Source organism: Gorilla gorilla, chromosome 6, assembly GCF_029281585.2.
Source record: "Gorilla gorilla gorilla isolate KB3781 chromosome 6, NHGRI_mGorGor1-v2.1_pri, whole genome shotgun sequence".
NCBI lineage: Eukaryota > Metazoa > Chordata > Mammalia > Primates > Hominidae > Gorilla > Gorilla gorilla.
Window position 1 is genome coordinate 94,413,879 of NC_073230.2, and position 288,358 is coordinate 94,702,236.

The following is a 288,358-nucleotide window of genomic DNA, read 5'->3' on the forward strand; positions in this document are numbered from 1 at the left end:
CATATACAAAATAGGTACAATTTAATTTTTCTGCTTGCCCAAGAAACAAAGCTTCTGTGGAACCATGGAAGAAGACGAAAATGAGACTGGCAAAGAACAAATGCTGAATCTGAAGAAGAGGACAACTTTGGGCAAATAATCTGCATACTTTTAATTGGGAATAAGATGGAAAATATGAATGCTAAATCAAATTTTTTAAAAAATACACCACACGATACAACTCAATACAGGAGTATTTCTTCTCAAATTCTTCTAGCACCATCAACATTCTTCAAGTATCTGAAATACTATTAATTAGCACCTTTGTATTATGAACAAAACAAAACAAGGACCTCAGTTCATCTCTGTCTAGGTCAGCACCTAACAATGTGGATCACACTCATGGGAAAGTGTTTTGAGGTAGTTTAAACCTTTGGAAGTTTGGGTTTTAAACTTCCCTCTGTGGAAGATATTCAAAAGCCACAAGTGGTGCAAATGTTCATGGTTTTTATTTTTCAATTTTTATTTTGGTTTTCTTACAAAGGTTGACATTTTCCATAACAGGTGTAAGAGTGTTGGAAAAAAAATTCAAATTTTTGGGGGAGCGGGGGAGGGAGTTAATGAAATTGTATTGCACAATGCTCTGATCAATCCTTCTTTTTCTCTTTTGCCCACAATTTAAGCAAGTAGATGTGCAGAAGAAATGGAAGGATTCAGCTTTCAGTTAAAAAAGAAGAAGAAGAAATGGCAAAGAGAAAGTTTTTTCAAATTTCTTTCTTTTTTAATTTAGATTGAGTTCATTTATTTGAAACAGACTGGGCCAATGTCCACAAAGAATTCCTGGTCAGCACCACCGATGTCCAAAGGTGCAATATCAAGGAAGGGCAGGCGAGATGGCTTATTTGTTTTGTATTCAATGATTGTCTTTCCCCATTCATTTGTCTTTTTCTGTTTAAAGAGAAGAAAATAGATACACAAAGCATCACTATTTCTGAATCTGATAATGTCTGAACCTTTGATTTAATAAGAACCACTGTTTGGCATGTGTCCTTCTGAAGATGTCTGTCCCAGATAAATAAGTTCATCTTTGAAATAACAGTATCAAGGGTGTCTTTAGTGGGAGGGGCTCCCTATCAGTCTAACAAAAAACAAACAAACAAACAAACCAAAAAAACCAACAACATTTCAACACACATTCCAAGTGACCTATCTCTACAAAGTCATTTTTAGGATTGTTGTGTGTATGTCCCTCTACGTGTGTCTTTGGGAGCGGGACCTGGGTGGGTATGTAGTCTTGCTGTTAGTGAATTTTAATTTTTCTTATATTTATAGCATACTGTAGAAAAAGCATTAAAAGTTAAATGTAGGCCATACTAATAAGTAAAATAAAATACACATAACTATAAATTATAGTTTAGGCCACTGAAGTCTCAAGAAATTTTAAGTTCTGGGCACACATTACCATTTAAAAAACATGCTAAAGAAAAAACAATGCATGGACGTAGTATACATTTCAGCATTTCAGAAGGCACTATCTGATAAGAATACTCTGAATTTGTCATCTGAATTTAAATACGAAATTAATACGTATAAATAAATAAATATAAAATCCATATAAAAACTGAATTTACTTATGAAATAAGTTAGTTCTCTCATTCTTCTGTTCTTTTAACCCCCCTTTAGACCCCCCCTTGGGGGCAGTCTAAGTTAGAACCCCCCCCATCCCACTTCCCAAAGCTATTCCCATATTTCACTATTACTTACAGAGCAGCCATCTACAAGAACAGTGTAAGTGAACCTGCTGTTGCCCTCAGCAACAAGTTCAACATCATTAGAGCCCTGTAGAATGACAGCCTTTTTCAGGTTGCCAGTCTCCTCATCCATGTATGCAATGCTGTTCTTGCAGTGGTAGGTGATGTTCTGAGAGGCATAGTTGGCCAGCAGGCGCATGAAGGCAAGTTGGGTAGCCATTTCCTTGGAAGTCACTCCTTCTACATTATATTCAAACTACAGAAAATAAGATGAAATTCCAGTTAAGTGGAGAAGGACTCAGATACTTAGAGTCAAAAAGAAAAAAAAAAAAAAAGAAAAAAAAAGATCTCAGGAAGAGTGGACTCAGATCCAAGCTTAGGAAAAGGGTACTTTTAAAGAAAACTTAATTCACTTGTCTTTGAAGTATCAGTTACCCAGATGAACATAAGACCTACTAGACTGAGGCAAGGTCATCTAAAAAAGTTATCTGTTTCAATGAATCCTTTTTGCATATGCTTCTTCTTTAGAATAAGAGAATGAGGAGGTAGAAATTCTGACATTTTTCTTTTTCTGTAATTTTGTAATTTATGGAATTCCAGTAGGCATTCAGTAAAGTTGGTGAAAAGGTTTGATTAAAAATTCAGAAAAGCTGCTCACATTCTGAAAATGCATATGTATGAGTGTGGCATATAGCTGGCCAGTGCTCCTTCACACTAAATGATATTAGTCAGTTTTTTCAATGATTACAAATTAAGTCAAATTTGAATAATAACTTTGAATTACATGGATGTGTCCAATCAATCCATCTTCTAATGTGCAATTTAGGACAAAATTGGAACCCAGGAAAGGAACAGGTCTTTTTTTTAATAAGCCCATTTTTGTCAGAGATTAAAATGCAGATAATTAACAAACAGTCCTACCAAAATATTATTTAGCAGAAGGAGAGGTGTTTGTGGGATTCCTCACCTGGCTGCCAGCATTGATAGTTTCTCCTAGCCAGACGTGTTTCTTGTCCTTGGAGCTCCTATACCAGTTCTTGGCTGGGATGTTTTCAGGTTGGGCCCGGATACAGGTTTCGCCAGTAGAGAAATCACAGTATACTTTGATAGCATCCATAGTGCATCCTTGGTTAGGGTCAATCCAGTAGTAACCTTTTAAGAAAATAACATTCAGATCATGAAACTTCTCATTGAGCAGAACACAGATTCTAATAATAACTAATGAAAGATACTGACTCTCATCAGTAACATTTTTGATTGTCTACCCCACATTTAAGAGGAAGAGGGTGGCTATTTTCAAGATTACACAGTTCCTTCCCTCCCCTCCTCCATGAAAAATCAAATCAGGGTACTTATTACTATGAAAAGTGCAAAAATACATTTTAAGGGAAATGAGGTTGGGTGCTGGTTGGGAGAAGATGATGCTTCATTAATCGGGTGTGATTTCACATAATGTAATCTTTACCCAAATGCATTTTCACTCTAAATGTCAATGGAAACTAGTTTTGAAAAGCTCAGCTTGTGAGAAGGGTCAGTCTGGTCTGGACATCTTGACCTACCACTGCTCCACTCTGGGTGGCTGAGTCTCAAGTCACGGCATGTGCGAGCTGGGTTCTTTCTAGAGCCTTCAGGAGTAAGAAGGGTCTCAATCTGGTTGTTGAGAGACTTCAGAGTAGCATCAACTTCATAGTCCTTGGGTCTGAGAGAAGGTGCTGAGCGAGGCTGGTCAGCCCTGTAGAAGTCTCCATCGTAACCAAAGTCATAACCACCACCGCTTACGCCTGGAGGTCCAGGAGGGCCAGGGGGACCAGGGGGGCCCTGCAAAGGTGAAAGTGAGATAGGAGAGGCTTTATGTTTTGTTACAGTGAGAGACATCCATGGCAGCAGATTTTCAGTTGAGCTTCACATGGAAGCATGTTCTAATCAGTAAAAAATAATCAAGTTCACATAAATAAATAACGAGCTCCCAGGCACACTTGCAGGGATGGACTTAACAAGCCCATTGCATATAGACAATTTCCAGATATTTTAGAGGATATATTGAAATGGGGCTAACTTTAATGGGTTGTCAAATCTGTCTTGGTTTATTTTAGTCTGAAGAAAACATTCCTTAGGTCCGTGATCTTCTTTATTATTTCCCCAAATCATACTTACAGCAGGGCCTTGGTGACCCTGAGGGCCTCGAATGCCAGCAGGTCCAACTGTACCAGGATGTCCAGTGCGACCATCTTTTCCAGCAGGGCCAGAAGGACCAGCAGGGCCCTAAGGAAGACAGACACCAAGTGCATGTGAGCTGGTGAATCCCACCAAGGGAGCAGCAGCCTGGGGCTCACTGCTCGCTTTAGCCTCTATTTCAGAGATGGACTGTCTTCTCTTGAGTCCACCTACCCTAGGACCAGCAGGACCCACGGAGCCAGAAGCACCTTGATCACCATGGTGACCCTTTAAAGACAGAAGAGGAAAATCACACTTTCAGAGCACATGTCAAGAGACATATTTTTTTTTTTTTTCCAAATTGAATGGGAAACTTTAGTTTAAGTGGACTCCGGATTGAGAAAATTGAAAATGTAAAGTGGGGCTCTTTTCTCCCATTATGTCTATTATATTCAATTTTTTTTTCACAACCTATTTCAGCAGTGCAATATTAGTCATTCCTCTAATTATGTTTATTTTAAGTGGGGTTGAAGGACGTTGTTGCCAGGAGATTTTAATGTATGTATATTTCTATCTCCCTTAATCCTCACCTTTCATGTTGGTATGAAATAGCATTACCTCCAAGAGTGAGATGGAGTTAGCCAGAGAATGGGAAATGGATATTATATAGGCTATACTGGAACAATAGTAGTGAAAATATGAAAATCCTTCTGAGCTGAAGGCCTTCAGAATCAGTTTATGTGTGAGATGGCTACAGTTTACTTACAGCGATACCAGGCAGACCTTGCAATCCATTGTGTCCCTTTAAGCCAGGAAGACCTCTGGGCCCCTTTTCACCGGGCTCTCCCTTATCACCACGAATGCCTTGTGGGCCCTATAAAGAAACAGAAGGATGGATAAGACTTACCGTTTTAAAAAAATGGCACTCACTTCACCACAAATACTGCTTAATTCGTTTACAAAGGTAACTCAGGACATGTAATGGTCCAGCTAGGCTCTCACCTCTGCTGGTAATCTGCTTTAGTTGTGCTATCTGTAAAGTGGCTAGATCCTTGTAATTGTTTAATACAAACAAGCATAAGAGATTTAAAATAGCTCAAGTTATTTGTATCAATTCTCAGCATGGACTGAAATTTTTTAAAAATATTAAGTCTAGCTGATATATTGTTTATTTTCTTAACAGATGTTTTGGACTGATTCTCTCTAAATGTTAGTGTTGCAAAGAAATCTTCAGCATGTACATACACTAGGACCTCTTGGGCCAACAGCACCAGCAGGACCAACAGGACCAGAAGGACCCTGTGAAATGAAAAAGAAAAACGCAACTTAGCTAGGCCCAAGATACCCCTCCCCACTCCTCCACTATCCCCAAGTGTGGGGAAGTCAGAAGTGAAGCCCACGAGAATGCTGCACTGAGGGACTGGTATTCACAAACTTACAGTTTCACCACGGTTTCCATGTTTGCCAGCAGGACCCACGGGGCCATGAGGACCAGGTGCACCTGCAGCACCAACGGGACCAATATTGCCAGGGTAACCGCGCTCTCCCTACCAAAGGCAAAATGAAGCTTAGCATCAATCTGGGTTGCATTTTAATCACTTTTGAATTAGAGAAAGATGAAAAGTGTACTGACCTTGTGTCCGGGTTGACCATCGCGACCTGGGGGACCATCGTTCCCAGGGTTGCCCTGTGAAGACACCACACAAATTAAGGCTGTTGGTGAGGCTCTGCTGCCTACCAGCCCCTATGTTGTGGCTACTCTGTCTTCATCACTTCCAGTGCTCAGTAACGAACCCTCTTTCAGACTGTTAAAACAAGGGATAAAAACCTGCCAACCTAGATATTTTTTAGAGATGTTTTAAATACTTGGGCCCAGTTTTGCAGTGTGCTATTGAAAAGCCCATTCTTTGGCCTAAGCAATTTTTCATATTTTCAGTACTAGGTGTAGATACTATGGAGAAGCTGACCATCTTGTTCAGAAATTTGGAAGAAGAGAACCTCAGCTCAGGACATAAAGTTTCACACAATGAAATCCTGCTCAGTTTTATTTTACAAGCCAAGTGTTGGACTCACATCACGACCAGCTTCACCAGGAGCACCGTTGACTCCAGGACTACCCACAGCACCAGGAGGACCACGGGCCCCAGGAGGGCCGGCAATGCCAAGAGGACCAGATTCACCCTAAACAGACAGAGAAGATAAAATGACATTCCCCTTATTCGATGGAATGCTAACCTTCCCCTCCGAAACAACCCTACTCAGGAGATTCTAGTTTGAAGGAAGAAGGTAAATTGAATGTGAATGGGTCCCACAATGGTAAGAAGTATCATTAATATCATCCCTGCCCTCCTCCACATGTAGATGGCCAGCTTTATGTAATCACGGGATGTTGCTCTGTAAAAAGTGAGCCTCGTGTCATTCAGTATCCCAAATGAAATGAATTCAAAAAGTTGATATAGTTTATGGAGATGAGATGGTTTCTAGTTGTTGTCACGTATAAGGTTTAATGGAATGATTCAGAACTTCCAGAGTTTCATTCTTCCTACAGGATAAATGATGCCAGCATTTCATATTGCAGAGGAGTAAATGCAATTAGAGATTGTATCGTTCCTAAGTGCGTGGAAAGAACAAAAATCATTCTGCATAATTTTAAGCTGTGTCTTTATAGTGTGTGTCTAAGTAAGGTGGTATTAAAGCTTCTTAGATAAGTGACATGTGATCTGTATAAAGAAAATGCCATGAATAAAAATCTTAAGTGAAGTTATTCAGTGATCAATCTGTCACATTTGAAGTGGCAGCTTTTAAAATCTTTTCTTATGTTAATGGAGTCAGAATACTGTCAAGCACTCACCACAGCACCAGCAACACCTGGTAGACCACGTTCACCTCTCGAGCCAGGGAGACCCAGAATACCAGGAGCACCAAGAAGACCCTGAGGACCTGGAGTGCCAGGAGGTCCCTAAATAGAGAAAAAATACTGAGTATTATGGGTAAGACCCTAGGTGATAACACAGGTTGGCTTGAAGATTGTGAGAATAAACTGTCTTCAGCTCAGAAAAAGGCTAATGACCTCCTATTACTAGGACATATCCTTGGATATCTTTTCTCTAGTGATGACGGTGAGTTTACATCTTGGCATGAATACTTTTGTATCTGATTCATCCTTGAGACCAATGGCACAACATTTAAAAATATGTGGTTGAGATGTATAAAGACACTTGGGGTGGTGAAATAGAGTTTTTATAGCCTCTAGGCAGGGAAACAAATAAAAAAATTTAAATTATTATGGATACATAATAGTTGTACATAGTAGGAGGGGTTCCTCAAAAAACTAAAAATAGAACTACCATAAGATCCATCAATCACACTGCTGGGTATATACACAAAGGAAAGGAAATCAGGCTGGGTGGGGTGGCTCACATGTATAATCCCAGCACTTTAGGAGGTCAAGGTGGGTGGATCACCTGAGGTCAGGAGATCGAGACCAGCCTGACCAATATGGTGAAACCCCGTCTTTACTAAAAATACAAAAAATTAGCTAGGCATGATGGTGTGTGCCTGTAGTCCCAGCTACTCGGGAGGCTGAGACAAGAGAATTACTTGAATTGGGGAGGCGGAAGTTGCAGTGAGCTGAGATCGTGCCACTGCACTCCAGCCTGGGCAACAGAGGGGAACTCCATCCCAAAACAAAAAAACAAAAAGAAAAACAAAAAGGAAATCAGTAAAATCAGTATACCAAAAGGAAGCAAATTTTGACTTTGGCCTCTAAGGTTTAATAGGGGCACCTTTCAGAGTAGCACTAATACTGGACAGTGTATGTTTAAGAAATTGGTAGCCTACTGAGATTGATTAATATGTAGTAGGACGGCCACAGCAATGGGACTCTGTTCTAATCCTGGTACCAGTAAGGTGCCTTCAATAGCTTAAAGGGCTGTGTGATAAAACTGAGTTCTCTCATTTATTGTCTTCCCGATTTTGTGCTTTCTGAGCATCTTGGAAGCCACAGCCCCTCAGTGTGTGCTGGACAGATTTCCTGGCTCAACTGAGCTCTACTTGAGAGCCTGCAATACTCATCAACAAATAGATGCCACTTGAAGATTTGTGTAGGGGCTTTATTTTAATTCAGCATAAGGTATTAAGAAAGAGGAGTTGGAAATCACTTACAGCAGTACCAGCCTCTCCAGAGGGACCCTTCTCACCAGCGAAGCCAGGGGGACCAACTGCACCTACTTCTCCAGTTCGGCCAACTGGACCTTGGTCACCACGAGGACCACGAAGCCCTTCTTTCCCAGCAGGACCAGGGGGACCAGGAGGGCCAGAAATACCCTATGAGCAAATGTACAAGGTCATTTCCTTTCTGTTAATCACCAAGGGCCTGGAAGAGAGCAGCAAAGATTCTAGATCTTAAGATGCAAACAATGTGATGCAATAAAATAATACCCTGGCCATTTGGGGGAAATATTTATAGTTTTTAACCTTCTTTCTTGCAGAAAGAAGCAACTCCTGTCTTCCTTTATGAGGCTGTAACCAACCAAATAATGGAGGAGAGACTTTGGCAAATTTCCATGAGGAAAAACAATGTCATGCCACTGGTACCCTGGCATATTGGAATCAGAACTATGTAGAAGGATAGGAGTTAATGATAAATGAATGGGACTGTGAGTTTCGAAGGACTTTGCCTTTTCTTTTTTCTTCTTTTTTTAAAGAAAGCCAGTGTAGGCATTCTGTTCATAATTGAGGAATCACACACGCTTCTCAACTAGGTTTAATTAAATGCCTACAGGGAATGAAGATTTTTCTGTTATGAACCTGTAAAAGGATTCCAAGAAATCAACATCTTTGCTATTTTTTTTTCCCCGAAACCTTAACCAGAAGACTTAATCCTTGGTAATTAATTAAATTTTCTTGAGTCCTGACAGGAGAGTCTGAATCAGAATTAAATTAGAGGCCAAACCACCTTTAAATTCAGGAACAATTATACCTTAACAATGGAGGCAGAATGTTAGCCATAAAGGATAATTAGATATAGAAATATCTGATATGTGGCTAAAACTCTTCTTTTTTTTTTTTTTCAAAAAGACCATGCCCCTGAAAGGGGACTGGTGTTCACATGAATAAAAGCCTCTTAAACTGATATTATAAAATATAACTTGTGATGAAATACCTTAATGGTTCAGAAAAGCTGATTTCAGACCAGAAGAGTAATAGCGAATATTAGTGATGTGTTTTCATGAAGAGTTTCTTACCAGTTTCCTATCAGAAGCCAGGCCTTTTGGCTAGAGTAAGTGAAGACACGTTTGTAGTGATTTACTTACAGAGGGTCCCGGGGGACCAGTCCGTCCAGCAGCACCAGGGAAACCAGTCATACCCTAAGAGCCAAGCACATTAGAATTCCACAGTCAACATCAACTCCAAGAATTTGGGTAAGATGGGAATTTCTTTTTTTTGGAAAATCAGTACATGTGACCAGGGATAGACCAAGGAGTAGGAGGTAGGCAGCTTTATATAGGGCATTATTTAGCCAGGACCCTGAAGGCCCTCCTTCTCCACACATCTTCCTTACCAGCATACCACCAGTTGCAATGCCCATATTTTGCGTTAAGGTTTGGATGGTCCTTTCTGAAATGCTGACATATTATCTTATGGTTGTAAAGGTATGAAGATAAGACACTATGTCATTATTACACATTAATGTGTATACATTAATAACTATCTTTACCACCTGGCTGAGTGGTAAGGAAATGGACACTTAATAGGCAATGGTGTTCATGGACAAAAGAATAACAAATGACCTAGATAATTCAGCACTGTCCAGTGAGAGAAGAAGTCAGTAAAGTTCATTTTTGGGGAGCTCTGGGTCTCTAGAGAATTGTTGTGATAGCATTGCCTGCAAAGGGGAAGGACGTGGTCAGGCAGAAGAAGGGGCATATTAATAAACAGATGAAAGACGCCAAAGAAATATTTTTTCCAACTTTATAATTAAACTGCCTAGGGCCCACCTTGGTTATTACCTCAAGTGAGCTGATAGCAACATACACTGAGTTCCAGCTGAGTTCAAGTTAACATCAATATCGGAATTGCTCTGAATAGAATGAACTTGAATCTCAAAAGTTTCCTCATGGTAGTCCAAATTTACCAAAAATTTCAAAACTTTCAAGTGTCCTTAACAGATTATGAAGAAAGAAAAGCGGCGAGAGTCCATTGTAAATACTCACAGGGGGACCTCCATCACCACGACTTCCAGCAGGACCGGGGGGACCGTTTGGGCCCTAAATGCAAACAAAAAGATGGAGTCAAATCACAAACAAACCCTTATAAATGCTACTCTTTTCTTCAAGGGGATCATTCCCGCATCTCTTAGAAGAAAATGTTGAAATAAAAAATGACTATCTGTGTCAGAATGTTCTTCAATATTACCACCCTTATGAGGTTATTAGAGAATTAAAATAAAACAATATTTATGAAACTTTTATACATTGTGAAGCAGTGTGCAAATGTTAATCCTTCCGTTATTTTCCATCTTCTATCTGGTATATTCCCTATTGCATAGCAGGCACTTGACGGATATATATTTAATTGTAAGATCTAATGGGTAGCTGCTGTGTGGACCACCAGTGAATTCAACTTACAGCTGGGCCAGCAGCTCCAACGGGGCCTGTGGGACCAACAACACCGTTTTCACCCTTAGGCCCTTTGGCTCCTCTTTCTCCTTTAGCACCAGGTTGACCAGCAGCACCCTGTTGGAAATAAACAGTTACAGCTCTGGTATTCCGACCCACTCTACTCCCCAACTTAGGAGGTTTTCAGATTAATCTTCATTATGTGATACTCACAGCAGGACCAGCAAATCCATTGGGGCCAGCAGGACCGACCTCACCACGTTCACCCTAGGTGGGAGAAGGGATTTAAAAATGTGTTATCAATCCTAGGTTCATCAATGTCTAAACATTGTGAGGTGTGAGTATACAAAATGACCCAGGTTCTTACTTACAGGGCTTCCCCGAGGACCAGCAGGACCAGCAGGACCAGCAGCCCCAGCTTCGCCCTATAATGGGACCAAAGATGAATCTGTTAATGTGCCTGACATAGATGCTCAAAGAACTGGGAGGGAGAGAGAACAGTGATGGACAGACAGAGTCTGTAGTTGCCTTGGAAGAGATAACTAATGCACATCTCACAGAGTAAAATGAAGTGGATTTTTACTTAATGCTATATTCATTTTGGGGGTTAAGTGGTATGGGTTATACACTTGAGAAAACACTATAAATCAGTGCCTACAATACCAGGAGGAGGACATTTTAATTTTTAGATGGACACAGGGCTGATCTATTTGTGGCAATCTTTGCAATACAATAAATAAGATCTATTTTAAGTGGAGAGTTCAATGTGAAATGGGCACACTATGTATTTTATTGATTTTTTTGTAATAATTGAAGGCTTTGAGAAGCCTCAGTGCATTAGGATATTGTTAATGCGCAACATGGAAAGACTTTAAAACAAATGCTAGGGATCAGAGTATAGATCAGATAGCTGGCACATCTACAGGAAGGGAAAAGTAATTTTAAACACACAGCATTTGTTTCCTGCTGCTCTATCACAATAGCTAGGTTTTTAAATAAGTAGGCTTTATACCAAGCCATAAAAATGAATTGCTGGGGCTCTTTGGGACTAGGGAAGGCGGGAAATTTTAGATATTGCTGTTGGCTTAGTGAAAATGCATACTTACCCGGTCACCTGTGGCTCCAGCAGGACCAGGGGCACCTACAGCACCAGGAGCACCCTAGTACCAAAAAGGAAACATGTCTATTAATAACACCCCATATCATCAAAAGTGAACCTTGTCATTCTTTTTTTCTGTGCTTATACAGTGACTGAACACTTTCACTGCACTCTGGTTGGATATCAAGAAGGCCTCTGATGTATTTTGGTTCTAATTAACAAGACTATTAGAAGCCACTCTCAGAAGGAGGCTACTCCAGTAATAAAGGTTATGGAAATGTGTAAGTCAATAGCAGGTCAGAAATTTGGGAGATCTGAACTTTCCGCTATTGTAAAATTCCCTGGAGAGCAGCAAATGAGTAGCCTTGTTTGAAACTCTTAGAACTACGTGATTCAAAAGAAAGACTATTACAGATGTGCTACAGTCAGTTTTCAGCTCTGAAGGAGAGGTGAATAAAGGAATCCAGGCCGACTGTGGCCTGGAAGACCCATGAGGCTGACATACGAGATAAGGTAATTAGACTGTCATGGGATTATCTTTGGCATCTTCATGGCATTAACAGCTAATCTTTGGGGCTGCTCTTTGGGTGATAAATTTCTAGGGAGTAGGTTTGAATAACTACAGAATCTTGTTAGAGGTTCCGGCTTCCTAAAGCATAGGAGACTTATTTATTTATTTATTTTAATCTCTGTTATCACTTGAAACAATCATTTAATATTCTATTAAATCTAAAGCTTTTGTTCCATAGTTTGTAGTTGGTATCGTTGACACTAGGGAAGTTAGAAAATTCAGGATATTATTTTCAAAGAGGTTAAATCCCGTTTAATTTTTCCTTTGCAACGTGTAAAATGATATTATATTATTAGTCACAGACCCAGGAGAGAAAGGAATATTATTTTATTAAACTTGATAAATAAAGTGTGTGTAGTTCTAATTTGGAAAACTTCTCAATTCAAACATCAAAAAAAATCTAAGTACGAAGAAACATACAAACAAAATTCTACTCACACGAGCACCATCTCTGCCAGGGTTACCAATTTCACCTCTGAGACCAGGTTCACCCTGAAAGTATAAAGCAAGAGCAACTTTTTGTTTTCTGACCAAAATTTTGAATCAAAATTAATATGAAGTTTTTTTCTTTTTTACAGAAGATGCTATGATACCTTCAGTCATTTAAGATTTTTAGCAATGTCTCGATTCCTTACCATTCTGTAGAATGTTAATCGAGAAAAATAATGAGGAAAAAATAATTCAAGGCCATTTCCAGATTATTGTTAAACAATCTTTTCTAATTTCTGTACACTCTCCTGAAGCATAATCAAGCAAGGTACAGATTCATGTGGACAGAATTGTAAGGCAACATCACAATGGGCTGCAGCGCCTGATCACTCTTACGGCATAACTAATGCAGCAGCACGGTTGACAGCTGTTCAATGTAGCTTCTTCCCATTAATTAGGGCAGGATGAGGCATTATTGTTAGTGGCATTAAAATGAGCCTCATGTATTACTCAACACCATCTGTTTGTGTGAAATTCCACGGTAGCAAGGAATTTTGCCAGATTAGTGAGTTTAGAAATGTGTAGGTGCTAGGTGGCAGAGGGAAATGTATATAGATAGATATCAAAATGCTACCAGACCACCTGCCAAGAATTGTGAAAACTTGGGCATCCTTGTGCAGCCTTCTTCACTAGAGTTCATCAACAATATGTAATGGGGTCAACACTGGGAGGGTACCTTTTCTCCCTTGCCTCCAGGTATGCCAGCAGCACCCCTCTCTCCTGGGAGTCCACTAGGACCAGATGGACCAGCAGTGCCCACAGCACCAACCACACCAGGTTCACCCTTGAGTCAAACACATGTGAAATCAATTTTAGTGGAGAAAGAAGAAAATGAAGAATCAAACTCTTGAAGAATTCCAATTTAAACAGTTAGCTAGACAGGCTTCTTGCCTGCTTTGAAACACAAAGAAGGCTGGGCTATTGAAAGGAGGGAGAATATAGCAGAGAGAGATGCTGCTAATGACATGGTGACTGAAGAGATGAGGGTAGTGGGAGTGCACAGCTGCGATTCCTCTATAACCTGCTTCAGTCCTCTTAAGGATGGCAGGCATGGAGAAGAGGATAGGACAATGGGAAGCAGAGAGTAAAAAATGTTTACCCACAGACATTTTTCAAGGATAAGTCTCTTAGCCCTGACAGAAAACATGGAAAGAGACCCTGTCAATTGAGGAGATGTTTGCGTTTTAATCTCCTTAAGAGTAGAGATTGTATCTTCCATTTTTATATAAAACCCTACAATTCCACATACTTAAAACCTGTTGACTAGCTTCTGAGATAAATAGATCCCTTTGAAAGTACTACCTCACAAAACCGTGGTTTCTTTATTTCCTCTCTCCCTTTTATGTTTTTATTTTTTTCCCAAGAACATCCTTCCATACACTAAAATAGCTTTTTGCAACTAATGTTTACATTTTTTCCCCTAGAGTTAAGAATTAATATGTGTTGTCTTCTTTTTATTGTGGTTAAGGTAATCTCTTTTTCAGGAATGTATATTAAATCTATTTTAAAATCTAAACCACAGATTCTATTTTGGAACACAAGTTTCCAGACGAATTTTTGGGGGTGAATGTATTGCCCAATGAATTTTCATCATCATAAACTCTTATTATTAAAATTCAGACTACTTTTTGAAATTTTACTCTATGGGATGAGATGTTAAGATAAAAAGTTTTTTTCTCTGAAAATAATGTCCAATGTATACAATGTTTCTAGATTAAAACAAAAGCATAAACAGCGTGAGGAGAAAAGAGTGACAACCCATACTAATTCATTTATGTTTTGGGAACTCTGAATTTTCCCCCACAGTTTGTTGCTATTGTTTGTTTGTTTAGAATAATTCAGGTCCACTGGAATCGGATTGCTGTTTACTGAGAGGGAAGTCATCACAGAACTGGAAATAAATAAAAATCTGAAAAACAATTATCTTTCTATTGTAAAGGGTCTACTTATTCTAGGCAGACTGGGCCAAACCAGCAATATATAAAACATAAGATTTTACCTTGTTTCCATCAGGCCCTGGGGGTCCAGAAGGACCTCGGCTTCCAATAGGACCAGTAGGACCGGCAGCACCACTCTCACCTGGGGGACCACGTTCCCCCTGAAAAAAGTGATTAGAAGTGTTGCACCATTCATCACTTTCAGTGATACTGTTTTACATATGAGAGTTTACATTTGTGTAGCTTCCGAGCCCTGGTTCTGCATTTATTAGCAAATTAAAATTTCTTTTGTTCCTAATTTCTCCACTAGTAAAATGAAGAGATTGATGAGATATTCTCTAAAGTGTCACTTAGCTCTAATGTTCCATGACTACAACTCCAGAATTCGTTGCTTCTAGAGTATAATATTCAATTTTTGCAATTCATTCCCCTTTTTTTGGGGAGTCTTTTCTGTGATAAATCCATAGGTAAAAACAGATGCCAGTTATGTGTAGTATTCAAAGAAAAGATTGTGTCATTTTAGTTGAATAGCAATGGCAGGTGAAGATAACATTAGATATTCTCCTATCTATGCCTCCTTTTTATAACCTTGTGTAATAATGATATAACAGTTACAATATTCATATGTATATTTGATGTATGTATTTGTATATATATATATATATATATGTCTGTCTATCTAAATGTCTCCCAATTTACATCTAAATATCACTAGAACATAGCATTCTATAGCCCAAAATATTTATCACATAGGTCCACGTTGTAACTGTTTCAAAGGACCTTGTTATAAGTTGGTTCTTTGAGCTTCCTACATATGTGTTAACTAGTGACATGATGGAATACTTTCAGGGCAAATTAATCATTTCAGTGATGCTAATACCCACAGAGAAACTAAGTATTTTTTTCTTTATATGACTACTCATAAGTTCGGCTTTAGGCTTTGAACATCAACACACATTGCCAAAATTAACTTTATATCTTAGTAACATATTATTTTTCCTTAGCTCAAGTTGAGCCACTGTCACAAATGTAGCATAGTTGTCTATATAAATCACTGACTATAACATATATTGATTTATTTGTTTCTTATAACTATGTAATTATTGAATAGGAAATATGAGCAACGAAACAAAAAATTCTACTATCAACTTAGAAATCTAATGCTTTCTACAGATTACATTTGACTATAGAAGAGCATCAGAGGCTTGTTGCGGGGTCATCAGTGGCTTTAAGGAGAAAGCACTACTACTTTTAAAAACACATTGCCAGAGTTTATGAAAGTTAATGAAGTAACACTTACTCTTGGGCCAGCAGGACCAGGGAGACCAAACTCACCATGGAGACCCTAGACAAAACATGAGAATAAAGCATGAAATCTGTGTGTGATCTCTAAATTCACTTATGATTAAAATATTTGAAAAATTTGGAAAGAGTGAAATAAACCTGGCAGTATCTACATGAGTGCATAAGTACACAGGCTAATAAGAACAACTTTTAGTATGGAAAGATACAGAAAGAGAGAATTTTACTGGTGACAAAAATGTATCCATCCCAGAACTTGGTATCAAAAAATTTGTTTCCCATTATTTAGTTTATTGCTTTTTAAAAAGTGACAAAACAGACTATTTCCTTCAATAAAAAGATAAATAATAATGAATATTAGACGTTGCCTATTTTTAGCTGTATAACAGATCATCTTCTTAAGAGAAATTATCATATTCTGTACATTACCTAGTTAATTGTATACCCAAGTGTATCTCTTTTATTACTGACCAGCTGTCTCCTTAATGTGTCCTACTGTTGACAAAGGAGACCAGGCCACAGAATGTAACTAAATTGGGGCACATTCATCACAATTAGAGAGAAAATGACTCAGAACTCATGCCCTGATTGTGTATAGCAGTGTCATGTCTGAATGCCAAGAAAAACACAAAAGGAATTTTTCAGGATCTAGTTTGATTGAAAATTGTGCATTTACTTTTTCACTATGGGGAAGGAAATAATTTGTATCTTAATGTTATCAAGAACAATACAAAAAGTAAGGCTATTAAATAAAATATTCATTGATAGATTTTACTTTCATAAGGTGATGTTTCATTAAATCTGTAAAACAAAGTAATCAGAACTAAAGTAATTTGGCTCATTCTCTCCATCAGCACCAACGTATGTAAAACACTATCATTAACATATGAAATACGAAATTTTCTTTTACATATTATAATTGCATAGCAGTGGGGTATTAAACAGGGGGAAACTCTCAAGTTTAGTAGTTACTACTTACTATTACTTGTTTTACTCACCCTTTCTCCTGGTTTGCCAACTTCACCAGCGGGACCTGAGGGGCCAGGCAGACCCTAAAAATGAAAAGAAATACAAATCTCAATCCCATGGCTATGTTCAGGAGATTTGCTAATAATTGAGTTTGGGGGTGGTGGCTACCAAATATCAACATGAGCATGATTGTATGTTATTAAGCATTACACAAAAGTTTGTTTGAAAAAAATGCACCTTTCTTTGCTTCAGTCCTGAAATCATGTTTATTGTGGTGGAGAAGAGAGGTACGGTATGGTGATTTACAGCTGAATAGGCTGACCAAAGACAGCATTGTATATGTTTGAGTTGACTTACCTGGAAGCCTGGAGGACCAGCGGGACCCTGTTCGCCTTTTCCACCTTGAACACCCTGAAAGTGACAGGAAAGAGAGCATAAATAGCAACGTATGTCACCACTGTTGTCTAGCTGTATAACTTTTGGACTGAAAATGGAGATGGCCAGTTTGAGGACTATATACATTCTAGTGCAGAAGAGCACAAGAGTGGGAGAAATACTCACCTGTGGTCCGGGAGGTCCCTGAGCACCATTGTTTCCATCAGGACCTGGAGCACCCTAAAAATATTTAACAGAAAGGCTGATGGTTAGCTGCAAGCTAGGTAGTTTAAGATGTCTCAAAGCCTCAGGTATTACTTCCTTAAAACAAGTTTGTCATTTTAGCATGAATTAAACTCATTGTGGGTTCCCACAAAAGCCCAAATACTGCCTACTAACTTTTTAAATTTTTAATTTGTGTGGGTACATAGTAGGTATATATATTTATGGGTTTGCCTACTAACTTTTGATATGACTCAAGCAAAGTATGCGACACAAGGCAATTTATAAAGGCCAGAGAATGCTACTACATATTCATACCCTTTTAATTACAAAATGAATAAAATAAAAGCCAGGTGCTTCTGTATTTTTGACCTAATGTATATTCTGATTTGTTTTTGCTCACTGTTTTATAAGTTTGGTTTTTAAAAGGCATTTTATGATGGTAAAAGGACCCCTGTGGATGCCATCTTGAAAAGAAAGTGACAAAATGATATCAGATGGTGTAAAAAAAAAAAGTGTGGTTCTTAGATGAATGCTATGTGAATAGATCTGTACACAAGTTAGCACCTACCCGAGCACCAGCAAGACCAGCATGACCTTTATCACCGTTTTTGCCAGGATCACCCTAGAGTAAAAATGAAAAACAAAACAAAGAACAGCCTTGCACATTTAATGTCAAATTAACCACGATGATTTTGGAATGTTGATTCCTGCTTGTTTTTGTGTTCTTTTGAGATCCCTAGTCTGTGGTTTCTGTTATCTAAGGATGATCCATCACCATGCAGCTGCATGTACAGTAAGATGTCCCTGTGTCTGTGGAAGCATGGGGCTCAGGAGATGGATTTTTAGCAGGGATATAAGGATACACTAGAGGTAAACTTTTAATGTGATAAGTGGCCTGCAGTTTTCCTGTGTTGAAAGGAAACTCCTTGAGACTGGACTGATTCGCAGGAGATAAATACTAGAGTTTGGTAAAATTTGGCTACGAAAGTGCTGAGGGTAAGAAAGTTGTGTTGATTCTTACAGTGGGGCCTTTGGGTCCAGGGAATCCAATGTTGCCAGGCTCTCCTCTTGCTCCAGCTGGGCCAATTGGGCCAGGCCTGCCGTCGATGCCAGGGAGGCCCTGAAAGCAGAGTTATTTCAAGTTTACTCAGTGTCAACATATTCTCACAACCTCAAGCTTATGATGCTGCCACGGATGAAACAGAATAGTTTTCTGAATGCATAGAGCTTCTTGTATAAAGCGTTAATAAATTATGAATCCATTTTCCTTTTCTAACTAGGATGTCGGTACACACATAGCCAATTCAATCTCGTATGTTTGCAATTTCCCTCATTCCCTTCTCTTGCATCCCCTTGTCACCTGCTTCAATTTTCCCTGCCATGTTTTTCTCTCCCCTGCTCTGCTTTCAGTCCTGTATTCATTTGGACTCCATAATTACAATCTATTACTCTGCATTCCCAGATGATGTATGTGTCTGATATTTATTTTCAATGTGTTCATGTATAAATAAGCCACAAAATAGACTTGATAAGGGTGCAATAAGTGTCCTTGAAAATATAATGGAAAATGAGCAATACTTACGACAGGACCTTCTTTTCCAGCAGGGCCGATATTTCCAGGGGAACCAGGAAGACCCTATAAAATAAATGAGGATGTTTTTATATTGGCACTTTAACTTACATACTCAAGCCTTAGATTAACTGAAGTCTAACAAAGGCACCTTTTCCCCCCACTTTTTGTTTGTTGCCTAGGATAAATCATTAGGAATATTAGCCACTAGCTGGGAAGTGTGAAAAGAGTTCTGAAATTTTTCTTCTATTTTTTTGTGGCTTTCCTTTTATTGAAATTTAGTGCAACTCATCCTTTTACAGATATCTCAAGAAACTGTTAAGCAACATGCTATATGGGCAAAATGTATCACGTTATTTACCTCATAATAGAAAAACTAATACTTTTAGTAAGCAATTTCCAAAGTGGATTTCTTATTGCTATATTTGGTGTCCCTATTACTTGTTTATGGTACAATTACAGTTGATATTCACCCATAAGAGGTAATGGAGGCAAAAAAATTACTCTATTGCTATGGATTAGTGTGTCTATGGACCTAGAGGTTATTTCTCCATAGCTAGTGTGATGCTGAATACATTACAGCACTTTGTGATTGCTAGGAAAAAGACTTCACTTATGAATCTAATAAACGAATAATGTATAGTCCTAATATATTTCATGAACACCTTATATAAAACTCACAAATTAAGATAAAAGATTCATGCTCATAGGAGGACCAATCTAATTTGGATATATTAAAATAGATCTATTCTTCCAAAAACCTCATAGCCATTGTATCAAGTAGTAAATAGAAAATTTATGAACTAATTAAATGCATGAAAATATCTACTGAGCTTTGATAAAGTCAAAAATGCAACTGTCAGCAAGACTACTAACAAATTTACTTTTGATGTTTTTATTGTTATCTTCAATATTAACCAACCCTTTAAAGAAGGAAGTAATGCCAGGTGTGATTTGCTCAGAATCAGTTTGAAACTTACTCTGGGTCCCATGAGACCAGGCTCCCCAGGGCGACCAGCATCTCCATTAGGTCCTCGGACTCCAGCAGGGCCACTTGCACCACGACTACCAGGAGGGCCCTATTCAAAAAAAAAAAGAGATAGAGGAGGAGGATGCTAAAGCTAATGACACACCCACCACCAGAAGCATCAAGTTCCTTTCCAGGAAGTAAGTGATGGACAGCTTACCATGACGCCAGCTCTGCCATCAGCTCCAGGAAGACCACGAGAACCAGGACTACCCTGCAAGAAAGTACATGAAATAGAGGGAATTAAAGAAATCTCTTGACTTGATAAGGTAGAGTTTGTTAAAAATAGCATGATCTCCTTACAGGGGAGATACAGACACAAACCAAGCCAAAACACTTCACCCAACCCCTAGAGGAATTCATAGATGAGCATCCTGCAAAAGTAGGTCAACATTGTTTCCAGGCCAATTTTATAACACATTAAATTGAGAGTCACTGATTTAATAAGGCAGATGGAAAGCAGATTTTTTTTTGCCTAAGAAAACACAGTCAGTAATTTTGACCAATTCCCAATGAAGGGGTGTCATAATCTGCCTCTGGTGTGTTAGGGTGTTGGGAGCATTTGAAACCTACTCTCAGCCCAGGAGGTCCTGGAGGGCCGGCAGATCCAGCTTCCCCATTAGGGCCTCTCTTTCCTTCTTCACCACTGGGACCAGGAGGACCTTGGGGCCCAGCAGAGCCCTGTTTAATGAAAAGAACAAAAGAAGAGGAGTAAAAAAATAATTTTTATACTATGTCCAGCTGGAGAAACTGGAATGAGAAAAATAATTAACTTTATAAAAGTGTGATGATAGAGCTACTTACGGGCTCACCCTTGTTACCGCTCTCTCCTTTGGAGCCAGCTGGACCAGGCTCACCCTAGGGTTCAATACAGAACAGTGGTCAAACGACAAACATTTGTTGAAACTCTCTTGCAGACAAATCTCTTAGAATATTTGTGGGTCAAGGTAAAGAGAAGCTCAAGTTCTCTAGGAAATGTACCCTGTTCGTATTTAAATTGAGTACAGGGGAATGGTATTATTGGTCGAAGGGACAAAACTGATATTGTAGAACTTTGCCTCATTTACCTTGAGGTAATGATTTAAGATAACAGGAAGGGCATGTCTGTGTGCATATAGCAGACGGAAGTGTACATACATATATAAGAAATATAAACTAAAAATGCTAAGGAAGAGAAAAATAGGAATAATAAAACTACAAGTGGAAGTCTAGATAGTGATGAAATGATGGCAGAGGTGGTATTTCAGGATGATGAGAACCACAGTCATGACCACTTACAACAAGTCCTCTGGCACCAGTAGCGCCGGCAGCACCAACAGGGCCAGGAATACCGCGGGGTCCAGGGAGCCCGGGAGCCCCAGCAACGCCGGGAAGGCCCTATGAAGGAAAATGCAGTGTGGTCCATTAGGGAGGTGATGGGCTGTAGAGGCAGCACACATTAAATGCCTTTAAAATCATAGCAGCACATTTTAGCTACACAGGTATACTCACAGCAGCACCCTTGGCACCAGTAAGGCCGTTTGCTCCAGGATTACCCTATGAGGAAAAGGAAAGGAGAAGGATATCAGTTAATTGGAATATTTCGGTTCTTCTTTGACCCCATCTTCATTCTTCTTCTTCCCCCTACCCCACCTTCGTTTTCTTTTACTCAATAAAGTTTAAAGACAATGGCTACTTACAGGAGGTCCAACGGGGCCGGAGAGGCCTGGGAGACCCACTTCACCACGGGGACCGGAGGGACCAGCAGGACCAGCGTTACCAACAGCTCCAATTTCACCCTAAAAGGGGAAATTAAACCAAGGAATTAACCAGCAAATAACGAAACAGCATATCTGTTTTTAAGATGCCAAGTTTTATGAAATGTCTTCATAAAACTTCAAAATTGCAATTATTTTTCTTATCCGTTTTATTACAAGATTTGAGTTTGGTTTCCTATTTTCCTTGCTTGATTCTGCCATCTTGGCTACTGTTACTACCTTCCCTCTCCTTCTGTCTCTCTGTGGTTGACTCTGGTTCTCAGTCAGTCCTAACTAACTAGTCCTAGAGACAATTTCCATGTTGTCATCTATATCGATGGGCACAGTGCACAGGGCAGAGAAATTATCTATTTCAAATGTAGAGTGAGAAAACTGGTCATTCTACGTCCATTTTGAAGGGAAGGAATAATTAAGGTAACTGTTTTGTAATTATCTCTTTATCTGCAAACACAGTTCCAATCTTTCACATCACAGTAAAAAGTTTATCAAAGTAGTGACAATGGTAAAACCAGTGTTTTTACCTTGGGGCCAGGGGCACCTGGGAAGCCTGGAGGGCCAGCAGAACCAATGGGACCCTGAAATCAAAGCAGAAGGTGGTAAGAAATTTCCTCCAAGTAAATTAAGAAAACAATAACAATGACAGAAGATTGAAGTTGCTTAGAGTGGCATGACACCATTTATATTAGTAAAGAAAAAAACTGACAGCCAGTCTGTTGTCGTTAGGATCTCATCAAAGGCAAGACATTCATGGTATCCAGGGTGGGGATATTTTGCTTTATACATCAATCAAAAGTTCAGGTACTTATAAATGGCTTACACTACTTATAAATGGAGCCTTCAAGAGACCTCACAGAACATTTGGTAAAGTGTCTGAAATGATGCTATTTCATAAGAGATTAATGAAGAAGACAGCGCCCACCCCACATTCTCAACTCCTTTCAAACTCCCCGGTGTCAAAACTTACAGCAGGACCCACGGGACCCACACTTCCATCACTGCCACGGGCACCCTAAGAAGAAAATAAAGGGGAAGATCAGGTGGAAACTTAAATGACAGTCATTAGAAGATTTTTTAAAAGGATGAAACTGAACAAAAATGGAAGCACTTACAGCTGGGCCAGGGGCACCAACACGTCCTCTCTCACCAGGAAGCCCACGGGCTCCCTAGAAGCAGAAATATTTTCAATAAAATCCAGAATGCTAATTTAAAAAAAGTCACAGGCATCATTTGCTTTGTTCAGTTTCCAACCTGTACAAGAATACACTAAAAATAAATAAGTTGCCTTCTAATTCCAACTAAACAGTAGTGGATTTCAATTAAGTATCAGAAGGCTATAGAAAAACATCAAAGAATACAATGCTGAAGGATACAGTGATTAGGAAAAACATTAAAGAAGTTCCATCTCATAAAGAGTGTACACATTTAAATTTACAATGAAGTAGTCAATACTTACTGTTTGACCTGGAGTTCCATTTTCACCAGGGGCACCAGGTTCACCCTACATGGAGAAGGATTGAGTTTTTGTTCATTAAATATAACAATTATTTTTCCTGATAGTGCAATTTTACTCTATTTTTTTACTTTGAACCATTCATATACTTCATAACATTTCTTACACATATAGATTGTTTTTCAATTATGCCAGACACACAGATTTTAAAATGTGCTAACATGAGTTTTTATTCAGATAGTACCACATATCCAGGTTCTAAGGAGATGTGGTTATTTGAGTGTACCTCCTCCCCAATTTCTCCCTTAGATTCTGGATATCAATTATATACTAGAAACAATATCATAAAAAGAGATGGCAAAGGATAAATTTGCTTTCAATGTAACCATATTTATCCTTTTTAAAGTTATTTTGAACACTCAGTGTTATCACTTTCATAAAATGTGCATGAAAAATTGAAGCTTCATGGTATTTTTTAGAGCCATCATATTTATTTCCAATCTATATTCTTATCCTGAGTAAAAACCAGGGTAGTAGTAGTAGTAGTAGTGGGATTTAATACTATGGCACATGTAAAAGAACTTTTTTTAAAGATAATCTGATTTACATATAGGGAAAATATGGTTTAAGAGACCTCATAAGGACCCTTAATTTCCAGGATTCTATGTGAAGTCTATTCTTTGGGAATAAGCATTGAAGTGGCAGGGGGGGATCATTTCTGGCCTATGACTTTCTAACCTCTAGATGTGTGACTTTGGGCAAGTCAATTGCTCTCACGAAGCCTCAGTTTCCCACCTCTGCAAAATGAGGGGGTCTCCAAAGCTCCTTGCAGCTCTAACATTTTATGATACAGTGATTAGTAGTCTGAGCTGTTATATCGGGCTCTTGGGAGAATGAGTTTGACCTTATCCATTTGTGTGGCAGCTGGAAAGTTAGAATAGATTCTCCATATTCATGTTCACTTCTGGTCCCGCTAGTATTCGTTACTCATTAATTTGTAATTACGTTGGTATTCACTTTAATATCACATTATCTCCTTAATAGGAAAGAGAACATTTTATAGTTGAAAACGCTGTCAGAGAAGAGCCTAGCCAAGAGATAACACACTTCTGAGACTTTAATTACCTAATTAAAATTTTTTTGAGTGTGCACAGATAAATCACAGGAAAGAGGTTGAAAAGTGTATAGCGACATGAATATACCTATCTAATTAGTGTGTGGCAAAGGAGAATTTACAGTTTAAAATAATACAGAGTGTCATAATCTCTGATTATATGTTTATTTACTTTTATTTTGGCTGCAGAGATACACTGAAATTATAGAGGGAGGAAAGGAAATGGAAGAAGAAACTATTAATATTATTTTTATCTCAATTGTTTAATAGATATTGAATTTTAATAAATATTAATAATTGACCTTTTTTCACAGACTCTCATAGTCCCCATCCTTGAGGGATTTGAAGTACAGAAAAGAAAAAATAAAAATAAAAATACTTTTTGTAATATGGGTAGTCTTCAGTATAATATACTTTTTTGGAGGTCATGGGGAATTTCAATCAAGTGCTTAAAAACAGTGCTTCTAATTTAATATTTACCTTCACACCAGGAGCACCGGGCTGTCCCTTCAATCCATCCAGACCATTGTGTCCCTGAAAGGCAAGCCTTATTATAAAATGCTGTTCCATGATAGTGTTTGGTCAAATAAAAATTGTATTGTATATCTTTGCCATTAATCTCTCTTGGGTAAGTCTTGTCTGCTGCAGTAGAAAAAAGTCCAGTGTTCCAGGTCCCAGCAAACTCAGTCTATTGCCCTAGATAGGTCACTTAACTTTCTTGCCATTGAGAGAGAAGGATGGAGGACTAGGTGTTCTTTCACATCTTTTCCATCCTTAATAATTTTATGATTTTCAGATGGTTGTAAATACTCAATAAGTAATACATGTTCTATATAATTTTCTCTGTAGTGAGCCTGTTTTTTGGTAGCTATGAACAGACTGAAAAAATTGCACCCCACTTTACTTTCAAGAAATCTGACTCTTTAACTCTTTCTTCCCTTTGGCAAACTCCAGGGATTTGAAAGTGAGTATATGTCATCCAAGATTTTAAACATACTTGAGTTTTTTCCAAAAATTAATAGGCATTTTCTCTCTTCTGAGTAAAGAATGTGCTCACCCTAATGCCTTTGAAGCCAGGAAGTCCAGGAGTTCCAGGGAAACCACGAGCACCCTTAGAAAGAAATACAGAAGATGGTGAATAATGTTTTACCATAAATAAAAAGACAGTGACTTCTTCCCTCCAAAGTATTTATTCTCATCAAAGTTCAAGCTTTGAACCAAAGTCTAGTATACCTCTAAGCACAGAGCGACAAATTAACTTGCTCTAATGTAAGTTACTAATAATACGGTATTTGTAGAAAACACAATTTAGTTGCTTATGGTATGCTTGCCGTCATTTATATTCCATTATTTGCATGAATAAAATGTATATGCATTTTTTTACTAGGCTTTTTTCTTTATTAGATGCCTTCGATTCATGTTATGAGTTTGGGTGACATCTATATTGTCATTTAGATTGATGCTAGTTTTAGCAACTATCTTATAGGCCTATGATTGTGCTATCTACCAATGTAAAAAGTCTCACCTGTGGTCCAACAACTCCTCTCTCACCAGGTCGTCCGGGTTTTCCAGGGTGACCCTAAACATGAAAACATTGTAGTGTCAACTTCTTCTTGGTAAACTATCAGACAAAATGGGGGAATCTTGGTTTTTACAAAAGGGGAGAAAGTTATCACATAAAAATATGGATCCAGATATATATTTAATCTTTCCCTTAATACAAGCAGGTTAGTTAATATTCCATTAAAATAATATTTCCCATACATTAAGAGTTCTGTCAGGCACATTCAGCTTTTGGCAGAATACTTAATTTGAATCTAGAAAATCTTGTTGAGGCAAGAGTATTTAAATAGCATTTTGAAAGTGCTTAAGAGTAAATACTTACATCTTCACCAGCCTTGCCAGGAGGGCCAGCTGGACCACGAGCACCTGCAGGACCCTAAGAAAATGGGAGACCCATCATTTCACTAAGGTTATATTCATAAACTTCCTGGAAAAAAACGTATCACAAAGGTGGAAAAATGTACTCACAGTTTGACCAGGTTCACCAGGCTCACCAGCAGGTCCTTGGAAACCTTGAGGGCCCTAAAAGAAAAAAAGAATGTCATACTCCAAGCCTTTATTTCTTAATTCTCTGTCTTTTTACATAAGAGGCATTACAAGCTTTCAGTACTTACTGGGGCTCCAGCTGCACCTGGTGGGCCTCTAGGTCCCATTAAGCCCTGTAAAGAAAGCAGATATATCAATAGTTAGCACTGATAAGTTGTCATGGTGTTGGCTGGGGTCAGATATGACCAACTTAGGAGTGCCATTGTTGTGGTTTGATTCCATAGTTTTTATTCCTCCCAAGGAAGAATTTAAGGACTCAAACTTCCTGCACTAGTTCTCTCCCTTTGCTTTTCCTTTTCTCCCAATCCATATCAACAGAAATCAATGAGAATTAGACGGGGCAGATAGGTTCCTTAAAGTTGTGCACAATTGGGCATATTGAGATTGTTCTGATGCAATGAAGTGAATCAGTCTTTGCAGAAGTGCGGAGTATACAATTGTCTTCTATACAGCAGATGAAGCATTTCCATTTGGATTTCTTTGATCATATGTCATCTTCCTATGTCATATTTAGCTAAGAAATTGGTATTTTTATTGCCACAAAGGACATAAATTGGAAAGAATCAAAAGTCCTTCTTAATGATTAGAGAGAAGTTTGTTATAACCTTATCGCTCCTCTAAGGGTTACTGGTGACTGATGAAAATGTCAAACAAAAGTGGATGTAATGAGGGGTGAAGGAAAAATAAAACATTATTGAAACAGCCTTCTGGAAGGGTCTATTATATGATATTATTGTTGAAAATATGGCCCAAATGATGGAAGATTGTTTTCCCCTTTGTTGTTTCTGTAGCACAAAAGTAGGGTAAAACAGGCTGTTAATAGTTTGTAAGCTAAATACACTTTCTTGACTCCTCTTTGCAGTAATCAATGCCTGTGTAAGCTCATCCATAGGGTCTGTTCCTCATAATGCTGAAAATATTTCATGTACCAGTCTCAAGTAATTTGTTCATGACATCAGCTGTGGGGACTCTGCAGTGAAACCTACCTTCCTGTATTAATGCCTAGAGTGAAATAACATGGATTTTATCTAAAATGTACGTCATTTTAATTATAAGAATTATTCATTTGGTTTTAGAAATTGCTCTGACATTAAAAGAAAATGTCACTTTTCAATCACAATAGCTTTTTAGGCATACATTAAAAAATAATTTTCTTTGACATCATGAATTTCTAATTATATTTATTTTTTCGTGTATTTGCAACAATTTCATTTACATAAAATGTAGTGTATTTCATGGAGGCTGTGAGACAGTATGATTACTCATTAATTCAGAGAAGAACCCTGTGGGGTTTTATAGTTATTGATTTTCCAACATGGAAATTATTTTAATACTTTATTGCCGCCTATCTTCCCTATTTGTGAAACAGATATCTGTTGATTACATATGTCTGTGCATGTGTGTGGATGTGCAAGCTTAAATTATATTTCACTGATATTTCAAAGTAAAATAGTCTGCTTTATGCCCCCAAGACAGATGTTCCAAAAACAGGGGAATCTGAAATCCATATTAATTTTCCCAGCTTAGTGGGCTTTTTAAAAATGACATTTAGTAGCTCTTTACTTTTCACCCCCTCGCTTCTTCTTGAGATGTAGGTACTGCTTTAAAACTGACTAATGTCCAGCATTAGCTGAAACAGCTAATTTCAAATATCCAATATAAACAAAGCCGAAAGAAACGCTCTACTTTTTCATTTCAGATATGAACATTTTAAATTACCAGAAAAAATTACAGAAGTGGAAGTCATCAATTAAAGGTACACTATTTCTCAAGTGAGAGTTTTAATTTACAGAAAATATTATCTCACCCTTAGAGTATATTAGCTTACTGTGGGCCATTAGCTCCAGCAGAACATCTTCTTTTGAAGATAGAGCACTAAGTGCACTGCCCAGGTAAAATTTACATTTTAAAGACCATGTTGACTTTGGGCAGATAAATACCTTTGTTTTGAAACAATTAATTAAAATCACTAAATTGCGTGTGTGTGTATACATTAAATTCTGTAGTGCTTAATCAACCTAACACTTTGACTTCTGGCAGTTTTCCCCTCTATTTCATATACGCTAGTATACATTTTGCATGCTTGTATTAGCATTTTTCCCTTCCAACTTCTCTCTAATGCTTGTTAGAAGCTTCATTTGTTAATAGTCATCATCATCATCATCATCATATAGGGAATGTTTCTAAGCGGTGCTCCACTGATAGGGTATGGTGCTGAATATTTGTACTGAGTGACATAAATGCTAGATTTTTACTTATACTCTATTCTATATAGATTTACAATCAATAGACTAAAAAAGGATTTTTTTGGTCAAAATTCAGAAAAAGAAACATTTCCTATATTGTTAACTCCTTGAGGAAGGATCAGAATCTGTCATATTCCTTGTAATTTCCCCAGTTCCTAATACAATTTAGGGCCCATTGAAGGCACCTGATTAATATCTGTTGACTAAATGAGTGGCTTATTCAAGGACTAGGTACATAAACCATGATGTAAGCAAATATTAGACATCTTGCCTGGCATCTAGTTCTAGTTATGTCATTAGTTACCTGGATGACTTTGAGAAAAGGGCTTAAACTCTCCCATTTTAAAATGAGTTAGCTGGACTAGAATTGTTGATCCTTTCCAACAAGTTCAGAGAACTTAATAAATAGTTCTATGCCTCTAAGTGTTGCTTAAAATTCTAAGCAATGTTAAAGAATATTAAAAAATTAATCAGAGTGATTACTGTTTTAAATTAAATTGATTTGCCCAAGTTATGGTTACTATGTCCAAAGATTATTTCTTGGACATAAGTATATGATCTATCTTAATGAGGATCATATAATCAAAAAGATCATATAATCATAAAAGATCAATTAATCTTTCTTTTGTAAAGAAAAGTGAACTCCTTAACTTATGTTTTCATAAATTTGAAGACAAAAAGAGTTGTTTTTATATAATCTAAGTATTGAGTGTTAACTTAGGTAGCTAAATAAATGGCGTGGTAAAATGTGACATAAAATGAATGATTTATTTAGCAATTTTTTTGGCTAAGATAAACAGATAAGCATACCATTGGTCCAGGGCCAAGTCCAACTCCTTTTCCATCATACTGAGCAGCAAAGTTCTAGAGAAGTAAAAAAAAAAAAATTGTATATATATATATATAAAATATTTTTAGTTACTAGTCATGTATTTCATTTTCTCATTCTACTTGTAAATATTTTTCTGTTGTTATTTAAAACAGGGCAATGTTTTTGATATAATTATTAGTTTAAAATTCTATATTGAACTAAATTCCTAAAAAGTTATGAGAGTTGTACGTTAAAAACTTGGCCGACACCTCTTTGAAATGGAGAACTTCCCTACTTTACTTTTTGAGCCCTTCTTCTGCCTTAACTCGGTGTCTCCACTCCCACCTTTTACCTCTACTCTGAGGAAGGGAAGCTTTCTAAACTTTTAATGTTACTAAGGGCTCCTGACAAATTAGACAGAGCTCAAGAGGACATCTTCACATTTTCACCTGTTGCCCTTCCCCACCGGAGCTACACAAAATGACTAAGAGATCTTTTTCTTGCTGGAGTTTCAGGAAGGACATAAAGAGTTTTCAAGTTTAGAGGAAAATTAAATTAAAATGCCCCTTGGAAGATAAAACTTCTAAAAACTAGTTCACAGTAATAACTTTACTGCTAAAGATCTCTCTTATAGTGGTAGCTCTATTAAAGAAGCTGCTTTTTAATGCGATTCATAGATAAGCAATCATAATAAGATCTTTGGGGGAGAAAGGTCTTATTTTACTGACATACAGTTGGGTATTAGAAACAGGCTTCTGATTCATAGTGCTAACCAATTAAGCAAATATGTTTTCCTTCCTGCAGCGAGGCCATTTGGCACTCATACCATTGTTAAAGACATGAAGCTAAAAGAAGATATTAATGAAAAAGGGAAATGTACTTTTCTCAAATTAGTTTCAAGCAAATTAAACCTAAAACCGCTTTGAATGTTGGTTCAGCAGACTTCAAGTCAAGGAGAATAAAAAGCGTAGGATGTTTGTAAAATTGCTTAAGATCAGGGATTTCACTTACACAGTTCAATCTAATCAAAATCCTTAATAATGCAACACCTCTTATTTGTGCCTTACTGATAAAAGATATTAAATCTCCAAATTAAATAATGGTAATGATGGCCACAGCTAACTTCAGTGCACACAAAGACCAGTCCTGTAATTGACAAGGGCTCACAAAGAGAATGGGTAAAGCAGAATCTTGAGTGAAGAAACCAAATAAATGAAATAAAATATACTAATTTTCAAATGGAAGAATTATCCCTTAACTGCTAAAAATAAATTCTACAATAAACCTTCTTTCAACTGAAGTTAGCTAAAAGTTAGCAATACGTAAGACACCTTACCCCACCGAGACCAGGGGGGCCAGGAGGACCAGGTGGACCAGGAGGGCCTGTGGGACCATCTTCACCATCTCTGCCTGGGGGGCCTGGTGGACCCTGTTATGTAAAAAGTGAATAAGGTCAGGTTAGACAGGCCCTGTAGAAACCTAAGAATTATATGTGGTAAGATCAGTTGTTCAGACCTTTCTATGTGCAAGTAGGGTGGAAATTTAATATACTATATTTGTCATTGATTGAAATTCACTTATGAGTCTATTTTAGAAAGAGGGTTAATAACTCTTAAGATATCACAGGGTAGTTTTCCTAAAGAACTATCTCGGCCATTGAATATTAATTCATACTGAAGCTCCAGTATACAAATATAAAAATTATAGCCAAAATGTATGGTTCCACGTGCTTCATATGTTTAACAGTGCACAAGGACTTACATCGTATTTTTATTGCCGATCTCTGACTGTGACAAACTGATTCAATTGTTTTGGTATGTTACATGTGAATGAATTAACTGATGTGACAGTTAATAAGGTCACTTTATCATAGGATAGAAAATCCTGCAGATTTACTATCATTAACTACTTGTATTGTTAAAATAATTAACTGATTTAATTCTATTTCTAATAAATTGAGTGGAATACATGTAAGTCTCCACTTCCTAATAGACATAAGACATAGGTATTCATATATTGGCAAAAGTGTTATATAATGCAAAACCACATAGTTATAAATGTCAAATAAGCATAGCAGGGAGATTTAAGAATGCCACAAATAAAATGTAAGCCTGACTTGTACATGCATGAATTTGAGCAGAGAAACATGTTACTGACTACTAATTCACTATTATTTCCAAGCTACCTAACGGATCTTAGTTCAAAAACAAATGAAATGTGTTAAGAAGAGGACTGTGGTGGTAGGCAGATATATTTTCATTATGCATGTGTTGGATGGGTCAATTACAAATAAAGAAAGTAGACCACGCAAAGAATATGACTGTAACAGTTTTTCTTTTTTAACGGTAATTTTGACCTAAAACAAATATTGATCATATATAATAATGCTCATTCACTTCTTCTGCAGTGCATTACCTGTTTAAAGGGGTGTACAATTATCTGGATACATAATATTCTTATAAATTGCCAGTTCCTGTAGTTTCTAATATATAGTTACTCAAATACGGGGCGAAGCCCTTTATAGTTCAAAAATTACACACCCTTTCTCCACGTGGTCCTCTATCTCCGGCTGGGCCCTACAGGAAAGATACAAACAGGACAATAATAAATGCCTAAGAAGTAATTTCCAGTGAACAAGCAAATCATTCTTGATAATAATTAGTTGGTAAGACTGATGTAACTACAGTGTTATTAGATAGCATATAAAAAATTGACACAATGCAATAGATAAAAGTATATATTTTAATTGTAATTATATGTAATTTTTTTTCAGCTGGGGGATTGGAAGCTGCTATAGTCTTCAGCTATTAGGTCAATACTATGCATAGCATTTTGAATAAGATGATAACTGTAGATTAAATGACCATTTTGTTACATTTTTAACAGCACATTTATATAGTCAAAGCCCTTTAAAATAAACTTTTTTTACTACCTATAATTAACATAATATGCCTTCCATCTCCAGAATAAAAACAAGTCTTTTTTTTCCTTTTGTATGTAAATCACCAGTTTGTATCACATAAATGTAATTACAGGTGATTCTGGAAGATAATTAAACTTTGTTATCTTAAACATCAAAGCTACTTTATTTTATGCTTTAGCTAATGCATATTCATATGAGCAAAATTTTGATAAAGTATTTTCCTTCTATAGTCTACTATAAATTTAGTTAAATTATGTTATCCCTGATAATTTTAGATATTTATGGAGAAGTAGTGTACTCTTACCTTTCTTACAGTTTCCTAGAAAAGAATAAATCAAAGATTATTATGAAGAAAATTGTATATATATATATTTAAAAACAGCTTCCATTTTGGTGTAGTATACAAATATACCTTCACAATTCATTACATTATGCATTTACTATTATCTCAGTTTAATATTTCAAACTACAATTTAAAATTTTACCAACATGTCAAATAAAAATATGTACCTACAGAACAAAAAATACATAGCAATACGTACCTGTACTTATGCCTCAAATTCAATTCATGAGCTAAGAATGTGTTAACAATAAGTGCTTTTGAAAATAATTCCAAAGGAGTGAAAAGATTCTCTAGCTCAGTGAAATCTTCTGCTTCATAGAAGCTGATCCTAAAACTCAAACTTCTATTGGATTATTTACTCTATATTTCTTATGAGTATTTTATAAACCTAGACTTATTCAGTAGCTCCGCCTATTTTGGAAAATTGGGTGGGTACTTTCTAAGGCAGCCAGAAAGGTTTTGACTATCACAATTCTTCACAATTTTCTTGGGAATCTAGGATGGTCAATATTAATGTAACTTCTTCCCTTCCAAGAGAAGACATCACTGTAGCCAAGGGAATCAAAGTATTTTTAAAAATTCTAAAAAAAGTTTTACTCACCTCTTGTAAAGCTGTAGAAAAAAAAAGAAAAAGTAGGAAACAATTATCAGTATCACTTCATGGATCAATAGCAATAATTAACCAATAGAGAAACAAGTTTATAGAATTGAGTTACCTAATTAAGGACCAATTATATTTTTTATTAAGAATATTTTAATGACCTGGAAATTATGCAGGTCAAAAGTATGGCAGGGATCAGCAGGGTGATTTGTTTGCAATATTAATATGTAAATGTATTTTGAATTAAATTGTTAATTATTTACTATTTTATAACTTGTGAAATATTAATGTGTCTGAAGGATATTTTGAATGCTTAGCAATTAAGCTGGTAAAGTGCACAGATGAATCGCTGAATGTAAGACTAGTAGATTGATGAGGAAATAATTTATGATTTAGATCATTTTTAATACCTAAATATCAAAAAAAGGTAAAATTTAGGAAAGTGTGTCACCTTAAAATTCTATATTGAATTTGTTTTTTATGAAACATTCAAGCTGACTTACTTTTTTATAAAACATTGAAGTTACCTAGTACTTCACTGAGTTTGTACCATTCTTAATATCCTTTTTCAAAAGGTCTAATTTGCACATTATTAACTATGAAAATGGATTAATTCAGACATCTGAATTTTGCTTTAAATTAGTTCACTTAAATTAGGTAAGATCATTTTACCAATATGCATCATTTTTGTCTCGGAGAAAGAGTTTTGTATAAATGGAAAAACTGGATTAAAGATCTTGAAAAATAATAGAAAAAATAAACAAAAGTACTATCTCCCCTTTTGCCATAATTGTTATAAGTCCTTAAAGAGTGAATTCCTCTCCTACGGTATAAAAATTATAGGTTAATACAGGATACAAGTGTGGCCAAGCTTGCAATAGGATGAATCACCCCAAAAATTGCTTTAATTAGGCGGCCAAGAAGTGCGTTATTTGAAGTGAGAACATCTGTTGCAACAGTCACAATTTAGGAGGGTGGACCACATCCAGCACTGACATTTAAGGGCAATTTACGAGAATTACTGTTAAATTACAAGAATGATATGTTTACTTCATTGTGTCCATCAGTAGGAAGAATAATTATGCCTGACTTGATTAACGGAAGTCCTTATGATTTTGGAAATTTGCCTTTTAATTACTCAGACATGGACCATTTTGAAGAATGTGTGTTTGATAACATTTATTCCAGACTGTGGTTGGCTGTTGATCAGAAGGTAAGTTGCCTTTGTACCTTCAAATTTCCCTAAGTCTGCCTTCATTTTATTCTCTAGGAGCCGACTCTTTCTTCCCACTCTCAGATTTCATTAAAAATATGAACTCGGTAATGTGAATTTGTTCACTGCAATTACTCCTTAGTATCCACAGTATGTATACTAAAAGTGAATGAAGGGGGAACAGACACATACACACACACACACACACACACACACACACACGCACACAAATGCATTAGAAATTATGCGGTGGTAGACACCGTGCTGTGTGGGTGGAACAACTTTTTGGAGTACTGGGTGTGGTCAGACAATACCATCCCCCATCTAGTCAATATCTTTGTCTAGTACTTTGGCAGCCATTTTCAAGATGAAAACGGACTGATCTTTTTCATTCTCTCTTGACATGAAAGTCTGGCCATGGAACCTAGAGGTGGAAAGTGGCCTTGGGGTCCCTTTAATCTCTGTCTCACATTTTAGAAAAGGCCATTTGACTTGCCCAAAGTCACGCAGCAAATTGGTGTCAGACTCATGGGAAAAACCCCGGTCTCTTGAGTCTCATGTCAATGTTGATATCTCTCAACTTGCTGCGTTCATAATGTTTGCTTATCACTGGGAACATGTCAAAGGGGTAATTCTCAGGCTCAAACAAAATTTAGAGCAGATTTGAGTTAAAAAATGTTACCATTTCCATGACTAGAAAGTGAATTGAGACACTTATATTACTTTTCAGAATGTACCCACTCCAAGTAGCATCCATTCTTCTTTCCAGGGTTCACTGACTAGCCACTGGGAAAGGCTCCAACCAGAAATGCTGATCATTAATCTGTATAAATCCGTAGAAGCTTTAACTGGGATTCCATTTGCTTAAGGCCCTGTCCCCTGTACTTTCATTTTCCTTCCTCCAGAGGGCGCCTTATAACCATCATCATATCAGCATCGTCATCCTCCTCCTCCGGACAAGCCTTACAATGCCCAGAAGATAAAAGCTCTTAGGAGGTGAGTTTTACATTACTCAGTTGAAGGGCTTTCTAACGCAGGCCTCAAGTTTTACAAGGTGAACATCAGTGCGGTTATGGGGCCTGTGGGGTGCAGGCCCTTGACTTCCTCCACCACATTGGTCGTTAATATCTCATCCTTAGGGAAAAAGACCTTCCGCTCCCTTTGGGGGTTACTAAGCTGAGGAGCCAGACCGAGTTAACTGTCTCACTCTGAACTTAGAGGAAAAGTTCCCTAACTTTTGGCAAGGCTTTTATGTTTTCATTTTTTAAAGTAATTTCCATGTTTCTTATCAATTCCGGCGTTTTCCCACATGCCTGAGAGTCTGCCCTCCAAGTGTACCTGGAATTCAGGTTACAGGTTTTCCTTTTCAGGGCAGGGTGCCTTCCCATCTAACCTCTCCACCCAGTCTCCCCCAAACAAGCTGAAGGCACTTACATTGGCATGTTGCTAGGCATAAGGTTACTGCAAGCAGCAACAAAGTCCGCGTATCCACAAAGCTGAGCATGTCTAGCACTTAGACATGCAGACTCCTTGTGTCGCAGAGCCCCTGGGTCACCGGCGGAGGTATCACCTGGCGGGCGCGGGCATGCAGTCGTGGCCAGTACCTCCAACTTAGCCGAAACCTCCTGCTGCCGTGGTGCTAAAATAATAAAGCCCGGATCTGCCCTATATATACGGCAAAAGTTTCCCTGGCCCTAGGGTGCCTCCAAAAGGGCCTCCACCAATGGGAGGGCTGGGGCTGGGGCTGGGGGCCCGGGCAGCCACAGCTGGGAGGAGCCTGCGGGGGCGCAGAGGAGGGAGCGAATGGGGGAAGGGACGTGGCCACGGGGCTGGCTTCTTAAATTGGTTCCATTCTTTTTGAGGACGTGGACACTTTTGAGGCTTTCAAGGGGAAACTCTGACTCGTTGTCTGCATACCTCCGCCCTCCGCATCCTCCCGCCCTCCCCCGCCCTTTCCAAGTTTGGAAACACTGTGGGACACGTCGGAGTGCTCTGCAGCCCCGACATGGGCAGAATTTGCAGATCTCCGGGCAGCTGAGCAGCTAGAGAGGGATAGGGAACCCAGCGATCAAAGCAGGAGCTGTCCAGTCCCGCCTCACCTGTGCCCTGTAGGCCACTTGTAGGGTGGAGGGCTCCAGCGGGAGCGGAGGGGGCAGAGAAGGAGGGAGGGAAGACTCGACAGCGTGGCGCAGCCGGAGCCCGCCTCCCCGCCCCTCCACCCCTGCACCCCGCCCCCAGCCCCGTCCAGCTTTTCTCTACCTTTGGGGCTCGTGTGCGCCCACTGTTTCAGCAGTGATGCACTCTCTTTGTCTTATGACTTCGGGAAAGGGGGGTCCTGTCTGTGGAGGGCTGGGTTGCAGTCGGAGGGCGCCTTTTGTTGGCAGGTAGGCTGGGGAGCAGGCTCGAGGCTGCTTGGCACCCGGCTACAGGGAGGATAGGCTTTGCGAACTCTAGACTAGACCGAGTCACCTGGGAAGTCCTTCGACCTCCTAGCTTGCCTTTGCTGAGGCTCATTCCAAAGAGTGTCTTTTGGGGGATGGTCTGGCACTCCGACACGACTCCAACCGACCTGGAGACCGAGAACTTATTTCTCAGTCTCTCCTTTCTGAGGCTGCGGTGGGGGATCTTTCATGGTTTCCAGTCTCCCCTCCCCTTCTCCATGGGCTCCTTGTCTGGATTTACCAGTTCTACCCTGAGCCTGGACCCTTCAACCCTTCCGTGAGCCCCCCGCCCCGGTCCCTCTTGACCTTGCTGCTTACTCTCTGTCCTATCTCTTACAGCCACACCCAAGCACCTCCCCTAGCACATCCAGAGGCCCTTCTGATTCGAGCTTGGGGTCTTCGTAGTCTTCGCTGGTAACACCCCAAGCAGTGCGCCCACCAACGTGGATGTTAACTCTCTCCCCAGCACCCAACTTCCCTCTTCTCTGGCCGCCTCCATCCAACCCTCCACTCCCTACTAGGGAGAGGAGGAACTGGTACTTTGACCCGGAGGTGGGAGGCCAAAGGTCCTGTGCCCTTTTCTAAAGCCTCTTGGGATGGCATTCCAGGCCCTAGGTTTGAAAGGCTGTGTGTGTGTGTGTGTGTGTGTGTGTGTGTGTGTGTGTGTGTGTGTGTGTGTGTGAGGCCTCTCCTCTACTTGCCTAAGGCCCCCATGAGGCAGCGGGGGCCTAGTTAGAGTGCTGCTCTATCCCAGAAGTCATCGCAAAGGGGCCATCTTTAGGTCAGTTCTGTCTCTAAGAAACAGAAACAAGTGGGCTGTAGTTCCCTGAGAATCTTTTTCCCTTCCTTCCCCCCACCCCCTCCCCGCTTTTTTTGCTTTGCCTTAAGGAAGAATTTCTGCAGAAGTTAACTCCATCAGCAGCTTCTGTAAATAAAAGGGACTATTCTAAAGCAGGTTACTCTTTCTGAATGTAAAAGAAGAAAAAAAGGTTAATGCAAGTAAAAGTGGATAACCAAAAACTATAATAAACTCTTGTTTTATTCTAATTAAAGGCACTCACTTGGGAGACCACTTTGGATGATTTTTTGAAGTAACTGAGAGTGAAAGAATTTGAAAGGGTTACTGGTCATTCCTAGAAGGGGGTTTACAGGGAGCAATCCACATTCAAATTTTTTTCTAACTAGGCAACGTTTGAAGTTTTCTAGGTTCTAGGAACAACAACAACAAAAGACCTGAGGTTGAATTGTATATTCCAAGAACATTTTTAACATTTCCCTGAAATATCACCGTTACAGAACTAACAAAAAACTTTTAAAGTGGAAATCATTTTTATCAGGAAAGAAAAACTTCAATACTACATCATAACGAATTTTTTTCTGCATATCAGAAGAGCGAGCAGTGATTTCTAAGAATCATTGTTACCACTGTGCTGAATTGCCTTTGCAGGGCATATGTGTGTATTTGTCCTGTGTTGCTGAGAGTCAGAGACTAATTCTGAGCAAAATGACTCAGGGTTGTAATGCAACAGATTTATGAAAGAAACCCTCCAAATACCCTTCAGTGAGGTTATCTGATAACGCTTCTGGGGTCAAGTTGGCTCAATCATTGGATTTGCAATAGATATCCCAAGTTTTAAACATTTCATTGTAGGTTTTGTTGTTGTTGTCAAAATAGTTTAAAACATAGAATGTTTTTAGAAGTGTGATTATAATTTCTCTTTTAGCCAAAAAAGAAAAATCCTCAGCAAGTTTTTGAGAATTAGAGGACTGTAAATTGAAGCACACATCTATAAACTTAGAGGGAAAACGTCTCTGCTAAAGGCAGCAGAGTGAACTGATAACTTGAAAAGCGTTCCTGGAAACTGATGCAAATACCAAATGCCGCTGTGCTCCCTCCCTGCTGATGTGGCAGGGTTTGAAGCAGGCAGCCGTCAGCATTTGGTGGGAGGCCCTGGACCTAGAAAGAAAAAATGAAAGTGGAGAAAACCAAACAAGAATCTTTCTTTCTTAAAGTGAGAATCAAGTTCTAATTGCAGCTGTTTTTACATAGAACTTGGGGGAAAATAGTTGATTAGGTGTTTGTTTGAAAGGAGGAATTTTTAGTGGTTAGTTAGATCTCTGTTAAATATTTTTGTGACTCCAAATAAGGAGCAGCTTTTCCTGGGGATGGGGAGGGGACTGGTAGAGCTGCGAGAGCTGACCCAGAACCTGAACTGAGTGCCCTGGTGAGGGCCCTGATGGTTCTAGTGTGGGGAGGAGGGAAGAGGGAGGGAGGAGAAAATGAGTAGAAGGAAAAACAAATAAGGGAGTGGGGTGGGATCAAGACTGAGAGTAGAGGGACGGAAGAAGGGAGGCAGAGGAGACTAAAGATTCCTACAACTTTGGTGCTAGACGGTTAATACCTGGGTTCCTATTCCCAAATTATTTTCTATGAAAGAAAAGATAATTTCTTTAGCTTCCTATAACCCACTGATTACAAACGGGGCCACATGTTTATATATGGCAAGAAAATGGTTGAGAGTCTGGCTAATACAGAAATGCAGAACAGCCTGACGAGGCCCTGATGTCTTAATCTTATATTCCTTTCTTTGATCAAAGTTAAACATTGGACTGACATCTCCTTTCAAACATTCATTGAGGATCTACTCTGTGAGAAGCAGCAATACCATGTTAGATCATTCTAGTTCCAGTTCTAGTTGACTTGATTGTCAAACGACTGCTAAGAAGGTATTTGCTGAGAATTAATGTGGTAGCTGAAGAGTTAAGTGCTGGTTTTTAATTTTGTATTTATTTATTTATTGAGAAGGTCTCACTTTATCACCCAGGCTGGAGTGCAGTAGTGCGATCTGGGTGCACTGCAGCCTCGAATTCCTGGATTCACGTGATCCTCTTGCCCCAGCCTCCCTAGTGGATGGGACTACAGGTGCATGCCACCATGCCAGGCTAATTTTTTTGTATTCTTTGTAGAGATGAGGTTTCACCATGTTGCCTAGGCTTTTCTTAAACTCCAACTGAGCTCAAGTGATCCACCTGCCTCTGCCTCTTAAAGTGCTTGGATTACAGGTGTGAGCCATTGTGCCCAGCAAGGGCTGATTTCTTTCTGTGATATTTGTTTGAAAGGCATAGAGATTCCTGCTCTGTGTCATATCAATTAGGATATTCAGTTCCCATTGATTATTTAAATGAGTCAAGATATATATATATATATATATTTTTTTTTTTTTTTTGAGACAGAGTTTTTGCTCTGTTGCTCAGGCTGGAGTGCAATGACACGATCTCAGCTCACTGCAACCTCTGCCTCTTGGGTTCAAGCGATTCTCCTGCCTCAGCCTCCCAAGTAGCTGGGATTACAGGCGTCCACCACCACCCCTGGCTAATTTTTCTATTTTTCAGTAGAGAGGAGGCTTCACCATGTTTGCCAGGCTAGTCTTGAACTCTTGACCTCAGGTGATCCACCCACCTCGGCCTCCCAAAGTGCTAGGATTACAGGCATGAGCCACCTCGCCCGGCTGGTAAGATGTATGTTTACTCAAGCCATATTTAGTGTTATGCCAGGCACTTACTAGGTTGGTGGGTATATAATTATGAAACAGAATGCCAAGGTCATTGCCCTCAGGGGGCTTATAGTCTGTTGGAAGATAGAGAAGAGTGTGATGAATACTGTAATGGAGGAAGAGAATGCTTACATGTTTATGGGAGGATTTAGGATGGACACCTCATCTAGATTCAGATAAGTGGAATCAAGGAGGGCTTCCTGGAGGATGCAACATCCTTGTTCAACCCTTAAATACAAACAAAATTTTAAAAAGAGGTGTGAGAGTGGTGTGGGCACAGAGGCATTGAAAAATTTGGCAATCTGAGGAATGGAGCATTTCAGTACGATGGGATTTTGGTGGAAAAGAGGGAGGATAGAGGCAGGAGCTAGAGATGAGATTGGTGGTTTTGGCAGGGACCAGATCAAAAAGGACCTTTTAGGCTGTATTCTGGTGTTTGTGTTTTCTCAAGTGTGCTATGGGAGTGTTTAGATTATTTTAAACAGAGAGGGTAGGAAACCAGAGAGTGTTTTGAATAAGATGACTGGGGCTGCAGTGTGGAGAAACGATTAGAAGGGGAGCACAGTAGAGACAGGGAGAACAGTAAGGAGACTGCAGCAGGAATTCTGAGGGGAAATGATGGTGGCCTGAACTGGAATAGATGTGGTGGAGCTCAAGAGAAGTTGATGAGCTATAGAAATGTTTCAGAAGTAGAAGAAAAGCGCTCTGATGTTTGGTAATGGGGAGAGAGAGAGAGAGGAAGAACTCAAGGGGATGACTTAAGGAGCACTGCCAGTTTCTGGCTTTGGCAACTGGATGACTGGAGGTGCCATCCAGTGACTTGGGGAACATTTGAGGAGGAGATAGCTTGGGGTGGGGAGGGGAGGATAAAGAGGCCAATTCATGTTCAATTTTGGGTGATTGTGGGCCATCTAAGAGGAGAAGTCTCATAGATAATTAGATACTTAGGCCTCAAGTCCACAATCTCTATTTGGCCTTGACTTATGGAAAAAGGAGTCATCAGATGACTGATGTCATGGGAGTGATGAAATCTCCCAGATTATATGTGCGTGTGAAAGCAGAAAACAATCAAACATAGGACAAAACTCTGAAGAGCTCCAATGTTAAAGAATGAACAGAAGGGGAAAATCATCAAGGCAACTGAGAAGGAGCAGCCACTTTGGATGGGGAAAAGCCATAATGTCCCCATCACAGAAGGAAAGAAAACACACTTTGCAGGGAGGAAAGAATAGTTTTTTTAGGGTGCTGGAAAGTTTCATGTTTTTCTGAGAGGTCCAGAAAAGGCTAAAAAGATTACATAAATTAGCACCTTGGAGGTCACTGGTGACCTTCGTAACAGTGGTTTCAGTGGAACAAAATCCAGGTGAGCGAAAGTGGAAGAGGGAAAGGTGAGGTAATAAACACATGTGGTGTGGAATTTTAGCTATAACAGGAGTCCAGAAGGAGCTGGATAGAGTTTAAGGATGATGTTAGGATTACTATGCAAGAGGATTATGCATGTTTAGAATAAGATCATTTGAAGCAGCTGCTTAATTTTAACACTCACCCCCATTTTAAAGCCTTCCACTAAAATATTCTTTAGGTTTTCTGTTATGCCCCTCTTCCTTTGCTTTTTAGTATTGAAGCAAGGAACATTTAAGTGTGTATGGATTTTTTTTCCTAACTTGTTAGTGAATCATCAATTTTTCTCGTGAGCTTCTTTTACAATGTGAAACAGAGTCGATTTATCTCATATTTCACGAATCCCAGTTTAATCTCCAGTGCCCCATTTTTCAAGTTTAGAAATATGAAATAGGTAACCACTTCTTTACTTACACATGATTCTGAGTATTCTTTTATACTGATTGTATAGAGATAGTTGTTTTGTGGTATCTTGTTATTGACTATTCCAAGCCCCATAATTCAGAGGGATGTATTTGGGCACACAAATTTCAACTTTCAGTTAAGTCTGCCTTTTTCTTTGAGAAGATGCTGATTACATTTCTGCAGCCAGTTCCAAATCCATCCTTAAGTTGAAAAACACCAGAACGTTGATGCATTCCAAAAGTCCACCTGGTTTATTAGAACTTTGGTTGGCTTGGCTTCCAGACTCATATTTTTCAATTCTTTTCAAGTAGCTGAAAGAAATAAGGAGACATTTACTTCCAGTTGCAAGAAAGAGTCTGGGTGTTGATAATTGATTAATTCATCCATGATCTGTCTTTGGTTCATATATTACATATAGAAAAACAATTATAAAGACTTAATTCTGTGTGATACTATATGTGCAATTAATAAAGTTTATATTTTATTTTTTAAAACTGGCAAATTAAGTTATTGGTATTACCGTTAAACTATTTTTTTTTTTTTTTTTTTTTCTGAGATGGAGTCCCGCTCTGTTGCCCAGGCTGTAGTGCAGTGGCATGAACTCGGCTTACTGCAACCTCTGTCCCCAGAGTCCAGTGTGTCTCAGCCTACTGAGTAGCTGGGATTACAGGCACCCGCCACCATGCCCGGCTAATTTTTTTTGTATTTTTAGTAGAGATAGGCTTTTGCCATGTGGGACCAGGCTGGTTTCAAACTCCTCACCTCAAGTGATCTGCCTGCCTCGACCTCCCAAAGTACTGGGATTACATGAGCCACCGCGCCGGGCCCTGATAAACCCTTTAAAATTTGATTTTGACCATTGGAATTCTTTGTGTGAATAATCTTTCAGTTAGTTAATGTGATGTCATAACTACCTGTTATATAGTGTGCTAAGTACTGTGGCGGGAATTTTAAATAAATTATCTCAAAGTGCCAACAATCATTATCTGCATCTTAAGGGGTGTGTTTTATTACTTTTTTTCAATTTTACGAGACAACTGAGGCTCAGAAAGCTGAAGTGACTTGTCTAAGGCTTCCTAGATATCCTAGAATGGGCCAAGTCCTTTTGTTGTACATTTTCAAAATGCCTTGTACTTCTAATACCTAGTATCTACCACAAGACTGGTTGGTTAATTAATTAAAAGTGCTAATTATTCATTGACTGGCTTCACTTGAATGTGAGGTCTTTTATAGCAGACACAATGCCAATTTCGTTTACCCTTCTATCACTAGATCCTGGCATAGTGCCTGCTGACTTATAGATGCTCAACAAATATTTACCCAATAAACAACTGATTTGGCATGACATAGCTGGAAAATAAGGAACATAAATATAAATACTGGTTATTTACTTCACTGATGATTTACTATTTAACCCATACATTAAACATTTTCTTTTATTGATATAATGGCAATCAGCACATGAAATGTACTTAACACATAAATGTATTTTAGGCAGTTCACCCAATAGGCACCCCTAATTGCTACCTAATAGCTCATAAACATTTAAGTCAAATTTATGAGGAACAAAATACCATTAGAATAGGAAAAAGCTCATTTTATTAATTATAAAGTCATGAAATAACTGAGAGTTGGAAGATAATTTAAACATCATCCAAAACATAATCATAATTATAAATGTGTGGAAGCAAGATTTGTTTTTCTACCATATTTATATTGTCTGACAAGTGTCTGGTATACAACAGGTATTCAATAAGTGCTAGTTGCATGAATTAATTCCTTTTACAAATGAGAAAACATGACTAGACAGGTTATTTGACTAGTCAGCTTATGGTAGACCTGTAACTAGGGGGCTGGCCTCTTGACTGCAAGCCTCTTGCTCCTTCTTTTAAATTAAAATAAAATCTAGCATTTGTCTGGAATATTTTTCAATATTTAACACAACAATCTGAAGAGTTTTACAAGCGGAAAATTATTTTACAAGGAGAAAATTGAAGCTCAAAGTTAAAGACTTTCTCCAGATCACTGGTTCTCAAAGCGTGGTCCCTGGATAGTAACATTAGCATCACCTTAGAACTTGTAAGAAACACAAATTCTCATGCCTTATCTCAGATCCACTGAATCAGAAACTCTGGGTGTGGCTTCTCAGCAATCTGTGGGTTAACAAGCCCTCTAGGTGATTCTGATCATGCGGCAGTTAGGAACTACTAGTGTTGAGGAATGTGACTGTTATGGTTAAAGTTGGATTTAGATAAATTACTTTGATAGCCTCATGGAGAATAGATTAAAGTAGGGCAAGATGGAAACCTGGAAGTCCAGTTATGAAGATAACTTCTTTTCTCTCTTCTCCTTCACTCCAAAAAGCCTCCTTCACATTTTTTTGCTCTGTCTTTAATATGTCTGTTGACTTACTAGTTTTATTCTATGTTATTTCTAGTTGACCAATAATAATTGTATATATTTATGGGGCACAATGTGATCTTTCAATACATGTATACATTTGGAATAATCAAGTCAGGCTAATTAACATATTTATCACCTCAAATATTTATTATTTCTTTCTGGCGAGAACATGAACAAATCCTCTTTTTTAAGCTCCTTTGAAGTATACAATACGTTATCATTAACTGTAGTCACCATGCTGTGCAGTAGATCACAAGGACTCATTCCTTCTGTCTAACAGGAATTTTGTACCCATTGCCAACGTCTCCCCTTGCCTATCTAGGCCCCTTCTTTTCTTTATTCTCCTTGGTACAAAGAGATGGGTAGCTGGACATTCTGGAAGCCTATTAATTATTCTTTATTACAGTATTTGTAGCATGATAGGAAGAATTTTAATCCTTTTTTTTGCTCATCCTAATTCTACTTAAAGTTATTTAGTTAACAAATTTACAGTGAAAAAATGTGTACTGAAGGGTATACATTAACTCTTCAAGAAAGCTGAATGTGATTTGAGTAATGGTAAAAACCTGAATGTGATTTGAGTAATGGTAAAAACCTGAATGTGATTTGAGTAATGGTTAAAACCTGGTGCTAATGAAGTCTGGGCTGTAGCCTCAGTTCCTCTATGAACCAATTAACTTCTCCCAGTTACAGTATCTTGGAATTCACCACTCTGTGGACTTGGGGTGCCATTCTCTTGGTAATGAAGCAGATCAGGTGAGGCAAAAAAGATGCATACTTTACTGTAAATTCATTACTCCTCCTAGAAAATGCCTCCAGAGGCCCAGGTGATGTTTTGAAACATTTTATTTACACATTGACATATGCTTCTATTCCCTGTAGTTTCTGTGTCACGTTTTGATACTTGAATAAAAATGACACTTTGGAGCCTTGAAAAATGGACTTTCCTTCTGAAGTACCCAGGAGAGTAGGTAAGTGAATAGATCTTCCTATTCAGAACTTCAGAATGTGCAACATGCTGGACTAAAACAGTCACATAAGTCATTGTTCATGTCTGTGAGTCCCTACTGGGTTTTCTGACAGGGACCTCATTTTACAACTGCGGCCATTTATGCACACCAGCAGACATACTCCTGCCCAGACTTGGAACAGGACCTGTTGTATAGGATAAATTTAAGAAGCTGTTCTAGCCTTTTCTAAGCATTGTTTATCGTATTTCTCTCTGGGGCTCTGTTCTTTTGTCTGGGCTTCGTATTTCTGAAACCAGACGAAATTGTATGTCCATTCTTATATCATCTATCTCGTTTTCTTGCACTTGAGTTTCTCTTTTGATAATGTGCCTGATTCCTCTATTATTGGTAAAAATCAATCACTCTATTCACTCCTTCCTTCCTTCATTCATTCAACAAAACTACTACTGTCTGTGTAAGACACAATGTTAGAAACTCGGCCTGATGGGAGGATTGCTTGAGCCTGAGTTTGAGGTCAGACTGGGCAGCATAGAAAGACCTTGTCTCTACAAAAAGTAAAAACATAAAAATTAGGCACAGTAGTGTGTGCCTGTGGTCTGAGCTACTCAGGTGGCTGATGTGGGAGGGTCAGTTGAGCCAGGAGGTCAGGCTGCAGTGAGCTTAGATTATGCCACTGCACTCCAGCCTGGGTGACAGAGCAAGATCTTGTCTCAAGAAAAGAAAAAAGGGAGAGAGAAAATAAAGAAAGAAAGAAAAAAAATTGGGCCTGAGCTATGATCTTGGCAACCAGCCATTTATTACCCCTTCCTTACACCCTGGAGGCTGGAGTTCTGCTCCTAAATTTCAGTGCCATGTCTGTATATTCGTGTCAGTTACTGTTGCAGACCTAACTGCCTGGATCTCCAATAGTGCTTCCCCAGGACTCTACAGTCCTACACTTGTTGCGGCACCTGCATTCCTTCGTGCAGGACCTCTCTGATGGCCATTCTGGCTTATTGTCTGCAGCTGAGTGTATTTCTGCTCTGGTTGCTCCCAATCTTCACTTTGCTCTCAGAATCTCCATCTGAGAGAATAGGATAGGTTTTGCCAATTCCTCCTGCCACATCTTATTTTGAATTATATGTTCAACAAATAATGATTAAGTTCTTATTATGTGCCCAGTGTAGATGTGGGAATAGAAAAAGGAATAAGATAGAAATTCCAGTCTCAGGAGACTGTTACAGATAGAGTAGATTCTCCCTAATTGTGAGGATAACAAGATTTTGCAGTTTGAGGTATTTAAGATTTTAGGGGGACAATACAGTTATAGGGGGATTAAATGCAAACTTGCATAAATCTTCTTTGTATTATCTCTAAAATAGAACCATCAGAACAGCATGCTAAACAAAGAATATCGGTAACATTTTTCACATCTTAAATTACTAATAATGGTTATGGTACAACTGCTTTCCATTTATCATCTCTTGCTCAGGTGAAATTTCTCAGGGCCTTTCTCCTCTGCTATTTCAATAAAATGCCCATAAATTTGCTTTGCTTTGCCAAAGTAATATACATGTGAAAGATCTTTCCCCCTGAATTTGGTTCTCCATCCAAATGTGCAATGCCTTTCTGATTTGATGATTTGGAATTGTTGACTTCTGCGTCCTCAATCCCAGAGATAACTCCCCAAAGTACATGCCATCAGGCCCCTCTTACACAAATACCACTTCCCTCCTTCCTTGCAACTGTGGGAGTTCCATTTTAAGGTCCTGGTTGACGTCTCCTCAGATGCCCTAATTTGCTAAAGCCTCAAGGCAAAAACCTCTGTTACTGTCATGCCATCTGCCTTCCTTTATTTTTTATTCCCATCACCCAATTTCCTCTTGTTCTAATTATCCCCAAAAGGAGTAACTCATAATTCTTATATACTGGAACTAAAATTCTTGTGGTTGAGAAAAAGTATACAAAAATAAACTGCATATACTGAAATACCTTGTTTATTAAAATTTGATATAGGGACAATTCATGCATGGGTAGAGGTTACTATAACTTACCTGAGAAAATAATGCATTAGCTCTTTAAAACAAAGATATTTTTCCTTAATGCAGTGAACAATGTATTAACAAGGTCTAAGGGAGTTAAAAAGTAACTTGTTCTGCTTGGAGAAGTTGAGGAGGCTTCCAGGAGAAGGGAACATTAGAAGTGAATCCTGGAGAAATTCACCAAAAAAGAAAGGAAAGGAAAACCTTTTCTAGAAAAGATGATATAATATTTGTAGTGGGAGGTGACATTTATCATAATTTGTACTTACATAATTAAAGTTATCATAATCTCCCTCTAGAACAGTGATTCTCAATCTGAGGTGATTTTGTCCCCCAGGGGATGTTTGGCAGTGTCTGGAGACATTTTTGACTGTCATTAACTGGGAACAGGGGTGTATCCTACTAGCATTTAGTGGATAGAGGCCAGGGGTACTGCTAAACATTCTATTGTACATGGGACAGAGCCATAACAAAGACTTACTCACCTCAAATGTCAATATTGCCACTGCTCTATAAGGTAAGTCCCACAAGGGCTGGAATCTTGCCTGTCTTATTCACTACTGTGTCATAAAACCTATCATGGTTACAGTCAGTGTTGGTACTCATTTAACTTTTGCTAAGTGAAGAGAGGCGTGAAAGAGAAGTTGTGCTTGAGAAAGAGCAATATGTATTTTAGTACTTGGGGTACAATTAACAGTGCAGGCCAATGGATGATGAGGGCCTAACCTAAAGCTGAAGCCATGAAGACAGAGAGAAGGAGAGAGATATTTAGGACCTAGAATTCATAGGACTTGGTGATCAATTAAATATGGAAAGTGGAGGTGAGAGTTCTGGCTTGGGCTACTAAGTGGGTGTTGGTATTGTTACTTGGGATGAGGAAGACAGGAGGAGAAGCAGGATTTGTATATGTGTGTGTATATGTACTTGCCTTTGAATATTTATTAAAACCTTAGTTTGTATTGCTATCAACAAGACTTTTTATGTAACCATTACCCAGGTATAGAAGATATCAACATATATAATTTCAGTTTTTAAGAAGCTGACATGTGAATCATTTCTCATTCATTCAGCAACTATGTATTGAATCATAGGCAGTGAGGATAGAAGGATGCTTTAGATGACAATTGCCTTCAAGTTGCTCGTGATTTAGTGGGCATGCGTGAGAGATAAATAATGTGAAAAAGATTAGTGATAGAAGTCTTTCCACGGGAAAACAGAAATAAGGCTTCTAGATTTGCCTGAGAATATTAAGATGGATCACCAAGAACAGAAGATCAATCTTGATGGGTGAGGATTTGTTGGGCTGGCACTCCAGGAAGTAAAGAGGAATATGCAAAATCATGGCTTCATGGTTCAATCAGATGGTTCACTCATTTATTAAATATGTATTTTATATCTACTATGTCTCAGTCACTGTGATGGGATTTGGGAACCTAAGGCAAGAGGATTCCTGCAGAACAGATAGGCATTAGAGAAGTCTACAGAATAAACTGTGATGAAACATCTTATGGGAAATATGTAGGGTGCTATGGGAATACATAGCAGGGGTCCTGATCTAGTTATGGGACATAGAGAAGGACTCTGAGGAAATGACAAACTCAGAACTACAATGATGTCATAGCTGGGACCGCTGTAACTAAATAGACTGGTTGGCTTAAACAACATTTATTTGTCACAGCAATGAAGGCTAGGAAGTCTAAGATCAGGGTGCCAGCAAGTTTAGTTGCCCGTGAGGACTGTCCTTACGAGGCAGAGAAAGAGAAAGAGAAAGAGAGAGAGAGAGAGAGAGAGAAAGCACTCTGGTGCCTCTTCTTACAGGGACACTAATCCCATTGTGGGGTCCCTATCTTCATGACACCATGTAAACATAATTACCTTTCAAAGGCCCCACTTCCAAATAGCATCACATTGGGAGCTTCAACAGATAAATTTTGGAGGGACACAAACATTGAGTTCATGATAAATGGGTACAAGTTAGTGGAGGGAAGCAAGATGAGTGAGATAGGGGTTGAATTAATGCAAGTACGTTCCAAGTTATTCAGAGGATAATTAGGGAGGGCCTTGAAAGGCATGTTAGAAATTTATTCTAACAACAATGAGAACTCTCTGAAAGTGTTAAATCCTAACCCAAATATTAACTCTAACCTTGCTGTAATTCTAATTCTGATCAGATGTGTGTTTAGAAACATAACTCTGCGGTCTAGAGAATGGATTGGAGCAGGTAAGAGGAACGTAAGAGAATCTTCATGATGATAGATGAATTGTGGTAGGATGTGGGGATGATAACATTGAGGATGAAGAGAATTAGGTGAATTTGGGATGTGAGAATCAGGAAAAGAAAGGAATTAAATATGACTACCAGGTTTCTGCCTTGTGGTAACATTTCTGAGACAGAGAATCCTGGCAGAACTTGAGGGCTTTAAAATATGGTGAATTCCCTTTTAGGCATGCTGTGTTTGAAATACCTGCACATAATTTCCTATGGCTGCAACATGGACTGCCTGAGGGAAAGAATCAGAAAAGAGGAAGTAGGCACCAGCACTCAAATCATAGAGGCAGCGGTATATATTGTTAGAAATGAGGAATCATTGAGGGATTCTCCGTAGGACACTTCTTGGTGTGATTTGTGGTTTAGAACACTTATTCTGGCAGTGGGAAGGCTGGATTATGGAGAGCTAATATTGGAGACAGTCAGCTAAGGAGCAGTTGCATCATGAAACATGGTGGTAGTAGGTTGAGCAGTAGAAAGAGGGTAAGAATTATATTTAAGAGATAGCTTCATAGTATTTATTGATAGAATATCAGGGTTAAAGGAAGAATTGAGAATGGTATCTAAATTTCCTTTAAAGCATTGAATGGATGATGGTGTCATTCACAAAGCAAGGAGGGGAAAGGCAGACTTCTGAACTTGAACTTATATGAGGACATGGGATGCTTTGCAGAATACACTCCAGGCAACAGCTGCTGGCTCCTGTGACGTTGTCATGGACAGTTTTATTAATGCTGACTCATTTCAGTTTCTCTCTATAACTTCTTCTTTCTCTTGGTTTCTAAGCATGGACTTCTTCCTCTCTCCCTACACTACCCCTTGGAGAAAACCTTTTATCAAGAAGATACCGAATATCATCACTGATGTAAGTGCTGCAACTAAAAAAGGTTGACTTCTGTTTTATGAACTCAATGATAGCATTATATACACAACTACCTGGATTTTTTTTTTCTTTTTGAGACAGACTCTCGCTCTGTCACCTAGGCTGGAGTGCAGTGGTGCGATCTCAGCTCACTGCAAGCTCCGCCTCCCAGGTTCATGCCATTCTCCTGCCTCAGCCTCCCGAGTAGCTGGGACTACAGGCGCCTGCCACCACGCCCAACTAATTTTTTTTGCATTTTTACTAGAGAGAGGGTTTCACCATGTTGGCTAGGCTGGTCTCGAACTTCTGACTTCAGGTGATCTGCCTGCCTTGGCCATATTTTTATTTGGATGCTTTGCCGTTTTCTCAGTTCAACATATTCATATCTCAGCTTTCCAGAATTCTTCCATTATGTCCAGAATCCTTATTTCCACCAAGTCTCTTAGTGCACTAATGTTCTTGTAGTTGCACACATCTGAAACCTCAAGATCATCTCTGATCATTCCATAGTCTTCATTCTTCAAATTCAGGAAATCATGAAGTTCTATTTTTTTTTCCTTTAAGATGCCTCTTATTTCAGTCCTTCTTATGTTGCTACCCCTAATGTTCTAGCTAATAGATAAACAGAAAAACATTCATTAAGGCCCTACTATGTGCCAGGTAATCAAAGGTGCTCAGAGTGTAGTGCTAGTGAAGGGACAAATGCATAAACCAACAACTACTGTTTAATATGATATGGAATCCTCATAGAGTACAATGTACAGTGGTGGCACCAATGAGAGAGTGATTAACTCAAACTATGAAAATCAAGGAAAAATGTACAAGGTATGGCATTTGGAATTCACTATTCATAGTTAGTAAGGCCAGAGTACAAATTGTGAATCAGAAAGTTACAAAGAATAAGGCTGTAAAGGGACCAAATAAATCATCCTAATCAAGAAATGCATCATACCACACCCAGATTGTTGTCCCAACTTTTTAGCTGCTTCTGATGCCTCTAGTTTCTCCTCCATCGGTTTAACAAGAATTTATTTTAAAGTGTATTTAGAATGAATTTTCAAAGCACTGTCATGTATGTCACCCATTTAACCATTACAACACTTCCTTGAGGTAGTATGCTCAAGCTAGTAACTTTCTCAATATTACATAACTAAGTTTGAACTCTAGGTCTTCTAAATTAAATTGCCAAATACTTGTCATTTATCTATGCATTTTGAGTATTTCTGCCAAAATGTCTATGCATTTTGTATATTTCTGCCAAACTAGAAATGCAGTGGTTACTTACTGCTCAGAAACTTTCACTGGCTTCCAATTATCCTATATCAGCAAGAAGAGCCTCTTTGCTTGGTGTTTTCAAGGCTATCCACAATGTGGAACCACCATACATATTTAATATTATTTTTTACTGTTCAATAAACTGTGACTCTGTGTTTTGGTTCTCTGTTGGTGCCTGACAAACTACCTTAAAAATAAGTGGCTTTAAACAACAAGAATTTTATTATATCTCCTGATTTATAGATCAAGAATTCAAGTAGGGCTTAGCTGGGCAATTATTCTATTCTAATTTGTACTGACTGAGGTCTCTTAGAATCCTGATGGCAGCTGGTCTGGTCTAAAGGATCCAAGATGGCTTTGTTCACATGTCTGTTGCCTTAACAGAGATGACTAGAAGGCCGAGCTCAGCTGGAACTTTTTGCTGAAATGCCTATGTCAGGCACCTCTAGCATAGCGGGAAGATTTCCTTTTTGGCTCCCAGAGTGTTCTAAGACAGCAAAGAGGAAGCTGCAAGACTTTTTCTGTCTTAGCCTTGGAAGTTATGCAGTGTCACTCCCACTACATTCTGTAGAAAAAAGAGAGCCACAATGCCAACTGAAATTGAGGATGGTATTGCACAAGGACATCATTACCTGGAAGCATAGTTCATTAGGGAGCAACTTTTGGAGATTGACACACTTGGCTTTAGTCAAACAAATTATCACTGTACTAGCTCATTCCATGCTTATTCCTGCATCTGGATCTTTAACCGTGTTGATCTTCCCAAGACGTTCCTTCCCTCTCCTCCTTTGACTTTCCTAGACCCTACCTGTCCTTCCAGGCTTGTTCAGTTTCAACTTGAGCATTTATAATCTTTCTTTGAATACTCTAGCTCTTAAAAAATCTTCCCCATTTTAGAAATACAATAGCATTTATAGTCTAACATAGGAATAGAAAGGAGAAGACTGAGTTGGAGATATTTTGGTGGAAGAATTAACAGGGCAAAATGCCTATTTGGGTGTTGTAGGCTAGCAATAGGAGCCAGTGAGAGATGATATTGTAGCTTTGAGCCTTGATAGCTGAGAGTATTGAGCTACCATTCACAGAATCTTGAAACACCAGATGGACAGTGGGTATAGGAGAAAATGTAAATTCCTTTTTGAAATATGTTACTTTGGAAGCATAGTGGAAGAGCCAGGTAAAGGAGTTGTGCAAGCAATAAATAAAGAGAAACGGAGTTTGGGAAAGAAGTGAGGATTAGAGAAGTAGATCTGAGAGCCTACAGGCAAGGAGATGCTAGTTGAGTCTGCGGGGTTGAATAAGCCTGCCAGAGGAGAGTTTGTGGAGATGGAACATAAAATAGCCAAAAACAGACTTGAAGCAGAAAGAATACGATGATCCAGAGGAAGAGACCTGGGGGAGTGCCAGGGAGAGCAGATCTTAATAATCCTAAAAAGAAGGGAGCTTCTAGAAGGTGAGGATGATCAAGTGTTAAATGCTGAAAATGTGTTTAAGAAGCAGAGGACTAAAGAAGATCATGATCATGAGGTCACTGACTATGGATCTAGAAATTGTTAGGAGGAAGCCTGATTGTATCCAACGTAAGTGGGCCATGAGGTTAGAAGTAGGAAAAGTGAGGCCAGACTGGCCACTTTTTCAAGAAGTTTAGCAGTAAAGGAAAAATAGGATATCTTCTACAATAGAATTACAGACAAAACTTTTAATGATGACTGTTCTTATTGGATGGTAGTCATTAAGGAAAGTAATGTGTGTTTGTGTGTGTGTGTGTGTGTGTGTGTGTGTAGGCGTATACTATTCAGCAGTGTCTTCCAAGCCCAGATCTGCATTTAAACCACTGGAGGAGCCAATCATGCTTTCTAAGGCCCAAATCAAACTACTGAGTGAGACTTATTTATTTATTTATTTGGAGACAGAGTCTCACTCTGTTGCCTAGGCTGGAGTGCAGTGGTGCAATCTTGGCTCACTGCAACTTCCACCTCCTGGGTTCAAGTGATTCTCTTGCCTCAGCCACCTGAATTACAGGCATGTGTCATCATGCCCAGTTAATTTTTTTAATCTTTAGTAGAGACGGGGTTTTGCTATGTTGGCCAGTTTGGTCCCGAACTGCTGGCCTCAAGAGATCCACCTGCCTTGGCCTCCCAAAGTGCTGAGATTAGACTTAAGCCACTGTGCTGGGCCTGAATGAGAAATTTTGAGGCTGGGCCCCATGCATTTGTAGGTTAAAAAATGCTCACAGACTGACTTAAGGGTTTTGGTATATCCAGGGACCTTGAGCTTCAGAAAATAGTTGATATCTTTATGGGGGTAGGGCTAATATGCAGTTAGGTTGTCAGAATAAAAAAATTGCAAAATGAAAACTACGACAAGAATTCAAGATGTGGCTAGGTGTGGTGGCACAAATGTGTAATCCCAACACTTTGGGAGGCTGAGGCTGGAGGATTACTTGAGCCCCGGAGTTCAAGACCAGTCTGGGCAACATAGTGAGACCCCTGTCTCTATAAAAAGTAAAAAGATTAGATGGGTGTGGTGGCACATGCCTATAGACCCAGCTTCTCATGGGGCTGAAGTGGGAGGATCACCTGAGCCCAAGGAGGTCAAGGCTGCAGTGAGCCATGATCATGCCACTGCATTCCAGCCTGGGAAATAGACCCAGCCCCTCTATCAAAAAATAAAATAAAATAAAATAAAAATTCAAGATGTAAAGAAATAAAAATAGAAGACAAATATCTCTAATTGAAGACCAACAGCTACAAAAGTCATAACTTTATATAGATTTTCTTTTTTTCTTTCCTTTTTTTTTTTTTTTGCCTCAGCAAGCAACGTGGACAATTTTATGAAAATCTATCATCAGAATTCCAAGGCATGTTCCTTTCCTTTCATTTTTTTTTTTTTTTTTAAACTGGGCTGGGGGAGAAGGGTAAAAAGAATGTGGTTTGTGGGACAAGCTAAACCTCAAGAATTTTTTCAAACTAAACACTTTTTCTAACCATTTGATGTCTGGAAGTCTGGATATTGGGGGCAGGGAAATTAGCAGAGCTGTGGCTGTAGGACCATTTGTCATTTCCTGGGAGGTGCCTGTGCTTAACTCTTAAGGGAAGCACGTTTGAATACGCTTATGGGCTTTAACCAAGAGGAGGTCCAACCCTCCACTTTTTCTTTTTCAGATTGGTGTTTTCTTTCCCTACTCCTCAGTGGAAAAGACTGGCTTTCCTTGAGGGAGACGCAAATAGTAGTGCCATTTGGATGTCAACGAGACCAACACTGTTTAATGCCTCTGTTTTCACACATTCTTGTGAAAATCCAAAACACAGAAACAATGTCACATTTTATTAATCATATTTAGATAGGAATGCATGCATACTGTTGTGTTGTGTGTATTTTCACAAGAAAATCTTTGTCAAAACTGAGTCTGGCCTTTGTTTTGAGACTGGTATGCCAGGAAAGGGTTACAAAATCCTGTTTCTTCTTGAAGTATAACAGCTGGTAAGAAAGCACAGCATCTCCCTCCCTCCCAGCCCTGGGGTTGTACTAAGTAACTCACTGCCAATACCATCCCCCATAGCCTCTCTCCGCTTAGTAAAATCCCTTGCAAAGTTGATATCCAGCAGCAAGCAAAGGAAGCAGCTTTGGCTCGTTAGCTTTAGGAAGACTGAGGAAAAGATTGTCCTAGTTAAGGAGGTTTTAAATGCAACAACTTGTATGAGATCTCCAAGATTTGTAGTTAGAGTGTTGTTCCTGAAAAGGAACAATTCAAGATAAGGAGTGGTCTTAGCCTTATTGAGAGCCTGAGTTAGAACTGGAAGCCCCAAACCCAAAATCACAATCAAGTCTGAAAGCTCTACCTCTTCAATTATGTGAACACCACTTGGCAGCTTTTTGCTGAATGCGACTTACAGTAGATAACAACTTCCATTGTCCCTCTAATCAGTGTCTTACAGAACTGAGCTTGCTTGCTACAAATAAACAGGGACACAAAAATGAAGTGTCCACAAAATGGCACACCCTTGGGTCAGCATAATAACCACTTAGGTTGAGGAGAAATCCACATGATTCATGAAGGCCTTAACTAAACACATTAAGAAACTATATATTACAATCTCCCCAAGTTGGAATAAGTGATTTAAATAGCAATCAGGAAGGAGAGGTTGAAATGTTGATCTCAGAATGGCCTCTCTCTCTCTCTCTCTTTCTCTCTCTCACATAAATCGTCAGTGTGTAACCCTCATCTTTTGAATAAAATTAAGTCCCCGAGGAAATAAAAAGCAACTCATTTAAGTCCAAGGATTGCCTGGGTGGACCCAATACACTCAAATGCTCATGTGAAAGCCACCAAACTGACTTAAAAGGCAGCAGTTGGGAAAAGAGAGAGAGAGAGATCACAAAAGTTTTATAAGTGCATACATTCTACTACAGAAAGGATGGCTGGTTTCTCTGATGAGGGCTGAGGGCAAACTCCCTCTGTGAAGGCGTCTCTCACCCTCACAGAGAGGGGTTGAGCCACGCTGGCTTCTCTCTGGAAGGGAGGGAGGTGAAGCCACCACCAGGCAAAGCTCCAGCTGGTCAGCTATGTGGCACTGCTGCTATTGTTGAACAAAATTCTTTCCTCATTGCATATCTCTCTTCTCAATTTAATAGAAAGTACAGTTCTTGGGATTTTTCTCTTCATGAACTTGAAGGGAATCAGAAATGAGAAGCTTATTTTCTCCTCATTTCACAAGGAACTAACTTGCTGAATGTATACCCTGACACTTGCTTATATAACATGAAGTCTAAGGACAGAGAAAAAAACCCAGAAATTTGATCAGTTCTATAGGATGAACATTCAAGCACAATCCATAATTTACCAATGAGAAGTCTGTTAAGGTTGACTTGCTGCTTTTAATGAATTCTGATTGAGTGGTGCTTTGCTTTAAATTAGTTGTGTGAATTTAATGATCAGCCTGATATTGTTCTCATCATATATGTTAAGGGTGACTTCCAGAGTTGTTACATTAATTTTCTGGGCAAATTGTTAAAAACTTGGCAGGAACAGAAATGAGAGAGGGGTAAAATGCCCTTTGATCATCATTTCTTTCATCTGTAAATTGGGGGTAATATTTTCAAAGCCTATTTAATAGAATGATGAACAGAACCATTATTTGTGAATTCATCAATTGCTCTTGAAAGTCAAATGGAAGGTGAGAGATAAGGATACAGTTTCATTCTCCTACATGTGGCCAGCCAATTATCCCAGCACCATTTATTGAGAAAGGTGTCCCTCCTTCACTTTATATTTTTGTTTGTTTTGTCAAAGATCAGTTGGCTATAAGTATTTGGGTTTATTTCTGGGTTCTCTATTCTGTTCCATTGTTCTATGTGCCTATTTTTATATCAGTACCATGCTGTTTTGGTGACTATGGCCTTATAGTATAGTTTGAAATAAGGTAGTGTGATGCCTCTTCTCACTGATATGTAGGAGCTAAGCTATGAGGACGCAAAGGCATAAGAATGATACAATGGACTTTGGGGACTTGAGGGGAAGGGTGGGAGGGGGACAAGGGATAAAAGAGTACAAATAGGGTGTAATATATACTGCTTGGGTGATGGGTGCACTAAAGTCTCACAAATCACCACTAAAGAACTTATTCATGTAACCAAATGCCACTTGTACCCCAATAACTTTTGGAAAAATAAAAAATAAAAATATAAAAAATAAAATAATAAAAATGTTTAAAGAGAAAATCACATGTAAGTGTTTTGCAAATTATAAATCAGTGATTCCCAACTGGAGTGCGGAGAGTGGAGGAATAGAAATGTTAGTCACCTCTTAAGACTATAGCCAGATTTGAAGGCATCAGTTCATGTTTTCCCTTAATTTTAGGCGTGGAGGCTTCTAATTCCTGGCTAATATGGTGACAAAATAAGATAGAATTTGCATGATATGCATGATCAATTATCATTGAGTTGGCACTGTTATGCATATAGGAATTCTGGGTCTCTACCCCAGATCTGCTGAAACAGAATCTTCAAGGGTTGGCCCAGCAATCTGTGTTTCAGCAAACCCTCCAGCTCATTCCAACATCCACTCAAGTTTGAGAACCACAGATCTAATCTAATCCTGTTGACTACCTGGTCATATCACCTACTTGAAAAATGACAATAATTTTTGTCTCTCAGCATCTGCTTCCTTCTTCTCATCCTCCTTTTCATGGTCACTAATCATTTCCTAGAGTACCTTTTTCATCATGCCATTCCTCTTCTCAGAATTTCCAGGAAGCCACTGATGACCTACCACATCCATTTCTACAGATATTTTAGCTAAAAGGGGCCCTTATGAGGAAGTCAGGCCATAAAAAAAAATATTCTGAGGCAGGCAAGTAGGGTGGGTGAGTGTGACAAATCAGGTTATAAATCCTCTACATCGAATTGGCCTACTTATATCTAGTTAAAATATGTCTGGAGGCAGCTTTGGGGAGTGGGAGATACAGGAAAAAAGGGAGATGCCACGAAAGGAAAACATACAAACTGGGGTATGTCTTTAGAAGGAGCAGGGAGACTAGGATCCAAGCCACTGTATTTTGATATTTGTCATTGTCAGACCTCTTTTTTTTCTTTCTTTCTTGGAACTAGCTCAGTGGAGTGTATTAGTTTGCTAGGGCTGCTGTAACAAAGTATCACAAAGTGGTTCGTGTAAACCAGCAGTCCTCAACCCTTTTGGCACCAGGGACGGGGGTGGGAGGGGGATGGTTTCAGGATAAAACTGTTCCACTTCAGATCATCAGCCACTAGTTAGATTCTCATAAGGAACGCACAACCCAGATCCCTCGCATGCACAGTTCACAGTAGGGTTCGCGCTCTTATGAGAATCTAATGCCACGGTAATGTTCTCACCCTTGGCTTACCTCCTGCTGTGTGGCCTTGTTAAAGGCCAAGGACCTTGGCCCAGGAGTTGGGAACCACTGGCATAAACAACAGAAATGTATTGTCTCACAGTTGTAGAGGTTAGAAGCCTGAGATCAAGTTGTTGGGAGGATTGGTTCCTTCTGAGGACTGTGAAGGAGAGCACTCTTCCAGGCATCACTCCTTGGCTTATATTTGACCATTTTCTCCCTCCATCTTCACTTCATCTTTCCTCTGTGCCTGCCTCTGTGTCCAAATGTCCTCTTTTTATGAAGACAGTAATTATATTGGATTACAGCCCACCCTAATGACCTCATTTTAAATTGATTACCCTTTAAAAACTGTATCTCCAAATAAAGTCACATTCTGAGGTACTAGGGGCTAAGATTCAACACAGGAATTTTGGGGGGGACACAATCCAGCCCATAACATGGCATTTCCACCTTTTCCTGTATGCTTGGGTGGTCCTACAAGGAGTAGTTTATAGGAGGGTGGTGAGTGGAAGAGGTGCCATGCAGAAAAAAAATAAAAATAAATTTTTCACCTAGGGAACAGCTCTTGGTTAACTCTAATTTTAAAAATGAAGAATGTCAACACCAAAGCTTCCTTTAGAAAACTTCTAGTCTGACCTTGTCATTTTGATGAAAGAACCCCCTCAGGGAAGGAGCTTGGCCACAGTTACAACTCCTGATCGGATTTAATCAGGCTTTGATTTCAACTCCATTGCTTATCCAGTAAACTGTTTCCCTAAGAGGTAAAGGGACAGACCCAAGGTTCCAGCAGAGCTTGGGACCACTAGACTCAGTTCTTTTTCCAGAAGTCTGTGCTCTTTCTGGTTAATGTATCCTGCAGAGGTGCCAGATATACTTCTGAGCACCATAAGACTTTATGTTCTTGTGCTTAACTTTCCTAGGTCATTCTGCCTCCTGAGACAACTATTTTACTATGCACTATTGGAGGTTGCAGCATTTTTTTCTCATCAAAATCTACTTTCACCGTATTTTTACTGTGCAGTGTTTGCTTGACTTTGTATCTCTTAACTTGTTGTTGGTTTGAACTCTTATAATAATGTTATAGCAGAAATAAAGAGAAGATTTGCCATTTCTAGTCATTTCTAGTAAAAAAAGTATCCATTTTCTGCAAGTTGTCAGGAAAAAAGAAACAGATTGAAATAGCTTTTAATCTTTTAAGACACACAGCTGCAGAAAAAGAAAGAGTTGCTGATCAGTTTCTGCCCTTATAAAAAGTAGAATAAAACCTCATTAATTTAATCTTAATTGTGAGTTTTTGATTATATGAAAACATTGAATAATATAAATAGGATAACAAAGGGAAAGGTTAATTAGAGGAAAATTTTTTCCAAGTATACCAGAATAAAGCAGGTAAAGAAGTAATTCTCTCTTGTTAACCACTCTATCTCTAGCATCTAGCATACTGCCTGGAAAATAATACATGCTCAATAAGTTTGTGTTGAAAGAAAAAATGAATAGATGAATAAAAAGCAGATTTACAATATAAGCAGATATTGGCAATACTTGGGCTGGTGCCTGATCTGTTATTCTAATTGCAAATCTCGCTTCGTTATTTATTAAATTTGAATCTCAACGAAGCAGTTCTCAGTCTTGTTTTAATTACCGTAGGTTCTTTAAAGCAATAAGCCTGAATTTCATTAAAAGAATTACATTATCCAAACTTCATTAATTCATGGTTTTCTTTTCCTTTATTTGGTATGGCATGGTGAGGTCTAATTTCATTGAAACGACCCAGAGGGAAGTAAGTGATACCAAATAGGAGGCAAGAAAACTGATTAAAGAAAGACTCCAATGTTTACAAGAATCCCTGTCTTCCTTTATGAAAGTCAACCTCACCTAAGCGAGAAAAAAACAAAATACACTTTTAGAGAATAAAGATGGATGAGTGTGGTTGTCTTTGGGGTACCTGAAAAATAGGAAGTATGGAAAATAATCACAGCTTTAAAGATAAGAATCATAAACATCTCCCCCGATACAGCAAGCAGTATCACCCATGTGGTGTGTATCAATCCAGCTGGTTGAGTAAATCCTATCGAAATAGTACAATATTTCTTCCTCAACTTTACTTGACTCCAGAAGTGAAATGAATGCTTAAAATGTTGTCTTTTAAATATTGTTCAAATTCTTTATTTTAAACTTCAGTGTCTTTTATGTTTATGATTGGTCTAGATGTGTGTACATAAGTCTCCTTGCTTAATTTTGCTGATTGCAGGGTCAAAACAAAATCGACATTCTGAGGCAAATCCATTTGTCATCTCAAGTGGTTAACTGAGATTGGCATTGGTCTTACCTAGCTGGGGCCTGGCTTTTTCCTTCAGTTAAGAGCCAATGCTGATTATAATATAAAGAATAGAGGTGAGAGATGGAGAATAGTTTCCTTTGGCTAGTCTTACTGTCTATTTTATTTAGGTCTACTATCTGGTTTTCAGTAGATAACCACTGTTTTCCCTTATTCCTGGTATCAGGACTTATTTTCACATCTACCAGTGTTGCATTTTTCTCTGAAATGTTCACTATGGTATTGGCTTTTATAGGAATTTGTTTCTTTTTCCCCAAACATAAATGTGTTGTCCTCGGACCCATTTGCCTACGCTAAGCAAATAAAACTTCTCTGCCTCAGTAAACCTTTGCATCCATTATTATTAGTGATGACATGCTATTGGGCCTAATGAAAAACCACTACATAATAATTAAATTTCATAGAGAGGATAACCAGCAAGCTTTCAAAAAAAATTGCTGAGCGTGATCAGAAAGTTGCATTTTACTGCCACAAAGTATTAATAAGAGCTACTCTTCATTGATAGTTCTCCCCCTTTCCCCATTTAGCATGCATTTATAGTTAATCTCCACAACAATTTAAAGATGTTGAATTTTCTTTTTCATCACCTATATACAGATGAGAAAGCCTAGGATTCAGGCCAGATCGTCAATAAGTGGCAGAGCTAGACTCAGAATTAACTCTGCCTAACTCTGAAGCCCACAGTTTTGCAATAAAGAGCTGCCCCTCTATATGGTCTCTAATTCAATGGTAAACATAAAATTTCTAAGCATTTAGATCACTGTAAATTGCACCTTTAAAATCTAATTTTCCAGAATGTTCATGAAAACCTCTATTCCGTTGTGATTCATCCTGATTAAGTAAAAAACAGGAAAAAATCAAAACAGAAATACAGGTTTAATAAAAGAAAAAATATTCTCCTCAACCAAATGCCTTCGTGGCACTTGTAAACTTAGAGCTCTTTTGACTCCTGGCCAGAAATGAATAGGGTAATAGAAATGAAAGCAGAAACAGATGTGAGCAAGTCTTGGTGACCTGCCAAGGAAACAGTATGTTCTATACAGATGCAGACACAAATACAATGGATAAAAATCTCTTTAAAGCCATTGTTGTCTCCATTCACCAGGCACCAAACAAAGAGAAAAGTGCACATAGTTCATGGGTGACTTTTTAAAGCTTAGCTCTAAGGCTTGGCACACACAATTCCATTTCCGTTCTGAATGATCTTCAGCTTCTTTTGCTAAGCATTATGGGACCAAAGTCTTAACCGATTGCAAATGTTTCTGTGGTAAACTTTTCCATAGGAGTCACCAGCTGGATTTAACAATGCTTATTCTTTCTCAGTAAAACTTGGAAAGAAGGAGTGGGTAACAACAAAATCTTTCTGTGGGACATAATTGTAAGGAGTTGTCAATAAATTTGTTTTCTCTGTTTTTCAAAGTGCAGGGTGCTCAAAAGGCCCAGGTAAAAGAAAAAAAAAGTACTTGGACTCTAATTCCTTCTCAGTGAGACTACTTCCAGTGGTTTAGGAGTGCAACTCAGAAGAAGTGTGAGTGGTTTCCAGAAAAAACAGTATAAGTAGCCAAACCAAGCAATCTACTTAAAGTTGGGCACAGCAGAGCTGGAGGCCATTAGGAGTTTGAAGCAAGAGACATTCTTTTCCTTCCTTCCCTGACTGGTGGACCTAAGTATTAAATTTTAATAGAGAATCCAAACCTGACTAGATAGCTGGGAAAGAATTGAATGCTTAACAGTTAATCAGTGCCGTCTTCTGTTGTGTATCTTCATTAAGAATTGAAATTCTTGAAAATAGCCTTTCCCATCAGGATTAAAAGACAGAAAATCTATTATCGCTATTTCTGGATGTTCCTTCTTATATTTCCCAGGAGTCAAAAGCCTTCATTAAAACACACAGCCATCCTCATATTGGACTTTCCTGAGAAGAGCTTTATTATTTAAGGCATTTTTTTTTTTTTTTTTTGAGATGGAGTCTTACTCTGTCGCCCAGGCTGGAGTGCAGTGGTGTGATCTCGGCTCACTGCAAGCTCCGCTTCCCGGGTTCACGCCATTTTCCTGCCTCAGCCTCCCGAGTAGCTGAGACTACAGGCGCCTGCCACCACGCCCGGCAAATTTTTTTTTTTACTATTTTTAGTAGAGACGGGGTTTCACCGTGTTAGCCAGGATGGTCTCGATCTCCTGACCTCGTGATCTGCTGGCCTTGGCCTCCCAAAGTGCTGGGATTACAGGTGTGAGCCACCATGCCCGGCCTATTTAAGGCATTTTGTGAGTAGAAAAACAGCAGGATTTTCCTTTACAAAGTAAAATTATAAACATGTAGTCAAGTAGCATATCCACCTAAAATATTTATTTGTGTTTTTTTTCTACTTTTCAGCAAAGGTGAAGAATGAGGTTATTCCTGACATAAATCATTTTTCTTTATTTTCCAGATAATGTCAGAGGAGGCCACTCTCTTATAGCCCAACCTCCAGGATTTCAGCACTTCATGGACATGGAGGCTGGTGTGTTTATTTTTTAAATTAAACCTTGCTATTAGGGAGGAAGCCTAAATGTCTGATGGTGGCAATGTGTTCTTACTTGCATTAAGGGAGCTCACTCACTTTAGTGTTCACCACATCCGTCATAGCGCAGGCCGGAGATAGGCTCTGTCAAGCTGACTTGTCCTTGGTTCTTCCTGCATAATGCCACTTCTTGTTTGTGGTCTGTGGAATTCCTCTCCTATCTTGGCATTTCTCTCCAGAGGTCAAGACCTCCTCCTGGAGGCTTCTCTCTGGCAGGGACTCATGAACTGCATCTCTCTCTCCATGTATCTCTTACCTCTTAGGTAAGACTAGTAATGCTTTATGTATGAGGTCTAGGGCAAACTCAAGAAGAATACACCTTTGAATCTTTTCACATAGTACCTAGGTTGAGTTAGTTTTGAGAATTAAAGAGGAACTTAAAGGGCAGAGAAGGTTTTTTTCACTGTAAAATTTTGACACCAAGTAGATACTATCTAATCTGCTCAGCTCTGAGTTTAGACCCTGTAGTGACCTATAAATTCCTGTGAGAATCAATCTCATAGAGGATTTTCTTGCAGGTACTGCGATTGTCAGCCTCAACTCAATCCATAGCTGTGGACATTGCCTATCTGTGGCTTGCATTATTTGTGTGATTGTGGCACATTTTTTGGATTCTAGATTGGGGGAAGCACACTTGAAAAGATGAAAAGGTGAATAGCAGGTTTAAAGAAAGGGAAAAATTTGGAAAACTAAAACAACTTCCCAAAGTTACCACACTTCCCAACTAGTCACTATTCAGCTTTAGACCCTGTTTAAATCAAGTTTTTGAATGCTCTGTCAGCACTTTTACATTAATGAAGCAAGATCCTCACACATACCAGTAAATGCTCAGCTTTCCTTTCATGATGAATTCAGTTTAACCTCTCATCTCTTACCCTCAAAAAGGTATATTCTATATCATACAGCATGATCAGGTCAGCTCAGCATCCTATCTGATGTATATGATGATGATGGTACATCTCCTCAGTGCAGCAAAAATACATTTTGCACATTGAGCTGATACTCTACAATGCTGAAGAGTTGACCATACACCAGTGTGCTGCAACCAATTGAGAAACCGCCCCAGAAAGCCCTCACTTTCTGACTATTTCCAGCCTCAGCTTGAAAGTCTATTTCAAATGTAGGCATTTGAGTGGTAAAAATCTATAATTTTATGCATTTTTCTGTTGCTGATTCTTATGAAGAACTATGAAGGGTTGGAGATTTTATCCTGCTTGCAAACTAACAAGTAAGCCGTCCACATTAAACTTTCCACAGTTTCATGAATACTAATAGAAAACACAAGACTCCTGGGTCAGAGACAAAGGATTGTTTATTATTTACGGTAATAGTATCGGTCAGAGTAAACATTTTTTGATACTTCTCTGAGCCCCATAGAGTGATGTAAAAACGGGCCAAATGACATTTGCACGTGCAGTGGGTTGGATTCTAGGAGAGGAAAACTGAATTTAGGGAACCCAAATATTTTACACTGGGCGGTAAGTTTTCCTTTATTTGCTTGTAGGGAGGCATCATCTCTCTTTTACTGGATGAGAAGCATGCCTGCCCTTTGTTCCAGAGGGATATACCATCTGTTTCTTCTAAGGCTTTTCACTATATTAACATTCTTGAAAATATAGCCTAGAATAAAAAAGCAATTGATGTTTCTCTTGAAAAATGTGTAGAAATGTGAGACCCACAAAGAATTGTATCGTAACAATTTTGTACTTCTAAAAGAACTAGTAATGATCATTTTTAGGGTAAAGGACAGTTGAATATTTTCCAGCCATAATCCTAATTCTATCCTAGGTCATGTTATGTTTCTGTAGGATTGTTTATACTGGTTTGGGAAATTAAGGAGGAAAAGAAAGGGATGAGAAGAATTGTGCTTATGTGCTGAATATATTCAAGGACTAAGAACTTGTTGGTTCTTGGTAATGATAAGTAGTGGAAATAAATGATTCTAAATGGTGACCTCTCTTTTCTTTTTATTGCTCCTGAGTCCATGCCTGAATAAAGTACCAGTGGATAGTGTTAAAAGAAAAATTTCTGCTGAATTCAATTTTAAATAGTTTAATTGAGCAAGGAACGATTCACGAATCAGGCAGCCTCTTGAGCCAGAGTAGGCTCAGAGACTCCAGCGCAGCCATGTGGTGGAAGAAGATTTATGGACAGAAAAAGGAAAGTGAGGTGCAGAAAATGGAAGTGAGGTACAGAAACAGCTGGATTGGTTACAGCTTGGCGTTTGTCTTATTTGAACACGGTTTGAACAGTTGGCTACATTTGATTGGCCCAAATTCGGTGACAGGCACAAGAGCAGGCTATAGTCTGTTTTCACCTCCACTTGTTATAGTTCACGATGTACAGAGAAACCTTTAGGGCAAACCTAAAATGTGTAAGGAGGCAGCTTTAGGCTAACCTTGATTTAACAGTAGTATATTTCGGCTGTCATCTTTCCAGTGTTCAAACATTACTCAACCACTGTAAGATCATTAAAATTTTTATACCATCCTCCCCTGCAAACTGGGGCACTAACTTTACTACTACAGGTAGATTCAAACTTTAGAAATTGGTTCCGTAATTGTCATTGGAAAAACATCCATTTATAGACTGGAAAGAAATTACTGTTTTGGCAGGTCAGAACTTGTAACCTCTTTACTAATTAAAAATGATATAATGAGTTCTAAACTTCAGCAGACTAAAAATACAAAGGAAGAGAACTTTTTACAAGTGGAAACATTAAAGGGGGTTCATATGGGGGGTAAAGAAAGAATAGCAATTAAAATAGTGTCTCCATTTCAAAGGGGCTTCAGGTCAATCTCCTCTCTGAATGAAACCGCATTTTCTCAGTGAGATGTTGGTCTAGTGAGCAGTTAATTTTAAATAATGGTTTTGTATGTTCTGGGAAATGTAAATAGCAATACGAGAATTATCTCCTTCTCCTTTTCATTATATTTTCCTCTCTCCAAGATGGATTGTATTGCAAGGTTAGAATGCATATGGGGCTCTCTCTGCTAACCAAAAAAAGCTGCTTGATGAATGCTCTAGGAAAGCACAGCTTCAGCAGATAAAAAGAATGGCAGGGAAAAATGACTGCATTGCAGTCAGACAGATTATTTTCTCCCCGAGGTAAAGGACAGCTTCAACCTTCTTTTTTTTGTGAGCTTTCTGCCTGCCATTACTCTTCTTCTGGGTATCCACCATGAAGTAAATAATTTCCAGGTGGTTTCACTTTGGAAAACTAAAAACACCCTGAGAGAATTTAGAGAAAACAGATATGTTCATCAGAAATGATGATAATAGGAAAAATTTTCAGATAAACAGAGTTATTTTTTAGTAGAAGTATATTCCTGTTTTTTCTTAAATCTCACAAGCCCATATGTTTATTTTTACTTCTTTTAGTGTGACTACTAGAAAATTAAAAATTATGTATATGACTCATATTTCTATTAGATAGTATTTCTCTATAATAAGTATTGTTAATATGACTTCCCTAGAACACAAACTTCATGAAGGCAAGGGAGGTTTTTTGGTTGTATTTGCCAGCAGAAATGTAGCTAATTTTTTGACCGTAAGAAGTATAACATGCTTTTTCTTGAGAACCAAATTGATTGGTTTTGTAAGAATTGTTTAATGTTGGAGGTCAAAAAGCTCAGGTACCATGGTTCTCTCCAGGATTCCCTGCATTCTCTCAACCCATTATTCCTTTCCTTTCTTAACTTCCCTGCTCAACCATGAGTCCACACACTATTATTTCAGGAACACCATGTCCAGTATCATTAATGCATTCTCCTTTGGCTTTTCATTGTCTTCAATGAAACATGTCACATGTCTCCTTAGGTTTCATTGGAGAAATAAGGTCAGTACCAGATTAACCCGGTGATCTGCACTTCGTGTGGTTGCATCCAACAGTGCAAGGTGACATTGGATCTACTCTAAGTGTACAGTCAACAACAGTAAATGGATCTTTTACATTGCTGCATCTTTTGTTCAACTCCCACTCCCATTTTCTGAAAAGACTTCTTCAAACTCTCTGTTCTTCATAGTCCTCCAACTTTTCTACTTTTTTCATTGCTCTCAGAGATGTTATTTTCAAGAGAAAATAGCAACTATTATATAAGATTGGGATATCTCATCTTCCCTTTTCCAAATATACGTAACTGCCTACATCTGTATCTAATTTATTCTCCTTTCCTCTTGTTTAATAGAAGAGCTGTTTGCATCCTCCCAACACTAACATATTCAGTTGCATTTTAGATTTGTACGCCATCTCCACCTCTGTCTCCCTTCCTGCCCCACCCCCATCCTGCACCACCCCCATTCCCACCATTTTATAGGGGAATTGGCTTGTACGCATCACTGAACTATAATTATTCTTGCTAGATCAACCATAGCCTCTGCGTCTCTAAATCCAATGGGCATTTCCAGGCCTCCTCTTACTTGACCTTCCTGCGGCATTTGTCATCGTGGATCATTTCTTACTCTTCTTGACTTCCTGAACACAATCCTTTTCTGCTTTGTTCCTACCTCTTCATTGACTTATCTTTGTGGGCTTCTCCTTCTTTCTTTCGACATTAAATACCAGAATTCCTCAGTGCTTGAGGCTGTTTTTTCCTTCAGTATCATGATCTTATGCTTTCTCTTCATGTCTCCGGCTTCCATTACTGCCTATATGCAGATGACTCACAAATGTCCAATGTTAGCTCACCTCAGACCTATATTTCTCTATGACAGTGCAAAACTGATGTCTGAAAAATACCTCAGGCTCATTATATCAAAATGGAATTCTTTTTAACAATCTAATTCTCCCCAAACCTGGTTCTTTAGAAGCATAATCTGTTTCCATGAACTCTGCCCTCTCACCTTCACAAAGTTCACACTTGCATTGCAGTGGGGCATCTCTCCAAGCCTCCTCTGATGTTTCCCCCAATAAATTGATTGCACATTTAATTCCATCTTATTATCTGTTTTTTGCACTAACATATAAGGCAAACAGAAACCTTCATTGGAGGATGAAGTAACAAAGATATAGCTAATACTATAATAGATCTCATTGATCTCAGTATCTTCATTAAAAAAATATTTATTTATTTATTTTTGAGACAGTCTCACTGTATTGTCCAGGCTGGAGTGCAGTGGAACAATCTCAGCTCACTGCAACCTCTGCCTCCTGGTCTCAAGCAATTCTCCTGCCTCAGCCACCTGCATAGCTGGGATTACAGGTGCACACCACCATCACTGGCTTATTTTTTTATTTTTAGTAGAGATGGAGTTTCGCCATGTTGGCCAGGCTGGTCTCAAACTCCTGATCTCAAGTGATCCGCCTGCCTCAGCCTCTCAAAGTGCTGGGATTACAGGTGAGCCACCGCACCCGGCCAGTACCTTTATTTTTATAGGCAAGGATGTTGAGGCTTAGAAATCCTGAATTGGGATGGAAATGAAAAAGACCTATCATCTTCAAAATCTATAAGATAGGCTCTGTTACATTACCTCACCTGTTTCACAGCTGGTAAATGTAATCAGGTTTTTTTAGAGGTATTTAGTATATCTATTTCAAATATGTTTTTAGACATTTTCAAAGATTAATTTTAATATGATCTTTAATGATATGTGACATACACAAAGAAAACTGTATGAATCATAAGTGTCCAGAACAACAAATTTTCACAAAATAAGCACAACTGTTTTATGATCCCTTACAACAAGATATAAACAATCAGCACTAAAAGTCAGCCTTGGGCTCCCCTTCAGGTCATCACCACTCCTTCCTTTCTGCTGGAAACCACCATCCTGACTTCTAACATTAAAGGCTAATTTCTAATTTACTTTCATGAAGTAGCTCAAATAACATTAAAAAAATAGATTTCACTGTGCCCCAGAAAAATAAATAAATGTACCTACAGCAATCCACCATGAAAACATCAGAACCCATTTTGTTCACTATTTCGGTGCTGGAGTCAAGCAAGATCTTTTCCCTACTCTGATTTGGTAATACTTTGTAAGACAGACATGACATCTTTGCCAGAAATTGGGTGTGTTCATTCTGGTGTGTCACCTTGGAAACGTTACTTAATATCTCTAAAATTCATCATCCTCATCTCTAAAATGAGGACAATAATGTTACATACTAACATTTCCATCATCATGGAATAAATTAATGCATACAAAAGTCATATCATGGTGCATAGAGCACAGTATAACTTCAATGAATGCTAGTTTTGTGGGAATTATTTTGAGAAATAGAGTCTTGCTCTGTCACCCAGGCTGTAGTGCAGTGGCACAATCATGGCTCACCTCCTGGGCTCAAGCAATCCTTCCATGTCTGCCTCCTGAGTAGGTGGGACAACAGGAATGTGCTGCCACATCTGGCTAATTTTTAAAGAAGCTTTTGGTAGAGACAGGGTCTCACTGTGTTGCCCAGGCTGGTCTCAAACTCTTGGCCTCAAGTGATCTTCCCTCCTTGGCCTCCCCAAATGCTGTGATTACAGGTATGAGCCACTGTGCCTGGAACAGGAGTTATCATTAGTGGTACTATATGTGGAATTTCATACCGAAACCTTTCAGAGGCAATGTACTTAGTTGGTGACTTCCTATACAGCCTTTGGCAAATGACTTAACTTTTGAGTGTTTAAGTTTTGCTTCTTTTCTAAGGATACAAGAAGTAAGAAAGAATTAATGAGTTGTTTTTGAAAGTATTGAGCCCTACAGATAGGAAAATGAAAGATGCTTTTTAAGTATGCAAAATAGCTTTTTGTTTGAAAGCACAGCAGTTTAAAGACTGCTATCCTCACTATCCTCATGAGAGATTGTCTTTTTGAAAGCGTTAATGTCATATTGACTTTTGAAATCCTTCAAGAATATTTGGATTAGATTCTAATATAAAAATTGTCTTCATTCTAGAAAGAGAGATAGTTAGAAGAAATATATAGAAAAAATAATCTAAAATTAATTTCTTCTGAAGGAATGAGGTAATGAGGTTAATAATCACCAAGGCACAAATATACATATAAGGCTAGTTATAAAAGGGAGGGTTTGGGAGGCACAGAAGAGTAAAGAAGCCTGGGATCCAGTTCCTTCTTTTTTGCTATCTAGTTGCATGACCTTGGGCAAGTCATGTTACTTTTTTAGGGCTCAATTGCCTTGTCTATAAAATGAAGTTTTTAGCTCAATAACTATGCTTCTATCGGGCATACCACTTTTTATAATATCTTCCAAAAATTTTATTTTATTTTATTTGGTAATTGTTTTATTTTAGATTCTGGGGATACACATGCAGGTTAGTTGCATGGGTATATTGTGTGATTCTGAGATTTGGGATACAAATGATCCTGCCATCCAGGTAGTGAGCATAGTACCCAACAGTAAATTTTTCACCTCTCACCTCCACTTCCCCTTCTAGTGGTCCTCAGTGTCTGTTGTTGCCATCTTTATGTCCATGTTTTCTCGATGTTTAGATCCTGTGTATAAGTGAGAACATGAGGTATTTGGTTTTCTGTTTCTGTGTTAATTCACTTAGGGTAATGGCCTCCAGCTCTACCTCATGTTGCTGCATAGGACATAATTTAATTCATTTTTATGATTATATAATAATCCATGATGTATATGTGCTACATTTTCTTTATCTAATCCACTGTTGATAGGCACCTAGGTTGATCTTATCTTTGCCATTGTAGATAGCATTGTGACAAACATAAGAGTGTATGTGTCTTTTTGGTAGAAGGATGTATTTTATTTTGGATATGTATACCCTGTAATGTGATTGATTGTTGGGTAAATTGGTAGTTCTGTTTTAAATTCTTTGAGAAATCTCCAAACTACTTTCCAAGGCAGCTGAACTAATTTACATTCCCACGAACAGTATAAGAGTTCCCTTTTCGCTGCACCTTCACCAGCATCTGTTTTTCTTGTTGTTGTTGTTGACTTTTTAATAATAGCCATGTTGGCTGGTGTAAGGTGGTATCTTATTGTGGTTTTGATTTGCATTCCTCTGATGATTAGTGATGTTGAGTATTTTTTCAAATGTTTGTTGGCTGCTTGTATGTCTTCTTTTGAGATGTGCCTGTTCATGTTTTTCCCCACTTTTTAATGGGATTATTCATTTTTTGCTTGTTGAGTTGTTTAAGTTTTTATAGATGCTGGAAGTTAGACTTTTGTCAGATGCATCATTTCAGAATATTTTCTTCCATTCTCTATGTTGTCAGTTTACTCTGTTGATAGTTTCTTTCACTGTGCAGAAACTCTTTAGTTTAATACTAGGTCTCACACATCAATTTTTGTTTTTGTTACAATTGCTTTTGAGGAGTTAGTCATAAATTATTTCCCAAGGCTGAGTTTAGAATGGTATTTCTGAGGTTTTCTTCTAGGATTCTTATAGTTTGAAGTCTTACATTTACATCTTTAATCTATCTTGAGTTAATTTTTGTATATGGTGAAAAGTAGGGGTTCAATTTCATTCTTCTGCATATGGATAGCAAGTTATCCCAGTATCATTTATTGAATCGGGAGTCCTTTCCCCATTGCTTATTATTATTTTTAGTAGAGACAGGGTCTTGCCATGTTGCTCAGGCTGGTCTCAAACTCTGGGCTCAAGTGATCCTCTTGCGTTGGCCTCCCAAAGTGCTGGAATTACAGGTGTGAGCAACCATGCCTGGCCCTCCATTGCTTATTTTTGTTGACATTGTCAAAGATCAGATGGTGGTAGATGTGCAGCTTTATTTCCAGGCTCTCTATTCCGTTTAATTGGTCCATGTGTCTGTTTTGTACCAGTACTATGCTGTTTTGTTTCTGCAGCCCTGTATTATAGTTTGTAGTCAGGTAATATGATGCCTTTAGCTTTGTTCTTTTAGTTTAGGATTGTTTTGGCTATTTGGGCTCTTTTTTGGTTCCTTGTGAATTTTAGAATAGTTTTTTCTAATTCTGAGAAAAATGACATGGGTAGTTTGATAGGTTTAGCATTGAATCTGTAGATTGTTTTGGGCAGTATGGCCATTTTAGTGATATTGATTCTTCCAATCCATGAGCATGGAATGCTTTTCCAGTAGTTTGTGTCATCTGTGATTCCAGCGAAATATTTTAAACATATATGCTAATTATTGATGGAACAGAGATTTTTGAAGGATGCATAATCATAATCAAAACAAAGACTAAAGACCAAATCCAAAACTCTGTGTGTTTGTGTGTGTGTGTGTGTGTGTGTGTGTATGTGTGTTAGTGGTGGTAGTTCAGGCACTGGAGAGAAGGGGGCTTAGACAAAGGGAAAGATGTTACAGTAGATGACAAGAGAATGAGTGTTTATAATGTCAATTCTAGATCTCTTGTTTCTGACTGTAGCTTCAACCTGAGAGTCCTCAACTTGGAATTAAGACAAGCAGTGTGACGCAGTACAAATAGGCCTGAAAACACCGTGAGAAATCTAGTTTCCAATCACTGTTCTCAGTGATTAGTAATGTGATATTTGACATGTCATTTCACCTCCTGGGTGTTCTCAGAGGTAAAAAGAGGTGGTTGGGCATGATTACTCAGGTCCCTTCCAGTCCTTAAAGACTGAATTCTTAAGAGGAGAGTGACCAACTTTACTGTGGTGTGGGTATTGGGTGGAGTGGCTTCATGGCATTTTGGGATCAATCTGAAGTTTGTAATTAAAGAAGAGTTCAGGAAGAACTATGTTACTTATTTTTAAAGGACATTTGAAATATTTCTACCACAACTTGTGTCTTAATCAGCTATATTCACAATAATGCTATATACCAGCCACTGCAAAATTCAGTGGCTTCTAACAAAAAAGTCGTTTCTTTCTCGCTTGTGCTTCTGCAGGTTGACTGAAGTTTGGCTCATATAGACTAGACTTCATTCCAGGCTGTGGTTAGCTTTGGGTGTCTCTATGGGACCAGTGAACTATCCTGGGTATGGGGACTGACTCAGGGCTATGTAGACTTGCAGAGGGAAAGTGCAATTGCTCAAGCAAATTTCAGTTTTTCCACCTAGGTTGTTTTTGCTAATGTCCAATTGACCAATGTAAATAATATGACCAACTACATAGTTAAGGGGCTCAGTAGTACATTACACATCCATAAGACCATGGCAAGGGTACAGATGTGTAGCACTACTAGAGGAGAGTAAAGAATTTTGACGATAATTAAAATTTTGACAATGTGACCTATATGTATATGGATGTGTAATGGAACAAGGAAAGCAAACCAGGCTTCTGGTGGGTTAGGTGAGAGAACAGCATAGGTTTGAGTGGGGAAGGATCTAGGCTCTCTAACTCCAGGTCAATAATTGACTAACTTGTATAGACCTAAGTTCTATACTCACTAGTGAAGTAGTTCCTTATAGTTTGATTCAGTGATGCTCGTAATGAATTTCTATAGAAAAACTATTCTTTTCAAAGTCGATGATGACCTCCATTTTACCAAACCCCATAATCAATTCTCAATTCTCACCTTATTTGATCTATCCATGGCATCTGATATCGTTGAACACTCTGTCTTCCAGGTACATTTTTTCACTTGGCTTTACTTCTGCTTGAAGACCATTGCTCAGAACTAGTGACATGGGTTCATCCAACTTCAAGGAAAGCTAGCAAATTAAGGGAAGAGCAGGTATTCAGGGAGCACTGACTGCTTCTAGCACATGCTCTGAAGGATTCTCTGAACCTGCTTCATTTCCCTTAGTTCCATAATTTTGGAGTGTGCCTCCTGGCATCGCATCTCTGCTATATATTGATAACATTCTCTAAAGGTAAGAATTCTCTAAAGAATACATGGATAAAATGGCCCTAAAGGGAACATAGAAGGAAGAAGAAAGAAGCAGTGAACACATATATGGTACTGGTAGTATTTACTAGCTGATGACCTCAGCAGATTATTTAACCCCATTGTGCTTCAACTACCTTGTCTGTAAAGATAGGAGTGATAATAATAGCACCCGCCTCATAGGATTGTTTTGAGGACAAAATTAATGTACATGAGACACTTAGAACAGTGCCTGGAACATGGAGAGCACAATAAGTCCTAGCTATTATTATTTCATGAACAATTAAATTCTGAATAATAGAGAACTGAAAATAAAAGTGATTGTAAATTTATAAAATTTTAAATAATCTCCTGTATAAACCCCAGACTAATGAAGAAGGTTCTCATTTTAATATGTTTTATTACAAGGATTATGGAAACCCATAAAAAGTAGACACAGAATGTGTTCCTTCCCTGCACATGTGGCACTTTGGCTGGAGGTAAACATTTTGTTTTTGGAAAAGCTGAAAAAGAGCAAGGCAAAAGAGCCAATGAGTAGAGGGCACTTAGGATGTGTTTTGGAATTGCACGCCATATTGCTTTATTGAAACTCTCATTCAGTATCAACGGACTGTGTGATGAGGGTCCCCAGGGCGAAGGGCCCCATCAGATGCTTTCAGAGAACTCAGGCCCGCCCCTGCTGATGTGGCTCTGTGATGATGGCTTGTCTTCTAAGTTGTCAGCAGGAAGACATTCTTGCTGCCTTCTTTCCCTTTGCATTGCCAACAAGGAAGAACAGCTGGGGCAAATGAGACAGAATCTTTTTCCAATTACATAGTATGCATATTTTATTTCAGCCGCCGCCTTTGAGAAACATGATCCTGAGTGATTTAGTGGTGCTGAGGCAAAGCCAGCCTATGAAAGATTTGGAAGTACATTGGTAAATCTCCAGAAGATTATTTGGGTGAAATGGCATGGTAGGTTAATTATCAGATTGAAAGCCTTTTAGTTGCTATAGAGGAGATACTACAGTCCCAGATACAGTCCCAAATTACTCTTAGAGCATAAAATGGTAAAAAAAAAAAAAAAAAAGTGAGAAATCGATGTGGGTTTTTAGACTCTAATTGTTTTGAAGGGGAGAGGGCAGAGCTTTTAGAAGACAGGTGATTTACTTGGTGGCACTTAGCTGCTAACTTTCACTTTAAGTAAGGGTATATGTGAGTTGACTCCTCATTCACATCTTCATATAACTCTTATTTCTTCATAAATGTTCCTCAAGGAGAAGGCCAAGTTGAAATTTTCCTTGTGCTGAACTAAGTAAAACATCAGCCAAAATTCCAGCCACAGTTTTTGCAAAGGCATAACTTCTGAACCAGAGTCTAAACAAAGTGAGTTATGTTTTATCTTCCTATCTCTTTCTCCCTCAGGTCTTATCACCTTTGATCCTCCTTTATTTCTTTACCTTGGATAAATCATTTTTTTTAATCTTTCTTTCTCCTTTCTGCCCTTCTTGTCTCAAAAATCCTTTGATAGCTTATAATGGAGCAGAATGCCATGCTGGGCAAGAGGTGGGAGGTGGAGGGAGATGAAATGCAGAAGACCTTTTATCTCTTCCCAGGAAATATGCAGACTTCTGAGGGTGATGCATGTGTAACATACCTTTACAATTTAGGGCATCTGGATTGGGGTTTTTGTCATGCTGAGGTCTGGAAGGTCTCTCCCAGGCCTCTTGATTAGGGATATAGGCCAGTATAAACTCCAGCTTTGCTACTTACTAATTGGGTGACCTGGAAAAAGTTACTTAAATTCTTAAAGGCTAGTTTTTCCAATCTGCGAAATGGGTATAATACCTGGTTAGTTGAGGAGCATTAGTAAGGAGGGGATTCAAGTACACAGGAAGATGAATGAGCAGCCTACTGTAATAGTAATACTGTAGTAATGCAGGCCAAATGAGGATCTGCAGTAAAGAAGTATGGACAGTACTAATGGGAATGAAGGGAAGAGTGAAGAAATATCAGATTGATAGAAATAGAGCTCTTAGGTACCAGTTGGAGATGAGAGAGAGTGGAGGAGTCAATGGTAGGGATGATTTTGAAGTTTCTGACTTTGGTTTTTGGTGATGCCATTAACTGGGAATAAAAATTCAGTGCAGGCCAGGTATGGTAGCTCATGTCTGTAATACCAACACTTTGGGAGGCCAAGTCAGGTGGATCACGAGGTCAGGAGTTCAAGACCAGCCTGGCCAAGATGGTGAAACCCTGTCTCTACTAAAAATAAAAAAAAAAGCCGGGCATGGTGGCGGGCACCTGTAATCCCAGCTACTTGGAAGGTTGAGGCAGACAATTGCTTGAACCCAGGAGGTGGAGGTTGTAGTGAGCTGAGATTGCACCACTGCACTCCAGCCTGGGTGACAGAGCGAGACTCCATCTCAAAAAAAAAAAAATTCAGTGCAAATATAAATATAATCTATTTTGGGTCTTTTATTTCAAAGCTCCTGCAGAATATTCATGTGGAGATGCCCAGAAGGTAATTTGAAATGTAAGTCTAGAGAAGTCATCAAATATCAACATGTATTTACTGAGCACGTAATATGTGCTAGATAATCTGTGAAACACTGAATATAGGATAGTTATAAAAAGACTTAATTACCACTTTACTTTCTACTGGAGGAGAAAGATGTAAAATAAATACACAGTGAAGTATGTAACTAAAAATATATGCTATGGAAAGGAAAATCACAGGATGCTGTGAAAATATCTAGCAGGATATGCTAATTTAGACTGGGAAGTTTGGGGAGGTCTCTGCAGAGACTTAATCTGTGTCTGAGAATGAATTAGAATTAGGTGGTTGTATTTTACTCCTAGACTGTAATTTCCATGAAGGTGGAAGCTTTACTGTTCACTGTTCTATCCCTAGTGCTCAGAGCAGTGCCAGGCATGTGGCAGTCTTTTAATCTCTATTTGTTGAATAACTTAATGAAAGAACAAGTAAAATGGGTGAATTGAGATTTCCCAGGAAGAGTAGACAGAAAAAAAATGTGACGTTTCTGGAGGAAATAAGTATTGGATAGATAAGTAAAAGAGAAACAGGGTGTGTCAATTAGAAATGTATTTGGCTGCAAGTAATAGAAAACCTGAACATAGTGGCTTAAATGAAAGGAGTTTCTTCTTTGTTTAGTTCTTTCACAAAGCAAGAAGTCTGAACATGGATAGTTACTACGAGTGCTTAGATTACCACCATCAGCCCCAAGTTTTGCCATTTTCTTGACCTGGATGCAGGTTGTCAGCTACAGCTCTAGTAATTATGTCTACATTTTAGCAGAAAGAATGAGGAAGTGGAAGCAGTGATGCCTACATATTTGTGGAAACATTAGGGTAGATTTCACTTTACATCTAATTGGTCAAAACCATGTCACACCGAACGCTGGAAGGTGACGAAGGAGAAGGGGTTGGAAATGCAGGTTGGAGCACTTTGCCAGTGGTGTCTGCTATATTAGGCAAGAATAATATCTTCAAAATCAAGAGAGAAAAAGTTTCAAGAAGGCAAAGTGGCAACAAAATCAAATATCACAGAGGTTGATAAAGATGAGCTCTGAAACAAGACTATGGATGTGATATTTTGAAGGGCAGAGACCCTGCCCATTATGCTCTTTGTTGTATTCCAGGCACCTTCTCCAGAGCCAGGGACAGAGTAGGCAATTAATCACTGACTAGGGAAATTAATCTGGTTGCGGTGTATTAGATGTATTGCATGCATAAAGGTCTATATTGATCATCCAGTATAAATTAAATTCTAATTTTCTCTAAGTAAATACTTTCTGGAAAGAGTAAGCATCTAGAGAGTTATCCTTCATATGTGCATCAGAAACCAGTTAAAAGGAATAGACTAGAACTTAAAAAATATTTCCCCAAAGCTCAATGAAACAAGAGAAGAGAACTACCTGGAAGAATTTCCTTATTTCTGTAGTTTTAATAGCTGTTTTTCGTAGGTACAGATGGTTTGTAGTCACAAGAAAGATCTTTCTGTATCATTATAGTCATTTATTTATGCTCTCTTTTTATAGGAAAGATTTAAAGCAATTTTTCATCTCATAGGATGAGAGGGAAATTCCTATGAAAGGCATTTTTGTTATTGAATGTGTTTAATTAGTATCTTATATTTGCATAACACTATAGAATTTACAAAGAACATTAACTACATCATCTCATTTGATTGTTTCAATTATATAGGGAGGTGATTAAGGCAAGTATCACTAACACCCATTTTATTGTTGAAAAAAATTCAAGAGATCTTAGGTAAGTATTTTACTCCAAATCGTATATATGTGTAATAAGAGATTGAGTCAAGAATTGAACACAAAGTTTAATTCCTAATTGAGTGTTTCACCAAATAAAGTTTGCTCCCAAATATGTAGAATTAGTTAGGTAGTATTATTGTGTAATGGAGAAAAATCATCATGTGAAACCTCAAAATCAGTAGCTGCTTCTGCTTTCTGCCTAGTGTGGGTGGCAGTGCATACTCTGTATCAGTAGGTAAATAGAGTTTTGAAATGCTTCCTTTGCAGAGACTGCTAAGAAAGGATGAAAGGGAACAGCCATTCTGTGTTGATGAGAATATTAATTGCAAGGCATGCCTTATCCAGGAACCCTGTGTTATTAAGCAGTGTTCTTCATGTAGAATAACCACGACCATAACTCACCCTTTTCCACTGGAGACTCACATAGCTCAGCCTGCCTTTCATTTATGGCATTCTCTGTACATATTCAAGTCTTACCGATGCATTATTTTGCTTGAAAATAAGAACAAACTTCACCACAGAGATAAATTATGGGTGTACAAGGTAGCTTGATTTGATTTAAAGCCTGAGTAGAATTTAGCATCTCAGGATTTAGCATTTTAACTCTTCAGGGAGCATGGTTTTCCTTGTGTATTATTCTGTTTTCCTTCCGATTTTACATTTCTACTTCAATTTCAAGATTGGTTTTTACCTGATTTCCCTCCTTTCTTCTGGAATCTTCAGCTTATCACCATATGCAACTATTCCATGTACTTTGAGTCTTTTGAGGGCAAGCGTTGATATATTTATTTAAATCCTTTAAACTCCCTACCTCATCTTGCTTGTGATCAATGAAATAATAATGGACACACCTTCTTAAGAAGAAAAACTAACTATAAATCTACATGTGGAATTGTAATTCCAGTGTTTTATTTTGTGAGGAAAAAAGATGACAAAGAAGAGAAATAACTCACTATTCTATAAAAGATACTTATATGGTAAATTATTGCCCATTTGATTTGACAAAGTCTGAGTTTGTGGGCCTTGAGGCTGGGAGCAGTTCTGAGCTGCCTGAGAGATAAATGAGAGCTGCTGATCCAAGTGAGCAATGGAGCTGAGGGACTCACTTGTCACTAGGTGACTTTGTATATTATGACTCTGTGTGCTTGGAGAAGCCTTGCAGGTGGACATGTGCAATAAATCAAAAGTAAGCATATCCGGGAGAGAACAATAGCTGTGTTTACATGCTTACCAGGTTATGTTGACCCTCCCTAGTGGGCCTTCTAGAAGTGTTAGATTTGAGGACTTGCTAATAGTTTATCTGAAACAGCTTTTGAATTCATTTATAAAAGTTTTGAAGATTTATTTTATACTTTTCTTCTAGGGTTCAAGGTTCACTGCATTCTCTCATTCACTCAACAAACCGTTTTTGATGTTTTCAGTGGGCCAGATGCTGGCCAGCGGGATGCAAAAATGGACTAGGCACTGTCTTTATAACTAAGAAATTTATAATCTAATAAAGAAGGTATAAGACCCATGGACCATGAAAGAAAAAAGTAGTGCAGTACAGGAATATTTATTAATAACATTTTATATATTAAATAGTTAATAGATGGCATACTGGAATAAACATGAGGAATAGGAATTTATAAAACAAGCGGGCAAAAGAAAGGAAGGCTCAATACAGATATACTCCCATTCTGTATTATTGATTCCTTTCATTTGCATAACACTTTTTTGAAAATAAATTGATTGCTTGTGGTGACATTCTGCTGAAATTAGTCATAAGGAATCAAAAGAATAATGAATTTGTTCAAAAAGCAAGTACAATTATTGGAGTCTACAAATAGGCAAAATTCAGCCACTAAAAACTGATGAATTGGTTTAACTATGTTTGCCCATATTAGAATGTGTACAATTTGTGGCACTAGAATTTGAGAATAATATAGAGAACTTGGAAAGATTCAGAATTAAAGCTCAAAGCTATGTTAAAAATAGGTCCTTAATGCAACAGCACCAAGTGGCTTGGGAGAATTTAACTTTCCAAGCTCCCTAGATAGAGATGCAATGTAAGTAAACCAGTGCTTGACACCCACATGCAGCTTCAGGACAAAGGTTGGCATTCTTTCCAATAACCAGATTATTATCCCCAAAGCTTTTTTTTTTTTTTTTTTTTTTTTTTTTTTTTTGGAGATGGAGTCTTGCTCTGTCGCCCAGGCTGGAGTGCAGTGGTGCGATACCGGCTCACTGCATGCTCCGCCTCCCAGGTTCATGCCATTCTCCTGCCTCAGCCTCCGGAGTAGCTGGGACTACAGGCGTCTACCACCACGCCTGGCTAATTTTTTGTATTTTTAGTAGAGATAGGGTTTCACCGTGTTAGCCAGGATGGTCTTGATCTCTTCACCTCGTGATCCGCCCACCTCGGCCTCCCAAAGTGCTGGGATTACAGGCATGAGCCACCGCGCCCGGCCTAAAACTTTTCTAGCAGAAATTCTGGAGCCTCGGAATGTCCCTAAGTGATGGAGAATAAGATTTATATGGAAAATCTATGGGATTTTCAACATCTGCTCTGCCCTAGGTACTCGAAAATATTTGTCAAAATGAATGAAGGTAGAGATGAGAAGTGACTCAAAGACTAACTTAGCTACTATTTCCTATACTTCCTCTGTACCTCTTTTGGATTTTAAATAGAAAATTATTATTCATTTTTAAATATTTTTAAGAACTTCCCTCTACCCACCCTACCCCGCGAAAAAATTCAGTGTGCAATATATACGATTTGAGGTATATACATAGAGTATTTCCTTACTGACCTGTTGGACAAGAAGGAATAGGTTTAACTTATAGAACCCTTTTTCAAAGAGTAGCTCTTCAGTAGTCTGGGATAGTTTTCAGGAGAATAACTTGAAGACCTACCAAAGTCCCTTTTTGTCTCACAAGTAAAAATATAGGACCTATCTTCATGTGGAAAACTTAATGATAGCTGAGTAAATTACAGATTCAAGGAATCATGAGGATAAAATAGCCTACTAATTAATCTCCTTGCAAACAGTCTTCATTTTCTTTTTACACATATCCCCCTGTTTTATTAACATCAGTCTCTGACAGCTTTTCTTTATTCGCTTTAACATGCCTTCATTGAAGACCTTCCGTATATAAGATCCTATTGCTAGGGGTTGTGGGAGAAGACAAAAATTATTAAGAGATGGTTACTCTTTTCTTTTAGAGAGCATACAACCCTGTTGGAAAGGAAATTATGACCTTCAAGGGTCTTCAAGCCTGAAGCTCATGATTTTTAATAAACTTCCTTATTCAAGTATTAATATCTAATCTTTTATGATATTGTATATCCATGTTTCCATTGTTCTCTGCTCCTTTCCCCATGCAGAAAAATGGATGACTTAGGGTCACAGGCTATTTGGTCAGCACAAGTTTGGCTGTAAATATTTCCATACCAACTTACTACACTCTCTTTCTCTCTCCCCCTCTTAAAATTTTACCTATATTAAAATTTGGAGGTATTTATTTTGTGGTAGCCTAATTTTGAATAGTCAGTTTCTCTTCGGAATGCAGTAGTATGTTGAAGTGAAAGCATATTTTGGCTTTCTACAAGGGTGTGGGCTTCTCCTTGGGTTTTCACATTTTCCTTTTTGCCTCTTGTGAAATGGTTTGTGGAGACTGCAAAAAGCAGAGGCAGACTCCTTGCCTCACTCCGCCCCTTTCCAGCTCATCATATTCTTATATAATCCAAGAGAAATCTGCTTTTGGTTAGAATGCAGTTGAGGGCAAAGTAAAAAAAAAAAAATTTGGATATGTTAAATGTTCCAAGTTTGTATGAAAGTTCTGTCAAAGCAACAGCCTAAATGGAGGCAGCTGGAAATCATTAAGGAAACTTGCAGGGGACAGTGATTAAAGCAGGATGGAATTTCCACTCTGCCCGCCCCCTCTCTATTTTTATGGTACTTTAAGCAAGTTAGTGTTCCTTTTGAAATTTGAATTAGCCCTCTGACTATGAGAGCTGGAAAATTATTTTATTCCTTTACTTCCTAGAGACCACTCCACTGATTTCTGAGGCTGTTACTGAAAATGAATAAATGAACACATTTGGAACTAACTGGTGCTCAGCAGCGGTGTGCCTCATATTTCATGATTATCCTTGCATCTTCCTGGTCTGAGTCTGATTTGAAATGATAACCACTGAGTAACATTAAGAACACTTTGTGGCTGCTTTTCTAGTCTTATATGATAACTGAAGGGTACTTTTTAAGACCCCAATTTTTCCTTTCCTCCTTTCTCCTTTAATGGTTGCACCATTTTTCATCACAAGAAATAGTTGCAAATGAGTGCCTCCTAGTTCTTTTTTTCATTCCAACTTTCTATGGGTTCAACTGCAAGGCATACTGGGATCTCAGCAGCAAAGGGTGATGGGACAGGTAGAGGCTGAAGGCATAACTGGGAAGGGCTGGGATTCCTCCCTGCGGGTGTGACATGACCAGTTTTGATGTGGGCTGGTGTTGCTACAAAGAGGTCGAATCTGGTCGTTGGGGCAGAGCGGAGGAAGCACAGAGCTGGACAGAACTTCATGTCAGGTGATGTGCATTTGAGAGTCTAAGAGATGAATCTGTCAGGAAGGTGACCCTGGCTCATGGTAGGGCATGCGGGCCAAAGAATCCAGGTCTCTGTGGGAAAGCAGGTTACCATTACACCATCAGAAAACAAACTGGTCAGTTAATAGTGGGCATGAGAAAAAAATCATGATGGGCAGGGGGTGAAGAGTGAACCCAACCCAACATCAGCTGGTACTGAACTCAGGGCAGCAAAATGAATTTACAGTATTTTTTGCCTGCCTGAATGAGTTAGTTGGGGACTGGGCTTCAGCAGGTAGGGACTGGAGAACCTGGACAGAATTTTCTTCCACTGGACTACATGGACATCAAACAATTAAGTGCAACCATTCCCTCATTGTTCATGGAATACCTACAGTAAGACTAGAAAATAGAACTTATTGGAGGTTTTTTCTTGATGTGGGAAAATAACCTCATTATAGCGAACAAGCAGGTCTCCTGGAATGAAATCACATGACAGCTTTAATCTTTCCCCTATTTCTTTTAGCCCACTCAGTGGGACAAATTTTTTTCTGTTCTTGAATGAATTCCAGGAATGGCACAGTGGCTTTTTTCGATCACTCCACTTTCAGAAAATGAGAGATCCTTTGTGCTCTTCTAGTCACCCAGAAAGTTTTATTTTGGCCCCTAAAATGTCTACTTCTATGTAATACCTTAGTAGTAGTCAAAGTTAAGGCTTCTCATCTCATTTAACGTAGGTCTGCAAGAGGTGGTAGCCTGAAGTGGGAAGGGCAGACAGGATGATCTCTGTCTCAGGCTCCCCACCTCCTGCTTCTGTGCCTCTTCTTCCTCCTCCTCCTCCTCCAGCTTGCTAATTGCAGTTTCTGACCCCTTTGGGATTGGAGGGAGCTGAGAGAGAGAGGGGAGGTAAGAGAAAAGCAAAGGCATTAGTTGATCACCACTGAAATTAGTTGATGTCTCTCAACTAATGATGATGTGCTCTCTGGGCATGGCAGGTGTTTAAAGCTGACACTTTCTCCTGGCAAACTTCGGGGCATTATTTGAAAACTTTCCACCCACCAACCCTGAATCATTAGGGTACCTAGCCTGCAGTTCTTTTGATGTTCAGGGACGTTCTTTTTGATGTTCAGGGACGTTCCTCCTTATAATTGCTCACTTACATGATAGTCTCCTAGTGGTACACTCCTGTGTTGGGGATACTGTGTGCCTCTAGGAAGTTATTTTGGGCAATATTTAGAGGACCTCAAGGTTGATTCTTTTCTGTTAAATTCATATAACTATGCATATTCTTTACATCAAGAAATTCTGTTGTAACCTTTCTTCATGTCAGCTTTTCTTTGTCTTCCATCAGATCAGAATTATTAGTCAGCTAGCGTTTTCCCATATTCTTTTGTCCTCTGACAGTACCTGGGGCACATCTTGAGCTCTCTACATGGTCCCATTGAAGCTACATTCCCTGGGCTTGCAGTGAAGGAAAACACACCTAATCCTTCTCCCCATGGGAGTTGTGTGGGACTCAACACTCATTAACAGCTCCCTCACAAAATCCACTTTGTAAATGTCAATTTCCCTTTCAGCCTTTATTCTCCTTCATAGGCTGGAGGTGGGTGGTCTGGTCTGGGTCAAAAAAATTTTTTTTTGCTTTGCCATCTCTTAGCAAGCCTTGTATAGATGATATCAAACTTCTCGATGGGTTGAAGGAATGCTTAACACTCATTATCTTGAAGCCACTGCACAACTAAAGAGAAATAATCAATTTTTAAAAAAATCTTGTTAAAACCTGATTCAGATATTAAGGGTTTATTGTTTTCTTGTAGGTAGAATCACCAAGAAAGAATGAGAGTTTCCTTTTTCCTCCCAACTTTATTACCTTTGAAGACTTTTTAAAAAACAATTTAATATATGTTCTTTATTTTCACAGAAGTCCAAAGTGCCAAGCTAAACCTCATATATGAATCTATTATTAAGACATGACTTTTGCTAAGACTAACAAAACAAAACACTAATTTGTCAGAGGTCTTAAAGTCTGTAGTTGAGTAGACAAACTATTAGATTGATTAAAGAGATTGTCACACAAGGACAGTCTCCTAATTTGCTGAGCATTGTATCTCAAGGTTAAAAAATTCTGGCTACATCTTAAAGCAGGGAAGATCAATTAGAACATTCATTAGATTCCTGTTTACACTTTAATTGTCAACTCTGCTCATTTGTTGGAAGCCTTTTTTAGTCATTAGTGTCTGTCAGTAAGAAATATGTCTTAATTTTGCTTATATTCATTTATTCATCCTTTCATTCAATCAACAAACATTAATAATGTGCCAAGCCCTTTGTCAGCTTTTAAAAATATACTAATAAAAAAGTCAAAGCTTACCCTCAAGGATGTATTCACCTCAAATTCTTATGTAACCAAAATTAGTAAAAAGGTGTTACATTTTACTAAAGTTAGAAAAATAATTGCCTTTCACAATAGAAATGTATAAAGATGACCCTAATAAATGTACATACTGATCATTCTTTTCTGCTTGTGGTTTTAGCCCATGATTCAGGTTTAAAATATTTAAGGGTGCTTCATTTTGGCTGTTATTGGCCTTGCATTCTATTGTATATTGGGTAGCTCTTGAGAGCAGGCACTGTGTGTCTTCATTTGGGCTCTGTGGAACCACTAGAGGGTTAGTATGCCCCTCATTTTCTGTTCAGGAGAAGAAGGGGCCTACCTCACCATTGGAGTGTAGAGAGTGGAGTCAGTTAAATTTTCCAGATTCTAAACAAAGTGGTTCCTGAGTATAGCTGCTGGTGGGACTCTTACAGATGTGAATCTTCAGAGGAAGAATATAAGCTCTCCGAAATCATCTACATGCTATAGGCACACTTTAACAGTTTTCAGATGGCTGATCTTAATGTCTAACACAAAGTTTTTGGTGTTTCTGGACAAGATCTGGGCCAGGAATTAGGACCACAGGACCTAGGTCCTGCTGGGTGCATGGTCCACACATTTCTGAACATTTAGCAGTCAGACTGCAGCAAGAACTTTTTTCTCTTGGGGTATAATTCCAGTGATAAAATAATTTTGCATTAAAGGTTGAATGCTAATTGTTCAATTTGCTCTAGTACATCTAGTGCTTTCTTGCACCCACAATGGTACCAGTCACTGTGAAGGATACCGAAGACACATTGACCATAGTTCTGTGTATTAGAAAGGCATATAACAACAGAATGTGATGGCCAGAGGGCCAGTCCAGGAGCCTACCAGCTGCTCTGCCATGAACTAAGTATGTGAAATTGGTCATGTCATTTCATTTCTTTGGGCCTCAGTTTCTTTTCTTTCAAGATATATTTATGTTATTTAATTTGAAATATCTGGAAATATTTCAAACACAGAAAAGTACAACAAATACTATAACAAACACTCATATATCCACCAATGAAATTTAACAGTTGTTATCCTTTTTAAAAAGGGGTGAAATGTTACAGAAAAAGTTAAAATCCACCCTATCCTGTTTTCTCTCCTTCCTATCCCAGAGATAACCACTGTCTTGAAGTTGATGTGTGTTCTTGCTACCCAAATTCTTGTAATTAAAAAAACGATCTAGAGTACTATTTATGTGTTTTTAAATGTAAACAAATTGTGTCATATTGTTTCTGTGTTTTTGCAACATTTTTTGTTCACTTAATATTATATTGGTAAGATGCATCCAGGTTGATACTTATGGTTTTATTTATTCTTTTTATCTATCTACTGTACCATTAAGTAAATATACCCCCAAATTTTCCCTTTCTCTCTCAATGTCCATGCTGTAATGGACATTGTTGCTTACAGGTCTTCTTGTGCACATGTCTGAAAGTTCTTTAGGGTAGAGCTTCCTAGGTTCTCCAATGGTGTGCTCAGACTTGGTGTCACTTTGGGTCTCTGGAAGAGCAGATGGAAAGATGAGATTAGATGTTTAAGAAATTTATTTTGGAAAGTGCTTCTGAAGGAGAAAGAAAGAAGGATGTGGTAGCGAGAGTCTTGAGATGTCAACGCAATTTTGACACCTGTGAAAGAAGAGAGGAAAGGGAGTGTTGGATTGGAAAACTCAGACCCCAGCACAGTTTTGAGACGATATACCCCAGGTTCATGGGAACTCCTCCACCAAAGGTTGTTGGTTGGAGGAGTCCAGTGTCAGGTAGGAAAGGGCTAGCTCTACTACCCTGTGCTATGCTCAGGCATGGGCTAGGGACAGCTAGGGAAAGCATGAATCCCAAAGGTGACAGCTGGAGCTAATAATCAGCTAAGTTGCCAGCATAGTTTTCTTGAAGGAAATCTTAGCAACACACCTGTATGGCCAGTGCAGATAGTGATTGCCTCAGCCCACAGTGGGTGAGAAGGGCAGAGGCAGCCGGAGATCTGACCAATTGTGAGGTCCCAAACCTCTAGGAACTGTGGCAGGGTTACTTGGAGCTTACCATTCCTGCCAGAATAAATCCCTCTCTCCTGTTGGCTCTGGGGATTCCTCTTTGTTTCTTTGGAGGTAGACTATGTATTGAACAATTTTTTTCATCCTGTTTTATCATGTATTTCTATATGGCTGAACAGGAACAGGTTCATGTTTCCTCAATTCTCCATGTTATCAGAATTGAAAGACTTCATTTTCTTCATCTATAAAATGAGAGTCTCAGACTGCAGCACGGTCTGAAATCAATGATCTCAGGCCACTTTCTGCTTTATTAATCTGATTCTAATTTTATTTTTTAAAGTACCAAAACAAGTGGGCAAAACAATGATGTTCTATGGAGTAATGTAGTCAGAGATAACATAAGGGAAAGCTAGAAATACAGGTCTTGATTGGAAAATGGGAACAGTATGAACTGATAGACCATTTACATTTCACAAAGTAGAGGTATTATTTAAGTCTTTTAGTAGACATCTTTGAGGATAGGGTTCCTGGCTAATTCACCTTAGTGTATCTGACCCTAAATACACTGCTTGGGCCATAAATTATTTTTTAAAAAGTGTATTAATTTGAATTTACTTGAAAGAAGAACCAGCACTATTGTTCATTGGAGGAGAGGCTTAGTTCTACATTTAGAGACTTATATTTTACATTTTAATGATATGTGTAGGTAGAAAGGGTAAAAGTTAGAGTAAAAGTAGTTTATCTTAATGTACATATATTGGGTAGAGAACTAAGCTTAAGTAGTGATGGAAAAGAAGGTAGAGCTTGGACCAGGACTTTGGGGTGAGATGATCTTAATTTCATTTTAGAATAGTTGGTGTGATGGAATTCATCTGACAAAGTTATGGAAAGGTAGACAAATTACTGAGTTCTCTGAAGAAAACGATACAATGCTCAAACTGTCTATAATAGCAACAACTTATGGGTCTTTCTATATATGGCTATTCAAGTCATTTTCTGACAACAGCCAATAATATTATGGAAATGGAGGCAAATGGTCCCAGACTGACCAAGTCTTAGATACGTAATTTGCAAAATTCACCATTGTCATTGAATCAGATGCCACAGAGGCTAGTTTTCCATCTTTATGACTAGAGTTGCCCCTTCCTCAACAAGTCTGTTTTAAAAACTACACTTCCTTTGTTCAGCTGAGTCACAAAGACTTTTCTTCGGTAAATGTATTGTACATTAAAAAACTGATCTGTGTGAGCTCAGTTTTCTCATTTAGTAACTGTAGCATTGGTGTTAATGTCGGTATAAGTCTGGTTGTTCTAACCAAAGCAAGAGGATGTCTCTCAGTGAGTTCACATGAATTTGAGTCTGGTGATTTAGGATTCTGGGATTTCCTATTCTTTCCTAGCGTTTATAAATTCAGCTTCCATTTTCAGATTTCCAAAGGCCACTTGAGGCTTTAAGTAATTCCTCTAATTATAACTTAAAGTATAAGCAATTGCATTTCATGAAGCTAACAATTATCCAGAGTATATTATTAGAGAGTGAGTTACTGAAGTCTGCATAGTTTGTGAAACACCCATGAAAATAACTGGGGAAGAAAGGAGATAAACTAGATTGGAACAATGAAGCTTGAAAACAACTCTGATTATGTCTGGAGTTTACATGGTAATGAGTCCTAATTCTCAGGCTTTAGAATTCTTTGTAAAAATCTTTATAGTCTCTCTTGCTTGCCCTTATTCAGAAATAGAGACGTTGGCAACGTTTTCATTAACTTTTAAAATATAGACGCTGAGTGCTAATGTGGCAGCTTACTATGCTTTTGCAGACTGCGTTTTATGTAATTTTAAAAATTTCCCTGTGACATAAGCAACAATGCTCCCTTGAGAATGGATGCTAAGGGGGTATAAGCAATTTACCCAAAATCACATAGTTCAGAAGTAGCAATGCTGAATTGCAACCCAGATCTTCTGCTCTAGAATCTAAACAAAAAAGCCCATTATGTGATCATATGACTAGAATGGAGAGCAATTTTTCATTATTGAGAGGCATTTTTCAGATGATTTAAAAAATTTGAGTAAGCAAATACTCATAAGAACAACATTAGAAAATAAATACTTTGATTTAAGAATCAGTGCCAATGTGTGTGTGTGTGTGTGTGTGTGTGTGTGTGTGTTTGTGTTTTACTGACCCATTTTTTCCTAGTCATACTCACATGTCCCTATAACTTAAGGATGATGATGATTCTGGCATAAAGGAGAGATGTATTTGCAGTCAGAAATGGTTTGAATTCGAACCTTCATTTATTAGTTACCTAACCTTGGGCAAGCTCTTTGGTTTACTTACTTGTGAAATGGTAAAATAATAATAATAATAGCAACCCAAAAAGATTTTTATAACTGTAATTCAAGATGAGATTTGGGTGGAGACATGGCCAAACCATATAACTGAGCAACTGGGCAGTTTTCAGGGGGGTAGTAGGCAACACGTGGCTTTTCCATCTGTAGCATTCCTTTAAAAATATAAAATAAAAAGCATAAGTTACTTCAGATATGATGCCTATTACAATGATGATTTTATAGCTAACATTAGTTAGCATTTATTGAGCACCTGCCATGTGCCAGGCATAATGAACTTTGCATAATTTCTCAGATTTCTTATAACAACCTTGCTATGGACTGAATCATGTTCCCCTACATTTGTATGTTGAAGCCCTACTTCCCAATGTGGTTGTATTTGGAAACAAGGCTTTTATGGAAGTCATTTAGGTTAAATGAGGTCCTAAGGGTAGGGCCGTGATCCAATAGGATTAGTGTTCCTATAGGAAGAGATACAGAGGGCTCGCTCTCTCCATCATATGAGGACACAGTGAGAAGGTGGGCATCTGCAAGCTAGGAAGAGAGCTCTTACAAGAAATTGATCCTGCCAGACCTTGATCTTGAACTTTCAGCCTCCAGAACTGTGAGAAATTAATTTTTTTTTCTAAAGTCACCCAGTCTTTTTGTTATGGCAGCCTGAGCTGACTAATGCAATCCTTTATAGATGAAGAACCTAAGGCTTACTTAGATCACTAAGTTAAAGAACTGACAGTATTCTAATCCTGTTTTTAACCTCTCTGTCTTTTCCAGCTCAGGGTGAGATTTGGGGGTGGGGGGCTGCTTTGTTATTTTTTCTCTAACCACAACTTTGCTTCCATTTTCCCCTTCTATTTTTGTAGTCTTTCTTACAAATTATTCTCTCAACACTCAGCACTCTCAATTTTCTGATTTCTTCCAAAATCGTATCTCCCACCCCCATGCAAGCATTTTGTTATTGTCTTGTGTCCTCTCTCATCTCTTCAAAGTGTTTTCTGAAAACTGTTTCCTCTCTCAGCCTCTGAGGTTTTTTTCTCACTTATCAAGTGTATCTTTCCCTATCTCTATTACAGTGTTGTGTCCTCAATGTTTCCACTTAGATAAACATCTCCTGAAAGACATTGGCTTTTGTTGTTTTTGTTTGCAACTTTGGGAAAGTTCTTGGTGATCTGAGGTGAGAAGTAATGAGAAAAATAGGCAGATAATTTGTCATTTTCCTAAGTCAAGATTTAGTGATTTAACCTCCACTTACTATCCAGTTTTTAAATAATTTAAAGATGATTTATTTTGTGTTATTTTTGTAAAAAAGCATTCTACCCATTTCTCTGCTAATTTAATTATGAAGCAGTTCTTTCAAATTTTGAATTCTCCACCTGTGGGGGTGCAAATGTCCCCATAGCTTATAGAATTGCCAATATCATGACACACGGTGATGAACAACAGACACGTTTTAGTCTTGAATACCCAGGGCCATCCTACTGTTTACGTTACTCATTTCTCTCATGTAAGAGAAAAATAAAGATACTCCCCATATATCTTCCATTTTTACCAATTTTGTGAGTCATTCTTTCTTTCCTACTCTGTTAGCTAACCCTGTAATAAATCATCAGGTCTTAGAGCTACAACTTCTTAAATACTGTGTCTCTTGCAATCAGTCTTGTCTCTGGTCCCTAGTCCCTTGCTGTTATCTCAGGCTTCTTATCGCTGATTTGCTCCTCCCCTCTTGTGTTTAACACTTCCATGACTTCTGGAAGAGAGGATAACAAATGTACACAGCAGGGCACACGTTGTCTTTCAGGCTTAGTTTTAATCTATAAATTCAACCTTAATCTTATCACCTGTCCTTTCTCCAGCCCCATCCTATGCCTGGAAATTTTGAACAATTGATCCATTCTGCATGCATTGCCAACTATTTGGCAGGCCGTCTGCCAGACCTTGGGGATACAATGATAATCAAGATAGATATAGTCTTGTCCTCCTGGAATGTGTAATCTACAGGAAACTATGGAATAAATCCACAGAGGTTAGACTAGAGTGTATCAAGTGCTACAGTAGAGAAGTTATGGCATGCTCTCAGGGGATGTAGAAGTAATACCTAACTTGGACTTGAAGAGGTCAAAGAAGACATGTTATATCCAAGTTAAGTCCTGAAGGTTGAGAAGTGCTATTCAGGTTTCACCAGTGCTTAGGAGTTGAGGACAAGGAGAAACTGCTTCAGGCAGAGAGAACACCATTTTCAAAGGCAAGAAAGAGCATGTAATTCATATTCAGAGAATAGTGAGTAGTTCATTGCAGTTAGAGCAGAAGTGGCTGAGTGAGCTGTGTTGGAAGGTGAAGCTGGAGAGATATATTCTTTAACAGTCAGACCCTTGAGACCATTACTTAGGCTGTTCCTTCTGTTGGAAATGTCCTTTCCACTCCTGTCCACCATGCAGCCTCCTACCACTCTTAGACTCAGCTTAAATATTATCCCCTCTGTACAGTTCTCCCTCCCCTTGCTCAGGGGTACAATTTTTATCTAACTCATACTTGGATTTACACTCATATCACAATATCTGTCTCTCTGACTACAGGGTCAGCTCATGGAGGGCAAACTGGATAATTTATTTGTCTTTATATCCTCCTTGTTTTAGCAAGGGAATGATTATGAAGGGTCCTTCAATCGGGAACGTTTGCTAATGTCATGCTTTTCTAAAGTGTCCTGTTTTTTCCATGGGTAATAAAACTTTTTTTAACTTAAGTCTTGGGCTGGGGTTGTGTAGGTGCGTGTCACTTAACTTTAACATATCCATATCCAGTGATATATGGGGCTAGGAAACCACTCAGTGGAGTTGTTTATTTGATTCCACAGGTTTATATAATAAGCAGGCATGGCTCTCAGGAGAAATGTGACCAGGGCTCCAAACTGCTCACTTTAAAGATTGAGTTTCTTGTGAGAATTGAATGAACAAAGTTTGGGAAGAAGGGTATACGTCAGGTGTGTTCAGTACTGAGAGTCAAGGGTTGAAGCACAGAAGTTGAAGAGTTGCTACTGGTTTCTCGTGGCAATTGATGCCAGAGTCCATCCTGGCCTCTCTCCTCGTAGCAGCCTTAGCTCCGAGAAAAGTGGCCATGAGTGAATTTGAAGAGCTGTATTAAAACTATCAGGGCCAGGCTTGGCAGGAAGCATTCTTGAGTGAGCCTAATATCAAAGGAAGATTCCACCACCTTCACACTGAGGGGAATACCATGCCTGGGGACTAACTGGCAGACCCTTGCCTCTCTGATGTGGGTGGTTATCAGGTTGGGGGGGTTTGATCACAGAGCAGATGGCCCACCTGTGGCTTTTTTTTTTAATCAGTAAGCCTCCAAGTTAGAAATGGTAACAACTGAGACACAGGGATCAGCAGGGGCAAATGCTTCTGTTAGAAATATATGTCAGCGAGACCATCAGGTTGTGCAGCCCCCCTGGAGTGTTGTTTAGTACTTCATTTAGTCAAGGCTCTTTATCGAGGATTAACTATATGCCAGACGCTTCTTTCATTATTTGGGATATAAAAGTAAAAAGTGAGGCAAAATGTTTGCCCACATGGAGCTTATTTTCTAGAAATAAATACGTATAAAATATCATTTTAAGTAGAGATAATTGCCATGAAGAGAGAAAGAACCAACAAAGTAGGGTAAGGAGGTAGGGTACGAGTGAGTCTGAGTATCGGGGGGGGGCTCATCTGAGAGAGAGTGGTCAGGGAAGCCTTTCTGAGGGAAGCATATTGAACAGAAAACGAAATGAAGTCAGAGCAAGAAGCACATGGGCATGTGGGTAAGAGTGAGCCCCACGGAGGAAGCAGTGCAAAGCCTGAGGAGGGAAGGAGACTGGCATATTGAGGAGCATTGTGGGAGCAGAGAGAACAAGGAGAATGTAGCAGGAGACAGTGCTGGAGAGGTGAGTAAATGATGGATCCTGAAGAGCCATGCAAATCTGGAAACCATCAGCAGGTGAGATTTATCTTTCTGAATAATCATTGACACTGTAACTGATGGTGGCAGGGGTGGAGAACTTGCATTAGTTTAAGCAAGAAAAGAAAAAGGAACCATTCACGTGGACATAGGTGGTCACAGTGGAGATGGTGAGAAGTGCTGCCTTGAGGATAAACTCTGAAAGTGAAGCCCACAGAATTAGATTAGATAAAGGTTGGGAGGAAAAGAGAAGAATCAAGATAGGAGGGTGAGAGCAAAAGAGATATCTCTCTAGGGCTGTGACCTTTGCATAGTACATCGTGATCACTGCTCATTTTTAACTGCACCTCTAAGAAAGATGCTCTTTGAGTCTCTGCCCATTAAGCCCTGAGCTGTGGATCTCTACATAAAGGCCTGGTCCTGTCGTGCTGATCTTCAGCTGCACTGGCTTTTAGCATACACAGCTTGTGTGGATTTCTAGGAGCCAGCACCAAGGGCACCTGACCCTTACTTCTGGGACTTTTATACACACCTAGGTTAGTGGAACCTTGGAGAAACAAGGACTTCCTGTCCATTTAGGAAAGCAGGAAGTTGTGGTTGCCATACTTTGGGGTAGGGCTTTTTTGTTTCAAGGTGATGAAACCTGGACTTACTACTTCCACAATATTGCACATAGGCATGAGAAAGTGCCCCAGATGGGTGAAGTATAAGCAGTGAGCTGAGAAAGCTTTAAAATAAACACACCCTCCCCTGCAATGACAACAAAGAATCCTTTGACATATAGTAGCAGAATCTCTGCAGAGAACGGCCAGCCTTCTGAACATGTTGGCCTTAATGAAAATCCCAGATGCTGTTTTTTTGTTCTTTTTCTTTTCCCAAAAAATATTTAAAGGTTTTGAGTTTTCATGGTTCCTCCCAAATATGCTCTTCTTTTTCCTTGGGCTGACTGCTAGCAAGCCTGATGTTTTCCTCTCTCTGGACTTAGAGGCTTAACTCAAAGTGGAGGTATTAGTGTAAAGCTTCCTGTCTCTACATGTCCAGATTGAATCATTGAATTGAGGTGAGATGCTTTTCACATTATCCCATCTGTCTCCTCTACCAAGTCCTGAGGAGAGAATTCTGGACACAAGCATTCAGTCATCAACTGGTTGGGAGGATAGTTGAAGCCACAGCCATTTAGCCTCTTCATCTGGGTCATAATGGACTGTGCCTGTGGATAAACTATATCTTTAATTATTTCATTAGTGAAGATTATATGTGAACCTCTCCATTCTTGTGTGCTTCTTACTTCAAGGATTGATCTTTCTTTTATTTTCAAAATTTAATTGACAGATTATAATTATTCGTATCTATGGGATACAATTTGATGTTTTGATACATCTATACATTGTAGGGTTCAAATCAGGTAGTTAGCATATCCATCACTTCATGCATCTACCATCTCTGCATGATGAGAACACCCAGCACCTCCCCTGCTCCAGCTGCTTTGTAATACACAACACCCTACTGTTAACTGTCATCACTGTACTGTGCAACAGAACAGAACTTATTCTTCCTATCTAATCATAACTTTGTATCCATTGACCAACCTCTCCCAATCCTCCCTTCTCCATCTCCTCCCTAGACTCTGGTAATCACTGTTCTACTCTCTACTTCTATGAGATCAACTCTTTTTTAGATTCCACATATGAGTGAGATCACGTGGTATTTGTTTTGCTGTGCCTGGCCTAGTTTACTTAATATATCTCCTTCAGGTTTGTCCATTTTGTTTCAAATAACATGATTTTATTCTTTTTTTATGGATGAATAGTATCCCATTGTGTAGATATACCACGTTTTCTTTCTTTATCTGTTGTTGGGCATTTAGGTTGATTCCAAGTCTTGGCTATTGTGGATGGTGCTGCAGTAAACATCAGAATGCAGGTATCTCTTTGATGTACTGATTTCATTGCCTTTAGATATATACCTAGTAGTGGGATTGTTGGATCATAAGCTAGCTATAGTTCTGGTTGAGGAAACTTCAGACTGTTTTCCATAATAACTGTACTAATTTACATTCCCACTAGCAGTGTGTAAGGCTTCCCTTTTCTCCATATCTTCATCAACACTTGTTTTCTTTCTTCTTTTTGATAATAGCCATTCTAATTTGAGTGAGGTAATAACTCATTTGGTTTGGATTTGCATTTTCCTGATGGTTAATGATGTTGATAATTTTTTCAGGTACCTGTTGGTAATTTGTATGTCTTCTTTTGAGAAATGTCTAATAAAGTCTTTTGTCCATTTTAATTTTTTTGCTGTTGAGTTATTTAAGTTCATTATATATTCTGGATATTAACCCATTTTCAAATATATAATTTGCAAATATTTTCTCCCATGAGGTGGCTTGTATCTTTACCCTGTTGCTTTGTTTGCTTTGCAAAAGATTCTTAAACTGATGCAAACATTGATCTTTTAACAGCATGAATATGGTTATGAACCAACAAAAAATTCTGACAAGTGCAGGAACAGGTTGGTGGCCCATTTTAATTGAAGGTTTATATGTGTGTAGGAGGCAGTAGTAAGGAAGATTAGGGAAAGAGATTTTTTCCTCAATATTCCTTCAAGGCAAATCAATACAAGAAGCTTATACATCCTTGGATGCTACATTCCTAAATGTTTTCTTTGGAGATTCTCATTGCTTTGCAGTTATCTATTGCTGTGTAAAAACTTGTCCCAAAATTTGGAGGTTTAAAACAATAAACATTTCTAATCTCAGTTTCTGTGAGTCATAAATCTGAAGGTGGCTTCTCTGGTTCCTCTGGTTCAGAGTCTCTCACAGTATAGCAATCAAAGTGTTGCTAGGGCTCTAGTCACTTCAAGGCTTTATCTGGGGAGGATCCATTTCCAGAGTTACTCATGTGGTTGTTGGCACACTCATGATAGCTGTTGGCTGGTGACATCCATTTCTTGCGTGTGGGCTTCTCCATAGGGGTACTCACAACATAATCATTTGCTTCCCCTAGATTAAGGGCTCTGAGAAAGAGGGACTGTTGTCAAAGAAGATGGAAGTCACATTTTTTGTAACCTAATCTTGGGAGTGATATCCCATCACTTTTCCTGTATACTGTTCATTAGACTCCTGTCACTAAATCCAGCCCACAGTTGAGGAGAGGGGATAACACAAGGGCATGAGTATCAGTAGGTGGGAAATCACTCCCACTGGGAGCTAATATAGAACCTCCTACAATACTAATTTATTAATTAATAAGCAAATATTTATTAAAGACATGCAAGAAAAGCTTTGCTCTATGAACTAAGGTTTTAGATGGGTCCAAAATGCAAAAACAAAGAGTATATAATGTGTTGTATTTCTCAAAATGTGATTTACAATCTATCTAAGAAGAAACATTTATACTTTAAAAATGTCCTACAATAACATCAGTATATACTAAGTGTTCAGACAATTATGAAGGTGGGAAAAACTCACCGTGGAGACAATTTAAGAACTATATTCAATCTAAGAGAGAGACATGCTCCCATCTGACACAGCTGCTACAGAGTGAGACATTAAAGGCTGACTATTGGAGACATACTTGGAACCAAACAGGAACCAAACCAAATAGCTTTACTCCTTTCTGAAATATTTCAGGATCCTCTCAGAGCCTGATTCCAACAATTCACCTCCATTCTATCCTCCCTCTATGCCACCCCCATACAAATTACGGGGTGCAAAGGAGAGAAAAGATGAGGGAAAGAGGATTTGTAATTCTAATGATGTGATTTTTTTCTAATTTTTTTTGGGAACTTTCTGTGGGAATTTGCTATGGAGCTCCTCCTATTTGTAACTGGAAAGTAAATGATGATTAGAATGATTTTTTTTTCTTTGTGCATATGTGTTTTAGAACCCTGTCCAGGGCCAGCTTTTCATTTTGTCAATGAGGAAAACAAGGTCCTGAAAAGTTCAATGACTTACTCACGTTCACATGAACTGAGAAGAGGGCAGGGATTCGCCATCTTCCAAACCACTGCTCTTTCTGTGACATCTTACTGCCTTCTACCTAATGTGCAAACACCATGGACTCCACCTGGATTTCTTATACATCATATCAGATTTCACCACAAGTCCAGTGACAAAGATTGTCCTTACATCATACTTGAGGAGCTCAGTCAGTTTTGAAGGTGATTCTTTTATTTGCTCATACCAAGTAGTATTAGTTCAGTTTTTTTGATAGCACTATACACACTAAATACCATGTATTTCAAGATTTAGGCCTTTCTTTCCAATGGAATACTCAATTTAAAAAATTAAATACATTTTAATAATGTATGCTTGCCACTGTAGAAGGAAGGGAGCACTAGAATTACATGAAATTGAAATGCAATTTGAATTTGAGTTTCAAAAAAGATTGGTTTACACTTCGCAATAATAGAAGTTCACAAAAACATTCTATTGTGTAACACTTAAAGTGGTTGTTTATTTCTGATGTTGTATATACTAAAATGGCACTCCAGGCAAAAATAAAACCCCAAACTTTTAAACTGAAGATTTAAGTAATAGAGTCTTTATTAAACCTATATTTTAAGTTTATGTTTATATATGAATTTAAAACAGTAAATCTCTTATCTCAATTCTTGAACTTCTTGTGCATTTTCCAGATGTCCTCCAGACATGGAAAGGAAATGAAATCGCATCACCTCTTAACTATTCCTTTATCCTCTCTGCACTTTCTTTTTATCCTCCTTAATTTTAAGAATTTATAGTGCTAGCTTGAACTTTCATAAACTGTAATATTTCTGTAGAAAGCGATAACAGCCATGTTAGATGCTGTGATTTTTTTAATAAAAGCGATACAGCATCTTTCCTTAGCAGAAATCTCTAACCAAAAATTAAAATATGGTTAAGCATTGCAGATCATGTTGATATCTGTGTCATTACTTTGTGAAGACTAAATCTGTTTAGAAGAATAATGGTGGGTTCTATTTTGCTGTGACAGAGTGATCTCCGGTGATACTGTCAAGTGAAACTGGTAACTTGAAATTAAATAAAGATTTGTGGCTGTAGTTGTACTGACTTATGAAACAACAAAACCTTTCATGAGCACCTATTAAGTCCCAGGGAAGATTGTAAGCATTTCCACAACCTTTACTGTGTGGTATATTTCCAAAGGCATTATATTATTACATATTCGGACTCTTCCGTAAGATATGATTGTCTTTACAGAAAGAAGAGGAAATCAGAAAGATAACATGACTTACTCATGATCACACAGTCACTGGGATTGGATCTTAGATTTTCTAAGTCCATGGCTGGCACTTTGCAACTTAAATACTTTTGGGTAAGGAATGGGGTGTCTGTATGCAAGAAATGCACCAAAAGCACTCGCTGACACACAAGTGAACACAAACACAGCTCGGACAAAGTGAAGTGTTCCTTCCGTGCTCCAGTTCTTCTCGGCCATTTGTTGTCTCTTCATCTCACTCTACTTTTCTATATTTGTGAGTTTGGCTATCTTTTTCTCCATAGATTGGATTCTCCTTTATTTGTTTTTCTGCCTGATGAAATTCTAAGCATTGTTTATGTTCCATCTCAGATATAATTAATTCATTTGGTAGTCTTTTGATTTGTATTGACTGTTTCCCTCCTTAGCCTTGGCCTCTCAAAACAATGCTATTTATACATGACTTTGGATGCTTTATCATATGGATATGTGTGAGAATGGCTCATGTTCATATCTGTCTCTTCTTAGGAGGGTCAGCTTTATAGGAGCAAAGAACATGGCTTGTTATTTCTGGGCTTTCCTTGGCTTGTACATAGGAAGAGATAGGTACACATGGAATGAATTTAATTAAGGATTTGTATGAGCAACTCATGGCAATGACAAGCCACGAAATAAAAAATTTACCTTTTCCTTCTTGCGCAGTAGGATTCTGAACTCCCTTAGATGATCAAGCAGCAATTGCAGAGCAGAGGGAGAATGGCAGACACTAGCAAAAGAACCAGTTGTGACAGGTGGTGGTAGTAAGAGTGACAGAAAGCAGAGATGTCTGAGGTTTCCCTTTACAAGCACTCATCCTACCTCACTTGCCTGCTTTATTATGCATCTTTCCTATTCAACTGAAAACTTCATGAGCTTGTTCCCCATTGTATTCTCAATGCCTAGCATCGTGCAGGGTTAGAGGAGGAGCTTAGAAATATTTTTTGACTGAATGACATGACAGTTGAGTCTTTTACAGTAAAAATAGAAAAGGAGAACACATGTCATGTACAGATTGTTTATTCACTGATCATGGTCTCTGCATAAAGTGTTTTGATTGTTAGTGTGTGTTTTCGTTCATTTGAATGGCTTATGCCTTTGTAAATTTTGTTTCCCACTTCCGTATGTCTTTCTGTTTTTAGTTACCTTTCTACGCTGCCAAAACAAAATAAAGCCAACAGCTGCCTCCACTTGTGTTGCCTTTAGTATTGTTTTACAATCTCTCATCTCTTTAACTATATCCTAAGTACGTTTTGTTGGGGAGGAAGGAATTTGCAGAGAAAGCCAAGTCAGTCAATCCTGTTTTAGCACAGTAATTTACTCTTAGATGTCTAGCGGTGGAACTAACTTACTTCAGTTCTTTCCCAAAGATTCTTTGCATGCTAAGTATCTTCTTCAACACCATCCTACTTATTCATTATTTTCTCAGTTTAAAATAAAATCATCACAGGGATGTTCCTTCCAGGAATATATATTAATTGGACCCATTTCTTTTTCTTTTCTTTTTTTTCTAAGTGGAGAATTCATAAACCTAAGTGGGAACTTTTATTTAAAATATTCTAGATGTAAGAGATTTAAATATACTTAAAGGGGGCTAATTAAATTTGATATGTACTCTCTCAAGGGAAATGAAACAGCAGCGTATGTGACTTTCATTAGCGACTTTGCCATAGAGATATAACCCAAAGTACTTAACAGGGAAAATTTGATGATTAATTTGATTGACTTTTAAATTGTTTGTTAGTGGGTATTATATACTTACAAAATACATCTTTTGTGTATTTTCTGAATAGCTGTCTTGGGAAAAAGGCAAGATGTTACTTATAGTAAATCAAACCTTGTCAACTGTTGGTAAGGCAGTCAGGGTCTCATGTCTCTCTGCATATACCAGACTGGGTCTCTTGATTTTCTCAGATCATGAGATGTGAAGAGAACTGTAATTAGTTGTCAAATTAAAACATCATTTCATGTAAGAATTCAGAATGGGGTCATCTTTGATACAATCACTATAATAGTAAAAGCCAATCTAATGTATATTCACAAAGAAATTGTTTAAAGAATAAGGAGGGAACTCTATGATATCTTGTAGACTGATTGTTATTTTCATCCAGAAAAAAAATAGTTACTAACATTTACAATCCCAAAGAAACCCACCACAAAGTGAACCTAAAATTTAATAAGGTTTGATTTATTATTTCATGATATTTTTGTTAACTATTTTCTTAAGTGAACACTGAAGTACAGTTAAATATAATTCATGTATTGCATGTTGCTTTTGTATTTCTTTAGCTTAAGAAAAGGGATTCAAATACCACTTGTGCCAAATGTATATGGACAATTCCCAAATTTGCATGTCTGGCCTAGACTTTCTTCTGTACTCCAGACTTGCACACTTGACTTATCTACTTTATGTATAGTAATTGATAAAGTTTGTATATTTGTCCCTGCCCAGATCTCATGTGGAATTGTAATCTCCAGTATTGTAGGAGGGGCCTGGTGGGAGGTGGTTGAATCATGAGGGTGGATTTCTCATGAATGGTTTAGCACCATCTGCTTGGTGCCATTCTTGTGATAGTGAGTGAGTTCTCGAGAGATCTGGTGGTTTAAAAGTATGTGGCACCTCCCCCCACACCTTGCTCCTGATTTTGCCATCTGATGTGCCAGCTCTCCCTTTACCTTTCGCCATGATTGTATGCTTCCTAAGTCCTCATCAGAAGCTGAGCAGGTGCCTGGTGCCATGCTTCCTGTACAGCCTGCGGAACTGTGATCAAATCAAACCTCTTTTCTTCATAAATTACCCAGCCTCAGGTATTTCTTTATGGCAATGCAAGAAAAGCATAGTACAGTAATAGACAGCTCAAACTTCAGACATCCTAAACCGAGTGCCTGGCCTTCCTCACCTCCATTCTTTTTTTTTTTTTTTCATCTATGTCCCTGCAAAGGACAAGATCTCGTTCTTTATTATTATTATTATTATACTTTAAGTTCTGGGATACATGTGCAGAACATGCAGGTTTGTTACATAGGTATACACATGCCATAGTGGTTTGCTGCACTCATCAACCCGTCATCCACATTGGGTATTTCTCCTAATGCTATCCCTCCCTTAGCCCCCACCCCCTGACAGGCCCTAGTGGGTGATGTTCCCCTTCCTTAGTCCATGTGTTCTCATTGTTCAACTCTCACTTATGAGTGAGAATATGCAATGTTTGGTTTTCCGTTCCTGTGTTAGTTTGCTGAGAATGATGGTTTCCAGCTTCATCCATGTCCCTGCAAAGGACATGAACTCATCCTTTTTTATGGCTGCATAGTATTCCATGGTATATATGTGCCACATTTTCTTTTTACTTATTTATTTATTATCGTTTTTAATTATACTTTAAGTTCTAAGGTACATGTGCACAACGTGAAGGTTTGTTACATATGTATACATGTGCCATGTTGGTTTGCTGCATCTATTAACTCGTCATTTACATTAGGTATTTCTCCTAATGCTATCCCTCCCCCTCCCCACACCCCGCGACAGGCCCCAGTGTGTGATCTTGCCCACCCTGTGTCCAAGTGTTCTCATTGTTCAATTTCCACCTATAAGTGAGAACATGCAGTGTTTGGTTTTCTGTCCTTGCTATAGTTTGCTCAGAATTATGGCTTCTAGCTTCATCCATGTCGCTACAAAGGACATGAACTCATCCTTTTTTATGGCTGCATAATATTCCATAGTGTATATGTGCCACCTTTTCTTAATCCAGTCTATCATTGATGGACATTTGGATTGGTTCCAAGTCTTTGCTATTGTGAATAGTGCCACAATAAACATACGTGTGCATGTGTCTTTATAGTAGCATGATTTATAATCCTTTGGGTATATACCAAGTAGTGGGATTGCTGGGTCAAATGATATTTCTAGTTCTAGATCCATTCTTATCCCCCTCATAGCCTTCGTTACCTCAGTTAATGACAACATCACCCTTCCAGTTGCCCAGGTCAAAACCCTGGAAGTTACTCTTGACTCTTCCCTTTCCTTAGCCTCAATCCATGGAGTTTCAGAATGCACACAGAATCTGACCACTTTTTACCACTTCATTCTACTGGTCGAGTCCGAGCCCTTATTATTCCTTGCCTGGGTTTACTACAAGAGCCTCCGAGTACTCTTTGCTTCAAAATTTGCCCTACTGCAGTCTATTCTGAGCATAGCAACCAGACTGTTCCTTTAAAAATAAAGGTATATTATACCACTCCTCTGATCCAAAACCTCAAGTAGCTCTCCATTTCAGTCAGAGTAAATGCCACGATCCTTACAATGGCTACCAAGGCTCTACATGATCTGGCCTTCCATTACCTCTCTGACTTTGTCTCCAACTACTCTCTACCTGGTTCATGCAGCTGTAGCCATACTGGCCTCCTTTCTGTTCCTGGAAAATGACTCTGCCTGGAAAACTCTTTCCTCAATACCCACATGGTTCACTGTCTTTTCTCCTTCAAGTCTTCCTTCAAATGTCATCATCTTAATGAGGGCTTCCCTGATGCCCTTTTGAAAAATTACCATCTGTGCCTCTAGAGTGGAAACAGCATATCTTATGTTCACATTCATGAGTCCTATTCGTGTTTTGGATAGTTTGTTTATTCTCTCTAGGTTTCAGCTTCCTCATTATAAATTTAGGGATATAAACAAAATTTTCCATAGAGCCCTTTGGGCTCTAATGTTTTAAAAATTCTATGAGACCAATTAGAACCTGCCAAACTGAGTAGTTAGATTTGATCTTGAAAGTCTATTATCAGTGAAGGAGATACAGGTCCCATTTTCCCCAAACTCAGCTCCTGTACGAAGTATTAAATACAGCATGAGATGTGTACTAAGGCAAATATTGCATTTCTGAAATAAGTCTAATTTAAAAGTGTGTTTGTTTTTGCTTGTCCCAGGTCACTTCGACTAACTGAATAGTTGGGAAGCCTTAAAAAAAGAAATAGAATTCTCTGGGTCTTGGTTTCCTCATCCATGAGGATACTGTGGTAGATGATCTCCAAGTTCCTTTCTAGATTTAGAATTCTTCCTTTAGAGGAGGAAAATCAGACATTTTCCCTCATAGTCATGACTGACTCTTCAACTGGTCTTATAAAATATTCATATGCAAGGTGATGACTAGAGACAAACTCCCTTGGCTTTGGGTAACATGGCACCATTTCCACTGAGTATGATTGTAGATATTTCTTATTATAGTTCTGTTCATATGCTTTCATACCACAGAGACCTCAGAGTTTAAATGAGTGCCACTGTAAGAAATATACCTGTGCATTTATTTTCAGTGTTAGATGGTTATGAAAAAGACAAAGTAGAATGAATACACTCAGCAGCTGCTTCATTCCCACGTGTTTGAAAGCTTCCTGTTAGAATTGAGAGTTTTATTATGTGTGACTATAATGATCAGAAAATCATAGATATCTGAATATTTTAATGTAAATACTCAAAAGGTTTTTGGAGGGAAGGCCCTTTTCCAGTCTAATGTGCTTAATACTTTTAATTCTGACAAAGATCAGTTTTCTGTTTTCCTTCACAAAGAATACTGGTGAATAACAGCCAACTTAAATTATCAAGTTAACAAGTCATTTTTTCTTTATGAACTCTACTTAAACATAATTATTAAACTATAATTTTTAATCAGTACTTAAAGACTATTTCTATATAGAATTGAAGCAAATAATATTTTGTAAGCAGTAACTTCTAGGTATATAACTACTTATGGATTCTAGGGTGTGATTATATAATTAACCAGAAAGATTGTATAAAAAAGACATTTTCTGGTTTTATTCTTCATGGAAGTGGCAGCCGAAAGGCATAAAAGTAACTTCTGATTTAATTTTGTTATTTGGAGTCATGGTGCTTTGAAATGTATGTTTCTGTTGTTTTCAAATGTTTTTGAGGTGTTATCTGACAAATTTACACCAAATTCCTTTGAGAATACAAAGCAAATAAGATTGAGATGACCAGTCTCCACAGGGCAAAGCCTGGGAACCTAGAAAATGAAAGCACAGATTCTCCAGAATACAACCATTCAACATCTGATTTCCTATTGGGTCATGTGACTAATGTTATTCATTCGTTCACTCATTCATTCGTTCATCAGTCAGTATTGTTCCAAGTTAGGCCTTGTTGAGACTTTGGGGATGTGATTATCTTGTTACAGGGAGTCTATCAGGAACAATGCACTAAAATGCCCAAGGATAAACCAAAGGATCTTTAGTGACATTGGTACTTATTCTAGTTCTTTTTCCATTTTGTAGAGAGCGTATTTTTGTGGAACTGTGAAACTAATTGAAATCATATGTCACCACTCTTGGTGTTTCCAGACAGGCAGACCAGCATCAGCTGTGCTAGAGAAACTCGACACTCATAAATGTTTTTCTCTTTATTACTAGGGAGGTTTTTAAGAAGACTAAAAGCTCATGAGTAGTTGTAGAGTCTGATAAACACTTTCAGTTATATATCCTGGGATTTTGTATGCTTTTTCCTTTAGCTAGAATTTAACTTTATTTCTCTTTAAATTTCTTTATCCTTATAAAAGTTATTTCTCTTCAATACACACAAACACATAATCTTGAAATGATAGAGTTCCTTCTTATTTCTGGCCAATCATTCCAGGCCATATTCTTGACCTCTTCCTCCAATCCGGGATGGGGTTCCATCCAGAAGCTTGAGGAATTTGATCTCAGTTGGCTATAGAAAGCTGTCTTGTTCTTGGCAGTTCATGTTTCCCGGGAGCTGGATGCTGCCTCTCCACCCCATGTCTCCTGGTTATTACTGCAAAGGGCAGACTTTCTAGAATAGTAGCAACAGCCCAACTAAGAGGATTTATTTACTTTCATCTTAACTGCACCAAAGCAAGTTGATTGGGAGGAAAAAGCCCAATTCTTGAATGTCTTCAATAAGGTTTGGTTGCTCTCATTAAAAAAAAAAAAAAAAAAGATATCTCCAAGAACAAGCTATGGGAACTAAGAATAACAGAGGAAACTGGAAATTCACTTACTTGGAAGGAAGGAAGGGGAAAGAAAGGAATAAGCAAGAGAAGAAAGAAAAATAAAGAGAAAAAGAGAAAGAGGAAGGGAGTGAGAAAAGGTGACGTGGCTGGTAACATTAGTTTCTGAAACCAGCTGGAATATTGTGTGTCTCTTAGCTTCTGCATAATGAATAAAGGTTTTCCAAATGATATAGGTTTGGTTCCAAGAGGGAGGAGGCCACGTTAGCGCTCATTCCTTCAGAACCACAGTATTGCAGGCTACACCATCTCACTGCCTATTTTCCTCGTCTGCCAAAGGGGAAGGGGGTGGAGTTCCCTTTAATTATTAACCTTTAAAATATCCTCTTTATTATTTGTGGTCATTGCAAAAGAAAAACTTACATTCGTCATCTCAGTCCTTATTTTAGTCCTTTCCTTCAGCCTTTCCCTGCTAAAACTTTTGCCTGAACAAAACCCCAAATTTAACAGATGTATAGCAATTGGACCAAAGAGAGAAAACCAAAGAAGTCAGATCCTGTGTGATACCCACCCCCACCCAGTAAATCACAGAAAGAAATCCCTGAGAATGCCCTAAACCTACCTCTTGGGGACCTCTTCTTGGCTGTATCAGAGGATAATATCCTAAATGGCTGCTTCTTGTTTTAATAGTTCCAAGGAGGCAAAATGAAGTTTATTCCTCTATTATATTTATTCCTCAATCATCTCTGAGCATTTTCTATACAATTAATTAAGGTTTCCATAATCAAATAAAAAATGCCTTATTAAGGAATTAGGAATAACAAATGAGAATGCAGACAAATTGATCTGAACTTTTATTTGGCTCCCTCGTGCTTAATTTTTGATGGATTATTGTTTGAATTTGTATGTCTTAGAATTTTCATGTGTGAGATTTACTGTGTGAATCTGAGTCAGGATGACACTGATGTGTGTTATGTTCCTCAGAATAGCTATAGGAAAGGTAAGCGTAGCTCTATCACCAAACTCTGAGGTAAGAAAATTTCTCTTGGCATTTCTTTTTTACTGGTGAAATAGAATATTGGGTTTTAGGGTTCAAGATCTGCTATTTGAATATGAAAACTGGTGTTTAGCATTGTCCTTATATGTATTAGGCATCTGGTGTTTGCTTCATTGATGAATGCCGATTGGCATGATAGAAAATATAAAATCAAATGAATGTATGAGACACAGTTTTCCTGCTAGTTCTCAGATGTTTGTCTTGAAAAACAATAAGAAAAGTAAGGTGTCTTATTACTTGTCTTGGAAATTCAAATTGATATGTGACTGAAATGATTGTTATTTTGACACATAAGGGATAAGCAGTCTTCTATGCCCAGTGATTAGTTTAGTGGCTACTTTTTGCTTTCTCTGACACATGTGTATGCCCAGAGAATAGAGGACTTGGTCAACATTCACGTTTTGGAACTATTTAGCTTCTTTGATTTTAGGAAGATACAACTAGGGATGCTATGTTTAATGGTATAACCACAAACAATAAGCTAGACATTTAATGAGCATATTGTGGGAATTATATTAAGGCTATAATTTAAAGCTAGTGCTGTATCTTCAGGAGACTAAAGAAATTAGCTTGATAAAACACTATGTAGTAAGTTTGATAAAACACTATGTAGTAAGTTTGATAAAACACTATATAGTAAGTCATTTAGGCTTTTTCTTTGCTGGGACAAGGAAGGGTTTCACATGACCATAAGTTTTTATAAGGGTGCTTTAGGATAAAATGGCACTATGGGGAAACCAATAGGCATGATGAAATGGCGCTGAATATTTTATTCTTTCTATGTGGTGAATTTCTAGTGCTAGATTACGTAATGGAAGGCATTAATGTACCTGACAAATTTTCTGGAAAATTATCATTTATCCTAATTGGAGTGAGTACACAGAAAAATAGACCACGATGGAAAGGACCAGACAGACCTATCCGTTGAAACAAGGTTTGTGTCCAGGAGTTACTCAGCTGTGAGCAATGAACATTGAAAAAAAATCACTTCAGGGGAAAGGATCCAACTGAACTGGGTACAGTGAAGTGAGTTGGTCCAGGTTTCTGAATCTTCCATTTTGATCCAGCTAGGAATGGAACAGACAATGAAGGGGAGTCCAACAAACATGAACCTATCTAAAGTCCAATGATCAAAGGAATTTGTAGGAAGCTAAAAAGTGATGCTACCACTTAGATCCAAATATGAAAGAAAACATAGCCAGAGCTAGAGCAACTGGGGTCAGAGTGCAGGTGTACAGGGGCTCAGATGAGACAAAAGACAGGTCACAAGAATACCTCAATACCTCAATTCTGAGATAGGGAATGATATGGTTTGGCTGTGCCCCCACCCAAATCTCAACTTGAATTGTAGCTCCCAGAATTCCCACATGTTGTGGGAGGGACCCAGGGGGAGGTAATTGAATCATGGGGGTTGGTCTTTCCTGTGTTATTCTCTTGATTGTGAATAAGTCTCATGAGATCTGATGGGTTTATCAGGGGTTTCCACTTTTGCTTCTTTCTCATTTTTGCTTGCTGCGAAATTGATTACAGGCTTACACCTGTAATCCCAGCACTTTGGGAAGCCAAGGCAGGAGGATCACCTGAGGTCGGGGGTTCGAGACCAGCCTGACCAACATGGAGAAACCCCATCCCTACTAAAAATATAAAATTAGCCAGGTGTGGTGGTGCTTGCCTGTAATCCCAGCTATGCGGGAGGCTGTGGCAGGAGAATCACTTGAACCTGGGAGGTGGAGGTTGTGGTGAGCTGAGATTGTGCCATTGCACTCCAGCCTGGGCAACAAGAGCAACACTCCATCTCAAAAAAAAAAAAAAAGAAAAAGAAAAAAGCAAAAAAAGAAGTGCCTTTCACCTCCCACCACGATTCTGAGGCCTCCCAAGCCATGTGGAACTGTAAGTCCAATTAAACCTCTTTTTCTTCCCAGTCTCAGGTATGTCTTTATCAGCAGTATAAAAATGAACTAATACATTAAATAGGTACCAGAAGCGGGGTGTTGCTGTAAAGATACCTGAAAATGTGGAAGCAACTTTGGAACTAGGTAACAGGTAGAGTTTGGAACAGTATGAAGGGATCAGAAGAAGACAGGAAAATGTGGGAAATTTTGAAAATTCCTGAAAATTTTTTGAGTGGCTTTGCCCAAAATACTGCTAGCAATATGGACAATAAAATTCAGGCTGAGGTGGTCTCAGATAGACATAAGGAACTTGTTGGGAACTGGAGCAAAGGTGACTCTTGTTATGTTTTAGCACAGAGACTGGCAGCATTTTGCCCCTCCCCTGGGGATTTGTGGAACTTTGAACTTGAGAGAGTTGATTTAGGGTATCTGGCAGAAGAAATTTCTAAGCAGCAAAGCATTCAAAAGGTGACTTGGGTGCTGTTAAAAGCATTCCATTTTAAAAGGGAAACAAAGCATAAAAGTTCAGAAAATTTGCACCCTGACGATGCAGTAGAAAAGAAAATCCTGTTTTTTGAGAAATTCAAGCCAGCTGCAGAAGATTGCATAAGTAGCAAGGAGCCTAATGTTAATCCCCAAGACTATGGGGAAAATGTCTCCAGGCCATGTAAGAGACCTTCAAGGCAGCCCCTCCCATCATAGGCCTGGGTTCCCAGGGGCAAAAAGTGGTTTCATGGGCCAGGTCCAGGGTCCCCATGCTGTGTGCAGCCCAGGACTTGGTGCCCTGTGTCTCAGCTGCTGCAGCCATGGCTGAAAGGGGCCAACGTAGAGCTTGGGCTGTGGCTTCAGAGGGTGGAAGCTCCAAGCGCTGGCAGCTTCCATGTAGTGTTGAGCCTGTGAATGCACAGAAGTCAAGAATCAAGGTTTGGGAACCTCCACCTAGATTTCAGAAGATGTATGGAAACACCTGGATGCCCAGGCAAAAGTTTGCTGCAGGGTTGGGGCGCTCATGGAGAATCTCTGCTAGGGCAGTGCAGAAGGGAAATATGGGGTCAGAGCCCCCACACAGAGCTCCTACTGGGGCACTGCCTAGTGAAGCTTTGAGAAGAGGGCCACTGTCCTCCAGACCCTGGAATAGTAGATGCACTGACAGCTTACACTCTGTGCCTGGAAAAGCCGCAGACACTCAGTGCCAGCCTGTACAAGCAGCCAGGAGGGAGGCTGTACCTTGCAAAGTCTCAGGGGTGGAGCTACCCAAGACCATAGGTACCCACCTCTTGTATTAGTGTGACCTGGATATGAGACCTGGAGTCAAAGGAGATCATTTTGGAGCTTTAAAATTTGACTGTCCAGCTGGATTCTGGACTTCCATTGGCCCTGTATTCCCTTGGCCAGTTTCTCCCATTTGGAATGGCTGTATTTACCCAATGCCTATAACTACATTGTAACTCAAAAGTAACTAGCTTGCTTTTGATTTTACAGGCACATGGTCAGAAGGGACTTGCCTTGTCTCAGATGAGACTTTGGACTGTGGACTTTTGGCTTAATGCTGAAATGAGTTAAGACTTTGGGGGACTGTTGGGAAGGCACGATTGGTTTTGAAATGTAAGGACATGAGATTTGGAGAGGTCAGGGGCAGAATGATACAGTTTAGCTGTGCCCCCACCCAAATCTCAACTTGAATTGTAGCTCCCAGCATTCCCACATGTTGTGGGAGGGACATAGGGGAAAGTAATTGAATCATGGGGACAAGTGTTTCCCATCTTATTCTTGTGATAGTGAATAAGTCTCACGAGTTCTGATGGGTTTATCAGGGGTTTCCACATTTGCTTCTTTCTCATTTTCTCTTGCTGACACCATGTAAGAAGTGCCTTTTGCCTCCTGCCGTGATTCTGAGTCCTCCCCAGCCACGTGGAACTGTAAGTCCAATTAAACCTCTTTTTCTCCCCAGTCATGGGTATGTCTTTATCAGCAGTGTGAAAATGAACTAATACAGGGACCCATACAAATGAGATGTATAAGTGGCCCCTGCTTAGAATATGGATTGGCCTCAGTTAAAAGATAGACCTAAGCTCTAAGATGAGAGTTTGACAGGACAGGCATATCTGTTAGTCAGGCTTATTTGAGACTAGGAATAGGGAGCCAGGCAGGACATTATATAATCATCAATTATATAATTAATCATTACACAATCTTCAATCAAATATATTGATCTTTCAGTGGACATTCTCTGACACGATTTTAAGTATATTGCATTTGCAATCTTTATTAAGCATAGGATTAGCTTTTTGGCCATGAAAACGCGTTGTTCTCTTTTACTTGCTATAAGAAATAGCTATGTTTCTTTTCATCCTCACTCATGAGTTCCAATACCCCAAATATTAATACAGGGAATATATTGGCCTCAAAATGCATTTCCTAAGTTCATTCATTCACTAAGCATTTATTGACCAATAATCACATGACAGATTTAATGGTAGGGTCTGAGAATAAAATGTTAATCTGGTGTGGGTGGATTTTATTGTTTGTTCACACAGCATTACTTCCCCTCTCTTCTACTGGCAGTACCCTTTTCATTTGAGGAAAACCTCCCTCCTCAATTCCAATTCTGGTAGGGCTGCCTATCACATGGCCCCACTGGTCCAGGCCAGATGGCTGGGAGTATGCTACATGACTGATTAGCCACAGTGGTTCCTACCTCTGGCTATAGCTATTGGTCCAAGCACTGGACCAATCTCAGAGCATTAGTCTAAACCCAGCTCAGATTTTGTACTTGGATGCTAGGAGACAGAGGATTTTTTTGTTTTGATTATTGAATTGTGATGATGTATTCTAAAGCTGTTTATAGCCAAACCAGCCCCCATCCTAGGTTCTCTCCTAACATTTGCAGGAAGTTATCGATAGTGAGAAAGAAGATCACTAACATATCAAGAGAAGTACAGGTGAAAGTTGGTGAGCTAGAGATGAAGAGAAGATAGAGATATAGAGACCATGGATGATGAAGGGAGCTAGAAATAGAAGAAAAGGAGCATAGAGAGAGAAGCGCAGGTAAGAGATGGAGATGGACAAAGAGAAAGAGAAGATTGGCAATTTCAAATAAGTATCTGGAATGCCTGAATATATAGGCAATATATCCACTTTTTATCGTACGTGAATTTCAGTAGGCTTTCTGTCACTTGCAACAAATGGAGACCTTGTTAATATCAAACAGACACAATTTTGTCCTCAAGGGACAGATAATCTACTGGGAAGGCCCAGAGTTAGGTAGGCAATGCCAAGGAGGTGGGGTAAGATCCGGGACAGATAAATGCAGGTGGTAGGAATGCATAGGAAGAGAAGCTGACCATGTGAGGGAAGACTTCTCACTGGAAGTGTCATTTGAGGTAAGACTGAAGCATCTCCAGGGGGTGGGTGAAGAGTGAGGGGAGTGCTGCTGGTAGAGGGAACAGAATGCTTGAAATTTCCAAGGCAAAATAATGCAAAACAAGTTTGAGAAAATGGAAGAAGTCCTGATTATCTCTGGGGGTAGTCAGCAAGGGAGGAATATTGAGAGATGACTCTAGAGAGGTAATAAAAGGGCAGATCCTGTGAGGCCTCCTAAAATGGTTAAGAATGTTATGGGTATATCACTTATTTGCTTTATATTAAGCACTAGCTATACTCCAGACATTGGGCCAGAAATTCAAGACAGAAGACAATAGTTTGTCTCTGAAGATTATAGTCCAATGACTTTTCTTGGATTTAAGTATTTAAAATTTGTAATAATTCAGTTTATTTTCTTAGGTCCTTCATATTTTCTCTTCCAAATGAACATTACTTCATCAAGAGAGTCAAGAGGAAAAATGAAAATGATTGTCAGATTACTCAAATATATTATGACTTTGACTCCTCAGTGCCTCAGTTTTCTCATCTAACATAGGTTAAAATGGGTAGAGGTGGCTCCTTCAGGGAATATGGAAATTAAGAAGCAGTACTTTATATGAATGACTGACGCTTTTCTGCAATTTTAGTTTTTGTTGAATATTCCAGTTTACAAACTCAAGAGTAAGCTGTCAAGTCTCATAGTTTGGCCATACAGGAAAGTAATAGAAACTGCCATACACAAAGGCCCCTAGTTCATCTTGAAGGGTATATCAAATCCTTTATGTTATGCTCAAAGGTGTCCACTGAATTGATCAATGCCGTTATTCCGACTGTGAAAGAAATTGCAGATTAATCAGTAGTATTGACAGAGGTGATTGTTGAGAATGGCATGTCCTGAATTATTTTTGTCAGATGAACATAGTAAAATATTTGCACAGAAATTCACCTGGCTACCATGAGACTTCAACTTTTTTGTTTTAAATCTGTTTACCCTGGAGTAAAGATTGTGAGGGTGGTAAATTAATCGGTGGCAAGGGTAAAATTGCATATGCTACAGAATTCTACTACACAAAAATCTCCTTATTGCCTCTTTTACCTAATGGCATTAATGTGGAGAGTGGAATGGTTGCCCTCACACCTCGAGACAAGTGCTGTTCAGGGCTTGATTAGATGAGGCCAGTCCTTCTAGTCACCTGCATCTCAGGCACTCATCTACTGAAGTGGTGAAATAATGACGACAATGCTATTATTAATTTAAAACTTGTGTTGGCAGTTTTGATTAAAAAATAAAGGAATTGTGGGACTAGAAGGGACCTGGAAAAGACAGTTAGTTCATCTTAGATATATAACCATTGACCCTGCTTTTTAGGATTTTCAGAAAAAGGAATTCAGAATTCAGTACTCTGTACTGGTAGGAGATGTGTTGATTCTTCATTCATTCACTTACTCTATTATTCAGCAATTACCTATACAGGGAATGGAAATGAATTGGGCAATAAGGCAGACATAATTTTTCAGCTTTCATGGAATTCAAAATCCAGTAAGGAGGAAGGGCAATAAAACAAGAAAGTTTGATAAATGATGACATATGTTATACTAAGCAAAGTATAGGGGGCCACAGGGGCCCATAATGGGGGCTTCTCTCACTTGGTCTAGGGGATTGGGGAAGGCTTGATGGAGGAAGTGAGTTTCAAGTTGAGTCTGAAACAAAAATAAGAGTTTTCAAGTGAAGTCAGGGTTTGGGTGGGGCAAGGAAAGGGGGAAAAAAGACAATATTCTAGGAAGAGGAAAAGCATGTGTGAAGGCCAGAAGATAAAAGTTTCAGGCAGTGTTCCAGAATCTCTATTGTCTTGGACATCAGGCTAAGGATGGCCTTTCCCATGAGAGGTTGTCTTCCTGTGTTTGTTTTCCGAATCATGCCTCATCCACATCATAAAGGTTTGCAAGCTAGTTGCACTCCTTTCCATGCTCGTTGCTTGGTGAAACTCCATCAGAGGCCTAGGCCTGGGCTTAGGTGCAGCTTGGAAGGAGGAATGTGGGCAGAGTTCTACCTGGGGTCTGGTGGCCCTGCAGTGAAAAAGTTAGTGATTAAGAGAGCAGGCTCTGACCTAACAAAATCTCGGCTTGGAGTCTCAATTCTTCTATTTCCTAAATTTATATAAATGTAACATGGAAACATTAACAAAAAAATATTTTTCCTATAGATTTGTTGTAACAAATTAATGAAAGAGATCCCTTGGTACAATTAAAGAAATCCCTTGGTACATTCTCAATAGGTATTATTATTGTTATTCTTGTTGTTATAATTTCTTTCTCATCTGATCTGAAGAAGCAGAAGTGAGTTTAATCACAGTTACTGAAGAAAACTATCATTTCTTACTTTCTATTCTTTAGATTTATTTCAAAATCATGACATCTTGTTCCCAGCCATTAACTTCACTATTTCAGCCACAGGTGGTCCATAAGTTGCCTGATGTGTAGTTCTGAGTTAAAATCCCTGAGTGTGTGTTTATCACTAATTTTGGGGAATATTGGAATATTGGAAGCCCAAATCTAATTAACATCTGGCAAGGTGTGTATGTTTCCAACAGCATAAGGCTGGTAATGGCATACCCCTCAAATGTGAGAGAAGATGGAAAGCATGTCATTGAAGTTCTGTTAGTGATAGTCACAATGACATCTGCTTTTTAGACCTGGATGCTGTTTTCCTGAAACTGGGATTTAATGCATTATATATTTTTCTCTTCTTGGGGGAGAATAATGAAAGCAGACCTAAAAATAAGCATAATCATGAAGTGCTGATTGTTTAAAAGGCAGAAAGGTCACGAAGATACAGGAAGGGAGAACCACAAGCTAGAATTACTAATTCTAAGCCCCAGTGGAAGATGAAGAGGCTCTTATTTATACATACTGGTCTCAAGTCTGAGACTACCCAAGATAAGAGGCATAAAGATCCCCATTTCAAATTACCAGGCATCTGTAGCTAATGACTGTATTCAGTTATAGTGCATATGGCAGGTGAATGTTCTCCTCTCCGACTTGTTCCTGCTATTATCCAGATAGCTACTCTTGTTTTTCATTTTTGCTTTTTTTCTTGCTAAAATCACAGAGCTGAGCAAAGTAGTAGCAAGCCATCGGGACCTGCTAATCAAATCTGAGAGACCAGGGCTCCAATCTAAGCTCATCATATGACTTAAGAGGCCCTCATTTAGACAGGATCTGAAAAGTCCCTTCTAAAGCCTTTACAAAGTGAGAATAATCTTCATTAAGTGCTACAGATTTCACAGAACAAAAATGGATTAGGGGCTTGTCACAGGAAAGATAATTAATGTGCTGGAGAGAAGTATAGGCAATGGAAAGAAAAATTTCTCCATAAGAAAAGAAAAAAAAATTACAACAGCCAGGGCGGATAATGATTAACGGTTAAGAAGCAGTTCCTGCTGGCTTCATTTTTACAGTATAATTAAGAGAGTGAGAGAGGTCGGGCGAGAAGAGACACATACACATGCACAAAAGAAAATAACTCACATACAGAAATACAATCTCAGAATTGAAAGTACATCAATAGTTTTTGTTGTTACATTAATATCTATTCATCTCTTCTTAATGTAAAAATTCATCTTTTCTTGTGTTGAAGTCCTCCAAAACATCTTGCCAAATTGCCTTTTGATATATTCTTGCTGAAAATATTGTTGTGTAGTGGGAAATTATTTTGAAATTATTTTCTAAGTTATTTTGTAAGCTGAAGAAGTCTTAGACCACAGTTTTTCTCTACTGTTTAATTCTGCTATCTTGCTTCTCATAGTTCGTGCTGAAATTGGTGTTATTTTAGGCCCTGAAGCAAATGGTTCTTTCCCCCTTTTCTAATTTCCTCCTTTCCAGACAGTGGGGCTTGGCTTTTTATCAAGGAATCAAATGCCCACCCTATGGGCCTTCTGGGACTTTTTCCAACCTAAATACATTTCTTTCCTGTGAATGTGTAATCATTTGCAAGTGAGTACACAGCTGAAAACCTGTTGATAGGAAGTGCTAGAAGAGCCAGTTCTTTTTCTGTGGTGCTAAGTGTATCTTGGATAAAAAGAATTAATAATTATGACTTGCTATTTACTTATAATTGCAATCAAAATTCAAGAGGAAAAAGGAGATTGCCCTTTCTTAGGTAGGGTGTCATACGATATCTGCACTTCAGTGGAATTGTACTGAATTCAGAATACAGTCCTAGGCTTTGCATTTCAATTAGATTCCATCCACTTGAAATATGGTTCCATGTTAAACACAAACAAAAAAATCTAAGAATGAGTATGATGGTCTAGCTTCATGGCTTACTGGGAGACAGAACCCAAAAGACCTCATTGAAATGAAATGATCATTATACAGGATGTGTTAAAGTGCGACAGTGTACAGAGAAGAAGCTCTTAATTCTGCCTGGGATTGATTGGATTTCTTGGAGGAGGTGTGGTTGAAGTTAGTGCTTGAGGAATTGAGTAGGGTGTCACCTGGCAGAAAAGTGGGGAAAGGGCATTTCACTGCCATCAGAATTATCTTGTGAGATAAAAATGTGATAATGACATTCTATTGCTCCAAAGCTTCCAATAAACTCACTTTACTTACACAAAAAAAGCCCCAAATACTTAGAACTCATTATTTTAACACTCTTTCATAAATGCATGCTTAACAACATAATGTTTTTCTGGTGTCTTTGAGGGCAGGCTTTAAGTGCAGAAAAGACTACTTGTGATTCTTTTGGATTTTCAAATTAATATTTGACTTATTACAGATATATTTTTTTCCTCTGTCGTTTACATTCAACTTAGAAAAGCATATCTCAGCAATCACTTTCAAGCAGATCTTCAAAACCTAATTAATTACAATTGTTTAAATATTTCTAACTGAATGTTTAAATTTAAAATACTTGATTTTTTAAGACCCTAAACTAAATAACAAATAAAATCTTTTAATTACTTAAGTGAATTTTAAGAAACACAATAAATTAAATTTTCGAGTATGATGACAGTTTTTTTTTTTTAAATGCCTTGATACTACTTATCTAAACTTAGGAAAATTCTCTTATGTCTTTGAAATTAAAGTGCAAAGTTTGACAAATTATCTAATTATATAATTTAAATGGGAATTGCAGAACTAATTTATTTGATGCTCCAATATGCCAAATTCTCTTATGCATTAAAAATATTAAAATACCAAATATATACATATGCTTCTATTTATAACTCCCAAGTTAATAATGTGGTTTTAGTTTACTTTATTATCTATGTATTTATTTCTAAATTCCCCAGGGTTATATGACATCCATTGTAGCAGAGACTGCTGGCTGCCATGTAGTTTCTAATCTCTTATTCTTTCTTAGTAACAAGATCTTGGTTTTGTTTAGAGTAACAGTAGGCCAGATAAATTACATTTCCCAAATTGTTTTGCATTTTGGGGTTCATATGAGACCAACATCTGGCCAGTGAAGTGGAAGTGTTGTGTGTGATTTCTAGGAGAGCTGTTTAAAGAGCAATGACTTATTGGTTATCAGGCTTTTTTTTTTTTTTTCCCTTACCTTTTTGGTATCTCCTCTTTCTTCCAGTTGCCATCTTGAATCACAAAGTGATTTTGAGGATCCAAGCCATGCCATAATCCTGGATGGTGAAGTAGAAAATAGAAGGAATCTGAGTTCTTGATAACCATAGACCTTCTATGATATCTCTAAACTATTTGGAGTTTTCTTTCAAGAAAAAAAAAGGTCATTTCTGTGTATTTGTTACATATAATCAAATCCAATCTGAGCCTGGTCGATCTACCAAGGGGATAGTTCTATCATTCCAAGCAATGTGCCTTTTCTATTTCAGTACGCTGATGTTACTTATACATCAACTATATTAATTACTTATACTATTGATAAATTTTATATGGAATTTCTACTAAATGCTTGATCTTGAATGTTTGACTTGACTCTTGCTCCTGACACTGAGGGGGCACACTGAATCCTATTTACACGCATTTTAACATGGGCTCTCTAATCTACAAAGAAACCCCAAATTAAATGTACCGTATTAGTCCGTTTTCATGCTGCTGTAAAGACATACCCAAGACTGGGTAATTTATAAAGATAAGAGGTTTAATTGACTCACAGTTCAGCATAGTTGGGGAGGTCTCGGGAAACTTATAATCATGGCAGAAGGGGAAGCAAATAATTCCTTCTTCAGATGATGACAGCAAGGAGAAGTGCAGAATGAATGGGGAAAGCCCCTTATAATAACATCAGATCTCGTGAGAACTCACTCACTATCATGAGAACAGCATGAAGAAACTGTCCCCGTGATTCAGTTACCGGCTATTGGGTCCCTCCCATGACACATGGGGATTATGAGCACTACAGTTCAAGATGAGATTTGGGTGTGGACACAGCCAAACCATATAAGTTACCAGGTTACTTAATTCTGAAATGTGATTTAAATCTTCAATGTCCTGTCCAAGTTGCTTCACTGCCTGATACCATTCGAATAATATATTTACTGACAGATTCCATTAACAGTTCTTCCTGTCTAGTGGGATCATATTTCTTTAAAATATTTCAATGATATGTTATCATGGTCTGACTATTTCTTATGGATTCTTGGACCTATTATCAAATAGCAACCTATTTTTCTGGATGATCTCTTACCACCCTCCTTCTAATACACTGTGCTTTGACCTCGTGTTTCCCAAAGAGTATAAAACAGACCAGTAGTCTTATAAAGGTACACTATGGAAAGAAAAAGGGCATTAAACAAATATCTCATTCTTCTTTTGAAAACTCACATGCACATTAGCATATTAAATGCTCAGAAAAGTCCTGTAGTAAAGATACCTATTTAATTTTACTCTGTCATTAACTACATTTGAGCTTACCCCCCTTTAGCTTCAAGCACTCTTACATCATAATCTGCAGAACTTAATGACAAGTGCAATTCTAGTGATTAAAAAACTCCTTGTTAATTTCCAAACATCAAAGCTTTGCTTCTCCATTCCCTACTGCCTGAATTTCCTTTTACTCTTCTTGGTTCTTTCTTCTCACTCTTCTTTCAAGACCTAGACCCTGGCTCATCTGCTCAAATGAAACCTCTGACTCTTCAGTGTTGTTTATTCCTGAATTTGGGCTCCAGATTAAGTATGTATGTGTCACTACCTGGAGAACTAGCCCTTTCTGCTTTAGTTTTTTTGTTTGCTCTTTGACTTCTCAACTTGATTGGGAACTCTTTGAAGACAAGGACCATCCACCACAGGGCTTGGTATTTCATGGGGTGCTGAATTAAAATAAAAGTTTAATAAATGAAAGAGAAGCTTAGTTCAATTAAATAGATCTGTATTAATTTATTTTTTCATTCATTTCTTCACCCATTTTTTTCCAAGAAATATACCTGTACATTGAATTCCTGCTTTATGCCAATCACTCTGTTGTGTACCTGGAATAAAATGGTGAATAAGAAGAGGAATAATCCTTGCCTTCATGGAACTTATACAAGAGGTGCAGGGGGTCGGGGGGTGGCGGTGGGGGGGGGAAGATAGAGAAACAGAGAGAGAGAGAGGCATTAATTTTTAAAAAATAAAGCAAATAAAAGATAAAATGAACTCTCTGGCAAGTGAATTGGAGGGAGACAGATACAGAGTAATTAATTGTAGTAGTCATCTAGCGCTGCCACAACGAAGTGCTGCAGACTGGGTAACTTAAACAGCAGGACTTTATTTTCTTACAATTCTGGAAGGTCGAAGTCCAAGATTAAGGTGCTGGCAGGATTTGTTTCTTCTGAGGCCTCTGTCTTTGGCTTGTAGATGGCCACCTTCTCGCTGTGTCTTCACAGACCACCTCTCGGTGTGTGCATTGTCTGTGTCTTCATTTTCTATTCTTTTAAGGACAACAGTCATATTGGATTAGAGCCCACCCATACGATCTCATTTAACCTTAATTACCTCTTTAAAGGTCCTGTCTCCATATACAATCACATTCTGTGGTACTGAGGATTAGGACCTCAGTGTATGAATTTGGAGGGATGCAATTCAGCTTATAATAGCGCTATAGGAACTTGTAGAATTTTACCAAACTGTAGAGGTCAAGGATTGCTTCACAGAAGTGTTGAATAAACACAGATGTGAAGCATAGAAATGAAAAATTAAGACATGGGGTAGAGTAAGGTAGAGTTCAGGAGGAGAAAGTGGTGAGAACAAAGGCACATGGTGGACAGGGGGGCATGTGACAGGGTTCCTAGAGTGACAGAGCACCTGGTGAAAGGGATGGCCAGAGAGGAAGGTGGGCGAGACTGGACAGGTTCAAGGAGGTTAAAGATCCCCTTACTTATAAAGCAATGGAAATCCTTTGCATGTTTGAAACAAGGGTGGCATGATCAGATTTACATTTTGAAAAGGTCATAATGGCTGCAATTTGGAAAACAAGTTGGAGGAGTGCCAGAATCAATGGGGGAAAGAATATAGAGAAAAGAAAAGAAAAAAGGCAGGGGACTGGACCTGAAGGAGTGCCTGCATTTAATGGCTGGGGAAAGAAGAACGAGCCTGCTAATGTTTTCCAAGAAGCAGCCCTGAGAAGGAGATAAGAAAAAGATCAGTAGCTGGAGGAGGGCATGGGGTCAGGTTTTTAATTGTTTTATTGGAGAGGCATGAACATGTTTAAAAGTTGACAGCCAGCTGCTATGGAAAATAGTTTGGTGGTTCCTCAAAATATTAAACATAAATTACCAGAAGACCCAGGAATTTTACTTCTAGGTATCCACCCAAAAGAATTGAAAATAAGGATTTGAACAAAAGTAGCACTGTTCACAGTAGCCAAAAGACAGAAACAACCCAAATGTCCTTTAGCTGATGAGCAAATAAAATGTGGTATATCCATACAATGAATAGTATTCAGTCATAAAAAATGAATGAAGTGGGCTGGGTGCAGTGGCTCATGCCTGTAATCCCAGCTCTCTGGGAGGACAAGGTGGATGGATCGTCTGAGGTCAGGAGTTTGAGACCAGCCTGGCCAACATGGTGAAACCCTGTCTCTACTAAAAACACGAAAATTAGCCAGGTGTGGTGGTGTGTGCCTGTAGTCCCAGCTACTCAGGAGGCTGAGGCAGGAGAATCACTTGAACCCGGGAGGCGGAGGTTGTAGTGAGCTGAGATCGCACCACTGCACTCCAGCCTGGGCAACAGAATGAGACTCTGTCTCAAAAAAAAAAAAAAAAAAAAAAAAGAGTGAAGTATCGATACATGCTACAACATGAGTGGACCTTGAGAATATGCTAAGTGAAAGAAGCCAGACATAAAAGGTCACATATTGCAGGATTCCAGTTATATGACATATCCAGAATAGATAAATTCACGGGGACAGAAAGCAGATTAGTGGCTACTAGAAGCTGTGGGGAAGTTAGAGGGGAATGATTGCTTAATGAATCTGGGGTTTCCTTTTGGGTGATAAAAATGTTTTTCATGGAACTAGGTGGAGGTGATGGTTGCCCAGCATCATAAATGTAATAAATGCCACTGAATTATACATTTCAAACTGGTTAAATTTATTTTCTATAAATTTTACGACATTAAAAAAAAAGCTGCTGGGAAGATTCTGGGTGAAAAGCAGAGAGCAGTGTTAATAAAAAGTGACAAGTTTCTGATAACTTCTGAAGAAATAGAATTAAAGTAAAAGTGGAGAGATTTGCCTAAAATAATTGTGGGATAGCTCCTTTATTGTAACAGGAAGGAAGGAAAAAAGAAAGATGGGCAGATATAGATGAGTTTGTGCATTTGCTATTGAGAAGTTGAGGAGAGCCCATATTATAGCATGTATTTTCTCTGTGAATTAATGTGTGAGATCACCATGTGCTGAGAGAAAAGGGGCTGCAGGATGAGTTAGATTTAACGACAATTTAAAATTTTTTTTTTCTGAAAAAGTTATTGGAGAAAGTGAGAAAGTATAGACCAGAGATAAGTATTAAGAACTGGTTAGGCTCAGAGCCTGCTTGATATTGGGCTTTTGAAGTTACAAAGGAAATTTACCAAACTGCCATTTTATGTGATCCTCCATGCCCCCACCCACACACAACTATGTTTAGCTACTCAGGTGCAGGCATGGAGAAAGAGCTGGATAACCCAGGATTGGGGCTTTGCTGGACTCATGTAACTGAAGATAGTATAGCAAGAGAGTTAAGATAATTGACAAGAGGGCTACTGAAACAATGAGTCATGCAATTAGGTTATCTCAGGAGGGAAATGAGGGAAAAAAAGAAACGGTTGATTAAGAGAAAATAGAGGGATCAATGCATTGGAAGTGCAGATAAGGTTGAATAAAGGCCAAGGGGTACCCAATCAACTACACTAAAAATAGAAGATATTATAAGAAGGTGATGCAAGAATTAATGATTTTGTTCGTGGGAACAGGTGAAATAGAGGAGATGACATGAATGAGGGACTACATTGGAATGAAGAAGAACCTGGAGGAGGTAAAAAAACTGAAGGCTCTGGATGTTGGGTGAGTCAGAGGGTTATCTGTGAAGATACTGGTTTCATTCAGCCTTTTGACAGGACTTTAGTAGTAACCAAGTTGGCAGCTGGATGCCAAAACCTTTGGCTAAAGAGAGGGAATAACAAAGTGGTGGCTTGGGTGCAAGTGGGATGGTTAAAGAGTAGTAAAGCCAAATGGAATGGGTCTGATGAGCAGTATTTGAGAAGACAGGTTGGAAGAATATTGAAGTAACAGGGAGTATCGGGCCGGGCGCAGTGGCTCATGTCTGTAATCCCAGCACTTTGGGAGGCCGAGGCGAGTGGATCACGAGGTCAAGAGATGGAGACCATCCTGGCCAACATGGTGAAACCCCCTCTCTACTAAAAATACAAAAAATTAGCCGGGTGTGGTGGCGAGCGCCTGTAGTCCCAGCTACTTGAGAGGCTGAGGCAGGAGAATGTTGTGAACCCGGGAGGCAGAGCTTGCCATGAGCTGAGATCGCGCCACTGCACTCCAGCCTGGGCGACAGAGCAAGCCTGCATCTCAAAAAAAACAAAACAAAACAAAACAAAACAAAAAACACAGGAGAGCATTAACATTAGCTCCTGGCCCTAGAATAGTTGAAACCTGAGATAGACAATGACCCAGGAGTGTGTTGCATTGACCAGGTGATACATTTTAATTAATGCAGGAAGGAGGAGGAAACCCTTGAAAAGGGGGTTGAGTGTACTGAGTGTATCAATCAGGGACTGGTGGTCAAGAAGATGGGAATGATTCCAAGTCTTTCATACCATGGGAATTTAATTCAAGACATTGGTTATAAAGATTTTGGCAGGACTGGAAGATCAAAAGGTGAGAACTGAAACGGCTGAAGAATTATAAAGGGAAGGGTGGATTCTCAGTGATTGGAAGGTGCTCGTGCCCATAAATCAGCCCTTGCTATTATACTATGCTGCTGAGGAAACTGTCATAGCCAGTCCTGGACCCATCTCTGCCAGGGCTAGAACCACTAACAATGTGCTGCCCTGGATGGGCTGCTGGAGTCCAGAATTCTGACTCTTGCTTTCAGTACAATTGCCTACAACCAGAAGCAGGAAACTGACCCCTCTCTCTCACCTTCTGATCTCCTACCATTGTCTTCTATTGGCAGAAGGAAGCAGTTGATAGGGGTTCTGAGAAAAGACGTTTGCAATTTTCCAGTCCCAGCAATGTAGATCCAAGGGGAGAAAGCTAGGTGTGGGCTGAAAGAAAATGCTGAGTAACTGGCAGGGGGAGGGCTTGCTGATTATGGATAAGCTATTCCAGAGGGCACAGGGAAGGGTTTGGACTATTATGTAGAGGTATTCACTGGGCCAGGAGCAATGTGTGAAGAATAATGGGAAGCATCTCCTATCTAACTCTCAGTTGAAGATCTGAGAAAATATAAAGAAATGAAAGAAAATTCCCCCATCAGTTGAAGATCTGAGAAAATATAAAGAAATGAAAGAAAATTCCCCCAAGCTACCACCAACACCTCTACTAATAATGCATCCATAGGTCTACCTTCCCTCCTGTTACCATAGATGAGCTCACCATGCTTGTCAAGGAATACCAGTCCTGTGCCCTCTCCCCTACTCAAGGACATCATGCTAGCAGTTGTTTCCTCATTCTTTAGCATCATATATTTTTTCTTTCTCAATTGTATCATTCCCACCAGCATTCAGTCATGGTTTAGTTTTCACATTTAAAAAAGAGATAGAAATAAGGAAAGAAGCCCCTTTCTTGATTCCATTGTATTGTCTTCTGACTCCGTGATAACAAATAGTAACTCTATCTTTCCTGTTGTTCAGACCACAAACTTTGGAATCATTTTTCTTTCTTTTTTTCTCTCACTACTGCCCCCGCCCTTTCCATTCTCTGCATCATTCTATTGATTGAATCCTGGCAGCTCTGTCTTGAAGGTACATCATTGAGAATCTCACTACTTCTTACCAGTGTTTTTTTTTTTTTGAGACAGGGTCTCGCTTTGTTGTCCAGGCTGGAGTGCAGTGACATGATCATGGCTGGCTGTGGCCTTGACCTCCCAGGCTCAAACCGTCCTCCCACTTTAGCCTCCCTCATAGCTGGGACTACAGGCATGTGCCACCATGCCCAGCTAATTTTTGTGTTTTTTGTAGAGACAGGGTTTCACCACGTTGCCCAGGCGGGCCTTGAACTCCTGAGCTCAAGTGATCCTCCTGCCTCAGCCTCCCAGAGTGTTAGGATTACAGCCATGACTCACTGCTCCTGACCTGCTTACCACTTTTGCCACCACTGTTTTAGTCTATCTTATACACAGCAGCCAGATGATCCTTTGAAAATGTTTTTTGGTCATGTCAGTTCTTTGCTCAAAGCCATCCAAAACTTTCCTATGTCATGTAGATTGAAGCCCAAAGTCAATTCAATCACTCCTAGGTCTCTGCAAGATGTGGAGTCTTCCCTTTGACTTTTCTGACCTTATGCTACTCCTCCCCTCACTCATTCTACTCTAATCTCATTGGTGCCTTGCTGTTTCTGAAACATACTAGACACACCTCAGGGCCTCTGCACTTGCTGTTTCCTTCTCCTGAGATAGTCCTCCCAGTTACCCACATGACTGACTCACTTACTCCTTTTAGGTCTCTGCTCAAATGTCATCTCTGAGAGGTCTCTTTGACTAATCTACACAGAGGAGCAACTGCTTGCAACCTCTTAATATTGATCAACATCTGCCAGACCATCTATCTACTTGTTTATTTTTCCCTTGTTTTTCTTCCCCCACTAGAAGGTAAGGTTGAAGAGGACAGGGCCTTTGTTTTCATTTTGTTCTTTGCCATGTCTTGAGAAAGTGCCTAAAAGGTACATATTGAGTTGAATGAGTACATAAAAGCATGGAAGATAGATGGATAAATAGATGGATTGCATTTTGTGAAGAAGACACCAGACTAGTTTCCTGGCTCTGTTCTTCAGCTTTGGATGCCAGCTCTGTGATTTCCTTGATACTTGTGGAAACTAGTGAGACCTACAAACTCTCAGGGGAGGCCATCATCACTTCATTCTGACCCCAGGCCTTTCTACTTTGATCCAAAGGGACTCACTTATATTTCTAGATTAAGCATTTTATTTCTTCACTTTTGAAAGTTTGAGGATTGTCTTTGTTTTCTTAGTTTTCTCCTGAGAAAGAACACAAACATGTTAATACTGATGAGGAAGAATCTCTTAATTCATGAAATGTTCTGATTTTTAGTACATTTCTCTTGGACTTGATGGCTGTTTTGGTTAGGAATGCGGCATTGAACTCCAAATTCTGAATATTATGCAGAAAAATCTACACTTCCGAATACATTGATTTATATCTGGTAGGAGCTTCTGAGGAGTGTATTATTTTCCCCAAGCAGTGTACTTTTTTTTTTTTAATCTCATAAAGGGCAGGATAATTTGCATTGCCATTTTAAGTTGTTTGGAAAATATGTTTATCTCTCTGTCTCTCTTTCTCCCTCTCTCTTTTAACACTTTGGTTGCTTTTGAGTATTAGTGAATTCTTCCCATGTCCATCAAGGATACGCGTGTGTGCCAGAGTGACTGTGCTCCCCATTGCATGCCTGCCTCCTCCTCTTGGACACATGAATGAGGAGCTGGGAGGGAAAGGGTGCAGGCAGAGAGGAAGCAAGAAAGAGCAATAACCAAGATGGAAAGTATGCGTAAAGGCGGGGAGAGAGGCTGGAAGAAATACGCTAGAAGAAATCTGAGAGGCCAGCTTCAGGGGTAGAGAGCAGCTGTACTGCATATTGCTTTCTGACAAATCAGTTGAAATGTTTCATAAAAGTCCTCAACCCTTTCATCAAATGCAGGGTTTTTGTTTTGTTTTGTCTTCTTTCTTCTGAAAAGTATATAAAGGAGTTGAGAATGCAATGTTTAATTAAGGGAAAAACGGTTCAGTTCCTGTAAGTAAATTAATTTCCACCTTTAGGCAACTTAGTGGAGTGTTTCCTAAGCCAAATGGAAGACTCTGGAAAATAAAGATCCCCAGTAGCTGATCCGATGAAAATAGATTAAGGTCTAGGATTTTTAGAGGAATGGACAGAAACATTTTTGGTCTTTGTAGTAAACCTGTTTTATATTGACTAAGCAAACCAAATCAGACAAATGGGCATACTTGGTCAATTCAATTTTCCAAGGCACGTCACCAGAGTTGCAAGGTGACTTGCAAGTGGTGGTGATCTAGAGACCCAGGGTGAAGAGGATTTCTGGGAATCTGGCTTGATATGATGATTCAAGTTGCTCCTTTTACTTGACGGCTCTGTGTAATTCAGGCCTGACATTTTGCTTTGTTTACACTGTATATTTGTATATGCTAAGGGAAACTTCATCTGCTAAATGATGTTAGCAGATGATTGGGAATAAACATTTAAAATGTTTGCTCCGGTGCTTTCTGTCTTGCTTATTTTGGAGGTGGGGGATGGTGCATTTGAAAACATGGGGCCATACTAGATATAGTTGGGGGATATGGTAATGAAAAGGACAGGAAACTGTCCCCACTGAGGGAGATAAGAAATACAAGCAGTCACAATGGAGGTCAGACATTGGCAAGGCCATCTATATAAGAAAATTCAGGTGAAGGAACTTATGCAGATGTCATTATTTGCTAGTTTTTAGAGAATGAGTAGGGTGGGGGAGTAGGGAGTCATTTCAGAAAGAGGAACATAGCATGAGAGAAGTTATGGGAAGTAAATAGATGGATTTAGCTGGCTCCAAGTTCATAAGAACGTTTAAGTATGAGAAAAAAACAAACACAAACAAGAAAGGTTGTAACCAGCTCACTAAATGCTGACTTCCAGGTTAAAGAGTTGGTTGGAGAAAGCAAACCCTTGGAAATATCCTCAGGAGGGAAAGGAAATCAATAGTACATTGCAATGGCTTCTGAATCTTTTCATATCATCTAATACTTTCATCTGTGGGTAAATTTGTTGCAAGGTTCACAAGATTAACTGAAGAAGTTTACACTGTTATAAAAAAACTAGAAAGTTGTTAAAAGTTACTTCTTAGATTGCATCTTTTAATTAAGAATAAATTATTAGCAGATCTTTGTTGTCTTAGTGTTTCAACCTTAAAATAGGTAACAGAACATGAACCAAGTAAATATCAATGTCAGTTTACAAGTTTGTATTGCACTAAACTGTTATGAAGCAAAACAACTAAACTTTAATTTCTGCTTTCAGGAAAACTTTTTACTTATGTAACTAATCTATCAATTCATGTCATACTAGATTTGGGGTATAAATTAAGGTTATGCTTCACTTAGTTTTCATTAACACCGTTTCTTTGTATTTAAACGGGCTACTCCTTTTTTTCCGTTTCTTTCTGATACATTATGCATATTTAAACAAACAGGACAGAAACATTTAGAAATAAAAGTATGTGATGGTTTTCCCACACCAGTGTAAGCATAGGATGGTGGATTCCATTGAAAAGTCTGAGTTTTTGGGCTTGGGTGGATGAGGGATTGGGAAGACGGATCAACTCCTCAGAGCTAGAGTTCTTTTCAAGTGTGGCAGTCAGGGACGCAGACTCCTCCTCCTCCTTTTCAATGGCCCGGTTTTAGAGTTGGGTTGCTACTGCTGTCTGTAACTGTTATCTAAGAAGTTTCAAATGTATCTACATTTAGTTTTGTTGGCTTTTTGAACATTTCTTTAAAACTTGTCCTTGGGAAAGTTAGCAAGTTTGGAAGCTGCCCAAAAATCTGGAACTGGGGGAGGGAGAAGGAACTTTGTTTTGATTGTTCTTTTACTTCATTGTCTGGCTCTCCCTCCACGCCCCGTATCTCTGTCCCTCTTCCCCATTCCTCCCTCTCTTCCTCTGCTTCCTCCTCCTCCTTCTCCTCCTCCTCCTCTCTCTCTCTCTCTCTCTCTCACACACACACACACACACACACACACACACATTTTTGGAGGAGAGCTGCAGTTCCTCACACGATTTCCCTTCTCATCCGTCTTGAAACATTTCGTTTTCCCCAAACCTGAGACAACAATAAGATGATGTATAGTATGGATGTGTGTGCATGCATGTATGTATGTGTGTGTGTGTTTGGTCTGTGCTGTGGAAGGACTGAAAAGAGAGTTGACTGGGGCTTCTCCTCCAGGCCTCAATCTGGCATTAGCCCATTTCTCTCTTTTCCCTAGGTGGTCTTAGATGATGGGGGGAAGAAAAAGTTTTGCTCTGTCATGAATTACACTTTTAATTTCCACAGGCTTTTAGAACATTCTGGCCCTCTCAGTGAAAAACACTTGTGGCCTCAGAGCTCGGAGGTTGGAAGTGGGGAAAATATTCCCTTCAGGCACTCTGATGACTTTTCACAGTGGAAGGCTGCGGGGCTCTCACGGGGAGATTCCATTTGTCTGAGCCTGCAGAGTGTGAGTCACTGCCCAGGGAGGGCAGAGTTCAGCCCGAGGAGCTAGTGAACCCCTGCTGCCTTAAAGGCACAACACAGGGATTCGGCTGAAGGGAGGGGAAAGTGCTAGCCACCAAGCGACTGGGCTAGTCCTCAGTAATTTCTAGCTGCATTATTTATGTGGGGGTCATTAGGAAACCTAAATTTCAGTGAAAAGTCAATCGTTTACTCAAATTCCCCTGTACAGAACAGAGAAACACATACTGGATTTTACAAGCCTTTGTGAAATTGAGGTCACCTGCATCATCCACATGGAGAACAAGAATATTTATTGTGTGATTAAAGTTCTGATCCATAGGGGGAGGAAAATCATTTGCATGTCACAATTTTTTCCGCCTCCTTAATTTTCAACCCACTCACCTCATAAATTAACAACAGGTAGCATCAATCTCTCTTCAAAATATGTAAGACACTTGTAACCTTGATGGGGCGGGGGGAGCTCTTCGGGTTTCACCAGCTGGTGAGAACAGGTGTTGTCATTAACTTGAACACCCACATCTTAAAGTCCAAGACTCTGCTTGCCTGGCTGCAGGAAGTCCAATGTGTTAGAGAATCCTACTCTAGATGCATTTCCAGGGAGTGTGTACGTATACTTATAAATCCTTTCTTGTCCTTTCTTGCTGAGATGACCCCTAAGTTACCCAGCAGCCTAGGGCCTTGACAGACCCAGACATGCCTTTTGCACTTGCCATTCTGACTGCATGCATCCTGGGCATTGCTACCAGGATTTGGACATACTGCCACTGCCATGATTCGCGTTGGAGGAGCTAGAACTCAGGGACACTCCCACACAGGAACTATTATACTGTCACTAACCTGCGGCCACTCCTTGGAAGCGGAAAGATGCCAGTTATTTCTGTGATCTGTTCAGTTTATGGGTGGGGGTGGGACAGATTATTTTCCCCTGTACTTGACAGGTTTTAGATATGTATGAAGAAGTAACTTATATTTAACATTTTTATTGGAGAAACTTTGATGTGTACTTCAACTTACTAGCTATCACCTTTAAAACTCTTTGACATGCAGAAATTTTCTGGTTGATTTTTCATTGTCTTTTGAAGGTTGACTCATTTAGAAATGACATGACATTTGCATTTGAAATCAGTACTGTATTTATTTCATTGTTCCGAGCCTTTCCAAATAAATCTGTGTGTTTTTTTGGTAGGATAATTGTGAGAAAAATAATAATGTAACAACCGTTTAGGACTCTGTGGGTTATTCATAGTTCACAACCCTTCCAACTTCAATCTTCACAAACTTTGTTTGGAATAGCAAAATGACCATGTTCCACAAAAGGAAATATTGTACTCCAGTACCATGGCCGGAACAAGATTAATAATAGTAACAGTAAAAAAATTAAGAAGAAGCAACATAATTTTGCCAATGTTTCTTCATTCCTAATATCTTTAATAAAGAAAAATAATAAAACTGATCTTAAATGTGGAGAAATTAAAAGCTTCATCATGAAGATAAATGCATGGAGGGCAGGAAGGGCTGAGACTCGTTGAAGTTCTTTAAGTTGTGGTTTAAGATTAACATAAGGACGCATACTACACTACAATTTTTAAAAAGCTGCTATGAGTAATAATATTCTTGACATATAGCATGGACACTGTATCCAAGATATTTTCTATTATCCTTATACTTGATACCCACTTAGATTGCTATATGTAGAATTTAGACTACCTTTGATCAAAGAGAGAAAAGTTTGAAATAAAAACTGCAATGCCATTCAAAGTCCCAAATGGCAGCCACTGTAATTTATCTAAACTCAAAATATAGGAAGGAGACCGTCATATAGTGAACTTTTATTGACTGCCTACTGTTTGTCACACACTTTTCTGTTTCTTTACCTGAATTTAGTCACTTATACATCCCAACAGCTCCTTGAGGTAATGGACAGTGAAACGGGCCCAGCAAGTTTAAGAAGTTTGCCCCAAACCCGGAGCTAGATGGTGGAGGGCTGGGATACAGATCACAGCTGTCTCGTTTGGGAGCTTGCATTCTGAATCACCATGGATGCCTTTTGGATGTGAAATGTGCCTGAAATGATGAAAGCTGAGCAGAGAAAAGAACTGAAGGTCATAATAATCTCCTAACAGAGAAAGCATGTCTTAGAGAACCAAAGACTTTGTACTGCAAACATCTTGTTTTACAGGTGGAGAAATTGTAGCCAAAGCAGCTCAGACGAGTTTGTGAAGGTTACTTACAGCTTGCTAATGGCAGAAGGAAGACTGGAGATGAAGTGGGTTTTCCTGACATTCATTAATTCCACCAACATTTATTGTCCCAAGCACTTTTTTAGGTATTAAAGAGAAAGAACAAGACAGATCAGGTCCCTGCTGGTAGGAAGATTACACCATGACCAGAACAGTGATTTGACATTTGAATAGACAACTAAGTGGAACACCCACATTAAAGTATTAGAAAGTGGGATGGGCTATGGGCAGGGGAAGGGGAGAGGCTTTATATACATTCTACTCCATTTTATAGATGAATTCACTAATGTTCAGTGGCATTAAATAACATGTCTAATTCATAAATGTTAGACACAAGATTCAAACCTTCACAGTAGAGAGAGAGAGAGAGAGAGGAGTAAGAGAGTAAGAAGGACATCACAACCTCCTGGTTAGGGAATAGCTCTTAACATGAATCAATAAATCTGGTTGGAGCAAGGTGTCTAGTTAGATCGTCAGATTTCCGGGAACCAGAGATACCCGTTTTTTGGCAGAACCTAGACAGCCAGAAGAAGTCTCCTACCTTTTTCTTCATGCTTAATTTCTTTAGAAAGTCAAACTCATGGATGAGCATTTGGCTCAAGTTCTTCAGCTCCAGGTCAGGGAATCTGTGACGTTAGGGAATATCTACCACTCTGGTAGCTGCAGAGGAGATGCAGAAACACTGGAGCTGGGGACAAGCATGCCACCTCCAAAAATTAAAAAGAAAAGAGTTTATCATATAGGTGTGTGAAGATTCACTTTACTGAGAAAGGTCAATTCAGCTGTGCGCCTTCTATGTAGCTCCTTGGAGAGAATTGGCAAAGGCAGTCCCTTTAGGTGGAATTATTAGAATAAAGTATCCATCTCTGAAGGAAATTTGTAAAAGCATCCCTCCAAAAGTTTCCCCATTTGACTGTCAAATTAGAAAAGGAGCCCCATCAGGCAGCCCTGGGTCAGGTTTCTTGGATGGGTGGGCTGCACCACTGCTTAGTTTCCTGGTCCCTAATACTTTAAGGAGCCAGATGGGAGTGAGATCTGAACAACTCACTCTCACTTTCTACAATTCTGTAAGGGTAGGGAGTAGGAACTAGAATGGGGTGCTTTTTTTCCCTGTGAGAATTGCTATCGATCCTGTGGAGGGTTTCTCAGCCAGGAGACTCCATCACTCTGGCCTCTCTGAACTCAGAGCTCACTCACCTCCCTTTCGAAGCTAACGTGGCAGAGCTGGCTGGGAGGTGGTTACTGGCTCAGGGCCCTGAAACACTGAGTAATTCCTATGATGGCTGGGACTGGAGACACCATTCCAGACACTTCCACGTTGTCTAAAAGCAAAAAAAAAAAAAAAAAAAAAAAAAAAGTCTCCACCACCCAGCCCAAACTGTTAGAGGCAGATTCCTTGGTGCTGAAACAAGACCTATCCCTTTTATGGAAGGCCATTGCTGGAAAGTTCCACCATAGAGGAAAGCCAGGGTTCTTTTTCTATTTTTTACAGAACAGGGAGGGAACAAGTCAGGGGTGAGAGATGAAAGGGGATGGCTGAAGGGAACCGCACCTCTTTTCCTGAAGTTTTTGCATGTATATGATCACTCTTAGCTTATAAAGATGAAGATTTGAGCTTCCTTGCCGATCTCCTCCAGTGTTGACCACTTTTATGGAGCCCCCAGTGCTATACTAGAGCTATGGTCTAATCAAGGCATCAACAAGCATGAAGTTTATGATTTCAGAAGAAACAGGACAAGACATATTGCACATCAAATCCTGTAAACGACAATCCAGCATGGCCAACAAAAATAGACCATTGCAGCTGTGCTCTGGCTGAGTGTTTATTTATTGGAGAAGAGAAAGGTACAATCAAGAAAAGGGGGAATCATGTCAGGATGTTATTGGAGTCAAGCAGATTGACTGCCTGAAGTGAAAGCCCTGGCCGTGCAGAGTAAAGGCCAGCGATTGAGTCAGAGGCAGGAGAACATTGGAGGCATGGACTTACAGCCCCAGTATTGATTTTAAATTGAATTCCAGGTTTTGCTGCAATTAAAAGCTACTGCAAGGTTTTGAGAAGAGAAATGGTATGATCAAATAATTAGAGCAATGTGGTTTTCATTTTAATTAGGAAAGACCACAGGGATGAGAGAGATGAGAGGATCAGCTAGTGAGGTAATTCACTAACCAAATAAGTTTAGGAGCCAAAGAGGTCTTTCTGAAATTGACAAATTAAAGCTACAGTGTTGTCTGACATTATAACAAGAGGTTTTTACTGTTATTATTATTAATTTGATCTAATTCAGTTACCTTGTTAGTTCTGACAGACTTGGATTGCTAGCTTGATTAGTTCCCTCTTATTTGTCCAGAAACACCAAAACATCAAAATTATACCATTTTATCAATGTATGCCTTTATATATGGCTATGGTTTAGGCAAAGTGAAGAGAAAAATGTCTAGACTAAAGGTGACTGAATTCTTTCTCTATCTTATTTTGAAAAGAAGGAATTCATGTTTTTCTTTCTCATCGTCAACCCTAGTCTTTTTGGGGCATTTTAGTCTGAAATCTGAATGTGCTTACCAGCTGGGAAAAAATTTGACATTTACTTGATTTTGTCCCTTGGAAGTAAAAAAAAAAAAAAAAAAAAAAAAGGCAGCTTTATTAAACAACAAGTCTGCTTATTTCTTTCTTCAATCCCTCCCCAGGTTGCAGGCTCTTTTCAAAGCTCTGGTAGACCTCTAACCAGTTTTCTGAAGGTAATTTCCCAAAGTGCTGCCTCTAGCCATAGAAAATGCCACGTAGGTTTCTGGATTTATGAAGGCCGAGAAAGCCATTTTGGTTACATTTGCAGCTTTTTCTGTGGTTCTGGGTGGTAACGCCCGATTGCTAACATTATTCTTTCCTTCTTCTGGGAAGAGCCATAATTGTACTTGGCTTGGTTGACACAAAGGCCTCTGAAAAATATGAAGCTGATCCCTCTAGTGTTCTTTTGTGAAGACTACAGTACAGAATGTTGAAGGGAGGGAAACAGCAGAACAATGCCACAAACAACAGCTCCAAAAGTTAATTTGTTTTTTAAATGACATTAATAAAATGATTTGCAATGACAGTTTTGTGTGCTGCATAGAGTATTGACAAAAGAAAATGTTGGCACTTTGAAACAATTCATATATGTATTGCAGGCATGCAATTGGCTAGCTTTATGGGAGAATGTGTGGCATTGAGAATTATCTGAACAGATAATAAACAATTTAAATAACATTGGCCAGAGTTATCAGAGGTACAGAGGCAATGTAAACTTGCCTCGTTTTCAGAAATGAATTTACTCCACTGGTTAGGATTGTCTGACTATATTCATAGGCTTTTTCTGGTCATAAACAGAGAAGAAGATATTTTACATATTTCTACATTTCATTTCTGATGTTCCCTGATATTCAATAAAAAGAGTATGCTATGTTCTTTATGTTTTTCTTTGACATTTTCTTCTACATTCAGACATTTATTAAACAGCTATTCTATTCCAGGCACTGAAGATACAAAAATGATAAGAGAGACTCACTTCTCTCAATAAACTACATAATCTCACTGGGAGATAACTTCTAACTACAATAGAGATGTATGCAAAGAGCTTGGGACAGGGAAATGATATTAATTATTGATATTATTTAGTAAGGGGGATGAGATATTTAAACTGGGTTTTGAGGAATGACTGAGAGTTAGAATTCTCAGGTTGGAGACGATTGATGATTTGGCATCTCCAACTAACAGCTTGATTGGGTCCAGTTTTTAGAGAGAGCTGTGGCACAGTGGGCAGCTGTGCAGCCTTAGCTCCTCCTGCAAACCACCTCAGAATTAGTCCAGTGTCTCTTCTAGTAGCTTCTACCGTTCACATTAAGTAAAAAGAGCTACACCATAGAAATGTCACTGTACAGTTTAATGAACATAAAATGTGGAAGCATCATAGGGATCGATATTTGGACTGCTGCTATAATTTGGAGCAGAAAGAGGAACTGAGAAAGCAAAACTAAGGGAAATAGTGAGAGTAGAACCAAATTCGCTGTGCAGCTAAAAGCAGGTCCTGATTGAGGGAGTCAGGCTCTGTTTGATGATTTCTAAGAGCCCTTCCAGTTCTAAGAGTCCATGAGTCAATTTTCAGAATTATTATTCAAAGGATTGATTGCCCCAGAGAGTCTAGGTAACCACACAGCCACTTGAGATCCTACCACACTGATATTTCCACCAGGCGTTGCCTAACAAGTCTTGTATAAAAAAAGACCCCCAGCTGACAAGATAATATGAACAGTGACACTGATATGAAAGTTCACTAGCTGGAAGACATTGAGGCAGTTTTCAAAGGCTTTTAACTCTGACTCTCTTGGGCTATATTTTTACACATTCAGATCACTTGGTTCATAAGTAAGATTAATGTCATCTGCAGTTACTATATTTACGGTTTACATGTACCATCAAAACCAATTCATAGTCATAAAAGTTAAAAGCATATTAAAGGTCTTTAAAATGTAGAAGGCAAAAATGGTGTTGTAATTGAGCATGAATGTCAATATAGTAAAAAAAAGATCTTATAGGCAGTTAGAGTACTATTATTATTGTTTTATTGAGACTTAACTTTAGTATTTCAATAGCTCCCTAATCTTACAACAAAACATGTTTTAATGGCAAAGGCACCAGAGTATCCATCTAATGAAATTACTCAAGTGTAAAATGCCATAAGAGGCATGCTGAAACACATATTAAATAGGAGAATTGAGAACTGCAGATTTAAATTGATCATGCTCATTTCTGGTTCTCACAGTTCTTTGGACATCAGAGTTTTTCTTGTAAAACCTTTCTTCTAGGCTGTGAGTTCCCATCGGTATCCTGAGATCGCCCTTCTGTCTTTAGCCTCTTCACTCCTGCATTCATCACAGTGAAGATTGTTGCATCCATCCTTCCAGTGTAAGATAATTTTTATACATGCTCTCAGAACAAATGGATCCTAAATGAATCTGGGAATCAAAATTTACATATTTAAAAGGAGATCTGCATTTTGTAGTGGGGATATATACTAATTATAGAAGGGGTATGGAGAATGAGAGAATATACATCGTGAGACAGGGCACAAGTTCATTATGCTCTTGAAATCTAAGGATGGCTTACACTTGAATTTCCCAGGGATCTACATCCTTTGCAGGTAAATGAATCCATGGCCCAAATTTCATTGGCTGATTTTATTTTCATGAATGATGTTGGACTTGAGAACTTCCAAAATGCCCATCTTCTACCAGACATTTTAAAAACTGTCTCCAGGGGATGTCTCCCATGTGTGAAGGAATAAGCAACTTCTCTTGACCTGCAGCTGTATTCCTGCACACTGCAGGGTCTCTTTCTCTCTGCTTTTCCCTGCATTTTAGCTCCCTATCCAGTGATGCTAATGCTTTCCCAGGTATATTAGCTACTGTGCCTGACACTGCTGATTTTTACTGGATATTGACACAGGTTCTTTAGAATCCTTGAGATGCCAAATCTGGGAAGAGAAAGAAGGAAGGGAGGGAGACAAGGAGGAGAGAAGGAAAGATTTTTCTCCCTGATTTTGTTTCATGATTGACAGTGCTGTTTATGCCTTGGCGTATTACGTAGTAAAACATTCTTTGAAGGTTTTACATACAGCTCTTTCTCACTGAGACTCAACATTGTCTATATGCATAGAAAAAATATCAAAAGGTAAATTTGGGATTCAAAGTTATTTTTATTTTCTTCTCAATACTTAAAATTTTCATTAAAAATTTTGAGTAGGTATTAAATTTTACTTAAAAAAGAAAGGAAAACATCTACAACTTAGGGTTCTGAGCTTGAGTAAGATGTCCCCAAACTAAAATTTAACAGGGAAAACCAAAATCAGTTTACCATTCTGAGTTAACAATTTTATCAATTATTGATTTGTACCCCATTTATACATAAAAGGGTTTGATAGCATCTATGATAATTAGAGAAAAGCCAAGGTTAGAAATGAAAGATAAAGCCCAAAGAAAAGGAGAGTAGAAAGAGTGCTCAAGGAAGAAATAAAAGTAATTTACTGTGATAAAAAAGAATCTAAAAAGACTAATGGAAAAAGACCTTGTCACTGAGGAAAATGAGAAAGAAGGAGGCACTGCTTACATCAATAGGTAGTTCTCTGTCTTTATTTTCTATGGTGCTATATTGTGAAATCCTGCTAGCTCTTTGATAGCTGACCTCGAGGGCTAAACTAAAAAATCCAATTACTTTTCTAGAAGCTGTAGTGATGACCAACTAAACTGTGGCCCTTGGGGACAGTATTTGTATCCTTTGACAGCAATTAATGAAACCAATAAATCAATTAGTTAAATTAAATTAAGGTCCACCCAGCTGTTTCCACAGCCTACCCATGTGTAACTAAATGTGATTATAAGAGTGCCCTTGATGTGAAACGGATACAATTCAAGTGATCTTTGCTGTCTTTATGTCCTAACTGTACCCCCATTTTATAGAATTATAGTTATTCTACTTTTGTCTTGGCTCTATATTGGAAGAACTTTGCTTGGGGGAGAGTTCTTGATAGAGGCAGCAGAAATACTCTTTGTTTGTACCACTGAGTGATAAGCGACAACACCAGGGACCAGTTCGTTCTATTTGTTTTTTTCTTGGAGTTAATATATCTCATTTTTCTTCCAAAATAATCACTGTATCAATATCTGTTTTCAGTTTCAAGGAGGAGGTCTTTTCTTCCTTGACAATGCTGACTCCTCCAACTTCTGCCTTTTTCTCTAAGACCTTTCTGATTGCTCTCCTTCCCTCACTGGATTATGCTGTTCCTCTGGTTAGCTTCATTTTATTTCCCTACTTCCCAAAGAAGTAAACTGTTTCCCCTGATTCTGCTTCTTCCCCATCTCCCCCACACATCAGTATTCTCACATCTCCAGCCACTCTTCTCTATGTTATCAATATATCTTGTCTACATTACCAATTGCCTACCTGATGGGTAGGCAATTGTTCTCTACTGATCATGACAGAGTTAGCCTGTCCCCACCCAAGATCCTCCCCTTGACTTCTCTCTAGACTTGGACACTCTTGACCAATCCTTCCTTCCCAAACTGCTGTGAGATTAGCCATGATACATAATCACATCCTCTCTTTACCTCTTTGAATATGTATTCTTTATCACCTTCATTAATTCTTACATCCATCAATTCCCTCTGCATGTCCATTAAATATATATCAAGTACCCACTTGGAAGGCATTGCTTTAGGTCCCAAATATAAAGATAAATAAGACATGCCCTTGAGCAGCTCATAGGATAGTAGAGGAGGCAAAGGTGCCCAGAGTACTATAATGTGGCCGAATTGTAATAAAATCTGCTACAAGGATATACAGGAAGAAGGGATAATTTTGCCTCGTTGTAACAGAAAAGGACAAGGTAGTGATGTCTATGTTGAGTGACCAGGATAAGAAGAAATAAGTTATTTCAAACATGGAGAGTGGGATGTATAGAGACCTGGAGTTATAAAATCCGATATGGAGTTTGGTGACTTTGAGAGTATTGTCTGTGCAAGACAATGTTGAAAATGTAGACTGTGGCCAGACTCTGAAGAGCTTTGAATGCTGGACTAGAGTTTAGACTTTTTCACTAGAAATGTGTGGGTTAAGATTTTTGAGAAGATTCACATAATCTTACATGAGTTGCAAAAGACACTTGTCAGCAGTGTGGAGAATGGATTGGAGTTGGGGGACCATTTAGAAGCTCATTTCAATGGTCTAGGAGAGAAATGATTAGGACCTGAACCAGGATAGCTGTGGTGGGAAAGAGTACTAGACAGCTTCTGCAGGAAAAATGGGTAAAAGATAGTGTTGATTTGATGTTGAGAATTGGGGATGGAGAAAAACAATGTAAATATAACTCCCACATTTCTGAAATAATTTTTAGGAGCTGTCATGCCCCTGTGCAAATGTTCTAATACTTTCTCACTGTGTCTTTGCAGTGTTTGAAATAGAGTTTCTGTATCAGTCAACATTCTTTTGGTTATAAGCAAAAGAAATTGACTCTGCCTAATCACTCTGAGAAAAAAAAAGAATATTTAGATGGATACTGTGGTTTCTCACAAAGGTCAAGAAAGGCTTGAACAATCCAGCATCATGAAGGGCAGAAATCAAAGTAGTGACAGGTATCTCAGAATAAGGAATTCATGAATATTTTCTCTAGAATTCTATTATTGAAGTAAATGAATTCCCACAACCCTAGGCTCTCAGTTCAAATCTGTACACATTTGGGGTCTGATTGGGCCTAAGTGAGCCAGTTGTTTGCTCAGCTTCATTCAGCTGAGACTATAGGAGCAAGGTCAGACTGTACAACTCTGGCCACTAGAGGCCATATCCTTGTGTTCAAGGTCAGCCTCTAAATAAAGAGGGGTCTTTGGGAGTTGGACAGATACCCCATGGGAAGGGTGTTCTATATGCCCTGAATTGTTTTGTGTCATGGATCTTTCCCAGAAAAAATACTCAATTACAAAAAATACATAAGGAGTTTCATGAATCCTTTGAAAATTATGCACAAATCCATATTAAGAACCCCTTTTCTTAAGAAATAAAGTTCACACTTCTTAGCCTGACTTGCAAGGACCTTTGTGATTGGATTTCTAAGAGCCTCTCACTGGTCTTGTATCTCATTCTTCTTTCTTCAAACACTCGCAGTTAAAGAAAAAATTACTTTCCAAACTCTGAAGCTTTAATCATGTCATTTCTTTTCTTTATAAGGAATGTCCAAATCCTCTTATTGAAAAATCCTACTCATCCTTTAATGGTCGAACTGAAAACCTGTTTCTTTTATGAAGTCTTCCTTGACTCATCCATCAACACAGGGGTGACGCCCTCTCTCTTCTTATCAGTCATAATACTTTATACCTATTTTTCTCATGACATTTATTACTTTCTTCTTTCCATTATAGTTTCTATATAGCTTATCTTTGCTTTTAGATCCCAAGATGATCATAAACAGAAACCGGGTGTCATTCAGCTTTATGCCTTGCACCTCTAGTGTTCTCTGCGTGTGTGGGGCTCTCAAGACAAGCTTGAAAAATGAGTGAAAGGCTACTTACTGGGGAAGAAAGGGCCCCTGTCTAATTTTATCCTGCTTGTATTTTTACAAGCTCTTCTTTTCAGAGGAATGAGTTATTTTTTCCTTATTTTTCTTTTTATTATACTCATTTTCTTGGGCTTTGTGTTTTATCTCTGCTTATTTCCCGGCAAATCCTATCTTCTTCTCCTTTTTATTTTTCATTTTCCCATCGTGATAAAAATTTCCCCCTTCAGTTTTCTAAAATTATTATTAATTTGAATGACTTTCTTGTTTTCATTTGTCCTAAAAACCACAGCCTTTACTTTGGCTTCATTATTCACAGGCGGGAAAAATCCAATCATTTAGATAAGCACTTTCTCCTAATTGAAAAGCATTGTTTTCAGATGCACTAAAGGGGAGCTATAAAATCACAGAAAACAGTGACTGATACTTATATTTTAAACAGCAGCGTTTTGCTCATTCCCACTCCACTCCAATGTTTTTACTTCCTTAAAAATGATAGATTTAGAAATCACCACTAAAATATTTAAATTAACTTGAGCTGAATGAAAGAGTCTCCTCTCTTTGTTTCAAGTGCAAAACCACACTTGCAAAATGGCCCAATAGGAATCTTTTCTCTGTGTGAACTGTTTCCTGGTGGAACTGGGATTGGAGGTGGTTGGGGGTTGTTATGCCATGCATGGAAAAACAGCATCCTCTGCTGGTGGGAAGGCCTCTGAGGCTTGAGAAGCCTGAGTGTTGAGAGTCAACAAAGCTTTGGAAAATTCTTAGCTAGCATATCCACTACAGATTGGAAATCAATTCAAGATTTCTAATGATTATCACTCATGATATAACTGAAACTTAGTTAACTTCACAACATTGAAAATCAGTAATAAATCTTCCTATCCTTCTTTTTTCTCCTCCCCCAGGATTTTCCTAACAGTTAGGAATTGCTCTCATTCTCAAATCCCTCAGAAATTCTCATGATGCAAAATTTTTATTATGGTTCCATAACTACATATGTTGGTTCAATGAGAGCAACTTGATGTCATCATTATCATTAAATATTTCATTAGAAACCAGTTATGGCGGTGTTCTTGGGTTCTCTATGTAGCTGCTTTATTAGGGAGCCCATCTCATAAATTGATGTCTTCTTGGTATTTATACACCCTTGGCTGGGGTCCACAACCAGCCATCATTAAATGAAATTTCCATCTGTAGCAAATATGTGTGAAAATGAATGTATCTTGTATTTATTAGAAAAATATGGTAGTTGACATTTTCTTCTGTCTCATACAGACCATGTTGGCTCAGCTTGGCTTCTCCTACTTCGGATTTCTGTCAGTTAGCTAACACCCCAAATTACTGGCTTTACCATGCTACTCATGAAATCTTGCAAAGTGGCATCTCTCTGGGACAGGAGGAGAAGTAAGGTGGGGTAGAGTTAAGGACAAATAATCACTGGGCAAATATAGTGACTTTTATAAGATTTATGAATTGCAAAATTTCATCCATCCATCTCTGTAATTGTCAGGCACACGTAGTTTGTTGTTGTCATGACTGACATATTTCCCAGAGTGACCATCTGCTGTATGAAGGAACATGAAGACAGGAGAACATTCCACAGGCTTTTTCAATAGGAAAGTCCCCAGGAAGTTCCATTTGTAGGTATTTTCATATGAACTTGATGGACTGGCAGTTTCTTTCATTAGTGTGCTTCAAGGACTGTGTCCATGCTATTACTTTTTATCTCTAGCTCATTTGGTATTAAAGAAGTTCCCAGTATCATATCAGCACATTTTCTAAATTTCAAATTGGTTTCAATTTAAGGCATTTTGTTTTAAGAATGATACCCATTTTTTCTCAGGGGGCCTGACGCAGATCTGAACCAAGTCTGGGTTTATCAAAATTTTTTCTTTGGTCTGGTTTCATGGAGAAGGTTAATAACTAGTAACTAATATCTGCATACATTCTTTTGCCTTATAATCACAACCACATCCACTTACAGTTCTATATTCTAATTTCTTTATGATGAAGCAATTAGCATTAAACCATCCTGAGCTTATTATGATTACAATGGCTGCTATAATCATAGTTAGTCATAACTATAATTATCATCACAAATATAGTGGCTATTAAACTAAATTTTAATAACTCACTCTATCATTAATATAATCGTTATTGTTAACTTCATGCCTTCTTATAAGCTGCATAATAATGAATAATTGACAAAGAAGTGGAAATATGAATCACGAAGCACAGAATAAGAAATCCCGTTCCCCGTACTAATGGAGTAAGTACCAAAATTTACTGATAAACTTAGAGTTTGAAACTCAACACATTCTTCTCAATACTAATAGTTTTATGAATAATGTTGAGTCTTCCAAGTGAGCTTCTGCTTCAAAATCTATTTAAAGTATAATACAGATTAATATAAAACTAATAGGACAAGCAAGAATTGGATTGGGCATCTAGGTCAGCATCAAGCCATACAGAGAAGGAGGGAGAAAGAGAAAGAAATTTTCTTTTCTTTCTTGGAAGCAAGGCTGATGATAGGCAAAGTTTAATAATAGTGCAATTTTCTCTTACCTCCAGTTCTAGTTCACTACAGTGGAATCTCACCTAAGTTATGCCAGGATGGTGGGAAAATGGCTATTTTATTTAGGATCACTGAGCAGAGGAAATGAACACAAACCTTGGAAAGAGGCTTCCACCCACATGTCGGGGGGCTTGTCCTTGCCTGTAGCTGTTTTCTTCCTTACCTGGCTCTCAGCATTTGAGAGTGCCAGGAGTTTGGGATACACTTCTGTTGTAAAAGAGTTTGGGGTGTCAGGGAAGAAATCTGGAGGTTAGCAGCTTTTGTGCCTCTATTCTTCACTTTTTTTTTTTTTTTTGAGACGGAATCTTGCCCTGTCGCCCAGGCTGGAGTGCAGTGACACCATCGCGGCTCACTGCAACCTCCACCTCCCGGGTTCAAGCGATTCTTCTGCCTCAGCTTCCCGAGTAGCCAGAACCACAGGCGCATGTCACCACGCCCGGCTAAGTTTTGTAGTTTTTAGTAGAGACGGGGTTTCACCATGTTGGCCAGGCTGATCTTGAACTCCTGACCTCGTGATCCACCCACCTCGGCCTCCCAAAGTGCCGGGATTACAGGCGTGAGCCACTGTGCCCGGCCTCTTCTTCACCCTTAACTTACCGTCTGCAATTCTGTTTCCGCAGTCTCTCCTACAGCTGCCTTCTACTGGTCATTCTTAGTAACCCAATTTAGCGCAGGCTTTTCCATCTCTTGCTACACTACTGTTGGAGATTTCATACTTCCATACTCTCCTTTCCCAATCTCCAGTTTTTCACCTATACTGCTCTTGATTTTTTTCTCCTCCAACAGAACATTATTTAATAATATATTCTGTCTTCAACACTGTGCTATGTGGTGTTATTCCCTTGCTTAAAAATCTTTACAGCTTTCTTTTGCCTATATAATAAAGTCCAAATAGACCCAGTAAGCTACTCTCCTAGAATATCTCCTAGTATGCTGCATCTTTTATACTATGACTCAGTAACACGGTTCTCTGAATGTAGCATGCATTTCCACATCATTTTATGTTTTTCCAAGCTGTTTCCTCTGCCAGGAATGTCTTCCCCCTTATTTTCCTGTCAAATGCTTGCTAGTCCTTCAAGACCAAATTTAAACTTTTTTTTTTCATGAAGTATTTCCCAATTGCTAGTCTCATTCACCTTAAAAGTAGGATTAGTGGCTCTTTTCTGTATTTTTAACTGATAACTTTACTGCAGTCCTTCATCTAGCACATATTTCCATCATCAGCTATGTGCCAGGCACTATGATAGACGTGGAGGATGAATGACACAGGCAATGACCCTGTCCACAAGGAGCTCATCTTCTTTTATTTTTGCCTGAGAAACTACAGTGATAGATTTGCCATTTACTTGAGAAAGGCCATAAGGGGAAACAGGGGTGGGGGTAAAATCAAGAATTCAGTTTTTGGAATACGTTCAAAAGATCTATTGTACAATATGGTGACTACAGTTACTACTAATGTATCGTATTTTTAAAAAATGACAAGAAAGAAGATTTTAAATGTATTCACCACAAAAATGATATGTATATGATGTAATGCGTATATTAATTAGTTTGATTGAGCCATTCTACAATGTATACATATTTCAAAACAAGCAGTTGTACACAATGAATATATGTATATAATTTTCATTTAAGTAAGTAATTTTTTTTAAAGAATGCAGTTTTTGACCTGATTGTGAAACACTATTGGATATACACATAGAGGCACAATGTGGGTAGATGAATGAATGAGTCTAACATACAGGGGAAAAGGTATGTATTTGGGAATTGTCAAATATATGTCTAGAAGGCTCCTTAAAGTCATTAGATGAATGAGATCTCCTGGGAGAATGAGAAGAGTAGAGATCCGAGGACTAAACTAGGGGGTCACTTGAATGCTGGAAAGACAAAGAAGAGCCAGCACAGGGGATCAGGGGAGCAATCAGTGAGATGGGAGGAGACCCAAAAGACAGTGATAAATGAAGAAGGTGTTTCAGGAAGGAAGGTTGTGCCCAACTGTGTCAATGTTGCTGATGATCTGAAGAAGATGAAGACTAAGAATTTATCTTTGGATTGGTAATGAGCTGGTCACTGGAGACTCTACCAGTGGTCGATTTGTGGGGTCAAAAGTTCAACAGGAGTGAGTAGAGGAGAGAAAGAAAAGAGAGGAAGCAGAGACAGCAAGTATAGATAATTAGTTCTAGTGTTGTAGTGTCAAGGAGGTAGAGAAGTCAGGCAGTTAGTGGCTGGAGGAATGGGAGATCCCAAATTCATTTGCATGATGATGGACTGACCCAGTAGAAATGGAAAATGTCATGACATGTATGAGACAAAGGACAATTGCAGCAGCAGTGTCCTTCAATAGGTAAGAAAAGGGTTGTCCTTAGTAGCACTGACCACTGATCCATTTTAATTGTGGGGAATGCAGAGTAGGTGGGCCCACATGCTAATATCTTGGTAGATTTGGTAGTAAAAATGGTGGTAGTGGTTGTGGAAATTCTCGCTTTTTTTTTCTTTCTTCCAGAGTGAAGTAAAAAGCCAGTCCAGCTGAGAGTGAGAGACAGGGAAAAGGCTTAGAGGTTTGGGGAGAGAACAGAAAGAGTGAAATAATGATCTAGGAAGAGAGATAATTCATCTTCCTTGTATTCTTCTATTTCTTTTCAATTCTATCTTTCCCACTGGAACTCCCTTCACTGAACTTCCAACAGAGGCTTTTCCCCAGAGAAGGGTCTTGAAAAATGTTGACTGCATTAATTAATTGGAAGCTCTTCTCTTTCAAATCTGGGCATGGGGGACGGTCAGCGGTTCAAAGCTGTTTCAAAGGCTTTGGATAATTAGACTACTCTCCCTTGTAAAATTTACCCACAACCCTTTCCATCTTTCTGTATTTTAAACTAGTAATTTAGCACGCTTGCATCTGAGCCACATTTTGCAAAAATATGTTTCTGTTGACATCAGATAAGAGTTGAGTTGTGAAATACATCTCTTTAAAGGATTAACTACGCTTCCAAAAAGGCTCTTTGTTGTGAGATTTGCTAACAGATGGGAAATTCTAGGCTCTGGGTGTTAACAGTATTCTAGTGATTGCAGAAAAATAGCTTCATTTTGTGTAAGCAAAATGAACATATACATGTGAAACATGATGACATTGTAAGTAAATATGCAAATAAGAATAGAAAAACATAGTTAAGTTGCTTATGGAGTAAAGAAATGAAAATGGAAAAAGGTTGTTTGTTAATTAACCAGAGCATGCCTAGAAAATATTCTCTCTACCATTTGCCTTCCCAGCATGGTTTCAGGAGCTGGGCTGGCAGAAGAAATATTTGATACAGCCCTAACTCTCAAATGTGATACAGTTTTGGAGAGAAGCCGTCCTTGTTTTAAAGCATTGGAAAAGTGCTAATATAAGGTGTGGCAGCAATTTGGAAAGCAGTAGAAATCTAGTTTAGACTGAAGCAGTTAGGAAAGGCTTCCTGGAGGAGGCAGGCCTTATACATTGGCAAACTCTTATTTCTTTGAGTGTAACTTTTGTTTGAAGGGCTTGCTTTGATAAAGTGGAAACTCTCTGGCTTTAAACTTTTATTACACTGGGCTTTCTCTCTAATTAATTTTTTATGGGTATAAATTATATCCCTTCAACTGCCATGTTTGTTATTCAACAGACATGTTTAGAGCCTACTAAGTGGCCTGGCGCTATGGGTGCCCTTGTGAACTATTTGGTGTCTGCCTTTGAGAAAAATCATAGTATAATAGACAGAGGTTAGCTGGTATGCTTCCTTTTTTTTTTTTTTTTTTTTTTTTTGCTTTTAACCCAACTATAGTAAAAATTTCCACTTCTTGCTAAGCTATATATCAATTTTTTCCTCTCTTCAAGAAAAACGTCTTTTTAGGTTGATATATGGAAGATACTGGCAAAAATCACTTGGCCAGTAAGGCTCCTGAGGTACTGCTTGGTGGGGAAAGTTGAGGAGTTATAAGGAGCATCTGCGGGGTGTGCACAGGAAGAGCCTATTTTAAGTTTACTGTCTAAGTAGGAGATGAATTTCCTTCCAGAAAGGGCTTCTCCTCCACCTTCCACTGTAGAAGATGCTGATTGTTGAGGAGCTTCACTTGCAGCAGATTCTGGGCTCTTAGGTATAGAAGAACAAGGGATGACTGCTCCTTTTCATTTAGCACACATTTATCAGTCACCTTCTATGTGCAAGGCACTAAGACAGACGTGGAGGATGCACAACAATGGCACAGGGTCTGCCCTCCACAAGCTTATATAGGTTGAGTATCCCTTATCTGAAATGCTTGGGACCAGGAGTGTTTGGGATTTCAAATTCTTTAGAATTTTAGAATATTTGCATATACCTAATGAAATGCCTTAGAAATGGGACCCAAGTCTAAACACGAAATTCATCTATGTTTCTTATGCACCTTATATACAGAGCCTGGAAGTAATCTTATGTAATATTTCAAAATAAATTTGTGCATGAAACAAGGTTTGGATTGCATTTTGATTTCAACTTATCACATAAGACCAAGTGTGGAATTTTCCACTGTGGTATCATGTTAGTGCTCAAAATGTTTTGGATTTTGGAGCATTTTGGATTTCAAATTTTTTTTTATTAGAGATTCTCAACCTGTATTCTATTACAGACAATAAGTAAATAGAGAGATACATAAATAGCTCGTGTACTGATTGTTGTTATGAAGAAAAACAAGCTGTGTAAAGCAGAGTAAGGGGGAATGAGAGAGAAAAGGAGAAGCAGTGCTATTTTGGATTGAGAAATCCACTCCGATGATGTGAAATTTGCACAGAGACATGAAGAAAGCAAGGAAATGAGGAGCATGTGGGTCAAGGAAGAAGCTCATTCCAGGAAAGCAAGAGACTTAATGAAGGCTAGGAACTTAGGCACTGTCCAACCGGCAGGTGCACAGATGACCCTCTGTAGGAGGCTGGCATGGCTAGTGGCTGATGGTGTGGCTGGATGGGACAGCGGGGAGGGGGTGGCAGCAGCAACGTGTAATGTGGGACTCACAGAGGCACAGTACGAACCAGCCAGATGTCTCTTCTTAGCCATGCTGGCCGAATATCCCCTGCCTCATGGCGAGGACTTGATCTCTTACAGAGTTCTGACTCTGTTATCTCAAAAAGCCCTCTTGTGATTTTCAGGAAGTCCTGAGGTTGTTACTGCCTCTTGCTTATAAAAACCTTTACAGCTTCTTTTAGGGCACTTGGGAGAGTATCTCTTTCCTTCCCATGTCCCTTAGAGTCATGGAGAAACCAGTTCCTGCCACCTCCCAAGCTCATCTTGGACTGGGGTCACCCTCTCTTCCTCCATTGCATTTCCTTCACCATGGCAATTTCCTCTGATTCCTCATTTTTCTTCCTGATGCTTTTCAGACCCTCCTCATCAGCAAACCACATGGCTTGTTTCTGCTTCTGCTCCTGCTATAGGTCCTAATATTGGCACCCTTGACTCAGAAAGATCTTCCCAGGCCACCTAATACAAAAGTAGTTGCACCCTTCTCAACATTACCCTGCTTCCTTCATATCTCTTAATATTAACTTTCTTAATATTAATTTTCTTCATATTCACAAAATCTCAAAGGATCTCATATTTAATTGTTTATTAGATCTTGGCTTGTGCGATCAGGGACTTGCCTTGTTCACTGTCGTTCCCCTGAGGATCTGTCAGTATGCCTGCCATATGGGAGGAATCCTACATTAACTATAAATATTGGTGCATGAGAGAAAGAATATAGATGCCCTAAGTTTAACAGGCCCCAGAAAATGATCACAGTAAGGATTCTGGAGGGTAAAACTAAGTAAGCAGTTTCCTTAAAAAATCCTACCTTAACAAGGCTTACTTCTGTCTGGATGCTACATTATATCTTCCAAGTTTGATCCATTGACCCCTTTTTATTCCAATAGAGAGACTAATCTGGTTCAGACTATTTTCATTTTAATGTCTACCCCTAGTGTGTCTGAATGAATTAATACAGACCCAGCGTGGAACTGCTTGGAGAAACGGTACTGGCATTTTGAAACTGCAAGACTCTGATTTTGTTTAAACGATGCATTGTTCAGTCATTCATTGGATGACAATGTGAGAAATGATTTTTCCTGCCTTTGCTGTCAGGTGGTCTGATTCACTGAGATATAGAGGGGGTGGGGAGGGGTGCACCTATGGAGAGAGAATTGAACTATGAATGCACTGGTTTCTCTGGAATCAAGTAAAAAAAAATAAAATTTGCTTTTGTGTTTATTCAGCTACTGGGAAAGAACACAGCTGTAATAATAATCCATGAAGGACAGACATTTGACTTGAATACTTTCTCACTTCTGTGAACTGTGATTTGAAGTGGGGACTACTTCCTGGCCTGCCTCTGGACTCAGGCTCTTGTTGTCCCTTTGGAGTGGGGTCAGTTTTCCAGCAACGAATAAAACCTAGGGTGCCTGAATTTTCACCAGGGGAGGTGGGAGAGGAACACAGTCCAAAAGAAGAGGCAGATTTTTTTTTTTTTTTTAAAGCAAGAGCCAGCACATTGAAACCTGTCTCTCAATTACCTCATTGAAAGAACAAATGTTACTACATTAAAAAATGACCTGTTTATAAATGGCAAAATGAATATAAAATAACTAAAAAGACAAACAGAGGTCCTGTTTTAGTGTAGGCAAACTGATGCACAGAGATCATCTGTATCCTCAACTCTAACTTTCTCATCTGCGTATATACCAACAGGAAGGTCATTTCATCTGCTCTGGGAAAAAACAACAACAAAACCAAAACAGTAACAAAAGCCACACTGTTTGCTTATTTCATGTTTGAAGTAAAAGCCCTTCAGCTTCTAATTAGTCGCACCAAATGGTGTTTAACTTTAAAATGAAAGTTTTGTCATTATCGTGGGTTAAGTTTGGTTGACCTTTGATCCTCCCTTCCTCATCTATTGCTGTAGATTACTGCACTGTCTGGTATGGTAGCCAGCAGCCACATGTGGCTATTTTAATTTAAATTAATTAAAATTTAAAACTTATTTGCTTAGACATCATCACCATTTTAAGTGTTCAATAGCCACAAATAGCTACTGGCCACTGTACTGGACAGCATAGATACGGGGCACATACATCATCACGGAAAATTCTGTTGGGATTGTACTGCTCTAGAAACTAAAGGCATGAATTGGAAGACAGCATGGTACAAGAGAATTTTGAAAGTATTTTCTAGCTGAAGGAATAATTTATTGAACAAAATTGTGTATGGAAACTCAATATATACAAATGATAGTTATGGAGCTGCTCTTGCTAATGTCAACGTGGAAGGTTCTGGATCCTTGCTCATTTACCACCTATTCTAGCCCCTCAATCCCACACCCAAACCCTCCAGGTCATCAGAGAGCAGAGGTTGAAGATCGCGAGTGCAGTTGGTAAGGTATCCTCCACCGAGTGAGCACACCTGGGTTTGAATTTTGGCTCTTCCTCTTGCTAGTTTTGTGAACTTGGAGTTCTTGGAACTTTCTGAGAGTCAGTTTTCTTGTCTGTGGCATACATCAACTATCTCTGAAGGTTGTGAAGGCAGGTTGAATTTTCTCATTTCTCAGATGAGGAATTGAAGCTTGGCAGAACTGCATGCCCACCAGACGGCCACCCAGTGAGCGGAGGCCAGAGCTGGGACCAAACACAGTCCTCTCTCAGTGCCATTTCACTCCACTGCTCTACAATTTCCTGTTCAAATTGAAATTTTTCAAGCCAACCTACTTTTTAAAAACCAGCTGTCTAGGTGTCACTTATGATTTTTTATTTCCTGGATCAATATAGCATGTGAATACTTCTAAATGTACTGAAGCAGAAGTTGCCACCCTTGAACTGGTAAATGCTGTTTGAGTAAGTCAAATCTTCTTTGATACCCTTCATACTTCTTTGATATGCTTCGTGCTCTTCTCTTTGCAGACGATGGAAAATAAAAACAAAAAGCAAGTGAAACTCCCTGACTTATCAACCTTACTCAAGAAGTAAGTGGTATTTTTCAAAAATCCTCATTTTCGGTGGTGAGATTAGAAGCCAACCTGATTGTGAGTTTGGAAAACACACTCCTGTTTCATGGGGCTAAGCATGAACTCAGCTGGCCTGTGTGACCTCTGCCATTTCCAACAACAGCCGACCATCCAAGGACAATTTTGACAGATATAGGAGAAAGATGAGTGGTTCTCAATATTGAACTAACTATTCAATGATGTTAGCGTAGGATAACCAGGAATGGGAATTTTATGATTATCAGAAAAATCCTTGCTGCAACTGAGATACTGATGGATTGCCTCTTGATACTCCCTAGTTCCTTCTTTCTTTCTCTAGATGGGAATTTCTGCCCTAGAGAGGTCTTGGAAACTTTCTCACCAGAAGGGCACAACTTGATGGCAGGAAGCTCCTGATGGAGGCCTGAAAATGGCCCTGAAAGGGATGCCAGGGGACCAGGGCTCCACTATTATCAGCGTGTGACTTTGGACAAGGATGTTAATGGCTCTGTGACTCAGTTACCTCTTCTGTACTTTGCTTAGGGGTCTATTGCTTTCCATTTTGTCTTTTTCATTTGTTAAACCCAATGATGTCACTGACAGTAAAAACTAGTAAATAGTAAAAAAAAAAAAAAATAAAAAAAAAAAATAAAACCATGGCTTCTCTTTTGGAGATGGCATCCCCATGCTGCCTATCTTTTCTTACACTTACTCACAAGTATTTTTGATGTACTTATAACTCAGGAAATACCTTCCGAGGCAAAAATGTGTGTGGATCAGTAGAGATAGCAGCAGCAGTAGCTGCCAAGTGCCCTGATGGCCTGGAGTCAGATGGCTACATTGCACTCAGTTCTCCCATCTTCCATAGATACTGGATGTTATCCTTCAATGTTTGCCTTGAGCCAGATGGAGAGGAAAGAGGCAGAGTTAACTTGTCTTTCTATTTTCATTCTCCCAAATACAACTGATTTTTTACCCTACTCCTGGATACCTTTCTTATATCACAACTCTGATGATGTAACTTTTCTCAACCAAACTTTCAGGGGACCCTCTATGATCTCAGAATGAAACCCCAACTGTGTTGTATACATTTAACATGCATTCTACTTTCCTTCCTTCCTTACATTTTAGCTTTGTGGAATTCCTTGGCTTTCAATGTGGAAGAAAGTTTGTGGTCCTTGCCCCACCTCCCCTCCCCAAGTTTGCAAGAAGAGGGGGTTAGAATTGTGGCTTTCTTTAATTTGATCCAATGCTCCTTCCCCTGCAACTTCTGCTTCCATACAATTAATAACTATTTTCGAATCAATGAAATAACAATCATTCTTTAATGCCTCAGTATAAACTATCTTATTAAAAGTTATGCAGCCTGGTCCAAAAATGGCACAGGACAGAGGATGGGGCCAGAATCTTTGCCAGGGCACTGCCAAGAAGGGCATGATCAGTGGAGACACTTGAGTGGATGGATGCTGTGTGTCCCAGAATATACATGGAGTTGAGGTACAGGCATGGCATTGAATATGAGTAGAGCAGTGCAGAAAGAAAGAAAGGAGCAAACTTTAGAAGCCTCACAAGTTTTCCTAGAGTCATCCCTGTGAGCTTCACAATCTAGCTGTCCTTAAGGAATGTTTCTTTTATGTGGAGCACTGCACACCTAAGACATTTTTAATGTTTTGCTCTGCCAAGTGCAGCTATAAGAAGGAATTTCCAGGTAGAGAAACAGAAGAATTGGAGAAAATTCTTAGAATCGTGCGTATAAGGCAATTCCGTTGCAGCATCATCTGCTGTGGTCCTTTGAGAAAACTAAGTGTTTATTTCCATGATTTAAAATCAAGTCAGTCTTTATCTAGGGTTTGGGAAGGCTTACATTGGCTCAGGACCAAAATGAAGATAGGACTAGAACTTTCCCAAGAATGTATGAATAAATGTATGTGTGAGTTTCAAGTTGCACTGGCAACACTTTGGAGAAGTTAGCTCTTCAGAATCATGAGGATTGTTTAAGCTCTCATCCCATTGGCTGGCTGTGTGGAAGTTACCCGTTGTATGGAAGGTGACCCTGACTAGACCTTGTACAGTCCCTTAAGATAGATTAATAGTGAAGTCCTCTAACATGTTTTCTGAACCTGTCAATGAAAGAAGAGAGAGATGCCTACCAGTGCGGAGGAAAGGAGTGGATATATGTTAAGTCTTTGTTATTTCTGTCATGCAGATGACTCAGGTATAAAAACTAGAAATTCTTCCTAATGTGGATTAGGGAACTCAGGCTTCACAGTATAAGCCAAACAAAAAAAAGTTTCATCACCAACAAACTGTCCTACCAGTTGGTGGCACCGTTATCCACATCCTTTGTTCCCCAAGGCAATACTGATAATAAGGCTACATTCAGTGACATTTAGTGAAACTGACTGCTTTGAGGGCTCCTTATAAACTGTTGCACCAGAAGTACATCTCTTTTGGTTTATTTTTAGGTTATGATAATAGGTGCAAGGCTTTACAGCTAAAGGATTCCTCTCTTATATAGTTATTTCCAGTAGTATGAATAATAGATATTCTGGTGGTAATAGTACTGGTAGCAAAAACTACTCTTCTGCTGCTAGGATTCTATGAATCCTACTACTTTTACTTCAGCTACTCCTATTATTGTTATATCACTAATTGTGCAGATTTTGTGTCAGGGCTTTTGATACACGATGTTTAACACTTATAGTCATTCTGTGAGGTGTGTAATATTATTCTTACTTTATAGAAGAGGAAACTGAAGTTCAGAAAGATTGATGTATCCACACAAATAAATTGCTGACTTGGAATTTGATCTTAGATTCATCTGCCTCCAAAGCTCACACTTTTGCATCACATTTTGTCTTTCATCTGCCCTTCATAATATGGCCATTGCTCCATAATCCCTGTCTTCAGAAGATATGTATTAAGATATGCACAGCTCAAGGACTGTGAACTTCAAAGGGCTCTGCCGGAAGTCCAGATGGTTGTCCAAAAATGGCCTGTTTTCTTTGTGTTCACTGGCTTGTCTTGAATGCGTCAAAGTTATCTTAATGTCATTTCAAAGGCAATTGAGGGAGCATCCATGGAGATAAATTGTGCCTGCAGCCTGTTGCTGAATGCATATTAAGTTCTATTCATGGATTTCCTAGCAACCGGAGCCCTGTGACGCATGGAGTCAGTAAGCTTGCGTTGTACTTATGTAGAGAAATTAAATCACTTGGATTTTATTATTAATATTTTTAGAAAGCCTCACTAGATTAGCTGTTTGAAATGCATTGTTATCTGAGTTCCTGTCAGCAGCTGGTCCCAGTCACATCTGAAATCATTGAGGACTCTAATTTTCACAAACGCTCCAGTGAGAGATTATCTCCATTTATATATATATATATATATATATATATATATATATATTTTTTTTTTTTTTTACAATTAAGTATTTAGTTGGGAAATAAGGAAATTAAAAAAAGGAAAGTTGCTCTAGCAGCTTGTGATCTAGGCAAAGTTCTAAAACTTGATACAAACATAACATAAATGAGCAGCAAGCATCCTGGTGAGAAGAGACAACTGGGCTCCTTTGCTTCAAAGGGACGTGGTGAAATGGAAGAACATAATTTTAGTAAACCTAGTTCTTCACAAGACATTTCATAAGGGTGAAATATTTTTCATTTTAGGGTTCACCGAATATACTGCTTTACAGGCTTAGAAAATTGACACATTTCTTCTTCATAGTCCCAACCAGCCTAAAGTGCTGCAGACATCTCACAAGTTTCTCTCAAGTTTTAATTTGTGTTTTATTGGACATACAAGTCAAATATATGTGTGGTCTGCTGTAGTGGTATAAGCGTGGCATGCCAATGCATGGTCAAACACACACACACATACACATGCACACGCATAACTATTTAGGAATATCAAAAGTTTAGGCATCTGATTCCTGAATTTATGTTCTTCATAGGAGGTACCTCTAAGACATTGAGATTTCTTAAAGAAACATCTTTGGGTTCAATATCCAAATGAACGTGACATATTTTAAAGTGGTCAACTTGAGAGAGTGACCACTTAATCCAGTGTTTTTACTTTGCTTGGAATACTTTTAAAACTTCAATTTTGGAGTTGCTTTTAGTGGCACTTATTTTAAAAACACCATTAATGATGACAAATTTTTTTTTGAAAATACATTCTGTTTGTGCTCCTTGAGTGATGATTAAAACTGGAAATTAGCCATTAGTGTTCCCATTACCCACTATCAAAAAATATGAAAATGGGAACACATTTGGAGATACTAATGCACGAATCTCAAAATGAGCTTAGGTTGTCACAGTGAATGACGCACACAATGAAATGGTAATCTGAGGGATCAGTCCAACCCACCAGTGCCTTTGATGTGGTAAAGTCATCAGAAGAAGAGTTCCTTTACGTGAGTGGAGTTGCTTATATGATTGTCATGGCAAATGTAGAGTATTTCCAGTTAACAATGGGAACCAGAAAGGTAAACTGAAGGTTTTCACAAATGCTTAAGACTACACTCTCATTGAATACTGGGAACCAGAAAGGTAAACTGAAGGTTTTCACAAATGCTTAAGACTACACTCTCATTGAATACTTGGAACTAAAAAATTAAAAAGTACATTCCATCAAATCTCTATAAAATTATCTAAGTTTTCTCTGCTACAGCTATTTGTTTTTCATAGAAGCAGTATATGTAAGTAAACGTCAAGGTATTTGTTACCTACATGTTTTACCCATATCTTAATTATCTCCGAAATTGTTTGAAGAGTCTTAAAATCTCTAAGAAAAGGGCAAATAGATAAGCAGAGTGACATAGGACAATACTTATGCTAGAAAATATAAAAACTTTCTAGCAGTCAAGGTTTCTAGGAGATCATTGTAGGTTACCTAATCTCATAATCTTATGTGAATAAGCATTTCAGTTCCTCAAGAGCACCAAAAGGAAGTCTCCTTGAGGGTTTTTGTATAACTCATATTGAACTATATAATTTTCAGAATCTTTGCTAGAAATTTTACAAAAATTAGAGTTTTTCTTGTAAAGTTGTTTCTTATATAGACAATTGACAAAAGCAAGAGCATAATGAAACCAGCTCAATTGTCCCATAGAACTGATGTTTACAGTCTTTTAAAAATAAACATATAAATTGAAACTTACATTTGTCTTGTCTGAGTTTTTTCCTCAGGAAACCAACCCTCAGGTCTCCCAGACAGTATCAAGGAACTGGAACTCACCAGATCATCACATCCAGACAAGAAGCTAGACCCCTCATCCCCCATGATTTCCTTACCCCTCTCAAATTCCTGCTTACCCACATGTAGTTACATTCCTTCTTTCCTATATAAACCCCCAATTTTCCTCTGCAGGGAGACAAATTTGAGACTGATCTCCCATCTCCTTGGCTGCAGCACCTGATGAAAACCTTCTTTCCTGGCAATCCTCATTGTCTCAGTGACTGGCTTTCTGTGTGGAGAGCAGGAGGACCCAGGCCAAACCCCTGATGTTTCAGTAACAATAATATTAAAAAAGAATTCAACTAAGGCATAGATCTAGGTTCTTTGGGATAACTCTTGCATTTGACTTGTGCCACAAGCCATTTTGAACTCCAACTATGGTGGATGAGTATGCCAGACACGTGGACACATGATCTGAAGCCACAGTTAGTCAAAGCCTCTTGGTCATGGTGAGTTGAGGGTGTGAATTGCTCTCTGCTTCATTTCCATTGCCACCACATTTAGAAGCCTAATGTGCTCAAAGATTTCTTTGTAACATTAGTTGATAAAATGTGCCCCTTAGAGCCTCCACTGGGACCCCTGTGGTCATTGTGGGCTATCACAGCACTTACCCTGCTTATAGCCAGAAGGAATCCTATTCCACACATCACTTTTTCAAGTAAATTCATGTCTACAAAAGCAAATGGTTTGGAAACCACTTTAGTATAGGCTGATGTCAGTGGCTCATTTGTTCTTGGTAAGGAGTTTGGCATGAAGGCTTGCTTATTTAGAGAAATGAGCAGTTTTCAGATTTTCAAACACTTCTGCATTCTCCAAAATTGCTGATTATGCATGGATTTCATTTCAGTGTTAGTTTAATACTTCATATTAATGGCCACCTGTTGCCAGATGGGAAAGCAATGATGGTGTCCAGTGAAGTATGCCCTTACAGTGGTACACATGGCTTACACAGGGCTGCTTTGGGAAAACAGACCTCTGCATATTTTCAGCAAAAATTAATTATTTTGAAATGGATGCACCAGTTTTCCTCCAAGTGGTTAAATGTCAATAAACTGGAAATAACTTGTCTTTTTAGGGACTTTTATGTTAGTGCAAATTTGTGTGTGGGCTGTGTGTGCTTGTGTATGTGTGTATTTTAGGCTGAAACAAGTGACCAAAGATGTCAACCATCTCTGACAATGTGCCAATTCAAAGGAACTTAAACAATTTTCAAAGAATGACTGATTCACATAGAATGCAATTTTGGATCTAAGCCATAATAGGAATTCTCTTTACTGCTGTCCTTGTAGCTTTTCTTTGACAGACTATATGGGAATAACTGAAAAAAATAATTCATTACTGAAATAAGGGAGTCTAGGAGATAGAATCTAGATGGTCTTGCTGATGGCAAGAGAAACTTGACCAAGATTTGCCAAAACTGACAGAAGAAACTAAGGAAAGACAGTGAAGACTAGTGTTTCTTTCACTAAAATTCTGAAATTTACCTACATCTTTTAGAAAATATTTTGTTTCAAAAAATCCATTAGGATTACTCAAAATTTCAAATCTTAATCAAAACCAAAGGATTTTTTTCTTTTTATATGTAATACCACCAATTCTTTGAATGTGTTGGTTGTTTTTACAATTTCCACCCTTTGATCCTTGTATTGTTAACATATAGAAATTGCTTCACTACTTGTCTTAGCCTGAAAATATTCAGAATTGTGTATTCCTAAAAAAGTAAATTTAATTTAAGAATCTAAAATAAATAATATTTTATGTCACTAATCTCTTTGATAATCTTTGATAATTCCTATATCTCTAGTAAAAAGTTATAATTAGGTTATTACTATATTCTATTTTTCCTATTTTCACTTTATATTATTTCATTTATCTCCCTGAGTCATCATGGCCCACATGTGTGATTTAAAAATCTGCATAGTGTATATTCTTGTTAACAAATCTTATTTGCTTAGCCATCCCAAGGTTTTCTTAAAATGAGGATTAAATGGCAATATTTATGAAGGGCTTAGTACTACATGTCTCGTAATAAGTGCTAAATAAACATTTGTTAAATAGATAAACTGTCTTATTGTTGATAATTTTTCTTGCTTAATATTTTTGTATTATAAATAATACCTCACTGTCTTTAAATATTAAATTAAAATAAGGATTCTAGGCTACTTCCTTGGCATATGATTCTTCAAATAGAAATACCAGGCAAAAGGCTCTAGTTGTTTTAAAAGCTTTTGCTTTGCATTATTTTCTAATTTATAGCAAATCTATGGATTATATATATTATATATTATATATATGGATTATATATAGACACTAATAATGCAGTTAGTAATGTTTCTGTTTCTTCATGGTTCCACCAACTTTGGGTATTATAATTTTTACTTATTTTGCTAACTTATCAGGCATGTTTCTGGACAATTAAACAAATTGCTGTACATGAAACTTCTGCAGCAGAATCACTTAGGATGTTTGTTAAAAATGTCAGAAATCTGGCTTTCTTGCAGGTCTACTCAAAGCATATCTTGAGGTAGGATTTGAAAATCCCAAGGTTGAACAAGTTTTCAAGGCAATTCTTAAGCACCCTAAAACTTCAGAACCACTTCCTTATAATTATCTCAATTTATTTTTCTTTAACCGAGAATAAAGCTTAGCATACTATTTTAGACTTGCAAGTACTGTAGGGAAATGGAAGGTTTTCACAGTAGTAAATGAATCTCTCAAATCTTTACTTTCCCTCCCCCCATCCCTCTGCCCTTCTCTAATCTAAAACACTGTGTGTGATTATCTCTCTTTTTTTAAATTTTATTATTATTATACTTTAAGTTTTAGGGTACACGTGCACAACGTGCAGGTTTGTTACATATGTATGCATGTGCCATGTTGGTGTGCTGCACCCATTAACTTGTCATTTAGCATTAGGTATATCTCCTAATGCTATCCCTCCCCACTCCCCCCACCCCACAACAGTCCCCGGTGTGTGATGTTCCCCTTCCTGTGTCCATGTGTTCTCATTGTTCAATTCCCACCTATGAGTGAGAACATGCGGTGATTATCTCTTTTAAGCAAATTTGTTGCTTATGGTTTGATACATAAGTCCTTTTAGAGGACTAGATGTTACAAAAAACAAAATCTTACTATTTGAGGGAACATGCAAATTGCAATTGCATCTGATTTAGCTGTTACACATCCTATTAGTATGCCCATACAAGCTACTGTTGGAAAATGAAATGGAAGATGTGGTCACGTGGTCATCAGAAATGATTGGCTGTACCTTGGCAGAAAGAATGGTAGTTCTCTGGGGGAGAAACAGAAACACAATACCCTGGTTAAATAAAATAATTAAGACAATAAAATTAATCATAGACTTCTGATATATTTTATATACAAGGGTATGTGGTAATTCATTTATTAAGTTGTTTCAGTTTAATTCACTCTATCTCTGGAACATTCCTTTCATTTTTATGTTTATATGAGATCAGTTAAAAAAAGAAAAAAAAAGGTTGAAATAAATGTGTGGATAGACCAGGCTGAGGAAAAGTTCCAGAAATGAAGAAAGTTTAGCAATGAAAAGTGATTATAGTGGACTCAGAAAAAGTTAATGACATAAAAAATACTGATAAAAAAGTAGTTACAAAATCAATATATCCAGCAATTTTACTGTAGGTACAGCTGAAAAGTAGTGCTTTGCTTTCATTGCCTTTTATACAATTTTTCTCGCCAAATACACCCAGTCATGTGTAGAGTTAAACTAAAATGAAGGAAGATAGCAATGAAAGGGTAAACTATTGTTTCCCAACCTATAAAAACAGGAGGACACTCATTGTAAGTAAAATAAGAGAGATTTATTTAGGAAGGAGACTTTGAGAGGCCATTTTAAGAAATGGGATTAGACTATGGAGAAAAAAAATGCAGGATTACATTTTTCTGGCCCTTACTAAGTATAGATGCACACAGGGAATAGAAGGGAACTAACATTTTTCCAACACTTTGTGTGGATACACCCTGAGCTAGAGACTTTATACAAGTTTTCTCATTTACTTTTTCCAAAAAAAATTGGTGAGCAAATAATGGCATACACATTTAACATTCCAAACAAGGCATAAAATCTGAAGTATTTGGGAATCTTGCATATGTGGAGAGACACTTATCCTTTAACCTGATCCTTGGAGCTTTTTTTTTTTTTTTTAATATACTTTAAGTTCCGGGATACATGTGCAGAATGTGCAGGTTTGTTGCATAGATATACATATGTGGGTGGTTTGCTGCACCATCAACCCGTCATTTACATTAGGTATTTCTCCTAATGCTCTCCCTCCTTTAGCCCCCAAACCCCCGACAGGCCCTGATGTGTGATGTTCCCTTCCCTGTGTTCATGTGTTCTCATTGGTCAACTCCCACTTATAAGTGAGAACATGCGGTGTTTGGTTTTCTGTTCTTATGTTAGTTTGCTGAGAATCATGGTTTCCAGCTTCATCCATGTCCCTGCAAAGGACATGAACTCACCCTTTTTATGGCTGCATAGTATTCCATGGTGTATATGTGCCACATTTTCTTTATCCAGTCTATCATTGATGGGCATTTGGGTTGGTTCCAAGTCTTTGCTATTGTAAACAGTGTTGCAATAAACATACATGTGCATGTGTCTTTATAGTAGGTTTATAATCCTTTGGGTTTGTATAGTAGGTTTATAATCCTTTGGGTATGTACCCAGTAATGGGATTGTTGGGTCGAATTCCTTGGAGCTTTTAATTTCCTTTCAATTCCCTATTTATCCCCTACCCTATGATTCTTCACGTCTTTTCATCCTCAGAAAATGTCAATATTATCAATTATTAGAGAGAGAGAGAGAGTACATACTGGATATATTATGTTTATCTTGTACCCTAATTTTTCACCAATATCTTTGGACCTCACTAAACATTTTCTACCATATCATTTTAATGGGTCCATTGTATTCTTATACATATACAGCAGTATGTTTAAATAGGAGACTTTAAAAATGTAGAGTTAGTTGAAACACAGTGGAAAAGCATTTTCCTGAATGAGGCATAAGCATTTCTTTTTCTGAACCTGTGTCCCCTTACCCTACCTTGGCTTGATGGGAGACAACAGGTCACACAGCATTTCAATTTGTCTATCTCTAAAATGTCTTTGTTACTCATCTCTCTTCAAGGCTTATGGTAATGTGTCATAGCCATATATTAGGCAATCCATAAAAATGCAGATTTATCTAAATGACACTGATTTAGGCTTATACAATTTTAGAGGTAGAATAGGTTTTAGAAATTATCTAGGCTATCAACTGTATTTTATAGAAAAGATGACTGAGGCCCACGGAATTTAAGGGTAGAACCAAGATTAGAACCTGGTTCTCAAATCCTAGTCTCATGCTCATTCTATGTTATTGAAACCGCCTCTGCAAAATTATGACTGAGACAGTGTAAGACTTTGCCGACTCCATCTTGCTTCTAACCTCCAAGCTGTCCTTGTTCATCCCTGGGCATAAGCTGAACTAACTTTGGGAGAAACTTAGTTTGTAGTTCATAGTTTAAACAAAGACAGCCTTTCCCAAAGCAGATCTCCTTGTTGCCTGGGGACTAGACTAACATTAGCCACAAGATTAGAAATTATGGTTTAGGTGTCATGCACTGGAGGCTACAAGATTCTGACCCTCCCTAAATTGCTCCTAAGATCAGTGCTTGAGATCTTTTGCCGACCCTTCACTTGATGGATCAGCTGGCACCACCCAGATCAATAAACTGGCTCATCTCATCTTGTGGCCTCCACCCAGGAACTGACCCAGGAAGACAACTTCGACTCCCTATGATTTCAGCCCTGACCAATCAGCACTCCTGGCTCACTGGCTCCCCTCTACTCACCAAGTTATCCTTAAAAACTCTGCTCCCTGAATGCTAGGGGAGACTGATTTGAGTAATAATAAAACTCCGGTCTCCCGCACAGCCGGCTCTGTGTGAATTACTCTTTCTCCATTGCCACTCCCCTGTTTTGATGAATTGGCTCTGTCTAGGCAGTGGGCAAGGTGAACCCCTTGGGCAGTTACATTATCACAACTGATTTCCAAAGAGATAATTTTTTCTCGACAGTGAAATAATAATAATCTTGCCTTTCATTTGTATTATATCTATTATATTCTCTGACTGGATTCTCTTAACAATCCTCTGAGGTAAGCCTCATGATCTTCTTTTTTACCCATTAGGAACTAGGGCAAAGAAAGATTAACATGTCCCAAAGCATCAAAGATAGTTACAGAGATGGCACAACTCATCGTGGTTACATCTTTCACGCCAGAGAGTATGTTATGGCCTTTATGTGCATTATCTTGTTTTATCCTTGCTTGAGTGAGTAGCCCAGCTATTAGTAGCCTGGTTTTGCACTGAAGAAAAGAAATTTTAGTGAGGTTGAGGTTACCCATCTGGGATGCAACATATCCAGGATTCAAATATATGTTGCTAGAGGGGGTATAGCTCAGTGTTAGAGCATTTGACTGCAAATATGGGTTGCCAGACTTCAAAGTCCACACTCCTAATCACTTTATCATGTAGCATTTATATGTTAGTTCAGTCTCATTTAATACTTTATTTATTTACCAAATAATTGTGAAGGTCCCATTTTGTTCCAGGCTCCATGCTAGGTGCTGGGGAAAAAAAAAAAACAAGTAATAAGACATGGTCTTTTGTTGAGGAGGGGAAATTTTATATGTAAAAATATAACACAATGAGTGTTACAGGGACTTTGACGGAAAAATGTATAAGGTCAAGTGGGGACAATTTAGTTTATATCACTGATTTTTTAGCATTTTTTTTTTTTTGAGACACAGTTTCACTCCATTACCCAGGCTGGAGTGCAGTGGGGTAATCTTGGCTCACTGCAGCCTCCACTTCCTGGGTTCAAGTGATTCTTGTGGAGTAGCTGGGGCTACAGGTGCCCACCACCATGCCCGACTAATTTTTGTATTGTTGGTAGAGACGGGGTTTCACCATGTTGGCCAGACTGGTCTTGAACTCCTGGTTTCAAGTGATTTGCCCACTTTGGCCTCCCAAAGTGCTGGGATTACAGGCATAAGCCACTGCACCAGCCTGATTTCTTCCCATTTAATACCCTTTCTAGAAATCTATGACGCATAGAAGATAAGTTTGGGTGGGCCTGAAGAAACAAGCGATGAATCTCAAGTTGATGTTGGTCTCTGTGGCTGACTTAACAATTAGCCTGGCTTTTTCTTCCTTTCCATGAAGAAACTTGATGCAGGCAGAGCTATTTTAATAAGTAAGTAAGATTATTGACATGACACATGGGGCAATGGTAAGGGTTAATAATGAAAATGATCAGAAAGCATTTGCTAAATGTTAAAAGCCCCAAAACACAGTCTTAATTATCTCATTAATCACAGATTAAATACAATTTCAGAGTTTAAGGTCAAATTTTTATATTAGTCCGCTTGAGTTGCTATAACGAAATACCACAGACTGAGTGGCTTAAACAATAGAAATTTATTTTCTCACAGTTCCGGAGGCTGAGATGTTCAAGATAAAGGTGCCAGCAGATTCGATTCCCAATGTGGGCTGTCTTCCTGGCTCACAGATGTCTGCCTACTCTCTGCGTCCTCATGTGGAAGAGTGACCTCTGTATCTCTCTGTCTTCTTATAAAGCCACTAATCCCATCTTGAGAACCCTGCCCTCATGACCTCATCTAACACTAGTTACCTCTGAAAGGCCGCTTTTCCAAGTACCATCACGTTAAGGGTTAGGATTTCAACATATGAGTTTGGCAGGGAGACAAGTCAGTCCATAGCAGTGTGATTGTGCAATCAACAACAGTGTGAGAACTAATCATATAATCACACACATTTATTATTCTTTTTCAAGCCTCAGGAAACCACATTATCTTACACCCTTATGAATTTTAAATTTTTAGTGTGATGTCTCTGAGAGGTTTGAATGAAAAATTCAGCTATTTGCTTAGATGCTAAAGTGAGTAGCGTGGTAGAATTGGCAATGAGAAACAAATAAGGAATCACATTCTGCTAGTATGAGCTACGAATGAGAAATTTCTGCCCAAAGTCTTGGAACCAAATAAAAAATCAGCATAAAAAGTTAAATACCAAAGTCATGCCTTAAAGCTACTAGTAACATTTGACAATGTTGACCTAATTTTGGGATATGTTTGCACATCTAGAGTTAAGATTTTATTAACAATGAGAATAAAAATAAAATGTTAGCAGTGAACAATTATTTGGAGATCACAAATAATGATATTGTAATTTTTTTAGAAAATCCAATATTTTATTTTCTAGTCAGACCAAAAGCGGCTTTGAGTCATAAAGAATGATACATTTAAAGACTTGGGGGTTTGAACTCCACCAACACAATATACCTTGACAAATCACTAACTTCTTTGAATTTTCTTATATGTGAGACCTTCCTTCCTTCCTTCCTTCCTTCCTTCCTTCCTTCCTTCCTTCCTTCCTTCCTCCCTCCCTCCCTTCCTTCCTTCTTTCCTTCCTTCTTTCCCAACTTAGACTTATTAAGGGTCTATTCTGTGCTCATTAAGGACACCAGTGTTCAGGGAAAAATTCTCAATGCTAAAAAAAATTTTCTCATAAGATGTGTTTAAATAAGATTTTGTTAATAAGAAAGGGTTGTAAAAGTGTTCAACATTTTAAATATATTAAGTTCTTTTCCCATTGGAGTTGACATCTGATTTCAAGATTAATAAGCCAGGGGAGTTTTGTTCGTGGGTTTATTAAAAGAAATAAGATTAGTGACTTAGATAAGTTAACTGAGTTCATTAAACTAAATTATTTTGCATAGTTCCTCAAGTCTTCTGCATTTTCAGAACAGTGCATTTTGCTTTTAAAATAAATGACATAATACTAATTATGTATTCTGAATTTTAGGAAAAGTTGAAACTCTACCTAATTCAACTTTATTATGTATTGTGAAAGTTACCATACAAAATCCACTGAGCCATATAGGGTTCGATGACATGGTAGGTCGATAGCAAAAAGATTAAAATAATACACATTTTGCTCTTATTCCCAGCACCATGACCTCACATTAACTGCATGTCTTCCAGGCATTGCAATACCAGTCACTGGCCTTTGGTTGCTGTGCACTGACCTTTCAGAGGCTGTGGTGATGGTGATGGTGATGCTGTAAGCCCATGTCTTTTCCAACTTTGTCCCCGTTATCACTCTTTGTGTTTCCCTGGCTTAACATATTGAATGAGAAAAGAGAACATGATTGGATGGCTGAAAGAAATCACACCTTCCAATTTCCCTTGAGAAGCCTCTTGGGACATGGAGAGAGCAATTCTGCTTTTTAATATGCATTTTTCATAAATGCCTCAGAAATGAGTGCTGTCTCTGAATCACTAAAGCCAATTACATCAATTTATCATAAAATGTTCTAAAATGCATCTCTTCTCTTACAGAAACACAAAGGAACATATCCCAAATGTATAGTATAAAAGGCTCTCCCATAGTGGAGTTGCTTAGAATTAAGAGCTACATAAATTGAATTTCAGATCAAATGGGCCTATTAGTATAATAATTGTTCAAAATGGGATTCTAGGTCTCAGGTTGTCCAGGCTGCAGTATGTTTACAAGGTCTGAGCTTGTCCCTGACATTTTGACTATTGTTTTCTTTTACGGTATCCAAGACATGTTATATAAATTCATGTTATATAAATTCATGTCTATTTTACTCAGATTTTAACAATTTAACAAATACTTCTAATGTGGTCATTTTACTCAGACTGCTTAGCCTAGTATTAAATATTGCAAAACTGGTATTTACTGAGAAGAGTTTGGATCATTTGTGGAACTTTTTGGGAGAAGAGAGGCTTGAATAAACTAAGTTCAACTTAAGTAGAAAACCCACAGAAGTAAGGCACTTTGTTTATTAGTTTTTTACATCAAATTTTCTATTAAAGAAAATAGTTGGGTGGAATTCCATTTTAAGCAAACAGCGTCATTTTTGATAGCAGTCTCAGGAGAATGAATCAGTGGGTTTCTTTGAGCAATTGGTTTGTTTTTATCTAGCAGATTCTCAGTATTTTATAACAGATGCTTCCCTCTGCATTTTATCTGCTAGAAAGATTCACGCCATACACATAGTTCACATTTTGCAAATTTATCAGACTTTATAGCAAGTACTTTGTATACTAATATCACTCCTAATTCTATCTTTTCTTATTTAACTTTATTCGATTCATCTCACTTACAACAAATATATTCTACCTTGCTGCATTATATCTTTTTTGAATTTTCTTAAGTATTTTTCTTGAAATAAGGTATAGTACAAATAAATACTATTCATAATACTGTTTGTGTGATTAATGAAAGCATAGGAAATGATAAATGTTAATATTCAAAAGCCAAGTGCCATTAGGTAATCCTCAAATAAATTACTTCAAGCTGCAGTTTAGAAACAAAATCCTGCTAGTTTTTTGTTCAATTAATTCTAAAGTATATGTAAGTCCTAGCAACACAAGGCTGGGAGAAGAGATGGGAATCCTGTCTGTTTTTAAAAAACCTACATACAAAAGAGTGGGGATTTAGTGTGCTTCAGACTGTGCCTGGTAGCTGTTTAATTTTTCCTATTGGCAATTGCTGCATTTGAAGATTATGGAGCCAGGCCAAGGTTGATAACGAATAATTTTCACCAGTCCAGTCATATCAGTTGTTAAACTATTGAAATGTTTTCATGAGAAGTATTTAGTAGAGAAGACTTTCCTTACACCCCCTTAGACTGGCAGTTACCTCCTAGTCATTCTGGCCATCCTGGCCATCTTCTTAAATTCCTTGGCCTCACCTACAAAATGTCAACTTGACACCATAAATGGCCTCTAGTACCCTCCTTCATTCTGATTGGTTAGTATCTCAAAGTAATAATTTCAAACTTTTTGAATATTACCTGTGGGTTAGGTCTACACATGCAAACAAGGTAGAATCTTGCAAAACCAACTGGTAAATTAGAAGGCCAAAATGGTAAAACAAAAAATATCCAGGCTCTCTCTACTAAAAAAAAAAGGGCTGAAGGTGGGAGGAGACATTTAAAATGATTTTGGATAAAACCGGCAACGAATCAATGAGCCAGTTAGTAAAGCATTTTTGAGTTTTTTATTATGTCTTTACGTGCTAGGCATTTTAGAAACTATAAAGAAGTGTAATACCTGGTTGTGGAAGTGACAATATCCCTGTGACAAGATGATTGCCAATCCAGGCAAGGAATATGTTTTATAGACGTCAGAGGATAGAGAGAACATGAATTGAGTATAATTAAGTAGACTTATTGAAGGAGGTAGGATGTGAGCCGAGTCTTAAAGAATGAGAAAGATTCACGAAGGTGAAGATAAACAAAGTTAATTTTATCCTTTTGTAGATAAAATTATCCTTAGGGTGCTGTGCCACAGTCTTAATAGAAAGAGCCAAATATTCAGAGTCAGATTTGAGTCTGCACCTCAACCTTGCCACTCACTAGATGTAGAATTTTTGGAAAGTCACTCAATCCTTCTGAACCTCAGCTCAGCATTGTTGTGAGGATGGAACAATATTGTTGATTGTAATGCCATTAGTAATAATAAGCTTATCTACATGATCGTTTATGTCACATCCCTATCAGATTAAGAACTCCTGTGATTGTTTTTGGCCTGTGCCCTTGTGTGAGACCAACTCCAAGTTCATGGACATGTGGGTGTCCTGAGTGTTCCTGGTGTCCTAATGTTTTAGGGAAAACAGTGGCCTAGAAGTTTTAGGCAATGTTACTGGTGGTCTAGAACTTTTAGGGAAAACAGTAATTGCTCTTCAGAAGGTCAATTTTAGGCTGGCTTTGAATTCATCAGCTAATCACACGAGATTCCATTTTTTGCTTAAATAAACAGATGTAACTAGTGACCCATGTTCTTAAAAAATTTGTTCAGATACTAATTAAATTCCTTCCTTTTGCTCGTAGCTATGCTCCTGTTTAGGTATGCAGACCTGACTTCTTGACTGCAGATCCCCCAAAACCAGAATTGAGTGCTCTGAACGTGCTCAAGAGAAAGTCAAATTTGAAACCCATTGTGTTAAAACCTGTTGTAAGGAAAAAAAAAAAAAAACTACAAAGAACTGTATTTTGTCATTGTAATTACAGAGATGTAGAAAAACGTGTTTTCTAAAAGATGCAAAAATATGTAAGACCTCTTTATAACACATGGTATGTTAAGAAACAGCTGTTCAGCTACGACATTAAAATGCTGGTTCTTGAGATGGGTCTTGTCTTATTTGCATTTGTAAGTATGTATTGGGTGGAGAATCTGGATAAAATATCACAGAACTTCAGGCTCTGGGATTTGAGTTAAACTTTAACTCTTTTGCATTGTGTTTGGTTTTCTTCTTTGTCCCATTGGTTGCTGACTGAATATGAAAACAGAAACTTCCCAAGAGGTTTTGAGGGAGTAGAAATACTTCTCAAAATTGAAATAAAAATCTCATCATGGGCACATATTCTCAACTGCTTCCAGGGAACAACAGCAGTTAGAGAAGGATTTTAAAAGATAGGAGAAATAAGGAGTGACAAGATGGTGAGATGTATAATTTTTTTCCTTTCCTTTATTATAACTAGTTGTTTTTGGTGCAGAAGGTTGTTGTTTGTGCAGCTGGTCCTCAGACCTCTGAGGAGTGCTAAGCTGTGGCCACACCTCAGAAGCTCAAGGAGCCCTGTAATGCTGGGAAGGGGACGGCAGTTGCTGGTTTTGACACCATATCAGCTTGGAGGAGGGCCTCTGTTAAGCTGGGGCTCATTCCTTGAGTGTGGGGAGCTGCCTGCCTGGTGATTTTATCTCTAGGGAGAAGGAGAAGACCTTGGTTCTGAGATTGCCTAAAGTGGCTGGACCCAACAGGAAAAAAAGTAACTTTCCCTTCTCTAGTGCCTCCTATGGCTAAGAGGAAGTCAACTGGCAGAGGAGAAATGCATTGTGCCGATCTCCAACCACAGCTTCCCGCAGCTGAGTAAAGAAAGATGGGTTTGGAACGGAGAGAAATAGCCTAGAAAATTACTTTTCAAAATTCATTTTAAAAGTCTTTTGGTGAGAAACTCAAATAGAGTTTTGAGTTTCAGTTTCAATTATATTTTCAAAGAAGGATTAAATTCCTAATATGAATTTTTGCCTATGTATTCATGTGTAACCACATAGGAAGATTGCTCTAGTCATTCCTATTTACTTTACTTGTTTTTTAAAAATATTATTTTTAGTTTAACTTTCGTGCAAATCAAATTTTCTCTAGCTTGAAGATTATGAATTTCTTCTTTGGAGACTTCTTCCTGTCTCAAATGTATTTCTTCTAGTGTCTAACTTCATGAAATAGAGAATATGAGTACAACGTAACTACTAAAACTCAAATTACCAAAATAGAAAAGCTACAGACTAGCTCACTAGGGAAGTTAAATTGAAGTAAAATTAATAACACAGACTTCATTCAAAACTTTCCTTGTCAGAATGGCAAGGATAAAGAAAAAAATATTGATGTTGAAATATACTGCCTTCTCCCATTGAAGAAAAGTGAAAAAAACACCTTTTTACTTAACAGTCTTGATTTTCTCCTTCATAGTGAAGGAAAGCATTCACTGTAAATTCATACACTGAGTATGCAAGGGAAAGAAACCTTTGCCCTTCTCCAAATCTTTCCAGGGTTTTCTGGATTGAGAATCACTAAGACCAGTGAAAGATGAGAAAAAATGATTTCCTGATCTTGAAAATGAATTCTCTTTTTTTTTTGGTATAAAATTAAGACACTGTTCTGGGAATTCACATTGCTTATTTCTAGTCCTGGCTCTGCCATTAAAGACTGAGACCATTTTCAAGTAGTTTCTTGAACCTCAGGTTTCCTGTATGTAAAAGAGGAGTATGATCTCTCAGTTTAGTAGTCTGAGAAGAACAAGCCTTTCTAGGATGTGTTTCTTTTTATTTTGTCTTTTAAAAGTAGGGACTTTGGGAAAAGGAGAAGAGGGGCAACTATAATGTCTTATCATTTTAAAAACTTGTTTCAGTGTTAGTCTTCTTTCTTCCTTCCGAGTTTCAGTGGACTATGGAGTTGACAGTCATTGTGACATTTTAGAGCCAGGCCTTGGTTCAAATTTTGTTTTTGCCTTGTAAGCTGTGATATTTGACATTACATAATGTCTCTAAGCCAAAGTGTCTCATCTATTCACAGTCATAAAGAGTGATATAAAACCTATCCCAAATGTTTTTGAGGAAAACATGAGTTAATAAATGTAAGGTTACCAACATAGTCCTTCATACCAATAATATTAATAAAATTGTTAGTAGCAATAGCTAATCAATATTCTTGCTTGTGCTTCTCTGGTATACCGGCATGCAATGGAATGACAGCTATGCTTGCCTGCACACTTTAATGAAAGCATTTGGCCAACTCATATGCAGGGTGCAGGCCACAGAGTGCATAGGCGCTGCTACTTTGACCTTAGTGTGGATTTCTGTGAGTATCTGTGTGTGTATACGTGTGTGTGCATGCATGTGGAGAATGGCTGGGTGAATTTCCCACCCTGCTGTCTTTCGTTTCCTGGTATATAAGAATTTCTTGATAAAACTGTCTTTCTCTGCTGCAGAACAAAAGATAAGGCCAAATTCTCCTTAATGTCAGGCTTGTAAACCACGTAGGGATACAGGAAAGAAATATTGACATTGTCATATAGGGATGGGTGAGGCTGTGGAAGAAATTATCGGAGCTTAATGGCACGAGGTTGGTTCTACTCCTAAACTACATTTTCAAACAATACAGAATTATATGATGATTTAGTGATTTACTAATGTAGCTTCATTATGAATTAACTGCTTCTTCTTCAATATCTAGTAACAGTATTATTTAAAATTTTAGGAAACAAAGACCATGAAAGTTTAAATACCCTGCTCCAGGATACTAGTGAGTTTAGGTAACATTGCAAATGGAACGTATCTGTGGGCCTCTTTATCAAATTCCAGTGGCTTAACTGTTAGAGAGGCTTGCTGTTTGTCCCAGCCACCTTTGCTATGGGTCCCAGGCCCACAGCACTTTGCTTTTCAGCCCAACAGATGGTGTCACTCAACTTGTGCCTTCTTGGTAAACACCCTTTCTGTGCTGGTCACAGGCTCAGTAACAGCAGGCGTCTACGTCAGAGCCTGCTGTGCTGGTCCAAGCTCAGGCTCCTTGTTTTCTCACAGGCATCAGGTCTCCTTTCCCCACCCCTATTTATTCTGAACTTCTCAGCAGCTCAGCACAGCAAGTCTGACAGGACCTGTCTTCCTAGACTGTTAATTTCACAGCCGGATGAGTAGAAAGGTAATTTATATGGGTCAGTCAGATTTAAAATGCTGCTGTGTCTCTTGACGAGGTGGAATGAGAGGATTTAAAAGAATCATTAGTGTGGTCCAGCGTGGCCGTCTGTGGTCTCTTCGACACAGTCCTATACCTTTTCCATTTGGTAAATGCCCCACGTGGCCTCCACATGTTGACTATGGATTACAACCAAGATGAGAAACAAGCCACTGGGGGAAGATTTTTGTTTTCATTTATTTTTTAATTAATTGCAAACTTCCTCTTTCATTTGGCCTGCCATGCTTTGCAGATCCTGGTGACACAGGAGCTCTGTCAGCATTAGGAGCCACTGTGCCGAACTGTGAGAGACTTAAAAGCACCAGCCAGCTGCTTTGCACTCAGTCCTCAGGGAAGGTTGAAATAAATTTGCATGCTTGGCATTCACCTTCCAAAATGTCCCAACCAATGTTGCTGAAATCCATGTTTCTCCTTCCTTAATTCTCTCACTAAATAATATTTATAATTATAAATCATCATTTTCAAAACATATTTGTTAACTTTTAGTGGGTGAACAGAGTGCCTAGAGGTATTTTAAGGTACAAGTCCACAGAGAGGTTTTCTTGCCATTCAGGGATTTACTGACATTCCTGGACCTAGCTGGTTTGTACAGCAAAGAGAAGAGAAGATGTTGAAAGGCAGAAACGCCAAAAGACAGGGTTTGGGGAATCAGTCACATCTGTTTTGGGGTCAGAATGATGTGAGTTGCGACCTAGCTCTGATGATGAATAACAGCATGATCTTGGCCAAAATTATTTAACACTCTCTCATCACCCTGATCCTCGATCTTCAGCTTCTTCATCTGTAAAATAGCTGTCATGAGAGCTAAATACAACATATATGAAGCACTTTACAACTATGTTGCATGTTCTGTAGATGGTAGCAATTATTACTATAATCTAACAGGAAAGCGGAAGTATAAATTATCTAAATATTGAATCATGTGTCTTAAAATCTAAATGGAAAACTTCCTGTTTCAACATAATGATTAGCTAGTGTGATGAAAACATCCTCTTGCTACAAACACCTAGGAAACACGAAAACATTTAACAACAACAACAACAACATTATTACTGGATATCTGAACCCCTGTGAAAGAAATAGAATTCTCCCTATGTCTGATACCTGAGGCGAGAACTGAAAACCTGAACGGCAATGGAGGGAAGCTAACCCTGCCTAGGTGGAGAACTTTGTCTTAGGAAGCCAGGTGCTTGGGTTTTTACAACCTAGATGGAGCCAGGGAAGGAGGCCTTGGGTCGAGGCAAGTAAAGAAAGGTAAAACAGACCGTGCCTAAAGCCAAGACCTTAGGCATTTTCAGTGTAAGTTAAAAGGTATCATTAAAAAATCCACTCAGGCAGCTTGGGGTGATGAGAAGGAAAAGTAGAAGCTCTGAAAAATGAAGCCGTTTGGCGTCTCTCCTGGAAATCACAAGCCGTTACCTTACTGAGTTTGGAGTTTTTTGACTTTACAATTCCTGCTTGTTTGGGAAATCCTAAGCCTAGAAATTAATATGCAATTTTTGCAAAGAAAGTAAAAAGAAGAGAATATAAAGGAAATGAATAAAAGTTAAAGAAATAGAAAAAAAGGAAACAATATTGAGTGTCAATAAAGCCAAACATTGATGTTTTGGCAAGATAAAATAGGAACAATTTGAGCAAAACTAACGAAAAAAGAAAGAAATTAGACATAGATAAATTATATTAGGAATAAAAAAAGACAATTGCCGTGTGTGTGTGTGTGTGTGTGTGTGTGTGTGTGTCCAGAAGCTACCTTGGTGATAAACATGAAAGCTTTAGTTAAAAAAATAAAATTATAGAAAAATTGCCAAATTTACCAAAATGACTAAGGAACTTTGTAATTGTTAAAGAAATTTATTCAGCAGTTAAAAGTAAATCCAGATGAAATTTATCAGACTCCAAGGGCTAAACAAGCAAGTGCTACAAATTTGAGAAATATGTAATTTCTTTTTAATATAAACTCCTCTAGATAATAGAAAAAAAGAAATCCTCCACAACTTGTTCTATGAGGTTGATAAAAATGTGAAACCAAGGTTTTCAGAGCTCTAGTACCACAAAGGAACAATTTGTCAGAACTGTAGTATCACAGAGGAAAACTGCTAGCTGATTTCATTTATGAAAATGATGCAAAATCAATCATAAAATATTAACAAAACAAGCCCAACAATTTATTAAAATATATAGCATGACCAAATGGGGTTCATTTTAGAAATGCCAAAATGATTAAACATTAGACCAACATTTATTAATTTTGTTTACCATATAAACAGATTGAAGATGCAAATCAATTATCTCAACAGATTCAGAAAAATTACCTGATAAAGTTTAGTACTCACTAAGGGTAAAAAACAAAGAAATCTGTAAATTTATAATAAAATTGAAAAATGAGAAAACTTCATTAACCTGATATAGAATATCAACCCAAAACTCTCATAAATATTATACCTAGTAGAGAAACATTAGACGCTTCATCTAAGTCTCTTGTAAATGATGCCTGCAATTACCATTTCATTTAAATATTGTACTGGAGATTTTAGTAAGTGGAATAAGACAAATTAGTTAATTAAAAAATTTTAATGTGAAAAGATCAGAAAGGAAAAAATAAAATAATCATTATTATTGATGATATGATTGTCTACATGGAAAAATGTATTAATAAGAAAATTTATAAACTGTTCATACCAGCAATAGTTAAGCTAAATTCCTGGATGCAAGAGCAACATACGAAATCATTACTATGTCTTTACACCCTCCCTAAAATTTAGTAAATGTACTAACATTTACTTAGTATTGGAGGGTGACAATTATCCAATTAATTTATAAAGTAAATTTAGTTTTACAGACTTCATAAGAAAATGCAAAGTGTTATACAAAAGTAAAGATGGTTGAGAATGGTTTAAAATATTTTTATAGAAAGAAATAGAAAATGAGGTGTAGGAGGAGAAGGAGAAGAAAAAGAAGAGATTCACCCCACTCTGGGTAAAACTTACTTTACAGTCATATTAAATGAGATGGCGTTATTGATATGGGGACAGAAATAGATCAATGGAGAAGAATCTGGAGCCTAGGAACAGACTCATCTGCCTATGAGAACTTTGTGTAGAGTGGCCTTATAAATCCACTCATCAGTAAGCAGTGCTACAACAACCGGCTATCCACAGAAAAAAGAATGCTAGATTTCTCTTTCATACCATACACGAAAATAAACTGCAGCTAGATTAAACAATAAATGTAAAACGTAAACCTTTAACATTTTCAAGAAAAGATAAAGAACAATATTTTATGACTTCGGGTAAGAGATATTTCTTAAACAACAGACAACTATTAAAGAAATAGTGTTAAATTTGGCTTCATTAAATAAAAAACCTGTGCATGACAAAATATTCCATAAATGGAGCAAAAAAGCAATCTACACAGAAAGAAGATATTTTCTATCTATATAACTGGCAAAAGAATGGTATTCAGAATACATAAAAGCTTTCATATATCAGTAAGGAACAGAAAACAACCCATTTAAAAGTGAGAAAAGGATATGAAAAAGCAATTCACAGAAGGGGAAACTAGAAGATTTCATAAATATATGAAAAGATATTCAACTGCACTGATACATAGAGAATATATATTAGAATAATACAAAATACTATTTCATCCCAAGAGATAAGGAAGACAATAAGTCTATTATCACCAAATAATGGTAAAAATGTAAGTAAACGGATCACAGGTAATGCTAGCAGAGGATAAATTGGTACAACCACTTTGGAAAACAATATTTCATCAATTAGTAATGATGGAAATGCATGCATCCTAAAGTTCTAAAATTCTATTTCTAGTTACACTTCTTAGAAAAACTCTCACGCATGTGCACAAGGGGTCATCCACCAGGATTTTCACTGCAGCACTGTTTACAAAAGTAAAAAAAGTGAAGACAATATTAACTGCTTCTTGGTAGGGAACTGGAGAGATAAGCTGGGTTTATTTATACAATGAGTGTTGTACAGCAGTTAAAATGAATTCACTAAATCTACATATATCAGTATGAATAAATCTCACAGAGTATGTTTAATGAGAAAAGCAAGTTGTAAAAAGATACATGCAATAATTGTATGATTTGTATAAAATGTAAAAACACAGCGACCAATAACATACATTGTTTATGGACACATGCATAAGTGATAAAATAGAATAGCTTAAAAGGCACAAATAATTCATACTCGATCAGGGTGCTTGTCACTCAAAGAGGGGAAGGAAAGCATGTTTCTGGTGGAGCTTTACCTGTGCCTGTACTTTTTGTTTCTTGTAAAAATTAAAACAACAAAGAGGCATATTAAGCAAATGTGATAAAACAATGACATAGTAGGTTTTGAATATGGTGGATATGTAAGGGCTGTATTATTTCTGTATTTTTCTATTGGTTTGAAATGTTATAATTGCAACCAAAAATTTAAAAAGTTAAATGGCCAAGATGTTTTATATATTTCAGATGAAGCTAAGAGCCTCATTCTTCCTGTGGAGGTTTGAATATGTCTCCAGTCTCCAATGTCTGCCCTCTTTGAGAATTACTGATATGCATAGGAAGGAATTGTTATCTGCCGGTGTTTTGTTGCAATTTACTACTTGTGGTTTTTGTTATCAAAACAATGGGGTTTTCATTTCCCCAATTTGAAATATATTTTGGTATTAATTATGCTTCTTTAAATCGAATGTGTTATTTAGAGATGCTTATATATGCTCCCTCCAACCTCATCTCATTCCAGCCAATTAGGAATCACAGATACAAAAAATTAGTAGTACACATATGTTTTTTTGAAAAGTTCATTAACAGGGAGTTGGTGAGGTAAGAGAATAAGAGTTATTAGAGCCAGGAGTCCTGGCTTCTCTCTCTATTTACTAATGGTATGACTGTTTTCTGAACTCTTCAGTGTTGCAGTTCCTTTATCTTTAAAATGGAAATGTTGACTTATCTCTAAATCCTTTCCAGCTGTCAGGTTTTGTAATTTTATGAAGTGTGTAGGTGAAGTCAGTCATAAAACTAAGTGTGACTGAAATATATGAATTGAGGAGGAGCCAAAGGGCTCCTCAGTCTCACAATATCTCTTCCTCTGTCTTTGCCAGGGTGTCACTGTTTTTGGATTAAGGAAATGAAGGCCGAAAAATTGAAAGCCAAAGTTTTCTGAGAAAGATACACCGTTATTGTTCATTAAAGTCTTGGCAGAAATGGATTTTAAAATAAGCAGGTCAGATTAGCATGCTTCTTGAATGATTATGGGAAATAGGAAAGGTGTGTTTTGGTCAGAAGGTGAGGTAGGAAGGGGTTAGAAAGAGGAAAGCACTGCCTTAGTGGGGTCCTTGCCATTTAGAAAGATACATAGGGTACCGTGTGCTTGGAAATATGGATCCCGAATAGGGAGAAAGGGTGTGGAGAGGGATATGGTGCAAAAGCAAAGACAAGCAAGCACTGCACCACTCCATGAGAGCAGCTCCCAGAGTCACCTCTTACATTTCAGTTAATGAAGCAGTTGCTTGGACACAGAAGGTGTCTAGATGTTTTTTCTGTAATTAGAAAGGGTATTTTAAAATCCTTGGATCTGTGATAGGGATGGTATTCTCATCTTAGGCTGAAATCGAAGAGGAGGCATCTGGCAAACTGCCAAAGGAAATGCCCCAGCAGGTGTGATCCTTCGTCACTTCAGCAATCCTGTAACTACAGGATCCTAACTACCCTAAGCCTTGTGCCTCTGTTAGAGTTATGTTAGGGTTACATGAAAAAGGTAGAGGAAGCAAGGACAAAAAACCAAACACCACATGTTCTCACTCATATGTGGGAATTGAACAATGAGAACACTTGGGCACAGGAAGGGGAACATCACACACCGGGGCCTGTTGTGAGGTGGGGGGAGGTGGGAGGGATAGCATTAGGAGATATACCTAATGTAAATGAGTTAATGGGTGCAGCACACCAACATGGCACATGTATACGTATGTAACAAACCTGCATGTTGTGCACAAGTACCCTAGAACTTAAAGTATAATAATATATGTATATATGTGTATATATGTATATATATATGTGTGTGTATATGTATATATGTGTATATATGTATATATGTGTATATATATGTGGATATATGTATATATATGTGTATATATGTATATCAATGTGTATATGTATATATATGTGTGTGTATATATGTGTATATATATATTAAAAAAGGTAGAGGAAAAGGTGGTACAAACACTTCACAATGAGCGATTTACTCTTTTGTCATGTAGGAAATTTGAATTGGTGTTTAAGTTGTTAAGGATTCTACAGGAGAGATTTAAATGTAATTTCCTTGAATCTTAGTTGCTAATTATTTTTACTAAGAGCTCTAAATTAAACATTCTCTATTTTGAAGGCTTTAAGGAGTTTAAAGTAATTGCTGTCACTGGAAATGTGTTCAGCATCCATTCTCAGGAGTGGAATTTAATCAGCCACGTAAGGATGGTGACCTCAGAAAGACAGCCAGAAGCATCAGCCTTAATTGTATTAAGAATTCAGTGTCCACACAAATGAAAAACTACCTTTGACTGGTGGAAAGTTTTGGAACTTAAAGTTCAGTGAATTTAAGGCCACCATGTGTGGAATAGCTAGAAGATTGCTTTAAAATTTGTCTTTCTACAGGCTGACTTAGTCTTATAAGCAACTCAATTAAAAAATACTAAGATTGATGATTTGGGGGTTGAAACAGCAACCAAACATTTTTTTTTTCTGCCTGATTGTACCCTAAATGACATTAGAAATTGTTTTAAAAAAATTCTTTCAGTTAATTTTGCTGCTGCTTTGTCAGTCTTACCAAGAAAGCTCTAAATATGTATTTTAAAAGAATCTACAAATATAGTACCTACAGTAATCACTGAATCTGTAAATATAGTACCTAAAACAGTGCCTTCTTACCAAGTCCATACCAATAAGCATTTCAATACTTAAGAATACATGGCTCAGTCAAATGCTTTCAAATGTAGATTGTTAACTCATTCTTCCATTTAAAAAATATTCTGCTAAAATTTTGTTTTCCCATATTCAGGTGCCCCAAAGAATTTGAGGAGAAAAATGTTTAGGTTACTGTAATAAGAAGTGGAGCAGGATTTTATTTTTTTCTCTGTCTGAGTTGTAAGTCCCAAATCTGTGGTGGAAAAGTGCTAGGTATCTAGAATTCTAAATGCAGTGAACTAACAGTTGCTAGGACCAAATAACTTTCTGCAGAAAGTAAGCCCTGCAAATACAGTCCTCTCCCTCCCAATCAATAGGAGAGGACTTTGGGGGAGAGAAAAAGAGTTCCATTTTGGGAAGTTCCTGTTACGGAATATGGCTACATGCCACATACATTTTGTTTTCCAGTTGGATATCTGCTTAGACAGTTGATTGCCACATGCTCCTGTACTACTGAAAAGGAAAAGGCAATTTAAGAGACAGGTGACAAACCTTCCAGGTAAAGGGATGGCTGGGGCTGAGGCACACACCCTAGTTGTTCCCAATCCAAATTTTCTTGGTTCCCAGAGTTGTCTGGAATAAGTAGATGAGATGAGGTGCTGTAGTCTTGCAAGACCTGCTGTGTCACAAGCAGTGAAAGCAATCTGTTGGGCAATCTGCCAGAATTGCCAATCTACCCATCATGGGCAATCTGTTGGGCATCTGCCAGAATTCACAGGGTTCTCATCCAAATCTAAAGGGTATGGACCCTGTCTGGGAAATCTGTTGGGGGCTCACTGCTCTTCTGCAGTGGGGCATGTTGGACCTGCCACACATTTTCATTGAACCACAGACAACAAGCAAGAATGGTAGTCTTGGCCCAACTGGTAAGGAAAGGCAGCCTCCCCAGTCAGAAGACATGGCATTTCTCCTCTTCCAGACACGATATTCTCTCCTTTTACATGGCCACTATCCTAGCTTAATCTATCTTCATCTCTGTTACCATGCCAATAGATTTTCAACTGCTTTCTGTGTGTCTAGCCTGGTTTTCCCCCAGCCATTCTCCAAACAGCCACTAGAATGATCTTAAGGAGGGCGAATCTGGCCATCTCACTTCCCAGATTAAAACTCTTTGGTAGTTCTGCATGTTACCTTTAGGATAATTCAGACTCTTTAATTCTGCTTTCCTGGTCTTTCTAGCCTCATCTCTTGACCATAATGAGCTTCTTTCAATGCTTCTGCCTTGCCAAAGAGTTCTCTTTGATTTCTAAGATTTCATAGTATCTTCTACTCTGCTGGGAATGCTCTTTCCTCAGACACTGTCCCCTTTACCTCCTGCCTGCTTTGGACCTGCTAGTTCTCACTTGACCTTTATTTAGCAGATTAAATGTTGCTTCCCACAATACACCTGACCATTAGTTCCTGTAACATTTGCTGCTCCCTCCAGTGTGGGGGTGAAAACCTGCCTGTCTTACTCACGGCACTCTTCTGGCCCAGAGTACATACTTAATAGATATTTGCTGAAAGAATAAGAGTTAATTAGAGACCATTTAATCCTTGGGCACTAAAAAGATCAAATTAGTTACCTTAAAGAGATCAAAACTGGGCCCTCTGCCCACACCATATTAACTTCTGACTCAGACCAGATGCTAACATTACATCAAGGTATCAACTAGAGAGTAGTGAATATAATCAATCATTTTTTAGACAACAAGCAGAGGCAAAAAAAAAAAAAAATTGCTGCTTACAGCAGAGTTTATTCTAATGACCATGAATCACACACTTTCTCCTAGTCTCAAACTGCCCAAACTATATATTGTTTATCCCAGCCTTTTCTTGGTCTGCTACCTGAAAAATCATCTTCTTGGTCTAATCAGTTGTGTGTGTGTGTGTGAACCCAAGGAAGGCTTAGGCAAAATTGTGAAGTATTCAGATATACTGATATGGATTACCTGTGTTCCCACCTAAGTCTCACCTCAAATTGTAATCCCCATAAGCCCCATGTGTCAAGGGTGGGGCCAGGTGGAGGTAATTGGATCATGGGGGCAATTTCCCCCATGCTGTTCTCGTGATAGTGACTGAGTTCTCACGAGATCTGAAGGTTTTATAAGGATCTGGCATTTCCCCTGGTTGCACCTACTCCATCCTGCCGTACTGTGAAGAAGGTGCCTGCTTCTCCTTTGCCATCTACCATGATTGTAATTTTCCTGAGGCCTCCCCAGCCATGTGGAACTGTGAGTCAATTAAGCTTCTTTCCTTGATAAATTACCCAGTCTCGGGTATTTCTTCATGGCAGTATGAGAACAGACTAATACTCTATATTGAGAAGCCAGCCTGTGAACTTTCTCTACAGATTTCCTTCTCTCCTCAGGCTGCTCAGACCTTTCTTACCACAATCACTTTATGAGAATTTGCTCCCTTAAACTCACCAAGAGTATCCACCCTTAAAAAAAAGTCAGATTGGGTGTTTTGATTGCTGTGTTAATTAGCTAGGCTATTGTAACAAAGCTTCACAAACTGCATGTTTTAAACAACAGAAATTTGTATCACAGTTCTGGAGGCTAGAAGTCCAAGATCAAGGTGTCAGCGGGGTTGGTTCCCATCTACGGGCTGTGAGGGAGAATCTGTTCCCTGCCCCTCTCCTAGCCTCTAGTGGTTTGCTGGCAGTCTTTGGCATTCTGTGGCTTGTAGGAGCATCACTTCAATCTCTGCCTTCATTTTCACATGCTGTTCTGTGTGTGTCTGTGCCCAAAATTCCTTTGATCATAAAGATCCCAGACATATTGGATTACAGGCTCACTCTATTGTAGTATGACTTCCTCTTAAATTATGATATCTGCAACAATCCTATTTTCAAATAAGTCACATTCTGAGGTCTACAATATCAACATAAGAATTTAGGGGAAGGTCATAATTCAACCTATTATAGTTACAAATTGGAGAAACTTCAACATAAGTGAAAAATGGAATTCATTGAAAAGGTGCAAGGTAGTTTTTGAAAGATCCCAGTGATTAGAACTGCTCGAGAGTCCTTTCCAGGCGCTGTGGCTGGGAAGAATGGACTCTATTTCTTTCATCCTTAAACAACTCAAGTTCAATAGCCAAGCTTGGGTCACATGCCTACTCTTTGGCTGCAAGGAATGGTAGTATGATGGTGAGAGCAAGTTTTGGCAGGAGGACCCTCTTTTGTTTCCATACTGGGTGAAAGGAATTCCCCAAAGAGATCTGGGATCTGGGAATGTTAGAGAAGGGAAATGGGTGGTTGTAGCCAAAATCCTTTATTTTATTTTTTTAAAGAGAAAGTTACCTCAAGAGGAATGGTTTCCTTCTGGTGTGAAGGTTACACCTTTCCTTAACCAAGTCTGGAAATATTTCTAGGCAGATATAAGTTGGAACTTTGGGAAGCCCTTTGATTATATTACAGAATGCCCTTCTACTTGCTTGATGTCCCTTTAAAATAGGTACTATCAACTTTGAAGGAGCTGTTTATGTACATTTGTAGGGATGAGGATTTCCTGGAAGTATCAGAGGGGAGAAGCAGGCATTAAGATCTTCCAGTTCTTTGAATGTTTGCCCTTTCATACCAATCCTCAGACCTAGAGGGGCCTTCATGTGCTTGCACACAGAAAGCAGAACCAATTCTAGGTAAAAGGCAATCTGAGTGCTCCCTAAGCCCAACACCCAAGGTTTTTTACCTACTGTGCTGGCTAACTTACCTTCCATATTCTTCCTGAAACTGAAAGTTCTAGCTCATCTTCTTAAGTAGCAGTGCAATACAGTGGACAGGATATGGGCTTCAGAATCACTTGGATCTGTGAGGAAGATCTTTGGGGTGGACCAAATCAAATAAAATACTCCCTCTGAATATTCAGATTTTCCAGTGTGAAATAGCAACAGTATCTCCCAGGCAATAATATTTGCATAGGGTTTGTGTGAGATTAACAGCAGATACGTATGTCAAGTGCAACTTAAACAACTCAAGAATGTATAGTCTTTGGTGACAAGTGAGGTCATATTAGCATTTATAACCAGATTTTACTGGCCAGCTACCTCCTTCTTTACAACTGCTATACCTCACATTTCACTTTCTCGCCTCCCATAATCCACCCAAGTATTTCTAAAATTCCTAGGGAGTCCTCTCAGAACTCAAAACAGCTTTGCCAGCCTCTTCTGCATGGACTACCTTGCTTCTGGCATTTGTCTGTTTCCCCAGGATGATGCCTCTCCCTCTGCCACTTTGGCTCTCGTCTGCTGTGGGAAGATGCTGTTTCTGCCTCTAGGTATACATTATCAGTTTGATCCTTGAGCTCTTTGGACTGTTGAATCTGGCTAAAAAAGTACTGAATATTCTACCAGGGATGTTAGATTTGGAAAGTGAAATAAAACGAATGAGTTCCAGCCTCTCCTATCACCATGCTGACCTTGTAATGAACACTTGTGATTGCTTGAAAGATCACTGGAGCAGCACCATCAGCACCTGTAGCTTCCCAACATGTGTTGGCAAGATGGGAACATCTTATTGAAATAACTCAAAGTTCAGCAGGCTTGAAAATGTACTTAGAAGATTAAATTATCTTTTATTGTGACTGCTTCTACTTTTCCACCCAAATCTTCTCTAATAAAATTTCTACTGCAGCCAGTGAAAATAGAGAGGAAGATTACAGTTTCAAGAGTTTTTGAAATGTGTTCTTGCTGGAAATTCACTATACATACGACTACTCAAACTCTGTAAATAAATATGATGATTTCCTGAGACTCTGGACTTTCCCAGCTGGAGAGGTGCACTGTCTCTCTTCGTGTGTGCTTTCCCCAGCGCCTGACATGCCTGCACTTGTCCTTTCTGACTCCTTGCCCTCATGCTGCCTGGCCCACGCAGCTTATTTAGGCTACTCTCCCTGTGTGCATTCCTCTGCCCCAACCCCCCTGAATCCCTTCTTTGTCTAAGTGTTCATCACTTTTTCATAATCTTTGTTAGGAGATAAATGTTCCAGGATAACACTTGTGTCTTTCTGGAAGCTCTACTCATTCTTTCCCATTTTTATTTTAAAAATCAAACCTCCAGTTTCTCAAGCCTCATTCATTCACCTGCCACCTTCACAATTTTGTCATATCTTAGTAGTCCTGGCAGATTTTTCTTTGAACCAACTGTCATTTTAAACTTCAATCCTTATCCTAAGCAATAATATCTATGAAACAAGAACTTTGACCTGTAAATTACAGAATACCTAATACATATTAAAGTAACATATAGCTATTAAAAAGTCCATGTAAATCATCTTAGATAGCATCAGTGGCACCCTCACTAGTCTATGTCAGTTGCCATGCAATAGAACTTTCTCTGATAATGGAAATGTTGCATATCTGTATTGTCCAATATGGCAGACAATAGCTGCAGGTGAGTATTGAGCACGTGAAATGTGGCTGGTGCATCTGAAAAACTGAATTTGAAATTTAATTAATTTAATCAATTTAAATGTAAATAGCCACATGTGGCTCATGTCTACTGGGAAACAAGGACCTCCATTGTGAGGCAATTAAACTAAATTATCAAATTATTTCTCAGGTTTTTTCCAGCTTTAAAATTTAAAAATCAAACCTGTAGGATTCCCACAGGTAGGAATGTCTGGGTAGACAGGAAAAGAGCAGGGTAGAAGAACTAACAATTTTGAGCAAGAGGGACCTTTTCAATATGGCTAGTGGATAGCACAGAACTTGGTACCAAAAAAAAAAAAAATTCAAGGGGTGGTAGCTGTAATCGACCCTCGAGTCATATCACCAAGATGGTGGCCTTGGTGATAGAAAAATAAGATTTAAGCAACCTTCATTAGTTAAAGATGGAGTTTTTTTTTGTTATCTTATGCATTAACCTGTTACAACAATTAATTCAGGGTTCATTGTGTCCAGAGCAGTTTATTAGAAAGGGGTACAGACTCCAGAAGCATAACCCCTGGTATGTGGTCAGGGGACTGTTAGTCAGGGATACATTTTATGGAAGTTACAATTTATAGAGCTGGAAACTTTCAAGCACAGTTCTTTGTCCAACTTAGTTTCAACTTTAACAAACACAAGAGTACTTGTAGAGAGAAATTCTCCTCCAACGCATACTCTTCTGGTGATTACCAGCAGGTCCACTGGCAGCAGCTAGATTGAGTGTTTGAGTCAGCCTGGCTGATTACCTTAATCACCTTAATCATAGAATCTACCCTCCCTGGAATGGCCTTAACATGGAGAGTGGCAGAATGGCAGAACAACCACTCTAAGCTGAAAATTCCTTGTTAGAACGTGTTCTGATGCCTTTAATGAAGAGCTTGCGATTTGTAGGAGGGACAAGATAATTTCAAGGCTTTGTCAATTCTTTGCTAGTTCTTTTCTTAGTAAAGAGTTTTCCAAGAACATCTTCGTTAGAATACACGGCACATCCTTGAGAGGTGCTGCTGACATCTAAGGTGAGCATCTTTTCCCGGACTGCTCGTTAACCCTTTAAAGTAGTGTATGGCGACTTTTCCTTCTCTATGTCTTAATTCTGAAGCCCCATCAATCCACACATATTTGGGGATGGGGAGTGGAGCTTCCCATTCATCAGTTGCCAGAATAAGAAACAGGCCCTCAAATATTTTTCATCTTGAACACTTATCAGTGGGCTCACTCAATAGACATTCAATTTACTAGAGTCAGACTGCCTAAGTATTCAAGTCACTGAACCAAGTTTATTGTCTGTACTATACTTCAAATGTTACATCAGAATATAGGAGCAACAACAACAAACTTGCACACCTGCAGCAGCAACTCTATCATTGGATTTTTTATATCCTCTCATGATTTTATAGGTTTAAGCTTGTGAAACTAAGCCATGAGGGACTGTTTATTTTCTCCTGGCATTGCCTTTTGGTAAAAGTTGCCATGGAAATAGTGGTGATAGGATTATGCAGTATTGTGTAAACAACTAGATTTTTCATAGGCATGACTCATATTCAGTGATTATAATAGATGACCTCTTTACTGAAATAACAACGCATGAATATCAATTGATCTCTAATTACTAATATTCAGACAAAATTTTGAAGAATACACATTTTAGTTATAGCTAGGACTAGTGTAGTATACCTATCACAAATCTTAATTGCCAGGAATAGTTAGGAACATTAATCTTGGGGGCAGGAAGACCTAGGTTTGAATTCTGGCATTCTTCTTCCATTGTCTGTGACCTAGTTAGGCAGATTTCTAAACCTCTGTTTATCCAGTTTCCTTGTCTATAAAATGATGGTGATAAAATATAACTCAAAATTTTCTGTGAGAATTAAATGAACAAATGTCCATAAAATGTTTAGGGTAGTCTCCAGCACAATGTAAAATCCACATAAATGACAGTGATACAAGTTTTAACCGATCCTTGAAAACCTCTATCTTCCAAAATTAGTTGTAACTTTAAAATGTTAGATCATTTAGTTTTTAGAACATTCTAGAACACATCTATTTAGAACAAAATAATTATAGCGCACATTTGGTTATACAGTGTTATTTGGCAAGCACTGTTCTGTGTGCTTCACATAACTTACTCATGTAATTGTCACAACAACCCAGTGATGTAGGTAATGTGATTATCCCTACTTTACAGATGAGAAAATTGAGGCACAGAGAGGATAAATAACTTGTTCAAGAAGTCACAATGGAGGCAGGATATGAACCAGCCCACTGGGCTTTAGAATGAGTGCTCTGACCATTAAGCTCTACTGCCTCTAGAATCAGAAACAAAGGTTGGTTTATGATTATAATTAATTTAATTACATTATAATTATAAATACAACAGATGTTAATCAAATTTAAAAAAAGTATAAATAATTAAATCTTCAGTACTCCTTTGACCCAGATAACCACCGCATAATTTGCACCTCCCAGCCCCTTTTGATGAATATTTCTATTCAGAAGACCTTCTGCATTTGATTTAAGACTCAGGTTTTCACTTTTCTGGAATAATTTAAAGTTTGCTGCATGTGAGAGAAGTTTTTTTCTATTTTTTTCTCCAAATTTCTTACTCTTATAAAGTAACAAGCACTTCAGTTTATTTGTAAAAGTCATCCTGAAAAGAAAACCAGCATCTGGTGCTAGGAAGATGAAGGGATTGAAGATATTGAAGGACTTCTCCTTAGTTCAGTTAAAGACGGGGTTCTTTGTCCCACACCGACGAAAATTCAGGCTCGCAGAGAATTTGAATGGTGAGTAAGACAGGGTTTTATTGGGTGAAAAGGAAGAAAAAGGGGAAACAGGGATTCTTGCTAGGCCAGAGTCCCTGGCAGAGCGCTTCCTGCCTGGCTGTTCGAATCCCAGGTCCACGTAGACAGAGGAGAGGCCTGACTCCTCCTGGCTGAAAATGGTGTGAACTTCCCGAGGCTTCACCCCCGTGCCCAGGCTGGTTGGAGGTTTTCTGAGACCCCCTCCCACCTGGCTGTCTCAAAGGGTATGATAAAGTAATGCTTGTTTATTTGAAAATCAAAGTTTTAGACCAATTAAAAATAGATTGGGGAATCTGGCAGTGACTTGGCCCTGTGATTAAATGAGTTAAAAAAAATACAAAAACAAAGACACACATTATGCAGACATCAGCGTAATAAGTTCCAGGCACTGTAAAAACTGAATTTGGGGGAAAATTAAATGCCATTGAAATGTTCAAACACTTGGCGATTTCCAAAGTACATATTCACAAGGAAACCGACCCTGGTAAATACAGTTTAAAACACATAATTAGATTCATAACCATATGGGGGCATATATTTAAAACTGTATTTACTTATGTAAACAATATCATATGTATTTCCTCATTTTATTAAATCTTCTACAAACTCATTTTAAAAACTTTCCTCATGAAAAATAGATTATTTCTGTTTTTCATTATTACAAATAATTCTTTAATAACTACACTTGTGAGTGTATTATTTCATATCCCTTATTGTTCTTAATAATATTCCAGTAGTAGTTTAACTACTAAGCTGAAAGCTCTACATTTCAGGGCATATTACAAATAACTTTTCACAAAAGTTATACTTATTTAAACTTTTACTAGGTATGAAATAGAAAGCCTATCTCTGCACCTTGAATATTATGACCAGTCTTGAACATTATCACTAAAGAATTGTATTTCATTTTTTAATTTGCAAATTACTATGAGATTGAACAGGCCACTGGTAGTTTTCTTCTGAGTATTATCTGCTGATGTCCGTATTTTGACCAGAATCTTAATAACATTTCTTAGTAATTTGTGTCAACTCTTTCTATATTAAGGATATCTGTATTTATTAATTTAAAATATATTTTTTCAAGTTTGTCACTTGCATTTTAATTTTGCTTGTGACATTTTTATGTTTCAAAATCAAGGTATATAGTGGCTTATTAAAATATAATCAAACATTACATTTGCTTTAATAGAGAATTATACTAGCAAAAGGAAAGGTTTGAGTAAAGTCAGTCTTCTAGGTTAGTATTTAGGATCTATTAGCATCAAGGCATTGAAGAAAGAGGACATGGAATCCTTACAAGGCATCAGAAGTTATTGTGATAAATTAGCATATTATGCAAAAGACACATTTTTTTTTCTTCTTTCACTGTTCTTGCTAATTCTATTGTTTCTTTCTCTTTCTGGTGTATCCATATTCAAACTGTCTTAACTGGGCTGTAGTACTGAAACCCTGTCTTCTCTAGCATTTCTTTTTTTCTGTACTATTTGCTTTTTCTACCTATAAGTTTCCTTTGTCTTCTTTTCAGAATAATACTTTCAATAAAAGAAGAAAATATGTTAAAAAAACTTTATTTTCATTGCATTTGAAAAACAAATTAAATATCTTAAAGGCTCTCTAGCTGTTGTTAGCCTAGGACATGTAGATCTGTACACGAGCCTTGCGTAAATAATTCCCCAAGTGCTTAGAGAATAAGAACTTTTGACACAAAAAGTTTTGCAGAGACTGGTTATTATTTTGGTTCTGTTTGAAAATTAGGTAAGGGTTTTGACCAAAAGAAGACACTAGGTTGAAAAAAATAATCAGTTTCAGCAGGACATCTGGATTAGCTGAATAACAGTCTTGATAAAAAGGATCTATGAACAGTCAGATGAGCACCAGGTCCTTCCAGAGCTTACCAGAAGGTAATAGATCCTGGTGACAGTTGTTATCTTGTTCTACTTCCACCCAAACTCCAAATCCCAAATAGAAATGGATGTTTTTTCCTACCCAGCCCTCTACTCAGTCACTAGTCGTACACCATAGGCAAGAGGAAACTGGGTGATGATAAGCCCTTTAGTGGAAAAGTTCAGATGACACTAGGTGGTCCCATCGTTTCATGCATGGCTCCATGTGATTCCTTCAGCTTTTCCTTCAAATTCCTTTGACTTGCTTCCACGAAGGTTCCAGATACATATTTTAATGGCTCTTTTTCGTGGGGAAAATGTGGCTAGTTAAACCTTCAGGTTAAATCTTATTTCCTGAAGACATTTTGTTTCTCGTTTGTTCAATTTTTAAAGGCACATTACTGTTGACTCACTTGGTCCACAGCTGTATAAACCTGGTAGAATCAGTATGGCATAATATTCACTTTCTCATTCAGATGTTTATCTACTATAGTCCTTCCATATTGGGATAGGGCCAAAGAGATATGGAAGTTCAGTTTTGAAAAAGCACTTGAGTGCCTGTGTATCTAGAGCCTCATTTTCATGGTCAGCTTCTGGCTCATCCCCCCAGTGTGATTGTTTTGTGTAGTTTTCTCACATTTCCAAGGATTCCTCTTCTCCGATTACATTCATTTAACTAAGCCAGTGCTTGGCAGGAGCATACTTTAATCTGGTTTTTACCAGTTTTCCAGGCAACGTCATTCATTAGGCATTCACCATTAGCCTGATATGCTAGTGCCATCAGGAACCAAAATGGAGAGGAAAGTAGTTTAAAATCAACTCATTAAAAACTCATCTCGTTCATGAAGTCTCATGACATTGCCAGCTACTAACTGTCCCTTATAACTCATTGCCTAACTGTCAGATCATAGTTATCATTTGGGGTACTCTCCTGAAAAGACAAGTTGCTATACCCTTCCAGTGGACAATACTGTTTCAGTGAGTGTGAAATGGAACCTAGGAAGTTATGCTTAAAGGAAACCCCAGGCCGGGCGCGGGGGCTCATGCCTGTAATCTCAGCACTTTGTGAGGCTGAGGTGGGCAGATCATCTGAGGTCAGGAGTTCAAGACCAGCCTGACCAAGATATCGAAACCCCAACTCTACTAAAAATACAAAATTAGCTGGGCATGGTGGCACATGCCTGTAATCCCAGCTACTAGGGAGGCTGAGGCAGGAGAATCGCTTGAACCCAGGAGGCAGAGGTTGCAATGAGCTGAGATCATGCCATTGCACTCCAGCCTGGACAACAAAGAGCAAAACTCTGTCTCAAAAAAAAAAAAAAAATTAAACACATGTTTTAAACATCCCTACTTGGGTCTTATGATCAGGCAAACTTAGGAAACTGTCTTAATTATCACTTCACATCTTCTGCCTGGAAGATCTGATGATTTAATTACATCTTAAATCTTATGGTTCAAGTGCACTTTCTGGAGAGATTTCAAAGAAATAAGAAGGACAGTTTGATTTTTTAAAAGGTGGTCATAGGGACTGTATTTTGAAAAGATAATTAAAGAGAGAGACAGGAGAAGTGCTTCACTGAAGAAAAAGGGACAGAGTGGGGATTAGTGCAGAGATGGAGCACTCTAACAGTCCAGGCAGCAGGATAATGACCTCCTTATTGGTCTTCCCGCCTCAGCCTCTGTAGCCTCAATTCTCTCACAGGTGTCACAATCATCTTCCTCAGGCCTCTCTTTGATTGCATTATTTCCCCTTTCTGAGTCCTGTGCCAATGCCCAATTACCTCTCAATCCAAATTAACACTCTTAATCACAGGCATCAAGGCCATCCACCCACTAGTTTCCTGGAATGAATGGCCAGCCTCCTCCCAGCTCAGGCTCCTGCTCCGGCCCCCACGCTCTGTTTGCCAGCACTTGAGTGAGACTTGTCAGCTTGCTCCTGGCAGAGCACCACCTCGGCCTCAGACAGCTTCCCCTTCCTTTTGAGGAATTTGTGTGCTTTTCTTTTATTAAAATATTGCTCAAAAGTAACTTTTTCAGTGCTAGAGTTTCCCTTTTCTTGTTTATGGACCAAGACAGCCTTAAAGTTCCCCTCAGCTTTGCTACATTTTAGACTTTCAAGAAGAGTTATTGTCTTCTTGACAATTGTCTCTGTCCCCTATTAAAATAGCTTGAATAAAGTCTTCCTTGCTCATTTAACTTTGTCCAGAGCAATTTTTTCTTGACATTACTTGGCATCCTAGAGATATAACTGGTTGTGTTAATATACTACCAACACATTTCAGAAAAGAGAATATATGTTTGAATATATTTTATTGTATCTTTAAAGTGTAAGACTCTTGAGGTTGGTAACCAGCTTGCTCGGTACTAAACTCTTCTGAACAGGAATTCTTGTTAAACCAGTTTAATGAAATCTCCATATGTGATTGAGCTGTCATTCCATGGAAATAAGTTTTCAAAAATTCTGAAGACAGAACATTTTTTTCAATAATAATTTTTTTAAAAGCAGCTTTTTTTTTTTGAAGCTCTGGGAAAGGATTCCTACGTCAGAAAATGCAGCATTTTCTTCCAGATTTATACATTGCTGTGATTTAAAAGGTAGAATAATTTGTTCCATGTGTGTTTTGGTGCAGAGCTGGTGTCCAATTAAATGGAACCCCAGGTCCAAAGTTCCAGCTGAATGGAGCTCCAGTCCTGTTAATAGAATTTAAAAGAAATAGAATGAATTAAAAAAAAGACAAAGACAAGAAAAAAGCCAATAAAAATATGCATGAAATTTTTATATCCAACATATACATGTACATTATAATTGTTGGGTTATACTGTTTTTACTGATTTGTGAAAAGAAAAAAAGGTGCTTTGTTGCCACATAGTTTCTTCAAACAAACTTGGGAGAGTGTGATACATTGAGTGTGAAAAAATACCTGCTAATAGGAGTTTGTATGTTTGCTAAGATTGTATTAAGTTTAAACAATTTTTGTTTTATACCTTGTCAACATAGTTTTTCTATTGTATGTGGAAGAAGATAAATTGTTGAATAATTTAAATAAGAACAATGAAGATTTATAGCTTTTGTTTCTGATATTCAATTCCACCTATATTAGCCTTGTTTTCTCCCAGCCAAGGCAAAGTTGCTTATTTATTATTGAGTTGCGAATGAGGGCTCGTATGTTTGTGGGAGGCACAGGTTTTTCTTGGCAATACTCAGTTGCCTTGGGAATCACAAGTGCTCTCTATAGCCAGAGGCTGGAAGAAATGTATTTGCTGAGGACTCCAAAGGAATCCCTGCCCTTTCTTGGGAATGTGGATTCAAACTCCATAAAAAGTACAATGGATTAATTTCCTTTTAACCTGAGAGCTTTTAAAAAGTATTGTTTAATTTTTGGACACACCACTTCTGGGTTTTCATAGATATTATTTCAGACTAGGTATTGAATTGTAATGAAAAGATTGTCACTTGAGTAAAAGAGCTGTGAGATATTGATATAGTATCAGTTAGTTAATAGTTAGGATTTTGCTAAATCTTCAGACTCTGTTCTTAAGCTAAAGAAAAAATACTGTAGATTACAAAGAAGCTGTTGATGACCCTTAATATTTATTTGCATGTGGATATGAGAATATACATTTGAGAACCACTAAAACTAGAAAGTGCAGATGACAGATTTGAACCAATCTGCTAAATTGCTTGCATCAAGCCAACATTATATAATTTTCTGTTATGTAAAACCATCCCTTATAATTTATAGATACTGTTCTATGGCCATGTTTATTAGACCTTTTTAAAAATCAAATGATTTCTGGTTAAAACTATTTCTGTTCTTTCCATTTTCTACCTAGACATGCAGATGGAATATTGATTTTGTGGAGGCATTGGTTAAAATAAAAACTTTAGACAAATTGAATTTAACAGTTTATCTAAGCAAGGAAAAGGAAACAGTTTATGATTTGGGCTGCCCTTAGAATTAAAACAGATTTGGAGAGACTCCAGGGCTGTGGCACAGTCAGATAAGATTTATGGACAGAAAAAGGAGAGTGATGTACAGAAAACAGAAGTGAGGTACAGAAACGCTGGATTGGTTACAGCTCTGGATTTGCCTTATTTGAACAAGGTTTGCATGGTTGGCTGCCTGTGAGGGGTTCAATACGACTTCTGTGATTGGCTGAGACTCAGCTATTGTTACAAAAGCATACTCTGAAGTTAGGTTTCCAGTTTGTCTATGTACTAACATAGGCTGTAGTTCATATGTTAAGAACTCAAGTATGTGAGTATGGAGGCTTTCTCGGGCAAAATTTTAGTTTGATTTAACACATTTTATGTTTTAAAGTTTAGTAAGAATCATTCTAACAGTGACCTGAGCGATTCATGAATGAACTTAATGTCAAATATGGCAATAGATAACATTTGGACTTTTAAAGTTTCCCCCTCCTTTTAGGTTAAAATACTATATGAGCAGTTAGACTTTTGCAGAGCCCACTTTTTAATTCATATCTTTTAGGCGTGAAGAGTTGAGCTGTAGGAGTGATGTTCTAAGTTGTTAATGATCTAACCTGCCTCCTGCCGTCCACCCCTTCTCCTGCTGTGTCAACTCTCTTAATTCCTTTGTCTCTTCTCCCTTCTCTAACCATTCTCTACTGAGTCCACCCCAGCCTGACCACTTCAGGTGTGTTTCTGAGCAGTCTCTAAGTTGATCTTGTCTGTGAGATGAAGTGTCAGGGTTTAAACTGATTCTGTAAGAAAGGTAATATTTTAATTTTAATGGAAAAGACCAGGTTGTTCATATGGGAATGCAGTCATAAAACGAACCTTATCTCTGGGAATTAATGTGAGTCACACATGAATCCTATGCCCACTGCCCCCATTCCTTGCCCACTGTGTGCCTTCTATAGCATTCCAGTTCACTAAATAACTCATAAACCCACCTAGTAATTAACTTAAAGGAATATAATTTGAAGAAACTCTGAGAAAATGCTATATAGCAGGATCTCCAAAATGTGAATATTTTTTGTGGTGTTGTTTTCCTTGCAGGGAAGCTATTGATTTGAGGAATTTGAAGGTTTCTGGAGGAAGGACTTGGAAAGTTTGAAGTGAACCTCTTTTGGGAATTAAAAGGTACCAACATGCCAAGTTCTCCTCCTAGAGATTAGCTATTTCGAGATACAAAAACCTGTTAGGGAACAAATCCAGGTGGTCCTGAGTCCCAGAGACAGAGATGAGCAATTCACATAGAGAAGGGGTGTATCTGTTTTCCATTGCTGCTGTAACGAAGTACCACACATTTAATGGCTTAAAAGTCCACAAAATTATTACCTTACAGCTCTGTAGGGCAGAAGTTCAATGCGGTTCTTACTAGGCTAAAATCAAGGCGTAGGGCTGTGTTCCTTTCTGGAGATTTATCTGCCTTTTACAGATTCTCAAGGCCTCCTGCACTCCTTGAGGCAAAGCCCCCTACTTCCATCTTTAAAGCCTACAAAGGCAAATTGAGTTCTTCTATCTCTCTGGTTCTCTGCAGCTAGAAAGAGCTCTCTTCCTTAAAGGACTCATTTGATTAGATTGGGTCCACCTGAATACTCTAAGGTAATCTCCCCATCTTAGGTCCTTCACGTTAATCACATCTGCAGAGTCTTTTTTTTTTTGTTACATAAAGTATTCAAATTCATAGGTTCTAATATTAGAGTGTGGATATCTTTGTGGGACCGTTATTCTATCTACCATTGAATCAAGGGCTACAGTGGGTTATTAGGCAGAGATGCAAGCACTTGGTCTCTGAGACAACAATCTCCAGGGACAGGATTAGGTTGAGGTAAGTGGGGTATTTTTCCAAAGTGCAAAATCTAAGGGGACACCAAAACTCAGTAATCAAAATTAATAATATTTTAAGGCAATATTTAAAAAATCAAAATATATGTAGAAAATATATGGTGAACATATCAAACTTTTAACTAAAGACAGCTGTTATTTGCTTGCTTTATGGCCTTACATTAATATGTGAAGGGGCCAGTCACTTCCATCAGCCCACAGCTGAGGGTTAACAATCGTGTGCCAATGGACTGGGCAATGTGGGGCTTTAGATATTCTTATATTTTTTTTGATTGTACAAATTTTATTACTATGTTCCCCTTGGTTCAAAATATGAAAAGATATGCTGATACATGTCTATATAGGTGTACATTTTTCCTTTTGCCTCAGGGTACAAAAAGGCTTCATATGGCACTGCTACAAACACTGGCATTTGTGCTTCACCAGCTTTACGCTGTGGAGAGGTAGCTGTAGAATCAAATTAAAAGATGAAAACGTTGGAGCCCAATTCAGTGAAGTGAGATCCCCTTTGATGAAATAGAGGGCACTATCCCAGCACTTTGGGAGGCCAAGGCAGGCGGATCATGAGGTCAGGAGTTTGAGACCAGCCTGGCCAACATAGTGAAACCCCATCTCTACTAACAATACAAAATTTAGCCAGGTATGGTGGCATGCGCCTGTAGTCCCAGCTATTCAGGAGGCTGAGGCAGGAGAATCTCTTGAACCTGGGAGGCGGAGGTTGCAGTGAGCCGAGATCACGCCACTGTGCTCCAGCCTGGGCAACAGAGGAAGACTCTGTCTAAAAAAAATGAAAGAAAGAAAGAAATAGAGGGCACCAGGAAGAACTGCCGTACGTTGGTAGGACTCTGTATCAATGTCAGTATCATTAACTGCAGCAGTATTATCCCACCCCTAAGACCTGATTCACAAGGACAAGTTCCATCACTAGCAGCTATAATGGGTTTCCTTATTAGCACCACAAGGAATCTCTGGCCTCCTTTTTTCATACTATTTGGGAATCTCCTTCCAGCTCAAGGCAGTTAATCTGATGCATAGCTCCAGCCACAAGGAGGCCCTTTAAATTCCCAAATTCCTGTCCTTGAGAGTTTTTTGTTGTATTGTGACATGGTGATAGAGATTGAGGTTATTAAACTAGTTTGATATGCTCTGGGAATATTGGTGTAGAACATGATTTGCTCTTTGGGCTGGAATATTTAGACACTAGTTTCAAATGTGTAACACTCTGGTACCAAATTTCATAAAAACAGGAAGCAATTATGGGTGACCTCAGTCTGTAAATCCAATCACCACAGGGGATTTTATGATTTTTTTCATGAGTGAGGATATGAAATGTATGTTAAGCCTAATGACAGTTTCTGGAATTCTGATGCATCATTTCACTTTAGTCCCAGTCAATCTCACCTTTTCTCCCTAAGATACTCTTTCTCATCATTATTTATCTGTATGTTAAATTCATTATCTTTGTTCCTCAGTAGTTTGATATGCTTAGGAATGATTTTCTTTGTATTTATCCTGTGTAAGGGTTTTTTGAGCTCCCTGAAGCTAACATATTTCTCAAATTTGGGAAAATGTTTGCATTATTTCTTCAAATACTTTTTGTGCTGCTCTGTGTTCTCTCCTTCTGAGATTAGTTGATATGTACTGCAAATCACAGATAATTTTTTCCATCTTTTTTTCATGTGTTCTACAGTCTGGAGAATTTTTGTTGACCCAGCATCAAGTTCACTGATCTTTTTTGTTGTGTACAATCTGCTATTCAGCACATCCAGTAAGTCTTTTATTTCAGAAATTGTACATTTCAGGTCTAAAATGTCCTCTTCCTTTCTTCTGAGATTCTGTCTGCATTCTCATGTTCATCCCTCAAGTCCTCTAAACATATTTATAATTGTTTTTTTTAAAAGTCTTTGCTATTTCTAACATCTGGATCATTTTTAGGTCTCTTTCTATTGACTGCTGTAAACTCTTATGTATTAAATTATCTGCTTCTTTACATATCTAGTAATTTTTATTATATGTTGGACACCGTAGATTTTATATAGTAAAGAGTCTGGATAATGTCATTTTCCTTTAGAGATTATTGTTTTGTTGTGGCAGATAGTCAAATTACGGGTATATCTTATTAACACTCTCAGGCTTTGTTTTTTATGCTTTATTAGGGTGGGTCTATTTCTGTTCTGCCCTTAGTGTCTGAGGATATGATTCTTCCTGTAGGGCACAGTCTTTCTGGGAGCCATGTGAATGCCTGAAATGCTGAATGAGGTCCATTTACTGTTGCAGGGCCAGAATTCCAGCAGCATCTAGAACTGCATAGCCTCCAATATTTTTGCCCAGCTTTCAGCCCCACTGCAGCCATTTTCTGCTTTGCTTCTTAGTAGTTCTCACTGTGCTAGACATCCTAGTTCTCAGCCATTAGCCTATGGAGAAACTCATGGAAACTTCTGCTGTTTCTGTCCTCTGTGCAGCTTCCTCTTCTCTAATACTTTGCCTTGCAAATTAAATCCAACTCAGCAATCCTGAACTTTTATTTCTGTCTCCTTAGCTCCTGAGCAATGGAGACCAGTGCTCATTAGCTGGGTTCTAGTACCTTTACTGAGGCCAGGGGACTTCTCACAAGCAGGAAGGCCCAAGATCATCCCTTACATTGACTGTTATCTGATATCTGATAAAAGTGACTAGTTTTATAGTTGTTTGTGATGGGAGGGTAAGTCTAAAACCAATTACTCATGGCCAAAAGCAGATATCTCCCTGTTATATTTGAAAGTTATTACTTCAACATGCAAATTTCAGGAATCAGAAGCCTCCTCTCAGATTTTGACTATGTACTTTATAGAAAATGTACAATCTGGGAGAGGCTGATGGTTACAAGAACTATCTTTGTAGATGGAAATGAGAAGTCAAAAAAGAGATGTGAGAGTGTATAACAAAAACTTAATTCCTTTTGCTTGTAATCACTCTCATTTCTCTTCTTTCCTCTATAAAAAATTCTTTTTGATAGCATTCAGTTGGGTCTTCTGCTATCTCTTTTCTTTCACAATACCTTCCATAGAATATTATTTCATATACTGGTTTGGACTAATTTTATTTTTTGAACATTGACATCTTTGAATTTTTACTATTTTGGCATTTGATCTCTGGTCAATAAACCCCAAATGTTCTTGCATAATTAAGCTTAAACAATCCTTCAGGCCCTAGTAATGCTGCGCTGGGAGTGATTCTATCCTCATGTATGTTCCCCTATACTCCTGATTCCTGACTTACCCTCCCAGTGTTTGTCAATGTCATTTCTCTTCCTTGACTATACTTGTCTATGAGGTTGTACCACCTAAGATGATACTGCCCAATTTCTGAAATGCAGCTAAACTTGTTAATGTCACATGTATTTTCTGGGGCAGTCTGTGTAGCTGGGTCAGTTTTTTTCCCCCCATGTCCCTGCTCTCTATTCCTCTTGCTAAATAGAGTGTAATTTGGTTTCTTCCAGCTCATTACTTGCTTGCTTGCTTCCCTACCTCTTGTTACTTTGCACTGTCCACTCAGATTACTTTGCAATAGAAGATTGTGGGAGGTTGTTAGCTGAGTACATACAATTGTGTTCACATAAGACAATTCTATAGATGTATGCTGAATTTGGGAAAGGTATGGTACTAAAGCCATCTCTAATTTCCAAAACTATTAGCACATACTTTGTTAATAGTTTCTCACTATTGGCTATAGCATGTAAAAGACAACCTGATAATGTTTTTAAGTGGCTAGCACTCCAGCTATAACTTAACGTATTTCTTTGGAATTTAGGGAAATATGCCATAATGTATATGACCGATGTGACATTATTGTAAGGAAATCCTTCAACTCATTGCTGTTTACATAAATGTCAATAGTAAAGTCATTGTTTTATTACTAGTAGCAAATTACGTATTTTATAAATATTGGCAGGCTGGCCTAGCCTGACTTCAAGGTCGAGGACTAGTTCTATAAAGAATCTCCATAATGAATCATACTGGTAACATCTGTGGACACTGCAGTCTGTGATTCCTGCTTCTCATCTCCTCTCTGATAGTTATTGCAGCTTGCAACTGGTCCAGGGAGATGGAAAGAAGATCATGTCTTATCTACTTTGCCTATAGCAGTAGCTCTCAAACTTTTGGGTGTACTAGAGTCACCTGAAGGGTTTGTCAAAACACAGTACCATTTTGAGTTTCTGTTCCAGTTGGTCTGAGAGGAACCTGAGAATTTGCATTTCCATCAAGTACCCTGGTGATGGTTTTTGTGGAGAACTACCCTCCTAAGATATTTCAGAATCTTCTAAACCTGAAAATCCCCCAGAACTGATTCTCCTTTTAGATACTTCTGAGATATATTGTTACTGATTCAGCTTTAGTTGACCTTCTGTGGCATTACCAAAGTCACTTAATGCTTCTGTGTTTCTATATCACTGTCTGCAAGATGGAATATGTCATCTAAGGCTTAACGATGCTTAGGCTCACATGAATAGTGCTATGGATTTGCAAGTATTTATTTTAAGGTATTATTTTGCAGACTTGGAAAATTCCCCAGGGAAGTTATGGTTAAGGCTCCATATAGAAACTGAAATCCCTATTTGGCTTCAAAATTATTCACTCTTGAGCATTGGCTTACTCAGAAAAAAAAAATCATCTTTTTGTTATCTCAGTCTCTGTGAAGTTATAGTTAAAAATAATTTTTAAAGTTAAACTTTCATAAATCCTAACGCCTGTTGATGCATTTGGTTAAACTTCGCAAAATTTGAGAAAATTGTAAATGCTAAGTTAGGAAACCTTTAGTTTTTAAGGCTTGTAGATATACAAATTTTAAAAAATATAAAATATTATTGTAATAAAGTTTGTTTCATACAAACAAAATATTGATATAATAAGAACGTCACATTACATTGAAAGATTCTTTGGGTCAAAGCTCCAGGATAAATTTGTTTTATTTTGTCATCAAGGTTTCAGCTTTGACAAATGTTTACTTTTGGCATTCTGTATCTTTAGAGTAATAACTCACCTAAGACTCAGCTTTATTATTTGATACTGATGATAATATTACACCATCCTTCATAAGGTTGTTTTGAATCCTTAAAAAGAGTATGTTGTGAAAATATTTGGGGGCAATATTGGTTGCTAGGTAGTTGAACTCTCAACCATTTAAATGCATTGATCCTGCAATAATTATACAAACAGAATTTTTAGTGGATTGCTGCTCTTCTCAAGGTGTAAGGGAAATCTCTATGGCAAATCAAAAAACTCGAAATGTCAATTAAAAATTAAAACAAAATATGAAACAGAAAAAAACCCAGAGGTAAAAATTAGGATTGTTCCAGTCAAAAATCTCTTATCAGTTTTTGGAGTAGAGAGTAAGCCCTGGGTTAGCAGAAAGGTGAAAGAGATGAACTTGAGATTCTCATATTAATTTAAGATGCTCAAAGTGGGATAAAGTATCCTAGCTCAGTGGTACCTTCTGGCTGTCATACCTATCCCTGGAGATCAGTATTCCTATTTTAGAATCTTAGGATTTCTATAGAGTAAGTTCAACAAAACAAGTTTGTAGTAAAAATGCCCAAGGAAACTAGCCACTGTGAGTGAAAGTTGAAAGGACAGCAAACAACAGATAACTGTCAACAAGGACTTCAAATATCAGAATTTGCATATGTGGAATATAAATACCTATATAAAAATTTTAAAAAGCAAATTTAAAATAAAATACTGAAACAAGAATATGTCAAAATGGCTAGGCATATTTGAAAATCATCCACATATAATCTGTAAATATAAAACAAGTCAAAATTAAAAGCATAATGGGTATGTTAACCACAGAGTTAATGCCATAAAGAGAGAATGACCAAATTGAAATACAGACCTAAAGAAGCTCCACTAAAAGTGCATAGAAGTAGAAGATAAAAAATATGAAAGTTTAAGAGTCATGGGAGACATTGTAGAATGAAAGAACTAATGTGCATTTATTTGAGGAAATACCTAAAGGCACAATGGCCAAAAAAAATTTCAGACTTGATAAAATGCAGAAGTCCACCCATGTGGGAATCAGAATATATCCCAAGCAGAATAAAAAATAAATTCATGTTGTGCAAAGTTTTAGCAAACTTTTAGTGACAAAGAAAAGTTCTAGATAACAACCAGAGAGAGAGGGAATACATATTACCCATAAAGGAGTAGCAAATAGTCTAACAGCAGACTTTTCAACCTCAATAATAGATGCCAAAATACAGTAGAATAATATATTCAATATGTTGGGAAAAACTATATACTCTTCAAAATTAGATTTTAAGAACAAGAATGAAATAAAGATACTTAATGTAAATAAAAACTGGCAGAATTTATGATTACAAGACCTTCATTTATAAAGGCAATATATATATTTTTTAAAAAGATGGAAGATCTGCAAGAAAAAGTGGCAAGCAAAGAAAGCAGAGCTATTTTAAGATATCTAGACAAAAATAACCTGTATAAGATATTAATTTTAATAATACCCAATTTGGGAGTTAAACATATACAACTAACCTACTAGAAAAAAATAGTATGTATATTGGGAAGTAGTGACTGAAATGAAATTATTATGAAGCTCTTGTGTTTTTAGGAAAAAAGACTGACTTTAGGCTTTGTTTAATATGCCTGATAAAATTTTAAGGGTGTCTTTCAAAAATAGAAATAGAACTTACAATTTCTAAACAAACAGAAGGAAGAATTGCAATGAGACAAAAACAGATAAACTGACAGAGAATTCAATTATTTCTTCTTCCATAAGGGAAAAGGAAACAGTAGTGAGACAGATAAGAAGCACACAAGTCAAAAGAGTAAAAACAAATAAACATATATTAATAAGAAAGTATCATTTAGTTATTGCCACAAAATTAGTAACAAATCATTCTACAACTCAGTGGATTAACACAATAAGCATCTGTGTTTATGAATCTTTAGGTTTGCTGAGGGCTCTGCTGAGCTAAGGTGGTTTGGATCTGCTCCACATATCTTTCATCCTCCTTGTAGGACCAGCTGGCTAACCTAGGGATATTTTTCTAATGGCTACAGCAGAGACACATACAAGCATAATTCAGTCCTTATGCTGTGTTACATCTGCTAAAATATTATTTTCTAAAGCAAGTCCTATGGCCAGTCCTAAGACTGCTTCCATGATATGAGGTTAAAGACATAAATATTTATAAACAATCTTATGCAAAGAACAATAAATGTAATTAAATTCACCAGTTATTTATACCATAAATAAATACAAGTGTAATAAATCCCCTAATTATAGCAATTTAACTATAACTGCTAAAAGTTAAAGATAGAAATTGTCAGACTGGATTGAAGGGAAATATAGAAACTTAGGGAGACTGATCATAAAATAATGGAAAAAGAGATAACCAGGAACATACAAAACAAAATAAAGAAGTTGTGAATGTTAACCTTCTGGAATGGTATGGGGTTAGTGATGGGTAGGGAACACCAGGGGGTTCCTGGGGAGCTGGAAAGATTCCATTGCTCAGTTTGGTGAATTTAAACATAGAAAAAGCAGCAAGGCAAGCGAGCAAGCAAGCAAGCTGTGGTAGCTGTATTAAATTGAATAAAATAAAACTTAAAACACAGAGCATTTTTAAAGATAAAATAAATATTTATAAACAGTGAGCGTTCCAATTCACCAGAAGAATAACAGTACTAAACCTGTATGGGTCTAGCTAAACACCAAAATATATGAAGCAAAATATGATAGAACTACAGGAGAAATTGGCTACTAGAAAAAATTAACAGATTCACCAACTCCCTATATTTTTATTTTTAGAACATCAGAAGAACAATATAATAATATGAAGAATTTTAACAACCTATCAACAAGCTTGATTTAATGGGCACACATAGAACTGTATTTCCAACAATCAGAGAATACACATTATTTTCTACTATATCTGAAGCTTTAAATACTAGAGTTTTATTTATTTCGAAGAATGTTATACAGATCTCAGTATTATTAAGATAGAAATAAATTAAGCAATGAATTTCAGTCTTCATCCATTTGGTAATGGATAACAAGTACTTAGAGCTGACTAATAATAAAATTAACATAAAATAAAATGAAGAATATTGAATCTTTTGAAGGGGTATGTGTGTGTCCTTTAATGCTTACAATAGAATACACAAAGTCTGAAAATGAATTTGCTGGTCATTCAACTTAAGATTTTACACAAAGAATCAGTAAAATAAATTCAAGGAAAATAGAATAAAAGATAATAAATAAGATAAATTAATGAAACAGAAAACATACAATGAAGAGAAGAAAGAAAGAAGAAAGTTATTTTAATAGACAAGTAATACATATAATCCTGTGGCAGAATTTACTAAGTCACAAAGCCAAAGCCAAAGCAAAATAATATGCATGATTTTTTAACAAAAAATTGAAACATAAAATGTATAGATTTGTAGAAAAATTAAAACCTATTAAAACTGACTCAATAAGAAATGGAAATTCAGATTAGTAATTTTAAACCTCCCCATATTAAAAATAGTAAGCTCAATTTTATCAACGAATTCTTTAAATTTTTAAGCAAAACAGATCATTCTAACTTCATACAAATTCTTTTAGGTAATGGACAAAGAGGAAATTCTACACAACTTATATTCTAATACCAAAACACAGTTAAGGACTATATGTGAAAAAAAATTATGGTCTGATCTTACTCACAGACGTCAATGCCAAAATGAAAAACACAGTACTAACAAACCAAATCTAGCAGTGTATAAAAATGATAATACATTATGATCAAGTTGCATTTATCCCAGAAATATAAAGGTATTTTAACATCATAAAATCAATGAATATGTTTCCCCACATTTATAAAGGAAAAATATCATTTGCTCATCTCACTGAAAGCAGAAAATCATTTCGTGTAATTAAACATCCGTTCATGATTACTACCTTTCTAACTTAGCAATATAAGTATTTATCAAAACTTCACAGCAAACACCATTCTTAATGATAAATTTTGGAAAGATTCCTTTTAAAATTAAGAATAAGACAATAATTCATTCTATTGCTCTTCCTTTTCAATATTACACTGAAGTTTCTAGTCAATGAAATATAAGTAAAATAAATGAATATGTTTTGGAAGAGAAGAAACAAAACTGTTATCTACAAATAGTATTGTTTATATGGAAAATCCAAAGAATATAGAGATAGTTTCTTAGAATAAAAATAGGTTTATTAGGAAAGTGACTAGATATGAGATCAAAAACAAAAGTCAATTGTATTTCTAAACACCAGCAATACATAGAAAGCGAAACTTTAAACCCACCATTTTCAGTATAAACAAAAATGATAATGTACTCAGGAATAAGTGTAACAAAATATGTGCAATGCCATTATAGAGAAAATTATAAAATTTTATTGAAATACATTAAAAAGATAAATGCAGAGAGGTGCCCATATTCACAGTTAGGAAAAATCAATATTGCTAAGATGTCAATTTTCTTTAAATTAAATGAAAGTTTCAGGGAAAATCCAATCCTACTCCCAAAAGTGGTTTTTGAGGAACCTGACTAGTTTATGATAATATTTGAATAGAAGATCAAGGGGTCAAGAAGAGCCAGGGTACTCCTGATGAATAAGAATAAGGTTAAGAGAATAGCTCTACCAGCTACCAGGCCTGCTATCAAGCTAAGCTAATTAAAATAGTGTGGTCTTAGTGCAAAGGTAAAATTTGTGCAACAGTGAGTCCAGAAGTAGACCTCTTCATGTACAGAGATAAGGTATATAACTGAGGTGTAGTTTTATAAATTTTACAGTGATAGTTATTTATCCATAGAGGAGAAAAGAAAATAGAATTCATTCTTATATACAAAAATGATTTCTGGATAAATTAAATATATTAGGAAAGATAAAACTTTACAAGTAAGAAAAAAATTTAAATGAATACCTTTATTATTTCAGAGTAGAAAGGTTTCTTAAACAAAATACATAAAGGATTAACTAAATGAGAAAAGTTTGATAAGTTAAACAGCAGATCTAAGCTCTTTAGCTGGAATTCCAAAATCCATAAGGCCATGAGATGTGAAAGTTTGTTTTTATACGCAACCTCGTTTGGTGGCAAAAACAGACAACGTAAGGCTATTCATAGTGTTTACTTATAGCAGATGTAAATGTTCACCCATTGTGCCCTGGGATATTTTGATGAGTTTGACTACTGAATTCTCTCTAGACTCTGTTGGGAATAATCATAATATATAAGATATGCCCTATATAATCTTTCTGAAATTGATAAAAACAATCTGAATCTGAAATACATCTGGTCCTGAGGTTTTTTAATAATGGATTACGGACCTGAATATTAACATTAATAATGAGAAACACATGCATTGTTATGTATATGTTAGCTGGATTTAGCCATTCTACAATGTACACATACTTCAAAACATTGTTTTGTATATGATAAATATAGAGAATTTTTATTTGTGAATTAAAAATAAATTTAAAAAGAGAAACATATTCCAGAATAATTGGTGATAATGAGGTAAGAGAAGATATTAGAGGACTTCACAGGTACTTTGGTATATAGGGTAGGTAATATTTAGGTAAATGGGGTAGGGGGTCATGATTTTACTTTGTTTCAACACCTTCCATGTATGTTACATGTATGAAGTGTGTTATATATTATATAATACGTAAGTGCAATAACTCAGAAACAGTGAAATATCACATGTTCTCATAGTTGGGAGCTAAATATGTGTACACGTGGACAGGTTGTGGAGTAATAGACATTGGAGACTCTCAAGGGTGGGAGGAGGGAGGATCCTGAGGGAAGAAAAATTACCTGATGGGTACAACGTACATTATCCAGGTGATGGTTACACTAAAAGCTCAGACTTCACTACTACACAATATATCCACGTAACTACACCAGAAAATTCAAATTATCTATAAATATCACATGAAGAAATGATTAAATATATTATGAAAATGTGTCTGGAAGTTTTGTGTTACTTGAATAAAATGCTTCATTCAGAGAAATGATCTGACATTTCTGTGGTCACTACCAGCTCAAAAGAAAGTAATACTCTGTCGGTAGGTGTCTGAGTTTATTAAACCTATTTTGCCACTCAGTTGATATAAAGATATTTTTAGTAGATTGTAAACAAGAAAATCATGCATTGTTAGCTAAGTTGCTTCACATATTAATTTGCTCAAACTTTGATATTTTGTTTCATGCCTTCTGTTTCTATGAACATTTTTGTTTTTATATTTTCAATAGTTAAGGAATTTTAAGAGCATTATTTTAAATATATATACTTGTCACATTAAATATCTTGAGTTTTTATGTATATATTCAAAGTTTTATTCCTTTTGTTCTAGTTGTTGGATGGAACACTAACTGTATTATTGTATCAAATAAATATCTCTTGTGGACCATAAAATAAAATGCAGATTGAGAATGTTTTAATTCTTATTCTTTTTCATTTTTTAAAACAGATGATTTTTCTTCTCACAAAATTGATGTCATGGCTCTTGTCTTAAGCTACTTTTAAAAAAAATTGACCTGGTGCAACGTTCGTCCATGTGCACTAGAAATCCTAAACAAGAATATCAACTGTCCTTATTCTTAAACGTTAAAATGGTGGATGCTTAATGGATGGGTTGTCTTCATATTATAAACAATGTGAATTGACCAGTTGAAAACAACTCGTCACTGCGAACGTTTTGATTTATCTCTCCTCTTTTCAGATATGGGCTAATTATTCCATAGATAACCTCATTTCTTTCAAAGCAGGAGCCTGACTATTACGCCTCTTGTGTTGTGAATTTAATGCCATGGTAAAGAACACCCACTGCAAACCACAAAACAGCATTGAGTCGGAGAGAGAGAAAAGCTGCCAAAGCAGTTAATGTGATCTCGTTTGACAACCTTGGTTCCTGAATCAGGCATTCTTCCACAGGGTTTGGGCACTTAGGCTGTGAGCGGGAGGTGTTTAAGCAGACAGCATCTGCCTCAGCAGCCAGCCTTCCTGCTGGCTCTCAACAGGAAGGGCATTCATCTCCTTCACAAGTCTTGTGCATTAATTTAGCAAAACAGTCGTCCTGCTGGTAAGCCAAAGTAATCAGAACACACAGGAGATGAGACTTCAAAAAGAATCTGGAGCCATTTGAACAACTCTAGGACTGTCATTGGCACGCTTTGGGGCATATGTACTCAAAATGTGTAGACACCTCTTCGGAATCGGATTTTTGCCCAGATCATCAGGGATTACACTTATCTGAGGAATCTCCAGCCCCGTGGCTGAAATGCAGAGGAGAATTGCCCATAACGTGCCCTCAGGGCATAGGAGATTCCACAAGATGGGGATATTCTCAAAGGAAAGTAGAGTAGCCCTCCTAAAGGGACATTGATCAGCCTTTACCTTGCAGCGACTACTATCATTTTTTTTCTCCTTTCCTGCAAGAGAAGAGATCACACAGCAGATAATCTTGAACTTATTTACAGACTTATTGTAGAAAATAAAGCATTATTAAGATTAAATCTAACACTCTATGCAGGTTTTCTTCAAAAGGGTCAAAATATTCTCTATAATTTGCAATAGTCTGCTTTGTAAAAAAAAAAAGTACAGTTAAATATTTTGTTTCTTTTTAAAAATTAATAAACTGTTGAAAATTAGAAGTAAATACTAGTCACCGTGAAAGAAGAACTAATATTTTTTAACCTCCTAATCATCAGCTAGTATGTTCTCTAGACTCTAGAGATTTTAAGGAACTTAATTTATATCTACATGATTTTACATTATTACTTTATGTATGCTTCTATGGAGTTTTCTTTATTTATTAAAATATCATATAATCCTCGAAATATTTAAGGGCCACATCAGTAGAGCTCCATACTCTCCAAGTTCACATCCCAGAGGCTTTGCTTACTAAACTATATGACCTTGATCAAATTGCTTTAAGTTTTTTTGGTATTTTTCATCTTTAAAATAGTATATTATAAATAGCTATTTGATTTCATGTGATTGTCATGGGAATTAAATGGGCTAAACCATATAAAATGCTTAGAACTATTGAACTGGTACATAACTAGGTCCTCAGTATTCATTAGCTATTATTTTTATCTCCTCCTCAATTCAGCACTTAAAAATTCTTACTCTCCTTTCACAATACCACACTTTTTTTTTAAATGAAATATGGCTCTGTAGAAAAGTTTTGCAATAGGAAACTTAAGCCAATTTTTAAAAAACCTAGCTTTAAAATAACCAGTGAAATGAAGCCAGTAAACAAATAATACTATTAAAATTTCCTTTTTATCACTTTAATTATCAGCAAAGGCTTCCATTTTTGCTTACATGGATTTTGAAAAACAACAAGTTTCTATGTAGAATCATAAGATATTAACCGAGTAACTTGTATTTTATTCTGATCTAGTGAGGTAGGTAAAGTTTTACTCCCTACCCAAGCCCACTTTAAATAGAGTAGCTTCAATTTTATGCATTTTTAATAGTTGAGCTCCTGTGAAATTTGCATTTGAATGAAAGGTATCTCATCAACTAGAATAACTAAAAATTTTGAAAACTTCATATTTAGTCCACACATCTCATTTAATAGATGAGAAAACTGAGGAGCTGAGAAATGATATAACTTGTTGACTGGATGGGATGTGCCCTCCCTAGAAGGCATGGGACAAAGAATCAACTGAAAACAATTTGTAGATATTTTCTGTTCTTTATCCTGAATATGTAAAAAATTCCAAGCTATAAGCACTTTTATTATTATTATTATTTTACAATATCACACTCGATAGCTACAAAACATAAATATGGAGAGTCAATGTGTTAAGTTAAACACGTAAATTATGAAACAGAATTTCTGTTCATTTTGTTAAACAATTGAGTACTTATAGAGTATAGGATTTTTACAATTATTATTATACTTTAAGTTCTAGGGTACATGTGCACAACATGCAGGTTTGTTACATAGGTATACGTGTGCCATGTTAGTTTGGTGCACCCATCAACTCATCATTTACATTAGGTATTTCTCCTAATGCTATCCTTCCCCCAGCCCCCTACCCCCTGACAGGCCCAAGTGTGTGATGTTCCCCGCCCTGTGTCCATGTGTTCTCGTTGTTCAACTCCCAACTATGAGTGAGAACATGCAGTGTTTGGTTTTCTGTCCTTGTGATAGTCTGCTTAGAATGGTTTCCAGCTTCATCCATGTCCCTATAAAGGACATGAACTCATCCTTTTTATGGCTGCATAGTATTCCATGGTGTATATGTGCCACATTTTCTTAATCCAGTCTATCATTGATGGACATTTGGGTTGGTTCCAAGTCTTTGCTATTGTGAATAGTGCCACAATAAATATACATGTGCATGTGTCTTTATAGTAGCATGATTTATAATCCTTTGGGTATATACCCAGTAATAGGATCGCTGGGTCAAATGGTATTTGTAGTTCTAGATCCTTGAGGAATTGCCACCCTGTCTTCCACAACGGTTGAATGAATTTACACTCCCATCAACAGTGTAAAAGCGTTCCTGTTTCTCCACGTCCTCTCCAGCATTTGTTGTTTCCTGACTTTTTGATGATCGCCATTCTAACTAGCGTGAGATGGTATCTAATTGTGTTTTTGATTTGCATTTCTCTGATGACCAGTGATGATGAGCATTTTTTCATGTGTCTGTTGGCTGCATAATGTCTTCTTTTGAAAATGTCTGTTCATATCCTTCGCCCACTATTTGATGGGGTTGTTTGTTTTTTTCTTGTAAATTTGTTTAAGTTCTTTGTAGATTGAGGATATTAGCCCTTTGTCAGATGGTAGATTGCAAAGATTTTCTCCCATTCTGTAGGTTGCCTGTTCACTCTGATGATAGTTTCTTTTACTGTACAAGCACTTTTAAAATATATTTCTACAAATTGTAGAGAAGCAAGAATGCATCAATTTTTAAATATTTTTCTCTGCATGACATATTTAATACATATCATGACATGTTATGTTTTTACGTGAATGATTTTGTTTAATATCTTTGAACAATATTCTATGCAGCTTTTTTTTTTTGAATTCTTATTTTACAGATGAGGAATGTGAGGCCCAGGATCACCCAGTTAGGGGTGAAGCTATGATTCAAACCCAGCCTGACAGGCTGCAAAACACATGCTTTTAATCAGCCCTGTATTAAAAGGAAGACCACAGAAGTGTTAAGTCACCTATGTCTTCAGTAATGAATTTATAATTTGAATCTTTTGATGGCTTAATAATCATGATAAAAATTATTTGAAGTATAATGAAAACAAAAGCATGCAGTGGGAAACAAGTAATTGAAAACTAAATATAATGTAAGATACAAAACATTTTACTCACAGGAATGACTAGTGATGGGAATTTTAGATATCCTATTGTCCTAATGGGAAAAGCCATTTTTAGTCCCTCTGTCTCCTATCAAATAAACTATTGCTTACTCCACCCAACTTCCTAGTGGAGGACCAGCCAGATACCTTCTAAACCAGGTATTTGCAGAAAATGCTCCTTTTTTATTTTATTTTATTATTATTATACTTTAAGTTTTAGGGTACATGTGCACAATGTGCAGGTTAGTTACATACGTATACATGTGCCATGCTGGTGTGCTGCACCCATTAACTCATCATTTAGCATTAGGTGTATCTCCTAATGCTATCCCTCCCCCCTCCCCCCACCCCACAACAGTCCCCAGTGTGTGATGTTCCCCTTCCTGTGTCCATGTGTTCTCATTGTTCAATTCCCACCTATGAGTGAGAATATGCAGTGTTTGGTTTTTTGTTCTTGTGATAGTTTACTGAGAATGATGATTTCCAATTTCATCCATGTCCCTACAAAGGACATGAACTCATCATTTTTTATGGCTGCATAGTATTCCATGGTGTGTATGTGCCACATTTTCTTAATCCAGTCTATCATTGTTGGACATTTGGGTTGGTTCCAAGTCTTTGCTATTGTGAATAGTGCCGCAATAAACATACGTGTGCATGAGTCTTTATAGCAGCATGATTTATAGTCCTTTCGGTATATACCCAGTAATGGGATGGCTGGGTCAAATGGTATTTCTAGTTCTAGATCCCTGAGGAATTGCCACACTGAATTCCACAATGGTTGAACTAGTTTACAGTCCCACCAACAGTGTAAAAGTATTCCTATTTCTCCACATCCTCTCTGGCAACTGTTGTTTCCTGACTTTTTAATGATTGCCATTCTAACTGGTGTGAGATGGTATCTCATTGTGGTTTTGATTTGCATTTCTCTGATGGCCAGTGATGGTGAGCATTTTTTCATGTGTTTTTTGGCTGCATAAATGTCTTCTTTTGAGAAGTGTCTGTTCATGTTCTTTGCCCAATTTTGATGGGGTTGTTTGTTTTTTTCTTGTAAATTTGTTTGAGTTCATTGTAGATTCTGGATATTAGCCCTTTGTCAGATAAATAGGTTGCGAAAATTTTCTCCCATTCTGTAGGTTGCCTGTTCACTCTGATGGTAGTTTCTTTTGCTGTGCAGAAACTCTTTAGTTTAATTAGATCCCATTTGTCAATTTTGTCTTTTGTTGCCATTGCTTTTGGTGTTTTAGACATGAAGTCCTTGCCCATGCCTATGTCCTGAATGGTAATGCCTAGGTTTTCTTCTAGGGTTTTTATGGTTTTAGATCTAACGTTTAAGTCTTTAATCCATCTTGAATTAATTTTTGTATAAGGTGTAAGGAAGGGATCCACTTTCAGCTTTGTACATATGGCTAGCCAGTTTTCCCAGCACCATTTATTAAATAGGGAATCCTTTCCCCATTGCTTGTTTTTCTAAAGTTTCTAACACTTGCCATCCCATTAATGATGTTCTTCTCTCCTGACCACAAGTAGAATTAAAAAATATGATCTCCAGCTATGGCCCTAGAGTTAGTCATATGAAGTTGATTGTGATATTTCTCAGAAGACACATTTTACGTCTTATAACCAATGAACAATGTAATTCTTAAAATTTTCCAGTGAGAAGTTTTTCTTTTAAGTGTGGCTTGCTGTTTAGTGTTTTTAGTGAAAAGAGGGATTTAATTATTGCATCCATCCTGTAAAAGATAGTAGGATTTTGAGGTTAACAGAGAAATTCATTTCTGACCTAGGAAAGATTGTAAAATTGGGTGATAACCCCCACCCCTTGAAGAAGTCAGTAGGGGTAGGTAAAACTCAGTGTCTACAACCACCCCCACCAAAAAAGGAGGGGAGTTAAGATCTACTCAAGCTTTTATTATCTTGAGCAAATAGTGATTACGAAAAGCTTTTAACTCTTTCCCTCCTCACCCCATCACGACAATCACTCCTCCCACCCACAGCATGTAGAATATACCTTCTTCTACTGTATAAATATCTGCAATTTTTAAAAGTTAGACTATCCACTGAAGCTAATATGGTCCCTGTTATATTCTGGTAGCACTTGCATTTTAAAAATAGGGAGGGAGAGTTATTTCATTACAGACTGGTCATAAATATTCAATTGCCTATAGAAAGAATCAAGAGTCAAAATGATCTACTGATCAGCAGCTGTACATCCAGATTTAGAAGGCAATCCAACCTTGAAGCTTTGGAACAGTCACTGTTTTGTGTTGCACTTTCCAAGGAAGTGACTAAGAACTCAGTATAGATCATACCGAAAGTTGGAGATGGGCTTATAGAATATAAAGAACTCAGAATGACATCTCTTCCCAAATTGTGTCTCAGAATTTCCTTCAATTCCTTGAAATCTCTGACTCTCCTGTGTGTCTAAAATACTACAGTCCATGGACTACCCCCATGGCACACATTTCATTTGAAATGGCAAAAGTTCCTCTCTTATTAGGACTAGGTTGTAGTCAGTGAAATTACTATTCCCTATAGCTAACAGCACTGCTGTGCTGTGCTTAGTAAGTAATTAACCTGCCAGTTATATAAGTATTTAGACTTTGGTACGAGAGCAAACTCAACAGGTGATGGCAATTTTCATTAATAACTTTTCATGCTCTATAGGAAATGGTTAATTTTTCTTTTATTCCCCAGCTTTATTGATGTGTAATTGACAAAAATTATATATAAAGTGTACAATGTGATTATTTGATATACGTATATATAGTAAAATGATTTCCACAATCAACCTATTTAAAATATCCATCACCTCACATAGTTACCGTGTGTGTGTGTGTGTGTGTGCGTGTGTGTGTGTGTGTGTGTGGGTGTGGGTGTGGGTGTGGTGTGAGAATACTTAAGATGTACCTGCTTAGAAATTTTTTCTAGGAAAAATGTGGTTATTAACTTTAATATTCTTTATGTTTGGAAAGATAAATACATTTTCAATTTCCAAAGTTCAGTTAGAAAGAGCACTTTCTAGGGATTTTAAAAAGTTGTCAAGCTCAATTTCCTCTAGGGAACACTGCCATAACTTCATCCAGCATTTAAACAGTAAGCAGATTAAAAAAGAAAAAAAAACAGTAGATAGATTTTAAAACCCTTTTGTTATAGCATGCAATTGCTGCTATATTTGGCACACCCAGCAGGGACTTGCTATTCAGTAACAAAGAAGGGCAGTTTATCTGGTTTGCTCATTTTAGGCACTAGAATCGCAACTACAGTGATGATTGAAATCAGGTGCTTGAATTCCATCTATAATAAGATCCAAGAGTTCTTCTATTATGAACTTCATCAAGATAACTAAATGAGATTGGCTGAAATAGCACTGAACAATGGACTCTATACAAGTGATACACATTTAGCGGACAGCATGACTACAAATAATAAACAGTGGAACTCTGATAGCGACTTCCAGTCATTTCTCAATAAGAATTCATGAAGACATAACTAGATAAGGCCAAAGAACATATTGTCCTCATTCCTGTCTTCTTTCTAATTTATCTACTGTTTTTCTCCCTAACTCATCTGTTTCACCATCTTCTATCAGGTGGTGGAATTGTACTTCCATGGATATGTACCAGTTTGTTTAGTTTGAGCAGCTAGCACAATCTTTGGCACTTGTTAAGTTTTCAATAAACAAGTCTAGTGAGTGAGCACAGTTCTTTACTAGATTCAAGGTCCTTATTGTCTTTCTGGTGGCGTCCCCATTGCTAAAGCCTTGGGTTTTGTCTTGGACTACATGTTATTTCTCAGCTAATTCTGAGATGTTGGAATGGTGGAAATATTTTTTTTTCAAATTTAAATTGTTTTGCTTATTTAAAAAGTAATACTATTGGACAGTACTACTGTTTGTGGAAGTAAGTATAACTGTTTATTGTATTTTGAAAATATACTCAAGCATATTGAAGAAAAGAAGCATGATCCATGATGTCACTGCTCACAAATAAATGCTTATTATTTTGAGAATTTTCATTTCTGTTATCTTATGTGCTTATGGACTATATGATATAGTTAATTGAGCTAATACTAGAATTATAATTTTATAACTTGATTTTTTTGATTTAATATCATAGAATATTTCCCTAGGTTGTTAATTATTCTTCAAATCATTGGGTTTTAAATAAGTGGCTCTGGTATTTTATATTTACTTTATCATAGGAATTTTTGTAATTTTTTTAAACCATTCTCTATTTGTTCCAATTATTTTCTTTGCTGTTGAAAATAATGTTTTAACCAGACTTTCTGAACTTAGACCTCTATATTTCTCCTACAATGCTTCCTTAGGATTAAATTCCTAGAAATGGAAATTTTGAGTTACAGAATAAGAATATTTTAAGGAAGATGCAAACTGCTGAATTTATTCCGAGGGAGATTGTACCAATTTACATTGACTGGGCACTTTTCTTTCATGTAAAGATTAGCTGGTAGCTAGGATTCGAAATGAAAAAGGAACCACCATGGCATAGAAGCATAAAACCTAGACTGCTACATGCAGCCCTGTCTTACACATCACCTCTATTTGTAGCAGCCTGGGGTTAGGCTAGTTCATCATTTCATACCCATTGTTACTTAGGCTTTAACTGTTTATGTTATTTTATTTTTTTACAAGGTGGGGTCTCAGTATGTTGTCCAGGCTAAGCTCAAACTCTTAGACTCAAGCGATCCTCTTGCCTTGGTCTCCCAAAGTGCTGGGATTACAGACATGAGCCATTGCACCTGCCCCTTTTTTTTTTTTTTTTTTTTTTTGAGAAGGCTCTGTTGCCCAGGCTGGAGTACAGTGGTGTGATCTTGGCTCACTGCAACCTCTGCCTCCTAGGTTCAAGTGATTCTACTGCCTCAGCCTCCTGAGTAGCTGGGATTATAGGAGCCTGCCACCATGCCCAGCTAATTTTTTGTATTTTTAGTAGAGATGGGGTTTCTCCATGTTTTCTAGGCTAGTCTCTATCTCCCGAGGTCAGATGATCTGCCCGTCACCTCAGCCTCCCAAAGTGCTGGGATTACAGGCGTGACCCACTGTGCCTGGCCTCCTGTGAAATTTTTTCTAGAAATCACTGTTTCCAAGACTGGAGTGTTATCGTTTTCACAGTTTGCCTTTTTTTTTTTTTTTTTTGCTGCTTAGTGCCAAAGTGCACAAAGGCTGTATAATCAAATTCACAGATAGGGTCATGGTTCAATTACTATAGTCAACATTTGTGCCTAGAAAGCTACTGGGACTGTAATCTATTGTGTGTGCTTAGAGAAAGTGCACATTTACTCCTTTGAAATGTCATCCAATATAATGTGTTTAATAGACTAAAGCAGACCATACCTGTCAATAATCAAGTGAAGCAGGAGCGATGAATGGCAAAGTTTAAATTCGCACTCTATGAGTTTGCAAATATGTTGGATAAACAGTTAAAGCTGAGAGTCCCACACCATATCATACGAACAAACAGTACTCAAGTTGTTTCAAGTTATTGTTTCCTAGAACAATAGATGAAGCTATGCCATGCGTGGATATTCATGAAATTGTTGCCCAAGACTGAGGAAGAACTTGTCTATAGCCCAATTTAGATCCACAGCTTCTAGTGTCCCTTGTTATGCCTCAGAATACGGTTTGAGTAGATGGCATTGAGTTAGGTACACAACAAAATTTAACTTTTTATTTTTAACAGAACAGTCAAGGGCATGTCTTCTATTGCTCTTTTCCTTCCTTATTATCTAACTTATCGATAATATGTCTCAGATGCACAAGTGTAGAGAGGGGAAATGCATGCTTCTAAGGAGGAATAGGCTCATATGGCATAGAATCGTAGGATGAAGGACTGACTCTGGGAGCCATCTAAAATAATTCTCTGTGATAAAACAATGCTGTACCAGAGTTAGGATAATTTCTGTTTTCTTCAGGCAATTCACAGATTCTACCAATGTTTACTAACTGATTGCTATTTACCTAAAAACACTTCTAGGTGCAGTGATAAAACTGTGAGAGAAAACAGATCTGTCTTTCCCCTTATGTCCTTGTGATCTAGCATGGAGGGGGAGACATTCATCACATCATTGCACAAACAAATGTATAAATGCAACTGTGGAGAGGGCCAAGACAGATAATGAAGGGAGTTAAACTGCTGAGAAGATTAGGGAAAGATTCCCTGAGAACATGTCACTTGAGTTGAGAACAGAAAGAAAGATATATAGGTGTCTCAGTCCACTTGGACTGCTATAACAAAATACCTTAGACTGAATGACTTATAAACAACAACAAAAAGTTATTTTTCATGGTTCTGGAGGCTGAAAAGTCTTAGATCAAGGCACCCACAGATTCAGATTCAGTGTCTGGCATGGGCTTGCTCTTTGCTTCAAGATGGTGCCTTCTTGCTGTGTCTTGTGGTGAAAGGGGGCCAAGGTGCCCACTGGAGCTTCCTTCATAAGAGACTCTAATCACATTCATCATGATGGAACCCTCATGACTTAGTTACTTCCCAATGACCCCATTTCTTAATGCTATCATATTGGATACTAGGTTTAAACAGGTGAATTTTGGGGGGACAGTAACATTCAGACCACAGCAATAGACATTAACTAGGTAAGGAGAGGATAGATGAGAATGAAGATGGAGAAATCATGTGTTAAAAGCTTAGCTGAACGTGAAATACAACCAGAGAAGTAGGAGGCAGGCCATGTGAGGCCTCCTAGGTCAAGTCACATATTTTCATCTTGATTTTCAGAGTAAATGGGGAGACATTGAGAAATTCAAGTAGAATTCATGGAAGGGGGGTAATATTATCAACTCTATAATTTGAAAAGATCACTCTAGTTTTAGCATGAAGAACAGATTAGAGTCGGGGTAAATGGAGTTCAATAGGTAGAAGACCACTGTACTAATCCAAAAGAGTTTTCGGTAGCTTAGACTAGAGTGGTGATGGTGTAAACTAGGAAAAGTGAACAATGCTGAGGGATGTTTAGGACATGAGATGAACAGAACTTGATAGGAATTTGGAATGAAGGTGGAAGGAAAGTGATATGTCAATAAGAACACATAGGCCTCTGGTTTAAGGAGCTGCATGGACAGTGGTACCATGTCTTGAATTTAAAAATAATGGAAAATCACCATGTTTGGGGGAATATTTTGTGTTTGGTTTTGAACATGTATTGAAAGGTCTTTGAAATATCCTGGAGGAGATGTGTAGGTAGTCGAATATGGTACTCTGAGCTCAGAGGAAACATGGGCTTGAGGTGCAAGTTTGAGTCAAGTGAGTATTAGATATTGAGGCTGTGGATGCAGCTGAATTTACCAGGATGTGAGTTTAAGTGGGTGAAAAGACAATAAGGTCTAGGATTAATCAGCTGTATTCAAAAGGCAATCTTTGTCATCTGGGCTATTAGATAATGAAGCTTCTTGAGTTTTATTCTTAGGCCTTCTCCTCTTTTCATTGATCAAGAGATCATAGTATTTCATGAAGGAAACAGTGGTCAGTGGTGTCAGATCTTGTTGAGAAATCAAATGAGATGAGAACTGGGAACTGGTAGTTGAGTTAAGTATTATTTTGGACATCTGTTGCTTTCTTGAGAATTGTTTCAGGGTAGTCATGTGGCCATATGTTAGATTGGATTAAGCTGTGAAGCAGTGAATGAGCAGTGAATTACTAAAACAAAGTTCAGACAACTTGAGAAGTCTGGCCATGAAGGAAAGAAGAGATTGGGGCAGTAGTTGGAGAAGAATAAATAATTGATGAGGATTTTTTGATTTTCATATCAAGAACTTAGGTTGTATAAAATGAATAACAAAGTCCAACTGAGGGAGAGAGATGTGTATATGGAAGAGAGGAAAACTAGTCAGCAGTACAAGGTTCTTAAACATTTGGGAAAACATTGAGCCAGAGCACAAGTAATGGAGAATGTATATTTAGCTAGGAAAAGAAACAGCTTTTTTATTTTTCTCGGTGGTGAGAGGAACTAAGATAACTGAAAATGTAGATGTGTGTTGGTTTCATATCAAGGACGTGATGTAAATTCCATCTGATGGTTTCTATTTTCCTTGTAAAATTCCTATATCTTTACGAAAAGGCGATTTGCTGTGTTTGAGAGATGAAGAGAGTGGTTTGAAGAGAGTGGAAAACTTTTAACATAGTCATTGAGGTGAGTGTGAGAGTGAATGAGCCAGAGAAAGTTGATGAGATTATTAGGCAATGCTGAAGGCACCACTTGAGGCTGGTGATTATGGGTTTACAATGGAGCCAATCTGGCCTATTGTGTGATTTTGCCTGGCTGCACTCAGCTGCTGAGAGGCAGGTATCAAAAAAGCAGATAGTCACACACATTCAGTTTTGAGGTTTCCTTAGAAGGCAGTAATGGATAAATCAGAAAGGCAATGAAATTTATAGCATTGTCAAGAATATTATTGAAACAATGGAACATGTACTCTAAATGATCTCAGAAGCAAAATGAAGAAAGAGGGAGATAAATTGGGAGGAAATACAGGGAACATTAGCCTGGAGACAATGACAAAGTCAAAGACTTGTTATAACAGAAGCAATTAAAAATACCAAGCTGTAAGGAGGAGAGTTAGTGGTCAAAGTTTATGAATAAATACATTTCAATTATTGCTTTGGACATAAAGAAGTCCGAAGCAAGATTATGCTCATTGGAGATGCAGAGACTGAGAAACTAAGAGGTTTCTGCACTAAGAGTGCAACCTCCAGGTAATTGGAGAGGACTTGGATGACACACAGGGATGGTATCTTGGAAGTGGTGGAGACGATTACAAGCTGGACTCAATTCCCCTAGTGACCTACAGACAGTGATCCTGACTTTGGAAGACGGAGATATTTAAGAGATGGAGAGTTTGATGCGATTGAATGGTGTAAGCCTCAAAGGAGTATTTTTTCTTTTCTCATTTTATTCTTTCCTTTCCTTTTCCTCATAAAAAAATAAGGTAATAACAATCTGAAAGTAGCAATGGAGAAAAAGAATGTCAATCCTAGTTCCTAGATTAAGAGTATGTGTGATATGAGAAGATCATTTGAAGTTAGTTATCCCTCGAGAACTTGAGAGCCTTCTAAGCTGAGAGCCAGGTTCTAAATACAGCAGAAGGTAGACGGAGCATTCAGAAAGAAGGTCAAAGATATAGAAGAATTAGGTAATTCTGGAATAATAATTAGAGAAGGTCTAATGGGAGAGTATGAAGGACGGGATAAAGCAAGAGGGGCTGGATCAGGGACAAGAAAGTACACAGTATTATGGTATGTGGAGGATTGAGACTGGAGGTCTTCTATTTTGAAAGTTTAAAAGGCTTTAATCTCAAAAGAACCCGTGATGAGGGTGAACCCTAGGCCCAGTGGCTGGGGTTGGGGATGGGGGTAGTTTTCTCACAGTGGAAAGTTCATGGTGGGACCAGAAACTACAAATTCTACATGCTTTTCCTGACTGTTGACAGACTCAGAACTTCAGATTTCAAACGCAGCACAGGATCTGAAAGGCCTCTTTCATTCCTTTTTAAAAATACTTCCTATTGGTTGGGCATGGTGGCTCATGCCTATAATCCCAGCGCTTTGGGAGGCCGAGGTGGGTGGATCCTCTGAGGTCAGGAGTTTGAGACCAGCCTGGCCAACATGGTGAAACACCATCTCTACTAAAAATACAAAAATTAGCCAGGCATGGTGGTGCGCGCCTGTGGTCCTAGCTACTCACAAGGGTGAGGCAGGAGAATCACTTGAACCTGGGAAGCAGAGGTTGCAGTGAGCCAAGATCACACCATTGCACCCCAGCCTGCACGACGAGAGTGAGACTCTGTCTCAAATCAAAACAACACACACACACACAAACCTTCCTATTAATTGTGGTGAATATTTACATGTGATGTTGTTAAATAAAAACTTCTAATTTTTATTGACTTTGGCGTAGTATTTATTTGAGCTTGTTCATTGTGTATATGTGTATATGTCTTCTTTTTCCTCTTACTCCACTGTTGTCTTTATTGGCTATTTAGTATGACTGGGTTAATTGGTTGTGTTTTCATTAGCTCTTCCTCTGGTGGAGACTTTAAAATATGTTATGGTACCCACTCATTTGGGCTGAATTTATGATTATCTGTTGTGTGTGCAAAACCAAAACCGAAGTTAAAGACCATGTGGTATCAATAGAAGTTACAATGTAAGTGTCCATCAGTGAATGAATGGATTAAAAAAAATGGTACCTGTACACAATGGAACACTATTCAGCCATAAAAAAGGAAAAAAATTCTGTCATTTGCAAAAGTATGGATGAACCCGGAGGACATTATGTTAAGTGAAATTAGCCAGGCACAGAAAGACAAATACAGCATGATCTCACACATATATGGAATCTAAAAATATTGATCTCATAGAAGTACAGAATAGAATAGTGGTACTAGAGGCTGGGGAGAGCAGCAGGTAGTGGGGATGAGGAGACATTGATAAATGACTACAAAGTTACCATTAGATAGGAGGAATAAGTTCTGGTGTTCTATTGCACAGTAGACTGTCTATAGTCAACAATAATGTACGTATACTTTTAAATAGCTAGAAGAGGGGATTTTGAATATTCTTTCCATAAAGAAATAACAAATGTTTGGGGTGATAAATATGCTGATTACTCCGATTTGATTATTACACAATGTGTATATGTATCAAAAGATCATAATACCCATACAATTATTACATGTTAATTTAAAATGACACTTGTTAAGTACATACATAAATAAATGCTGGGGATGGGTGATTAAATCAAAGCAGGAATGATGAAGAGGCCAGATGAATAAAATGGAGTTTAGAGTTGAGCAGGGCAATCCTGCATCTGTTTTCCTTTTCTTGAGGCCTCCACAGCCAAGGCATGAACAACTATGACCTGACAGAATCTTGGCTTGGACTTCCAGATAGCTCAATGCACACATTTTCTGCCATGGAAAGGTCTGGGATTACCCTGTAGTTCCGATGTCCTCTTATTTCATTGTATTATATCATTGTTATTTCTTCTGAAGATCTAAATATAGTCAAAAGAATATTATGCCACTATTATATATGTAAACATTATATCTATGATATAGATGGAAATATATCTATAATATATTGTTAAATGAAAAAAGTGGATTATCAAATTAATGTTATACCACTTAAGTAAAACTATTTGTGATTTGTATCTGTGTGTCTGTTATAGGCTTAGAGGGAGGAGTCTAGAAATGTTTGAAGTGTTTATAGTGATTATTACAAAAAGTGGGGATATGGCATTTACTTTTCTGCTTGTTTTTTGCATCAAGCAAGTAATTGTATATAAAAAATATTTCCAAATGTTACATATTTATATACATATTTATGTTAAAATAAATTAATCTTATTATATTTTTGTCCCCCTTTAAAATGATGAGCCCATATTTGAGATTGGAATCACTGATTCAGACTTCATGATTTGGTGTTATAATTTTGAAAAAGGGACAAATTATTTGTTGTGCATTTATAGGTGACATGCATACACACATACACACACTCATGTTTCCATAACTTTAAGGTCTCTTCTTCTTCGACATCTTGCAGCAAAAACAATGTTTTGGGTCTGAAATACATATTGATTCATGTGTTTCTTCATATGGAAGTATGTGATATCTCATATTAGTTTGTAAACTCTGAGCCAGTTTAAAAGATAAATTGTAAGATTGAAGTGCTTAAAAACTGGGACAAACAATGAGAAATATGAAACTTTGATAATTCTTCAGAAGGGAAGCAGAAAGAGTTCTGGAAATATAAGTTAAAGTAATTAAGATTTTTTCCATGTTTATGAATTAAGTAGGCACCTTGAAAACTTCATCTGGGAGGCAGTTTTCCCTAGCATACTATGTGTTTAGCAAGAAGGAGCAAAGGAGAGGTGGCTTTGCCTAAATTTAGGGAATAGTGGTGGATTACGAAAGACATTGAGGAGAAGGGGACTCTTGAGGTGAGCTTGGATAGGTAGGAGTTAGCCAGGCAAAAGATTACTATATGAATAAATGGCACAAATGGGATTGGTAGGGAAGTATCACACCAATTAGGAAATTTACTTTCTGGAAAGAATAATAAATGGTGTTAAAATAAACAGAGATAAGTCCTGAAAGGGGTTAGAGTTCTCAGTTGATACCACTGATACTAATCACCAAAGCTTTTGGTGTGAGGTTTTGTTTATGGTTGGTACCTTATTGAATCCCTGCCTTAAATTAAGATAAAGATACTTTTCATCTTCCTTTTATTGCATGTCTACCTAAAATTGCAACTGCTGGCATTTATATTTTCTGTCTGGCGGTTCTACTCAACAGGGAGTCCTCAACAAAAAAAAATTGGATTATGCGTATTCCCTGAGTGGAGCTTAGTGCCTGGTATATTGTATGTGGACTCTAGAGATACATGGAAGTGAATGAATTTGTTGGCAATTGTGTGTGTGTGTGTGTGTGTGTGTGTAGAGGTGTTTAGGGGCAACTTTCAACTCTTTTTGAGAAATGTGGACACATGGGGTAACCAGCAAATAGAACTCCATACCCTGATGCTTCCATGCTTCCAACAGAAACATGGAGAAAAAGATGACAAATATTCTAGGATAGACCATTGCCAAAGAAAGAAACTGTGAGATTGGGTTTTCTGAGAACTTAGGTAGGTAACAGAATTGAAATGGGTGTTAAGCTAGAGATTTGAAGGAGAGCAAAATCCTGACATTCTTTAAACTATTGAATTGTAAGTTCCCCAAATTTAAAATTCTCATTACATACAGTAAATTCCATATTTCTGCAATTCACTGGAAACTTAGGAGATATGAAATACCATTGATTGAGTTCTGGGACTGAAGGAGAAAGAATGCCTTCCTGTGGTCTTCTGGTTCTCAGTAGTAGTAAACATTAGGGACCAGAAATTCTGAGGCTTGAGAATAGAATATAAACCCCAAGGATCGTAGCAAGGATCAAAATTGCCAGGATAGCTTTTCAAAATAGGTATAACTGAGCCCACCTTCAACACTTAAACTAAATCCAAGCATGTGCATTTATGAAGATATTTCACAATGGATGTTTACGTATAGCCCTGGATGAGGACTGTTGATAAAGCATATATAAATAACAACACAGTGGCAACAATAACAACAGCTGCTCTACAGCTTATAAAACATTTTAAACTACATTATTTTACCTAATCTTTGTAATAACCCTGTGAGATAAGTAGTGCTAACCCATTTTACAAAAAGAGAAGCTGATATTTGGAGAGGTCCAATAAATTTCCCATCTCTGTAGAAACAAAAAGCAGAGGTACTCTCAATCCCAAGTATTCTGACTTTTCTAGTATCAAATTCTTCTTGGCACAAAGTATTTTACATCATACTGATCACATTTGAAATATTCCTTTTTCCCATCTCATTCACCATAATTCCTTCCTTATATGTATCCTACTCAGTGGAATCCCACTTTGGAAAGCTGTTTTCACACAGATATATTGGCAGGATTCTAGAAAGTTTAGTTTGGTAACTCCACTTTGGAATGAGCAACATTGACAATGATATCACTTTGATAACTCCATAGTAATATTAGCAAAATGATATTAAATATTTTAATTGCAAGAAATATACAGGGGTTTCCAATTTTAAATTGGAAATTTAAAATTTAAAATATCCAACTTTAAGAGAATTCCAGTTGCCAGATTAATGTTGTACTAGTATCAGAGGAAAGTAATTAGCATTAAAGGCTAATTCTTTCCTTGCCTCACAGTTACACAATATGGTGACTAGATATTAACTTTTGAAATCAAAGCTTCAATAATGGATATACAAATGTTCTTATTGAGCAATTTCAATCCCTGGAGAAATTTCTCAGAAAAAAAATATTGCCTTCCTGAATTAGGAGCTTTCAAATATCAGTCAAGAATTGGAGTATGTTTCCATTTATATTCTAAAAGTGTTTACAGTAATTCCTTGTTTGGAGAAGTCCTTCAGTCCTTTGCCTTTTGTCTTCCCTCGCAGTGCAAGCTTTCCTTTCCACAGAGGATTTTCTATACTCACATTTTTTCTTTTGCATTTACTACATTTAATATTTCTTTCTATAATCTTGCTTTTCCTCTGTGTATTTACAGCTCATTACTTTTCTTTCCATGGAATTAATCTACATAGAGTAATGTCTCTTGATGATTAATTATTTAATAATAAATTATTATTGATGTAATCTTGATTTTAACAAAAATCTTTTTAGACAATTCCCAAAGTTTCTAGAGGTCAAAGAGAACAAATTCACAGTTTAATCACAGTGCACAAAAATCATGGAGGCAGCACATTTGAATGAGACATACCCTAAAGGATTGACCACAAGATATTTAGGCATTATTCAGTGGCAGCTTTAACTTAGAGCTAAACTAATACAGCTCTCAAGTGAAGTCTCAGATTAGTCCGATTTGTTTTGAGTTAATCCATCTAAAAAATAGAAGAGTTGAGTCTATTTATCAGCTCTCAAGTCCTCTTTGTATATCTTTCCAGCCTATCATTCAAGGTTGCTAAACTCAGCCCTGTCGCCACCTGACTTCAGCACTGAGAGGTGAATTGTGTAATGATACCATTTAGCTCACATTGTTGATGTGCCTGTGGGAAATAAAAGCCTGGTAAAGCAAAAACGGAGCCAGCTCTGATATCTATGTATCTCAGGGCCCTTTCTGATACCTATTTGTCTGGATGCATAGCCTAAAGAATGACTTGTATTAGAAATGTCTTTTCTAAGTCATAGAATAAATGAGAGAGAAGATGGTATATGTCTACTTTGTCAAATGAACACTTTCTCAAAGACTGCTTACTTGATCAACTTATTTTTGATTAAAAAGCTGACATTTAAATCTCAAATTCTGCCATATTCCATTCTCCTTCTGCCTTTGGGAGCTTTGAGGACAATTGCTGATGTGCTTAAGGGATTATAGCCCTACTGTCCAACAACACATATTCTTATTGAAAGTTAGATTCTGACTGAGAATTGAGCCAGGAAATTAGCAGTATGATTAGAAGGTGAGAGGTGTGTACAGAAATCAAAAGCTGTATGAGTATTGAGCCAGAGCATCACTTCTGCTCAGTAAGTAAACAGTAACTGGATCTGCTGAAGGAAATTTCTTAAGATAAATGATATTAGGAGCCATATTCATCATATTGCAGATGCCTGATAAAAAATATTTGTCCATGTAGCAACCTCACAGAATATATCCCTTTTTAATATAACCCTTATATCTAGGTAGGGGCAGACCCATGATGATTATTATTCATTTCAAGACAATCAAAACCACCTTGGAAGAATGAGAAACTTGAATGTTTCTTGTGAGCAAAAAAGTCTTTATTTTAAGGATGGAAAAAAAATAAAATGGCAAAAGATATCCAAATGTTCTTGAATGGTCATTTGCTGTCATATATAAGATCTTAAAAGAAAAATTCCAGTGCATCGTTCAAAAAACTATAATAATAATAGAATAAGCATACAATTCAGGCCTTTGATTATGGTCAGTGGAAGACAGAAACAGGGAGAGTTAAACAATGAAAAATTTACTGTGAAGAAGGATATTTCCAGTATAGAAAGTTTAGAGATTGTTTTTAGCTCAATAAAAACTAACTACAAATAGAGCTAAAAACTATTTAAATATCTTCCAAAATTGCTTAGGTAGGGATAAAAAGCAACAATGACAACATAGCAATTATGTGATAAAAGATAAGAACACAAAGAAAATAATCTAATAAAAAACTAAAAATTTATGAGATGACAAAAATATAACCAAACATATTTGTCATAACAACAAATATAAATGGGATAACTCTTTAATAAAAAGAAGGACACTGGGAGTTTGGGTTTAAGAAAACAAACTATGTAGTCCACAAGAAACCCGCCTGAAACAGTGATCTTAAAAATCTAAAAGTAAAAAAGACTGGAAAATATATACCATGCAAATTCAATATACTAGAAAGGAAATATAAGTGCTAATATACTAAAAACATTGAATTTGAGGCATAAGAAAAATGACAAGTGTCTAAAAGCATTAGTTTATTGTAGTGAAGAATTCTAGATACATTAAAGGTAAATAGAAAAAAAATTCAAAAAACAAAAAACCAAATCAAATAAAAAATGGTTAGAGAAAGCCAAGAGCTTACTACTTAGGGAAAAACTCCAGTATAATACAATATATAACTCTCAAGCTAACTTAATGTTATGGGCTGAATTGCATTTCCCTAAAATTCATATGTTGAAGTCGTAACTCCCACTATCTCAAAATGTGACTGTTTTTGGAGATAGGGTCTTGAAACAGGTAACTTGATTACATTAAGTCATGATCCACTAGGACTAGCGTCTTTTTAGGAGGAACTTAGGACATAGGCATATACAGAAGGCCATGTGAATACACAAGGAGAAGATGGGCATCTATAAGCCAAAGAGAGAGGCCTCAGAAAAACCCAACCCTGCCAACACCTTGATTTCGGATTTCTAACCCCCAGAATTGTGAGAAAATATATTTCTGTTGTTTAAGCCTGTAGTAGGCTTAAACTACAGGCAAAATACTACAGTCAGTCTGTAGTATTTTGTTATAACAGCCCTAGCAAACTAAAACAATTAATTTTATAAGAAAGAACCATATATAACATTAGTATCAACCAGGAAGGCAATCTATAAAACAAAATAAAAGAAAAAATAAATTCTATTATTCTATGGTAATAAACACCAAAACATGGAAATGATAAGTAATTTTCTAGGTATATAATTGTCAAAATTATTACAGAACTAGAAAAAGATATAAAGAGATACTTTTATAATCTTGATGTGGTAAAGACCTTTCTTAGCCTGAAATAAAAGCCAGAAAGATAAATAAGTAAACATTTTTAATGTTGACTACATAAAAGTTGGAAACTTTTACACTGCAAAAAACACCATACATGAGGCTAATAAAAATTAAATACCTGCAATTAATGACAGAGCTTGTGTTTGTAGTATATAAAGAATTATTAAAATTATAAAGAAAAATAGATTATTACTGAAAAAAATATACAAAAGGATATCAAATCAATTAACCAAAGAAGAAAAATAAATGGTCAGCAAATTATATATATATATGACATCTGTTTCTAATTTGTGTTCTGGAAAAACGTGTCAGTTTATACTCCCTCCAACAATACATAAGAAAGCCAGTTTCCATTCACTTGCCAATCTGAGTTTGATGAGTATGTGTATGTGTATGTGTATGTGTGTATATATATATATAATTTAATATATATATTTATATATTATTTTATATAATATGTTATATAATAAAATATATTATATAATATAATATATTATATAAAATATATTATATAATATAATATATTATATAATAAAATATATTATATAATAAAATATATTATTTAATAAAATATATTATATAATATATTATATAATAAAATATATTATATAATATATCATATAATAAAATATATTATATAATATATCATATAATAAAATATATTATATAATATATCATATAATAAAATATATTATATAATATATCATATAATAAAATATATTATATAATAAAATATATATAAATATATTATATAATATATTATATAATAAAATATATTATATAATAAAATATATTATATAATAAATTATATAATATATTATATAATAAAATATATTATATAATATATTATATAATAAAATATATTATATAATATATTATATAATAAAATATATTATATAATAAAATATATTATATAATATATTATATAATAAAATATATTATATAATAAAATATATTATATAATATATTATATAATAAAATATATTATATAATATATTATATAATAAAATATATTATATAATAAAATATATTTTATAATATATAATATAATAAAATATATTATATAATAAAATATATTATATAATATATTATATAATAAAATATATTATATAATATATTATATTATAAAATATATTATATAATATATTATATAATAAAATATATTATATAATATAATATATTATATAATATATATTATATAAATAATTTGCTGACCATTTATTTTTGTATTTACAGTATATGGGTATGTACATTTGAGTATGTAAATACATCTATCTATCTATTTACGTTTCAGCTTTATTAGTAATCTAACAAATTCAAGCAAACATGCAATAAGACATTGCTGCCTTTCTGGTTGGCAAATTTAAAAACTCATCAAACTCAGATTGGCAAGCGAATGGAAACTGGCTTTCTTATGTATTGTTGGAGGGAGTATAAACTGACACGTTTTTCCAGAACGCAAATTAGAAACAGATGTCAAAACTTGAAATATGCAATTACACATCTAAGCAATTATCCTAAGTGAATAAATATACACAATCACAACGATTTATGGACAATAATGTTTACTGTTGCTGTATTTCTTCTTTTAATTTTAATTTATTACAAAAATTTTAAACAAACAAGAGTAGAGAGAGAATTCATGAACCATTAGCAGAATCACCCAGTTTCAACAAACAAACATTTTGTTAATTTTGTTTAATCTGTCTCACCCCGTGCTTTTATTTGGGGGACTTTGCACTTTTATTTGGGTGTGGGGTATGTTGAAACAAACCCAAAACAATACAGACACTTCACAAATACTTTGGAATTTATGTATCCTCAACAAATACTTAAATATAACTAGAATAAGCTATTAATATTATTTAATAACCAGACTGTTTACATTTTCTAAATTTTCTCAAAAATGTCTGTTTAGAGTTGATCTGTTTGAATCAAGATCTAAGTTCAATATATTACATTGGTTCATTATGTTATTTAGTTTCCTCCTCTTCTTCTTCTTCTCGTCTTCATCTTTGTCTTGAATGAAGTAAGTCTTCCAAAATTGTATACTCAATTGCCAGTTCAGGCAAAATCAGGACACAGTTCTTCTAATTTCTAATTAATTGCTGTTTTCCAAGCATATAATAATGCCAACAATAACAAATTCAGTTGCTGCTATGGAGTATGTATTATGATTTTAATACTATTGTCAGTAATTTTACTATATAATTTCACTTAATCTTCATAGCAACTTGAAGAACATACTATTCCTGTTTTAAAAAATAGGAAAACTGAGGCTTAAAGAGGTTTAAAACCTCACACAAAGTGATATAGCTACTAAACAGCAGAGGCATATACTTATGTAAGTGGAATCAGAGTAAACTGTTTTGTATATAAAATGGTTGACAGTATATTTGTGTATGAAACAGAAAATTCTATGGATACTTTGAATGCTCAATACATTCGAAAGAGGATATAGTAATTCTAAACATTCACGCACCTAGTAACAGAGCTTCAAAAATCTACGAAAGAGAAACTGATAGATCTGCAAAGAGAAACAGAAAAATCTACAATCATAGTTGGATAATTTAATACATTTTTTCTCAACAAGCAATAGAACAAGTAGACAGAAAATCAGTAAGGATATAGAAAATTTAGACAACACCATCCACCAACTTGCCCTAATTGACATTTATAGAAAACATCATTCAATAATAACAGAATACACATTTTCAAAGGTACACAAAATAATTACCAACTTATACTGTATTTGAAGTCATCAAATAAGTCTTAATGGATTTAAAATTTTCAAGTAACCTTACTCTCAATAGTGGATAGATCATCCAGACAGGAAAAACAACAAGGAAAGGGCACATTGGAATAACACCATAGACTAAATGGACCTAACAGACATATACATAACATTCCATCCAACAGCAGCAGAATACACAATCTTCCCATGTGCAGGTGGAACATTCTCCAGTATACGTCATGTATTAAGTTATGAAACAAGTCTTAAATTCAAAAAGATTGAATTATATCAAGTATCCTTTCTACCACAGTGCTATGAAACTAGAAAACAATAATAGAAGGAAAATTGGAAAATCCACCAATACATGAAAATTAAATAACACATACCCGAAAAACTAAAGTTAAAGAAGAAATCAAAAAGGAAATCCTAAAATACCTTGAAACAAGCAAAAATAAAAACACAACATACAAAAAATTATGGATTTTTAAAATCAATCTGAAATTGAAGACATAAAATATTTAGTGGGCTTTTGCTTTTTTGCTTTTTAAATGTTTACTATTAAAAATAAAGGGATACAATCATACATTGCTGCTGCTGGTGCATAATTATATGACCCCTATGAAAAGGAATTTGGCGTATCTATGAAAATTATAAATCCATTTTATCCTTATCTCAGGATTCCCACTTTTAGAAATATATCTAAAAGATACACTAGAAAAATACAAAAGGGCATATTGATAAGGCTATTTATCATGGCATTATTTTTTGAACAACAAGGGATCAGTTAAATGAAATATGGGACATTCATATAAAAATATACTATGCAGCCATAAACATAAATGAGAAAATTACAGCTTATTTATATAAAATGACATTTAGGATATACCATTAAGTGAAAAGTAAATGGTTCAAAATAGTGTATAGAGTATGCTGTCTTCTGTATGGAGGACACACACACACACACACACATTATTGATATTTTCAAAGTAAAGCAATTAATAGATCAAACCAAAACCTAACATAAATGATTACCTATAGATAGATGTACGAAAAAACAGCATTGAGAAGATAAAATGGAATCTAGAGTTTTTTTTCCCAATATACCTGGCTTTATAGTTTGGCTTTCTAACCATGTAAATGTTTTGTATTAAAAAAATTATAATTTTAAAAATCAGAAGAAATTTAACAAATAAACGTAACTCTATGCCAAAGTATTTGCATAACCATATAGAGAAGAATTATTTCAAGTAACTTCAATACATAGTATTTTGACAGCAAGTCCTTAGTAGGATAGAGCCTAAGGACAAAATGAATTGTAAAATAAACTACTTTGTCAGTTGTAATGATAGTTTTGTTATTTTGAACGTGTTTTAATTGAAGCATATTATAGAACCAAGCAAACAAGTAATTGTGTTAATATCATTAGGAACCATTATTCTCAGTGAAAAAGAAATACAAGTCTGAAATCAAAGAAGTTGTAAAGCCCTATAATCTTAGCTCAAATGGAAAATGTCAACATTTTCTTTATTCTTTCCAAAAATGCATAGCTCCTTAGCTGTGTCCCCTAAAAAGCCCTAACAGCAATGACAATTCAGGAGGATTGAGTATCTTCAGTGGCCGGATTCTGATCTTTAAATGATATTTCACACACACACACGCAAAGCTCCTTGAAAATAATGGGTGAATCTAGGTTAGAGGTAAGAAATGTACAGAGCTTGCCTAGGATCTTTAGATGAGCAGTAAGGTGAGACACTTCTCAAAAACGATTGGGTTCATATATAAAAAAGACAGAGTCAATTTGAAGAGGCTTACACTAGGCCAAGATAGGTAATTTGTGCACAAAATAATGACTGCAATACATTGAAACACATTAAATATATGGAAATCCACAGGTTCAGAATGATATAGAAACCACACACCCTCAATGTTCACCATTAGAGTCTTGTTGGAAACTGACTCATTATTCTCAAAAAGTGACAAAAGGAAATAATGAAGCCAGCCTTTCCTTTAAAAAATTTGTTTCAGTGTAACCAATCAAATGCTCTTCTGCTTGGAATGGGATTATGTCCCAATAAACCCATGTAAGTTGAAAATGTCATAAGTCAAAAATGCATTTAGTACACCTAACATACTAAAGAAGCATCATAGTTTAAGCTAGCCTATCTTAAACATGCTTGAAACATGCTAGCCTACAATTGGGCTAAATCATCTAACACAAAGACTATTTTGTAATAAAGTATTGAATATATCATTTAATGTATTGACTAATGAAAGTTAAAGAACAGAACGTGTATAGATACCTAAACTGCAGTTTCTACTGAATGTGTATCACTTTGGACTATGGTAAAGTTGAAAAACCTTAAATTGAACCATGATTAAGTCAGGGATGAGGGAAAGTTCCTTTAAAAATTCAGCTAATAACCACAAAGGAAATAATAGAATTAGAAAATCACAGTGTATTATTCTGTTCTCATGAAGAAATACCCAAGACTGGGTAATTTATAAAGAAAAGAGGTTTAATTGACTCGCAGTTAGTTCCACATGTCTAGGGAGGCCTCAGGAAACTTGCAATCATGGCAGAAGTTACCTCTTCACAGGGCAGCAGGAGAAAGAATGAGTGCAGGGAGGAAGCCCCTTATGAAACCATCAAATCTCGTGAGAACTCACTATCATGAGAACAGTGTGGGGAAGCTGCCCCCAGGATTTAATTATTTTCACCTGGTTCTGCCCCTGACATGTGAGGATTATTACAATTCAAGGTGAGATTTGGGTGGGGACAGAGAGCCAAACTATATAATTTCTTAATTTTTATCTTAATTGATAAAACAAAAGAATTTGATCACTTTTTCCTTTTTAGAACACATGCCCTAAATTTAATTCCCAATATTTCATCCACAAAACAAGCTCCATTTGAATTCGTCCCCTTCTTAGTTAATGATTACTCTTTCAGTTACTCAAGCCAAAAACCTTGGTGTCATCCTTAATTTATCTTTCTTTTGCATAACCCAGATCTAGTCTGATAGCAAATCTTGTCATCTCTACCTTCAAAACATACTCATAATGCCACTACTTTTTACCATCCCAAATACCATTAGCTTGACTTAAGCCACTGTTTTACACCTAGATCATGGTAGTAGACACTAAACTGTTTCCCTGCTCCTGACCTTGGCTCACTGCAATCTGTTCTCAACATAGAAGCAGGATATATAGTTAGAATCGAAGCCAGGTTATATCTCTTCTTTCTCTGCTTAGTGCCCTCTGCTCTTCTCTGCTCTCTCTTTTTCTCTGCTTAGAGATGGGAAGAGATGCTTCCCATCTCACTCAAAATAATGGTCAAAATACCTGCTATGAGTTACAAGACCATTCATGTTTACCTCTCGTCCTTAGGTACCATTGCCTTTCTTACTATCTTGTCCATTCTATCCTCTTATTCCTCAATGCCTTTGCACTTGTTGTTCTTGCCTGGAATGTTCTTTCTCCAGTATCTGCATGGCTACCTTCCTCACTTCCTTCATATCCTTACTTTTCTGTTTACCCTGTTTAAAACTTCTAACTTGGCATTGTCTTAGTCAGCCCAGGCTACCATATTAAAATACTGTAGACTGAGTGGCTTAAACAACAGGAATTAACTTGTCACCCTTCTAGAGACTGGAAGTTCAAGATCCAGGTGCCAGGAGCATCAGTGTCTGGTGAAGGCTCACATCCTGGCTTGCCTTCCTGCTGGGAGTTCCCATGGTCCTTCCTTGGTGTGTGCACATGAAGGGAGAGCTTCTGCATGTCTCTTACTCTTCTTATAAAGGTGCTATTCCCATCATGAGGTCACTACTTTCATGACCTCATGTAAACCTAATTACCTCCCAAAGGCCCCACCTTCAAATACCATCACAATTGGGGTCAGGGTTTTAGCATATAAATTTGGGGGAAACACATTTAGTCCATAACAGCCACCTTCACTGATAATTCATATTCCTTATCTTAGTTTTATTCCTAACACTTGTCACTTTCTAAAATACAATATATTTTACTTATCTTGTGAATTATTTGTATTTCTCCATTAGAATTATAGCTCCATGGAAGCAAGGATTTTCATCCTTCTTGACTGATTCTCCAGTGCCTCAAATAATGTATGACCCATAGTAGATGCTCAGCAAATTATGCTTAGTGTTAAATAAGTGTCCAAAATGTCTTCAGGGTTCAAGTAGGCCATGAAGATTAAGGAAATATAGCCCTTGTGAGAAATAACCTGCTGAACTTTGGAATGCACAATGTGCTATAGGAAGTTATTGAACTATGTTCACATGCATAATTATGAACATTTTAATACTCATTCAGTGAATTTATAAATTAAATACCTCTTTGGAAACGTATCTAATTAAGTTGCAATAAATACATTAGGCTATCTGAAAAACGAGGTACAAAATAATATAAATTCTAAGACTGATATGGGCATTTGTTTATTACAAAACAAGGACTTTTTTTCTTCCTTCACTTTAAACAACCGTGAGAAATTGGTTCAATGTTTCCTTTAGATATACTCAGAGTATATTTTAAGCAATATAACAGGCTTACATTACCCATCATGTTTTCAATATCCATATGGTGAGTATTATGTAAATGTTCCTTAAAATAAACAATGCTGTTTAGTATACAATGTATGTTGTTTGCCACTAAAAACCATGATTATGTGAAAGAAAAAGTCATTGATTCATCCTAAAAAAGAACTACATTCTAGGAGAATTACAAATAGGAAATAGCTGAAATGATTAAACTAATGTCAGGAACACTTAACTTTATAAAGATGACATAACTTGGAAGAGATTTTGCGATGATAAAACACATTTACTAAGTTTTTCAAGGAATGGAGTGTATAGGACTAGACTCTGAAAACTAGCTGTTAGAAAAACTGAAATATATAGGAAAATTATGACTGGGAAAGGTGATAACTCAATGTGGTACTTTGTTTCTCAAAAAGCCAAATGAGTGTAATGAGGAGAGGAGCCTTTTTAATTATTAAGGCTATTTTATACACTTCAGAAAATGCAACAAAGAAATGAAATTTAGTAACAATTTTACATGTTTCACTGTTCCCCAAATTATGTTTTCTTTTGTGGATTTCAAATTATAAGAATTCTGGATAATATACGTAGCCTATTGAATTGGAAGACTGAAAATACACAACACTTAAGTTTAGGGGCTGTGTAAGAGATAAATTTGTATCTCAGGTAGATTCCTCTAAGAGACCATTCAAATGCAGTGCTATAGTCCAGTTCAAAGTCCCCTGTCACATTCAGTTATGGACACATAGAATCTAAACTAAGCATTTAACTCTTGTTACACAAAAGTGTGGATCATGCAGACATAAGGAGCTTTCTCATGATCATGTAAGCCAGGTGTTATGAAACTATTATGTTTACCAATCTTCTTGCTGTCATTGGGATTCCAGATCTTTCTTGTTACTAGATGCTATTGGCTAAATTAAAAATACACACACACACACACACACACACACACAGATTGACAATACATATCTTCATAATTGTATTTATGCAGTTTAATGCTGTTTACAATGAGGACAGATGAGGTTCATAAGTGGAGAAAAAAGCCAGTGAAAATGGCACATGAGTTATGTGGTTGATTGATTGATTGATTGTAGCTGGCATCTAGGAAAGATCAGAAGCATATAGTGACTCTGGATCCAAGCACAAGTACCTAAAATTGCCCTATAAATCTAGAAAACAAGAAATAGGCTGTGAAAAAATAGTGTATTTGCAGCCTTATTATTTTATTAGATAAAAGCAGTTATCAGTGTGAGGGGTCTGACATAATATAGTCTTTATTTTTTTTTAATTATACTTTAAGTCCTAGGGTACATGTGCACAAAGTGCAGGTTTTTTACATATGTATACATGTGCCATGTTGGTGTGCTGCACCCATTAAGTCGTTATTTACGTTAGATATTTCTCCTAATGCTATCCCTCTCCCCTCCCCCCACCCCACCACAGACCACGGTGTGTGATGTTCCCCACCCCATGTCCAAGTGTTCTCATTGTTCAGTTCCCACCTATGAGTGAGAACATGCGGTGTTTGGTTTTCTGTCCTCGTGATACTTTGCTCAGAATGATGGTTTCCAGCTACATCCATGTTGCTACAAAGGACATGAACTCATCCTTTTTTATGGCTGCATGGTATTCCATGGTGCATATGTGCCACATTTTCTTAATCTAGTCTGTCACTGATGGACATTTGGGTTGGTTCCAAGTCTTTGCTATTGTGAATAGTGCCACAATAAACATATGTGTGCATGTGTCTTTATAGCAGTGTATATACTATATATAGTGTGTATATATATATATATCGTATATATATATCATGTATATATATACTATATATACTGTATATATATCGTATATGCTATATATACTATATATACATATATACATATATACTCTATATACATATATACATATATATACATATATACTCTATATACGTAAGTATATATATACTCTATATACGTAAGTATATATATACTCTATATACATAAGTATATATATACTCTATATACATAAGTATATATATACTCTATATACATGTATACATATAGGTATATATACACTATATATACATACAGTATATGTATATACATATAGTATATATATACTATATAGTATATATATACTATATGTACATATAGTATATACTATATGTATATATGTATATATATACTATATGTACATATATACATATATAGTATATGTGTATATATACAATATATGTATATATACATATATATACTATATATACTATATATACTGTATATATATACTATATATACAGTATATATACTATATATACAGTATATATATTATATATACATATATACTATATATACATATATATATACTATATATACTATATATACATATATATATTATATATACATATATATACCATATATATACAGTATATATACATATATATACTATATATACAGTATATATACATGTATACTATATATACATATATATACTATGTATACATATATACATATATAGTATACATATATACATATATACATACATAGTATATATATATACATATATAGTATACATATATACATATATACATACATAGTATATATATGTATATATACTGTATATATGGTATATACACACTATATATACGGTATATATATATAGTATATATATACGGTATATATATATTATATATAGTATATATATACCGTATATATATAGTATATATAGTATATATATATACCGTATATATATAGTATATATATAGTATACTATATATGGTATATAGTATACTGTATATATATGGTGTATATATATAGTATATACATACAGTATATATATATAGTATATATATACAGTATATATATAGTATATATATACAGTATATATAGTATATATATAGTATATATACTATATATATAGTGTGTATATAGTATATATAGTATAATATACAGTATATATATACAGTATATATAGTATATATAGTATATATATACAGTATATATAGTATATATACTAATACATATATATACATATATACACATATATATGTATATATATGTATATATACACATACATATATACATATATATGTGTATATATATATACATATATACATATATATGTGTATATATATATACATATATACATATATATGTGTATATATATACATATATACATATATATGTGTATATATATACATATATACATATATAGTATATATACAGTATATATATACGGTATATATATAGTATATATATACAGTATATACATACTGTATATATACAGTATATATAGTATATATACAGTATATATATAGTATATATACAGTATATATAGTATATATAGAGTATATATATATAGTATATATATACTGTATATATAGAGTATATATATACACACACAGTATATATAGTATATACCTTTGGGTATATACCCAGTAATGGGATGGCTGGGTCAAATGGTATTTCTAGTTCTAGATCCCTGAGGAATCGCCACATTGTCTTCCACAATGGTTGAACTAGTTTACAGTCCAACCAACAGTGTAAAAGTGTTCCGATTTCTCCACATCCTCTTCAGCATCTGTTGTTTCCTGACTTTTTAATGATCACCATTCTAACTGGCATGAGATGGTATCTCATTGTGGTTTTGATTTGCATTTCTCTGATGGCCAGTGATGGTGAGCATTTTTTCATGTGTTTTTTGGCTGCATAAATGTCTTCTTTTGAGAAGTGTCTGTTCATATCCTTCGCCCACTTTTTGATGAGGTTGTTTGTTTTTTTCTTGTAAATTTGTTTGAGTTCATTGTAGATTCTGGATATTAGCCGTTTGTCAGATGGGTAGATTGTAAAAATTTTCTCCCATTCTGTAGGTTGTCTGTTCACTCTGATGATGGTTTCTTTTGCTGTTGAGAAGCTTTTTAGTTTAATTAGATCCCATTTGTCAATTTTGGCTTTTGTTACTATTGCTTTTGGTGTTTTAGTCATGAAGTCCTTGTCCATGCCTATGTCCTGAATGGTATTGCCTAGGTTTTCTTTTAAGGTTTTTATGGTTTTAGGTCTAACATTTAAGTCTTTAATCCATCTTGAATTAATTTTTGTATAATGTCTAAGGAAGGGATCCAGTTTCAGCCCTCTACATATGGCTAGCCAGTTTTCCCAGCACCATTTATTAAATAGGGAATCCTTTCCCCATTTCTTGTTTTTGTCAGATTTGTCAAGATCAGATGGTTGTAGATGTATGGTATTATTTCTGAGGGCTCTGTTCTGTTCCATTGGTCTATATCTCTGTTGTGGTACCAGTACCATGCTGTTTTGGTTACTGTAGGCTTGCAGTATAGTTTGAAGTCAGGTAGCGTGATGCCTCCAGCTTTGTTCTTTTGGCTTAGGATTGTCTTGGCAATGCAGTCTCTTTTTTGGTTCCATATGAAGTTTAAAGTAGTTTTTTCCAATTCTGTGAAGAAAGTCATTGGTAGCTTGATGGGGATGGCATTGAATCTATAAATTACCTTGGGCAGTATGGCCATTTTCACGATATTGATTCTTCCTATCCATGAGCATGGAATGTTCTTCCATTTGTTTGTGTCCTCTTTTATTTCGTTCAGCAGTGATTTGTAGTTCTCCTTGAAGAGGTCCTTCACATCCCTTGTAAGTTGGATTTCTAGGTGTTTTATTCTCTTTGAAGCAATTGTGAATGGGAATTCACTCATGATTTGGCTCTCTGTTTGTCTGTTATTGGTGTATAGGAATGCTTGTGATTTTTGCACATTGATTTTGTATCCTGAGACTTTGCTGAAGTTGCTTACCAGTTTAAGGAGATATTAGGCTGAGACGATGGGGTTTTCTAAATATACAATCATGTCATCTGCAAACAGGGACAATTTGACTTCCTCTTTTCCTAATTGAATACCCTTTATTTCTTTCTCCTGCCTGATTGTCCTGGCCAGAAATTCCAACACTATTTTGAATAGGAGTGGTGAGAGGGGGCATCCCTGTCTTGTGCCAGTTTTCAAAGGGAATGCTTCCAGTTTTTGCCCATTCAGTATGATATTGGCCGTGGGTTCATCATAAACAGCTCTTAGTATTTTTGAGATACATCCCATCAATACCTAGTTTATTGAGAGTTTTCAGCATGAAGAGTTGTTGAATTTTGTCAAAGGCCTTTTCTGCATCTATTGAGATAATCATGTGGTTTTTGTCTTTGGTTCTGTTTATATGATGGATTACGTTTATTGATTTGCGTATGTTGAACCAGCCTTGCATCCCGGGGATGAAGCCAACTTGATCGTGATGGATAAGCTTTTTGATGTGCTGCTGGATTCTGTTCGCCAGTATTTTATTGAGGATTTTTTCATTGATGTTCATCAGGGATATTGGTCTAAAATCTCTTTTTTTGTTGTGTGTCTGCCTGGCTTTGGTATCAGGATGATGCTGACCTCATAAAATGAGTTAGGGAGGATTCCCTCTTTTTCTATTGATTGGAATAGTTTCAGAAGGAATGGTACCAGCTCCTCTTTGTACCTCTGGTAGAATTCAGCTGTGAATCCATCTGGTCCTGGACTTTTTGTGGTTGGTAGGCTAATTAATTATTGCCTTAATTTCAGAGCCTGTTATTGGTCTATTCAGGGATTCAACTTCTTCCTAGTTTAGTTTTGGGACGGTGTATGTGTCCAGGAATTTATCCATTTCTTCTAGATTTTCTAGTTTATTTGCATAGAGGTGTTTATAGTATTCTCTGATGGTAGTTTGTATTTCTGTGGGATTGGTGGTGATATCCCCTTTCTCATTTTTTATTGCGTCTATTTGATTCTTTTCTCTTTTCTTCCTTATTAGTCTTGCTAGCAGTCTGTCAATTTTGTTGATCTCTTCAAAAAACCAGCTCCTGGATTCATTGATTTTTTGAAGGGTTTTTTGTGTCTCTATCTCCTTCAGTTCTGCTCTGATCTTAGTTATTTCTTGCCTTCTGTAAGAACAAAAAATTGAAATTATGTTGAGGCACATGTTTAAAAATAAATGCTTTTTGAAATATGGGAAGATCCTACTGGAAAGGTTGAGGAAACCACAAGGACTTTCAAAATGTTAGAGTGAAATACTGTGGAGTTTGCCCAGGAATTCTTGGTTATAGTGGATATGCTGGATTGACTTTTTAAACATCTGTTTTAATCTCCTTCCAAGGCAGAGGATGAAAAAAAATTCCAGATGGGTTTCATCCTAGGATTCTAGATGTGATTTATGTCTTGCCCATCAGAAATTCTCAAATGACACTTGCATTCAGAACTGAGTTAACTGAGGAGTGAGCTGAGCCACAGGGTGTAAGACATTCATTTTTCATGTGCAAATCTGGGAGAATTTGCATGACTCTGCAGCCCATAGTGGCAGTGGTGGGCTTCTGGTCTGAAATCACAGCAAAGGCAAGGGTGATCCTTGAGTCAGGAGTTGGCTAAATTCCCAGAAGTCACTTTCCCTTGGCAGGCCAGTTCAGCTGTGTGGTTGTTATAGTCATTCCTGGAGGCCCAGCCCAGAGCCTGCTCCTATAGTTCTTGTAGCAATTTTCTAAACACCTAATTTCCTGTACTAATTTATTTTTGAATTTTCTATATTAGGTTGCCTGTATTAAACTCTTTTCTACTTATGGCAGCTTAAGTGTTTTCTGTTCCCTGCTGTGGAAATTTTACACAATAGTAGAATACCATTATCATATATCTGTCCTTATTATATACTTCCAGTGTAGTTCCTCCAGAAGGCCTTAGGAGAGGAAAAGACTAAATGTATTAAAAGGCTACCCCCACCCTCCCACGAATATAATTGTATTTTCCCTATTTTGTTTCCTCTGAAATTAGAACCAGACCACCTTTGATCTTTGACAAGTTACCTGACCCCTGAGAATAATAATAAATGTCTACCTTATACTGTTATGAGACTTAAATTATAAAATGTATAAGGCACTTAGCACAATTCCTGGTGCATAGTAAATGATCAATAAATGAGATCCCCTCTTAGCATTATTACCTCTGTATAGACATCTGTCACTTATAATTATGGATTCATGACAAATGGTTTGGATACTCTTGAGGAAAAGAACTAGAATTCATTTATTTTTCTGTCTCAAGATCTTATACAAAATTTGACACTTAGTAGGTATTTAATGCTTCTTGAAAGACTTTTTCTAAATGAAGAGTCTGTGATTCAAAAGGATTCTCAAAGTTCTCAAAGAACTTTTATTTTCTTTGGGAAATTAGAATATGCCTTAATGCTTCATAGAGCTTTCCTTGTAAAGAATAGGTAGAAGAGAATAAAAGATCTAAAGGAAGTTTCTTATCCAATTCAGATCCAGTACTTCATGTGTGATGAAAGTAGGACCCAGAGTGACTGCTCTGTGCTCACACTCACAAACCTACCATTCTTTATAATCCCCCATTAGATTTTTTTTCTATGGTATCACATTGAGTAGGAAATGGCCATTAAGGTCTCATCCAATCCTGGTAGTCTGTGGAGGCTATGTTATCAATGCCAGCTGCTGTTGTGAAAACCTGCATGGAGGCCAGCACCCTGGCACCTGCTAGCACCCTACCACAGCTGATGAGCATGCACCTTGCCATGCTGCAGTTGCTCTTGGCATGTGCAAACAAGGATGTACCCCACTGTCATCACCCTATGATGTACTTTGTCTGGCATCACCCTTCAGAGTGTTGTGACCAGCAGTCTGGGAGCACCTCGGTCCTTCTAGCATAGCAGGTTCCTAACCTTAAGGAGCCAGAGAGCAAAACAGGGGCCCAATATCAGTCCCCTAGAGTTAGAGCATGCAATCCAGGAGACCTGAGCTGAGCCTTGGCCCCCTAAAATCCTTGAGAAATGAAGGAGAAATGAAGCCAGTCAACTAAACCCAACTCGTACCACAATCAAACTTCCAAGGTCATCAAATAGAATAAAAGAAAAAAAAAACTCACCCAAAGGACAGCAACTTAAAAGACTGAAGGAACATTAGCCCACAAAGATGAGGAAAGAAGCAGTGCCAGTGCAACATCTCTGATAACTCAAAAGCCCAGAATGTCTTCTTTCCTCCAAATGACAGCACTAGTTCTCCAGCAAGAGTTCTTAACCAGGCTGAGATGGTTGGAATGACAGAAATAAAATCCAGAACATGGATAAGAACAAAGATCATTGAGATCCAGGAGAATGTTGAAAATAAATCTAAGAAAGCTAAGAATCACAATAAAAAGATACAGGAACTGACAGTATAGAAAAGAATGTAACTGACTTGATAGAGCTGAAAAATACACTACAATAATTTCATAATGCGATCACAAGCATTAACAACAGAGTAGACCAAGCTGAGGAAAGAACCTCAGAGCCTGAAGACTAACTTTCTGAAATACAACAGTCAGAAAAGAATAAAGAAAAAAGAATAAAAAGGAAAGAAAACCTCTATGAAATATGGGATTATGTAAAAAGACTTAATCTATGACTCATTGGCATCCCTAAAAGAGATGGGGAGAATGAAAGAAACTTGGAAAATACATTTCAAAATATCATCCATGAGAACTTCTCTGACGTAACAAGAGAGGTCAACATTCAAATTCAGGAAACGCAGAGTATCCTTGCAAAATGCTTCACAAGAAGATCATCCCCAAGACACATAATCATCAGATTCTCCCAGGATGAAATGAAAGAGAAATTGTTAAAGGCAGCTACAGAGAAAGGACAGGTCACCTACAAAGGGAAGCTCATCGGACTAACAGCAGATGACTCAGCAGAAACTATACAAGCCAGAAGAGATTGGGGGCCTATATTCAACATTATTAAAGAAAAGAAATTCCACCCAAGAATTTCATATCCGGCCAAACTAAGCTTCATAAGTGATAAAGAAAAAAGATCCTTTTTAGATAAACAAATGCTGAGAGAATTCATTACTACCAGACCTGCCATCTAAGAGCTCCTGAAAGAAGCCCTAAATATGAAAAGGAAAGACCATTACCAGCCACTACAAAAACAAACTTAAATACACGGACCAGTGACACCGTAAAGCAACCACACGAACAAGCCTGCATAAGAACCAGCTAACAACACCATGACAGGATCATATTCACACACATCAATACTAACCTTGAATACAGGATAAATGCCCTAATTAAAAGGCACAAGGTGACAAGCTGGATAAAGTAGCAAGAACTAATGGTATACTGCCTTCAAGAGACCCATCTCACACGCAGTGATGCCCATAGGCTCAAAATAAATGAATGGAGAAAAAGCAAATGGAAAACAGAAAAAAGCATGTGTTGCAATCCTAATTTCAGATAAAATAGATTTTAAACTAACAAAGATAAAAAAAAAAGACAAAGAAGGGCCTACATAATGGTAAAGGGCTCAATTCAACAAGAATACTTAACTATCCTAAATATATATGCACCCAACACAGGAATACCCAGATTCATAAAGCAAGTTTTTAGAGACCATCAAAGAGACTTAGACTCCCACACAATAATAGTGGGAGACTTTAACACCTTATTGACAATACTAGACAGATCATTGAAGCAGAATATTAACAAAGATATTCAGGACCTGAACTCAGCACTGAACCAAATGGACCTGATAGACATCTACAGAACTTTCCACCCAAAAACAACAGAATATACATTCTTCTCATTACCACATGACACATACTCTAAAATCGACCACACAGTTGGACATAAAATAATCTCAGCAAATGTAGAAGACCTGAAATCATTACAATCACTCTCTCAGATGATAGCACAATAAAACTGGAAATCAAGATTAAGAAAATTGCCCAAAACCATGCAATTAAATGGAAATTAAACAACCTGCTCCTGAATGGCTTTTGGGTAAGTAATGAAATTAAGGCAGAAATCACAAAGTTCTTTGAAACTAATGAGAAAAAAGACACAACATACCAGAATCTCTGGGACACAGCTAAGGCAGTGTTAAGAGGGAAATTTATAGCACTAAATGCCCACGTCAAAAAGTTAGAAAGATATCAATTTAACAACCTAACATCACAACTAAAAGAACTACAGAATCAAGAACAAATCAACCCCAAAGCTAACAGAAGACAAAAAATAACCAAAATCAGTTGAACTGAAGGAGACTAAGACATGAAGAACCATTCAAAAGATCAACAAATCCAAGAGTTGGGTTTTTGAAAAAAAAGAAAAAGAAAAGAAAAGAGAAAGGATAAAAATAAACACAATTAGAAATGACAAAGGGGATATTACCACTGACCCCACAGAAATACAAATAACCATCAGAGAATATAATGAACACTTCTATGCACACAAACCAGAAAATCTAGAAGAAATGAACAAACTCCTGGAAACATACGCTCTCCCAAGACTGAACCAGGGAGAAATTGAATCCCTGAGCAGACCAATAATGAGTTCTGAAATAGAATCAGTAATAAATAGTCTATCAACAGAAAAGGCCCAGGACCAGAAGGATTCACAGTCAAATTCTACCAGATGTACAAAAAAGAGCTGGTACCATTTCTACTGAAACTATTACAAAAAATTAAGGAGGGAGTCCTCCACAACTAAATGTATGAGGCTAGCATCATCATGTTACCAAAACCTGGCAGAGACACAACGAAAAATGAAAACTTCAGATTAGTATCCTTGGTAAACATTGATGCAAAAATTATCAACAAAATATGAGCAAACTAAATCCAGCAGCACATCAAAAGTGAATCTATCATGATCAAATAGGCTTTACCTCTGGGATGCAAGGCTGGTTCAACATATACAAATCAATAAACATGATTCATCATCTAAACAAAACTAAAGACAAAAACCACATGATCATCTCAATAGATGCTGGAAAGGGTTTTGATAAAATTCAACATCTCTCCATGTTAAAAACTCTCAACAAACTAGGTACAGAAGGAACATATCTCAAAATAATAAGAGCTGTCTATGACAAAACCACAGCTAACATCATACTGAATGGGCTAAAGCTGGAAGCATTCTCCTTGAAAATTGGCACAAGACAAGGATGCCCTCCCTCACCATTCCTATTCAACATAGTATTGGAAGTCCTGGCCAGAGCAATCAGGCAAGACAAGGAAAGCCCATCCATATAGGAAGAGAGGAAGTCAAACTATCCCTGTTTGCAGACGATATGAGCCTGTATGTAGAATACCCCATAATCTCTGCCCAAAAGCTCCTTGAGTTTATAAACAACTTCAGCAAAGTTTTGGGATGCAAAATCAATGTAAAAAAATCACTAGCATGGGAGGCCGAGGCGGGCGGATCACGAGGTCAGGAGATCGAGACCATCCTGGCTAACACAGTGAAACCCCGTCTCTACTAAAAAATACAAAAAATTAGCTGGGCGTGGTGGCGGGCGCCTGTAGTCCCAGCTACGCGGGAGGCTGAGGCAGGAGAATGGCGTGAACCCGGGAGGCGGAGCTTGCAGTGAGCCGAGATCGCGCCACTGCACTCCAGCCTGGGCGACAGAGCGAGACTCCGTCTCAAAAAAAAAAAAAAAAAAAAAAAAATCACTAGCATTCCTACACACTAACAGTTAAGCAGAGAGCCAAATCGGGAATGCAATCCCATTCCCAACTGCCAATACCTAGGAATACAGTTAACCAGGAAGGTGAAAGATCTCTACAATAAGAATTAGAAAACACTGATCAAATAAATCAGAGATGACACAAACAAATAGAAAAACATTTCATGCTTATGGATCAGAAGAATCAATATCATTAAAATGGCCATACTATCCAAAGCAACTTATGGGTTCAGTGGTACTCCTATCAAACTACCAATGACATTCTTCACAGAACTGGAAAAAATATTTTTAAATTCATATAGAACCAAAAAAAGAGCCAGAATAGCCAAGGCAAATGTCCAGAATGGCAACTAGTAAAAAAGAAAAAATCAGAGGCATCACGCTACCTGACTTCAATCTGTACTACAGGGCTACGGTAACTAAAACTGCATGGTACAGGTACAAACACAGACACACAGACCAATGGAACAGAATAGAAAGCATGGAAATAAGTCTGCAATGGACATAGATTTCATGATAAAGACGCCAAAACAATTGCAAAAATTGATAAATGGGATCTAGTTAAACTAAAGAGCTTCTGCACAGCAAAAGAAACTATCAACTGAGTAAACAGTCAATCTACAGAGTGGAAGAAAATATCTGCAAACTATGCATCTGACAAGTCTAATGTCCAGCATCAATAGGGAAATTAAATTTACAAGAAAAAAATCAACCCCATTAGAAAGCGGGCAAAGAACAAGAACAGACACTTTTCAAAAGAAGACACAGAAGGCTAACAAGCATATGAAAAAAGCTCAATATCACTGATCATTAGAGAAATGCAAATCAAAACAACGATGAGATAGAATCTCACACCAGTCAGAATGGCTATTATCAAAAATAAAAAATAACAGATGCTGGAGAGGTTGTCGAGAAAAGGGAATGCTTATACACTGTTGGTGGGAGTGTAAATTAGTTCAACCATTATGGAAAGCAGTGTGGCAATTCCTTGAAAAGCTGAAAACAGAACTACCAATTGATCCAGCTATCCCATTACTGGGAATATATCCAAAGGAATAGAAATCATTCTGTCATAAAGATCCACATGCATAAGTATGTTCATTGCAGCACTATTCACAATAGCAAAGACATGGAATCAACCTAAATGCCCATCACTGGTAGACTGGATAAAGAAAATGTAGTACATATACACCATGGAATACTCTGAAGCCACAAAAAAGAAGGAGATCATGTCCTCTGCAGGGACATAAATGGAGCTGGAAGCCATTATCCTTAGCAAACTAATGTGGGAACAAAAACCAAATATCACATGTTCTCACTTATAAGTGGCAGCTAAATGATGAGAACCCATGGACACAAAGAATGGAACAAGAGATACTGGGACATACCAGAGGGTGCAGGATCAGAGGAGGGAGATGATCAGAAAAAAGATTACTATTGGGTAGTAGGCTTAGTACCTGGGTAATGAAATAATCTGTACAACAAACTCCCATGGCACAATTTTCCCCATATAACAAACCTGCACATGGACTCTGAACCTAAAATAAAAGCGTTTAAAAATTTTAAAAAAGGAAATAATATAGTCAGAAAAGACCATGTATTATACTAGTCTATTTATATGAAATGTCCAGAGGGGCAACTTTTTAGAGACAGAAAGTAGATGAGTGATTGTTTACAGTGGTGGCAGGGGAGGTTGTTGATTGTTGTGAGGCAATTGTGGAGTGATAGCTAAAGGGTACAAGGTTTTCTTTTTGGGTAATTAGAATTTGCTGAAACTGATTGTGGTAACAGTTGCACAATTCTGTGAATATACTAAAACAATTGAATTGTACACATTAAATGGCTACATTTTATGGTATATGAACTTTATCACAATAAAACTGTTACGAAAAAAGTTTCCAATGTAACAAAATGATAATCAGCCTTCAGCTGAAATTCTATCAACTTCAAACAATATTTTATTCAACAAACTTAGATTTAGACAGTTTTAAAAAATACCTTGTACAAAGATTGTGTGTGCAAATAGTAGTTTGTTGAGAACAAAGGCTATTCTCAAATTGCCTATTTAGGTGCCAGGGAATTTGACCAAAAAAATCACAACTCCAGAATTACACTGATAAACTGCAGACTTTCACATGAATGCCTTCTGCCCCTTCTAAGTTTTTTTGTTTCATTGTGAAAGGCCTCACTGTCTGGAATTTCACTTATGGTGTGACGCAAATAGGATTTCTTAAAGACGGGAAGGTTCAATAGCAGAAAGATGATTAGTCAGTGGAGAGGAATTTCTAACATCCTGGTTGACTTTTAGCAGAGTCTACTCACTTTCTTTTCTTTTTCAGTGTTACTATGGGGATCATGGAACTATAACCACACGTGATTTAGACAGGAAGTGTCTTAAACTTTATCAGAAACAAAAGAGCAGAGGGCAGCAGCACCAAGTGGTGAGCAGGACTGGACCCCAGAGCCGGAGGTCCATTCTTGGCCCTGTCAAGGGTCACTGGGTGAGGCTGGTGACTCATTTATGTCTCTCAGGCTGACTTTCCTGTTTGTTATACATTTTCAGAGAAGATCCTGGGAAAAGATGTATCAGCTTATTGACTTTAAGTGTTTTTAGAAAACTCTCTACAATAGAGTTCTCACTTTTCTTTAATTAAAAAAATTAAAAACAACACTATAGTATGACACTCCATTATCAAGTAAGTTTAAATAGGGGAGATAGAAAAACATTGTTAATGGCTACATCTGAACGGTCTAGAGGTAAATAGTTATTCTAAAAATAAATGTATTTTAGGTGTAATCTTTTATGTTGTTTAAGGAGATTATACTAGGGACTGATGAGAAAATTTCTGAATAGTTACCTATAGATCCCACTTCATGTAAAACTGAATACTTTGGTCCATATGACAAACTAATGGCTGAGGGAAATGCCATTACGAAAAACTGTGTATGTGCACATTCACATGTGTGTATGCATGTTTGTAATGTGCTCATAACTTAGACATAGTATTTGTAAGAATTCAGCTATTGCAACAGGACAAGAGACACAATTAGCAACATTATCCAGTAGTCTAAGTGTCTTTTGTATAAGCTATTCAGAATTTTAAATGTTAAGGTAATTTAAAAAATAAGATGTCTAGTTTGCTAGTAAACTTAGCATTCATGTTGGCCATTTGTGAAACATTATTTTAAGTGATTATTTAAATCCTTTAAATTGCAATGTATGATTGTCTAGACTTCACCCTTGTAAGACCGGGTATGACGCTGTTAGACAGTGGCATTCTGGATATTCCTTCTGAGTACAGAGTGAATGCTTTCTGACAAAATGGATTTAAAATATTCCTTACACTGGTACAACCCAAAGAAGAGCTCAGATTCAACAAGAAGCAGGAAAACTTGGTTCCTCATTCCCACTCCATCTGTCTTCCTCACATCCAGTCATTTTTCCTCATACAGGAAAAATGTGTGTGACACAGATTCCATGTGTGTATTTTGTGAATATATATAGAGCATTAATGATGGAGAGTAAGAGAGCTGCAGCATCATACTGATTGTTCTTGGGTTAGGGAAAAAGAAGCTGAACTCACATTACAGGTTGGTCATAGGATCCGAGTCCAGCTCAGCTCAACTGTGACTCACAGAGAGGAGTCTGTTCCATCAGCTCCATGCTGAAAGAGGCAGTCACAGTCAGTGGTAAGCTGGTTCAGCAGAGCCAATATCCCTTATGGTTCATTGTCTATAAAGTCCCTGTTAGAGGATTCCTATTCTAGCAAGTGGAGTTAGCAATATCACAGCAAATTCTTACCCTGCCTTCAAAAATTCTAAGTCTGTGAGCACAGATGTTGTGTAGAACTTTTATCGAATTAGGAATTGTAGCATTTATTATTATATATATTTTTGAGACAGAGTCTCACTCTGTCACCCAGGCTGGAGTGCAGTAACCTGGAGGTTACTGCAACCTCCGCCTCCTGGATTCAAGTGATTCTCTTTCCTCAGCCTCCCGAGTAGCTGGGGTTACAGGCATAAGCCACTATGCCTGGCTCATTTTTCTATTTTTAGTAGAGACGGGGTTTCACCACATTGGCCAGGCTGGTTTGGAACTCCTGACCTCAAGTGATCTGCCTGCCTCAGCCTCCCAAAGTGCTGGGATTACAGGCATGAGCTACCATGCCTGGCCTGTAGAATATATCATAAAATGTTAAATGAGGAGGGGTGGAAGGTGTATTCTGAAAAGTCTGACATTTCCTAGGAAAATATGTATTTTTCATGTTAAATCCCATATTACTCCATACTATCTGGACTAATTATATCAGGAATGCTCTATTTGTTTAGGTAAATTCAAGACAGAATGGTTGATTAATTCCAAGGGCTAAGTAGCATAAATAAACCAATTTAGGAGCCAACTGGAAATGATGTTGGGGCAAGAACTATACCTGCATTTAAGGTGAACTAATGTAAATTGATGTGCTTTGGAACTTGTAGCACATTTGCTTAAGGTGACATATTATTATAATAATTGAATAATATTATGGTTTTTAACATTACTAACTCTGCATGATTTAATTTTAGATGCTTGCCAGTAAGAATTATGATTAAACACCTGTTTTCATGACATGCAGCCTTTCCTAAAAATTATGCACATTTGTTTTGCCAGGGAACTTTCTTTAAGTGTATAGAAAAACTTTTTTTCTTTTTGATATCCTCTTGAATATCAATAAAGATGCCTAAATAAATAAGTCCTGAGTCAGTGTAATCAGTTAACAATTTTTATAGTTTATTGCCTATGAACCAGGGATTTAAATCCTGCTCTCTCTTTTCCATCACTAAAATTCTGGGAAACAAATACTACAGAAACATCTTTTATTGATTGATTAATTGATTGTCCTTGGACAGGTCTGAAACCAATAACAAACCTACACAAATGGGGCAGTCCAGAAAGGGATAAGGCAGTATGCTAATCACTTTGCATCCACTATCTCACTGGATCTCTACAAGACCCTGAAAGATAAATAGCAACGACTATTAACTGGTGAGAAAGATTAGCTCTCTAAATGATCTGCCCTGGTTTCAAGTAGCTTCTCGCAACTCTACTTGCTTCCAACTGAATGACATCCTTTCTTTTCTCTGGGTTTCTGCCTCTATAAGAATACTCTTGGCTAAAATATCACCTTACAGTCTTAGATGAGAGGAGGAGGGATGGGAAGGGGAGAGTAGAGATGCTCTGGCTTCAAGCTTCTGCTCCAAGAATTCTCCCTTTTGGACAGCCTCATATTGCCTTTGCTCCTTCTCGAATGATGGGCCTTATCCTTCATGTGTGAGTCCTAAACGAGAGTGTGGTAAGCAGAATAATAGCCTACAAAGATGTTTGTGACTTAATTCCCAGAACCTCTACCTATGTTAGCTTGTATGGCAAAGGAGATTTAAGGTTGCAGATGGAATTAAATTTGCTAATCAGCTGGCCTTAAAAGAGATTATTCTGGATTATCCTAGTGGTCCAATGTTATCACAAGAGTTCTTAGAAGTGGAGGAAAGAGGCAGAGACTCCAGAAAGGAACCTGGCCCTGCCACCATGTTGATTTTAGTCCAATGAGATTCTTGTTGGACTTCTAACCTAGAGAACTGTCAGATAATTTGTATTCTTTTAAGATTCGACATTTGTGTAATTTATTACAGTAGCAAATATTAAACTAATGCATAAAGCCAACCCAGTGTTCTTCTGAGTATGGGAAAGATAGAACAGCTTTCAGTCTCTCCCTACCCCTGCCCACTTGTGTATTTTCATACAGATGGGTCACTTAGTTGGACCAAAGAAAAGTGAGGGCCCTTGGCAGTGTTCTATGGTTTTCTAGAACCAAGATGCCTTGACACTGGAAGGTCAACCTTCAACATGTAAGGTCAGAGGCACTTTACTGTGAAGGTTATTAGGAGACCAACACCAGGATATAGTTGGATTTCTAATAACCATTTTAACAAATAATCTGGAGAAGAAAAATATGTGAAAGTTATGATAACATTCCATCCTCAAGAATAAAAACTGTCAGATAAATTTAGATAATGCTTATCAGGTAAATGAAGGTCATATGGCTTGGCAGGTCTTCAATCTCTACTTTGGACCAAAATAGCAAAACTGTTATGAAATTGGCTTTGGGGCCTGGCAGACCTGATATCAAGGCCTTGCTCTGCACTCTAGTTGGGTGATTTTAGGCATCTACGTAGGCTTGAGAGAGCCAAAGCACAGAGCTGTAGCCCAAATGCTTCCAGTTAGTACCTCAACCCATGAGTCATGAATTACAGAGCAGGGATACACATTGTAAGAACTTTGTGAGATACCTTAAAATGTGTCACCCCCTGATTAATTATGTTGATCACCTCCTGTCTATTTGCCTCTTAATGTTAAGCAGTACGACACTTAAATGTAAGTATATCTGGTGTGAGTCTTTAGTGGTAGCAAAGAAAGGATGAGGAAAATGGGTAGAAGGGATGAAGGTGGGAAGAGTTGAAAAGAATGTGACCTGTTTTATATCCAGTTATGAGGGGGATGGCCCAGAAATCCAAGTCATAGAGAGGGTACTGGTCCCCCAGAAAGGAGAGGGAAGTGGGCTAAGTTCCTGGGCCTGTGGTGGTGAACCAATGTCTGGATGTACCTGAGAAGGAACCCTGGGCCCTTTGAATGTCTGGATAGGGAGATTACTCCTTGCACAGGTCACAATCTCCTTATAAACCTACCTTATTTCATCCATTCTTAAGAATTTCTCGAAAACCTTATCTTGAATTTCATTAGTTAGGTACTACTGACATTGGAAACTTGAAAAAAACAAGCAAAAAAAAAAAAAAAAGAGAGAGACTTAGAGAAAGACTCTTCCTTAATCTTCCCTGGTTGAAGTTGGTTGGATGGGGTATAGTGGGAGCATGAGAAAGTTATTATGGAAAGGAGGCAGAAGAGCTTTTGCTGAAAACTAAAATGACTTGAAAGCAGCAAAAGACATGAAAATTACTTTCCTGTAATTATGGCTAGAAATGATTTTTTGATGCCTTCATGTTGATTTCTTGTATCACCCTCTGGAGGCCTGGAACTTCATATTCAAGATACCAGGTTATAACATTTAAATTAAAATGACCTTAAAGTTTTTTTTTAATTCCGTGCTTTGAATCCAGGTAATGTTAACCTTGATTTTGTTTGACCCACTGGAAATGTTTCCACTTGGCTCATTTCTGTGGGCAGCAATGGATTAATTCTTTCAGTGCCCAGCATTCTGCCCATTGCTGATTTTGGCTCTGGGCAACAACAGCTCATCTCTGGACTCACCTCTATTCCCCGGTAGGAAAAAAGGAACTCTCAGTGATGAGGGACTAACCTTGTGGGTAGCAGGCAGTTTTTGTGATCAGATGGGTAAAACCAAGGCAGGCAAGGACTGACAGTCACAAATGCAGTTTAATAATTTCTCTCTTTTTCTTCCATTCTCACTTTTCAGTTTCCGTTCTCATTCTCATGACTACTCGACATATTCATGACTTCTCTTAAACTTCTGAACTACTCCTAAGCCCTTCGTTTATCAGGAAACCTCATCTCCCATCCTGTGGAAAAGGGAGAACCCCCATAACCTCCCTTAATTTTCCATGAATGCCAAGCTGTGCGGACCCCTCCATAGCTCCTTCTTTTCTGTCCTCCCCTGATCTAATATTTCTTCCTCTCTATTGGTTCGTTCTCTTCTGCTATACATGTGCTCAAAAGTCTCATTTTCTACAACCTAACATTTCTTACACAATATTGTCTGCTCCAGAAGCTCCCAAGCTCTCTCCTGTCCTTCATCAATGTAGTTTTTAAGTGGAAAGTATCCACTTGCTGTTTTATCTTTCCATTCCATTTTTATTGCTCACCCCACAGAAATTAAGCTTATGCCCCTTCCTTTCTAATGAGGCTGTTCCTATGGTGGTCATTACCATATACTTACTTCCTAATTGCCAAATCTAGTTTTGTCATTTCAATTATTATTGTATTTTATTTTGAAACGATTATTTGTAACCATTTTGTTCCTGGCATTGTTTTAAGCATTTTCCATATATTATCCCATCTAGTTCTCAACATACTCCTGTGTATTAAGTGTTATATTTCACATTTTATAAAGAAGGAAGCAGCTTTGCTTGACACTAGTAACAACTTCCTCCATCTGGCACATTTTCTCCTCTTGGTTTCTGTAAGACGACTGTATTCATCTTTATTTTTTTCTGACACCCATTCTTTCTCAGTGACCTAAATCAATCCCACATTCATATCTGTGTGTCTGTCTCAATATCCTTTCCCCTTGTGTTCCTGATTCATGTTTTTAACTACATAATTAGTATCTCTCCATTCATGCTCAAGAAAACAAGCCTAACTCATTATCCTACCATTCATGTTTTTGGTATACATTTATAGAATCTATAGAATCTATATCACATGCCTGGAATTGTTTGCTGTGCTGAGGGCATTAAGATGTGCAAAGCACAGCCCTGTCCTTGAGGACCAGGAGATGAACTTGTAAACAATTATAATACAAAGTACAGGTACTACCACAAGAGTATGAGAAGCAGCAGGTCAAGAAGCAACAGAAGGGAATCTGTAGCTGCTGGATGGTTCGAAAAAGTTTCCCAAAAGAGATGAAAACTTCTGACATCACTATGAAAAAGATTTCTAAGGAGAAAAGGAGAGAGAAAAGTAATACGTACTACAAAAGGGCCCAGCAAATACAAATGTATGGAGGTTCTAGAGAGAGACTGGTATCTGAAGGACAGCCATGGTTTACTAGCTTAGATGCTGAGGGGTCAGCATTCTCTACACGGTTGACAACATCACTATTGAATTATTTATCTAGGAAACATCTGGCTTTCCCATCCTCTAATAAATCCTCCACAATAATTTATGATAAGAACCTTAACAAGGGCAGTGACCACAGGAAGAAAGAGAAGATATGACAGGCAAAAAAAGTCCTATGGAAAATGGAGTCAACAATACTGATTGCAACTGTAAAAATTGTTGACTCCATTTTCCATAGGACTTATTTTGCCTGTCATATCTTCTCTTTCTTCCTGTGGTCACTGCCCTTGTTAAGGTTCTTATCATAAATTATTGTGAAGGATTTATTGCTTAAGATTTGAGAAAGGAACTCTGCCTTCTCTGTTATCAAGCCCTTAACCCTGTTCAAAAATAAATATGCCTACATATCCAGATGCCCTATTCAGCTAACTTAAAATTATGCTGGTTTTGAATTTTGAAATAGAACTAAGCAATTTTGAAAACATCAGAATAACTTTTCTCAATGTGAAATCAGTTAACAGTGAACCCCATTTTTTTTTAATTTGTGGAAGGTATTCTTGTCATTTTACTTATCAGAGTGCAGTGATCAGCATCAGAGACCAGGAAGACATGGTTATATCAAGTGGAAGAAAACTTAAGGGATAAACAAGGGTGTCTCTGAAAAGAATGTTAGGAGAAGAATGTGTCAGTGTGTCAGTAAAAGGACTTGGAATATGATGATTACCAAAGAAGCTATGGAAGAAGCCAGAAAAGCCAGCTATATTTGGTTAAGAGAGAAAGGAAGAAAAAGAAATGGTAATGGGTGATATATTTATGCAGTCATGTTCCCAGCTCTACCACACCATGGGCTGAGATGGCTTTGAGTGAATCTTAATCCTCACCCTAACAAATGGTTTATGTGTGAAAATAATACTTTGTTTCTTTTCTCTTAATTCTTTTTCAAATAGTTTTGTAGATTTTGTTTTATCCTCACCCTAACTTTATGGATAGGAATTATTATTGTTCATTTCACAAAGGAAAGAAACTGAGGCAGAGTGGTTAAGATGTTTGCCTAAGATTTTCATAAAGCTAGTAATGAACAGAGCTATCATCAGTTCAGTCATACAAGAACTCTTGCTATTACATGAGCCTAAGAGTCAATTATTGAGAGGACTGAAATTATGTACCAAAATACAGAATTCTTGAATGCTGATTCTGAAAATGTTGTAAATCAATATAAAATTTGCAGACATGCTAAATACATTTTCTAGAAAATATCTGAAAGTTATTTGCTCTAAGCTTGGATGATAAAGTTTTGTTCTTTGTTAATATTATTTGCTCAGGCATGTTCCAAATTTCATATAGCCATCTTATTATCTCCATATTTGCAAATATAGCTGTCATACTGGACACTGTAATTTGGGCCTTACTAAATTAGTCATCATATAATTTGGTATTTGGTAAATATGGTTATCATATAAATAACCACAACAGGTGTTAAAAAAACTATATTGTATTGCTTACTTCCTGCCAATATGTCTGTTTTCCTCTTCTAACTATGTAAAAAAATTACTTTTTGTTTTTCCCTTTTTAAAAATCAGCTACAGTATTAAAAGGAGGAAATGTGTTTCTCACAGTGCTAGGTCCGTTCTCATGAGATCGAATAACAGAGTCCTGGCTAAGGGCTCAAATGCCCTGCTCAAATCCTCAGACAATTCCAACATCCACAAAATCTCTGAAAGGAATAAGTAAAATTAACTTCAGTTGTTTCCTTAAATATATCTTGTAGAATTTTATAAATGTACATATTAGTTTGTTGTCACACTGCTATAAATACCCAAGACTGGGCAGTTTATAAAGGAAAGAGGTTTAAATGACTCACAGTTCCATATGGCTGGGAGGCCTCAGGAAATTTACAATCATGGCAGAAGGAGAAGCAGGCATGTATTACATGGCAGCAGGTGAGAGAGAGTGTGTATAGGAAAAACTGTCAAACACTTATAAAACCATCAGATCTTGTGAGAACTCACTATCACGAGAACAGCATGGGGGAAACTGCTCCCATGATCCAATCACCTCCCACAAGGTCCTGCCCTCAGCACCTGGGGATTATGGGATTATAATTCGACATGACATTTGAGTGGGAACACAGAGCCAAACCATATCAATGTACTTATTGCAATCTGCTATGGCTATATTTTCAAGACTAGGGACAATTGTGACAGAACCTGACAGTCATGAGACAAGCTTATTAACCTCCTTCTTTTACCTGTGGTAGAGGCATGTGAGTGGGCCCCCTCACTGTTGACGACTTTTTCCCAAATGTCAAGTCTTTCTTAAGTCTTTAAGGGATGAAATACTATCCAAGGTCAAAAAGAGCCCTTTTTAGTCTCCCCTTCAGGTTCTGTGAATTTGCTCTCTCCAGGGATGGATGGCGGAACTGCTATAGTACCCAACAAACAGGAAATCTCCAGAGCAATTCTGTATGTACAGCCTGCTTTTCCTTGCTTTCATCAAGTTTAATCTATTTCCTTTAACAGTGTGTAATTTCAGACAATACATGCATGTTCTCTAGAGCTTTCCTGTGGGTTGTATTTGGGGAGAGATTATTTTTACTATGTTTTGTCAGTTTGCCTTACTTGAAAGTCATGTATTTGGAGAGACTGTGACTCCTCTCTCTCTCCCTTGGATTCTTGTAAGCTCTGTCTTAACTTTATATTTTGGGATGATCTGGAAACTGAGAAAAGGGAGGAGATATGCTAAATATTAAGATGTTGCTTACCTCTCTCTACTACTATGCTAGTGAATAACATACGGAGACAAGATTCCACAAATTAGTAATTTTTTACTAATATTTCTGTGGTTCATTAACAAATTCACCTATCACATTTGAAGTTTAATAAATCACATAGGAGACAATGTTTTAAAACCATAATTGCTTTAATCAGGTAAAAGGATACCACAGGGTCTGACTTTAAGACAGGGTGAGGGATTGCTATTTACATAACTGCAAAGGTACTTTTTTAGTTTAAGCAGCTCATAAAATTGGAAGGAAGACTAAGAATACTTCTGTCCAAAAGCAACATAATGCAAGCCACATATGTAATTTTTAATTTTCTAGTAGCCTCTCCTGGGAGATAATTATCCATGATATCTCATGTTTCTTACGGGCAAGACAGTAATTGTCCTTTTGTTCTTGTCTGTCTTTTAAGGATGTTTGTATAAAAAAGAACTTTGGAAATATAGATAGTGTGTCACTCTGGAAGAAAGGGTAGATGTTTATTGTCTGGTATAATAATGTCTCTCTCCAATGCGGAAGTCAGGTAGGTTTGCTTCTAGTTCATCATAAAAGATTTTAATTCCCTCAGCTGTTAAATGAACAAACTGCACATACACAGCCCACTTGGGCTGCTCTGTGTTGCTCCCAAAGGACTTGGAGGAACACTGGGAACTGATTGTTTCCAAATACGAAGCTCATGTGGTTGGCGGTAGCATGGGTAATATATTCCTTTATTTCTGACCCAGGAGAATCATGTCTTCTGTCAGCATCCATGAAAATGTGGTAGGTTAACTTGTTAGCCTGAAAGTAGGATTAAAAACTCAGACTTTCACAGTTCTAAAGAGTCACATTGAAAAAAGTAAAGGGATAAAGTTAATTAAAATAATGTACTTTATGTAACCCAACATATCCAAAATATCATTTCAACATGTAATCAATATAAAAATTAATCAGATGTTTCAAATTTTTAATACTAAGAATGTCTTCAGATAATAGAGAAATGGATGAACTCATATTTGGTGTGTATTATACATAAAACACGGGAAAATGCAGGCAACGTAACAGGGGTCAAAAGACCATATTCATGAACTCATGAATATGGTTGAAACACTAGGAAAAGACTTAGCTAAAACAGAATCTATGAAAAACCATCTTATACTCTGTAAGTAGAAGATGCATAAGAAGTTAAAAATGAGATAGAGACATTAATGCTTATCAAATATTTCACTTGTTCCTTTACGCTTCCTGGCTCTCTCACAACATGACACTTTTCTAAGTGAGACTTTGAAAGCCTATGTGCAATTTCCAGTCTTTTATCCTCTGAATGAGACATTTTTATTTACAACATCTGATGCCACATATTCATGCAAATTGTGCATCTACAAAGTGGTGAAGCTTCCACCAGCCTCCACTATGTGTAAAATTGGCACTAATATTTGTTATATTAAGCCACTGACATTATGAGGATGTTTGTTAGCACAAAAAAACCTAGAATGCGCTGACAAATACATACATTAGAATTCTTTTTACTTTCTGCAGCTCTGAGAAGCTAGAATTATTTCTTCTTTTAGCATTATAATCATTTATTGATGTCAAATATAATATAATTTAGCTGTAAATTAAAAAAAAATCCAAAACCAAGACCTTCTAAGGGTTTTTATTTTTCAGTAGAATGTATTGATGGATATATTGTGTTGTGGTAATAAGTAGGGATACAAGTTGTTGGTAAAATATGGATTCTATGTCAAGAAACTTGAGTTTTAATTCTGGTTTATCATTGGTGCATAACCTTTGCTGAGTTACTTCACCTCTCTGAGCCTCCTCCTTTACTTACAAATGATAAATAATATCAAATACACCTTTACATTGAGATTCTATTATTATTTCACTGTAAAAAGACAGAATAAATTAAGACAACATTCATCTCTCATAGCTACTGTATAGTTCTACTTTCAGAGAAGAATTATATTAATACTTCAAAAATGTACTTTAAATATTTTCATTCTTAATTCCAAATCAAAAATTTTGGTTAGTGTTTATTGTTTTGAAACTGGTTATCTTGATTTCTTGAGAAAAAATAATATTTTCTAAAATGATGGTAGTTGATTGTGGTAAAATTGTATTTAGTGATAGAGCAATCTTGTATGAGCTACAATTAGTTTATGAGTTCATCTCTAATTCCTGGTAAGTGAAGAGAGGTATATCAAAGCCCAGCAACCCACTCGGATGCACTGGCATTTATTGAAAGGATTCAGAGATAGTTTTTTATGTATAATGATTGCATTTTTCTTCTGGATTTGGCCCCACAAACATAACATATCCCCTCACTACCACAAAAATACACATGCATACTCTGGCTTAATTTTTGTTGCTGTTGTTGAGCCAGTGACTTTTTAAATTGTGCTGATGAGTTGGAGAAAGAAATATTTAAAAATCTCAGTCCAGACACTCAGAGCCACTCCAAAAACCTTGCGCCCTCCTCCTGCTCCCCAAGGTTGTGTCGACACTTAATTCTTTAAGTATTCGTTCTATGAAAATAAATAATATGGTGATGATCACTTAAAACATGATTCTTCCACAATATTTTAGAAGCAATAGATACTACTGTCAGGTAGATTGGAGAAAGGGCATTGGATGGAAAATATAAAAATTAAATCACTTTTTAAGAAAGTAAAACTTGAGAATAATTCAGTCATCCCTTTGGGTTTGGAAATTGAGCAGGAGCTCTTTTGACCAACTTTGAATTAGCCACCTTGCCAGATTAACTCTCACTTTCCATTCTCTCTGTAATCATACTGATGGATGTCCGTGGTGTACTTGGTGCTCATGGCTAAGTGGCTGCTCTTTGGCCAGCCCACATTCTTCTGTGGCTTCCAGTTGGGTTGTATGCTTACTAAAAAAGAGTTAGTTGTGCTTGTTGCCAAACCTGTTAGTGCCAACTGTACTAATTGCATATAATATATACATAATTATGTAATTGCACATAATTTCAACTAATATTAAAATTATGGTATTTAATTAGATATAAACAAACCAATAAAATACAAGTTTAAAGAGATCTTGTTTCTATGGACTCTAAGTGGCATACTTTGGAAATGCCAAAAAGAAATGGGTTGTTTAAAATAGTTCTTGTCATATTAGCTCTGGATAAGAACACTGTAAAAGATGGTGTGTTCTTAGGGGAATTTCCTTATTCAGGTTGCTTCACAAGTGTCATTACATTTTTGCTCCACATTAAAGAAAGTGAAACTGGAAACTGAAGATGACACATTACAGGTTTTGTTCAAGAAAGATGATGTAGAACTCTGATCATGTGATCTTCACTTAATAAAAAGACCTTAGCTCCCCAATAAAAGATGAACGTATGTAGTGGCAAATAAACATACATTCATAGTTTTAAGTTAAAATGTTTAGGATGTATGTCCTAACTATAAACTGGGTTTTTGATTAACTGAACAACTACTGGTCCCAGTCATGTTAGAGAAGTAAGCACCTACAAACATGGATTCAAATTAATTTTCCTTAAGTGCAACTTTGGAATTTACAACACTTCTTCAGTTTTGTAAGGTTGTCTAAGAGAGTTGGGAAAAGAGATTAGGAATCTCAGGGGACAAAAAGCTAATAATGTTGCTGCCACCCCAACACAAAGAGAATGATTGTTTTCAGAATTTAATAAGCTGGAGCAAGAAGAGAACCTCAATCAAAGTGACTGTGGTAAATGCTGAGACTCCATTTAAAAGCTGATATAGGGGAGAATAAACTGTCTTCTCTGAAACACAAGGCACACAACTATAGAAAAAGAGAGGATTAGAAAGAGAGGGACAGATTCAAGATGGAGAGATAGAGAAAAAAAACAAGAGAATAGCATTAGAGAGGGAGGAGGAAGGTGGAAGTGAGAGGGGAGAACAAGAGAGATAAGGCAAGAAAATGCATATTCATGTATTCTTAAGGATCCCACTTTGTCCCAAATTTTTCTGTGTTTGTTTTTTATGTTAGAAATCCATCAATATTCAAGACAGCATAGGAGCTATTGACCTTTTCAGTTAAATCACTGTTCACATTTTTAAATGCAGCTCTGATCAAATTTTGATCATCTTACAATATAAGAAAATTTATGATTGTATGAGCCATTCCTTGTTTTCTTATCAATTTAAATGACCAAAAGAGGCTATCTTTGCCACAGGCTAGATTTTCTGAGAAACTGTCACTGAGATGGAAATTAGCATACAGACAGTTTATTAGGGAATGTTCTCTGGATTAGCCATCATGGAAGGGAAGCAGAAGTAGGCAGAGGGAATAGTTGGGCTGTAGTCTGCCAATGGGTCCAGAACTTTACGCAACCTCAATAAACTCCTCAGTGAGTAGAGGCAGCCTAGCAAAGCAGTCCTCTCCAGCCAAGGGCAGTGACTGAGGGTTGAGAGCTGTCAGCAGGACACGCTCAGTCCTGAGGGCAGTATAGCATCTATGACAATCTTTGTGTTCTATTTTGGGACCAGTGTGGCTTAGTGGGGAAATTGTAGCCATTGGAGATAGGCATTCAGTTCCAATACTAACTTTATCATGAGCTGTGAAAATTGGACAAGCTATTTAACTTCTCATGTTTCTCTCTGTGTCCTCATCTGTCTATTACTTTGATTTCTATGGGAGGATAAAAGGAGTTAATGTTTATAAGAGACGGGCAAATAGTAGGTGCTCAATTAATATTGGAATATTGGCTCCCTCCCACTGTTTTACAATTGATTACAGAGATCTATATAGCCTTTTTAAAAACCTGGACACTTTTCTCTTTATATCCTCCTTATTCTACTTGCCATTTAGAGAAGAAAATTAATAATATTTCTCAAGCTATGTAGTTTAACATGCTACTGTTCATGCTTCCAAAGAAAAATTGTATATAAAAATTTTCCAACTAAACTAGATTTCACGTATTTTAAGGAAGAAAAAAGCTAAATCAAAGAAATAGCCTTTGTATGTTCTTCTACTTAACTGAAACCAGAGATAGAGTATTCCCGTTAACACCTAAGATGTTTTATAATCTTCTCCCCTGATCCTAAGGTTCTAGGGTTTCTGGCATATTCTCACACTCACCCAATACTTGTTCCTCAAAGGAACTCAGGACTATAGTAGCTACTGGTCCTTCTTCTAGACCAATGGGGCTAAGTCCCATTGAGCCTGAGACATGATAGAGTACTGGTAGAGTGATTCATAAAGTGTAGTCTCTGAGAATTAAATGGAAAATTGTTACAGGCATAAATTCTCAGGTCCCAATCCAGACCTATTGAATCAGAAACTACAGAGGTGTTATTCAGCAGTCTCTGCTTTAACAAGTCTGCCAGGTGACTTTAATACACACTAAAGTTTGAGGATCACTAGAGTCGTATATCAGTCAGTGTCCCAACAGGAAACAGAAGCCATATGCAAATTAGAATAACTCAAGAAAGCCTAATAAACTATAAAGTTATCGAGGGTGTAAGGGAAGCTCCATTACCCTAGAGTTTGAATTGACAAAATCATTACCATCCCTAGGCCTGAAGGAATGAGGGGAGTAAGAGGTTACTGGAACCCAAAATGAGAGGGTCCTGTGGAGGATGCCTTGAGAGGAGTGGCACCTCTAGAACACAGGCCGGGTCTTAGTTTCCCGCAAGAGGTAGTTTTCTTCTTCCTATTTTCTGTTGGAGCTCTCCAGTAGCTGAATCCAATCAGAAGCCAGAGGCAATGGGTCCTGTGGATGTCTTATTAATATATGATAGGGAAGCATAAGTTAGGTCTAAATGGGCAAATGAAAGATACTCAGTGTAAGTAGTAAAACTTAAATGTCAGTGTTAATTGTTGTTCATTTAAAAGGTCTGTCTCCCTTAATTTTAGTCTTTCCAAGCAGCTAATTATTTCTGCTTTACTTTAGAAGCGACTGCTTTGCACTCTCAAGGAGTATCCCTTGTTTTTATCATTTAAGGTTATTATTGGCAAGAATCTGAAAAATAGGTGAAACTCTTAAGGCTAGAGATAAACTTGAGTTCAGAGAATTACATCATTTTTGTCTTTTTCTAGTATTCACCATCATAGGCATTGCTACATTTAAAGCTAAAAATATGCCTGCATAACTGGCCAAAAAATGAAGAAATGAAAGCATTAATGAGGATGAAAAGCCATGGTAATTGTCTACATTGCTAATGGCAATTGGTACAAAAAGCTTTGGGAACAAGTTTGACAATACCTAAAAATATAGAACAGGTACCCTATCACTCAGCAATTCCAATCTCAGATTTATCCTAGATTAACTCATACTCATAAAGTTAATAAGGTTGTTTTGCTTGTAATAACTAGAAAATAAGCATGACTCCAAAATTCTTCAAAAGTAGATTATTGATAAATAATCAACAACAATACCTTGTTGATATTGTTACACCAAAGAATACCAACAAAAATAAATGAACTGCAGGTAAGTATATCAACATGAATGAATCTCTCAAATTTTTTTTAAATAAAATAAACAGGTCAACAAAGTGTACATATATTATTCCATTTACATAAAGTTCAGAAGTAAACAAAACTAAGTAATATGTCATTTAGGGATGTATCTATATATGGTAACACTACTAAGAAACAAGGCACTTATTACAAAAGTCAGGATTGTGGTTATACATGGTTATGTAAGTGTTTATATACATATACAATATATATGTGGTTACACATTGTGAAGTGGTTGAAATACAAATATCCATTGAAATTCAGGTTGGCACAGTGGATCAGTTGTACCTTTGGCTATTTTATTTTGCTGCAGATTGTCTGCTTGAAAGTTGTCTGATGTATTAACTTCAGATATTTCTGGTTCTTTTGCCACACCTGAACCTGGTATTGGAATAATACCTGGTGTGACCCTTTGCTTGACAACTATATTTCTGTCCCACTTAAAGAGTCACTGTTTTCCTATGGGTAGTAAAATTAATTGGCTCAAATATAAGTTTCTTTTTATTCAAACAATAGTTACCATAACGAAATGTGTATTATGTAAACTTTAAAGCATACATAAACATTGAGAGAATATATAATGAATATGCGTTTGTTCCCCACCCAGCTTCAACAATTATTAATGCTTTTCAAAATGGTTTCTTATAACCAAATTTAGATTTTAAAAAGTGGCATTGGCTTTTTTGAGTGCTACATTGTGCATAGAAGTAGAATGAACATATTTTGGAATTTAATAAATTTGAAATATATTTCAGTTCATTGCTTACACCACTTCTATGATTTAGAGCATTTTTAGTTATTTTTTATGTAGTAGAATAAATTACATTTTTAATAGCATCTCATATGGTTGCCTGAGGTAATACAGTCTCATTCTGAATTACAATTCAGTAAAACAAAATGTATTATTTGTTTCCTAAATTAAGCACCAGCATTGTTGAAGGAATTAGGATTTAAGGTTAAGAATTTGAAGTTATTATCTGGCTGATGTCCAGTGTTTTCTAATGAACAATAGTTAAGGTAGATTATAACCATTATCAGAGGAAACTTAGATTTAATTTTAAATGTATAGACACTTTCACTTGTAAGTCATGTTAATTTTATACCTTTGGATTACTCTAAGAATCTGATATTGATAACAGATATTATATTCCCATAATAATATTTACAGATCTGTTATTCCTTCAAGTCTAAATAATTGTAACCAGTTTTAGAAGTAAGGGAAAGAGAAATACTCCACTCTTCCATGCATATGGCTTGCCTACAGAAGAATTAGGGAGGACCAAAGGTGAATCTTTGAAAGAATTTTAAGGTTTTAATTACAGCAGTGGATTAGTCACTGTAGTTTTGAATTGAGCCTATATTTTACAAGAAGGTGCTCAGAAAAATGGTAGGACATTCCCTAAATTTCATCCAGGGGCAGAGGACTGCCGAGATCAGCCTAGTCAGGGAGACCCTAACCCAGTGGCGCTAGAGGAACTAAAGACGCACACAGAAGTATAGAGGTGTGAAGTGGGAAATCAGGGGTCTCACAGCCTTCAGAGCTGAGAGCCCTGAAAAGAGATTTACCCACATATTCATTAACAGCAAGCCAGTCATTAGCATTGTTTCTATAGATATTCGATTAACTAAAAGTATCCCTTATGGGAAACGAAGGGATGGGCCGAATTAAAGGAATAGGTTGGGCTAGTTAACTGCAGCAGGAGCATGTCCTTAAGGCACAGATCGCTCATGCTATTGTTTGTGGCTTTAGAATGCCTTTAAGTGGTTTTCCACCCTGGGAGGGCCAGGTGTCCCTTGCCCTCATTCCCGTAAACCCACAACCTTCCAGCTTGGGCGTTAGACCATTCTGAACATGTTATAGTGCCGCAGAGATTTTGTCTATGGCCAGTTTTGGGGCCAGTTTATGGCCAGATTTTGGGGGGCCTGCTCCCAACAGAGGACAAAGGAGACTCATGGCATGCTTTTAAAAGTTCAGTGAAAATAAAAGTAAAGTTTCCTTTTGCATATCATCCAATAAGTTCTGCCTACTATCTTTGTATATTTCATCCAATAAGTTTATAGTGATTGCACATATAAATAATCAGAGAAGTCTGGGATTCTGTTTATACACGGCAAGTAGTCCTACTCACATGTTTTATCAATTATCAAAGGCATGTGAGAAGAACATCAATAATGGATACATCTAGTGATCATGGCCTCCCTATATCCTCCTTTCATTCCTGTGAAGGTAAAACCAGGGTTGTGGACATGGTTCACGCTCTGCTCAGGGACAGGAATATTCCTAGTCTAAGGGACTAGGGCAGAGCCAGACATTAAGCTTCACACCTCCTGGAAGGGCCACACTAACACCCATTTTATCATGATTCCATGGAAGACATTCTATTTCTTAGCAAAATCATAACTCAAGCTGTCCATGTACCTTCAAGTCCTGAAATTGTGTGGAACCATTCTAATGCAAAGTCCTCTTTTTTGATGCACAAGCTGGGGTTATACTTTAGACATTGGTTAAATTAATACCACCTGCGGTCAAAAACTCTAACTCTTTCTGTCCTTGTAACTCAAGAAAGACAGAAATTTAGTCATTGCGACTTCCAAAATTGTTGTTCCTAATTGGTAGACAAATTTCGCTCATGTGGTGAATCAAGCAAGGTTTTGGGCTTGTTCTATTCTATGGCTCTGTCATCTTCTGCACATGGGTTTCAAGGCCACCGTGCCTGTTGTATCAAGCTGGCCAAAGAGGAAAGGGCTTGGAGGAGTTTTTGTGAAACAGGCCTGAAATTGGTGCCTATCATTTCTGTTTCTATATTCTATTGATTAGAATTAAGTCATGTAGCCACCTGCAGCATTAGTGAGTAACACAGAAGGTAGAGGAAATGAGCTCTGTGATGGCTGGCCATTCTCAGCCACATTACACACTTCCTTCTTTGTGTCTGTAGGGTCCAGGTGTCTTACACTTATGTTTACTTAGGGGCTTTTTATAAACAAGGCTGGCCATGGCCTGCCACACAAGAAAGTTAAGATATTCATTCAAGTTTATGTAATTAGTTCCCTATGGCTTTTGATTTCAAGGACTAATAATATCTAATTATTCTGGCAGAAATGGTTACATTTAAGGAAGCAATATAAAGGGCACTAATTTTGGGAAACTAATGTAGCAGCTTAATATTTGCTCATTAGAGTCCATCATTGCCAACAGATTCTGTTCTTTGAAATAATTTTCATAATAACTCTACTAAGTTTCTTCATGAAAATAAATGGTGAAGATTAACTAAAATTTTGCTTTAGGATGTAGATAATTAGTGAGTCTGTGTTTTCTAAATGTCTCTGTCATGAGGGCAGAGACGAGAATTCTAAATTCCTTCCTTGCAAAAGGGCAGCACTAAACTATACACAGAGAATTGTGAAACTTGAATGTGACTCTGACATTCAATTTCTATGGGATTTTAGAACCATAATTTTGTTATTCTCTGTATCAGTAACCTCATATACAAAATATCTCTTACAGATGTTTTTAAGACAACATTTAGATGCTAAGTATCAAAATATGTTTTAAAAATTTAAAGTTGCTATAAGAGTGCTAGGCAGTATTTCTTCAAATTTTGAATTACTGTTAAAGATTGATAAAAAAAGAAGAAGAAGAAGAAGAAAAATGATGCCCTGGTTAAACAGAGGCCACTCAGTCAGCCTCTGGCGGACCTTATTTTTATGATGGAGATTGGTTATTTCTGGCTGACTTCTGACTGCTGATTGGCAAAGCCTTGAAGTTGGCTCTGTATTACACAGAAAGTATTAAGGATGGTTTTGTTGCCTTTGTGCAGCCCTCTGGACTTGACCCCTTCTGGAAGTTTGGGTTTGTTATTCTTGCAGGGGCAGAGAAATTTGCTCTCCTGAATGAATATTCTAGGGCTCCTTTGTGAACGTGCACAGAAACCCAGACTCTGTTTTGAGCTTTGAGAGACAGTGAGGTGAGCATTTCAACAGAAAGGTGAGCATTTTAACTTAGACCTGGAGATACAGGTACATTCAAAGATTAAAATTATTTCTCTAGAACTATTAATAAGAAATAAGATTACTTCATTCATTATTGTGCAGAGGCCTGTCTACTTCCAGAATAATTTAATGATTTTCTTTCTGAGAATCACTTTTCTATTGATCCTTTACATAAACAAATATATGTATATGTTGCCTCAGGGAAAATCAGGTCAGAGAAATAAAGTGTCTTAATGGACTGATATTTGAAAAATAAACAAAAAATTACGTTAGAGTATAACAATTCCTTTTTATGGTTCATAAAATCCGTAAGTATTCTTAAAAGTATCTCTAGTTAATACCTTTAAAAATTCCCAAGTTTACATTGTTAGCTTTGTTAGGTGAAAAACCATTAATAAGATTTAGAGAAATTTTTGCTTTTAAAAAAAAATAAAATTGAATTTTCTCAGGGAATTAATAACTGGCTTGGCTTAGGGATTTTAGAACTTGTTCAGAGCAGCATTATAAGCAGAAACTGTGAAAGAAACTGGAGAACCAAAAAATTAATGCAATAAGAGGACTATTCCGTTTGATTTTACTTTTGGCCTTTTCTTCCTAATAGATGCATTGCTAACAATCAACTCTCAACTGAGATAAAACTCCTGCTCCAACTACTGTAACTCATTAAGCATCTGCTTCTTGAGTACATACTGTGTGCTGGACACTGTGTATAAGTCACCAAGTACATGGTACTGAAGCCACCTGCAGCGACCAGTCTAATTTGAAGTTTGCAAATCCTTTTACAGTACCCTCAGGGGGCAATCCTTGAAGGTGTTTCATCTTGAAAAAAGAAAAGAATGCTTCTAAGTGAGAGAAAATGAGACAACACCAAACTGTTGCTGCAATTTTTTCTTTTAAAAAATGAAAAGACTGCAGAAACTGCCATGAGGATTCTGTCCTTTACCCAGTGATATTTTTGAAGCCAGTATTATTAGCCATCAACATCATCATCTAAATAGCTTTCATAAAAGTTAATAGTTTAGAAATAATAGCTGACAGTTAAATGTCACCATGTGTATTATAGAAGCAGTGTGGACTTCTGGATCTTCTCTTTCTCAAGCTAGGTGAAATGTTCCTGGTGAAAGGAAAAGAAAAAAAGATACGCTTTCAGCAGGTACTTGTTTTCCCCTTAGGCAAAATGTCTCATAAATTGATATTAATTGAAGTATATATCCAGATTCTGGTGTCTCTATGAACTATAAAGGCCTAAGATTATTGCCTCAAAAAGAAAAAATTAGTTAATTCTGACCTTTTTAGCTGTGACTTCAATTTTATTTGATTACTGGTTTCATGGAGGATTATATTGAAAATCATCCTAATATCAATTATATATTTCAATAATCAAAATTTATTTCTACTTTGGATCAGTTGCTAATTTGCTTATCTTCTTGACATCCCTATTCAGTGGCCTTATAAGACTCTACCAGCAATACTAACAATAAATCAATATCATATATTATCAATCTTTGTCCCTGTAATCCAGTCCTGACTGAGACAAAAAATTTTTTGCAGACTTGAGCTGAAACACCTTTCCTTTCTGTAACTTTTGCTTTCCTTCCCATATTGGTTGTCCATTGGATTTAGCCTCCTGCTTGTGACAGTAATTGAGTTTTAGCTTCTGTCACTCATTATTCAGAAGATTATCTATCTGATTAAGGTATTTCCAGTTTTCTCACCATTCCATATACTTCCCATCAAAACTGAGCCCTTGGTCAAACAGCAGAATATTGCTATATGCAAGAGGATACTTTAAAAATTAAGGGTATGGTGGCTCATGCCTGTAATCCCAGCACTTTGGGAGGCCTAGGTGGGTGGCTCACAAGGTCAGAATTTTGAGACAAGCCTGGCCAATATGGTGAAACCCGGTCTCTACTAAAAATACAAAAATTAGCCAGGCAAGGTGGTGGGTGCCTGTAGTCCCAGCTACTCGGGAGGCTGAAGCAGGAGAATCGCTTGAACTTGGGAGGCAGAGGTTGCAGTGAGCTGAGACCACGTTACTGCACTCCAGCCTAGGAGACAGAGTGAGACTGTCTCAAAAAAAAAAAAAAAAAAAAAAAAGATATGAAAGCTTTGTAATCGCCACATCAATCAGTGTTCTGCAAGGTTGCCCAAGGAGGACAAATTCCATTGTTGACCACGAGGCTTTCCTATTGTATCCTAAGCCTTCCATGTTTTCGACTGTTTTTACTGCCTCATAGAATGAGCGTATTGGTTTTCCAAGCAGGGCTGTAATTGATATTTACATAAAACTAGAAATATCTTGCATTATGTATTTGGAAAGACTAATTTACATGGGTCAAATAATGTTTTGACAAGAAAAACATGAATGATTTCAATAACTGGACCCCAAAGAAAAAAATTATAACAAGGAAAAAAGGAATCTGACATAATAGCTGGATTCTGAAAGTTGGAGGGGAAAAGAAATCAAAGCACCTGGACCAAGCCCCTCTGACAGTGTAATAATCTCAGGGAGAAAACATGCTGTCATTCTAAAGTGGGAGCTACATCTTCAGGGCCAAAACTTAAAGCTGGGAGTGAGTGTTTCCCTTTCTCCTTTTGAAGGGGACTACAGTTGCCACCCACGCTAATGATTAAGATCTTGTTCTTGTTCTTATCAATAACTGCTGTCTTATAATACACAATGAATCCTGGCTTTTATTTAAAGCTAATTCCTCCACGTGGACCATGCTTGAGAGCTCTGCTCTTAAAATGGCTATCCCTCTCTCTGCACAATCAACTTTTCTCTCCCAATGCAGCATACACAAATGCTGTAACGGCTCCACTTAAAAACAAAATAAAAAGCCAAAACCAAAACAAAAACAAAAAAAACACTTCTGTTTTTTGACAGTAGGTTTGCCTTCAGCTGCCACCACATTTCTCTGTTCCTCTTTATGACAAAAAAACTTCAAAGAGCAATATTTCTGCCTATATCCATTTTCATATTTAACATTCTCTATTCTACTACAGTCCTCATCATTCCATTAAAACTGCTCTTTCAAGTCACCAGTGACCTCTGTGTTATCAAACATTGTGGTCAATTTTCAGTCCTCATTTAATTTGGCCCTTCACTGTCACTTGACACTATTGATCTTTCCCTCCTTTTTGAAACAACTTTGCACTGATCCTGCAGGGCATCACTATCTTTTTTATTCTTACTTTAATTGCTGCTTCTTATCAGTCTCCTATTTTGATTTTTCTCCTCTTCCCGGTCCTTAATGCTAGAGAACCACAGGGCTCAATTGTCTTTTATTTTCTAGGCTTACTCCCAGGGTGATCTCATTCTTTCTCAATGGTTTTGTCAGAGACATTCGAAGGAGAGTGACTCCATCTTGAATAGAGGTTGGGTAAAATAAGGCTGAGACCTACTGGGCTGCATCCCCAGGAAGTTAGGCATTCTTAGTCACAGGATGAGATAGGTCAGGAGGACTGGTATCACAAGATACAGGTTGTAAAGACCCTGCTGATAAAACAGGATGCGGTGAAGAAGCCGGCCAAAATCCACCAAAACCAAGATGGTGACGAAAGTGACGTCTGGTCATCCTCACTGCTCATTCTATGCTAATAATAAATCATTAGCATGCTAAAAGACATTCCCACCAGTGCCATGACAGTTTACAGACTTAATGACAACTTCTGGAAGTTATCCTATATAGTCTAAAAAGGGGAGAAACCCTCAGTTCTTGGAATTGCCTGTCTCTTTCCCAGAAAACTCATGAATCATCCACATTTTGTTTTGCATATGATCAAGAAATAACCATAAAAATAGTCAGGAGCCTGAGGGGCTGTTCTGCCTATGGAGTAGCCACCCTTTTATTCCTTTACTTTCTTAATAAACTTGCTTTCATTTTACTCTTTGGGCTCACCCTGAATTCTTTCTTGAACGAAATCCAAGAACCTTCTCTTGGGATCTGGATTGGGACCCCTTTCTAAAGGTGACAGTTTTAGTTATCAGTTTCATGCTTCACCTCCAAATTTCTATCTCTAGCCCTAGCCTTCTTTACTGAAATATTTTTGAGCATCTGTTTATTTAATACCTACATATGAATGTCTAGTGGATGCCTTAAAGTTAACATGTGCAAACTGTACTCTGGATTTCTTTTCTCTTTCCTAAACTTGCTTTTTCTCAGAGTGCTCCATGTCATTAAATAGAATCACTACACATGGGCCAAAGTTCTATTACAAAGACAAGTAGGGGCAGAGGGATGTAATGTGGTTGCATCCTCTAGTTTATTTATCCTCGTTCTATGAGGCATCAGCTTCTTAATTACCCTCCAGCCATATGCTATGCTCCTAACTAATGGCTACATCTGTGGGAGAAAACAAACACTTTTCAGCAATGTGATAAACCCTAAATCCTTCTTTTTTATATGCAATCAATAGTACATCATGGAACTAATTCCCATCGATCACTACTTTGTTCTTGTCTAGTTTGTGTTCTGCTTAAAACATGTGACCAGGTGATAAGTTGCAGCCCAGATAATTAAGAGACAAGTAATTTAAATACTGAAGTATACCCAGGAATTATAAATGGCTCCAGAGGAATGTTCTGAGCAGTTTTATTTATTTATTTATTTATTTTTTGTTTCTCTCTTTTAATGTTTCCTTTTTGTTTTCTCCCACCTTTGTCCCTGCCTTTATTGAAGTTTTGTTTTTCTATTTGAACTTTTCAATTTAATACAGATTTCTGAGTCAGAACCAGGGGAGTCTTAGTTCTTCTCAGTCCTAGAAGTTATTCTCAAAACAAATCAATTTGCCATTGTATTTAATAAGGTATGTATTTATTTATCAACCACCTTGTTACTTAAAGGATTTGAGAGCTGCCAATCTAAAAGTTCGTGAAGACGATATTGATCATGAGGGCTTTTTTTTGTGTATATTTTTTGTTTCTTTTGTCTACTTGCTCTACCACTAGCTTTTAGCATGCTAAGTAGCTTTTTGGTCTCTTCATCTGCCATATCAAAGTAATGACAGATTTTTCTAGAGCAATAAACAGAAGATTAAATGTTTGAAAAAACGTGGAAAGTGTATAACATTCTAGATATACAGATTTTAATCTTTTGATGAGACAGGGAAATAATACCTCAGAAAAATACTTATTTCATTTTTATTTTTACTCTGAGGAATTGTAGAAGTAATCATACTTCATATGTAAGCAAAAATGAAAATCCTAACATATTTATGGATATTAAAGCTTAGCTAATTTTTCTTTTATTTTGCTGTGTTAAACAACATGTTAAATTTCATTTCACAAACTTGATATGGCAAATATCTTGTAGAATGAAGAGATTGCAAAATGTAGAAAAATCAGATTTTTTTTTCTTCAAAGAGCTTAAGCCAGAGTACAAGATTTCACAAAAGCAACTGTAAGATTACATTTCTACAAAAAACTTTGCTCAAGCTTAAATATTTCTCCATGTATTATCAAAGATATACAAATTTCCTATGAGATATTTTATACTGTAATTTTAAAATCGTTTGAAAAGATTAGTAGAGTCCTACCTGAGAACATCCAGCTGACTTTCCTGTAACCAAGAACTGCTGCAGACCTACAAACATGTCTGTATTTGAGTTTTTGATCAAGCTGGTACCTAAAGTGACAGTTTTTCTTTGACTGTATTTATAAGTTTGCCTAGTTGCTGTTAACTTCCTAATGTCAAAGTGATCAAAATGGGCCAAATTCAGTTGAATACTCAAAATCAAAACTTTACTTCTAAAGTGATAGTTCACAACAGAAAGATACATCATAAATTGACTTTAGCTTTTAAATATATTTTAAAATGTCACTTTAATTTGATACCACAAAAATGACAGTGTGGCAAAACAATGTATTTTTTAAAAGGTTATAGGCTAATAATACATCAAAATCAATCATACTGAGGCTAATTATGGATTTGAACAAAATGTTGGATATGGATGATGTCACGGTGCACTGTATATATGAACTTTCACTGTTACTACAGTAAAAAAAAGAACCATTTTTCACCAACCATTTTCTAAGCACTTTATATGAATTTATGTAATCTTTTGGTAGGCAGAATCATAGCCCCTCAAAGATATCCACATCCCAATTCCCAGAATGTGTAAATATGTTGCATATATGGCAAAAGAGACTTTGCAGATGTAATTAAAGTCATGGGCCTTAAATATAGAGATTACTTTGGATTATCTGGAGGGGCCCAATCTTGTCACATGAGCCCTTAGAAGCAAAGGACTTTCTCTGTCTGAGATCAGATAGATGTAGTAGCAGAAGTGAGAGCAATTTAAAATGTGAGGGGGACCCACCCTGCCATTGCTGGAGAGTAACACATGGAAAATTTGAGAAGAAATGAGAGCAGCCTGCAGGATCAAAGATTGACCTCTAGCTGATAGTCACGAAGGAAATGGAAAAGTCAGTCCTATAATGGCAAACAAATGAACCTGGCTAACAACGTAAATGGGCTGAGAAGTGGATTTATCCCAGGAATCTGCAGAAAGGAGCACAGCTTTGATGACGCCTGGATTTTCCCCATGTGAGACTCTATGCAGATGACTCAGCTGATCCATGCTCTGAAATTCCTACCCAGAATACTCTGAAATATGATAAATAGGTGTTGTTTTAAGAAACTAAATTTGTGGTAATTGGTAAACTTACTAATAAATGTTAGTAACTTTTTTTCTTAAGAAGTAAGTGCTGAAATCTGGTTAAACTTCCTGGATTTCTAGAAACCAACATAAAATATATGAAAATTGTCTGTCTAGTTTAAAAACGATCTCTGAGAATTGTGTGGAAATATGGGTACCACAAAAATAAATCTGGCCACACAATGAACAAAACTTAGCACATACTTCTTACAAAGTGTCCTTACAAAATTCAAAATGATATAAATTATGCACCACTGGAGACTACAGAAATGATGGTCATTAAAATACTGCAATAAAGTAAATTAAATGAATTTATTAATAAATTAATGTTAATACTAAACATTATAAAATGTTATAAATATTAATATTAAATGAATAATAAATAGCAATTTAGAAAATCATTAATAAATTAGTGAAAATGTGAAGTATTATTTTCTCACAAATATATCTTTCAATTCAAAAAGTACAGGCAGGTCAAATAATGCTAGTTATATTTTATTTAAAATGCAAACATGAACACACTTTGAAAAGACTTTTTTATCACTTTATCTATTGGTCAACATTGTTGTAACAATGTTAGTCACATTTTAAAATGTAAAGTGATTTTTAATTTTTCGTAATGCTACATGTTCAACATGACTAGAATAAGAAAGATGTTATATATGCTGTATCTGAAACATATACAGGACTTGTTATGAATAAAAACGTTATTGTGTCAAATGGCATCATTGCAGCATATGTTGAGTAGCCTTGGAAGTCAGATATACATTGGAATATTACTAATATTAGATAAACATTTTACAATCAGTTTTGAAATGCCTCATCCACTCAATTCTTGCAAATTTTCTGTACTTGTAAATCAAAGGACAGTGATTATTAGCATTTTTTTCTGCATTCTGAAAAGTTTTGGTTAATTCATAGAAAGATTCATAAATATTTTAAAAATTACATGATAAAATAGAAGCATTTTTCAGTAATACTTATAATACATTTCAACTATGTTAGCAAGTTTCAACTATGTTAGCAAGTTTTCAGCTAACTTTAAATTTTAGTATTTATAAAATGTTTAGCTGATGAAATAGTAGTATTTTTCAATAACTTTTGCCATATATTTTAATTATGTTAACAAATTTTGCTAACTTTTTAAAAATTGTTGGCTTTGATAGTAAATTAAAGAGAAAAAAGGGAGCCTTGTTTACCTCTAGATATTCATAAGTTCAGCTGTTATGATTGAATTAAAATAGCATGAAGCCTTATAAATGATCTCACTATTAATTTTTATACATAGCCTAATGTTGAAATCATATAGATCAAAAGGAAAACACAATACATCTCACATTGCAAAAATTATTCTCCAAAAGTGGAGGACAAAAGACATACATGTTGCACACATCTGCATATGTTTTATAGACCCTCCCCCCATCTTCCAAACAATACCTTAATAGTCCTACACATTTTAAGCTTAGCAGTCACTGGAAGATACAATTCTTGGGTATATAATTTAATTTTTTGTCACTTTGGTCTAGAATTTATAATTGTTTCTGTATGTGCTGAAAATAAAAGTGAGCTGTCTTTTGACTATATATTCAGGTGGTACAATGTAACATAGACCTGTCTAGAAATCTATGAGTAGCATAGGCTTTGCAAACTCCACTTGTTGTAAGATGCCAATCAGCTCATGGCAATATTAGTCCAATTGTTCCAAATAGGGTTGTGCTGTTCCAAGTTTGTTTTTAAAGCATTATCGTATTCTAGGCATTCTAACCTCTTTTAAGACCACTTTCAAATTCAAGCCAAATGAAATGTTTCTTTGCATTCTGTTGCTTTTCTGTAAAGAACTTGACTTCTTTTAGACCTTGACTTCTCTCTCTCCTAGGCCTTTAACTCTTAGTCCTTCAAGAAAAGACAAGGTGATAACATCAGACTCTTTTTTTTGGAAGTAAAACATGGTGTTAATCATCTGTCACCACAAGCATTTATGTCAAACTTCCTGTAATATGGGTTGTTAGTTGATGGAAGTGGTGATAAAGAGAGGGTATAGACATCTTCCTTATATGTCTTTGAAAATCAAGTGGTCCTCATTGTCTGGAATTGGACATCCAGAGAGCAGACTATTCAAATATAATTTAGACTTTTTCTGCTTTTTTTTTTCTCTAACGTATCCTACGTGTCTTGCTTAATTCTCTTCAATAAATTGTCAGTGTATAAAGAAACAATCCTGAATGAAATAGAATGGTTTTATAAATAAAGTTCTGGAGGCAGGCCCAAGTTAAGCTCATGATTATAAAGAAAGGAAAGAAGGTCTTATTGAAATTGAATCATTCCCATATGTTGGAACTTTTATGATTTTTGCAACATGATTTTCATTTTAAAGTACTCAAAATTTGTTTTAGAAATAAAAATGTGTGTTATATTTAGTAATAAATGTTGTTGATTTCTGTAAAATTTATACCCAAAATAATCAATCTGTTCAGTTAACTCCTTTATGTTTCACTTGAGTCATTCAAATTACATTAGTGAAAATTAAATTACTCTAAAATGCAAATTTATTCAGGCAATTAATGAGTGTATTTTATTGTCCTTCATATTAAATGATGATATATTGAATGATGAATAGGGAATTTTTTTCTGTTGAAAAATTACAATTTTTTTCTACAATAACAATTTTTAAATGTTCCTGCCTGGCTTAAAGTGTCACAGATTCTCTTTCCACTTTTAAAGTGATAGCCATTTTAATGTTCACCATAATCTGTTGTCAAAAAGACTCTGAAGTACTAAATAGCTCCTCAGGAAGCCCACCTTTTCCATACAGATGTTTAAGTCTTGTTTATGTGAGGTAATGAGCTAATTCTCAAAATTTGAACAGTATTGAATTAGTTATTCTTTTTAAAAACTACACTAACAAAAGCTAGAATTTAAAAAATAATTTTAACAGTTTTATTGAGATATTCACAAAGCATACAATTCAACCATTTAAATTTTAAAATTTAATGTTTTTGGTATATATATTCATACATTTTTACAATCATCACTGCAATCTAATTTGAGAACATTTTTGTTTCCCCAAAAAGAATCCCTATATTCATTAGCAGCCACTCCCTATTCTCTCACCCCAGTTCTACCCAAGTCCTACGTGACTACTAATCTACTTTCAGTCATCATAGATTTGCCTATTCTAGACACTTTATCTAAATGAAATCCCACAATATGTGGTCTTTTGTGACTGGTTTCTTTCATTTAGCAGAATGTTTTCTTGTTCATCTATGTTGTGGCATGTATCAGTATTTCAATTATTTTTACTATCAAATGATAATTTGCTATATGGCTAATCCAAATTATATTTACCCATTCATCAGTTAACTGACTTTTGAGTTGTTTCCACTTTTTAGCTATTAAGAATAGTGCTGCTATGAACCTTAAAGTACATATTCTTAAGTAGACATATATTCGTATTTATATTGCATATATACCTAGCAGCGAAATTGCTGGGTCATACAGTAACTCCATGTCTAGCATTCTGGGAAACTGCTAAACTACTTTACAAAGCAACTGCACAGTTTTACATTCCTACCAGCTGCATATGAGGGTTCCAATTTCTCCACATGCTTGTCGGCACTTATTATTGTCTTTTTTATTATAGCCATCTTATAGACATGAAGTGGTATCTCATTGTGCTTTTGATGTTCATTTTCCTAATAACCAATAATGTTGAGTTTTTTCATGTGCTTATCAACCTTTTGTATACTTTCTTTGGAGGAAGGTTAGTTCAAATCCTTTTCTCATTTTTAATCTGGTTATCTTTTAATAACTGCAGTGTAAAAGGTCTTTATATATTCTAGATATAAGCTCCATATCAGGTATATGATTTACAAATACTTTCTCCCATTCTGTGGGCTGAACTTTCACTTTCTTGATGGTATCATCTGCAGCACAAAAGATTTTAATTTGATAACATCCCATTTATCTGTTTCCTCTTTTGTCATTTATGCATTTTTTTGTCATATTGTAGAATTGATTGCCTAACCCAATGTCATGGAGATTTATTCCTATATTTTCTTTCAGGAGTTTTATGGAAAACTAGAATTCTTTATCCTTTGAGAGAAAAAAGAGTAAAATAGTTGGAAATAACAATAATTTATTCCCTTCTCTTTGCCATTTACAAATTTTTGATGACTTTTGGTCATCTTGAGATGTGCTAGCAATTACAGAGATTCTATAATCTCTTAAGGCAGACATTGCACGTTCACTTATTGTTTGTAGTGTCTCTGGTCTAAATTGTGACCTCCACAGGGTTCAGAAATATTGAGCAAGCTATGGAATAGACCCATGTAAGCCTGTGTGAATGAGGACTCCAGGAAGAAAAATCATTCCAGGGGAAGAAGGAGTCAGATGTGAAGAGGTTGACAAAGCCTTAGTCACTGAAGGGAAGGGTCAGTCTGTATCCAGTGTGGTGTCTTTGTCCCAGCTCATATCCTCTAATGATATGAGGACAGCTGTCCGAAGGAGTAAAAATGGGAACACCCATAATTAACAAAATAGGGGGAGAGTTTTTCCTCTTCTTGAACTAAACATTGTAGAGATTTGGCAACTGCAGGGCTCCGGTGCTTCCATTTGGGGTTGAGGAGAGTCTGTAGAGACTGTTAGGAGAGAATATTCCCTGCATACTCTTTAGCATGCAGTGGTACCTGGAGGAAATTGTTGTACTTGCAGGGTGTAGACAAATCCTATAGAAGTAAAAGAGGTGGTGCTCAGCATTAGGATGCCAGAGCTGAAGAGGAAAGAAACAGGAACCTCAACATGGTGACTAACCTCATGGCATTTGGAATTGTGGAAATTCATGTGAGGCACTCCCAGTAACACATGAGAAGGAAAAGCCAGGGGCTTTCATTAGCAGGTTTGAGCAAACTATGGAATAGACCCATGTAAGCCTGTTTGAATGAGGAACCAAGAGTACTCCAGGAAGGAATATCATTCAAAGGGAAGGAGTCAGATGTGAAAAGGTTGACAAAGCCTTGGTCACTAAAGGGATGTGCAAGTGTGCGTCCAGTGTGGTGTTCATGTGCCAGTTCATGTCTTCTAATGATATGAGTGTTTATGACTACTCTTGATGTGTCCCTTGTAATAGTTTCTCAATAACTGCAGATTGAATAAGTGAGGTAAAGGCAATCTGAAAATACTCAATAGATGTGGAAGAAAAAATTGAAAATTGACAAAACATCAACTGCAGCCTTTATTTGATACAATTCTCCACTGGTGTACCTAATCTGTCTTTGGGATTTGAGCATTTGAAAGATAGAATTTAAAAGGTGCATTTTTCAATCATCTGATGGTAGAAAAAAGTATCCCATCCTGTAGAAAATAAACATTAATTTTGCCATAGTAGAATCAAAGGATATTAAAAACTAATATAAATGTTTTGGAAAATTTCTTGTTTATCCATTTTATACCTATATGATGTTCTAAAAACCAGAAATATATTTTACTTCTTAATCAGGATAAGTTTCTGATTATCAAGTTTTGAAAATAAGATTTTACTTTGTAATTCCTTGGCTTTGAGACAAAATTTAATGAATTTTAATGTTTTAAAAAATCCTAAAAGATGAATAGGCTGTCAATAATGAAGAAAAATGATCCATTATCAAAAATATAAACACTGCATGTCTTTGCAGCTGCCATACCAGCTTTTTCAGCCCTATAGGAATAATCCCTGATGAAATAAATTAATTGACGTGCATTTTTTTAAAGCCTAATTATTTTCAAATGTTCAGGAAAGCTCATATTGAATAAATATTTGTTTGATTATGTCACTTCTTGCTTAAGTCCCCTTGATAATTCCCCAATACCACCTGTTGCAGGGTGGGTTCCCCAGTAAGGGGTCCTCAGCAAGCAGACTTGGAAACTGATGTTACTGTGCAAGAATTTTGTTGGGAAGTAGAAGGGGGGAAGAAAATAATGGCAGAACAGAGCAGAGAGAGAAGTAAAACTGAGAAGCTTTCTTATGGGGCTTCAGTTGACCCTAAGGTGAGTTCTGAGGTTGAGATAACCCTTCTGAGTTATCCTGAGTTGGGGATAAGGAATCAGACCTTATCCACCCATTCCAATCAGGCATTGAACATAGACTACCATGGGAAGGAGGAGGCATGGCCTTAGACGTGATAGCTCTCTCCAGTGGAGGCAAACTTCTTAGGTGGCTCACAATTGAAGGCTGAAGGCTACTGACTTTCTGCTGGCAGCACTCCTGGAGACTGGGGATGTAGGTCGTTTATCTTTGAAGGGGGATTGGGTATTATGGCATCTACACACTACACAACAGGATGAAGTCTTGACTCAATATAGCTTGTAATCCAAGCGCAGATGCAACCTACCTTTCTAGATGTATCCTCTGCTATTATCCTGCCTATACCCTGAGTACCAGTCATCTGCCCTGCTCTTGTATGTCTCTGTGCTGTTGAAAACAATAACCCAAGCACATTCACTTCCCAACCTTTAAGATGTACCCCATATACTCCCTTACTCAGAAGTAGTGCTTTCCCTGTGGCTATGCTATAGGATTTATCTCTCATTACTATTAGCTATTTCCTTATGAACTCTTCAAAAAAGGCATCTGTGTTTCATTCATGTCATATACCAGATAATATAGAATCAGACAGAGAGCAAGGGTCTTATAAACATTGAGTGACCAAATGAATAATGAAAGAGCAATAATTCATAAAAACAAAGAGGAGACAGATGTCATTTATTCTTTTCATGGAAACTGATTATCTTATTTAAAACATGCCCAATTTATTTAGTGCAGAAATCTAATAGACCAAATTTATCCCAGTCCTGGTATGTGTCAGAAAGTGCTTGGATTGTGGAAAACTACAAATAAATGAGAGTTAGGTTCCCAGCCTTTAAGGTCCTGGTAATCTATTTGAAGAGACAGGAAGCAAAAAATATAAAAAATAAGTGGTACAATATAAAATAGCATTTATTACAAGAGTGCATGAGAAATCATGGACAGCCCACCTGTTATAAGTGGAGTGTGTTACAGAGAAGTATGAGTTTTGGGTCCAGAATTCAGGTTCCACTTCCCAGAGAACACTATCTGATCTGATTTATCAAATTTAAAATAATCTGTAGTACTAACAGTGATATAAAAGCTAATAGTATTTATTGTGACATTTTATTCATATGTAAAATTGAATTAATTAACATGTTCATATACTCAGTAAATATTTTGATGAGCATCCACTACATGCCAGGCACTGGGGCATAGCTGTGAACCACAGAGATAAGCCCCGTCTCCTCATGGAACAAGTCTTTTGGAAACACAAGACATTGACTGCAATAAATGGAGGTAAGTGTTATAAAGAGGAAATACAATGTGCTATATGTGATGTGCTATGGGAGTTTTCTCAAGCTGGAGCTTTTTATATAAGGTAGGATTAGGCTGAGGTTTTAAGGGACTGATGTAGACTGAAGCTTGGAGGGAAGAAGGGAGACGGATGGGTTCCAAGTAGAAGGAAGACATGAGAGGAAATATGCATATAGATTGCATTCCCCCTGTAGCTGGAATGTTGAGAATAAAATGAAAGAAAGCTAAGGGCTGGGAAGATAGGTGCAGGGCCGATCATGGCAAGATTTACAATGAGACTGGTCTTTATCATAAACACCATGAAGAATTAACAGTGGTCAGAGATACTCTGAGATTTGTATTTGTGAAAGATCCTTCTGGAAGCAGTGTAGAGGAGGGGTTGTAGGGGCCAGGGGTGACAGCAGGGAGACCAGGTGGCTAATACTGCCAGGGAAAGTGGACAGTGTGGCCTGAGGTATGGGCAGTAGAAATGGAGAGAAGTGAATGGAAACAAGCGGGTAGAATGAATGATGACTGGAAATTGATAAACTATGGGTGATGAGGGAGGGGGAGGAGCAGGGGACTTCCAGACTCAAACGCCGATAGTATACCTCTCTCCCCACCTGATCCAGACACAGTGAAGGGGGCTTGGTTTTGCTGCCTTTTGAGTACAGGCAACAGTGGAGGAAAAGAGCCCCTGTCAAGGCAGGACCAGCAGAGGCAGGGATGGAAAGTAGCAGCCCTGAGCAAAGCAAGGTGAAGGAGACCAGCTCTGGGGGCGGGGCCCAAGCCCAGTAGGGAGGAAAGACACTGTTGGGAGTAGCGTGTGTACACGCACATACACACACGCAGCTCCTGACATCTGAAACTGTTCTAATATTCATAGGTCATCCTCAGTGTTATTATTAACTGGCCTGACATTCAGAGCCAGGCCATTTTGTTCTCCTTGTACATAAACAATTTCTAACCTCAGACAAGTTTACACTGAGACAATGATAAAATGGAACAGAGCAAAGCCGCTTTACTCTTCTGCCGAAGCACAGACAAAATCATAGTTATTGTTCCACTCACAAAATACTCAAACATAGAATTGCCCTTCTTTTCTGAGAACATACAATCTAGAAATTCTACTAGATTGTATGAAATCTAGTAGATTTCATACAATCTAGAAATAAGAAATTCTACTTTCTTGGGCCCTTTCCCAAATCACCCAGTCCAAGCTCAAATCCTGTGAAACCGTCTTTCTAATACTTTCTCTCTGAGACACCCCACAGGTTCCCATGTTGTGTGTTCTCCCTCACTGCAAAAAATAATAAACCCAACTTGTTCAACTACATGTGTGTTCCTGGTGGTTTTTGGCTGAGGGGATTGATAGTAAGTTAGGAATTTATAAATTAGCAACTAGCAACTACCTGCCTATACATGATGCACTGTCATTTTAGTATTATCAAAAGGCACACCATGGTGTGCAATAAATATCTGTTAGATAAACAAGCAAATATTTATAGGAATGAAGAAATTTGCATTGCAGTAATTCTCCCATTTAGAATTCTTTCTGACCAGTTTCTGGTCTCAAGTTCTGATCTAATCCTGCACTGAAAAGGAAAATGGGAAAAAAATAAAACAAACACAAAAGAACAAATCCCAGAGGATTTATGAGTAATGCTGCTTCAGTCACGACCGCCTAATTTTTTTTTTTTTACTTTGATTTTGCTTAGGGAACTTTTAGCATTGCTCATCTTTAATTACCTTAATTTCACGCTTAACCCAGGCACAGAAGATATGTTTGTAATTTCAGATGAGAGAAAATGAAATTCCCCTCAGCAAAGTCAAATTTTAAAATTCAAAAGGAAGAACAATGTGCCAGATAACACACACAAAAATCAACTTTTTATTAATACATTACAAGGTAATTTTGTGGTAATATATTATTAAAGAGCCCAAATTTTGTTTTGAAAACAAAATAAAGCAAAACAAAATCCAACAGAGAGAAAGAGAAAGAGAGAGAGGGAGTGAAATAAAGAGTTAAACAAAAATCTGTTTATCTCTGGGAAGTGAGAGAATCGTAAGATGTTAATATTTTTCTTTAAGTTCTTATATTAATATTTCCCAAATGTTCAAAAAATTCAAGAATTATTCTATAATTAAAAATAAAACAAAAGTGATTCAAACCAATAAATGAAGTTACGTGGAATAAGAAATGTAGTAACTATCTAAGGCTTGATAAAGATTAAGGAAAAAGGAGGGGGTATGAACTTACATATATGGTTGTTTATATTCATGTTAACCAACCCCTTCTTTTTCCCTTTCTGTAGTTTACTTAATGTTGATTAAACCAATGGCTCAAACACCAAGAAATCATCTCCTGAAACTTTTGATAAATTTCAGTTTGCCAAACTAATTACCTGAGTTTGAGAAAGAAAGTAATGAGAAAATGGAAATATGAGAAAAGTTACTAAACCTTGTGCATTATGGATGATGCTATTTAGCAGTTTCTATGAGAGGCAAATACTGAGATCGTATTTTGCATTTTTAATATACTTCCTATATTTGTTGAAAAAAACTTAGTGTAAACAGATATATCTCCCTAATGAGGATGCTACAACCGATACTCCTCTTTATTTTGAAAAATACCAAATTTTTTGAAGAACACAGAAAATGTAACAGAAGGCAGAGACATTTTTTAAAAAAATCATAGCTGAGTTTCTTTTTCATTACTGAAATGTGAGTGTTATTAAGAGCACGATACTGATGAATAATATAACAAAAGAATGACCACTCCTTATTTAATGGAAGATATCAGTGTAAGCCTGCAGGCTTTGTGTTTCCAAAGTGAAGATAATGTTAGGCATAACCCAGTTCATTTTGGGAGATTCTACATCCAGACAGTGACATCCTAAAATTGGGAGGTGTCTGCATTCAACTCTTGTGCTTTTCTGTACACTTTGCCAGTGATCTTTAACCTTGTTTTCTTTTTAGCTACACAAAAACAATTATACCTCAAATTCTTAAAAGTTCTTTTTATTTTCTTTAAATATTTATGTGGCATTCAGCACTTTTTGTAAAGCTTTGAGACTACATCAAACCAAAAATAGGGATGTAAGCTGAAAAGTCTGGAAACTACTGTCCAAGAGGAGCCATTCAGAAGATAAATGTCATTTTATAAATTGGAAAAGCAGCAAGACTAACTTATTGTTGCAGACCAAAGTGATTTTGGTTTCAGACCACAGAGGAAAATCTTAAGAGTGAAAGGGATTATAGAGGCACAGATGAGGAAATAATCCATATTCAAATGAAAGCTTCTAACTTGTGCATAACTAATATTTTTTGAGGAGGTAGCAAGAGGTTTGGGATTTTTTTTAACTTTCTGTCGTTTCTATGTTCTCTACAACCATCTGCCATGGAGTGGTGGTTAATTCTACTTGACATGGCCAACACAACCCTATCAGAATCATAAAATGATACATATTGGAATAAAGAGATAAAATGTATAAGAATTAATAAACAATCCAATGTCAAGACAAATAAAGATGTTGGAAAATCTCCAATCTGATACAAACAATCAAAATATAGAACTTCACTCTATAACCAAGAAAGGTAATGTCCTTGTCACAATGGCATATTCCTGCAGGACTCGAGTAAAGACTGGGTATGTGAAACCATTGGGCCCCCCTCACCAGTAGCTATTTACATTGACTAAAGTACATTGAAGCTGAGGAATCTTCTGCTGAAGGAAAATGGTGGGGTTGATGGGAATAGGGAGGGGAGACCCTGTCTGTAGAGGAATCTACCCCAAGAAAACAAAAAGTCTGGTGTTGGAAGCTAGACCCAAGAAGCAGTATCTCAGGTTCTAAGGGGAGTATTGTGACAGGTTCTGTGGGGTTACTGGCATTTGAATAGACCACATCCAGGTTCTGGAGGAGAGGCAGAGTTTGTGTAAAATCATCAAAGTGAAATCTCTCAACCCAGGGTATGAAATCCCATAGTCTAGGGGACTAATAGGATATAAAGAAGTTTGTCTGTCTTGTGGGAACTAACACTAGTCTATTGTTTATTTGAGACATAATGGTAAATATTTCTCAATTCCAGAATGTTGGAAGATTCTGGAAACTTCAAACAGGCCTTGATTTCTTTTGCCAGTTTTGACATTTTTATATTTTATACAACCTTACTTTGGTGAATCAGGCATTAACAAAGCTTCAGAGTTGTAATATTAATACCAAATATTCTATGCACTGTAATATAATGCTCAGTACAAAATAGTTGTGCATAAAAATATTTGTCTTCCAACAAAAAGAAAATCTTCTGAGTCGTTTAAACATTAAACAGAGTTAGATGACTCAGTAGAGAAATTTGTTTTGAAAAGTGAACAAAAAACTTTGCTGTAGAGATACAAATAATAGGTTGTTAAAATGTCGAGGAATGCTATAGGGTTTCTAGATAAATCTATGATATGTGTAGAAATGAGAAAATGTCTAAAATCATATTTCTCAAAGGTAGATGGAATGCTTAGAACCCGACCATCCAATATCTGAAACTTTGTAAGTGCAGGTACATTTAATAAGGGTTCTCCTTTTGATCAATAAGTGTAGTTGCCTAGATCTGGGTCTCTAGGTCAGAGACAGGCTGGATTCGAAATGATCTAGCAAAGAAAAAGGTACCACCTTTTGACCAAATTCATTTCTTGCTCCATGGGCCTGTCATTCTCATTTTAATCAAATATGCTGATCTCTTTTTGCACACTGCTTCCTCTAATGTCTTTTCATCATATTATTAGCAAGTACAATGTCAACATACTACCTTTATTTGTGTATCTTTGTGAAATGGCATCACTTTTAGGTGGTGAGTGGCATCTCACCACCCTTTTCCCGCCTGCTAATTCTGCCACTTCTTGGAACTGGCCACGTGATGATAGAGCACAAAAGACAGAACATTAAGCCTCCAAGAGGAATGGGGATGAGCTACAAAAGTGATAAGCTAAAAATAGGTCTGGGTACACTTTCATGAGGGGAGCTATATAAAGCATGGGCTAGATTGTGCATAGTACAGTCTATAAAGCAGAGATTTTTGATGGACTTACTTATAGTTCCTGGCACATAGTAGGTGCTCAATAAATATTTGTGGAAGGGATAAAAACATTAGTAATAAGAGTGTTTAATTTGAACTTAGCAGGTTAATTTGTTTTCATACTTTGTGTAATAATAACATAACATCAATCAAAGTAGGAATCAATCAGTTTAGGTAGTTTCATTTTAAAGTTTATTTGTTTAAAGAACATTAGGAAATTAACAATGTATTATGTTCTTGTTTTTCTGCATTATCCATGCCTGAAGTGAGCATAGCTGTTGAGGCTACGCTATCTGAAACAGACATTAATATTTATGTGGTAGCAGCTACCAAAAGAGCAGACATAGTACCCTGGGGAAATAATTCACTTCCTTTGGATCAGCCTTGCATCCCAGATCCTCATCAGTGAAGAAATGCCCCCAGAATATCTTCACTCAAAACCTCTCACACTTTCCCTCTCTGTCTTGTTTCTAGGTTTTCAATTATTCTGCCAGAGTTCCCATCACTCTAATTTTCCAGTGAGGCGGGTACTAATAAACATACTAATTTTTTTAATCAGCTGAAAATGTTGTACAAAGTATTCATGTAACTTCCTTTATGCAGTAGATGTTTTTAGAAAGTGGGTTGTAACAGCAGGTTGTTAAATATATGTTGGCTGAATAATAGTACATCTTTTAAGTGCATTAGGAAAGCTTGCTTTGTAAAGGAAATTCCATAGTGAGTTTTGGTAAATTTTAAAGTCTATTCGCAAAAGTAGTTAGTGGCAAAAGGTAGAATAATCACCCCCTTATGTTAAGAAATTTGGATTTTCATGCCTCATAATTACCTAAATCAGAGATATGTCCATAAAATAAATTAAGTTTTTAATGTTGGGTTTATTTTATTTTTTCTAGGATAACATCCCCACGTGTGCCATTTAAACAATTTAAGCAAATGTTTAACCTTTGTTAAGCAATACTCTCGAGAGAAACCCAGATGGATTCTGGGTTCAGGTGGTGCTAAGAAAAGGATTCTCCATTCAAATTCGTTTAGGGATCAGGTAGATAAATAAAAAAGTTATCTGGCTAGTTGTCATGCAATAAACAGTGGCCAGGACTGTGACAAACTGAAAATTGTATGCTCTAGCTCAAGAGTTTCTGTCAACTCTTGCCTTGTGAAAATGTTGCTGACTACTGACAGATTTTCCTTTTCAAGAAAAAAGAAAGATTTAATGTGAGTTTTCCTATTTGCAAAACATTAGCAAACAAAAATTACAAAATGGGTGAAGATATG

The 288,358-nt window shown here is 37.3% G+C and overlaps 1 protein-coding gene and 2 long non-coding RNA genes across 3 annotated transcripts; 2 read left to right on the forward strand and 1 right to left on the reverse strand.

Moving 5' to 3' along the window:
- Nucleotides 1-469: 469 nt before the first annotated feature.
- COL1A2 (collagen type I alpha 2 chain) lies at nucleotides 470-36,288 on the reverse strand. The gene is made up of 52 exons (XM_019030849.4): nucleotides 36,070-36,288; nucleotides 33,423-33,433; nucleotides 32,783-32,797; nucleotides 32,096-32,131; nucleotides 30,892-30,984; nucleotides 29,555-29,608; nucleotides 26,567-26,611; nucleotides 26,421-26,474; nucleotides 26,275-26,328; nucleotides 25,915-25,968; nucleotides 25,447-25,500; nucleotides 24,870-24,923; nucleotides 23,279-23,323; nucleotides 22,935-22,988; nucleotides 22,790-22,834; nucleotides 22,347-22,400; nucleotides 21,748-21,846; nucleotides 21,560-21,604; nucleotides 21,347-21,445; nucleotides 20,873-20,926; nucleotides 20,642-20,749; nucleotides 20,229-20,282; nucleotides 20,022-20,120; nucleotides 19,054-19,107; nucleotides 18,493-18,591; nucleotides 18,040-18,093; nucleotides 17,433-17,486; nucleotides 17,229-17,282; nucleotides 16,901-16,954; nucleotides 15,901-15,945; nucleotides 14,663-14,761; nucleotides 13,340-13,447; nucleotides 12,613-12,666; nucleotides 11,611-11,664; nucleotides 10,876-10,929; nucleotides 10,718-10,771; nucleotides 10,514-10,621; nucleotides 10,100-10,153; nucleotides 9,200-9,253; nucleotides 8,049-8,210; nucleotides 6,736-6,843; nucleotides 5,958-6,065; nucleotides 5,518-5,571; nucleotides 5,324-5,431; nucleotides 5,130-5,183; nucleotides 4,651-4,758; nucleotides 4,119-4,172; nucleotides 3,885-3,992; nucleotides 3,290-3,548; nucleotides 2,698-2,882; nucleotides 1,744-1,986; nucleotides 470-927 (listed from the first exon to the last, which is right to left on the reverse strand). Exons 1-52 carry the CDS (start codon nucleotides 36,137-36,139, stop codon nucleotides 781-783), a joined length of 4,101 nt encoding a protein of 1,366 aa, XP_018886394.1. The 5' UTR covers nucleotides 36,140-36,288; the 3' UTR covers nucleotides 470-780.
- LOC115935316 (uncharacterized) lies at nucleotides 34,388-112,450 on the forward strand. Its single transcript, XR_008667317.2, has 4 exons — nucleotides 34,388-34,635; nucleotides 35,541-35,631; nucleotides 45,722-45,810; nucleotides 112,299-112,450. It is a non-coding gene; the product is annotated as an uncharacterized lncRNA (long non-coding RNA).
- Nucleotides 112,451-123,178: 10,728 nt separating this feature from the next.
- LOC134758935 (uncharacterized) lies at nucleotides 123,179-154,336 on the forward strand. The gene is made up of 3 exons (XR_010134711.1): nucleotides 123,179-123,269; nucleotides 151,474-151,535; nucleotides 151,876-154,336. It is a non-coding gene; the product is annotated as an uncharacterized lncRNA (long non-coding RNA).
- The last annotated feature ends 134,022 nt before the right edge of the window (nucleotides 154,337-288,358 follow it).

What these genes read in the sequence shown, in the direction of transcription:
- COL1A2 (XM_019030849.4), bottom strand. Translation starts at nt 36,139, where the DNA reads ATGCTCAGCTTTGTGGATACGCGGACTTTGTTGCTGCTTGCAGTAACC. An exon ending in GAGGACCACGTGGAGAAAGG is followed by an intron (nt 30,985 to 32,095) that starts GTGTGTAATTTT and finishes TTTACATAACAG; the next exon opens with GGTCCACCAGGCCCCCCAGG. An exon ending in CTGGTCCTCCAGGCTTCCAG is followed by an intron (nt 16,955 to 17,228) that starts GTAAGTCAACTC and finishes TTTCATTTTTAG; the next exon opens with GGTCTGCCTGGCCCCTCAGG.